Source organism: Cryptomeria japonica, chromosome 2 (assembly GCF_030272615.1).
Source record: "Cryptomeria japonica chromosome 2, Sugi_1.0, whole genome shotgun sequence".
Taxonomy (NCBI): Eukaryota; Viridiplantae; Streptophyta; class Pinopsida; order Cupressales; family Cupressaceae; genus Cryptomeria; species Cryptomeria japonica.
This window is the reverse complement of record NC_081406.1, coordinates 164,041,909-164,330,266: the sequence shown is the minus strand read 5'-3', so window position 1 is coordinate 164,330,266 and position 288,358 is coordinate 164,041,909. Positions and strand designations below refer to the sequence as shown.

The following is a 288,358-nucleotide window of genomic DNA, read 5'->3' as shown; positions in this document are numbered from 1 at the left end:
CTTTTGGCATTGCTTGCATCTTTGGACATACTTGTAAGCATCCTTTTCCATTGTAGGCTAGTAATAACCTTCTCGCAACAATGTTTTTGCTAGAGAAGGTCTAGAAGAATGTCCCCCACATATGCCATCATGAACTTCTTTTAGGGCGATTTGCGCCTCCTCAACATTAAGGTGTCTAAGTAAGGTGCCATCTACACTTATTTTATACAAAGTGTCAGCAATAATTGAATGTTTTGATGATTGTCAGATGAGTGCCTTCCTTTGATTTTGTAAAACATCAGGATGTATATATTGATCATGAAGGTATGCATATATATCTCTATACCATGGGGACTCAGGTCCTATTATCATACATACATATTTAGTGGATGATATTTCATAAGCTGGGACAATGAGTTATTCTACTTGAAATTCAAAGTGAGTTGCATCATTTCGCATATCCAAGAAAGAACCTACCATTACCATTGTATCTATTGCCTTGTGTTGTACCCTTGTTATCTATTCAAATGTTACATTGGTGAAGTGTTGCTTGTATTCTTCCACCAATTCTTTGTATGGTGTTATCTTATCATCTTTTGTATTGTAATCATCATTGACTTGATTAATAATAAGGTGTGAGTCTCCAAAGACTTGTAGGTCCATGATATTCCATTGTAGTGCAGTGCGTAGTCCTACCATCGGGGATTCATATTCAACAATGTTATTGGTGCAAGGGAAGTTGATCCTGAAAAAATTGGGAATCTAATCTCTTTGAGTTATGAACAAAATTCCTGCTCTTGATCCATGATTTGTGTGTGAACCATTAAAGAATAATTTCCATTTTGTTTGTGCCAATAGTGCAAATGTTGATTCATCTACAAAATCTATCACCATTGGATGACTGTCTTGTAGGGGTGCTTCTCCAAGTTGATCTACTATGATTTGTCCTTTTATGGCTTTTCTATTGACATATTTGTGAGACATGGACCAGCTCTGATACCATGTGAGATTTTGCCAAGATCTAGAGGCAATGGAAAGCACAAATAGAGAAAACAAAATAGATGATAGAAATAAATTGTATTCTATCAAGATGAAAATATTGATCAACTGGATCATCAAGCGTTACATACAATGAATATGAGCTTGCTTATATAGGCAAGGCTATATGGATATGTGAGCACACAAACATGACATGTGGCTCAATAAGAAACAAGGGTAGGTAGGAAATAGGTGTGGGTAGGTAGGAGAAACAATATAATAGTCCACATGAGGTGGATCACCCACTGAATGTGGAGTGTAACAACAAGACCAACACCATAAAAGGTGAAAATTCTCCTACACACACTATCCCAATGTGGCACAAACAACCAAGTGTCTCATACCCAAACTACTATGAAATTCATGTACCTAAGTAAACTTAAGTAAAGTGTAATAATATCCATGATGAATAATTATTTACACCAACACCCCCCCTTAAGTGCAACTTAGGGGAAAGCACTTAAGTCTACAATGCAATTAAGCAATGCAAGATGGGTCCCGGCTACTAGGCCATGTTAGGTACCCATGAACAAATGCAAATGCATGAAAACCAATGCAAGGAAATCTCTCACAAAGTGGGGAAAGAGAGAAAAACCCAATGGGAAAAAACCCTCCCCCAAAAGAGAGATGAAAACTAGATACAAAGAACTCTCATAGAAGTATGTGAAGGACAAAACCCCATGTGAGGAAAAAGTCCCCCCCATATGAGAGAAGAAGAAGAGAGACTAGGAAGCCCCCCCTCAATCTAGAATCTACACCAATGATAGAAGCTCGAAGATGAATGAAGAAACTGCTCCATGAATGTCGAACAACATTCCTCCCCTTAGGAAGAAACAAAACCAAAGGTGTATCCATGAAGTCTCCCCAGCCATGAAGGGAAGATGAAGCAAAAATACTCATGATGAAGGGAATCTCTGAAAACTGCTCAAGTGTCCCCATGTCGATGATGAAAGGTACCCCCTCCAAAGGTGGTAAACTATGCCACACTGTTGAAAAAGGCACTCCAAGATCTAGTGGAGATGAATGTAGAACAATATCCAAAGACTCTTATGTCTCCTCAAAAGATAAAGAGACCTCCTCCAAGTGTTGTACAAAAGTATCCACAATCATGTCAACCTCTAAAGATTGATCATGTAGAGAATGCACAAGAGGGTCAGAGTTATCCCTTGCAACAATCAAAGAAGGATCATCTTCATCAAAGAGAAGATGAATGTCATGAATGGTGTCTTCCAAATCTGCAATGTAGGACTCCACAAACAAACCTACAATGTCTGTCAAGTAGGCATCCCAATCAACTGAAGCTGGAAGACATGAAATATCCTGCTACACTAAATCATAAGAAGGCAAAACTGTCGCACTAGCTGCATCATCGGGTGCAATAGGTGGTGTGATATCAATAGAAGGAGATGAAATGCAAGGCTCAAGAATGGGGTCACATTTGAGAATCCCCAAGTTCAAATGCCCAAAGTTCTCCTCAAAATCTGAATCATCAACATAGGAAGAACCAACCTTATCAATAGGACCAAAATTTGAAAAAGAGTACAACCGAGATGCATGATCAACCACCCCAGTCGCAATCATAGATCCACTCTCCATGTCTCTAATGATAACTAAATCAGGTGTGAACTCCGTAGTTTTCCTAGTTGCCCCATGTGTGATTTGATAGATGGAAAGAAGATTATTTGTCAAGTGGGGTACACAACACATCATTGAAGGAGGTATCCCAAATGGAAATAGATCCTTTCCCAATCACATCCATGTATGTATGATTTCCCATCAAAATTTGTGGCATGTGGCAAGGCTCAAATGTAGAAAACATAGACTGCAAAGATCCCATATGATGAGAAGCCCCTGAATCTAGAAGCCATCTCCTTGAATCATGACTTGTAGTAGCACAAAGAGCTTGTCCCTTTCCTTTATCTATCCCAAAAGAGTGATCCTTTCCTTTATCCTTGGAAGAAGAAGCCGATGTAGACATTCTAGAAGGTAGGTTGATTCTATTCTTCTCAAGAAGATTCTTCAACTCATCAATATCCTTCTTATAACAATGATGTTCATCATGTCCTGACTTCTTGCAATATCCACAAAAAAGATTATCCTTATATGATTTCCTCTTAGGTGAGAATGGTGAATCACCTTGTTGTGGAGAGGAATATTGTGCTCCATCTTGTTGTGGCTTAGACTTAGGTTGCTTTTGATTCTTGCATTTTTCTTGATTACTTTGATTCCCTTTGTTAGCCACCAAAGCTTGTGACTTTGAAGATTTGAGAATCCCCATCATGGTCAACTTAGATTGCTCAAGTATCAACATCTTCGTGAATGAATCAAATGAGGGAGAAGTGTATGAGGAACCTTGAGCTAACCTATGGGTGTGAAAGCTAGATACAAAGGTTGCATATTCTGAAGGAAGCTTGTCCAACAAGTTATAAACCAATTGAGCATCATTTTTGTCAATTCCACAATCCTTTAGCTTTGCTCTTAGCTCAGTTGCTTTTGTGATATAATCTTGGATTGTATCAAAATCCTTGGGATCCAAAGTTGTGAGTTCACTATCAAACTTGTAGCCCTTAATCTCATCAACTTGACCATACAATTTCTTTAAAATATCCCAAGCCTCTTTAATTGTTGTACACTTATCAATGTGAAAAATGAGGTCATCTGATACATACTATCTAAGAGTTCCAAGTGTCATAGCATTCTTAGTAAGCCATTCAATTTGAGCATTAGGATCAGCCTTAGGATCAAGTGGTGTTCTAATAGTTTCATTTACATAATGAATGAGTCCTTTTTCCATTAGTTTACTCCATGCCTTAATTTTCCATGATGCATAATTATGAGGAGTTAAAAGTGGAAATTTAGGAGAACCCATAGCACCAAAATGAAAAAACACAAGATAGAGAGAGGCACAATCACACAAGACACCCCCCAAAAAAATACTCAATCAAGAAATCCCCCCAAAATGGTGATTTTGGCACTTTATACTTAGTGCGTATACAATGGGCCACTTGCAAAACAAGGCAAAGTGGACTTCTGATTTCAATTTACAATTTCTCAAAATGAGATCTAAGAGACTTCAACAAATACTGCTAGTGATCTAAACTGAGATCCAAGCAAAATGCAAGTACCAAATATGTCAAAAATGGCTAAATTTTGAAAGTACAATTTCTACTTAAAATCACTGCAAATAGATGGCAGATTATGACAGTAGATGAAAAAATATGCACTTTCAAAAAAAATGGCACCTAAAAAGGAGTCCATATGAGCCCAAATGAAGCCTCCAAAGTTGTAAAAATCAGGATTTCATGATTTTTGAAAAAACTGTATCGGAAAATCAGAAAACTCCTGCACCACTATACACATCATGAAATTATACCCCAAAACAAAAATAATTGCTCGAAAAAATGAGTCCAGATGAGTGAGATATCGCTATTTGAAAAATGCCTGCAAAATTATAATTTCTAGAAAATTTCCACCACAGCGTCAAACTTCAAATGCCTCTAGATTTGGCTTTCGAAGTCTAATTTGGATGAAACAAAAGGAAAAACTAACTTTCTTGGACCTCCTCAATCCAATGGTAACCTCAGATTTGACCCATCAAGCTTCAATAATAACCTGCATTAGAAAACTCCAAAATACACAACCCCAAATAGCATCAAATTTCTCTTAATTAGCAAACCAATGACACTCTAATGGCTCTGATACCATGTGAGACATGGACCAGCTCTGATACCATGTGGGATTTTGCCAAGATCTAGAGCCAATGGAAAGCACAAATAGAGAAAACAAAATAGATGATAGAAATAAACTATATTCTATCAAGATGAAAATACTGATCAACTGGATCATCAAGCGTTACATACAATGAATATGAGTCTGCTTATATAGGCAAGGCTATATGGATATGTGAGCATACAAACATGACATGTGGATCAATAAGAAACAAGGGTAGGTAGGAAATAGGTGTGGGTAGGTAGGACAAACAATATAATAGTCCACATGAGGTGGATCACCCACTGAATGTGGAGTGTAACAACAAGATCAACACCATAAAAGGTGGAAATTCTCCTACACACACTATCCCAATGTGGCACAAACACTCAAGTGTCTCATACCTAGACTACTATGAAATGCATGTACCTAAGTAAACTTAAGTAAAGTGTAATAATATCCATGATGAATAATTATTTACAGCAACAATATTCAATGTCGGATTCACTAAGTTTCATAACCCACTTTGCAACTCTTTTGGTTAGTGCTTCTCTATTCATCAGGTACTTGAGTGGATCAAATTGTAAAATGAGTTGGACTTTATGACTCAACATATAGTGTCTCATTTTTTGTGATGCAAAAACTATTGCAATACATTCTCTTTCTATTGGTGTGTAGTTGAGTTCATATCCAATGAATGTTCTACTGATGTAGTAGACAACTCTCTCTTTTCCTTGTTCATCATGTTGTGCTATGAGAGCACCTAAGGAGGATTTTGTTGCAGCTATATACAGGAGTAATAGTTTCCCATGCATGGGTGGAACCAATATCGGTGAGGAAAAAAGATATTCTTTTAGTGTCTCAAATGCCTCTTGGCATTGTTGCATCCATTTGAATGTGCCACCTTTCTTTAAAATATTTTGAAATGGTTTGCACTTTTCAACCAATTGGGCAATGAAATGCCTTATGGACTGTAATCTACCTCGCAGACTTCTAAGTTGCTTGAGCATAGTAGGTGATGGCATGTCTAAAATAGCTTTCACTTTCTCTGGATCTATCTCAATGTCGTGATTGGATACGATGAAACCCAAGAGTTTTCCGGACATTACTCTGAAGACACATTTTTGGGGATTTAGTCTTACATTGTATTGCTCAAGTATATCAAAGATCTTAGCCAATATGTCTAGATGACTAGCCCTTGTGTTGGATTTTGCTAGCAAGTCATCTACATAGTCATGCATGATTGTGTGTATCGTGTCATGGAATAAGGTGGTCATTGCCCTTTGATAAGTGGTACCTACATTTTTAAGGCTGAACAACATCACATTCCAACAATATGTTTCCCATGGACAAGAATATTATTTTAGGTTTCTCTTCTGGTGCAATTTTGATTTGATTATAAACGGAAAAACCATCCATGAGTGATAGCATTTCATTTCCAGCTATCAAGTCCACTATCATGTCTATGTTAGGGAGTGGAAATTCATCTTTTGGGCAAGCCTTGTTGAGATCTCTAAAGTCGATGCAGATCCAGATACCTCCAGTATGCTTGGATATTGGGACTAGATTTGAAATCCATTCAGCATAGTCTATAGGTCTAATGAAACCCACATCTAACAATTTTTGTAGCTCAATTTTGACTAACAAGGCTATGTGAGGGTGCATCTTCCTAAGCTTCTTCTTATATGGTTTTACTCTTGGAAGCAATGGTAAATGATGTAAGACCAATTCAGGATCTAATCCACACATATCTGCATAAGACTATGCAAAATTGACTAGTCTTTGCTTAAAGAATTGGATAAATTTTTGTTTTTCTATTGGATTTAGGGACTTTTCTAGGTGAATGTTATGAACTTTCTCAGCATCACCGATGTTGATTTCCTCAGTTTCTTCTACCAATAGTGTTGACTATTCTTTATCAATAGGTAGAGCATCCATTATGTTATGAGGATTGTGTCTTGCTTCATTATCATTGTCTTGATTAGGAGAGGAGCTTGCTTCTCCAAAATATGCAGTTCTATCTAGATCTATTGCAAAGCCAGCCTTGTGATCATCATAAGGGAGTCCATCCCTTGCACCCAAGAATTCAGCTATGGCTTCATCATTTTGAAACCAATCTAATTGTGGCTTTCTTTTTTGCCCCTAGTCAATCAAATATAGATGTTTAAGGGGTAAGTCTTTGTTCCTTGTTGTCATAGAAGATCATGATGCCATGCATACTTGGTTATGACTTGATATGTCCTCATCATAAATTGGTGGTGGGTTGTCTTCATTATCAGATGGGAATTCACAATCATGAGAATCTATGACACTTTCTATGTATGTGTCACTTTGTGATTTTGTGTCACTCATCTCCTCTTGTTCTTGTAACTGAGTTTTTTTCAGATTAGTGGATCTTCTTTGTATTGTGGATAAACTTCTTAAGCCCGATATCAGTCTTTGCATTCTTTCTTCACCTGAATCAAATGGAGGAGATGGAGTTGTTTCCCCTGAAAACATTATTAACAAGAACCAAGGATTTGGATCATTTGTTGGTGTTAAGCCTATATGTGCTATCATATTTCCTTGTGCAAATATTTCAGGTACTATACTGCTAGATGACTCTATGCTAGTTTCTTGTAGAAGTTGCCTCATGTCTTCCCCATCTGATTCCATAATAGGAGATGTTGGTACTCTCCTTTTCTAAGATGAAGAGGAAAATACTCTTCTTGATAACTGATTCTGAGGTATGTATTCTGAGGGTAACCTAGGCTTGTTCAATATATCTAATGTACGTTGTCTAGCTATCGTTATTTGTGGTACATGTTTACATCCCAAACCTTGAGTTTTTGGGTTTTCATGTGGGAAAATAGGTTCTAATATTTCTTGATTTTATATTCCCAATCCTGTGGTGCCATCATACTCATGTTTTTTTAACATCTTGAAGTCGTTGCCATATTGATGTAGAGGTAACCTAGGTATGGTCATGTAATCTTCTTTTTTGTATATCCAGGGATTGATATATTCACTTAGAGATTCTTCTTGTAAGTCTCCCCACCTAATGAAAGAGAATGAATCTGAGTACTTCACTATCTGTATTTCTTTATCTTTCTTCATTGTTGTGTTCTGACGCTTCCCAAAAGATCTGGGAGAAAAAGATGATTGTTTGTCATTTGAGGTACTCAAAATGGAATATTCTCCACAACCAACTTCCTTAATCTGCAAAGAAAGGTTGGTGTATTCTTCTCTATTACTCTTATTGATAATTATTACATTTGTAAGTGAAGTGGGGCTTCTTGATTATTTGGTACTTAATTGTATGTTCTTGCCCTTAAATAATTATAGTGTTGAAAAGGGTTTGGGTCACCATGGACAGTGATCTCTATGCCATTATATGGGAGCTTCACACATTAGTGAAAAGTTGAGGGTACTTCTTGCATGGTATGCATCTATGGGCGATCTAATAGCATATTGTATCACAATTATTTGTCTAGGTCTTGAAAGGTGATGTCTATTGTAAATGGTCCCACTTGTACTGGTAAAGTCACCACACCCTTAGAAGGGCATTCCTCATCATCATAGGCTTTGATATTGATTCTCTTTATAGAATCAATATAATGTTTGGAATATCCCAAAGCTTTGATCAAATGTAGTGTGCATATGTTAAGGCCATCTCGACCATCTATAAGCACTCTTCAAACCTTCTTTCGGTGAACCAAAGCTTCTAAGTGCAAGGAATCATTATGCATGGGTCGGTCTATAGGTACATCTTGTTCAATGAATGCGACCTTTGAAGCTGCAAAGTTTCCAACCATGGATTGGAATGTGTTCTCATCAATATCTCTAGCAACAACTAAATCTTGTAAGGCTTTGTCCAGGACTTCCTTATGAGTCGACGAGATGCGCAGTAACTCAAATAATGAAATTTGGGTTGGAGTTCACTTCAACTGATCCACCATATTGTAGTTGCTAGTTGTTGAAGGGGCATTTGAAGGTACCCCTTGTAATGTGACCTTTGATCTTCTAGTGATGACAACACAGTCTCTTTTTGTGGGATTTATTGTGATTGTAGCCACCATTTCATCTCCAACACTTAGTATGTTTATGGCATAGTCGAATGTGACATTTGTATTGTTGGCAGTATTGTTTTGTGCATTGGAACTAGAAGCCTTTCCTTTGTCATGTTTGATGAAAGGATCCTTAAAAATGGTATGATCTGTGTTTGATTCCTTATTGGTATTCATAGTAATGTCACCTTGATCAATTAGATCTTGGATGAGGTTTTTCAATTTGTTGCAACTTGTTGTCTTGTGACCCTTATTGTGGTGATACTCACATAAATCATTGTCATTCCACCAAGCAGGCTTGAATGGACCTAGTTCATATGGTCTAGCTTCTGGTAAAGTTATGGCATTGCTCTGTATCTATTTTTTGAGTGCTAATTCAATAGGCTCACCAAGAGGTGTAAAGCTTCTTTTGGGTGTACTAGCCCTTAGTGGTCTTGGATTGCTTAACTGCAGTGCATTGGTGTTGTTTATCAGAGACTGGTTCTTATTGCCAAAATCAGTGGATCCTTGTAGAGATATTGTTGATTAAGCTCTATTTACAACATGTTAATCAACAACTCCATCATTTTTGACATTTTTGTTCCTAGGCCAAAATTTTGGCCTTTCATTATTTGTATTGGTGGTCGGTCCACTATCCTTGTGGTGTTTCAGTATCCCTTGTTCTAACAAGCCTCTCTCACACTTGATTCCTTTTTCTGTTATGTCTTTAAAATTATTTAGGCATTGCATTTGCAATGGATACTTAATTGGAGGCACAAGATTTTCATTGAAAATGTCTACTTGCTCAACTTCAAGGATGTGACTAAGACATCTGCAGTATAGGCCCCTCCATCTTTGAAAGAACGTGGCAAAATTTTTACCTTCTTTTTTCTTTGTTTCACATAAATCCATTAAGGTAATCAAATTATCTATGTTGAATGCAAAGTTGGATATGAATAACTCAACCAATTATCCCTGTGAAGTAATTTTGGGTGGAAGGTGTGAAAACCATTCCAATGATGTCCCTCCAAGACTTTTGGAAAATAGCCTCGTTGAGTATGTATCATCGTGGGCTACTTCAATACATGTCATTAATAATTATTTGATATGACCTCAAGGATCGCCTTTCCCTCTATACTTGTTGAACCTTGGAGTTTCAAAATGTGGAGGAAATGGTGGCATGTATAACTTTTTTTCAAAAGGATACAGATGGAGGTCCTCTATTGTGTAGCTCATTTTATCATTAACTTCTTGCATAGTGGCCATTTGCTTTTGAAGATTCTCCATTTGTTGAGTCAAGATCCCTTTTTGGGTCAATGGTGCATTGAATTAATAAGTATTTCCCACAAAAGGTATAGTGTTGGAGTATCTTGGAGCTTGCTGAAATGTGGACAGCCCATGTAATTGTTTACCATGAATCCCATTGGGTGGTGTAAAGTATGTAAATTATAGACTAACATTTGGTTGAATTAAGCTAGTTGTCCCTTGATTCACATTCCAGTTACTGTAGGTGAACCAACTAAAACTGAGGATTGAGTTATATTTGCCAAGGTAGCATTGTGAGCCATTGTAGCTTGCATTGTCACATTGGGCATTGTCAGAGATGTAACATTAGTACTTTTTGATGTCATTGTTGACTGTGTTGAGGTTGCATCCATATGGGTACTTTGAGATATACCTTATGGTTATATAGAAAGTGTTGCTTTAGTCTATAACAGTATGTACTTGAGGAACATTTTTAAACAATGTCTCCCCTAGCAGAAATATTGTTGGAATGTCTACCCGTGGAGGTAACTTGGCTCCATTTTGGAATAACAGTGTGAGATATTTGTCTCTATCATTAGATCTCGCTCTTCATCAATTTGTGATCCATCAAGTATAGAATTGATAATATTTTTGACATTAAAAATTTGTTTGAATCAATGCACTGCTCACAGGTAAACTCACAATGTTGGATCCCACTTTTTGGTACATCCTGATTTTTGCTGAAATCATACATTTTTTAGAAAATATAATGATTTAAGATTTAAAAGGTCCCATTTGAAGTAATTAATTAAAGAGAGTTAGATCAAAGGCTCTTAGATCAAATTTTCTTGGATAGAACCTCTCTACTTCTAAATCATACTTGCAATGGAGTCTCCTTTGCATCTATCAAATGCTGATAAAAAACCAATTTTACATTAGCTTTTGGGGGGTCAAATGAATTCATTTAGAATTTTTGGCTTTTTAAGAATTTAATCCTTATTATAAGCTTTCCAAATAGTATAATTTTTAATATATTTAATTTCATTAATATATTTTTATTTAATTTCATATGATTGTAGGTTTTTCACCGAACATGAACTTCTTTGTTCAATACATTGGGAAAAATAGTAAACTAATTCAAAAACATTCTAAAAAATATCTATGCACTAGGTATTGATGTCTTCTTTCTAACAAAAAAGATAAAAATGAATTTTGATATATATAGAACAAGTTATGTGTTCAAATCTACACCTATATCTAAATTATAATTAGTCGGACTTCAAAACAATAAAATGAAAAATATTCAATATATAACTATCAAACCAACTGCATGCCCTGGTTATTGATGTTACAATTAAAAGAATAATGTTTTAATCATTTATAGAAAAAAAGTGTTATGCATTTTGGGATGCACATCACTCTTAAAAAAAAGTTGTTTTCTGTAAAAAAACTACTTTTTGAGGGAGATTGAAAAATCAATAAAGTTTTATTTAAAAAAAAAATTAAAAATATATATAGAATCTACAAACAAGATGTTACAAATCACTAGCCTACATCATCTTCAAATGCTTAACGGTTTAAAAGTTATAGGTGTCGGAATGTGAAGGTTTTTTTTCAAAATGTTCATCTAAGTGTCAAAGTTGGTCAAAAAGTGGGAACTAGTATTGTGAGTTCACCCTCGCACATCAATTCAAAGAGGGGCAAATGTAATACCCTAAAATTGGTCGTCTAAAGGGCCCCTAATCTTGACTACATCACCAAGGTCCTAACCAAAGGAAAACCAAATCAATCATGAACACCTAATTCATTAATTCTTAGTCATAAATATCACATGACAAATAAATCACTCAATATTAATTAAATAATCATTCCAAGTAAATCATTTTAATCAATTATCATATTTATTCAACTAAATATCCTAGCATATTTAATTAATAAATCAATTTATCATTAAAACGTCAAAAAAGGAATTAATTTTGGAAAAGACTTTAAAATTGAGAAAAGAAATCAAAATGGAATTAAATTGAAAAATCTTAGAAAAGCAATTAAATGAATTAAAAGAAATAAAAATTAAAGTTGAATATCAAAATATAAAATATGAAATAAATCTGTTTTTTCTAATTTTATCTTAAAATTAGCTCAATTTCCTTTAAAGCTGAGAAAAGCAGCCAATCACATCAATTCACCTACATTGTGCTTCCTCTTGGAGAATCTTTGTCACTCATCGTTGATCAATCTTGACCATTGGTCTCTCTTTGGATTTTCTATAAATTCAAGCCCTCATCTCTCATTGAAAAAAGAACCTGGTGATTATTGTTATTATGTTGTTTTTACGCTCTAGGCTTATTGAGATTTGTTCATTGAGATATTACATATTAGTTATTGCATATTTGTTAAATCATCTAGATTAATGTTCTTTCATATTACTTAAATCATGTCAGATTAATCGTGCATATCTAGCTTAATCTTGCATCCATTTAGCTCAATTTCATACTCATATAGATTAAATCCTTCGTTTAGGTGTCATCTAGTCATTGGTGTTGCATATGAAATATGAGAACAAAACTAAACTCACATCTACTAGAAGGCAATAGGTCACTTTATAATGGTTTATTGTTTGTTATTGATTATTGATTTACTAACCATGCATCTAATGACTTAATTGAAGTGTTGTGTATTCAGATATAGATACATATACAAATCCACTTTTCACACACATAGTGGGCTACCCAGCCTAATTTTCCAATTATAGAGCTCTGACTTTTTACAAACAGAAAGAAATTCTGATAAAACCATAACTGAACTAAAACAGAATGAAAAAAATTGCAACTTACCTATTGAGCAACTGCGAATTGATGTCAGATCAATTACAAATTGATATACCATCAATTGTGAATTATTGTTTAAGCAATTGCAATGTGATGATTGATCAATTGCGAATTGATATAAGATCAATTGCTCATCAGGAAAAAAAACAAAAAAAATGTTTTGAATTTTAAGAAACAACAGAAAAAGACTGAAGATAATAGGATTATTTGGCAATGATATTATCCCACACCACTCGAGCCATCACATCAATGTCATCGTAAAATTTGTACTTGGCTAAGAAATGGTGGATATTTCTATGATATTGAGCAATCTCCTCTTTTTCTTTGATTTCACAAAGCTCCCTGTCTGCCTTTAAGAGCCTTTATTATGTCATTTGTTGTCTCTGTTGGCTTGATGATGATTGTAATGAATGACTTCATATGTTATCATTTATGAAACATGTACACAAACATATGTTCACATTATCTACCGGTGTTACTTCAAAGTTATTTGTATTATATTGCAACCGGTACTAGAAGTTTTGTTTAGAGAGTATCAAACCAGTACTTGGAGACAACCGGTGTATATATATGTATATACAGGAACAACTTGACATCAACCTGAAGATCCAAGAAAGATTATCAGAGGAGAATTGAAGGACAATATGTTTACATGTTGATATGGTTAACTCCAACCAGTATTGATGTTCCAATCGGTATTAATTGATTGTGTGATGAGTTACCCTAACAGACAATTTTTGGTGGTAATTTATGATGAGTTATGTTTTTATTGTCTAGATTCACTGCACCTATAAAATTGTGATAAAATTTCTAAGGCTGACATGAAATTAAAATGTCTATATAATGACATATGATGAGAAAAGGAGACATGTTATAATATGTTGATGCAAATATAGAAGTGTTGAGAGTATTGCAGAGCATGTTGGCAATAAAGTTTTGAATGCGTAGAAAAGGATCTATTCAAGCAAGTTGTGCTACTTCTAGATCACACCAGCTGTTGTTTTCTAATCACTACAACAATCAAATCCCCTAACCAGGTAAGCTCTAACAAGCTTCATTGTACAAATCCTCTAACCAAGAGATCCATTAGTTTGGATTCTGAAATCCTCTACTGAGGCTACTCCTAACAGGGTACTACCTTTAATAGAGTAAATCTTTTAATAGAGTTTTGGGATCTTTAACAGGATTCGCTCCTAGCAGAGCATTTTTGTAAACCTTAACCGGTCAATTACCTATCACTGCAGTTAGTTAACTTGTGAGTCCCATCTCACCATGGTTTTTTCCATTTGGGTTTTCCATGTATAAACACCTATGTTATGGTGGATGCTTTACTTATTGTGGATGCTTTTATATCATTTTGGATAGCATGCAAAGTGTTTAACAAACATGCTAAGTATATCTACCAGTTAGTATTTAAAGTAGTATTGTTTTTGGTGTCACCGATTCACCTCCCCCCTCTCAATGTGTTATAAGTCTATTAGTCTCCTATGTTGTTTTGCCTTCCTTGCAACTGAAATTTGGAATCTCACCTTTCCTACCATTGAATTAGATACAATTTATATGCAGAAATTAAAATTTTCAGAATTTAATAAAATTTATGGGTTAGGTGTGCAAGACTAGATATGACAAAACGACATGATAAATTAATTTTGAATATTCCCAAGGCAATTGGCAACTATTTTTGTAATTGTGGTGCAAGAAATGATCAATTGCGGTACAATATTCTATCAATTGTGGTGTAATATTGTCAAATGCAAATTTCTACTTAAGTAATTGCAGTATCAGGATCTCCTTTTCAGTACGAACCTGCAAAATAAATTTAAACAGACAATTGAAGTTAGCAAGTTTTCACGTTGAGTTCACCAAATGTATTCAGGGGTAAAATAAGTGTAAATAGCATAATCAGGTATCAAAGAGAGAATCACAACTCTAATCTAATTAATATTACTCCAAAATTACAATGGAATGATGCAAAATCAATTAAAATGAAAGAAAGATCTATCTAAAACTCCCTCAATTGACATAGCAAGGCTTGCATTTCTCTTCTCCATTGTTGTTGGTGTAGATGGCTCTCAAGTATTGCACTTTATTTACTGCATCAGATGGACAACAATTTTGAAGACTATGATTCTAGCTTGAATTGAGAAAATGAGGTTGAATTTATAGATTTTCAACACAAAGGGGGTGAGAAATAGAACTGAAGTGTTGATTGATAAATAATTGATTTAGATTGATCAGTTAATAGAGTTGATTGATTTGTTAACAAAATAGATTGGAGAGTGAACTAAATAGATTCGCTAGGAAACTCAGTTGATTGATTAGTAGACTGAATTGACTAGCTAGTTGATTGGATTGATTAGGGGGATGACTGATTAGATGGATTAGTCAAAAAAAGGTGATTGAGAGTTAAAAAGGATGATTGATGAGTTAACTGATTTGATCAATCAGTTTTGATTTTAGCATGTGTTGTAGGATTTTGAAATTGAATTCTCATTTTCAATTTGGATTTGAATGTGGTCATTTGAATGCTGAAATGCACATGAAATTAATTGAAATTCAGATTTGGTGAAATGTGAATTTGGAGGAAATGAAATTAGGGGAAATTCGAATTTGGGAGAACTGGAATGAAATTAGATGGAATTAATTGGAATTATAATTTGGGGATTTGGGGGAATTTAATTAGTTAATTTAAATAATATGAAATTATTTAAACTTAGGAAATTGAATTAATCAAATAATAAAGATTATTTAACTAAGGAAAATATCGCAATTAATTAAATAATTGATATTTAATTAATAATTGAGATAGGGTTAACTAATTATAATGATGCAGAAGTTTGGACAATTAATAATGATTTGAATTGATTAGAAGAATAGGTTAGTTTAATTAAATAATTAAAGAATTACTTAATTAAATAGACGAATAATTAGTGTAAGATTGATGAAATATTTTTAGGTGTCAACACACACCATAACTATACCCGATGAAGATACATTTCACAGCCTTGTTCTCCAACTTTGTCTACTTCTTCTTTGGCACATGTGCATATTCCTCACAACCAAAAACTCTAAGATGTCTCAATGAAGGCTTGTGACTTGACCATGCTTCCATAGGTGTTTTATCAACAAGAGTTGATGTGGGAGACCTGTTAATCAAGTAGCAAGCAGTGGAAACAACTTCAGTCCAAAATTTTTGTTCTAGACCACTTAGCATACTCCTAGCCTTCTCCATTAGTGTTTTGTTCATTCTTTTTGCAACTCCATTCTGTTGTGGAGAATACAGAGTTGTCTTTTTTCTGTTAATACCACAATCTTTACAAAATCTATCAAAATCATTAGAGAAAAATTCACCACCATTATCAGTCTTCAAACTTTTAATTTTCTTTCCGATCTGCAACTCAACCATTTCTTTATATTCTTTAAATTGACTAATAACTTCAGATTAACTCTTTAGAAAATATACCCATATTCTTCTACAAAAGTTATCAATAAATGAAACATAATATGTAAATTTTCCAATCGAAGGAACATCTACAGGCCCAAACACATTAGAATGGATAAGATCAAAACACCACAAGTTTTATGAGAACTTGATTAAAACTGAACGCAGTTTTATTTTCCATAAATGCAATACTCATAAAAATCAAAGTCAAGATTACAATCATTCAAACCTTCAACAAGGTTTTTATTTTTCAAGGTCCTTAGACCCTTTTCTCCAATGTGGCCAAGCCTTTGGTGCGATAACATAGTCTTCTTTGCAGGTAACTTTTCTTTAGAAGAAAGATCACCCTTAGGTATCCAAAAGCCATTTCCATTTGCTGAAGGTGAAACCCTCAAATCTTCCACAGATTTACTTTTAATAGAAGTGCTATTACACTCAACAGTGTATGCATCAAGCTTATACAAAATGTCAAACCTGACAACTCTAGCAATTACCATAGCACCCTTAATCATCTTACATCCTGCTTCAGAAAAGACTACCTACACACCTGCATATATCAGTTTTCTTATAGATAATAGATTAATTTCATTTTAAACCAAGGATATGCAGCACACCATTGATCCTTTTTATTCTACCATCAGAAAACCTGATTCTAACTTTACCTCAACCAGCAATGTCTAAATGTGAATCATCACCCAAGTACACCTTACCTCTATTAAATTCTTCATAGTTAGAAAACCAATCTCTATTGGCAGTCATATGAAAAGATGCACATGAGTCAATTAACTAGGCATCATTACTTGCAAGAGTGACCAAAGTTGCAATAAATGCATCACCATCTTCCTTCTCGAACTCAAAATCGAAATCAATCTTCTTCTTTTTCTTTTTCTTTTTTTCTTTGTAGTCCTTACAGATTTGACCTGGTTTACTACAATTTCAGCAAATGACTTTGGACTTTCCAGGATATTTCGATCTCCCTCTCAATTTTGACTTATCATGCTTCTCATTCTTCTTGCCTTTCTCCTTAGGTCTTCCATGAACGGTTAGGGATTCCTTCAAACTGTGGGATACCTTCCTTTGAATCTCTTCACCAAGTAGGGCACCCATCACATCTTCAGACTTCTAAACAACAAAATTACTACCAATAGCCATAACAAGAGAATCACACAAATCAAATAAGGAACAAAGCAAGATCTAGCATTTCTCATCTTTTTTCATCTTAACACCGACAAATACTAATTGAGCCACCAACATATTGAATGCTTCTAGGTGTTCTACAACTTGTCCACCCTCTTCCATCTTCAAGGAATCCAATTTATTTCTCAAGAAAATCTGATTTAATAAAGATTTTGCTTGATATATTTCACCAAGCTTAGTCCATAACTTCTTTGCAGTGTTTTATTCGTGGCCATTGATCATAACAGAGTCTTCCAAGCACAGTCTGATTAGACCCTTTTCTTTTTGGTCCATAACATCATACTAAGTTAGCGAAGTAGGATCTAAGGGCCTTTGGACACTCGCATCAACATCCCACAGATCTCATTCTATTAGCATATCTTCCATCTTCAGCTTCCACATCTCAAAATTTGTTCCATTAAATTTCTCCACCTCCATTTTCCCTGACGATCTTGCCATCTAAAAATTCCTGCAATAAGATCAAAAAGTGTCTTCTGCAAAAGGTCCCACTCAAATCTGGATTAGTTCAAAAAACCCAACAACCCACAACTGAAACCAAAGGTGATCAATGTTAGGTCCTGGAGACAACCACAATCAGATGATACTACTGCAGATAGTATGTGTATATAAATAGGGTCTGGACATGTTGAAAGGCCAAGTGCCTAGAGCTCACTGCTCAATCACAAAATAAGAGTCACACTAACTATAATTGGATGGTTAAATCCAATAAGGATGTACTGCTCAAAATAGCATCTTTCTATGTTGGATTTAGTACCGGTGTAGTTCTGATATGCCATTACAAAACCTTCCTTCAACCTTCAAATGATGTCTGCGTGTATAGCTCTGCTTATTCTCACATATATCGAATTATTCCTTCCTTCACATTCGCATTTGAACTTACAAATAAGATTTTACTTTTATACCATAACCTAAGACCAATTTTTGTAGGTCAACTCTAAAAGATATTACAATAAAAATAATTTACAAGTAAATCAATCACCGATGCAATATCTTATTCAACATGTCAGCTTAATGCATTTACAACAATAATAAATCATCTCCATAGTGTGTTGAGCTGATCTGGAATAGATAAGCCTATCGGTGCTTATCCTGGACCTATTTGTCGGTAACAACAAATATGCAAACTCGAATATACCAACAAACAAATCTCCAAGACAAAGTGTCCAAATGATGTCTTAGACATAACCAAGTGTTTTCCATGTCATTCCAAGTGCCGGTGAACAATATATCCTACCAGTGAATCAGATACTGGTGACTTTGCATAAATCACTTGCTTGCCAGTGAATATTGTCAAATCTCCAAATGCCAAAGTTGATAAGTGTTAATAGGTGTTGACATCAATGACAAAACCATATCAACATAACCAAAATACGAACAATCAAGCACTGATACCACTTGTAAGGAAGTTAAGTAGCAGAACAACTTCCTACACTAACCTTGAGAGGAGGGTAATACAATTTTTTTTACAGATCATCACAATAGTTACAAAAAATAGAAATAGATATAATAACATTCAAACCATAACATAGTGATTTACGTGGGGAAAATCCTCTTGGGAGAAAAAACCCACACTTCAAAACCCACCCAATATATTATTTCACAATCAAAACAGATTACAATATAGTTGTAGAGAAAGCTCTTTGGAAGAGTACCACTAATTAGAGATTCAGAGATAAGTCAATAGCTATAAAACTCTTACACACAACCTCTATCTCACACACCTCATATATAGGAGATACAATACAAGAAACCGTCAAATGGTATTACAAAACTATGGGCTAAAACGACCCAATAAGGTGTAGCCAACCTTATCTCCCTTCTAGATTCCTTATTACATGCCCCTCCCTTTTTACAACTCATTTATGTGTTCGATGTATTTTATATTTCTTATTTCAGGAGTACAAACTTCTAGAGGCCATAACTTGAGAACCGTGTGTCCTATTGGCGAACCGTTTGAAGCGTCAAAAAGATCATGAAGTGCTCTATTGCCTTGCAAATTGCTACATCATTTATGCCCACTTTTTAGGGCATTTAGGGGCCTCTAAAGTCCTAAAAATAAAATTCAAACCTTTCATTGGACCCCTCCAGAATGAAAAAAATTACTATCTTCAAAATTAGTTGTGATCTTGCAACGTAACTTTACCGGAATTATTATCTAGCCAACCAAATGCTTTGGGTGCTCAAATAATAACTTACTATAAATAGTAACCTCATATAAATGAAAGGTTTAGACACCATTTTCCCAACAAGATGCAACCATCGATAGATACACTAACACATTTGGGGTTGTTTTCCAATGAACTATCGTCGTAATTCTGACATATTAATATCGCAGATCCGACAAAATAGCAAAAATATTTTTGTCACTAAAATTTTGCCGGGTTATTTGATGGATATATTTTCATTGAAATTCCTATGGCTTCTTGTTGGAAGTTGATGTTGGCCATTTAGAGGAATTGATTATGTGTTGCATTGATGTTTTGTCATTGATGTCAACACTAGTTGTTTTCACTGCTTTACCAGTTTCCTTTTGGTCCCAGTAGGTTGTTTGGTTAGATCATGATGATCTGGTATGCTCTGGTATGTTTGGGTTATGAAATTGTCTTATTCATGCTACTTAGATTCATATTCAGTCAGTTGTTTTTGATTTGGTGATCGGATGCTATCCTATATGCTGGCAAGCTTGGTTTGTTATTCCGATGAGGGTTTCACCAACAGAGATTTGTTGAAGATGTTTGATGTTATGCATAAGTGGTGTTGGTGCAGTTTCTAGTAGAGATTTGGGATGCTGATGATGATAATGTTAGAGACTTGTTTAATTGGGATCATTTCTTTAGCATGTGTGGACCTAAATTGGGTCCCGATTTATCTAGGTTATGGACTGGCTTAATGTAACGTGTTGATTGGACTTCTCGATGTGTTTTTGGGATGTCTTATGGGTTGGATATTATTTATTTTGTCTTTGGCCAACATGTTTTATAATTATGTAATTGTTTTATTGTCTAGTGGTTGACCTTATTTTTTATGGTCGAGGGTTTGTATATATGATGTAAGATCTCATTGTAGATCATATATGAAAGGGATATGGATATGTGAGGAGCGAATAATGTAATAATCATTCAGGCAGAGGATTTGGTGGATCATTGGTGATCGAGTTGGTTTTGTGTAAGAGCATTTAGTCCTCTAGTATTGAGCTTAACTAGAACTATACTCAGGAATAGGAAATGTTATCTTTGCAATTCATTCTCTCTTCTGGATTGTAGTCTAGATTTCTATGTAGTCAATGAGACTCCTTTTGTGATGAGGAATGTGCTCTATGCTATTGGCCTTCCCGAAAGTGTAGGCCCCTCAACTGTAATCACATACTTACTACAAAAGTATTATCTGACTGTGGGTAGGCTTCCCACCATGGTTTTTCCTTTTATCAATAATTGCACATACAAATATTGGTGTCATGTGGATGGTATTTATTCTCTAATTGTTATTTATGCTTAATTGGTTTATCTACTAATGCATTCTGGTATTGATCTTATGGGTTCTGTTATTAAATTTTTAATTGCTTAAGGTTTTGGTAATTTGATGACAACTAATTCACCCCCCCCCCTCTCAATTGTCTTCCAGTTATTTGAACTGTCTAATAATTGGTATTAGAGCTCTGGTCCTCAATACAGAATCTTAACCACTTGAGGAATATCATATGGTGACTAACAGTTCAAGTTCATCTAGTTTATCTATTGCTATCTTTCAGAGAGAAATTCCTAGCCCTGATGGAACAAATTACAGAGTATGGAAGATTCGAATGGAGACTCATCTGAGATGTCTTAATAAGGAAATTTAGAAATCACAAAGAATGGTATTACACCTTATAATCTAGCATCTATAAATCCTCCTTTGGCAAACTTGGATAAGGAGATTGAGAATGATTGTAGAGCTAGAGAAGCCCTCTTGTGTGTACTTTCTGATCAAGAAATAATGGGATTAATTGACAAATCAACAACAAAGGCTATATGGGACAAGTTGGAGACTCTAAATGAAGGTGACCCTACTGTTAAGATTGCTAAACTTGATGGTTACCAGGTGAGATATGAAAAATTGAAGATGGAAGAAGATGAAAGGATTACTGCATTCATGTAAAGGGTAAATGAAATTGTTATGGGAATTCAATATTGTGGTGGATCTTTGAGTGAAGATGAAATAGTTTCTAAAGTTTTGAGAGATTTGCCATAGGCTTATAAGATGAAGGCCACTACAATTAATAAATTGAGAACAATAACTAATACTTCTATCAATAGAGATACCTTGGTTGGGAAATTATCTGCTTTTGAGCTTGAAGAATTTGGACCTTTTGGAGCTGTGAAGTCTGAACCTTCTTTTCATGCATCTACATCATCAACTAGCAAGCAAGATTTGAAACCTTTGTATGCAAAGGAATTGGATGATATGAAGAGAGAAGATGAATAATTTGAGAAACTTGAAGCCCTATTTGATAGAAGAGTACCTAAAGGACTGGTAGGAAGTAAGTATGGAGGAAAATCACCTTTTAAATGTTTTGCATGTAATAAGATAGGTCATTTTGCATCTAGATGTCCTGAAAGGAATTCAAGTTTGAAGAGAGAACTAGAAAATATTTTAAGCCTAACACTGAATATCAAAACAAGTATAAGTACAGGAAACACAAAGATAAATAATTCTACATAGCGAATGAGGAAGGTGTGACTGATTGTGATGATGAACTTGCACAAGACTCTGCTAGTGGTTCCGGCAATGGAAAGGAATGGGTGTTCCTAGCTATCAATGAAGATGTTCTGACACTAGAATAGAATGTACCTGAAGAGAAGGCACTTGCTGCTAAAATTGAAGATAAGGATGAATGGGTAATTGATAGTGGATGTTCACATCATATGACTAGAGATAAAAGGAAGTTTCTATCTTTGCAAGAATTTTATGGCGGTCTGGATAGATTTGGAAATGACAAAGCATGTATGATCAAAGGAAAAGGAACTATATCATTGGATGGTAAGGACAATACTGATAATGTTTATTATGTTGAAGGTTTAAGGCATAACCTTTTGAGTGTAGGACAATTGGTGGATAAGGGATTTCAATTACAATTCAAGGATGGAAAAGCAAAATCATTAATATATCTGGATTGGAGATTGCAATCGATACTCAGAAAAAAGGTAATATATTTCATTTGAATTTCAGTGTGAAGACATGTTTGATTGCAAAAATTGATGATAGTTGGCTATGGCATAAAAGGATACGTCATGTGAATTTTGATTGCATGGTAAAGATCAGTTCAACTAAGGCAGTTAGAGATATACCTAAGATTGTGAAGCCCTATAATCTAGTATGTAAGGAATGTCAAATGGGAAAATAGGTCAGAACCTCTTTTAAGAGTATACAAGACAAATCTAATGATGTCCTTGATCTTATGCATACTAATTTGTGTGGCCCTGCTAGAGTTAAAAGTTTTCAAGGTGATAAATATTTTATGCTAATCATTGATGATTATGTGGGTTAGTTTTCTAAGGGAGAAACCCGAGGCTTTTCAAAAGTTTAAAATCTTTAAAGCTAAAGTTGAGACTGAGACAAGATTGAAGATTAAATGTTTAAGTTTAGATCATGGTGGAGAATTCACATCCGATGAGTTTAATAACTTTTGTGAGAAGCATGGCATAAAGAGAAAATTTTCTGCTCCCTGGACACCTCAATAGAATGGAGTTGTGGAAAGTTAGAACAGAACTATCTTGGATGTTGCTAGAACCATTATGATAGAAACTAATCTACCTCATATTTATTGGAGAGAAGTGGTCAGCACAACAGTCTATACATTCAACAGAGTACATATCAAAGGAGAAACCGATACAACACCTTCTGAATTCTGGTTTGGCAATACACCTACAGTTAAGTATTTTAGAATCTTTGGTAGTAAATGTTATATCAGGAGAGATGATATCATTGGAAAATTTGATCCTAGATGTGATTAAGGAATATTTATTGTTTATTTTAATGAAAGGAAAGCATATAGATGTTATAACAAGAGATTGCAGAGAATTGTGGAAAGTGCTAACGTCAAGGTGGATGAGATGAATAGAATTCAAATCAGAGTTTATGAGAAAGAACTAGCAATAGAAATGATCATAATTGAACCAGTAACACCTTTAACAGAACAGAATGTTGAACCAATTAATCCAGAAGTATCAAAAAATTCAACAGTAACTGAACCATAGGAAAGAGGAACAGAGAATCAAAAGACTCCTAGGTATGTAAGGCTAAATCATTCAGAAGATCATATCATTAGGGATAAGAATAATGGAGTGATGAAAAGAAGGAGATTGGAATCTAATGAAGTATGTTTAATTTCTCAAGTTGAACTGGTATCAGTAATTGAAGCATGTAAATATGAATGTTGGATGAAAGTTATAGAAGAACAATTAGATCAGATAGAGAAGAATAACACATGGAATTTAGTTCCCCAGCCTAAAAATAAGAATGTTATTGGAAATAGTTGGGTTTGTAGTAACAAATTAAATGAAGATGGACAAGTTGTAAGTAATAAAGCTACATTGGTTTGTAAAGGATATTATCAGAAGGAAGAAATTGATTATGGTGAAACTTTTGCACGGGTAGCTAGGATTGAAACTGTAAGATTATTTCTTGCCTATGTTGCACATAAAAACTACAAGTTTTATCAGACGAATGCTAAGTGTGCCTTTCTGAATGAGGATCTTTATGAGGAAGTTTATATTGAGAAACTTGATGGTTTTTCACTTTCAGATGATAAAAACATGGTAAGCAGGTTAAGGAAGCCTTATATGGATTGAAATAGGCACCTAGAGCTTAGTATGCAAGCTTAGATAAATATCTTTTGAAGCTTGGTTTCACTAAAGGTAATGCTGACAGTAATATTTATTATAAAGTTACTGATGATGATATATTGATTATTAAGGTCTTTGTTGATGACATCATTTTTGGAGGTGAAGATAAGCTGTTTATGGAATTTTTTAAAAATATGGAGAAAGAATATGAAATATCTATGATTGGGGAAATGAAATTTTTCTTAGGTTTGTAGATTACTCAGACTAATAAAGGTATTTTCATCTATCAAACTAAGTATGCTAGGGAATTGTTGAAGAAATTTGGTATGGAAGACTCTAAACTGGTAAGTACTCCTATGGTTACAAGTAATAAATTGACAAGGAAAGATGTATATGCATCGATAAATACTACAAGACACAAGTCTATGATTGGAGGTCTGTAATATTTGACTCTGAATAGGCCTAATATAATGAATGGTGTTTGTATTTCATCAAGATATCAAAGTGATCCTAGAGAAAATCATGAGAGTGCGGTGAAAACAATTTTTAGATACTTGCAAGGTACATTTGAATATGGTCTGTGGTACCCTAAGGATGATGAACTTAATTTATGTGCATATATAGATGTAGATTGGGTAGGTGATGTTCATGACCGTAAAAGTTCATGACCGTAAAAGTACTTTTGGTGGAGATTTCTTTCTTGGAAAGAAGTTGGTTTCATGGATCAGCAAGGAACAGTCATGTACTTTTTTATCTACTGCTGGAGCTGAGTATGTTGTTGTTGCTACTAACTATACATAATTTCTATGGATGAAGAAAATGCTGAAGGACATAAAAGTGCATTGTATTGGACCGGTAGTTACTCACTGTGATAACTCCGTTGTTACAGACATATCAAAGAATCTGGTATTTCACTCTAAGACAAAGCATATATCTATCAAGTATAACTTTTTGAAGGAGAAGGTGGAAGAAAATAAGGTAGGACTATTTTATGTGAAAACTAAAGAGAAGATTGTAGATATCTTCACTAAACCTTTGCCTAAAGAATCATTTGAGTACCTCAGAGACAGATTAGGGGTTTCTACCCCTCCAACAAAGAACTGGTTGATTCTTTTTGCATCAATCCGGTATGCATTATCAGAGATATTATTCATTTTGGATTGATGTGGGGATGCTACTTCTCAGGGGGAGTAGTTAGCCTTATGATTTAGTGGTTTTTGGTTTTTTCTTTGATATTTATGCCAGATCTTTGGCATTGATGTCAAAGGGGGAGAGATATTAATGTGAAAAACTTAAGGGATATATACATTAGGGGGAGTGTGTTTCAGAACTGCATTTCTAAATTATTTTGTGGGAGATTTGTTTGGCATTTCTTGGCGCTTGGATATTTTTCACATCTAGTGTTGCCATCAATGCAGAAGGGGGAGATTGTTGGCCATTTGGAGGAACTTATTTGTTTTGTCATTGATGTCAACACTAGATGTTTTGACTGCTTCACCATTATCCTTCTGGTCCCGGTAGGTTGTTTGGTTTTTGGTTGGTTAGATCATGATGATCTAGTATGCTTCGGTATGTTTGGGTTATGGAATTGGCTTATTCATGCTACTCAGATTCATGTTCAATTAGTTGGTTTTGATTTGGTGATTGGATGCTATCCTATATGCTGGCAAGCTTGGTTTGTTGTTCCAGTGAGGGTTTCACCGACAAAGCTTTGTTGAAGATCTTTGATGTTATGCATAAGTGGTGTTGGTGTAGCTTCTAGTAGAGATTTAGGATGCTAATGGTCATCATGTTCAAGAATTGGTTAATTGGGATCATTTTTTTAGCATATGTGGACCTAAATTGTGTCCTGGTTTATCTAGGTTATGGATCAACTTAATGTAACGTGTTGATTGGACTTCTTGTTATGTTTCCAAGATGTCTTATGGGTTGGATATTATTTTTTTGGTCTCTGGCTGATATGTTTTGTAATTATGTAATTGTTTTATTGTCTAGTGGCTGACCTTATTGTTTATGGTCAAGGGTTTGTATATATATGATGTAAGATCTCATTGTAGATCATATATGAAATGGGTATGGATATGTGAGGAGATAATAATGTAATAATCATTCAAGCAGAGGATTTGGTGGATCATTGGTGATCAAGTTGGGTTTATGTAAGAGGATTTAGTCCTCTAGTATTTAGCTTAACCAGAACTGTACTCAGGCATAGGAGATGTTATCTTTATAGTGTTAGACAGTACAAATAACTGAAAGATAACTAAGAGTGGGGGGGTGAATCATTTGTCACATATTACATACATCATTAGAAATTTAAACTTCAATACCAGAACCCAAAATATTAATACTGGAATATCAGATAAACCAATTAAGTATGAACAATTCTCACAAAATAAATACCATCCACATGACACCAAGATTTGTACGTGGAAAACCCAATAAAGGGAAAAATCACTGTGGGAAGCCTACCCACAATCAGATAATACTTATGTAGTAAGTATGTGAATTACAATTGAGGGGCCTGCACATGCAAGAAGGCCAACAACCTAGAGCACATTGCTCATCACAAAAGGAGCCTCATTGGTTACATATAAATCCATACTACAATCAAGAGAAATGTTGAACTGCAAAAGATAGCATCTCCTATGCCTGAGTACAGTTCCAATTAAGCTCAATACCGAAGGACTAAATCCTCTAACATAAACTCAATTCTATCTCCAATGATCAACCAACTCCTCTGCCTGAATGATATTACATTATTCGCACATTACATTCCTTGACCATGACCTCTTACAATAACCATGATGATCTACAATGAGATCTTACATCTATTTATACAAACCCTTGACCCTAAACAATCAGGTCGACCACTAGATAATAAACCAATTACATAATTATAAAACATCTCGGCTTGAGGCCAAACAAATAATATCCAATACATAAGACATCCTAAAAATACATCAGTAGTTCCTATCCACACGTTTCAATAAAGTCGGTGCATAACCTAGATCAACCAGGACCAAGAATAGGTCCATACGCCACATCAATTATTCCAACTACCAAGTCTCGAACATTATCACCAATAGCATCCTAAAACTCCATCAGAAGCTGCAAAAACACCACTTATGCAATTCATCAAAGATATCTATCAAAAGCTCTACCAGTGAAACCCTCGCCAGAACCAGAAACCAATCTCTTAAGAAAGAAGGATATCATCCGATCACCAAACCAAAACCAACTGACTAAATATGAGCATGGGTATCATGAACAAGCCAATTCCATCACCAGACTATACCAGAGCCTACTGGATCATGTCGGATCCAAGTTAACCAAAAACCACTTAACCTATCGAGACTAGAAGGGTGTCGGTAAAGCATCCAAATACCTAGTGTTAGCATCAATGACAAAACATCAATGCAACACATAATCAATTCTACCAAATGGCCAACAATCTCCCCCTTTGGCATTGATGGCAACACTAGATGTGAAAAACATCTAAGTACCAAGAAACGCAAATCAAGTCTCTCCCAATGGAAGACAGCCAAGAATATCCCACAGATAGCTTTGGAAATCAATATCTCTCCCCCTTTTCTTTTTCTTTTTCACATCAATATCTCTCCGCCTTTGAAATCAATGCTAGAAATCTGACAAAAATATCAAAGCAAAAACATAAGCCTCTGAATCACAAAGCTAACCATGCCCCCTGAGCAATAGCATCCCACATCAGTGCCAAAATGAATAGTATCTCTGATAATTCATGTCGGACTGATGTCAAACCGCACCAATCAAGTCTCTAACAGAGGGGCAGAAACTCCCAATTTGTCTCTCAGGTACTTAAATGATTCCTTCAACAAATGTTTAGTGAAAATATCTGCAATTTGTTCTTTAGTGTTCACATAAAATAGTCTAACTTCATTTGCTTCCACCTTCTCCTTCAAAATTTTTTACTTGATAGATATGTTTTTTGTTTTAGAATGAAATACCGAATTCTTTGATATATCAATAGCAGTAGAGTTATCACTAAGAATAACTACCGGTGCATCACAATCCACTATTATACCCTTCAACATTTTCTTTATCCATAAAAATTATGTACAGTTAGTAGCAACAACAACATACTTAGCTTCAGCAGTAGATAAAGAAGTACATGACCGTTTCTTATTGATCCATGAAACCAACTTCTTTCCAAGAAAGAAAGCTCCACTGAAAGCACTTTTCCAGTCATCAACATCTACAGCCCAATCAGCATCTGTATATGCACATAAAGTAAAGTTATCATCCTTAGGGTACCACAAACCATATTCTGATGTACCTTGGAAGTATCTAAAAATCATTTTCACCACCATCTCGTGATTTTCTCTAGGATCACTCTGAAATCTTGAAACAATACAAACAACATTCATAATGTCGGGCCTAGTCTGAGTCAAAGAAGGTAGACCTCCAATCATAGATTTGTATCTTGTGGGATTTATCGGTGCAGAAACATATTTTCTTGTCAATTTATCACTGGTAACCGTAGGAGTAATTACTGGTTTAGAATCTCCCATACCAAATTTCTTCAACAATTCCTTAGCATATTTAGTTTGACAGGTGAAAATACCTTTGTCGGTCTGAGTAATTTGTAACCTAAGAAAAATTTCATCTCACCAATCATAGACATCTCAACTTATTTCTCCATATTATTAGAAAATTTTATGCATAACTTATCTTCACCTCCAAAAATAATGCCATCAACAAATAATTCAATAATCAATATATCATCATCAGTGATTTTATAATATAGATTACTGTCAACACTGCCCTTAGTAAAACCAAGATTCAAAAGATATTTATCCAACCTTGGATACCAATCTCTAGGTTCTTGTTTCAATCCATATAAATCTTTTCTTAACCTGCAAACCATATCTATGTCATCTGATAGTGAAAACCCATCAGGTTACTCAATATAAACTTCCTCATCAAGATCCCTAGTCAAAAATGCACATTTAACATCCATCTGATAAACCTTATAGTTTTTATAAGGAGCATAGGCAAGAAATAATCTTACAGCTTCAATCCTAGCTACAGGTGCAAAAGTCTCTCCATAATCAATTCCTTCCTTCTAAGAATATCCTTTACAAATAAACCTAGCCTTATTCCTTATAACTTGACTATCCTCATTCAATTTATTCCTAAAAACCCATTTAGTTCCAATAATATTTTTATTTTTACGTCGGAGAACCAAGGTCCATGTGTTATATTTTTCAATCTGATCTACTTCTTCTTCCATAGCTTTCAATCAATATTCATCTTTGCATGCCTCAATTACGGATACCAGTTCAACTTGTGAAATTAAACATACCTCATTAGTTGACAGTCTTCTTCTTGTCATCACTCCATTTCTCTTATCCACAATGATTTGATCTTTTGAATATTCAATCTCACATACCTAGGACTCTTCTTACTTTTTGTTCCTCTTCTGTGTTCTTCAATTACTGTAAAATCCTCTGATGTTTATGGAGTAACTGGTTCAACTCTCTACTCAAGTAAAGGTGCTACCAGTTCAGATATAATCATTTCCACTGTCGGTTCCTTCTCATAAACTCTGATTTAATTTTTGTTCAGCTCATCTACTTTGACATTAGTACTCTCCAAAATTCTCCGCAATGTCTTGTTATAACATCTTTATGCTTTTCTTTCATTAGAATAACCAAGAAATATGCCTTCATCACATCTAGGATCAAACTTCCCAATAATATCATCTCTCCTTATATAACATTTGCTACCAAAAATTCTGAAATATTTAACTATAGGTGTATTGCCAAACCATAATTCATAAGGTGTCTTACCGATTTCTCCTTTGATATGTACTCTGTTGAATGTATAAACTGTTGTGCTCACTGCTTCTCTCTAGTAGATATGAGGTAGACTATCTTCCATCATCATTGTTCTAGCAACATCCAAGATAGTTTTGTTCTTCCTTCCCACAACTCCATTCTGGTGAGGTGTCTGACGAGCAGAAAATTGTCTTCTTATACCATGCTTGTCACAAAAGTTATTAAACTCACCGGATGTGAATTCACCACCATGATCTGATCTCAAACATTTAATCTTCTCTCAATTTCCTCTTTAGCCTTAAATATTTTAAACTTTTCAAATGCTTCATATTTTTCTCTCAGAAAAGTAACCCACATCAATCTAGAATAATCATCAATGATTAGCATGAAATATCTATCACCTTGAAAACTTTTAACTCCGGTAGAGCCACACAAATCAGTATGAATAAGATCAAGAACATGATTTGATTTATCTTGTATACTCCTAAAAGAGGTTCTGACCTATTTACCCATTTGGCATTCTTAACATACCAGATTATAGGGCTTCATAATCTTAGGTATATCCATAACTGCCTTAGGTGAACTAATCTTCACAATGCAATAAAAATTCACATGTCACAACCTTTATGCCATAGCCATCTCTCATCAATCTGTATAATCAAACATGTCTTCTCATCACAGTTCAAATGAAATATAGTACCTTTTTTTTGTCTACCAGTTGTAATCTCCAAGCTAGATCTTTTAATGATTTTGCATTTTCTATCTTTGAACTGTAATTCAAATCCCTTGTCTACTAGTTGCCCTACACTCAAAAGATTGTGCCTCAAACCTTCAACATAATAAACATTGTCAGTATTGTTCTTACCATCCAATGATATAGTTCCTTTTCCTTTGATCATACATGTTTTGTCATCCCCAAATCTAAATAGACCACCATCAAATTCTTGTAAGGACAGGAACTTCCTTTTATCTCCAGTCATATGATGTGAATAGCCACTGTCAATTACCCATTCATCCTTGTCTTCAATTTTAGCAACAAGTGTCTTCTCTTCAGGTACATTCTCTTGCAGTGCCAGACCATCTTCCTTGATAGTCGAGAATACCCATTCCTTGCCATTGCCGGATCCACTAGCAGAGTCTTCTATTGGTTCATTATCAGAATTAGTAATGCTTTCCTCATCCACTATGTATCATGATTTGTCTTTATTTTTCTTGTACTTATACTTGTTCTGATATCCAGGGTTAGGCTTAAATGATCTTCTAACTCTTTCTTCAAATCTTGAATTCCTTTCAAGACATCTTGATTCAAAATGACCAATCTTATTACATGCAAAACATTTAAAAGGTGTTTTTCCTTCATATTTACTTTGTACCGATCCTTTAGGTACTCTTCTAGAAAATAGTGCTTAAAGTTTCTCAAACTCATCATCTTCTCTCTTCATATCTATGAATTCCTTTGCATATAAAGCCTTCCAATCTTTCTTATCAGTTGTATATGTAGATGAATGAAAAGTAGGTTTAGTATTTACAGCTCCAGAAGGTCCAAATTCTTCAAGCTCAAAAGCAAATAGTTTCCCAACAAAAGTATCTTTGTTGATAGATGTATTAGCCATTATTCTCAACTCATTAATAGAAATAGCCTTTATTTTGTAAGTAGGTGGTAGGGCTCTCAGAACATTAGAAAAAAATTCATCTTCACTCAGAGTTCCACCACAATATTAAATTCCCATAATAATCTCATTTACCCTTTCCATGAATGCAGTAATCCTTTCATCTTCTTCCATCTTCATATTTTCATATCTCACGTAACCATCAAGTTTATAAATCTTCACTGTAGGTTCACCTTCATTAAGAGTCTCCAACCTATCCCATATATCCTTTCTAAATGATTCTCTTTCTCTACAATCATTCTCAAGCTCCTTATCTAGGTTTGTCAAAGGAGGATTGTTAGATGTTGGATTATGAGTTGTGACACCATTCTGTGTAATCACCCAAATCTCCTTGCCAAAACATCTCATATGAGTCTCCATCTGAATCTTCCATATTGTGTAATTTGTTCCATCAAGTCTAGGAATATCTCTTCAAAAGATAGCTCTAGATGAACTGGATGAACTTGAATTGTTAGATGCCATAGGATCTTCCTCAAGCGGTTAAGATTTTTGCAGAGAGGACCAAAGCTCTTATACCAATTGTTAGATAGTTCAAATAATCAAAAGACAACTAAGAAGGGGGGGGTGAATCAGTTGTCACAAATTACCAGAACCATTAGCAATTTTAATACTGAAACCCAAAACATTAATATCGGAATATAAATTAAACCAATTAAGCATAAACAATAATCACAAAATAAATACCATCCACATGACACCAATATTTGTATGTGCAAAACTCGGTAAAGGGAAAAATCGTGGTGGGAAGCCTACCCATAGTTAGATAATACTTCTGTAGTTAGTATGTGAATTACAATTGAGGGGCCTGCACTTGTAGGAAGGCCAATAGCCTAAAGGGCACTTATCATCACAAAAGGAGCCTCACTGACTACATAGAAATGCAAAAGATAGTATCTCCTATGCTTTAGTACAGTTCTGGTTAAGCTCAATACCAGAGGACTAAATCCTCTTACATAAACCCAATTTGATCTCCAATGATCAACCAAATCCTCTGCCTAAATGATATTACATTATTCACACATTATATATCCATTACCATAACCATGATGATCTACAATAAGATCTTACATCTACATATACAAACCCTTGACCATAAACAATTAGGTCAGCCACCAGACAATAAGACAATTACATAATTACAAACCATGTTGTCCTTATACCAAATAAACAATATCCAACACATAAGACATCTCGGAAACGTATCAAGAAGCCCAATCCACACTCTTAATTAAAGTTGGTCCATAACCTAGACCAATCGAGACCTAGTATAGGTCCACACGCTAAAGTAATGATGTCCATCCACCAAGTCTCAAACATTAGCACTAACAACATCCTGAAACTCCATGAGAAACTGAACCAACATCACTTATGTAATTCATCATAGATCTTCATCAAAATCTCTGCTGGTGAAACCCTCGCCGGAGCCAGTAACCAGGCTTCTAAACAAACAGGATATCATCTGATCACCAGACCAAAATCAATTGACTGAATATGAGCATGATATCATGAACAAGCCAATTCCATAACCAAACTATATTGGATCATGTCGGATCCAAATCAAATAGAAACCACTCAACTTACTGGGACTAGAAGAGTGTCGGTAAAGCACCCAAACAGCTAGTGTTAGCATCAATGACAAAACATCAATGCAACACATAATCAATTCCACCAAATGGCCAACAAATAGTAGGTTCACCTTCATTCAGTGTCTCCAATTTGTCCCATATATCCTTTGTAGTTGATTTGTCAGTTAGTCTCATTATTTGTTAATCAGAGAGTGCACACAAAAGTGCTTCTCTATCTCTACAATCATACTCAAGCTCTTTATCTAGGCCTGCTGGAGGAGGATTGTCAAATGCCAGATTAAAAAGTGTAACACCATTCTCAGTAATCTTGCAAATCTCTTTTCCAATACATCTCAAATGAGTCTCCATCCAAATCTTCCATAGCCTATAGTGTGTTCCATCAAGCCTAGGAATTTCTCTCCAGAAAATAGCTACAGATGAGCTTGATGAACTTGCACTATTAGACGTCATAGGATCTTCCTCAAGTGGTTAAGATTCTATAGAGAGGACCAAGCTTTGATACCAATTGTTAGACAACTCAGATAAATAGAGGACATTTGAGAGGGGGGGTGGTGAATCAATTGTCACCAGATTATAGAACTTTAAACATTTAAATCCTTATTACAAGAACACATAAACTTAATACCAGAATGCATAAACTAAATATTGGAATAGAAGATGTAGCAATTAAACATAAACATAAATCACAGAACAGTTACCATCCATCCAAAACACATGACACCAATATTTGTACGTGGAAAACTCGATAAAGGGAAAAACCACAATGGGAAGCCTACCCACAATCAGATAATACTTCTACAATAAGTATGTGATTACAATATGAAGGGGGCCTGCACATGCAAGAAGGCCAACAACCTAGAGCACATTTCTCATCACAAAATGAGCCTCATTGACTACAAAATACATCAAACTATAATATGAAATGAAGATTGAACTACAAGTATAGCATCTCCTATGCCTGCGTATAGTTACGGTTAAGCTCAATACCGAAAGCCTTAAACCTCTCTTACAAACTTAATTTGATCACCTATGATCAACCAAAACCTCTATATATGATTACAACATTATCTACACACAAATAATTCTATATCCCATAATCATACATTCATTCATGATTTACAAAGAGATCTTACGTCATATTTATACCAACCCGGGACCTAAACAATTAGGTCAACCACCTAAAAGATAATACAATAAATTCATAACATAAACCCACAATCCAATGATCAAGTAAGTTAGCTCAAGCCGAAAACAATGTAAACCAATCATTAAATCACATCGGTAACACATCAAGAACATCCACCAATATGTTACATAAACTGGTCCATAACCTAAATAACACTGGACCCAAAATAGGTCGCCATAAACCAAATCTAACACCACTGATCAATAGGAATACAAACAAGATAACTAACAATGTCTCAATAGTAATCTAGAAGCCGCACCAACACCACTTATTACGTGCATAAAAAGATCTCCAACAAAGCTTTGTCGCTAAAACCCTTACCGGTGACCAAAAGGCTTACTAGAACAACTGATAGCTCTAAGTCATCAAATCCCAAACCAACTAATCATGATACACATATGAATAGCATGAATGAAATATCCAAACCAAATCCACAAACCAAAGCATACCGAAGCATATTGGATCAATATCATAAACCAACCGCTCTATCAGAACCAACCAGAAACCGGTAAACAACCAAAATTGTCGGTGTTTCCATCAATGACAAAACATCAATGCAACACATAATCAATTACTCCAAATTTCCAACAAGCATATACCTGTTATTTTTCATCTAGAGCATAGCATCTTTATAGTATGCCCTTGTCATTGTGTTACATGATTTTGTCGATTATATCCTAGCTTGTTCAAGCAATCATCCCTCAATCTAATCAATCTGATCCTCTTAGATCATGTCTTATACATGATAGATCATTCTTGAAACTAGACAATCTCCAATAATCACCTCAAGCAAACATCTAGCTTTGATTTAATCTTGACATCTGTATCACTTCTATCTCTTGGTCACATCAATTGTACATGACCATTTTAACCAAGGCTCAGATATGAAAGATCAAAGAAATTGAAATAGAAACACTTGAAATGACAGAAGATCATGAGGAAATGGCACAAGGAAATGAAATACAAGAACAAAGAGATAACTAATCAATACATCAAATAAATCCAACAAGATCCTAAATTTGATAAATTCATGGAGAAATATTGAAGGGTATAAAAGAAAAATACTTCCTAATGTTAGTAAAATCTAGTGCTAAACTTCCCCAAGATTTTGACATAAATAATTTAAGACCAAGGGGAAGATCAAGTGACACTTACAATGACAATGAAAAAAATGAAAAAAAATTCAATCGCAAGAAGGATGACACAAGAATTCTTGATGATGCAAGAATTCATGAGGAAACACAAAGAAATAATGATGACACACAAAGGAATCATGATGACACAAGAACTCATGAAGACACACAACGAACTAATGACAAAACAAGAAGGAATCATGATGATACAAGAAGAGATCATGATCACACAAGAACTCATGATGATACGAGAGGAAATTGTGTTGATGATTCGATCCTCTCTTAGCTCTCATGCAATAGATACAAACTCTTCAAATGCAAATTCAAGATATACAAAAAGGAACTACTAAGAGATATTCGCTTCAAGAAATTTGTCCTTATCCATTTGATAGAAGTCTTAACATGATACCTTTTCCTCCAAATTGTGAAACTCCTAGATATGACAAATATAATGGAAGAATTGATCCCCAAGATCATATAAGAGAATTTTGCACAATGAGCATGGGATTTGCACATGAGGACACATACTTAATGAGGTTATTTCCAAAGAGCTTAAGTGGACAAGCTATGTAATGGTTCTCAAAAATTCCACCCGAAATTAGATCATTTGCAGAATTGGTGGACAAGTTTGTTTCACAATATGTGTACAACATATAACATGAGATCACAATGCTAGACTTGTGTCACACCAAGCAAAAGAGTGGAGAACCTTTCATGATGATTCTACAATGGTTGAGATGATTAGCTGCATGATATCCTCATACGGTGCTATGATATGAAAAGATGGACATATTCATTGGCAATCTAAATGAACAAATGAGTTATAACCTAAAAATGCAAAGTCATCCAAGTTTTGAAAAGATGATTGATAATGGAATCGGGATTGAGGAATCTATGGTAAATAAATGAGAGTTAAAAATATACAGAGTTAATCCTCCTCCCAACAATACTACTAATAATAACAACAATTATAAGCCCAATTTTTTGAACAAAAATTGAAACATCGTCAATGATGGGATAGTGGATAATAGTAATGTGAACCAAAGCAACCAATGTTTAATTTATCAAATCACACAGCAGTGGTTCAACAAGATAACAATAAAGCAAAACCATCATTTAATAATTTATTTCGTAGGAAATTTACCAACATTGGTGAACCACTTGGGTCAACATTAAAGACACTTCTTGCAAACAAGTTGATTACCTTGCTAGAAGAAATAAACTTTGAACCCAAGGTGAAACCTGCTTGGTGGAATGACAATCATTATTATGATTCCCATAAAAACAAAGGACACCAAACATATGATTGTCAGTGTTTAAAACATGTGATCCAAGATTTGATTGACAATAGCGTAATAACTGTGGATGGGCATAAGATAAACGAATTGCACATGACTTTCAAAACTCTGCTTCCTAATTATGAGAAGGGTGAATAAATAGTAGCGCCAAATGGCAGGGGTAAAGAAAAAGTTAACTATGCTCATACTTATGATAGTGTGGTCAATGTAATTGTGGTAAAAAAGAAACAACAAGAAGAACCCACTCATGTTATCACAAGAAGAAAATCCAAGGTTACTTTATCGGATCCTACAACTAAACATCATCCACTTCAAAACAATATAGTATAGTGGAGAAACTACAAAAAAAACCTATGCAAATATCAATTTTAGAACTTTTAAAACTTTCACCCACACATAAAGAAATTTTAGAAAGAGTGCTAGTAGATGCAATGGTATCCAAAGATCTTGGTGTAGATCAATTCCAAACTATGGCGGGACACCTCACAATGCCTCAATGTTTATCATTCACAGAATAAGATGACATGTCTTTGCAACATCTCCATAATGCTCCATTGCATATTGAAGTCCTTATTCATAAAATGCACATTAAAGGTGTCCTAATAGATGGAGGAGTTGGCCTGAATATTTGCTCATTAAGTCTTGTTTGTGCTTTAGGTTATTTTGGAGATGTAGTTGATCCCTATAAAAAGATCACAATCAAAGCATATGATGAAGAAGAGTGTTTCTCCAAAGGAATTGTGTTATTACCAATCAGAGTAGGACCCTTTCAAAAAGATACAACATGCCAAGTTCTAGACCTAGATTTATCATACTACATACTTTTGGGAAGACCATGGATTCATGACATACAAGCTATTCCCTCAACTTATCACTAGTGCTTGAATTTTTCGTACAATGGGTAGGAAATCACAATTTCAGCAGACTCGAATCCATTCTAATATTATAGTGATTTGAAACCAACACAAGAGGTCACGGTTCCACATAATAGAGAGGCATCCTCTTCAAGCATAAAATCCAAGGAAAAATCATTTTCCTCAATCTTGTCAAGTTTTGAAAAGCAGATACAGCTGAGAGATCAAGGGAACGAAGAATATTCACTATCACAGTTACCACTTTGTCCTAAATCTTATGGTAAACCATACAACTCAAAACAACATTTGTTAGCGTTGGGACATTATATGAAGAAACAAAGCACAAAGATGTGCTACAATGGCTATACAAGGATGAAGAAGTTCAATAAAAAAACAATAATGTCAAAATACCCACAGAGAAATATGGAAAAGGATTTAACATCCTTGAGAAAATGGGATACACTGGAGTAGGTCATGTAGGAAAAAGAAAAGAAGGTATCTTAGAACCCATACAACCTAATACTAAGTGAGATAAAGACAAATCAGGCTTAGGGTATGGACAAGTTACTCCACAAGAAGAAACATCTTCTAGGCAACAAAAAGATGAACATAACAAAAGACAAGAGCAACTTGCAATCAAAAGAGAAGAAGCATTTGCCAAACAACAAGAATAAACAAACATAAGATCACAAAAAGAAATAGATTCTAATCAACAATAAAGACAAAATAATGGCACTTCCCAAGTAGAGTCAACTTCTAATCAAAATAGACAAGAAGTTTGTCTAAAGCAAGGAGAACTAATAGCAAGACTAACAGAACTAAATATCAGCCTAGAGGAAGCTGAATATGAGAGAAGAAAAGAGATAGCGAGGAAAATAGAAGAAACAAACCAAAATCTATATGAACAAATATGTAGATTCCAATGAATGGCAATGGGATTCCTACCATTCTGAACAAACAGCTGAAGAAACCTTCTATGAAGAAGATGTGAGTGTCGATGTAGTTCATGCGTATACAAGACCTATGTCAGGAACTAGTTCGCTTGAATTATAATCACATTTAGTCGACTTGGATTTAATCGAGGATGATCAAGAAGTACTTCCGAAAGGTCATTTTGACAAGAGTATTGTCCTAGACATTGAAATACATCTTGAAGACTTTATCATTTCTATCATGACCCTTAATGCCTTTGAAACATCTCAATATGAGGATCCCTTACCTTTAATAAATCCTGAACTTATTTACTATGATAATGAAGTACATACTAAAATTGATACCTTTCTTAATGACCATGATATTGCCTTATACCTCAATGCAATTGAGCCCACAACAACTTCCACTAGGGATTTCACCAACACATCTTCTAGTCAATTGGGTGCCAAATCTCCCAGATGCAAAAGTAAAAATAAAGAAAAAAATATCAAGTCTAATGCTAAAAACCATTTATTGACAACATTAGACCAAAGAAAAGTAAAAGAAAGCACACATCTCACGGTGAAAACCTCCTTGAGGCACTGGAAGATGGGAGATTTGACACCTTACCTTAATATTGTCAAGAGAGATCATTTATACTCATTGAACCAATAGAGACACTCAACATTGGAACAACATATCAACCAAAGATTCTACAACCGACAACCTCTCTATCAGAACAAGAAAAGCAAAAATATCCGAAAGTTTTCAAAAGATGACAAACCAATTTTTCCTGGTCATATGCAGACATTCCAGGATTGGATCCAGATCTTATAATGCATCACCTAAATGTCACTCCAGGAGCCAAACTAGTAAAAGAAAAATTGAGAAAGATGTATCCTCATATAGCTCTCCTTGTCAAAGCAGAATTGAAGAAATTACTGGACGTGGGATTCATTAGACTTGTGGCATATCCCCAATGGGTATCAAACATAGTTTCTATTTCAAAATTAGATAAAAGTATCAGAGTATGCACAGACATCAGAGATCTCAATAATGCATGTCCAAAGGATGACTTTCCTTTGCCTAATATTGACATCATTATAGATTTAACTACTGGACATTCCATGTTTTCTCTAATGGAAGGCTTCTTGAGATATAATCAGATTAAAATAGCTCCATAAGATCAAGAAAAGACAACTTTCACATGTCCATGGGGTACTTTTTGCTGGAATGTCACACCATTTAGACTAAAGAATGTAGGTGCTACTTATCAGAGAGATATGACAGCAATATTCCATGACATAATGCATACATTCATGGAAGACTATGTAGATGACATATTGGCAAAATCATACAACAGAGTTGAACATCTAAAAATACTGGAAAAGACCTTTGAATGGTTAGAACAATACAAGCTAAGGCTAAATCCCAAGAAATATGCCTATGGTGTCACTTCAGGTAAGCTATTGGGATACATTGTTTTAGCTAGGGGTATAGAATTAGATCTGACTAAAGTTAAAGCAATCATGGAAATAAAATCTCCCAAAATATCAGCCAACTCAGATTACTTCGAGGAAGATTGTAGTCAATTAGAAGATTCATTGCTCATTTGGTAGATAAGTGGCAACCATTTACTCATTTCTTGCACAAGAATGTTCATTTCAAATGGGACAATCAATGTGAAGAAGCATTCAACAAAATCAAGGAATATCTCATGGAACCACCAGTCCTAATATCATCAATTCAAAGTAAGTCATTGTTACTATATGTATCAGCCACAAAAGTATCATTAGGAGTTCTTCTCACACAACATGATAATGAAGGAAAAGAATGAGCTATTTACTACATCAGCAGAACATTAGTGGGATACGAGTTCAATTATTCACCAACAGAAAAAGCATGCTTAGCAATAGTATTCACTTCTCAAAAATTGCGACCCACCATCTACTCTCTCACTCAATCAAATTGATTGCTAAAATAGATGATCCATTAAAGTATTTGCTTAGCAAGGCAACATTAACGAGAAGATTAGCAAAATGGGTCATGATCCCGAGAAAATTTGATATTGAATATGTGGATAGAAAAGCTACTAAGGGACAAGTCATTGCAGACTAGCTCGCAAAAGCACCACTTCAAGATGATCATCCCTTGAACTTTGAATTTCCAGATGTTATATACTCACAGTCACCAAATAGACATGGTAGTTGTACTTTGATGGTTCATATACCCAACATGGATCAGGAGAAGGAATTTTATTCATCACATCGCAAGGTCACACAATTCCAAAGGCGTATACATTAAGTTTCCCATGCACTAACAATACAAACAAAATACAAAGCTTTGGTCACAAGAATCAAAATGGCCATAGAATGGAACATCACACAACTACAGGTTTTTGGAGACTCTCAACTCGTCATCAATCAAATTAATAATTATTATCAAACAAAGGATGATAAACTAATACCTTATAAAAATATGGTAGATGATTTCAAAAACTATTTTATAGAAATCACTTTTGAGCAGATTCCAAGAAATGACAACAAAGCAGCAGACGCCATGGCAACACTTGCTTGTCTACTTCAGACACAAGAAAATCAAGAGCGTTATGAATTCTTGGTGGAAGAGTTATTTTACTCTGCCCATAACTGTCCTAATTACCAAATTATCTATCACCTTGTTGGGCATGATTCCTCCCGCTATGGCCAAATTTATACATACCTGAAAGATAACACCATCCCTCCTGACTTGTCAAAGAACCAAAATAAAAATGTCATCTGCCAATCTTCTCATTATACTCTTGTTGTGGATACCCTTTTTAAACAAGGCATGGACAGTACTCTCTTAAGATGTCTCGAGCAAGAAGAATCTAAAAAGGCCTTACATGAAGTCCATAACAGCATTTGTGGCACTCATTCAAGTGGTCTTACCCTTTCGAAAAACCTCATACACTTGGGCTATTATTGGCCAACTATGGAACGAGATTCTTTTAAGATAGCTAAAATGTGCAAGCAATGTCAGATCCATGGCAATTTAATTCATGCATTTACCTTGAACTACAAATTGCTACATTTATTTTGAACTACATCGTATGTCACTATGGCATACCCATGACCATTATCACTGATAATGAGTGACCATTCAAGAACCAAGATGTACAAGAGCTTTGTGAGAAATTTTAGATCCAACACAGGTTCTCCACACCCTACTATCCACAAGGGAATGGACAAGAAGAAGCATCAAACAAAACAATTTTGAAAATCCTCAAAAAGACAATGAATGATGCTAGCAAAGATTGGCATATTCAATTAAACCTTTCTCTATGGGACTACCGTACCAGTATCTACACCCTTATAGGAGCCACACCTTTCTCTCTTGTTTATGGATCAGAAGTAATACTGCTAATAGAAGTAGATATATCTTCTCTATGGGTATCATTAAAAGGCCTTATCCCCGATGAAGAACAATGAGTATCTAGACTACAAGAGCTAGAATTGATCCATGAATGATGACAAAATGCCTTTGATCATTTGAAGGTGTATTAGCAAAGAATGTGTCGAATTTATAATCACAAGGTCAAACCAAGAGCATTTCAAGTTGGAGAACTAGTGCAAAAGGAAAATCCACATAACCAATCAGATCGAGAAAAGAAAGGGAAGTTTGAACCAAATTGGTTGGGTCTGTTTGTGGTGACAACAACATTTGGGTCAGGAGCCTATCAACTATCAACACTAGACAAGGATCAACTTGAGGAACCCATCAATAGAATGCATTTGAAAAAGTTTTATGTCTAAAAGCAAAAAATCCAAAAAAAGTGGAAAAGTAGAAAATTCAAAAATAGTGAAAAAGCAAAAAATACAAAAACAGCAAAAATAGTGAGAAATAAAAAATCAAATCAAATGTGAGAAAAAGTGCATTAAAAACAGATGGTGAAAACCTAGCAACAGGCGCTATCTATCAGCTAGCTCTTCCATCTATTAGTTCATGCATCCTTCCACTTGCATTCATTTTCATCAACATTGTTCATATCCATAATAAATCCTTTATACATACGTAGGATTCACAGGTGATTTCTCACCATGGTTTGGATCATTTTATATACCATAATAAAGTTTGTTTTTAGACTAGGGGCAAAAATCGTGAACCTAGCTAGGGGCAAAATTTCCTTGGGCTTAATCAAGCAGGTAGAACAACAGTTAGGAAATACTTGTCAAGTGAAAACTGAGACACATCCAACATTGAACACAAGATCAAATTATCTACCATCAATTATCAAAAAATGGTATGATCCTAACAAACACATATCAATGGATGACATCTTTTGACTAACAGTTTTAACACTTTATCAATAATGGTTCAACTTTTATATCTTGATTTTTCGTTATCATGATTTCTGAGTGACTCCAAGATGTCTCTAAGTAGAGGAACAAGGAAGGAACATGATATTTTCTTTTCTACTATCTATAAATTAATTGTTAATATGTGCAAATTTTTCTCAGGACCTAATCATCGAAGTATCATCGAAGACATTTCGGATTTGCATATAGAAATGGTTAATACTGCATGTTTTCCACAAGCAACATTGAGGGCATCTTGGTTCAATTATACCTCGATGCTTGTGCTAACTTGCAATATCAAAACCTAGGAAAGTAGTGCTCAGGTCATCATGGTTTAATTATACCATCAACGTTTGCACTCACTTCCCACATTTTAAAGGCTCAATGATGATGAAAAACAATGACCAGGTGACTGATCCGATCGCAACATTGCATTTCATTTGCATATTTAAAGTAGATTGCATTTCATTTTGCATGGGATCACAAAAGCTCATATTTTCCAAGGCCAAATGCTTCAACATGTTTTATCTCTCTTATTAAGTGATTGAGTACATTGGACATTAACAAAAATAATTCATTCATTCATCTTGCATGATAAGTTAGTTCATTTCATCACACGTAAGCATTGCATGATAAGACACCATTCATATAGATCCTTCAATCATTCATTTAAAGTCGATCATTCATGGCATAAATATCAATCATATAAAGTGGCATCATCATTGTATTACATTGCATCCATCTCATATTAATATGCATAGATAAAATCTTAAAAGTATCATACAAATAGGAAACATTTCATTGCACATGAATCACATAGTACATATAGCATCATCTTGCATCATCATGTAAGAAGCATACATCCATCATCTAGGGTCCATAATCATATAGCAAGTAGAATGCATCCATAATCTCATAAATCATATAAAGAAAATAGAATCGACTGCATATCATATCATTAGAAATAATCAAGATCCAATGTACAATGATATCACAAAATGTTGAAGATACATTGCAAAAATATATCACGGGAGTCATCAATGTCTCATCAATGGTGTATACAAAATCGGTTCAATGATAAATCTCTCATATCAATGTCAACTGGGATGATGACCAAAAATTTCTCCAGATATTGTCAGCCTAAATAAATCTCATGCTGCTCCTTTGAATGCACCAACATCATCACATCTAAATCTTCCTGCAACAAGATATCAACAAAATATCAATTCTTTATCCAATCAATTGATCTTCTATCCTATCAATTCATTGGAGATTTCCATCAATCTCTTTGAGCACCCATCAGTGATGCTCATTCATCATGAGGTCACACATCTAGTCTTATCCAATGTTGAGTTTACATCATTAACACTCATCAATCATGAAGTCAATCAAACTCATCATATCATATCATCAAATATTGGAGTTTATATCATTGACCCTCATCGATCATGAGGTCAATCAAACTCCATCAATCATCATTTCAAGAAAAACATCAAAGTAATCAAATAACTAACACTTTCATCAACCAAAGTTGCAGGAATTACATAAATTTTATCGGTAAATCAATTTCACAAAAATCCAAACAATCCAATCATCAATTCTCTCAATTGATCTCTCGAGGGGGCATCATCGCATCATAATCTATCAATCAGCATCTGGGGCATCATATTGAATCATGTCTGGATCAAATCAAAATTTATCATATCAAGATCAAATCCACATCGAATCATATCGTATCAACATCATCAAATTGAATTTTCTTTGAGCCAATGTGTCATCACACATCGCTTCAAAGAGGGGCAAAATGTATACACCTAAAAATGGTCTAAAGATAATTAGTTAAATACATAGTTATTTGATTAATCCTCATTTCTAATTAATTAAATTCACAAATAATTTGATTAATTTCCCCATTCATCTACTTATAAATAAATCTAAGGATTTATTCATTAAGTTCATTTCAATAATCCCCCTTTGATTAATTAATTCAAATGAATTAATCCTCCCCTCATTTTATTCAATTCTTCTAATTCCTAATTAAGATTAACAAATTTTTAATTTGTTGAGATTAATTACCATTTTTCTAAATATTTGAATTTCTAAATTCAAATATGAGCACATGGCTCCTAACTTCTAACCACCTAACCTAACCCATTCTATCTAATCTTGGGTTTAACTAACCCTATCGTATCTTACACATCCTAACCTCTTATGGGTTGGATATTCTCCCCTTGAGACACATGGCACTTTTTCCACATGTCTCTTCCCTTGGACACTTTCCCTCACATGAGTAAGGTTCCCTGACACTTGTCACCACAGAGATGACAAGTGTCCCTTCCTCCAACCTCTTCTCCAACTTCCCCAATCTTAGCCCTTGATATCTTCAGATCAAATCTGGACCGTCGATTCCTACCACCTCAACTTTGGCCGTGGAATTCCTATAAATACCTCTCATTTTGGAGCAAAAAAATATCCATTGCATTCATATTTTTTGCATTGTTACTATAGGCATTTTTATCTCAATCATCTAGCATAATTAGCATTTTAGAATAATCATGTATACAATCATGTTTCTCATATCATTTTAGATTAATCTAGCTTAATTTTCTTAATCTTGCATTCATTAAATTTGCATTCATATAGATTAAATCCTTTGTCTTGGTGTAGTCTAGTCACTGGTATTGCTTAGATAAATCTGAGAGCAAATCTATACCCGCATCTTTTAGGAGGCAATAGGTTGATTTGTTATGGTTTTTACATTTATTGATTTTGATCAACTAACCATGCATGCAATGATTTATTGAGTGTTTGTATTTTAGATACATATTCCAAATTTCACACACACAGTTACTATTAAGCTTAGACAACACATCAACTGCTTGTAGTAGATCCAATAAAGAAACTTTGCAACTCATTCGCTATTTTCTTGCTCACACTCAAAAGATTGTTACACAAAAAAAGGTCCTTTTTATTTACCCAGCTTTATCACTTTGTTTCTCATCACCTTATTCATTCACACTTCACTCTTCTCTCTTGTATATGTCTGGACATAATATGTGTGTGTGTGTGTGTGTGTGTGTGTGTCCTGATAAGAATATACATCAAGTCGACCTCAAATACATTTTTCCAAAAGATACTTCAACATTCAGATCACATGCTACAATCATTGGAGCAAAACAATAATAAAAACATTCAAGCTTGACCTGACTCAAAATGAACATAGTCTCGAATTTCCACAAGAGCATGTTGTCGGAGGATCTACATCAGTGTGGAAAAAGTTAAAGACATGAACAATAGATCATCAACAAGATTAACATTAGATATAAAAAGCCACTAGAGGAAAATTGAAGCTCATAGAACTATCAAACACTACACGACTGAATATATTTCTAGAGTGCAACATTCAGAGAAAGACTTCTGGAGAACTAAAACTTGAATATGGTAATCTTGACAAATGAATACTAACATATCAAAAATGTGTTGCCATATCTACAACGAGACAATAATGTGGAGCACTACAATCTTGTCAACTATCAACTGAATATCACTAGACTAAAATATACATTAAAGCATATACATTTAGAGCATGAAAGTAATTGCCACAACCAACACCAAAACTCAAACACTATGAGAAACATATCCATGAACTGACACTACACAATTCCAAAGCAACAGTCTTCTAGAAGAGTATACTAGCAAGCACTACTAACTTCCTTTCATTCATACATTACCTATTTTCTAATGTTTTGCACTACCAACATTCTGCATACTCATCATACATTGCAAACAATATATACTGCAATATCTATACCAATTAGGATCACCAAGATTGACATCAATGACAACCAATCAAGCATTTCTAACAGAGTGTGAGCGATTTTGAAATGATGCTTGATGACCTTTTCCTTAAGATAATATTCAAATACATTTGATGTATAAATTCACCATTATTATGAGTTCTTTGTGTCCTAATATGAGATTGAGAATCTTGTCAACCATTTAATGAATAATTTGAAAGCTTCCAAAAGATTTTGATTTTTTCTTTAAATAATATATCTAGGTCATTTTTTTATAATTATCAATGAACATCTTGAAGTTATTATTTCCACTAGTAAAGAGACTAGTAATGGAACACATAAATCATAGTGGATAAAACTGCAATGTCCTTTAATCTCTCCAATTTGATTTTGAAATAGCTTTGCTTATTGTTTGACCAATATATAAGATTCACATTTTTAAATTATTTTAGGAGAATTGGCAAGCTTAGGATATCTTGTTTTTGTATTATTATTTTAATTTTGTCATAGTTTACAAACCTAAATTAATATAAAATACTATTGACATAACTTCTTTGATAATATGAGAAAAAATTCTTGAAAATTAAGACTCACATTTGAGTCTTAGCAACTTTCCTTCCTCAAAACTAGTCAAGATGACTGAACTGTCAATTTTTTGTTACCCCTACACTATAAAACATGATGGAGTGCTATAATTATTGAATGAACACCAGAAATGATAATTTTATTTTCAATTAACGAAGTTATGGTATATTTCAAAGACTAAGATCTAGAAAATTTGGTAGCTCAAGCACCCAATAGTTCATTTTCCTTCTAACTGTATACTTGTTGTGTTTACCCAAAATAATATTACATAATTTCCTTCATGAAAATCCTAAAAGAAATCCTTTCAAAACTTCATGTGTTGTTTGGTAGGTGGCACCATTATATAAAGCACCATATTGTATTGTGTTAGGTCCTGGAGATAACTAAGAGGGGGGGGGAGGGGGGGGGGGGGTCTGAATCAGTTGTCAAATAAATTCAAACCAAAAACAACTTAACCAAACTTAATGTCGGTAGACAGTTTATTAGTTAATTGCAATACCGGTAAAGATTAATGCATGAAATAGAAAGACAATAACATCTACAACACGTAACACCAATATTTGTAAGTGGAAACCCTGTAAGGGGAAAAACCATGGTGGGAAACCTTACCCACAATCAGATGGTACTACTGCAGATAGTATGTGTGTACAATAGGGGGTCTGCACATGCAAAAAGGCCAAGTGCCTAGAGCTCACTTCTCAAACACAAATAGGAGTCACACTGACTACAATTGGATGGTTAAATCCAATAATGATGTACTACTCAAAATAGCATCTTCATATGTTGGATTCAGTACCGATTCAGTTCTGATATGTATTCACAAAACCTTCCTTCAACCTTCAAATGATGTATGTGTGTATTACTCTGCTTATTCTCACATATACCTTATTGCAAATCTTTTCCCAATCGCATATCAACCTTACAACTAAGATCTTACATATATACCGAAGCCTAGGACCAAAATGTATAGGTTGGCTTTACAAAAGATATTACAATAAAAACAATTTACAAGTAAAACAATAACCGATGCAATATCCAATTCAACATGTCGGCTTAATTCATTTACAACATTAATAAATCATCTCCATAGCATGTCGTGCTGATCTGGAATAGGTAAGTCTGTCGGTGCTTATCCTGGACCTATTTGTTGGTAACAACAAATATGCAAACATGAATATACCAATGAACAAATCTCCAAGACAAAGTGTCCAAATGATGTCTTCGACATAACCAAGTTTTTTCCATGTCATTCCAAGTGTCGATGAACATTATATCCTGTCGGTGAACAAGATACCAGTGACTATGCATAATTCACTTGCTTGCCGGTGAACATTGTCAATTCTCCAAGTGCCAGTAGGCTGACCGAAGTTGATAAGTGTTGACATCAATGACAAAACCATATCAACATATCCAAAATACCAACAATCTCCCCCTTTGGCATTGATGGCAACACAAGATGGAAAAACCATCAAAGTGCCAAAATAGAAATGCCAAATACCAAAAACCAACAATCTCCCAAAAGAGATCATAACCAAAAATCAAAATTCAGATACAGAGAGTAATCAATCTCTCTCAAAATAACAATGTCTCCCCCTAGGAGTAACATGTGTTTTCCTTGTGTTTTTCCATATCTATCTCTCCTCCTTTGACATCAAATGCCAAAGCAATACAAAAACCAGGTTCAAATACAAAATACCAACTTATTCAGTATACCAACTACTCCCCCTGAGAAGTAGCTCACCTCATCAAAGCCAGAGTAAAAGATTTCTCTGTTAGTTTTGGCGGTTGATGAAAAACATCAACTGTCTAGGTCTCTACTAGTGGGGGTATGACCCCATGCTGATCTCTGAGATATTCAAAAGTCTCCTTAGGCAGAGGCTTAGTGAAAATATCTGCAATCTGCTCTTTAGTATTCACATAAACCAGTTTTGCTTCTTTTGCTTCAACATTCTCTTTCAGAAAATTCAGTTTGATAGAAACATGTTTAGTTTTAGAATGTAGTACCAGGTTCTTTGATATATCAATTGTTGCAATGTTATCACAATAGATAGTTATAGGTTCCTTACATTTTACCTTTATGTCCTTCAACATTTGCTTAAGCCATAATACTTGTGTATAGTTAGTTGTTGCTGCAACATATTCTGATTCAGCTGTTGATAAAGATGTATAGCTTTGTTTCTTACTCAACCAAGAAATTAATCTGCTTCCAAGAAAAAAAATTCCGTCGGTGGTACTTTTTCTGTCATCTACATCTTCTGCCCAATTTGCATCTGTGTATGCACATAATTTAAAGCTTTCATCTCTAGGATACCATAAGCCAATATTTGTAGTGCCTTTTAAGTATCGGTAAATCCTTTTTACTGCTGATTCGTGATTTTCTTTAGGATTACTCTGAAATCTTGAAACAATACATACTGCATTAATGATATCAGGCCTTGTTTGTGTCAAATACAATAAACCTCCTATCATAGATTTGTACCTAGTCGGATTAACAAGTGTAGATTCATCCCTTAGTGATAATTTGTCATTTGTAGTCATAGGTGTACTTACTAGTTTAGAGTTTTCCATACCAAACTTCTTTAGTAACTCCTTCAAGTACTTAGTTTGACTCAAGAATATACCTTTATTAGTCTATGAAATCTGCAATCCCAAAAAGAATTTTATCTCTGCAATCATAGACATTTCAAATTCTTGTTGCATTTCAATAGAAAAGTCTTTACATAATCCATCTTCTCCTCCAAAGATTATATCATCAACAAAAACTTCTATAACCAAGATGTCATCATTAGTCACTTTATAGTATAAGTTGTTGTTAGCATTACCTTTAGAAAAACCAATCTTCAAGAGATGTTTATTCAGTCTAGCATACCCAGCTCTTGGAGCTTGCTTCAACCCATACAAAGCTTTCTTAACTTGCAAACCATATCTTTGTTATCTGTCAAATAAAATCCATCAGGTTGCTCAATGTAAACTTCTTCTTCAAGATCTTCATTCAAAAATGCACATTTAATATCCATTTGATATACTTTGTAGCTCTTGTGTGCTGCAAAAGCCAAGAATAATCTAACTACCTCAATTCTAGCTACCAGTGCAAAGGTTTCATTGTAATCAATTCCTTCTTTATGTGAATATCCCTTACACACTAGTCTTGCTTTATTTCTGATTACCTTACCATCTTCATTAAGTTTGTTTCTGAATACCCATTTTGTCCCAATTACATTTTTGTCTTTAGGTCGAGGAACCAATGTCCATGTGTTATTCTTTTCAATTTGTTCTAATTCTTCTTCCATAGCTTTAATCTAGTGTTTATCTTCACATGCCTCATTAATTGATGTTGGTTCAATTTGAGAAATAAGACATACCTCTTCATTTTCCAGTCTTCCTCTTGTCATAACTCCTTGATACTTGTTCCCAATTATCTAATCTTTAGAGTGATTCAATCTTACATACCGGGGTATGATCGTTTGTTGTTGTTCTTCAGTTACAGTGGAATTTTTAGATGATACTGGTGTGTTCAATGTAGGTTCATTTGTCAGTATCTCCGTTGCCAGTTCAGAGTCTATATACCTTGAAGTTCCTCTAAATTGTTCATCAATTTTCACATTTGTACTCTCAACTATTTTCTGCAATCTCTTGTTAAAACATCTATATGCTTTTCTCTTAGATGAATAACCAAGAAATATTCCTTCATCACTTCTAGGACCAAATTTCCCAATATAATCATCTCTTCTAATATAGCATTTACTTCCAAATATTCTGAAATATTTAAGAGTAGGGGTAATACTAAACCATAGTTCATGAGGGGTCTTACTAGTTTCACCTTTGATGTGAACTTTGTTGAATGTGTAGACTGTTGTGCTTACTGCCTCTCTCCAATATACATGTGGTATATTTGCTTTTGATGACATACTTCTAGGTGCATCCAAGATAGTTCTATTTTTCCTTTCTACAACTCCATTGTGCTGGGGTGTCTGGGGTGCTAATAGTTGTCTTCTGATTCTATTTACTTCACAGAATATATTAAATTCCTTAGATGTGAATTCACCTCCTTGATCTGATCTCAAACATTTGATTTTCTTATCGGTTTCATTCTCTACCATTGCTTTGAATAGCTTGAATTTCGCAAGTGCTTCTGATTTTTCTCTGAGAAAAGTAACCCAACACATTCTAGAATAGTTATCAATGATTAGCATGAAATATCTATCACCTTGTAAGCTTTTAGTTCTAGATGGACCACATAAATCAATATGAATTAAGTCAAGAGCGTTATTGGATTTTTCTGGAATACTTTTAAAAGATGCTCTAACTTATTTTCCAAATTGACATTCCTTACATACCGGATTGTGAGGTTTAACAATCTTAGGTAAATCTCTAACTGCTTTACTAGTACTGATTTTCACAATGCAATCAAAATTTACATGACAGGGTCTCTTATGCCATAGCCGACTTTCATCAATATGTGCAATCAAGTATGTCTTTTCACTGTTGTTCAAATGAAAGATATTACCTCTAGTTTGATTACCGATTGCAATTTCCAAACCAGTTTTGTTCATAATTTTGCATTTCCCATTCTTGAATTGTAACTGAAATCCTTTTTCAGCTAATTGACCAACACTCAAAAGATTGTGCTTTAAACCTTCAACATAGTAAACATTGTCAGTATTATGCTTACCATGAAGAGATATAGTACCTTTTCCTTTGATCAAACAAGCTTTATCATCTCCAAATCTTACTAGACCTCCATTATATTCCTGAAAAGTCAAGAATTTTCTTTTATCCCCAGTCATATGATGTGAACATCCTGAATCAATGATCCATTCATCCTTAACTTCAATTTTAGCTACCAGGGCATGCTCTATCAGTTGAACAGTAGGTGTCGGTTTATATTCTATTATAGCAACAAAAACCCATCCATTGTCTGCCAGATCCTCATCAGAATCATTAGTGACTCCTTCATCAACAAGATAACAAGATTTGTCTTTATTCTTCTTAAATATGTATCTCTGATATTCAGGGTTTGGCTTGTATGTTCTTCTAGCTTCTTCTTTTAATCTTGCATGTCTATCAAGGCATCTTGAAGCCATATGACCAATCTTATTGCAATTAAAACATTTAAAGGGTGTGTTACCTTCATACTTACTTCCAACTGGACCTTTAGGCATCTTCCTTGCAAATAGTGCTTCAAGTTCTTCATTTTCTCTCCTTCTTTCTTCAAGTTCTCTTGCATAAAAGGCTTTCCAATCAGACTTGAAAAATGATGATGATGCAGATGATGTTGATGCCTTAAAAGCTAAATCTATCTTTATAGTAGCAATAGGGCCAAATTACTCAATCTCAAAAGCTGAAAGTTTTCCAATCAATGTATCTCTAGTTACTAATGTATTAGGCATTGTTCTTAACTCATTTATAGCAGTAACTTTCATTTTGTATGCCGGTGGCAATCCTCTTAAAACTTTTGAAACAATTTCATCTTCACTGAAGTTTCTTCCACAACATTTAATACCCAAAACAATTTCATTTACTCTTTTCATAAAAGCAGAAATCCTTTCATCTTCTTCCATTTTTAGATTTTCATACCTAACCCGAAAGCTTTCAAGTTTTGCAATTTTGACTGTGGAATCTCCTTCATTCTATGTTTCCCAATGGTCCCAAATAGCTTTAGCAGTAGATCTATCTGATAATCTCATGATTTTTTGATCTATTAATGCTCTCAAAAGTGCTTCTCTTGCTTTGCAATCATTTTCTTCATCTTTAGCCAAGTTAGGTGGATTATGCTGATTTTGAGTAGGAGCAGTATAGCCATTCTTTGTAACTTCCCAGATGTCCTTTCCAATGCAATTCAGATGTGTTTCCATCCTGATCTTCCATATGCCATAGTTGGTTCCATCAAGTTTAGGACTGTCCTTCCTGAAATAGTTAGAAGACATTAGATCTCCTCAAGTTGTTAAGCTTCTGGAAAAAGAGGACTAGGCTCTAATACCAATTGGTAGGTCCCAGAGACAATTGAGAGGAGGGGGGGGGGGGTGTGAATCAGTTGTCAAATAAATTCAAACCAAAAACAACTTAACCAAACTTAATGCTTAATACCGGTAAACCAAACTTAATGCCGATAGACAGTTTATCAATTAATTGCAGTACCGGTAAAGATTAATGCATGAAACAAAAAGAAAATAACATCCACAACACATAACACCAATATTTGTACGTGGAAACCCTGTAAGGGGAAAAACCATGGTGGGAAACCTTACCCACAATCAGATGGTACTACTGCAGATAGTATGTGTATACAATAGGGGGTCTGCACATGTAGAAAGGCCAAGCACCTAGAGCTCACTGCTCAAACATAAATAGGAGTCACACTGACTACAATTGGATGGTTAAATACAATAATGATGTACTGCTCAAAATAGCATCTTCATATGCTGGATTCAGTACCGGTTCAGTTCTGATATGTCTTCACAAAATCTTCCTTCAACCTTCAAATGATGTCTATGTGTATTGCTCTACTTATTCTCGCATATACCTTATTACAAATATTTTCTCAATCACATATCGATCTTACAAATTAGATCTTACATATATACCGAAGCCTAGGACCAAAATGTATAGGTCAGCTTTACAAAAGATATTACAATAAAAACAATTTACAAGTAAAACAATAACCGATGCAATATTTGATTCAACATGTCAGATTAATGCATTTACAACATTAATAAATCATCTCCATAGCGTGTCATGCTGATCTGGAATAGATAAGCCTATAAGTGCTTATCCTGGACCTATTTGCCGATAACAACAAATATGCAAACACGAATATACCAATGAACAAATCTCCAAGACAAAGTGTCCAAATGATGTCTTCAATATAACCAAGTGTTTTCCATGTTATTCCAAGTGCCAGTGAACATTATATCATGTCGGTGAACAAGATACCGGTGACTGTGCATAAGTCACTTGCTTGCCAGTGAATATTGTCAATTCTCCAAGTGCCACTAGACTAACCAAAGTTGATAGGTGTTGACATCAATGACAAAACCATATCAACATATCCAAAATACCAACATATTGTTCTATTGAAACTGTTAAAGTTGTCAAATACAACATCATAGAACCCAACAAACACCTATATGCAATTAGCCTGTCACAACAACCAAAGATTCACAAAAAAACACAAAAGTTGCTTTGAAACCCTAGAGAAAAAATATGCAATAATAATAATCAGATAAAGAACTACAAAAGGGATCAATCCTTATAAAAGGAGATCAAAACCTAAAAAACATAAACCCTAAAAGAAATTAATAATGAATAATGAATTAATTATTAATGGGCCTAAGTTTATCTTCCTAAATTTAGCTTAAGTGAAAATAAAGTAAAAGGTGACTTAACTAATAAATCAATATGATTTAATTGATTAAGTATATAACCTTATTACTCCAACACCCCCACTTAAGATGAAGTTAGGGAGAAGCTAAAAAAACTAAGGACTAGATGCATGAAAGCAAAAATGGGTCCATACTACTAACGTTAGCATGACATCATGTTGATGTCAATAGAATATTCCCTTCCTGTAAAAAAAAATACCCTATCGAAAAATCTCGCCTGAAAAATATTGGTCGTGTGACAAAGGAAAAATGGTTTTCGAAAAAAAAATGGAGGTGGAAGTCATGGCAGCGGCAGTGGTGGGGTTGTTGCTATTGGTCGTAGCGGCCTAGGCATTGGGAAAGGTACGTCGACCTACTACAGGGCACCAAAAAAAGCTTAGCAGGGCCTGGGTAGGGTCTGTTGCAAAGTCCACGACTTGCTGCAAGCTGTATGGACCTGCATAGGCCACCCCTCCCCTTCATTTTTTTGCTTAAAAAAAATTCAAAAATAAAGTTTGGGAATTGTTTTTTTTTAATTTTCTTTTAATTTTTTTGGAAAAAATAAGCCAAAAAGAAAAATTAAAAACATACCAATTTTTTTCAAAGTGCGTGCAGGCAACTGTATTGTCGTACAAGCAAAAAAAATCACCTCGGAGATAAACTATGCCCAAATTGGTTGAATTATATATCAAACTTCATGGAATTGACCTCCCAAATCCAATCGTGAGGTACTTTTATTTCCAAATTGCTCCAAAAAATAGGTGCCCCCCTGGATCAAAAAAAAAAAAAGTTGAATCTTCAAACCATCACAGATCGAGCCCCGTGAATATAAATTGACAAACAAAAGGTCAGTCTTTAGTATTTTGCACATATTAGATTCAATGGTGAGGTCCAAATCAACTAAAATTGCATACAAAAATTTCTATAGGTAAAATCTCTCAATCAAACGAACATGAATGCCTCATCTCTGAAGCTCTGATACCATGTTAAAGTTGTGAAATACAACCTCACAGAACACAGTGAACACCTGTATGCAAATAACATATCACAACAATGGAAGATTCATATAAAACACAAACATTGCTTTGAAACTTGTTATCACTTGAACCTGCACCCCTATTTGCTAAGCTATCAACTCAACAAGCTTGTGACACATGGGAACACTCCTAGGCCTGTAGACTGCCTAAAACTTGGAGTTAGCATCCAGAGGAATCTGGTTCTTAGCTGGTTATCACTTAAACTTAACTATTCTAATGATTTTGCTAAGAAAAGAGTAAGGAGGAAAAAATAAATTGAAACGAAAATCTAATAGGTGATACACCAAATGATATCTTGAGAATACACAACAAATAACACACAATAAAGCCAACAATCAAAGGTTCCCCTACACAACCCAATAAATCATAACACTTGCATCAGTGATTCATAAGAAGGCTAAAAATTACAATCCTAAGAGGAGAAAACACTCTTTCTCACAACCTAAGACTGTTATTTCACACACAACTTATAACCTGCAAATAATTATACTTCTGCAAAAGATACCCACATAAAAATACAATTTCAAGGACAAAGAATGTCATAAAAAATTGTACTAACACTATGGACATACAATATCAGAAGAATTAGGAAGGTATGAACTACTTAATACTATTGAAAGGTGTTACAAATCTGTATTACTCCTGAAAATGGGTTCCAAAATTATCCATTTCTATAGAAAGGACTCTGAAAACTACAGGCTACCAAAAGTGAACAAGTAAGATCTCCTGAAATAATGAAGTCGAGCAGTATATATGCTTTTACAAAAGGTAGTCAAAAGGACTCCACCTCCTCTTTTTGGGTTGATCAAACTCAAAAAGCCAATTTTTTAGGGGTCTAAACATGTCTAGAAGGGGATGGGCTTGAGCCAAAAGTCAAGCCTCATCAACCCTTACCATAAAAGCTATTAACTATGCATTTATGACCCCTAAATATCTTCAAACATGCCTGCAAATGTCATTAATGCAAAAAATATCCCTTTCACTTCTCAATAAATGAAAATAAGATAAATATCTCATAAAGTGATTTATAACATCACTTTATTAAATATTTATTTTTCTCCATTTTTACAATAAAGTCAAGACATTGATAAGAAATACATTTAATAAAGTGATAAGCTATTATCACTTTGATAAACATTTTTCTCACGCCCTTTTACTTCAAAAATTGAATAAATATAAATAAGAAAAATATTTATTAAATTAATTAATAAATATAACTTTAATAAATATTTTTAATATTTAATTTATAAATAAGAAAAACCCCATGCTTCAAAATTCTCTACTTATTAAGTGATTATATATTATCACTTAATCAACATTTACATTGACATTATTAAGTGATAAGACATAATGACTTAATAAGTCATTTACATAGGCAATATTATGAGATGGAAAACATCACGGGGGACATAATGGCAAGGAGAAAAAATAAAATAAAGACCAAAAAAAGAAATGCCTTTGAGTCATTCGATAAATTTTTAGGGAAAAAAGAACCCTAAATGCCTCATTTCACCCTTTACTCGATGCATTTTTCATTTGCTTTGTCGCCATGGGGTTTGCCTGTAGGGTTCGAGCTGCACTATTTTGGCATTTTTTTGAGATTTGTAATACATATTTTCTTGTGCAAAATGCATGGTAAGATGATATGACCTTCAAACCTGAGGGTTTGACCTCCATTTTTTTGATTTGGAAGAAGATTTGAGCCTTAAAGGCTATGGCTTTGACTGGATTTGATGTATATTTTCCTCTATTATGCTCTTTGTATTCACCATGCTTGTGTTTCTAAAAAATTTGAAGCCTTTCTGGGAAATATGAAGCTGAAAAACAAGTCGCCATGGGAGCTTCAAATCATGAGGGTTAGAAAGGGGATTTTTGGAAATGCTTTTGCAGATTTTTCTTTCATTGCCAGTCATTGTAGGTGCACATTCCTTTTCAATCCAAACAATTCAATTTTGTACTTTTCTTGACTTAAAAAAAACACGTGAAATGTTTATGTTGTTTGAAATGTCATAAATTGACGTGGTTGCCTGCAAAATTTGTATTTATCTGCATTATTAGAGGTTGCATACTTGGATTTTGAGGTTTTGACTGTGATATTGTGACTATCATGCTCAACACTGTTATTTAATATCACTATGAATGTTGTTTTTCTATCATATCTGATTCTATGTATTTGTATATCTTTTAACTACAATATTGAGGATGATGCCCTTTGAACCATGATTTTGGTTAAAAAGCACATGTAGGACTACATTTTGTAAACTTTGACTATTGTATACTACTCTGTTACTTCTATTATAGTCATACTAGTGTCATTGTAACTCATCATTTAACCTCTAGTGGTCTATTCCTTTTTTGACAATCACTACATGGTATCTCTTGTGACTTAAAAAGTGTGATCCTTGTCTCTATATTTCCCTATGAAAATGATTGTCCAAAGGCTGCTTATGTAACATATGCTTCTTGTATGCTTAGATATTATATTTTGATAGTGGCTACACTAATCAGTGATAGTTGTCTTTATGGTGGTTGAAGGTCTTCACTATTTGTTGTCTTTGAAGCTTAATGAGTGTTAAAGAGCTCCTTACTTGTCATTGTGCTATGACTGTTGCTCAGATTTTCGTTGTTATTGACATCTTTTAATATTGTTACTTATGTCAAATTATTCAAGGCTTTTGACCACACAATAAACTCTTGAACTCTTTAACAATGATTGTCATTGACATATCTTCTTTAATGAGCGATACTCTTTAAAGTTGTTGCTATGATAGTGATTCTTATGACATTTACCAATCACTGTTTCAGACTCTTTGCATTGTTTTACTGTCTTCAAGCTACCATGGCTGCATCTCTGCCTTATCTCATGATAATTTCCATGATCTCTTAGCTTTTATTTGCATGAATTATTGTTGTGGATGCCTGTAATTACAAATGAATTACTTATCCATACTATGGGTGCTCTAAAGAGTATTTCTGCACCTATTGTTGCTTTCTTTTATAGCACAATTTTAGTGTCTATCATGGTAACAGATGCTTCTATGTTGATTTATTTGATAGAAATCTTATCTTAATCAATCATGAGTTGTTCTCATTGTTGTATGGATACATTCTCTTATGTTGTCAGTGATCTTGTTCAAGGTAAGATGCCTACCTTGCCTTCTCTATATTGTCTTCTTGTCTTCTTTAGTTGTTTGGCTCTATGGTTGTACCTCCATTGTATAAATATGCTCACTATTATTTTGTTTGTCCATGTTTCATGCCAATGAGATTATGATAGTATTCATACCTTGTATCAATGATATATCAATATCTTATTGGTTGTAGGAGATGGTAAAGCCTTAATTTTCAATGACTAGCATATTATGATATATTCTGGTTGAGATCTATTCTTGCACTATTTGGCTTTTAAAAATCGCATGGTAGCCTTGTGACTATGTCACTATGTGTTCACTGCATATACCTTTCCATATTATATTGAGGCTATAGTCTGGTTTTAGACTATTGTATTACTTCAAGTGTCTTTTCATGCATGTCATTTACTTTCTTCTTGTGCATATAATGATTGGAATGGTATAATGCATTATAGGAGTAAGTTATGCATGTATCGATTATGTATATGCAAGGATATAGTATCCCGAGCTCTAACATAACTTTCTCCTATCTTTTGTAGACACTTGGAGCAGTGGGGGGACTTCTATGTAGGAGCTGGAGATGAAGTTACTCAACTACGGGGGTTCATGATTACGAGGCAATGACAGATCCCTTGTCTTTGTTTACGCTTTTATTTTTACATGTCTCATTTCTTGTTATAATGCATTATGGTAGTTATTCCCATGGCTTGTGTGGGAGCATTTCATTTGACATTCTTGAATAAAGAAAATGCCTTTTAAAGTATGCAATGTTGTATGGTTCTTCTTGGTTGTGAACACTTGCATTCATCTGAAGCTCTTTTATGGAATTCTATAGTATCTCCTGCAAAACAAAAACAACAGACATGTCCCCTTAAATTTATAAAAACTTGACCAACTCCACTTGATTGAGCTAGAGAATAAAAATGGGTAACATTTTCTGGTGACATCTGCGTAGTGCTTACCAGCTAAGTACCCAAACCGGCTGCCTAAAGCTATCTATCGGGTATAGAGTCACTCAAACTGAGAAAACACATTCACTTGCACTATTGTAACTCAATCTCAGACACATATTATGCTAATCCATTAAGTACATGTGTCTGATTGGTGATAGTGAACCAAGAAAAAACACTATAATTGATGATATACATCTACTTGGTGAACTAGAAGAAGTTGGTTGGTAATAACACCTCCTTATCAAACTACTGTGAGTTATCCTATTTTTATGAGGTAGATATGTATGATGTGTGGCAGTGAAATCATATATTCATTTTTTTAGATGATGGATGTCTACTTCATACAACTGTAGTAACTTACAACAGTTACAAACCTCCGCAAAACCATAAACAACTAACAACTAACTAAGGTGTGGACGAAGCACTTAGGGAAAAGAAAACAACAACTAATCTATTATACAACAATAATTATTTAGCATCAAAAACCTACTCTAGTAAATACAGGTTGTTGATCATACCTCAAAAGAAATGCTTAAGGTGAATCCCATTGACTGGGAGTGCCTCCATTTCGCCATCTAGCTTGGAGAGATGGAAAGCATTGTTGGACACAAGATACCACTGACAGGGGGTTGAATCAGTGGTTTCCAATTTCTTATCTCTTAATCTTATACATATGTGTACCGGTTAACATCCTAATACCTAGTGGGCCTATTGGTAAGATAAATTAAGATAATGCAATGCAAGCATACACAAGGGTACATCACATAACACCAGTATATATGAGGAAAACCCAAGATGGGAAAAACCTCGATGAGAAATATTATTGGAGTCTACTGCTCCAATCCAGCCTCACAGTAAAAATAATGTATTATAATTTTTAGGGCACCAACCCAAGGAGCACCAACCCCTGATAGTTTATGGGCACCAACCCCTGTTGTTTATAGGCACCAACCCAAAGGAGCTACAACCCCTACACCAAGCACCAACTCATTGACCACAATACATGATATCATAAGAAAAGTAATAGCCTGGTTACAAATTATTTCTGCAACCACTTATGAATAATATCTCTACCGCTTTACTCTTCTCTACCGATTACCTTCTACTTTATTTTATGTCTATTCTCACTCAGTCTCATCACTGCTTCCACCTTGTGTCTCTATTTCTCTCTTGCAAACTCAGCCTCTACCACTTGTTTATCTGATAGACTTTGCACTTGACTGGTGGTTGCTCAGCTTACCAGTTTATCCATGATCTCTTCTATGCTTGTTGAATCCTCTCTACCACTCTCGCACATAGATACTTCACCTTGAGCTACCTTTGTACGGGTTCTAACACTGCTGATTATCTTCACTACTGCACTTTTGCAATTTACCGGTTACTCTGGCCTTACCGGTTAAACCTCTGCTAAACCCTTCCACCGGTTGCCTCACTCTCATTGGTTGAACTCTTCAACTTGATTCTCTCACTCACTCAGTCTCTTCTCTGATCAATGTTGAGCACTTGACTGAAAATGATTCTCTTCACTTCTTCACTCTCTCATCTAGCAGCAACAATCACATTCCTATCTTTGGCTTGCATACATATACATGAGTTTTCCCACCAAATCTTTAGTTCAAACTCCACACCTTAGGGTTTCTTCTTCAACCACCATAACATAATTAGATATGATCGGATCTCATCTCCTTGATTGATGATCTGTAACTCATCAATCAGCAGCACTATTATCATGCCTTCCAGAACATGCCTTCTATATCTATCAATCTGCATTAATATGTTTGTTGATCTCTTGGTCGATCACCAAGAAAGGTTTGGTGGTTTCCTTCACCTACTTCAATATGCTCAATAAGCCTATCCTGGATCTCTTTTGTCTGTTTGATCTTGAGCCACAAACCTCTTCTTTTCCTCCTTGAGCTTCGCAGTCACCATTAAATGTTGGACTAGTCACCAATGACCTAACCAAAAAAATTCACCGACCTGTGCATGTATACCACTTCACCTTCACATGGCCCATTTGTCAGCATCCACCTTTTCCAGGTCATCTATGTCAATCTGAATAGGATCACCGACCAACCCCATAACTGGGTTCATCTACCGATTCACAAACCCTGTCGGTTATACCCTAACCGGTTTGTCTTCAACATTGCACTTTTCTTCTCTTTGGGTAGAAGACCTTCACTAGTCATCACTCTTTCCAAAACACCTCATGCACATCTTCATCAGATGAGAACCTACCACCTCTATACCTTGTCAGCTTTACCAATGGACATACTCACCGGTAACCACCTTGATGACACCATGTCATCAAACTTCAACAAACTCCATCTTCAATTCAGCAATGTCCTCTATCCACAATTGTTCCAACTTTACCTTCTTTCATCATTTGACCGGTCCTCCTCTTAACTGGTTTGCCAAGATGGAAAACATATCCTTCCTTCTCTGTACCGGCAACTACCTTTGTAGATCTGGTACACATCTCTGATCTTAAGGTTAGGAGGATTCCTTATCATTCACATTTGTCATCCATTCTATGCATACAATCTCCTTCATTTGCTTCCTTTGACTTCCTTTTCTCAAAGGGATATGATGCATTCCATGCATATGGTGAGATAAGTTACACTATCTTGTGGGAGTGGATCTATGTCACCTACTAGTATTAATGTGACATCTCTGAGGAGTAGATGCATCTTCAACTTGACATATGACCTGGTAGCTTTCCCATATGTCATCTTTGCTTACTGAAGGAACACATTCTCTATCAATATTTTATTCATCTAGTGGGAGTCCATCTATGTGACATCCAACTCATAATGGTGGCTTGCACATGCTTCACCTCTAATGTTGATGTGATTCTTGGTAACATTCCCCCTCTTAATCACAATCAACAACCAACAACCTTGCGCTCTTGCAGAAAACATCATACCACGCTGATCTCCAATACTTGTCTTTAACACAAGTCCACACTGACTTGTGTACCGGTGATCATCAATGATATCACAAATCTGGTTGACATTAAAGACAACATGTTAACTATTCTCCCATACCGGTTATCCTGATCTACCGGTAACATGCAATACCGGTGACAACTATACTGGTAATCTGTTGTATCGGTTGACATCAATGACAATACAATGCCAACAATCTCCCCCTTTGGCATTAATGTCAACACATGTAGTATCCAACATACTATAGATTATTTCTCCCCCTTTGACAACAATGGCAAAGGGCACTAACAGGGTTTCTCTTCTCCTTGTGTCTATGAGGCACTAATACTTTTCTCCCCTTTTTCTCCACCGAATGCATCTTCTCCTTTAACCTTAATACTTTGCATCCTCTCAAGACACAACTTTTGAGATGGAGGGCTCAACCATCAACTGACACCAATTGCTTAGGAACCAAGTGTATATGAAAATTGGAACCCTAATGCATATGCAAGACTGAAACCAATTGAAGGTCCATGTATTAGTGAATACAACATACCTGCTAGTCAAACTGCATCATCTTCCCTTGATATGAAAAAGCCATTCTGGACCTCAAATTATTGATACCAAGTGTTGGAGCTAACACTGATACCAATTGTATCTCTTCTGATACCAAATACATGTTCTCTTATGTAGGTAACTCTCCTTCTTAGCAAGTGACACTCCCAATGATCTAGTTGTGATTTCAATTGAATATGCATTAAAATATCTCACAATCTTGGATACCTCCAAAGACACAAACATACTGATACAGCCATGGACACTTGCACACCCTCTGTGTCTAGCAAGTCTGATAATTAGTCAGAAAACATGTTTGTCAACTCCCCCTGAGTCATGCATCTCAGGTCCACATTGTCGGTCAGGTCCAAAACTGGAGCTTCAATCTTCACCATACACCGATTGACCTGTGCATATGTGATCAATCTAACAATCTATCATTTCCACAATTTCCACCACAGCATATGACATGATCCTAGGTGTACACAATGCCATACAATATCATCATAACGCCAAAAATCAAACCAGTTAGCCCACAAAGGGTGTATGCATACATAATCAACAACCAGGCCAACATATGTCATTTAGATCTTCATCAACACCACCTGAGACATAAACTCCTCATTCCCTGATATCGGGGCTAATGCAATGATCCTGGACATCATTGTCTTACATAACCTACACTATCAGTTAGTATACATACCGGTAACATACTGCGCATACCGGTTTCATACCCCAGTCCAATGTCTCCAGTGGGACACCCTGTCCATCATCCTTCATCTTCTTGTGTCAAGATACCAGTTGTTAGACATAGGTATGAGTGTGTAGTCAAGGGAAAAAATCACTCAACCTCCTATCTCAACTTTTCCTTCTTACTGGTAGCAACCTCTTATCTCCTTTGTCCTTTTCAAGAAAGAGGGTGAATTATGTGATCAATAAGAGACTCCCCTAAGATCCTACATCTCCTTTAAGCCTTAGGAGATATCACCTTTGCATTGAATGTACAGTGTTGATCCATGGTCATAATCTCTTATTTCTTCCTCCAAACCTTCTTGGTTTCACTCACTTTCTCACTTGCAGCCTTTGGAGCTGTGTTGACTTTCTTCTGCTTATTTTCCCTTGCTCTACAAACATTGTTGTGATAGCACACAACATCCATGCCATAGGATTAAATGAGGGATCTCCTATTAAACTAGTTTACACCTCTTCTTTTGATTATGCAATTGTAATCAGCTACCAAAACCAGTGGTCCTCTTGATCCTACAAGGACATTTCTCCTTTGGTTCCATGTAGGTCTTTGTCTCTCATATGCTCATATCCATTTCCATGTTGAGCATAGTTTCTATGCTGGTTGTCATATGACTAAACTTTCCTGCTTCTACATTCATGACATCTATGGCCAAGTCCATTGCAGTTATAACATACATAGTTTACATTTCTTGTAGCAACAAATGGACTCTTCTTATTATGCATAGGAGTAGATCTATGCATGTTCCTACATCCTAACATACTATGGCCATATGCATTACTTCTTGGATAGAATACATTATTATTTCTAGACCTCTTTATGCATTCATCTTCCCTATGACCATACTCTTTGGAAGAGAAGCAGTAATCGGTATAGGATGGCATGTGACTTACAAATTTATTCTGCAATGCATGAGGAGATCTTACCGGTTTAGTTTCTCCATTTCTTCTTCTATGGGGGTGGATCTTGGATCATCTATGCTCTACAACTCTTCCATCTGATCCCTTCTTTTCCCAAACTTGCCTTGACTTAGTAGTGGCAAAATTTCCTTGTCTTCTACTAGTAGTAGGTCTTCTTTGTTGTCTTCTCATGTTTTTCCTTCCAATGAAGCTGCCTTCTCCCATCTTCCCTTTTTCCTTTGGGATCTACATTATTCCTCCTTGTAGTAATGGTCTTCTTCTTCATGTATTCACCAGTTGTAGTTAGGTCAACCTTTATCATTAGAGCATTTCTGACTATGAAGGTCTGATCCTTGCCATTTCCACTTGAGGAGACAAATTGAATATCTTTGCAGGGGATATCCTTGCTTGTGAAGAATTCACCAGTATCAAATCCTAATCCTCCAGTATCCTTGGAGTGTCTCTGTTGACTCAACATTTTTGCCAAGACATTAGTACTACCATCATACCAGATCCTCACCATGAGCTCATTCTGACACTTCTTGAGGTCTTTCCTGAGTTCCTCCACTTCACTAATTAGATCTTGACATTTCTTGTCCTTGGCCTCTAGCTCTGATGCTAAATCTTTGCATCTTCATGTCTTGGTTTCCAAGTCAGATTTGGATTCCACATTCCCCTTCTTAGCATCATCCACTTGTGTTTTCAGATTAGCAATAGCTAACTCTGACTCTTGAAGACTATTGACCAATCAGTTTTGTTCCACTATAGAAGCATTCTTGAACAACATGTATTATGTTCTTACTCTGCTAAGTTCCTCAAGTGCTCTTACAAGTTCTCCTTCAAGATATACTTCAGCTTCTTCTTCTTCTTAACTCCCAAACAGATCTTGTCGATGAGATTCAACTGCACTATCACTTTGAGATGTGTGCATCTCACATTCTGTCTCTTGGGCCATAAAGAGATGAGTTTCCTCATCACCAAAACTATTGTAGCTACTAACAAAACTTCCTCTCTCATCTGCACAATCATTCTTATTACTTTCACAAACTAACCCTGCAGTTGTAGGCTCATTTCCATAGAGTTTCTTCAATCTATATCATAGGCTTTTTGTCGATTTGCATCTATCCACCTGTGAGGAAATATCATCTGAGAGCCCATAGAGTATAATCTTCATTGCTTCATCATTACACCAGTATCTTCTTTCTGCTTTTGAACTGGTGGGAGGACTGACATGACTAGGGAGACCATTTACAATAGACATCCAGACATCATACCTTAATGAGGATAGGTAGACTCCCATTCTGCAACACCAAATGGAATAGTTAGACCCATTTAACACCAGAGTTGGCATTGACTCAAACTTAACCATTGTGTACTAATACTAGAATCTACCCAAGCTGGAGAAAGCTTATCTAACTGGGAACCTAGGCTCTGATACCAATTGTTGGACACAAGATACCACTAAGAGGGGTGTGAATCAGTGGTTTCCAATTTCTTATCCCTTAATCTTCTAAGTATTTGTACCGGTTAACATCCTAATACCTAGTGGACCTATTGGTAAGATAAATCAAGACAATGCAATGTAAGCATACAAAAGGACACATCACATTGCACTAGTGTTAGGTCCCAGAGACAACTGAGAGGGGGGTGGGGGGGGTGAATCAGTTGTCTAATAAATTTAAACCAAAACCATTTAACCAACTTAATGCTTAATATCGGTAAACTAGTTAAGTATGCCGGTAGACAGTGTTAATAGTAAATTGCTATACCGGTAAAGATTAATGCATGAAACATAAATATAAATTCATCCACAACACATAACACCAATATTTGTACGTGGAAACCCTGTAAGGGGAAAAACCACGGTGGGAAACCTTACCCACAATCAGATGATACTACTGCAGATAGTAAGTGTGCATAAATGGGATCTGCACATGCAGAAAGGCCAACAACCTAGAGCTAATTGCCCAATCACAAAATGGGAGTCACACTGACTACACTTGGATGGTTAAATCCAATAAGAATGTACTGTACAAAATAGCATCTTCATATGCTGGATTCAGTACTGGTGTAATGTTGATATGCTTCTGCAAAAACCTAGCTTCACCTTCAAATGATGTCTTCATGTATACCTCTGCTTAATCTCGCATATACCTTCTCACAATTCTTCTTCACATTCCACATTCGATCTTACAAATAAGATCTTACATTTATATCATAACCTAAGACCAATTTTAGTAGGTCGGCTCTACAAGATATTACAATAAAAACATTTTACAAACAATATAATATCTGATGCAATAACCGATTGAACATGTCAGCTTAATGCATTTACAACAATAATAAATCATCTCCATAGCATGCCATACTGATCTGGAAAAGATAAACCTATCGGTGTAACCCTAGGTAACCTTGGACCTATTTGTCGGTAAAAGCAAATATGCAAATATGAATATAGCAATGATTAATTCTTCAAAACAAAGTGTCCACATGATGTATTCGACATTACCAAGTGTCTTCCATATTAGTCCAAGTGTCGATGATCATTATATCCTGTCGGTGAACCATATACTAGTAATTGTGCAATAGTTACTTGCTTGTCAGTGAATGTTGTTGGATCTCCAAAGTGCTATTGTTTTAGTAGGTGTTGACATCAATGACAAAACCATACCAAAATACCAACAATCTCCCCCTTTGGCATTGATGGCAACACAAGATGGAAAAACCATCAAAGTGCCAAAATAGAAATGCCAAATACCAAAAACAAACAATCTCTCCTAAACAACAATCTCTTCCCCTGGGAGCAACATGTGTTTGTCCAAAGTTTTATTTTCAATACCAATCTCTCTATCAATCTCTCCTCAAAGGATAATGTGTTTTTCTATAGATATCTCTCCCCCTTTGACATCAAATGCCAAAGTTCATATACAAAATACCAATCAATTCAATATACCAACTACTCCCCCTGAGAAGTAGCTTCCTCATCAAAGACTGGAGTAAAAGATTTGTCTTTCAATTATGTCGGTTGATGACAATCATTAACTATCTAAGTCTCTATCAGTGGTGGTATGACTCCAAGCTGATCTCTGAGATATTAAAAAGTCTCCTTAGGCAAAGGTTTTGTGAAAATATCTGCAAGTTGTTCTTTAGTATTCACATAAACCAATTTTATCTCTTTTTCTTCAACTTTTTCCCTTAGAAAATTTAGTTTGATAGAAACATGTCTTATTTTAGAATGTAATACCGGATTCTTAGATATATCAATTGTTGTAGTGTTATCACAATATATAGTAATAGGTTCCTTGCATTTTACCTTTATGTCTTTAAACATTTGCTTAAGCCATAGTACCTGTGTACAGTTAGTTGCTGCTGCAACATATTCTGATTTTGTTGTTGATAAAGATGTAAAACTCTGTTTCTTACTCAACCAAGAAACTAATCTCTTTCCAAGAAAGAATGCTCCTCCAGTGGTGTTTTTTCTATCATCCACATCTCCTGCCCAATTTGCATCTGTGTATGCACATAGATCAAAATTTTCATCTCTAGGATACCATAATCCAAGATTTGTAGTGCCTTGTAAGTACCGGAAAATCCTTTTTACTGTTGATTCATGATTTTCCTTAGGATTAATTTGAAATATAGAAACAATACATACTGCATTCATAATATCAGGCCTGGTTTGTGTCAAATACAGTAAACCTCCTATCATAGATTTGTATCTAGTTGGATTAACAGGTGTAGATTCATCCCTTTGAGATAATTTGTCATTTGTGGTCATAGGTGTGCTTACCGGTTTAGAGTTCTCCATCCCAAATTTCTTGAGCAATTCTTTCAAGTACTTGGATTGACTCAAAAATATACCTTTATCAGTCTGTGAAATCTGCAATCCTAAAAAGAATTTTATTTCTCCAATCATAGACATTTCAAAATTCTTACTGCATTTTAATAGAAAATTCCTTACATAATCCATCTTCTCCTCCAAAGATTATATCATCAACAAATACTTCTATAATCAAGATGTCATCATTAGTTATTTTATAATATAAATTGTTGTCTGCATTTCCTTTAGTAAAACCAATCTTTAAAAGATACTTATCCAACCTTGCATACCAAGCTCTTGGGGCTTGTTTCAATCCATACAGAGCTTTTCTTAACCTGCAAACCATATCATTTTCATATGTCAAAGAAAATCCATCAGGTTGTTCAATATAGACTTCCTGTTCAAGATCTCCATTCAAGAATGCACATTTAATATCCATTTGATAAACTTTGTAGTTCTTGTGAGCTACAAAAGCCAAGAATAATCTGACTGCCTCAATTCTAGCTATCGGTGCAAAGGTTTCATTGTAATCAACTCCTTCTTTCTAAGAATATCCCTTACACACTAATCTTTCTTTATTTCTGACAACCTTACCATCTTCATTAAGTTTGTTTCTAAATACCCATTTGGTTCCAATTACATTTTTATCTTTAGGTCAGGGAAATAATGTCGAAGTATTATTTTTCTCAATTTGTCCTAATTCTTCTTCCATAGCTTTAATCCAAGATTTATCTTCACATGCCTCATTAACAGATGATGGTTCAATTTGAGAAATAAGACATACGTCTTAATTTGCCAATCTTCCTCTTGTCATAACTCCTTTAAATTTGTTTCCAATTATCTGATCTTCAGAATGATTCAATCTTACATACCAGGGTGTCTTAGTGTGTTGTTGTTCTTCAATCACTGTGGAATCCTCTGATGGTACCAGGGTAACTGGATCTTCATTCTCTACCGGTGGATTTAGTGTAGGTTCATTTATCACAATTTCTATTGCCGGTTCAGAGTCTATATACCTTTAAGTTCCTCTGAATTGTTCATCAATCTTTACATTTGTACTCTCAACAATTTTATGCAATCTCTTATTAAAACATCTATATGCCTTGCTCTTAGATGAATAACCAAGAAATATTCCTTCATCACTTCTAGGATCAAATTTGCCAATATACTCATCTCTTCTGAAATACTTAAGAGTAGGAGTATTACCAAACCATAGTTCATGAGGGGTCTTACTGGTTTCACCTTTGATGTGAACTTTGTTGAATGTATAGACAGCAGTGCTAACTGCTTCTCTCCAATACACATGTGGTAAATTTTCTTCAGATAACATGCTTCTTGCTACATCCAAGATAGTTTTGTTTTTCCTTTCAACAACTCCATTCTGTTGTGGTGTCCGAGGTGCTGATAACTATCTTTTGATTCCATTCACTTCACAGAATGTATTAAAGTCCTTAGATGTGAATTCTCTTCCTTGATCTGATCTTAAACATTTGATTTTCTTACCGGTTTCATTTTCAACCATTGCTTTGAACAGTTTGAACTTTCCAAGTGCTTATGATTTTTCTCTGAGAAAAGTAACCCAACACATTCTAGAATAATCATCAATAATTAGCATGAAATATCTATCACCTTGTAAGCTTTTAGTTCTAGCTGGACCACATAAATCAATGTGAATCAAATCAAGAGCATTATTGGATTTTTCTGAAATACTTTTGAAACTAGCTCTAACTTGTTTTCCAAATTGGCATTCCTTACAAATTGTATTCTGAGGTTTCACAATTTTAGGTAGATCTCTAACTGCCTTAGAAGTACTAATTTTTACCATGCAATCAAAGTTTACATGACATAGTCTCTTATGCCATAACCAACTTTCATCTATATGTGCAATCAAGCATGCCTTTTCACTGTTGTTCAAATGAAAGATATTACCTCTAGTCTGATTACCGATTGCAATTTCCAAACCAGATCTATTCATGATTTGGAATTTTCCATTTTTAAATTGTAACTGAAATCCCTTCTCAACTAATTGACCAACACTTAAAAGATTATGCTTTAATCCTTCAACATAGTAGACATTGTCAGTGTTATGCTTACCATCAAGAGATATTGTACCCTTACCTTTGATTGAACTGGCTTTGTCATCTCCAAATCTTACTAAACCTCCATTGTATTCTTGAAAGTTTAAGAATTTACCTTTATCTCCTGTCATATGATGTGAGCATCCTGAGTCAATGATCCATTCATCCTTTACTTCAACTTTAGCTACTAGGGCTTGTTCTACTGGTTGATTAGTAGGTGCCGGTTGATCTTCTGTTATAGCAACAAAAACCCATCCATTGTCTGACAGATCCTCATCAGAACCATCAGTCACACCTTCATCAGCAATGTAACAAGATTTGTCTTTGTTCTTCTTAAATTTGTATCTTTGATATTTAGGATTAGGCTTGTATGTTCTTCGAGCTTCTTCTCTTAGTCTAGCATGTCTATCAGGGCATCTCGAAGCCATATAACCAATCTTATTGCAGTTAAAACATTTAAAGGGTGCTTTACCTTCATACTTACTTCCAACTGGACCTTTTGGCATTTTCCTTGCAAATAGTGCTTCAAGTTCTTCAAGCTTTTCATTCTCCTTCCTAGTTTCTTCAAGTTCTCTTGCATAAAAGGCTTTCTAGTCTGATTTGTCAAATGATGGAGCAGATGATGTTGATGCTTTAAAGGCTAAATTTGTCTTTATAGTAGCAACAGGACCAAATTCCTCAGTTTCAAAAGCTGAAAGTTTTCTAATCAATGTATCCCTAGTTACTGATGTATTAGGCATTGTTCTCAACTCATTTATAGCAATGACCTTCATTTTATATGCCGGTGGCAATCCTCTTAAGATTTTTGAAACAATTTCATCCTCACTCAAGGTTCCTCCACAACATTTAATACCCAAAACAATTTCATTTACTCTTTCCATAAAAGTAGAAATCCTTTCATCTTCTTCCATTTTCAGATGTTCATACCTGACTCGGAAGCTTTCAAGTTTTGCAATCTTGACTATGGAATCTCCTTCATTCAGTGTTTCCAAATGATCCCAAATATCTTTAGTAGTAGACCTATCTGATAATCCCATGATTTGTTGATCTGATAATGTGCTCAAAAGTGCTTCTCTTTCTTTGCAATCATTCTCTTCATCTTTAGCTAAGGTAGTTGGAGCAGTCTGACCAGCTATAGCAGCAGTATAACCATTCTTTGTAACTTCCCAGATGTCTTTACCAATGCAATTCAGATGTGTCTCCATCCTGATCTTCCATATCCCATAGTTGGTTCCATCAAGTTTAGGACTGTCCTTCCTGAAATAATTAGTAGACATTGGATCTCTTCAAGTTGTTAAACTTTTGCAAAAAGAGGACTAGGCTCTGATACCAATTGTTAGGTCCCGGAGACAACTGAGAGGGGGGGGTGAATCAGTTGTCTAATAAATTTAAACCAAAAGCAGTTAACCAACTTAATTCTTAATACTAGTAAACCAGTTAAGTATGTCGGTAGACAGTGTTAATAGTAAATTGCTATACCGGTAAAGATTAATGCATGAAACATAAACATAAAGTCATCCACAACACATAACACCAATATTTGTACGTGGAAACCCTGTAAGGGGAAAAACCATAGTGGGAAACCTTACCCATAATCAGATGATACTACTACAGATAGTAAGTGTACATAAATGGGGTCTGCACATGCATAAAGGCCAACAGCCTAGAGCTCACTACTCAATCACAAAATGGGAGTCACACTGACTACAATTGGATGGTTAAATCCAATAAGAATGTATTGCACAAAATAGCATCTTCATATGCTAGATTCAGTACCAGTGTAATGCTGATATGCTTCTACAAAAACCTAGCTTCACCTTCAAATGATGTCTTTGTGTATACCTCTACTTAATCTTGCATATACCTTCTCACAATTCTTCTTCGCATTCCACATTCGATCTTACAAATAAGATCTTACATTTATATCATAACCTAAGACCAATTTTAGTAGGTCAGCTCTACAAGATATTACAATAAAAAAATTTTACAAACAATATAATATTTGATGCAATAACCGATTGAACATGTCAGCTTAATACATTTGCAACAATAATAAATCATCTCCATAGCGTGCCATACTAATCTAGAAAAGATAAACCTGCTGATGTAACCCTAGGTAACCCTGGACCTATTTGCCGGTAAAAGAAAATATGCAAATATGAATATACCAATGATTAATTCTTCAAAACAAAGTGTCCACATGATGTCTTCAACATTACCAAGTATCTTACATATTATTCCAAGTGTCGGTGATCATTATATCCTGTCGGTGAACCATATAGCAGTAACTGTGCAATAGTTACTTGCTTGCCGGTGAATGTTGCTGGATCTCCAAAGTGCTATTGTTTTAGTAGGTGTTGACATCAATGACAAAACCATACCAAAATACCAACAACTAGTATATATGAAGAAAACCCAAGATGGGAAAAACCTCAATGAGAAATGGTGTTGGAGTCTACTGCTCCAATCCAGCCTCATAGTAAAAATAATGTATTACAATTTTTAGGGCACCAACCCAAGGAGCACCAACCCCTGATAGTTTATGGGCACCAACCCAAAGGAGAACCAACCCTTGGTGTTTATGGGCACCAACCCAAAGGAGAACCACCCCCTGTTGTTTATGGGCACTAACCCAAAGGAGCTACAACCCCTACACCGAGCACCAACTCAGTGACCACAATACATGATATCATAACAAAAGTAATAGCCCGGTTACATATTAGTTCTGCAACCCCTTATGAATAATCTCTCTACCGGTTTACTCTATTCTACCAGTTACCTTCTACTATGCTTTATGTCGGTTCTCACTCAGTCTCATTCACTGTTGCCACCGACTATCTCTATTTCTCTCTTGCTAACTCAACCTCTACCAGTTGTTCATTTGACAAACTTTGCACTTGACTATTGGTTACTCAGCTTACCAGTTTATCCCTGATCTATTCTATGCCTGTTGAATCCTCTCTGCCACACTTACACACAACTATTTCACTCTAAGCTACTTTTGTATTAGTTCTAACACTACCAGTTGTCTTCATTGATGCACTTTTTCAGTTTACCTGTTGCTCTGCCTTATCGGTTAAACCTCTGCTAAACCCTTCCACCAGTTGCCTCACTCTCATTGGTTGAACTCTTCAACTTGATTATCTCACACACTTGGTCTCTTCTTTAATCGACATTGAGAACTTGACTAAAATGATTCTCTTCACTTCTTCACTCTCTCATCCAATAGGAGCAACCACATTTCTATCTTTGGCTTGAGTACATATACATGAGTTTTCCTGCCAAAGCTTCAGTTCAAACTCCACACCTTAGGGTTTCTTCTTTAACCACCATGACATATCACATCTAACTAGATCTGATCATATCTCATCTCCTTGATTGATGATCTGTAACTCATTAATCAACACCGTCATTATCGTGCCTTTGAGAATATGCCTTCTATATTTATCAATCTGCATTTAATCTATCGACTGATCTCTTGGGTGATCACCAAGAAAGGTTTGGCGGTTTCCTTCACCTACTTCTATCTACTCAATCAATCTGTCCTAGATCTCTGTTGTCTATTTGATCTCAAGCCGCAAACCTATGCTTTTCTTTCTTGACCTTGGCATTTGACATTAAATGTTGGACCAATCACCAACGACCTCACCAACAAATTTCACTGACCTATGCATGTATGTCACTTCACCTTCACGTGGCCCCTTTGCCAGCATCCACCTTTTCTAGGCCATCTGTGTTGGTCTGGATAGGATCACTGACCAACCCCATAGCCAGGTTCATCTACTGGTTCACAAACCCTGTCGGTTATACCCTAACCGGTATGTCTTCAACCTTTCACTTTTCTTCTCTTCCGATGGAACACCTTCACTAGTCATCACTCTTGCCAAAACACCTCATGCTCATCTTCATCAGATGAGAACCTACCACCTCTGCACCTTGTTAGCTTTACCGGTGGACATACTTATTGGTAACCACCTTGATGACACCATGTCATCAACCTTCAAAAAAATCCATCTTCAATCCGCCAATGTCCTCTATCTGTAGTTGTTCCAACTTTTCCTTCTTCATCATTTGATTGGTCCTCCTCTTAACAAGTTTGCCAAGATGGAAAGCATATCCTTCCTTCTCTATACTGGCAACTACCTTTGCAGATCTGGTATGTTGGCATATGTGCAGAATGTGTTGATCTGATGATATTGTGTTGTCATTGATGTCAATATGTTGAAAGAGAACCGGTAATATGTTGAAGAGTGAACCGGTAACATGATAAAGAATGAACAGGATTATTGAAGCTAAGCAACTGACAAAGAGAACCGGTATGATGTTGTGCACTGGCATATGTGAAAAAGTGAAGCGGTATGCTTGTCCAAGTGAACCGATATGATGTTGTGAACCGAAATCGGTATGTCGGAATGAGAACTGGTATATGGAATGTTTTGTATCTAGGGTTCATATGGCATAACTATCGGTTGGTAGTCTCAACTTTAGGGTTTTCGATTGAAGTGTTTCAAGCCTATATGTTTCAATCGATGTCATTGTGTGATAAGTCAGCATTGTAATGGAGATCAGATCGTGTTGCCATGTCAGCCTTGTGCATGTGAAGGATCTTGCATGAAGGAGATTGATCCTATCTACCTTGGGAATGTGCAAAGTCTTTACAAATGGTGGAGAACGTGTGATGGGTTATCACCTCTAATAAGCGGCGAAGAATGAATGATGGAGAATGTCTTGAGATCTGTTCAATACCATTGTATTCAAATGCAAAGTGTTCAATGGTCAGGATTGAGCCGACTAAATTTCTCAACCTAAGTGTTTAGGGTTTAGGGTTTATGCTACCGATCTAACTGTTTCCTATAAGGTCGATGTGGTGTTTAATGATGAGGTTGTTGGCAAATTGTGTGTGTGTATCTATGTGCAAAGATACGTGCTTCTTGCCAGACCAATTGAGAGGATTGATACCTGCATAGTGTCTGTGTAGAAGGAAGGAACTAAAGTGGATCTACATTCACATTGAGTGCTATTACCAAATCATTGTAATACGTGTTGATCTCTAATCACTTCAATAGTTAGAAAATCCCTTAACAGGGTAGCTTTAACCAGCTTGCTATAAATCCTTTAATAGGGTGACTCAAGCCATTGAGTTCATAAAATCCTTTAACAAGGTAACCTCTAGTACGGTTTAACCCTTAACCAGGTATTCTAGCCATCCCTTAACCGAGTGATCCCTAACAGGATCGGTTCCTAACAGAACCTGTTGTAACTGTCCTTAACTGGACTAGGCTTCTAACAGAGCGAACTTCTAAAGAATTTAAAACAGCTTGTGGGTATTCATTCCCACCGTGGTTTTTCCCAATTGGGTTTCCACGTGAAAAATATGTGTGTCATGTGTGATGTCCTTTTCATGTGATGCTTTGTTGTTTTTTGTCAAGCGGTGAATCATGTCGATCTAGCAAGTTATTATATCTCTGATGATAGATTATATGTTTATGCATAAGGACAAAGTGGAAATGAGGGAGTAGGTTGTATGAAAAGCTAAAAAGATTGACTGGTTTATGTCTTTCACAGTTGCACTATGTTTAACCGATAGTAATCTATTTTGGACCGGTGTTAGGGATTGCCAGTAGTTTATAGTCTGCAATCAAACCAGTTCAAGAAAATTTTTTGTGCTTGTACTAATTCACCCCCCTCTCAGTTTCTATTTGGTACTCACTATTCATCACTAAGTTATCAATTGATATCAGAGCGCCCTCCAGGTCCTCTGTGTTGTAAGCTTAACCGCTTGAGGGAAAGATCCTATTGTAATAATGAAGACGGAAGGTCCAAAATTCAATAGAGATAACTTTATAATATGGAAGGACAGAATGAAGATATACATCAGAAGCATGGGTGCTCAACATTGGAGCTATGTTATCCCTACCAGTACTCTCACCGATGACCAAAAGAGAGAGATTCTCTAGAATGGGCAAGTCATGGAAGCCCTAATCAGTAGTTTATTTGACATTGAGTTTATTGATGTCTAGGATAAATAAAATCCCAAAGAAGTATGGGATACTCTTGAGAATATCTATGGCGGTGATGAGCATGTAAAACAAGCTAAGGAAGAAAGCCTTAAAGGGAAGTTTGAAGACATGCGAATGGTTGAAGGTGAGATCATTCAACAATATGGAATAAGAATCAAAACTGTTGTTGGAGATATCAAGAGTGCAGGTGGTAAAATGGAAGATTCCACTGTTGTTAGAAAAGTTTTGAGATCCCTATTACCGGTCTATGCAATAAGGGTTGTTGCTATTCAGGAGTTGAGATCAATAGACAAGGCTAAGGTATCCCTAGACTCCATCATTGTAAAGTTGACAGCCTATGAGCTAAATAGTTTTGATGGCAGTGTTCAGAAGACTGAATCAGCTTTTAGAGCATCTGTTGCACCATCCAGAAAAGGAAAAGAAGCAAGCACTAGCGGTGAACCAAGATAGAGTAGAGAAATGGATGATGAGGAGATTCTGATGGAATTTGAAGCTCTTCTTGCTAAGAGACTTCCTAAGGGAACCGGCAAATACAAAGGTAAGCTTCCTTTGAAATGCTTCTCTTGTAACCGGATAAGACACATTGCTATAAATTGTCCTAATGGTGACAACAAGGACAAACCAGAAAGGTTCAAGAAATTAAAAGGAGGAAATCGGAGAAACTATTTTGTAGCAGTTGATGAAGGTGTTATGGATGAGGAATCAGAAGATGAAGAAAATGAAGATATTGTGTTTATTGCAGTCAAGGAGGATGTGCCAGACAAAAAGGCTCTTGTCTCCCACTTTGATAATTCCAATGAGTGGATTATTGACAGTGGTTGTTCTCACCATATAACTAGTGACCGGAGCAAGTTTATATCTCTGGAAGAGTATGATGGTGGGGTGGTTCGCTTTGGTAATGATGCACCTTGTATGGTCAAAGGCAAAGGGTCCATCTCTCTAAACGGAAAGAGTAGTGCTGACAATGTGTATTGGGTGGAAGGTCTCAGACACAATCTATTGAGTGTTGCCCAGCTGAATGACAGTGGACTCATTCTAGAATTCAAAAATGGAGTGTGCAAAATCAAAGGAAAGAAAGGTGAACTGATGGCCACAGGTATGCAGACCAAAGGTAACTTATTTCAGCTAAATGCAAATATAAGTACATGTCTTATGGCTAAGTTTAATGATAGCTAGATATGGCATAGGAGACTCTGCCATGTAAACTTTGATAACATAGTGAAGGCCAGCAAGATCAAGGCAGTTAGAGGACTGCCAATGCTGAGCAAACCGGTAAATCCTTTGTGCAGAGAATGTCAACTGGGGAAAATGTCTTCCTCAACCTTCAAAGGTAAATCTTTCACTGTTGACAACTTACTTGATCTTGTGCATATTGATTTGTGTGGTCTTATGAAAACTAGGAGTGTGCAGGGAGATAGGTATTTTATGATTCTTACTGATGATTTCTCAAGAATGATGTGGGTCACATTCTTGAAGGACAAGTCTGAAGCCTTTGGAAAGTTCAAATCTTTCAGAGCACTGGTAGAAAAGGAAAGCGATAGAAGAATCAAATGCCTTAGAACTGATCAAGGAGGAGAATTCACTTCCGGTGAATTCAACAAATATTGTGAAGAGAATGGCATCAAGAGGCAACTTTCTACCCCCTGGACTCCACAGCAGAATGGCCTAGCAGAGAGAAACAACCCGACTATGGTTGAAGCGGCTAGAACTATGTTGATCCAAGGAAAGGTTGCTCACACCTTTTGGAGAGAAGCAATGAGAACTACAGTCTACACAATGAACCAGGTACTCATCAAGAAAGGAAAGGATAAGACTCCTTATGAGTACTGGACCAGTAAGACACCAGTGGTAAGCTACTTCAAAGTGTTTGGTAGTAAATGTTATATCATGAGGAGTGAACATCAAAGAAAGTTTGATGCAAAATGTGATGAGGGAATATTCCTAGGGCATTCCACCAAGAGAAAATCTCTCAAATGTTTCAACAATAGGACTTGAAGAATTATTGAAAGCATCAATGTTAGGGTTGATGAAAACTCTGAGAAATTAGAGGAAACTGGCAGAGAGCATGTAGGAGATGAACCAGTAGTAACCTTCTAGGAACCGGTTGCAAATCAGCCCAGTACCAACAATTGTGCTCCTACACCAGTAGATACTGATGAAGATGAGGATGATGAAGAAAACCAAGAGGAAGTTGTTAAGAACATACCTAGGTATGTCAAACTCAATCATGGTCCAAGCAGATCATAGGAGACAAAGATGCAGGAATTCTTACAAGAAGAAAGGTCAGAGAAAGCTCATGTATGATCTCTGAAATTGATCCTAAATCATTCAAAGAGGCACATAAAGATGAAGACTGGATCAAGGCAATGGAGGAGGAACTTGACCAGATAGAGAAGAATGGAACATGGTCTTTGGTACCCAGACCGGAGCATAAAAATGTCATTGGAACCAAATGGGTCTTCAAAAATAAGCTGAATGAGGATGGCACAGTGGTAAGGAACAACGCCAGACTAGTGTGTAAAGGATATGCCCAAGAAGAAGGAGAAGACTATGGAGAAACCTTTGCTCCAGTAGCAAGATTGGAAGGAGTTCATATGCTTCTTGCATATGAATCTTTTATAGGATTCAAGGTATACCAAATGGATGTAACATCTGCATTTTTAAATGGAATACTTGAAGAGGAGGTGTATATAGAGCAACCAGATGGATTTCCCCTATCAGAAGACAATGACATGGTGTGTAGGCTACATAAAGCCTTATATGGACTGAAGTAGGCACCAAGAGCATGGTATTAACACTTGCATTCCCATCTTGTGAAGATATCAATATCTACTTGAAATCAGAAGGAGATTAGATTCTGATATGCAAAGTATTTGTTGATGATATAATCTTTGGTGGAGATGACAAGATGAGTCATGACTTTGTAGATGAGATGAAAAAGGATTTTGAAATGTCACTCATAGGGGAAATTAAGTTCTTCATTGGATTGTAGATTTAGTAAATGAAAAATGGAATCTTTATTACTCAATCCAAGTATGTCAAAGAAGTGTTGAAGACCTTTGGCATGGAAGATAGTAAACTGATTGGTACACCAATGGTGACCAGTTGTAAACTATCAAAAGGGGATGACTCAGCATTGGTAAATGAGAAGGAATACCGATCAATGATTGGTAAGTTGCATTATTTAGTGCATAGTAGACCAGACATTGCACATGCAGTGGGTATTACTGCTCGGTTTTAGCAAAGCCCAAGAGAATCCCACTAGGTAGTAGTCAAGCGGATTCTTAGATATCTGAAGGGAACTATTGACTATGGGTTATGGTATCCATACAATAATGAGTTCAACCTAAAAGTGTTCATAGATGCTGATTGGGCTGGTAATGTAGATGACCGGAAGAGCACAACCAGTGGTGAATTCTTTCTCGGTGGTAGACTAGTGTCATGGATGAATAAAAAGCAGAGTTGTATCTCTCAGTCTATAGCATAAGTGGAGTATGTTGCAGCTTTTATGAACTGTACCCAAACTATTTGGATGAAGCATGTATTGAATGGCTTCAAAGTTCTTGTATCTGAACCGGTAAGTATATTCTGTGACAATACAAGTGCAATTAACATATCCAAGAATTTGGTTTTACATACTAGAACCAAGCACTTTGAACTCAAGTATCATTTCTTGAGGGAAAAGGTTCAAAACAAAGAGGTGGTATTGGAACATGGTTCCAATAAGGAGTAGTTAGCAGACATATTCACCAAGCCTCTATCAAAGGCTACTTTTACCTATCTGAGAGGTGAGTTAGGGGTGCTACCCCTTCAAGAGGTAATCTAAAGGTTTGTGCTCCACATCAATTAGATATTACTTTGCTATATCTTTTCAAGATTGATGTGTTGAAGGATGCTACTCCTTAGGGGGAGCAGCATAGTGGAACAGGGAAGCTTGTGCCTCCACTTTGGCATTGCTGTCAAAGGAGGAGAAGATGTGAAGTGAAAAGATATCTACAGTATTAAGGAGAAGATGTGATGCAGAAAGAGAGATATCTTTGTATATTGCCATCAATGCCAAAGGGGGAGATTGTTGGCATATGTGCAGAATATGTTGATATGATGATAATGTGTTGTCATTGATGTCAATATGCTAAAAGAGAACCGGTAATATGCTGAAGAGTGAACCTGTAACATGATAAAGAATGAACATGATTATTGAAGCTAAGCAACTGACAAAGAGAACCGGTATGATGTTGTGAACCGACATATGTGAAAAAGTGAAGCGGTATGCTTGTCCAAGTGAACCGGTATGATGTTGTGAACCAAAACCAGTATGTCGGAATGAGAACCGGTATATGGAATATTTTCTATCTAGGGTTCATATGGCATAACTACTGGTTGGTAGTCTCAGCTTCAGGGTTTCCAGTTGAAGTGTTTCAAGCCTATGTGTTTCAACCGATGGCATTGTGTGATAATTCAACATTGTAATGGAGATCAGATCGTGTTGCCACATCAGCCTCGTGCACGTGAAGGATCTTGGATGAAGGAGATTGATCCTATCTACCTCGGGAATGTGCGAAGTCTCTGCAAATGGTGGAGAATGCATGACAGGTTATCACCTCCAAGAAGCGGTGAAGAACGAAAGATGGAGAATGTCTTGAGATCTGTTCAAGACCATTGTATTCAAATGCAAAGTGTTCAATGGTCAAGATTGAACCGACTAAATTTCTCAACCTAAGTGTTTAGGGTTTAGGGTTTATGCTACCGACCTATCTGTTTCCTATAAGGTCGATGTGGTGTTTAATGTTGAGGTTGTTGGCAAATGGTGTGTGTGTATCTATGTGCAGAGATACGTGATTCTTGCCAGACCAATTGAGAGGATTGATACCTGCATAGTGTGTGTGTAGAAGGAAGGAACTAAAGTGGATCTACATTGGCATTGAGTGCTATTACCAGATCATTGTAATACCTATTGATCTCTAATCACTTCAATAGTTGGAAAATCCCTTAATAGGGTAGCTTTAACCAGCTTGTTGTAAATCCTTTAACAGGGTGACTCAAAGCCATTGAGTTCATAAAATCCTTTAACAAGGTAACCTCTAATAGGGTTTAACCCTTAAACAAGTATTCTAGCCATCCCTTAACCGAGTGATCCCTAACAGGATCGGTTCCTAACAGAACTTGTTGTGACTATCCTTAACCAAACTAGGCTTCTAACAGAGTGGACTTCTAAAGAGTTCAAAATAGCTTGTGGGTATTCATTCCCACCGTGGTTTTTCCCAGTTGGGTTTCCACGTGAAAAATATGTGTGTCATGTGTGATGTCCTTTTCATGTGATGCTTTTTTGTTTTTTGTCAAGCGGTGGATCATGTTGATCTAGCAAGTTATTATATCTCTGATGATAGATTATTTGTTTATGCATAAGGACAAAGTGGAAATGAGGGAGTAGGTTGTATGAAAAGCTAAGAAGATTGACCGGTTTATGTCTTTCATAGTTACACTATGTTTAACTGGTAGTAATCTATTTTGGACCAGTGTTAGGGATTGCTAGTAGTTTACAGTCTACAATCAAACTAGTTCAAGAAAAGTTTTTATGCTTGTACTGATTCACCCCCCCTCTTAGTACTGGTTTGGTACTCACTATTCATCACTGAGTTATCATTGTACACATCTCTGATCTTAAGGTTAGGAGGCTTCCTCATCATTCATATTTGTCATCCAATCTATGCATCCAGTCTTCTTCCTTTTCTTCCTCTGACTACCTTCTGTTAGAGGGATATGATGCATTCCATGTGTATGGTGAGATTGTTGGAAATTAACACTCATTGGATTCATATGTTGTCATTGATAGAAACAAGATTTTGTAGAAGGCATATACCGATAGGCACCGACATTGGAGGCATACACTGACACACACTAGCATTGAAGTAATCAAGATCACAACCAGCACCGACACCGACATCGACATCCAACACTTCTGTGAAGTCGACATCAATCTAGGATCTGAAAAGCTTTATTCAATCATTTTGTAATTATCGTATAAGGTTGACATTGTATATCTTTTGTAATGTATTGAAAGTCGACATAAGGCATATTGTTTGTAAAGGGTATATAAGTCAGTTTATTAGGTCATTGTGATATATGGAATAAAAAAGAGTGTGTAGGATAAGGAAGCAAAATAGTGTGATGCGAAGGTAATATAATTAGATCATTTGTATGCAAAATTAATATCATGTAATGATCAATAGATGGTTTGTGAAGCTTTCTTGGAGAAAAGGAGATACCAGGAAAAGGGTTTAAGAACTGGTATAGAACAAAGCTACAATGAGAACTCTTTTTGGCATAAAAGATGCATTTTGTGAGTTCACCATTATTGTTTTATCTCAGTAGAATCTTGTAGTCAGTGAGACTCTTTTTTGTTGATCAGTGTGCCTTCCTGCATGTACAGGCCCCCATACTATGTAATATCTTTCATATGGCCAATGAATTGATATTGTGAATCACAAATCCCACCGTGGTTTTTCCTCTTTGAGGTTTTCCACATATAAATTTTGTGTGTGTTCATTCATGTGGCTAGTTTATTTACTTCATGTTATATGTTTCGTCATTTACTAATTTATATGTGTATGTTGTAATAAGGTAAAATATTATATTATTGGCAAAAGATTGATTCATCCCTACCCCCCTCTTAGTGTTCTTGGATTAATTGTATTCCAACAATTGTTATCAAAGCCTAGTACCTCGGAGAAACTTTAATAGCTTGAGGAAGATCCTGAAACCGAAATCATTTAACATGGCTATGGAGAAGCAACTTGAGATGGCACTTGAGGATTATGATGTTGAAAGGTTGAAAAACTTGAAGCTACAAAATGAATTGAATTCTGCTAATGAATTCATTCTTGTTCTGCAAGAAAGGTTATCATCAACTCAAGCTAGGAGAAAGGAACTTTTGCAAAACTAGGATGATGAAGAGAAAAATGCACTTAAAGAACAATGTCAAAATTTGAGTCAAGCCAACATGCTCATGAAGAATTAAATGCAAGACTTGACTATGAGGATGTCAAAAGAGATTGAGGATAGAAAGAAGAAGAAAGAAAGCCTTGTTGTATCTCTGAAGAACAAATTTGAATAATGTGGCAGACTGGCTCATGAGAATGATATGTTGAAAACTAATTTGGTACAATCCCAAAATAATGAACAAGAGCTTGAGAGACAAATAATAACTCTGAGAAATGATCTGACTACTGCAAGTGAGTATAAAGAAAAATTTAGGATTAGTGTTGCACAGTTGAATGATTTATTGAAAAGACAAAGGCGGAATGATGAGTCTAGAGGACTTGGATTTTTACAAGGTGAAAGCTTCGGTACTACAAATGAAGATCAGACAACCAGTATGCAAAACTCACCAGACCAGAGGAAACCGGTAAGGCAATCTAATGCTTATAAATTCAATGGTAGATGCTTTATTTGTAATAAATTTGGGCACATGGCTAAACAATGTAGAAATAGAACAAATCAAAACTACAATTCAGTTTCCGGTCTATGCGCAAATTGCAAGAAATATGGTCATAAGTCAGAAGATTGTAGAATGACTATTAAGTGTCATGCATGTGGAAAGTGTGGACATTTGGCTAATCAATGCAGATCAAGGAATGACACCGGATATGGCAAAACAATTCAAAAGAACAATGTTACATGTTATGCATGCAACAAAATGGTCATATTGTTAAGTACTGTAGAAGAAAGACTAAACCGGTTAGCAATGACAGTCCAAATGAGAAAGGAAAGCAGAAGGTAGATGAAATACAACATGATCACACCAAGAGATGGGTAAGAAATTCCAAAGAACCAAGTGGAGTTGCAACTACACTTGAAATTGCACCAGTAACTCCATCGGTAGAATAGAGTGTTCTTGTACCGGCAGGAAATTCAACCAGTAAGTGAGGCATAAGCCTTAGGGGTTGGCAAATTCATTGCAAAACTTGCATATTCCTCGGAAGAGATCTGGAGAGTTGAACTGATCATTGATGAAGGTTTACCTAACATAAAATTGTGAAACTGACATCCGGTAGAGTGCATCGCTAAGCATTTATGATAGTAAAAGATTAGGATTTACTCGCTGATAAAAAAAGGAAAATGAACTCATTTTTCACTCACCCAACACTTAAGCAAACCAGAGCGAAGCAAAGGCATTCTGAAAATATTTCCAACAGTTATCAAGATCTTTCAAACCGATGATTGATTATCCAAGTATTTCTTTGAAATGGCATACAGATCTTCATCTGGTCCTACTTTCATTGTGAATCCCACTATTGTCGAGGTAAAGGATAGGCTCAGACTCATTTTTAAGGAAGTTCCTCAAATAGCAAAGAAGGAAGACTCTACTAGTGCATTCTCGAGGGTTCTCGACAACATAGTTTATGTAGAAGATGTCGGGGCCTATATTCACTACACCTTGGAGGATTTAGGCACTGAGGAGATCAAGGGAATGCATCAATCTATGATACTAGGCAGCTCTGGAACAAACAAGCCAGAATATAAGGCCACTGAAGATCTAGGGTTAGTTAGAATTTTGTACATACCAAAATTCAAGGATGAAATGATCAGATATGTTCTGAGAAGGGTCCACAATGAATTCATCTAGCTGGACTGACCTTACATGATCACAAAGGAAGCAATTCAGGCGCTCACTGACTTACCCAAAGTTGGACAGGAACCTGGGAAGAAGATCTCCAACACTGAGGCTGAAAAGATCACCAGTGCAACCCATGATGGAAGATCTATGAGGATTAGCACCATCAAAGATACAGATGTGAAATTTGCCAGCATGATCATCGGCTACAAGGTAACATAATCAAGTCAATTAAAATTTGTTGCCAGTTCTTGTATCCATGTTGCATGCCAAATGTGAAGGAATGATGGAAAGTATGATCTATGTGAATGGTTAAGAAGTGAATTAATGTTAAATCTTGGTAAGATCAAAGGTGTCAAGAAAGGAACATTTAGGTTTGGCAATCTTATTGTCTGCTTGATGTTATATTTCATGAATGAGCTACCGGGTTTGGGAAAGAAACGTTGGGCTCATGACATATCGACAGGAATGCAAATTAAAGATGCAATCACTAGCCTTAGTAGCAACATGGATGAGAAGCTATGGGGCTTCTTTAAATCTTTCGAAGAGAATATGATACTGAGGGAGAGAATTTCCAAGCACATTATGGAGAAATACTCCATTGATATCTACTTCATGGTAAAAATATATGAAACCCTCATGGAAGTAGTGGAACCAAGAACCATATGGGTCACTGAACTAGGATATGAAGTTGATGACAATAGCTTGTAACTTTATGCAAAAAATTTGCTTGATGCTCCTTTAGATGATAAGACGCAACATTTTGGCACTGCGGAGGAGAAGGCTCTTGAAGTCAAAATTGGCTTCAATGAGAAAAGAAGAGAAAAGAAAATAGACAAAATGTGTGCCTTCGTTCAAAATGTTATCCATAGGATAGATACAGAACTAGGTTCTAGATCTAAACCAGTAGATCAAGCGGCGGCAGTTAGTGCTCCCGAGGCAAAGAGGCCAACAATTTCATTTATCCTATCACTTCTGACTCTAATGTAGAGGATAATTGACCTCTTGCATTCAGAAGGGTATAGAGGAAGAAAAGTGACAAGCCTCCGGTAGAGGAGAAGAAGGTGGAGCCAAGGAGGAAGCTAGTAAGAAAAGTGACAAAGCCTATTGCACCCACACCTCCAGCAAGGAAACCTGCTCAGAAGAGGAAACCAGTTCCATCCACCCCTACAACCCCGAGCAAGAAGAAGAAAAAGGATGATGAAGAAGCTAAATCTGGTAATATGACTTGTGTAGAGTTAATTGATGAGGTAACAAAACATGGTATTTTGAAGAATGTGTCAAATTTATATGAACATCTAGATGAAAATGAGCAAAATAAAATAGAAGAAGCAATTTTGTTACATATAGACACATATATGAAGGCTTTAGTAGAGATTTTGAAAGAAATTCCTTTATCATTGTACAATAAGTTAGATAAAAGAAGATTAGATGCAGTCAAGAGGGATAGGGAAATTAAGGACGTTGAACTTTTGAATATGTGTGGCTCTATAAATAATGAGGAAATGAAAAGATGTATAGATGTTGCCAACAAAACATTTTTTAGCAGCAAACCCCAACAAATAAGCCTAATGATGGGTAGAGTAAATGAGATAATAAATGAGACCACAAATGGTTGGTCTAAATTCTTCCAAAAGAATCCTGATTTCCTTACTTCTCAAGAAGAATTTGCTAAGGCAACAACTTCCACCATTTCGGACAAATCTAAAGGGAAAGGATTTTTGGGAAGTTTAGATCAAATTTTGAATGAACTGATAGGTGAACCTAAAATTGATGAGAGTGTACAATCTATATTGCCAGAGACAACATTTGTATGATTCGAGCAAGTAAATGTAGATAATGTACATGGTATTGATAATATTGTTGATAATATTCCACCGACAGTAACAACTACTGCACCAAGTGGCGAAGCCATCAGTGCAAAAGGGGATGAGAAAAGAGATATACTAGGAGAGGATAAGGGAAAGGAGACTGATAAGACACCCAGTACCATACCAACAGTTGATTCCCCAACAAATTTTTTGGCAATTGACACTTCTCAAGTTGAGAAGAAATCAATCACAGGGATGAATCTCACAGAGCTAATGGTGATGGCTACTCAGAAGCTAATGAAGGAGGGATCTGTTGACAAATGAATAATAGATTAGTCAATAATAGTTTGACACAGATTGATTCCTGATTGTATGATTGAAAATGAAGCAAGCCCTTCCAACAATTTTAAGTTATTAACAGAGCACATATCTAAAAATATTCAATCATTACAATAGATTTTCGACCGGCAAGCACTTGAAAGGTTTAATTTGGCTAAGAGGGCCGCTTTTGACTAGATTATTGAGATTGAGAAGAAGAAGATTGAGGTGAATCTTATACTTATTAAAAATTCTTTGAAATAGTGTACTAACATCTATAGGATCTATTGTAATATATAAATTCTTACATTAAATGTAGATAAGAGGATAAAGGAGTTACAAGACAAGATTGCTACTTTTGCTAATTCTTTTGATGGACTAACTTCACTTACAACATCTATTCATGGAAAAATTTTGACTTTGGAGAATCAAATTTTTTCTCTTGAAAAGGAAAGAGACAAGATTATTTGAAGAGAAAGAAGTCTCAGAGGTTTGGTGAGTGCAAGATTGGATTCACTTGGTGTACATAAGAGGGAATGCATGGATATGATTGTGAAGCCCACACCGATAGAAGTCACTGAGAAAGAAACACTTGCATATCTACTGAGTGGACTTGTATCCATATCTAAAACATTCAAAACCAATTGGGATACTTATATACAGTTACTTGAGAAATCTTATCCAGAAATCTTGAAATTGGTCAAGCTCTAGTAAAGTAATCTCAATTTATTCATTCTTTTGCACAGATTCTTTCAATTCTTTCACAGGTCTTTGGCATTGATGCCAAAGGGGGAGGATATGTATGTGAAAAATATGTATATAATCTTAGGGGGAGGATATCAGATAGAGAGTATATTGCAAACATAGTCAATCAGCTTAGGGGGAGCATATTTTAGTTGAACTGACAGGGAATCCATTTTTCACATGAGTGTTGCCATCAATGCCAAAGGGGGAGATTGTTGGCAATTGACACTCATTGGATTCATATGTTGTCATTGACAGAAACAAGATTTTTAAGAAGGCATATACTGGCAGGCACCAACATTAGAGGCATACACCGACAAACACCGACATTGAAGTAATCAAGGTCACAACCGACACCGACACTGACACCGACACTGACATCCAACACTTCTGTGAAGCTGACATCAGTTTGAGATCTGAAAATTTTTATTCAATCATTTTGTAATTATTGTATAAGACCGACATTGTATATCTTTTGTAATGTATTGAAAGCCAACATAAGGCATATTGTTTGTAAAGGGTATATAAGTCAATTTATTAGGTCATTGTGATATATAGAATAAAAAAGAGTGTGTAGGATAAGGAAGTAGAACAATGTGATGCGAAGGACATATAAGTAGATCATTTGTATACGAAAGTAATTTCATGCAATGATCAGTAGATGGTTTATAAAGCATTCTTGGAGAAAAGGAGATACCGGTAAAAGGGTTTAAGAACTGGTACAAAATAGAGCTATAACCGGAAATCTTTTTGGCATAGCAGATGCATTTTGTGAGTTCACCATTATTGTTTTATTTCAGCAGAAGCTTGTAGTCAATGAGACTCTTTTGTGTTGAGCAGTGTGCTCTAGGCAGTGTGCCTTCCTGCATGTGTAGGCCTCCATACTATGTAATATCTTTCATATGTCCAGTGCATTGATATTGTGGGTCACAAATCCCACCATGGTTTTTCTTCTTTGAGGTTTTCCACATATAAATTATGTGTGTTATGGTGTTCATTCATGTGGCTGCTTTATTTACTTCATGTTATATGTTTTTTCATTTACCAGTTTATATGTGTATGTTGTAATAAGGTAAAATCTTATATTACTGACAGAACACTGATTCACGCACCCCTCCCCCCCCTCTTAGTGTTCTTGGATTCATTGTATTCCAATAGAGATAAGCTACACTTATTGGTGGGAGTGGATCTATGTCAGCTGCTAGTATTAATGTGACATCTCTGAGGAGTAGATGCATCTTATACTTGACATATGACCTGGTAGCTTTCCCATATGCCATCTTTGCTTACTGAAGCAACACATTCTCTGTCAATCTTTTCTTCATCCAGTGGGAGTCAAGTTGTGTGATATCTAACTCATATCGGTGGCCTGTGCATGCTTCACCTCTGGTGTTGATGTGATTCTTGGTAACATTCCTCCTCTTCATCACAATCAACAACCAGCAACCTTGCACTCTTGCAGAAGACATCATACTAGGCTGATCTCCAATACTTGTCTTTAACACAAGTCCATATTGACTTGTGTATCGGTGATCATCAATGACATTACAAAGTTGGTTGACATCAAAGACAACATGTTAACTATTCTCCCATACCGATTATCCTTCTCTACCAGTAACATGCAATACCAGTGACAACTATACTAGTAATGTTCTATACCGGTTGATATCAATTACAATACAATACCAACATTGTGCTTCTTACACTCAGAGATAATGTAGGGCCCACTCTAGAATGCATCGAATTTGGAGTGTCTTCCAAGCCTTCTTTTAAGAGTGTCCCATTTCAAAACTATGTCTCCTTCTTTGAAATCTCTTAGAGATGCCCTTTTATCAAAATACCTCTTCTTTTGGGATTGATGTTGTTCTATCTTCCTCATGGCATCATTTTTGGTCTCTTCTAGCTCAAACAATTGAGCTAATCTTATTGTCAAAGGGTCTTCCTTGATCATGTCTAGTTGATTGACTAAATCAAGTGCTAGAAGATCAAGTGAGATAGGAAGCCTTGCTTCCTTACCATATACTAGCATGAAATGTGACTTTTCCATTGATATTTTTAGAGTGATTCTATCATCTCACAAGGATAATTTCAACTAAGTATGCCAGATCCTTTGGTTACCTTCCATGGTCTTTTTGATGATCCTGATCAAATTCTTATTGGTGCATTCTATCTGGCCATTGCCTTGTGGATAGTAATTAGAAGATGTATTTAGATAAATGCCCTTCTTGACAACACAATTAGATATTCTAAAACCAACAAAAGCAAGGCTATTATCTAAAATGATATAATTAGGGACTCCAAATTTGGCAACCAGATCTTCATAAAAGTTCAAAACATCAAACTCAGTGGCCTCTTTAAGTGCCACTGCTTCAGTCCATTTGGTGAAATAGTTTGTGGTTGTAAGTACCCACTTATGGCCAACATTTGATGGAGGGTTTATCACCCCAATAAAGTGCAAACCCCACTTCATGAAGGGTTGTTCAACTTGAATTGGCTGTAAAGGTAAAGCTGCCAACCTTTCCTTTCCAACAAACAAGGCACATTCCCTGCACCTTCTTATCCATAAGTGTGCATCTTTGAATAGTTTGGGCCAATAATAGCCACTTCTCATCACTTTAAGAGTTCTTTCTCTTGGAGAGAAATGACCTCCAACTAACCCCTCATGGAATTCATGCAGTACTTTCTCAACTTGTTTAGGCCCAATACACTTCAGTAATACACCATTGAAGTCTTTACGGAAAAAAAAACACCTTTTAAAAGCTCATAGGGTATGGAATGTAGTTTTAAATATCTTCTTTTAGCTCTATCAAAACTCCTAGGACACTCACCAATTTGCAGAAAATGAACCATTTCCTATACCCAATTAGTAGTAGGAGTAAAAACATTTGTTTGTTCCTCATCTTGCAATATTAGAACAACCTCTTTCTCATGCTCTGTAGTGTTGGTAACTCCATCAACAAGCTGTTCACATAGCCCTTTACCCCTAACCAACATGGTTACCTTGATTTCAACATCATTTTCCATTACCTTGTTTACACAACCAACTCTCTTATCACCGAGATCCTTACTCAATAGAAATTCTTTCACGCTTGGATGAGAAACCATTAGATTAATCCTATTGTTAGACAACATGTTCTTAAATTTCTTTAAGCTCCTGATAACAACAAGTACATGTGTTCTCTACAAAAGTGTACTTTAGCTCATAATCCTTCAATGTTTGACTGAAAAAAGTTAAAGGTTAATCCGAGCCTTCGTCATTTTGTTGTACCAACATAGCAGAAACAAAATCAATATTACCATAAGCATACAAAGTGAAATCCTTTGAAAAGTTGGGATTTAGAAGTGTAGGGCAACTACCAATGCTTCTTTTATAAGCTCAAAAATTTGTTTCCCCTCCTTAGTCCAGCTAAGAGACAGGTTTTTTCTCAACATAGCAGTTAGTGGATTTAACAAATCAGCAATATCAGGGATAAATCTCCTGACAAAATTGATCCCACCAATAAAACTTTGCAGACCTTTCTTGTGTGTTGGTAAAGGAAGGGCCAAAATGGCATCTATCCTCTCAGAGTCAACAGTAATTTTGTGTTTAAAGACCAGGTAGCTAAGCAATCTGCCCTCATGCACAACAAATACACACTTTTGGGGATTAAGTGATATCCCAAATTCTCTGCATCTCTCAATAATCTGCCTCAAGTGGTTTAGATGATCTTTAGCTTCCTTGGAAAAAAATGTGATGTCGTCAAGGTATACTAAGACAAACTTGTACATTAAGCCTTGAAAGGCCATATCCATGGATTTCTGAAAGGTTGTCCCAATGTTAGATAGATCGAAGGGCATCTTCTAGTAGGCCATAGTCCCTTAATTTGTAGTGAAAGTTGTATTAAATTGATCTTCCTCCTTAACTAATATCTGGTTGTAACCAGAATAACCATCTAGCAAGGAAAACCTTTCTGATCCCAAGATTTCTTGAAGTATCTATTCCATGGAGGGAAAAGGATGACGGTCTTTCAAAGAAGCTACACAAAGTCTAATCTCTCCATTTTTCTTCCTAACTAGCACAAGGTTGGAAATCCATGAGGTATGCTTAATAAGAAATATTATGCTACTCTCAATCAGTTTGTTTATCTCTTTCTTCAAAAGAGGCTCTAACTTAGGATTCAATGGCCTCTTCTTCTGCCTAACAGATTTGGCATTAGGCTCAAGCTCAATAGTATGTTGGGAAAGAGGAGGATCAAATCCTTTTAAGTCGCTATATTCCCATACAAAAACATCACTAAAATCTTGAAAAAGCAGAATAAATGCTTGTTGTTCTTCTATTGTACATACATTGCCTAGTTTAAGTAGCTTACCCTTGAAGACCTCAAACTCTTCATAATGATCCTGCTGAACTTGTATGTTGGCCTTGGGTTTTATCACTTCATCATTAGTAATAAAAATATACTCTAAGGTGATCAAACCCTTTGGCATCTTGTTTCTCTTTAGCTGAATGATTTGGTCATTGTACTGGTGTTGTAGCCTCTCTTAGTTAGCATGAGAGAATTCAACTTCCTTTCTTAGGAAGTTTACAATCTACTGGTCACTATCAAACACCTTCTAATGTTTATTATTATCTAGTATAATAGGCCTAATAACAACCCTAACATGTTGATGGCTACTATCATTACCAATTTACTTGGGAATATCAAACTTAGCTCCTATAGCAGCTAACCTATCATCATGTTTATTCTGATTTCTGGGTATGGATATCAGATTAAAATCATCAAATCCCTCCAAGAGGTCCCATACCCTATGCTTATAAGACTTAAGCAAATAATTTTTTGTAACACAAATACTTCTCACCTAATTAGCAACTAACTCATTGTCCCCATAGACCTTCAGACAGATAGTACCTCTTTGTCTTGCCCATTCCAAGCCATGGATAAGAGCCTTGCATTCAACAACATTATTAGTATAGCTGAAACATAATATAAAAGTTGAATAGTACCTCTCACCCTTGGGGGAAATAAGCATGCATCCACCACTGACACCAATTCTACTCTTTCAGCCATCAAAATACAACTCATTATCTTGTTGTCTACACTATTGTTCTGCACTCTTTTCAAGGTTAGGCAGAAATGAATTAGATTCATGCATTAATTACACCCCCAAATTAGGCTCCTCTTGTTGCTCACATGAACCAACCATATGAAACGGAGCTGCCCATTCATCAAGGAGAACGTCCGATATATCTTCGGTTGGTGTATTGCCTTCTTGAACAATAGGTTGTTCCTCTTGTTCACTTGCAACCAAATTGGCATTAATAGAGGGTGAGGTTTAAGGCTTGATATGATCCTTGGCTATGGGATTTGATCTTATAGTGACTTTTGTGCCAAACCTAGTCCTAAACAACATATGAAACCAGTCAGAGGAGAGATAGCCACCTATCTTAGCTGTGAAATCCCTAAATAAACATATGGCAAAATGAAGAGGCAGTTTAATGATATAAATATCTTGTGGGATACAGAAACTTGGGCAGGCATGAAAGGTCAAGCTCAAACCCTTTATCACACCTATTGTATTGACATCAGTCCCATCTAGCTGAACTACCCCTTTTTCAAGTGGTTCATATGCAATACCCAACTTGTCAACAATTTTCTTAGGCATAACCGAACTACTGGCCCCTGAGTCTATCATGCAGTTATGTAGTAAATGGTCTCCTATAATGACAGACACATAAAATGGTGGGGGATTAACCTTTGAAGCTTGTTGTTCCTTTTCATTCACAACAGTATTTGTCAACATAGCCTTGGATTCATCTCTATTAAGCTCATTAGATGTGCCTAAATTTGATAAGGCTGACTGGAGTAAGTCTTTTTGGCTAGGGAGACTCAAAGAATCCCACATAGACATAGATACATTCATTTTTCTTCATATGTTTAAGAATATTAAAAGAATATGTACCTAGCTTAACTTGAATCTTAGGGGCAACAACATCACTCTGAATAACCATTGTTTGAACTGATGTATTAGGTTTCTCCTTTCCTACCAAAGGTTAACGTGTTGGCAAGGTTCTGACATTTTTAGCACTCGATGGGCTAGCAACAACTTGATCCATGTTTGGCACTTCATGCACATGAGTTTGAATTTTATCAGACTGCTTCCCTTCATTTATAGCTCTTTTCTTAGACCTTGTATAAACTATAGCTATTGAAAAATCTTGGTTGACACCACAAAATTCCCCTCCTTGCTAATTAAGAAGCGTTGTCTCAAGTTGTTGACCCTCTTGCTATTGAATAGAATATTCAGGAGGCACATATGACTGCACACTTGAACTATTTTGGACTGTCAAGGCCTGGTTAATCACCCCATTTTCACAAGTACTTTGGTTATGGGGTTGATTATAGGAAAGACATCAGTCAAAGTCCTGAGCCATATTGTTCTAAGTGGGTATGAGCTCCTTTGAAGAGCTGGCAACATTGGGGTTATAAGCCTGATAAGGTTTAGGATTGTAGGCTTGCCTTGGGTCTTGATTATTTGGCTGATAAAGTGGCCTATTTGACTAGTTTTGTTGATAATTAGATTGAAATGGGGGTTGATAAGGCCTAAAACCTTGATTTTACTGCCTCTTCAAGTTTACTATCTCATTGCCAAATGTTTGTAGCAGTCCTTTAATCTCTTGTAAATCATTAGATTGTGCTGGAAATGTATTCTCTTGTCTAGAATACTGAAAATTTGGTGCTAGCAATGCTGGTGAAACTGGAATAACAACTAAAGGAGATACTTGCATTGGTATTGGTGGCTGAATAGCGGGAAAAATTGGTAGAGTAGATCTTGGGGCAATTTTACCAGCCTATATAAGGCTATTCTCAGCTTTAACAACTATAGCATAAGCTTGATGTAAAGAATTTCCTCCCATGGATTGCACCATAACAGAAATGTCACTATTTAAAGCTCTCAAAAAGTATAAGAAAGTGTGATCAACACTAGACCTTACTGTTTATGGGATTCTATCCCAAGTCTTCTAAAAATGGTGGCTGAAATCTGACATAACCTGATGAGAGGCCCTCTTTATTGTAGACAGTTGCTCCATTAGTGACAAATGGTCTAATTTATCCTTGAAGAAATTGTACAACTCCTCTCCTAAACGATCCCACGAGTCTATGGAATTAACTGCTAGGCTTTTGAACCATTACAAAGCCTTCCCCTTGAGGGAAGCTGCTAACAATTTGATTGCAACATTTTCTTCTGTCACATGATGGACAACACACAGGTTTGCAACATCCTTTATATGCTCAGTTGGAGTAGTCTGATCTTCACCATGAAGATATGGTAAACTCTTCAAGGCAGCTACCGGAATGACATCATGTTGAGTTATATTCAATGGGATACCTTGGTTGAATGCCACAAATGGTTGATTTCTTGTAGGAATCATTTTAACTGAGATTCTTGGGGCAATGTGAGTTGTAACAACGTGAGGAGTAGACTTGACTCTCCTAGAATAAACACGATCCTTCTTGGGTTCCTCAGCTACTATCCCTCCCCTTCTAGGTGGGGATAATTGCAAATATTTGAAGGATGAAGAGCTTCTTTTGGTTTGTATTCTTCTCATAAGCAAACATGCACTGATTTACTAAACCAAAGCCCAAATTCGCCAGGTATGCTAAAAATATGTTCCTTAAAGACTGAAAATTACTGTTGCACACACCAAACAACATCATAAAACTTCTGATTTGGACTGAAATTCATCTCTCAGCCCCACCAGATGTGCCAAAAACTGTTATCACTTGAACCTACACCTCTATTTGCTAAGCTATCTACTCAACAGGCTTGTGACACATGGGAACACTCCTAGGCCTGTGGGTTGCCTAAAACTTGGAGTGAGCCTCTAGAGAAAGTTAGTTCTTAGCTGGTTATCACTTAAACTTAACTATTCTAATGATTTTTTTGAGAAAAGAGTAAGAAAGAAAACATAAACTGAAACTACAATCTAACAGGTGATACACCAAATGATATCTTGAGAATACACAACAAATAACACACAATAAAGCCAGTATCGAAAGGTTCCCCTACACAACCCAATAAATCATAACACTTGCATCAATGATTCATAAGAAGGCTAAAAATTACAATCCTAAGAGGAGAAAACACTCTTTCTCACAACCTAAGATTGCTATTTTAGACACAGCTTATAACCTGCAAATAATTATACTTCTACATAAGATACCCACATAAAAATATAGTTTCAAGGACAAAGAATGTCACAAAAACTTGTACTAACAATAAGGACACACAATATCAGAAGAAATAGGAAGGTATGAACTGCTTAATACTACTAAAAGGTGTTACAAATTTGTATTACTCCTGAAAATGGGTTACAAAATTATCCACTTCTGTAGAAAGAACTCTATAAATTATAGGCTGCCAAATGTGAACAAGTAAGAACTCTTGAAATAATGAAGTCCTATAGTATATATGCTTTTACAAAAGGTATTCAAAAGGACTCCACCTCCTCTTTTTGGATCGAGCATACTCAAAAAGCCAAATTTTTAGGGGTCTAAACATGTCTAGAAGGGGATGGGCTTGAGCCAAAAGTCAAGCCTTATCAACCCTTACCATAAAAGCTATTAATTATGAATTTATGACCCTTAAATATCTTCATACATGCCTACAAACCTCATTAATGCAAAAAATATCCCTTTGACTTCTCAATAAATGAAAACAACATATATATCTCATAAAGAGATTTATAACTTATCACTTTATTAAATGTTTAGTTTTCTCCATTTTTACAATAAAGTCAAGACATTGATAAGAAATATATTTAATAAAGTGATAAGCTATTATCACTTTAATAAACATTTTTCTCATAGCCTTTTACTTCAAAAATTTAATAAATATAAAGAAGAAAAATATTTAATAATTATAACTTTAATTAAAAAAAAAATTATTTAATTTATAATAAGAAAAACCCATGCTTAAAAATTCTCTACTTATTAAGTGATTATATATTATCACTTAATCAAAAATTTACATTGACATTATTAAGTGATAAGATATAATCACTTAATAAGTCATTTACATGGGCATTATTATGAGATGGAAAAAATCACGAGGGACATAATGGCAAGGAGAAAAAATAAAATAAAGGCAAAAAAAAAGAAATGTCTTTGAGCCATTTGATAAAATTTTAGGGAAAAATGAGCCCTAAATGCCTCATTTCACCCTTCATTCGATGCATTTTTCATTTGCTTTGCCGCCATGGGGTTTGCCTGTAGGGTTCGAGCTGCTGTACTATTTTGGCATTTTTGTAAGATTTGCAATATGGATTTTCTTGTGAAAAATGAGTGGTAAGTTGATCCGACCTTCAAACTTGAGGGTTTGACCTCCATTTTTCTGATTTGGAACAGGAAATTGGGCCTTAGAGGCCACGACTTTGACTAGATTTGACGTATCTTTTCCTCTATTCTGCCCTTTATTTCCACCATGGTTGTGTTTCTAGAAAAATCGAAGCCTTTCTAGGAAATATGAAGCCAAAAAACAAGCCGCCATGGGAGCTTTGAATCATGGGGGTTAGAAAGGGGATTTCTGGAAATGCTTTTGCAGATTTTTCTTTCATTACCAGCCATTGTAGGTGCACATTCCTTTCAATCCAAACAATTCAATTTTTGCACTTTTATTGATCGAAAAAAAAAGTGAAATGTTTATGTTGTTTGAAATGTTATAAATCAACATAGTTTTCGACAAAATTCGTATTTATTTGCACTATTAGAGGTTGCATACTTGGATTTTGAGGTTTTTACTATGATATTGTGACTACTGTGCTCAACACTGCTATTTAATATCACTGTGATTGTTGTTTTTCTGTCATATCTGATTCTATGCATTTTTCTATCTTTTAACTCCAATATTGAGGATGATGCCCTTTGAATTGTGATTTTGGTTGAAAAGCACATGTAGGACTACATTTTGTAGACTTTGACTATTGTATACTACTATGTTACTTCTGTTATAGTCATACTAGTGTCATTGTAACTCATCATTTAACCTCTAGTGGTCTATTCCTTTTTTGACAAGCACTACATGGGATCTCTTATGACTTAAAAAGTGTGATCCTCATCTCTATATTTCTTTATGCAAATGACTATCCAAAGGCTGCTTATGTAATGTATGCTTCTTGTATGCTTAGATATGATATTTTGATAGTGGTTGCACTAATCAGTGATAGTCTTCTTTATGGCAGCTGCAGGTCTTCACTATTTGTTGTCTTTGAAGCTTAATGACTGTTAAAGAGCTCCTTACTTGTCATTGTGCTATGACTGCTGCTTAGATTTTCATTGTTATTGTCAGCTTTTAACAGTGTTATTTATGTCATCTTCTTCAAGGCTTTAACCACACAATACACTCTTGAACTCTTTAACACTTATTTCCATTGTCATATCTTCTTTAATGAGCTATACTCTTTAGAGTTGCTTCTATGACAGTGATTCTTATGACATTTACCAATCACTGTTTCAGACTCTTTTCATTGTTTGATTGTCTTCAAGCTACCATGACTGCATCTCTGCCTTATCTCATGATAATTTCCATGATCTTTTAGCTTTCATTTGCATGGATTATTGTTGCAGATGCCTATAACTACAAATGAATTACTTATCCATACTATGACTTCTCTAAAGAGGAGGATTGCACCTTTGATTGCTTTCTTTTATAGCACAACTTTATTGTCTATCATGGTGATGAATGTTGCTATGTTGATTTATTTGATATAAATCTTATCTTAATCTATCATGAGTTGTTCTCATTGTTGTATGGTGCATTCTCTTATGTTTTCAATGATCTTTTTTAAGGTAAGATGCCCACCTTGCTTTCTTTATAGTATCTTCTTGTCTTCTTTAGCTATTTGTCTCTATGGTTGCACCTCCATTGTATAAATATGCTCACTGTTATGTTGTTTTTCCATGTTTCATCCAATGAGATTATGCTAGTATTCATAGCTTGTATCATTGATATATCAATATCTTATTGGCTGTAGGAGATGTTAAAACCTTAATTTTCAATGGTTGTCATACTATGATATATTCTTACTGAGATCTATTCTTGGACTGTTTGGCTTTTAAAACTTGCATGGTAGCCCTGTGACTATATCACTGTGTGTTCACTGCATATACCTTTGCATATTGTCTTGAGGCTATACTATGTTTTTAGACAGTTGTATTACTTCAAGTGTCTTTTCATGCATGTCCTTTACTTTCTTCTTGTCTATATAATTATTGGATTGGTATAATGCATTATAGGAGTAAATTGTGCACGTATTGATGATGTATATGCAAGGATATGGTATCTCAAGCGTTAACACAATTTCCCCTATCTTTTGTAGACACTTGGAGCAGTGGGAGGACTTCTGCAAAGGAGCTGGAGATGAAGTTGCTCAACTGCAGGGGTTCCTCATTACGAGGCAATAATGGATCCCTTATCTTTGTTTATGCTTTTGTTTTTACATGTATCATTTCCTTGTATAATGCATTATGGTAGTTATTCCCACAGCTTGAGTGAGAGCATTTCATTTGACATTCATGAATAAAGAAAAAGCCTTTTAAAGTATGCAATATTGTATGGTTCTTCTTGGTTGTGAACACTTGCATTCATCTGAAGTTATTTTATGGCATTCTATAGTATCTCTTGGCAAAACAGAAACATCAGACATGTCCCCTTAAATCTATAAAACTTGACCAGCTCCACTTGATTGAGCTGGACAATAAAAATGCGTAACAAAACCCTAGAGAAAAAGTATGCAATATTAATAATCGGATAAAGAATTACAAAAGGGATTAATCCTTATAAAAGGAGATAAAAACCTTAAAACATAAACCCTAAAATCAATTAATAATGAATAATGAATAAATCATTAATGGGCCTATGTTTACCTTCCTAAATTTAGCTTAAGTGAAAATAAAGTAAAAGGTGACTTAATTAATAAATCAATATGATTTAATTAATTAAGTAAAGAACCTTATTACTCCAAAGAGACACTATATACATCATTTTGTGGGAAAAGAATACAATTGGCTTGTCAAATAACTAGCAAGTTAAATTGAATTTGAATTATTAACTTTATTTTATATTTTATTAGTTCATTTTTTTTTATATGCAATATTTTCCCATGTTGTTTACAATGCATTAGTCTTCTAGCTCCATTTTCTACCACTTCTTTTGTAAAACATATTTTATCTATCATTTTTTTCCTTGTCCTTTATTACTTATTTGATATCTATCTTGTTTCTTTTTGTCTCCTATAGGGCACTTATCCTTTTATGGACATAGTAATTATTTTATCCCACATTGAACTAATTTTTTCTTCCAAAATATTTTTATTCTTAAAATTAATTTATTAACTAATTGAGTAACTTTAGTTGATCACTTTCTTGCAATGATTTCAAATAGGTTGAAAATGTGTGGAGAATATTTTTTTATAAAGGTTATATATATGTCTAATTTTTTTACTAACAACATCTATGCAATGTTTGATTTGTCAACATTTATAAGCCAAACTCATTACATCATCAGTTTCCAATTTGAGCTTAAATATTTTTTAGTGTGATTGTATGGGTTCCAATTCTAAACCATACACGCATCCCTGTATGTGATAGAATATTTGTCTTGTAATGCCCTGCTAGAGAAACCCAGAGTACAACACAACTAACTAACCAACCTCAAGGAGGCAAACATTTTTTTTAAGAGATGCAAATTAACTCATTAAATTATAATATTGAATAACAAAATATTTAACATGAGAACAACTTATCTAAGCACAATCAGAAATAAATTAAAACAATAATACAGGTATGTCCTCTAAGGTTCCCTAATGTCGCTACAAGGCAACACTATAACACACTAAGGCATGAGAATAGAAGCTATTCGATCCATTACATAACATAATTCCTCAACATAAATATATGGAAATAAAACATAGCAATGATATCATAAATAAACTAAGTATCATGATTACTCCTAAGAACTAGGTTCATTTTAATTCCCAAATCCAAATGTTCCTAAGATTACTTTCCACATTATCATATAACCATACCAACTAAACTTCGATAAATGAAACTATGCTCATGAAATATCATTTTATGTATTAAACAACTAGCATCTACTCATTAAGAACCTTATCATTCATAAGGGATAGATGATACAAACATTGTACTATCTAAACTCACAAAACAACCACATAGTTAACATCATTACATTAAATTTACATTACATCTTCCTCTCAAATAGAGTGTTCATATAACATAATGGATATAAATGGAAATCTATTCTAGATACATGGATGAACCATTACTTAAGAGAATACAACTTGCATCCTGGTTCCAAAGCACTTGTAACTAAAGAAGACATAGTCCATCCATTAAGCTCATGAACACATCATAAAAAATCCCAATGGAAAAAAGAATCAACCACCCAACCATGTGGAACCCAAAGGTCCACCCCCCGTGCTTCAGAGAATGACATAAGGCCCCAAACACCATACACACCACTAAGGTTAACATTAACACAATCATGGAAATGCAATGAAGACACGAATGCAACAATCACAAGGACTAGAACTAAACATAGCATTGACTACTTGAGGCTTCTATACATCACCACATAGACTAGGGTACCGGGCTAAAACTAGGGAAGAATGCCATCACATGGAATCAACATGAGCGATCTTAGCAGTTTGACCCTCTCCAAACTCTTGACCGCAACACTCATTTGACTACACATGTGGAACCAAACAATCCTTTCATGGAGACAAGGAAGTTGATTTGCCACACAAGCCTTCCCAATCTCATTCTGAGTCTAAACGAGCACTCCAAGTTATGAGATATCATCCTCTTTCTATGCAAGCACATGAGGTATGAATGGGGAACCAACAATTATCTTATTAATGTGTGTTCTACCTGACCCTTAATTAAAGAAACTTCCAATGAGTGATCCTGGTAGCCACTTTGGGCCCCAATGCTCACTTGGAAGCCACTCCCCCTTAACTCACACCTATAAACCACTACTATGATGTTGCAAAGTATGCGCCCTTGGTCTCCTTGTGCTGTGCAACAGAATACTCGGGTTTGTGTCATGGCTTAACCACCTCATATGGATTCTATAAGTCTAGTGGTTGTATTAGGCATTAACAAGTCAATCTTTTGGTGCAACAACAAGCACACTTCTAACAAGTGGTATCAAAGCTTGGTCATAGGTTCAAACCCCTTGCTTGTGCTGGGGGGATTGTTACACGGTGTGCACCTTTGGTCTCCTTATGTTGTGAAACGTAGCGCTCGAGTTTGTGACATGGCTTAACTGCCTCCTATGGATTCTATAAGTCTAGTGGTTGTATCGGGCATTAACAGGTCGATATTTTGGTGCAAGGGAAACCACACTTCTATCATATGGGTACAAAAAGGATCATGCAACAACCCCATACACATCCAAGTAATATAATAACTCATCACTATCTATCTCATAAGTAGAGATATCAAATTAAGACTAGACTTCCATAATAACCCAATCAACAAAAGGGTTAAGTCCCGAATCACTAATTCATAATCATCAAAGCATGGGATTGGGCCTATGATCACTAATCCAAATCAAAGTATCCATACATAAATCAGACTATATAATTCACATAAATATCTGAACCTTAATTCACTTTTTGAACCATATAACATTCCTTTATCTAGAAGTACTCAAAACACCTTCATGAATGTAGAATCAACAAACCATAATGAATGCATGCATAGAACTGAAAGGAGAAATATGAATCCATTTAAAACCACTCACTTAGCCTCTAGAAAATTCATATTAGAAGTTAAAAACCCAAGAACAAACCCTTGGACTGAGTTGAATTGATATGGGTCCCAAAAACTAAATCAGGTAGCCGAACTAGGTTGACTTTGGGTTCATAATTCGATAAACAAACCAACCCAGAAGAAAAATATAACTGAAACCCATTTGAGAGGGGTGAATCCCTTTTCAATAAATGCCTTTAGATTACCCCCAAAGATAAATAATAAATCTTCATGAAACCAAACACTAAAAATAGTCCTTAAATACACTGTACATAGAGAACACATACTTCATTTTTCAATCAAACAAATAACAATAAATGCATTAAATTCTAGAATGAAACCATAGCATAGGAAAAAAAAAGAATAACATCCTTTCAAATCCACAAATAATATTTATGCATAGAAATTAATTAGCACAAGAATTCCAACCTGAAAGTAGAAGAAAATGGACAAGAAAGATGGAAGGCCAACCCCTGCACGTTCAACTCCACCTGAAGAGCGCTTTCAAAAAATCAAGGAAGGGTAAAAAAAATCACAACAACCAATCTCCAACAAACCACACAAAACCCTCTCCCAAATCTTCACAAAAACCCCTTCAATTCAATGCAAATATTGCTCTCCAATGCCACACCCAAATCTTCTCTCAGAACTCCAAATTTTTCTAGCCATCATTCCAAAATTCTCCAACATCCACACACAACAAATTTTTTTTATTTCCAACACAAAACCATTCCTCAAAAATGGGAGTTGGTGTTTGTATGTGAAACAACCAACTTTCCCAACCAATCACAACTAAAAATTAAATTATATAAACCAAAACTCAATTAATATCAATCATACACATAATATATGTTAGAACCCACTTATAATATTTTATGCATTTAATTATTCATTTGCCACCAATAAAACCTAATTATTAACCAAATAATTCCTCCTAGAAAGTAGGAAGGAAAATGAGGAAAACAATTACCTTAATTATTTAATCTCATTTATACAAAATACACACATAGGTAATACAAGAATAATAATATTAATATAACTCATACCTTATCTTATATAAATAGCATTTAATTAATTTAATAAATCAATATTAATAATAATTAACCTAATATCATAATAAATCTTAAATAAATTAAATAAATTAAAATAGAATGGAAGAAAATAAAACAAAACTATACACATTAAATACAAAGGGTAACATTATAATAATTGCACCTAAACTTATAAAATAGACATTCAATTTATAAATTAATAATAATAATAATAATAATAATAATAATAATAATAATAATAATAGTCCATATACCATTATAAATCATTAATAATTCAAATAAAATAAAATAGAATTAAATGAATAAAGCACAATTACTCGCATAGCCATCCACAAGACTACATAACCAAAACAAAGATTAAACCAAAGGTAAAGCAATCAAGACATGGTCAAAACCAAGACACATACTAGGGTTAGGTGTGGTAGGGCCTTAGTGTTACCTCCAATAAACTACCATTGGGAAAGGAGGCATGTTCAAACCTATCCAGGAGCAAGTGGAGTCAGTGCCTAGTACCTACACTCCTACACAACATCAACCAAGAACACACACACACACATCAAATCAACATAGTCAGGTGAAAGAGAATTATAACATCACATCCTTCTCATGATGAGTGATGTGATATCATCTCTTACACACTTGCAGACAATAAAACAACCTAAACATAGATATATCATACTCAAACAACCATCATCCATATCCAATAAGACATTTAGAATTAGGGTTTGCATGAGATATAACATCTTAAATAGTGAACATAAATCATAACACCTAGGAAATGCATTATCACCAAGTCCATCAAATAGTAAACCCTAACATCATCAATTGTAGCCCTAAATCTAGAATCATCATCATAAATACCATAATGTATCCACTAATATGTTTTTATCTCAAAATAAGAAAGAGAAAAACATGAAATAAGAAGTATCAAGACACAAGAAGACTCCATCAACATCTATCATAACCATCATAGAGTATAATCATAGAGGGGCGTGCTACATGTCCAATATAACATAGGCTATTCGTAGGGAAAAATAATTTTGCATTTTCAATCTCCAAATTATAGAAAATTATCAAAAAATAATAATTCAAAGATGAAAAAGAATCCAAAAGTACTTATGTGCAACTATTGTCACTTGGATAATACCAAGCACCCTTGTGTTTGGCTTTTCTAATAGATGAAACTTCTCCTTGAAAGATAACTTGGGTAATATTAGTGAATTTGATGATGTTAATTGATTCTCTTACAATTATAGGATATCCCTTTGAGGTTGGCCATTGCCTTTTAACAAATATAGTGAAGATTTGTGAGAAATTCAATTAGGTTATATATGTCATTTGGATAATTCCCCATCTAATCTTTCTAACTATTGCTTAGGAAATATTTAACAAAAGGATATACTTTTAACTCTCATAATAGAGATGATTTTTGAACATCCATCTTTTTCTAGAGGCATTGATTTAGCTATTGTAATTTTGGAAGTTGGTAAGAGAAAAATGAAAAAAATGGACCTTTAGGGATAAATTTACTAGACTAGCCTAAGATTGCCTCAAATGCTGCAACTTCACTTATTACCTTCTCATGTTCTACTACATACTAATATGCACATTACCAACATCTCTTCTATTTGTGATTTTCGGTAGGACATATTGTTCACATTGCTATTAACAACCTTCTAAAAAATAATGCTTGATTTCTTTCACCATTTAATACTTCTGCAATCAAAAACATAAATATTGTTTGTAGTTGGCCTTTCCTTCCTCCTATGATGCTTTTGCACACATAAATAAACAAGCATATACATAATAAAAATGTGTTAACGCAATGAATATGAGAATGGGGGTTTCAAATAACAAGAATTGGAGGATTGAAAAAATGTAATAAATAATATTTAATTATAGCTTTTAATATTGATGTTAGCCTAGGAAATTGATTGCGAATGGATTTAAAAATAAAATTCCTAACTTTATTTAATATGTAATGTAGCTAAATGAGCTCTACCTAGTGCACATTTATCAACATGAAATATTTGTTTAGTTTATCTTTGAGATTATTGTTCAATATTTTTTATTTATTTTTATTGGTAATGGGCCGAAGTCGATAAGGTGTACATACCCTACCCCCTTGTGGGATTTGAGCTTGTGACCTCTCTTTCAAGAGCACAAGTTCTCCACCACTAGGCCAACTCAAGCTATACTATTGTTCAATATTTATTATATCTAAGGAACAATACTATTACATTTATTTCCTAGATGTAGGGTTATGTATAATAGTGCTATAGTTGGGGAGAAACAAATTTTTTTGGAGGATGTTGATAGAGCAACAAAAGATCGTGAATGCTCATTATTTAATTTTTCATCGTGTTTTGCATTTGCACAATAGTCTTTAAGAGACATTGTCAAGGATTTTCTTAGAATAAAAGATTAATAAGAGCTTACTCTAAAAACATTGACTATGAAAGCATTTTTGAAAACTTAATCTAAAAGACAATGAGCAACCATATGGAGAGCAAAAATTAAGAGTAGCAATATGATTATTCAAAAGTTATGTGACCTACAAGTATATAAAAAGCCACTCCACACAAAAGAAAGTAGAGTTAGATCCCTCTATCAAAATTATAAAAAGATCTTAAAAGCAGCATAATAGATCTTATACACACCTGAAAATGTTTTTTATTATTATCTTAAAAAATATAATTATTAAATTTCTAAAAGTTTTTAATAAGTGACCATTTTTATTATTATTTAATATAAAGGTATCACGGGAGTAGGCTGTAGATGTTTTTCCAATTATTGAGAATCATATCATCTACAATTGTCAATTGTCGTGATTTATTTTTTAATATAATGACATCACAAGATGGGAACTGAAATTATAATATGATATAATTTACAATTGTCGTGATTTACTTTTTAATATAATGACATCACAAGATGGGAACTGAAATTATAATATGATATAATTTAATATTTCTTTTTAACTCACGTACTCATTCAATGTAACTAATAAGTGTATCCCTCCCAGTTGCAAAAAGGTTCAATTACACCAAATAACAAAATACAACGTTTAACATGTGAGCTGTTTGGCGGCTCTTTAATGCAAAGGAAAGACAAATCTAATTTCAGAAAAAAAGCAAACAAAACTTTCAATCCTGGCAGTGAGCACTAATTACGATCTGTCCACAACATTCCAAGATTGGGCAACAAATAATGGTAGGCAAAGGTGCAAACTATAATGCGTTTTTTTAATTCTAATATTAGCACTATTTTCTGCAACTGCAGTCTGAGTCAACAACCCCAAGACAAAACTTATCAACAATGATCAGACGGCGGGCACTAAACGACGGCAAACCCAGCCGTCGATTCATATAATCCCGAAACCCTATGCAGTAAAAACATTATCAAAGGAGACAAACTCACAGTTGTCGGTGACAATTGGTACTTCGTCGATCGAGACACCTGAGGATACTCACATGGCCCGGTTAATGCTCCTGCTCTGATCGGTAGCGCCGGCGGAGCGAATTTGTCGAAAAAACTGTACATATGCATGACGAGGTACAACGCCGTTAAAAAAGCAGATAGTACTGTCTGCATTCAACGGCATTAAAATGATATATAATATTCAAATGAAGTCGCGGATATAAATAAGAGCCAAGGGACAAACTGTTACATTGATACACAGGAAAGAAGATAAGGAAAAAAAAAATCTTCACGATAATTTGTGAGTTAGCTCTCAAATTGCCTAAATTTTATTTATACAAGCTTCTGAAATGTTTCAGATTTTTTTTTATGTATATTAGTCTTAGAACGTCTCAGAAAAGAATTTATGTTTATATGTCAGGTTTTGAAGGTTTTAAAATGTCTCAGAAAATAATTTATCTATATATGTCAGGTTTTGAAGCTTTTAAAACGTCTCAGAAAATAATTTATGTTTATATGCCAGGTTTTGAAGCTTTTAAAATGTCTCAGAAAACAATTTGTATGAAAGGCTTTGAAATAATGAGAAAAGAATTTTATATTTGCTTTTGTTTCAGGTTTTGGAGGGATTTGTGTGTCAATGGAGACGAAAAGTATTTCAACGGGAGCGCAATTTTCAGAGGAGAGATCTATGGTTTTGCACGCATTTGCTGATTTGAAACACACATCGCCGTTGTTTTTTGTCGGCATATTGAAGCAGTCTTACATTTACGGTACTAATTTGCTGAGTTGTGTTTTAAAATTTTCAGTTTGTGCAGAATGATTCTTGAAATGACCTGCAAGATGCTTAAAGTTAGTAGACTTTGGAAACGAGTTTAAATATGCTTGGAATTCCTGTGCCTTTGTTTTGGAATGAGGTGAAATATCCTCTCTGTAAAGAAAATCTGATAGAGTGAGATAAAAGATACCTTGCTTTTTAGAAATCCGTTTTGAGTAAGTTGAAAAGGCTTTACATTTTGAAAATTCGTTATAAAATGAGTTAAATATTCTTTATACGGTCAATTATATCAAAGCGGAAGGATTTTTTAAGGTTTAATTTAGTTAATTTTAGGAACAGTGGATTCTTAAAAGTAGATTTTGGTTTTATCCGAGAAGTCTGTGTTAGTGGTGAATATCATGGTCGTGGGCCAGGGCGAGTGTAACTTTTTTGTTTAAATTTGCGCAGCAGTGGGCCAAATGCGGTCTATTTAACTCTGAATTACTGTAATAATATAATTGTCACGGGTAAGGGAGGCTATATTAATGGAAGGCTTTTCGTCTGGCCGATCTAACGTCAATTTCGGTAATGGCGACTTTCTGGTTAGAAGAGTTGCAAAATTTTTAACTTGCTGTTAAATGGAGGTGAATTGCATTATGAATACCTGTATTTATATGATCGTTGCTGTTAATTAGACATAAATCTTACGAAAGGCTTGCTAGCTGGCTGATTTACAAAATGCCCATTCATGTAGGGTAAACCCACTGCCCCCTATTGGCAGAGTCAGGACTTGGCCATTTACCGTTTGCAGGGCTCGGGTGATTCTTACTGTGACTTGGACTGTTAAAAGGTCACGGGTATTGCTTGAGTACCGGGTGGTTAACCACCTACTATGGGTTGCACTTTGTGGTGGCAGCTCTGTGATGTCTCTCGTGGCAAGAGTAGCAATTTGGATGTTTGGAAGAAATTTACGATTTAAGGTAAATCTGAGAAACTGTGTACCTGCCCATTAGTGCCTATGTAGCTGTTGTTGATTTGAGTTATCGCCGTTTAACCACCTACTAGAGATTGCAAGCTGTGGTGGCAGCTCTTGGAAAGCCTCTATCGGGTAGCAACTAGGCCATGTGTAAGAAATTGACGATTTTCTTTAAACTTGAGCAGTGATGTTGCATGGCAGTTGCTAGTGGTTTAAACTTAAAACTTTTATTTATCTGTTTTTTCATTTGGTAATATCCCTTGCGGGGGTGACCTTTAGCTTAGATGGCACAACTGAGGGCATGGTGCACCTGATTAGTTGGGTCTGGTATTTTATCCACATTAACACTTTTCAAATCTTTTCAGGATTTGAGCTTTGGGCTCTGCTACGTAGACTCTGCCACTTGGGTTTTCCTATTTGACAGTTCAGAACCTTCTAATAAGATAGCCCAACTTAAGAGTACATCTCGCTAAATTTCTCATTATTTAAGATAAGATTTGGTACCTATTTTCGTGTTAGGAAGGATTTTGTTAATGTACCTTACGGAGATTGAGATTGCTGATTTCAAAGTTGTGTTACACAGAGATGCATTCCCCTCCCTTTATCTGATGTCCCTGTACCTGGTTATCTTTCTAGGTCATGAGAATGGCAGGGGATGTCTTCTGACAGTACCCATCCACCAACCAAACTGGGCATGTATCCTTGGGACACATCCTAGTATCACTAGACATCCCCATGACATTTTACATTTTTATCTCAAAACATTAAAAACATTAAGAAAGGAAAAAAGAAAAAGTGATTTTCAAATCTGTATCGAAAACAACGAAAATTTTGTTGATGCTATATGAATCAATGAACATGGAATCTCAAATTCAATGCATTATGTGAATGTCTAAGCTTGACTCTTGATCTATGTTCCATGGAGTTTTGAGGACAGGGACTTTGGGATGCATTTATGTTACAGCACCTCTTTTGAGTATGATCCAAATCATAGAGCCTTTGCCCTCAAGGCTACAATGAGGAGGATCACTACTCTCCACTCCACTAAGATACTTCGCAGTAAGGATCTTAGCTCAATCCTGGTCCTGATGACAACACCACCTCCAACAGAGTTTAGCTGCCAAGGCTTGACTATTAAGACTTGTCTGCCGAAGACCAAGACCCCCTTCTTACTTTTGTCTACAAATAAAATCCCCCTTAACCAAACTACATTTCTTTGAAAGCAAGTTACCAGCCCATAAGAATTGTCAAGAGAGGGCATCAAACTCATGAATGAAGCTAGTAGGAAGTGCCTACAGAAAACATCTATATAAAGGGAGGGCCTGAACCACTGACTTAAGAACAGTCACCCTTCCAGCAGAAGAAAGTGACCTACAAGTCCAATTCCTACAAAACTTATCTAATACACCTTGCCAAAACTTGCGAGGCAAAAAACCTATAGTAATAGGAATAGCAAGATACACAAAAGGAAGAGCACCAATCTAGAATGTAAGAATTCAAGCAATCCTATTTTGGATAAGCTTAGAAGTATTAAAGAAGAAAATGGAGGACTTGTCAATTCTTTGCCCAAAGGTTGCCAAGTAAATATCCAACAATCTTACAGCCTTATTAACTCTTACTATTCTCATCAAAAGCATCATCATCCACAAACTGTAAATGAGAGTGGGAGGCACTCTATCACCCCAATTCCAACCTTGGATCAACCCTTGTTTCTAAAAATAAATAGATAAGGTGATAGAGTATCCCCTTGGCGAAGGCCTCAAGAAGCTCTAAAGAGCTTAGAGGGCTCACTATTAATGAGAATAGAAAAAGAGGAGGTAACACAACTCATGACCCACTTGACCCATTCATTGTCAAACCTAAAAGCTTCCAAAACCTTATGTAGAAAAGACTAGTTGATCCGATCATAAGCTTTAGCCATGTCAAGCTTGATAAGCATAGCCTTCTCTTTGGAGGTGGCCATGGAATGAATAGCCTCTGTAGCAACCACAATCCCATCCAAAATTTGTCTACCAGCAATAAAACCCCCTTGCTCCTCCAAAATTAATGAACTAAGACACGATTAAGTCTGCAAGCTATCAATTTAGTAATAATTTTGTAGACAACATTGCATAGGGTATAGGTCTAAATTGGTCTAATGAATCATCTCCTCTTTTTGGAATAAGAGCAAGGAATGTAGCATCTGTTTATTCCTTTGAGATTCCAAAATTACCTCCAAAAAGTCAAGTTTGACAATATCTCAAAACTCTTTGTAAAACTCAATTGGAAAACCATCAGGTCCAGGGTTTTTCCCTTTTTTCATCTAGAACACAATCCCCTCTAATTCATCTATAGTGATGGGTTTGAATCATTGATCTCATCAGAAACCAACAAGGGAATGCACTCTAAAATAAGATCCTCTTTCTCCCTTGCCAAAGGAGTATCCTCAGTAAATAGAGTTGAATAGTAATGAATAATTTCTTCTAAAAGCATCCTAAAATAAGAGAGCTGATTCCCTTCAGAGGACATGAGAAAGGTAATGAGATTCCCTTGCCTCTTATCCCTAACAAAGCTATGGAAAAAGGCAGCGTTCCTATCCCCTTCATGTAACTAGTCTATACGGGACTTCTGCTTCTAGAAGATTTCTTCATCCAAATTCCATTGCCCAACTTCTTCCATAGCTGCTGCTTCTATTCTAAAGGATTCCTCTGTTAAGCTATGATCTCGGATCTGGCGAGTGATGTTATCTAGTCGAGATTGAGCAGCCGCTTTAGCCATGAGAACAATTCCATAACACTAACTATTCCATCTTTTCAACATGTACTTAACATATTCAAGTCTCATAGCTAATGAGAACATTGTTGTTCCAAATGCAGGCTTCGCTTTTGACCACCATTTTGATATAAACTCTTATAAATAAGAGTCTTGAAGCCACCTAAGTTGGACTTTGAAAGAGGGATTTATAGAGGTTTTGAAGAAAGTAGCTAGAAGTTTGATCAGCCAGTGGTTCGAGCCTTTCCAATCAAGGATCTCTGAGTTGGTGGTCAAGCTGTCACCAACCCCAAAATTTTACACAAGGAGCTTGTCTGACCTCTCAGAGATAGCATCAACACCCCACCTCCTGTTATTCCAAGTAAACATTCCATTAACTGACTTAATGTCTATCAAGTTCAAAAGATCTATATCATGCCTCAAAAGCTTGGAAGAGTGCTTAAGCATACCAACCCCACCCCTCTTTTCTTCCATACTTAAAATAGCATTGAAATCCCCTACAAGGATGTAAGGAAGATATGGGGCAAGGGACGTAACCATCCTGATATGAGACGAGAGTAAAGATTTTTCTAGAGAGGTCAAATGGAGCAATAAACATTGGTGAGGAGATTACCTTCATTTGATTCCAATCTTGAGGCAATTATATACATCGAAGATCTACTAGAGATCCACCACTTAGGAACAACTTTGCGTGGATCTTGTTGTGACCTTCTCACACATCACCCCATTGCAAATGGGGACCCCCTACTTTTTAGGCCCTCTCGGTCCTTTGGTTTTGGTTTTTGAGGTCTTTTCACGGCAGTCTCTTCGGTCTCTCTGCTTTGCAAATGTTTGGGGGTCAATTTGATCAAGTCTGCTTTTCGTTTGAGCAATTTTGGCTAAGTCTAGGGCTTATTTTAAGTGTTTTAGGATTTCCTGCCTCCAGTCCTAGATTTCAAGGGTTTCCTTTTAAGGTTTTCGAAAACTAAATGTTGCATTGGAGTCAGGTGCCTCTAAGGAACTGGCACGTGAAATTTGAGCGAATTCTGAGCAACTTTCTATTTTTAGAAAGTTCCTATTTTTTAGGGATTTCACTGCCTCCCAGAATGTCTTCATTTCACCGAAAATCAAACTTACTATTTGTAGTAAGTTTCTATTTTTAGCAAGTGTTGTTCCATCTTGCCTTACTCTAACACTGACAGTTTGAGAAAGTTTCTATTTTTGGAAAGTCTACTTGTGGTAGGTCCTTGCATGTTGACACTAAAGACTAGATGTGCACGATCATTTCTAAATCCGGAAAATCAAAGAGCAGGTAGAGTGATCAAAATTTGGTTGTGTGGATAGTCAGTTCGTGATTGGAAAGCTTGAAATTCACTTAAGTCAGGAGGGTGCCAAAATCCATGTGCCATGGAATTCATGAAATTACGTAAAAGCCAAGACCAAGTCAAAATTCCACCCAAGGAGACGAGGGCGCCAAAATCCATGTGCCATGGAATTCATGAAATTACGTAAAATCCAAGACCAAGTCAAAATTCCACCCAAGGAGTCAAGAGGGCGCCAAAATCCATGTGCTATGGAATTCATGAAATTACGTAAAATCCAAGACCAGGTCAAAATTCTGCCCAAGGAGTCAGGAAGGTGCCAAATACATATGCCATGGAATTCGTGAAACAATGTCAAATCCATCGCCAGGTGAATTCCATGCCCAAGAGTAGAAATTTTCCAAGGCAAAGGGGAATTTGAAGGTCAGGAATGGAATGAAGAAGTAGGAAATCCCCTTGGTAAAAATTTTCAAAATTCCATTTTTAGACATCAAATTTCATCAAAATTCCAAAAGTTTTGCAGATTTCGACTCCTAAGATAATTCTCCCTCTCCTGAACCCGGGTCTTAAATTTTAGGAAAATTCCTAAAATTTAGGAAATGTGGCAAATTAGTCAAAAAGCTCCCTGCGGATGCAATGAATTCAAAGAGCACAAAAAATTGCTACCTCGAGAAAGAAATGTGCCCAAGGTGAAGAATTCTAGGAAAGTGGAAAAGTTGACTAAGTGTTGGAAATTTTTTCCTTCAGGATAGAATTCCAGAAAAGGTGAAAAATTGACTGTGTTGGAAATTCTTTCTTTCATGGATAGAATTCCAGAAAAGGTGAAAAATTGACCAAGTGTTGGAAATTCCTTCCTTCAGGACAGAATTCCAGGAAAGGTGAAAAATTGACCAAGTGTTGGAAATTCCTTCCTTCGGGACAAAATTCCAAGCAAGGAAGAAATCATACCCAAGGATGAATTGAAGATAAAATTTCTAAGGCAAGAAAGGAATCAAGGATAAACTGAACAAGAAATTTCCCCTGAATTTTTTTTTGAGAAATCCATTTTCGGGCATCAAATCACATCCAAATTTCAAAATTCTTTCAGATTTGGATTCATGAGAGAATTTTCTCTCTCCTGGAACTTGGAACCCTATTTTTGGAAAGTTACTAAAAAATAGAAGATGGTTGAAAATCATTAAAAATCTCCTCCAAGGCAAGGAAAGTTTGAAAAACTTAAAGAGAATTCTTCATGGATCAAATTATTCTCTTGAAGTTTTATCTCTCTAGGGGTTTCTCGCCAAGTGGCAGTCGAGTCAGTTTCTTGAAAGAAGGCATTCCATAGATATATTTTTAAACAACAGAATTCTAATAACTAATGTTATGGGAAACCGAAAAATGGACTATGAGATTACAATAGAGGCAAAACAATATGGGATAACATCCATAATTTATGTGTTAGTATTTGTCTATGGCTTTTTTGGTACAGAACAAAGAACTTGTAATGAAGGCAATGGATGGGATGGAAATTATTGAATATTAAACAGAAAAAACAAAACAAGATCAGATCGATGAAACAACAGTCTAATGTAACATGAAACGTTCTGCCATGGGAAAAGGAAACTTATATATCAATAATAATGGAAAAGAGCAAAGTGAAGCAAATTCTACAAACAGAGGGAAAGCCTACTTAACCAAGTGTTGGTATCAACTTCCACCTATGAATTCTAGGAGAAGAATAGTCTCTACAGTATATCTTTGTAAAAACAGATTTTATTTTAATCTATAAAAATTAAATAAGATAGGGAGAAAATTCCTATTTATGCTAAAAGATGTAGTACAAACCTAGCTTGTGGTGAAAGGCCTTATTTATGTTCAGATGCATCTTTTGTTTGAATCAAAACTGATTATTAATGTTCTTTTGGTGTAGATGTAAATTTATTTAGGCTGCATTAAGATGAAAATAGCATCATCCAATATGCTGTGACTTAAGCAACCTCCCTCTGTGTCATCTTTATATTCTCAAATATGTCTATCATATTTATTCTCAATAACTATTAATTAACTCCTACAATTAAATCCTAACTTCCAACTAAGTTCCACAATGTAATCTGAACTAATCATAAGTTATGAATATGTACCAAAAGATCTGCGTGTTTTCTTAGAATTTTTTGATAAAGAGAAAATTGTATTAACAAGAGTAAAAGTTTAAGAAGGAATACATAATCGAAAGAGCCTAATGCTAGCAGCTAACTCCAACAAAAAGCAAGAAGAAGTTTTCAAAACTTAAAGAGGAAGGCTATAATTCCTTAACTATTGTCTCTGGAAATGGTGCAGATCCACTTTCTAGTAGGTTGGTCCATGAAGGGGACAATTGTCAGCATTCCAAATTCAGCCACCATAACTGCCACCTTGATTTTTATGGTAAATCAATATATTAAACAAAGGAAAGAAAGCTCCTTAAATAGATTAATAAAGACGATGTTTCTAAATGAAACAATTGTGAATAGAAGCCAGAATTAGAAACTACCTAAACTAACTAAGATGACCATTAAAGGAACATTACATTATTTAATACCCTCCCTTAATGGTCATCGTTCTAACTACCCTATAGAAGACATAATCTGCAGGTCTTTTGGTCACAAATGCATAGAAGGTTGCCCCTTCTCTTCAAAACAATTTGCTGCTGTGGAGACCCTCCCAGGATTTGCAAAATGTTAATGACCAAAAGTACCAAAATTCGTCTAACCTAATGTTGGGAAAACAAAAAATTGTCCCTCCTTGTAGCCAGAGACATTGAGAGCAACTTCTCAAACTAAAACCACAATTTTGAGGAAAAACTGGCAAACCCTTCAAAGAGCAAAAAATATGATTTTGTTAAGAACTGCAAAAACTTTTGCAGATGAGCACTGAGCACTGTTTGCTCCAACAACTCCAAAATAGATTGCATGTTTGCAGATGTTCGCCCCAACAACTCCAGATGCAACCCAAAATAGATTGCAACAAACCCAATTTTTGTGGATAATATTGTCAAAAAACCTTGAAAACTGAAGTTATAAATCATCGTTTTTGTGGGAAAATAGTAAAAACCCGAAGACAGGAACACACACCTGTCATAATTTTTGTGGAAAAATTTATAAATCCAGACAACCAAAATCCCACGCGAACTTTGCGAATTACACGAACAAAATCAGGCAAAACCCAAAATAATTTTTAAGGGAAAAAATTCTAAACCCCAGAAACGATTTATAAGGAAAAATTTGAAAAAACCTATCGACAATTTTTAGTTAAAATTGTGAAAACTTATAATAATAAATTTTTTTTGTGGACAAAAATTATAAAACCCAAAATTAACTTTTTGTGGACAAAAATTATAAAACCCCCAAAAAAAATTTTAAGGGAAAATTATAAAACCCGATATAATGTTTTGAGGTGAAAAATTCTAAAACCCGAAATAATTTTTTTCGAGGACAAAAAATAATAAAAACCATCAATAATTTTTTTAAGGGATAAAAATTAGAAAACCCAAAAATAATTTTTGTTGTTGGCTTAAAAACGTAGAAATTTCTTTAACTCTAGTGCAGACCAGTGGAAAATAATCGTGTATGGTCACGTCACTTACAACCCGTGGAAAATAATCGTGTATGGTCTCGTCACCCACAACAATAGTCGCGGCCCTTGAAATACCTGGCAGAAGCACCCATTGTGGGAAGGAAACACAGATCGCAGAAAAAAAATCTGCCGAAACTCGCTGCAGGAAATCATGGGCCTTGAAAAATCTGTGAAAAAAAGAATGGCGCCCCCGAACTAAGAAAATCGCGAAAGGGCACGAAATTTGCAGATCACGCCCCTGCAAAACACGCAAAAAAAATGCAGAAATAACCTGTGATTTTCGGAAGAACAACAGTCGTGCCACCGCCTAAATTGAAACAAAAACCCTTCGATCCAAAAAAATGAGTCACGATAAAAAAATGCAGAAAAACTTCCATTATGGCTGAAACATTGGCAAATAGGGGTTGACGCGACCTAGAAATTGCATAGATCCCAGCTTGAGACGCTGCGCGATGCAAAGAACACAAACGTGAACAACAACAAACCCTTAAAAACGTGCAAAAAAACCTCGAATTTTTTTCATAAAAAAAAATTGAACAATTTTTTTTTTGGAATAATTTCCAGGTAGGGAGGGTCGAATTGCCAAATTCTAAAAAAGCCCATCGACCTGCCCTGATACCATGTTATGGTAAATCGATGTATTAAAGAAAGAATGTGAAGGCTCCTTAAATAGATCTACAAAGACAATGTTTCTAAATGAAACAATTGTGAATAGAAGCCAGAATTAGAAACTACCTAAACTAACTAAGATGACCATTAAAGAAACATTACATTATTTATATCAATTGCCTAACTGAGAATGCCACTGATTGGGTGAGCATGCAGTCTTATTTTATGATAAATCATCAATGCTTGGCTTCCTTTTTGGAGTTGTTGATATGTAGAATCTGCTACTAACCAGAAAATGCTCTCTTTTAGTCTAATTTGTGTGCAGAAACTTGTGGATTGTCTCTATACAGTTGTAAACAGGCTGATAACAGTGCCTTAACAAATAGCGTGCTTCCATTTCAACAAATATATATAATTTGTGTTAAACTGACTTGAAACAACTAAAGAAGGCATTATATAATTTTGCATTAATGCAATTAACAAAACAGATATGATTGCATATTTTATGAGTTTTAAGATTTGTAAAATTAGAGGCAAATTTACATCTGATTTATAAATGCCAAAATGTATAGAACTAAGTCATAGGTCTCAGCTGGTAATACAAATTTATCCTTAGCTTCAACTTAATGATTAAGCATATAGATTTTAATGCAAAATGCAATTCAATATCAGGAACTAGCCACTAGGTAGTTCTTGTCATATGCAGTGATCCCATGTTATGCTCATAAAGAGAAATAGCCTTACGGACCTAGGACAAAAACCTAACATTACAAAGGATGGACCTATGGAAAAATAGCTCATCACATTTCAAAAGAAATAATGCTTTCTCTAGATACACAACAATTGGTTGGCCTTCTATTGTGGTTTGGGAAGGTTGTCCAGGTATACAAGCTAGTAGGTTTTTACGGATGGTTAAAAGGATTTTGACAGTGATTTCTGCACGTCACCCTACAACCATACCTAAAACTAGTAAGATTGGTATGAACCGTTGAAGAAAATTTGAATCTAAACAAGAAATAATTACAAAATTACAGAAAAAATGTTATCATCTTGGTCTTTTCATGTGGATTCAATGTCAATCCTCCCTATAGTATCCTCCTCATAGAAATGGGACTTGGACTCGGCTTGGACTTAGAGTTAGGACTCGCAGTCAGACTCGGCTGGACTCGAGAAAGTGAAAAACTCAAGAAATTTAGAGATTTTTAAAGATTTAAAACTTGTTTCATGCACCCTTTATTGAATACACCTTAAAGACACAATAACATCATCAAACTCGGCTCATTTGATTACATACACAAGTATACATCAATCACATAAGCATAAACGCAAATTGTAGTTGGAGGAAATAACAAACATAGATATATAAATATTGTCAAATGTATACAATATTACAAAACTCATGGAATAAAAATCCATGTCATCATATGATCATCATCAAATGTTCCACACAAATACCAAAGGTAAATACAACTACAAGCCTATGGCTCAGAGGAGCATGCACCCTCTTGCCCCAGCCCCCTGCGAAGGCGTCTAAGGTAGGTCTTGGATGATTTAGCAGCCATAACTGCGCCCCGTGACACCATGCCATGCTCACCAACATCAGGAACATCTGTGTCACTATCAGTATCTGCCTTTGAATCTCCTGTCTCTGCTTGTGCTCTGTGCTCCTCCTCTGCCATGGCTACAGCCTCAGCCTCTATATCTACCTGGTTGATCCAATCAGTGTCATCATCACTAAAGACAGCCGCAGGATCTGTCTCATTGGCCCACTTTGCTTCAAGATCAACCTCATCTAGAATGATATGAGAGATGTCAACTAATGCATTCTTTCTCATTTTTCAGGCAGAGGTTGTAGTGAACAAAGGTGAGATCATTCATCTTCTCCACAGATAATCTATTGTGCCTCTTAGAGTGTATGTGCTCAAACATACTCCAATTGCGCTCACAACCAGATGTGCTGCATGATTGGCTCAAGATGCGAATGGCCAACTTCTGAATATTTGGTGTCATTGGGCCAAAAAAGCTCCACCAATGATACTCCAATTGCGCTCACAACCAGATGCGCTGCATGGTTGGCTCAAGATGCGAATGGCCAACTTTTGAATATTTGGTGTCATTGGGCCAAAAAAACTCCATCAATGATCTGAGTTTGAAATGAGAAAAATAAATAAAATCAGTCTCACTCATGAACTCATTTAACAATATACAATAAAACTAAAATTAAGCCTTACAATTTATCTTTACTTGGCATCATAGTTGTCCTACCGTCTTTGGCGACTGGACGAGAGAAGGTCTCCCCTTGTGCATTTGAGAACAACTGTAGCGCTCGAATAAGTTCTATCTGAGTAGTACCAGCAAGTCTCGTCTTCTCCATGATCGAGTATAGCCCATTAAGGACCTCCACACCAGCCTTGAAAGAAGGGATAAAATGGAATGCCTGGTTCAGATAATAGGCTGCTGCATGGATGGGCCTATGAAGCTGATAATGCCATCTCCTATCAATGATTTCCCAAATGGGACCATACTTGCTCTCATCTCCTCCATAGACGGATTTGATGCCCTCCTTCGCCCTATCCATGCCCTCATATATGTAGCCCATTGCGGGCTTTTCTCCATTCGCAACTCGCAACAAAACCACCAAGGGCTTAACAAACTGCAAAATTAAAAATATTGTGTAATTTAGAAAAATGAGCAAATAAGAAAATATATATAATAAGTTATAAAACATAAAGTTAAATTGTAGAATTTATAAAAAATTTACCTTCACTGTCTCATCACAAGGGACTCAAAAGTCTCACTTATCAAAAATGCAGTCTGCCATATCTTTCCCTGCAGGGGTGGTAGCATAGGACGAGGAAGACCACTCCTCACCAACAATCATACGTCTCAAGTTCTACTTAGAGCGAAGCCTGGACTGCAATATGATGAAGTTAGTGACAAATCTTGTGATTCTTGGACGAGCCAACTGCTTCTGCTCTGTGTATTGTCTCATAAGAGCCAACACCCATGAATGATTATATACAAATTTGCACACATTTCTCGCCCTTTCTACACATCTCTTGACCCATAGGAGTTTTCCAATATCCTCCAACATGAGGTCAATGCAATGGGAAGCACATGGAGTCCAAACTATAGATGGGTGCCTCTCCATCAATAGTCTACCTGCAGCAACATAATTTGTTGCATTTTAATTAATAGAGCTACAAAATAGTAATTAATTTGCAAACAAAATTAGTTTGTAATCAAAAGTTTACCCGCAGCAACATAATTTGTTGCATTGTCGGTCACCACTTGTACCACATTCTCCTCACCCACCTCATCAATCACCTCCTCTATCTGCTCACATAGGTAGGTGGCATTCTCGCAATGGGCGGAGGCATCAATGGACTTGATGAAAACGGTGCCCCATGAAATAAAAAAATAAAGCTAGATCAATGATCATTCAATAAACCATTAAATAAAAAATAAAAAATTAAAGACTAAATGAAACTAAAATTAATCAATCACCTGCAGAAGAAACAAGAAAATTAAGGAGAGTTCTATTTTTCCTATCCGTCCAACCATCAGTCATGATGGTGCAACCTTTAGTGCTCCATATCTAGCGTTCATCTAATTCCTTCTTCACATCATTCACCAATTGAGACAAAATGGGTGCCCTCAAATCACACTCAGTAGGGGTTTTGAACCCCGCCCTGCATATGGTAAGGGCATCAACCATTTCTTGCCAATAAGGAGACCTGTCACAAATAAATTCAATGAGATAAGTATGTTCTATGTACTATGTAGTATGTACGAGAAAAAATAAAACGAAGAGAATCAAAGTATAAAAATTAAAACAATCAAACATAAAAGTTATAAAACATTCACCTGGCTGTAAAGAATGGAACACTGTTGTAGACCCAAAACCTACCAACTGCCATTTTAGCGGCATCATGGACCTCCTTGTTCCAACCCATGCCCTCAAGCGATTGTTGGATCCAGGAGTAGTGTGAGGCACAAAGAAGGTATCCAACCTAGATTTACGAATCCTAGGTCCAATGCTAACACTCCCACTACGACTACTAGTGCTAGGAACATGAGAAGTGGCAGTGGCACTGCCACTTACAGAAGTAGAAGCAGAAGCACCAGCTTTAGTAGTAGCAAACTGAGTGGGACGATATGGAGGTAAGGAAGAAGGGCCTCCAACACAACCTAACTGTGTCCCTCTTCCTAAAGTTACCTCTCTCCCAATGGCCGCTCGATCCTCCTTTTGTTTCTTTTTCCTTTCAATTTCCTCAACCATTACATAACAATCACGTACGGCTTCAAGGAGCACTTTTAGGCATGGCTCAGCATCATGTCCACGCACACCACAAATATGGTACTTCAGTCTATATATACCTCCATGGAATATTGTTTTGCAAAATGTACATTTTGTTTGCCCCTTTCCTTGCCTTGGAAAATCCTCATGATATTTCCAAACAGGGTCCTTTCTAATGGGGGGTCTAGAAGCTGAAGTAGACATTGTAGGATAGTTTTGTGAAACTTGAAGTTGAGGCAAATAATAAATTGAAGTTTGCTGCAATAAAATATAATAAATTTGCAAACATACAAAAGATTTCGGAAGAAAATGTAAAACTTTCAAAATAAATGAATAGAAAATGGAATTTTTGCATACAAAAAACAAAAAAATCTTCAAAAAAAAAATCTTACCTTTGACAACAAGCTTGAAATGAGTTGCAAACTCTTCCTATCCAACTCTTGATGCACCAAATCCAAACACAATGTAGCCCCAATGTGATAAATGGAAGAAATCTTGAACTTCCTCCTGTTAATTTTAGCACTTTCAGATTAATCTAAACTCAGAAAATCAGAATTTAATTACTAACTAAATTGATTAAATGAAGGGTTTGTAGTTTTCCAGATTTAAGTATAACAAAGAAGGGAACAAAATAAGAACAAGACATGGTTACCCTGGGAAAACCTCCTAGGAGGAAAAACCCAGCCAGAAAAGATCCTTAGATCTGATTATGAATTATGTTCATATAAGGGTTACAACACTTATCTCAAGTACTTGAAGGTGTTTGTACTTAGGACTGATAATGTCTTCCACAAAACTTCACTTTCACAAGCATCAAGTAGTCACATCTGCACCTTTAACTCTTCCAACAGCAATTAGGTCCAAACCCTAGGTTGGTAATGTATGGAGTCTGCTCTTTTATGGACTGCAACTTCGGTTTGCTCTCCTCCAACATCAGTTCGCTCTTCACATGAATGAATTTCACGCTTTTACTGGCAGAAGTAGATCGCTGACATAATTGAGGTATTTCGCTATAATGGCAGATATAATATTCCTCCTTTACTCGCAATGGCAGACATATATTTCGCATGGAATAATTAAATAATCAAATGTGTGTGATTGAGGTGGGAAGCATCTTTATTAATATGGTGCATTGTTCATATATGTCGGCTTATACTTGAGTCGGCTTTATCCTTTAGTTTACATTGTTTTCCTTTAATCCGAAATGCATTGATTATGGGGTTGGACCTTTGCATGTGGCGTGTAGTATCGTGGGGGTTCTTTAAGGATGTGCCGTGAAGTATAGGGCCCAACCCTACATGCTAGAGGGTCCAGACCCTTAGGCGGATTCCAATGTTGCGTAAGGAAATTGGAATCCGCCATCCCTAATTACAAACAACACTCCCTCTTAATTAGGGAGAAAGATAATCTTACAACTAGGTTACAAGATTAGGGCCCAGCCCTAAGTAATACATACAATGTTTAAATTGTAATCCGAACTTAGCTGTCAACTTCAAATACTCCTGAGAGAGTATCACAACAAGTATCCCATAGTATCCATCTTGTACTGCTTGTGGAGGATGACTTCAAACTTTAACATGCACACTTGCAAGTCATGAATACATACACAATTATTCATGCACATCATGGAGTCTTTCCATGCCATCAAACACGCATATCCATCATTCCTTGTCTTTACCTTAGTCTTCTCCCAAAGAAGAATGTAACATCATAATCTTTCATCTTGCACCCAAGTATAGAGTGGAGATACATAATCATTGCTCTCCATAAGCATAAAATGAAAACATAGTCCTCCATCTTGCACACAAGCATAGAATGGAGTCTAATAAACATAATCCTCCATCTTGCACACAAGAAAGAAATGGAATAGACATAATTAGAATATTGTAGTCTTCCATCTTGCACACAAGCATAGAATGGGACTACATAACATAGTCTTCCAGCTCGCACACAAGCATAGACTGGATCCACCTTACATTGCCTATAGAGGGTGGAGAGGATCTTTTCTACCATCTTACATTGCCCGCAGAGGATGGTTAACAATTACACTTCTCCCTGAGAAGATTACAATACCATCTTACATTGCCCGCAGAGGATGGTCGACAATTACACTTATCCCTGAGAAGATTACAATACCATCTTACATTGCCCGCAGAGGATGGTTGATACAACACAATGTATCACAGAGGTTGAGACTCCCTCTCAACCAAGGCGGTGTTCTCCACAGCTCCAAGGCTATCTCAAGCTTCAAGAGACTTGGTGAGAACATCTGCAACGCAGGATTGCCCTGCCATAAAACACTGAATTGTCAGGAATCACTATACAACCCTGATAATAAATCAAAACAACATAACAAGAATTTTGAGAAACCACACTGCTTCTCTTGATGCAACACTTGCAACAATGTATTTAGCTACAGTAATACTTAATGCAACTGAGGACTGTCCCTGTAGGTCCAAGAGATCGCAGTGGGTAAGCACAAAAACCTCACAAATCATCCAACCGTGCCCCATCAACCTCTTTATAGGAGAAGTGATGAATCTACAATTATCAGAACTCAAGATTCCATTAAGGTCCATAGTTGATCATTATCTTCGGTATTACAAAACCAAACAAGAAAGATTTGCCCTAAAACATAACTTCTTCATAAAACATTTATAGTAGATCTCATTCTTCACATCAATGGTAAGATTTGAAGGTTGAGAACATCTCAAAAAATACTAGAACAACTTATTGGTGTAACAATAGTTCACTCAAACCAGAAGAAAGAACATAGAAAAGACCAAAGACTGAATGCAGCCATAATATCCATTAGTTCATCTATTTGCAGTTCAGTCCAGAGGAAGTAATCAGAAGTAAATCAAAACAAGTGAGCATTGATAAAATTGATCTAACAACAACATCATTCTGCAAAATGAATAAAAGACTCATTAGTTATACTCTTTGTTAACCATCAAGCACAATTTTATACTTGATCAAAACCAAACAGATCTTAAGGTAGTTTATGATAGTAGAAGAATCCCATACGTCAAAAAAGGCACATGAAGAAGATCTATATTATACGAACTACAAGGCTGTGTAATAGACAGGAGAAATAAGTTTCTTCGTCTAGCATTAACCCTTGCATACTATGAACAAGATTGCAGATCATCTTTCAACTAAACTTTTCTATCAGGAACACCTATTAGTAAAATTACACATAGGCCAAAATATTGAGTCAAAGTGATCTCGATTTGTTCATTAAGAGTTCATCTCCATAATTAATAGAACATAAAATTCCTACACCTCAGTCGGTATACTTATAAAAATTATGCCAAGGCAAACAATCATTAGCTCCTCATGACTGTACACATCTCCATAAGTTGTTCATGTCAAGTAGAATTCAAGTCAATAAGAAATGTCATGAATGAAGATCATTTAAAAAAAAACATAGCTCAACCAAGCATAGCTACTCACTTAGAATGCATATAAGTATTCATCACAAGGATACTTAGAACTTTTAGATCAAAAGTCAATAATAGAACCAATCCATGTTATTTAACATAATAACAATATCTAAAATTCTAAATTACATGTGCAGAGAACATAACAAGTATTTAGATCATAGTTATATAGATGACAACTGTGGATGATGAGTCCAAGACATTCCTGATTCCAATCAAAGTATTAACGAAGAATCGATCTATAATACCTTGCAATACTCAAACAGAAATTTAGAATACCTTCTAAGTTCAAAAAAAAGTATGCAAATCATGATGATATCTAAATAATGTTCTATATTAGATAAGTCTACCAACTAAGGCAATTAGAATCATAAAATCAATACGACCTAGAACTAGGTCAGCCAAACGATAATACTTCAATCCTTTGGATAAGCTGAGTATCATATATCTTGCAATCAAGAATGCAATGACTCAAAAATACTTAGCTTGAATGATGCTGAAGAGTTGGATCTTCAAGCGTGCTGGACCAAGATGTGACCATGCTAAACCTTTGATCACAAAACCTTTTCAATCTTTCCTCAATCCTGGAACCTGTCATCATTATATGACAGCAAGAAGGTGCAAGATCTAGGCTATAGGATGCTAGATCTGATCGCAACTTGGCTCTGATACCATGTTAATTTTAGCACTTTCAGATTAATCTAAACTTAGAAAATCAGAATTTAATTACTAACTAAATTGATTAAATGAAGGGTTTATAGTTTTCCAGATTTAAGTATAACAAAGAAGGGAACAAAATAAGAATAAGACACGGTTACCCTAGGAAAACCTCGTAGGAGGAAAAACCCAGCTAGAAAAGATCCTCAGATCTGATTATGAATTATGTTCATATGAGGGTTACAACACTTATCTCAAGTACTTGAAGGTGTTTGTACTTAAGACTGATAATGTCTTCCACAAAAGTGCACTTTCACAAGCATCAAGTAGTCACATCTGCACCTTTAACCCTTCCAACAACAATCAGGTCCAAACCCTAGGTTGGTAATGTATGGAGTCTGCTCTTTTATGGACTGCAACTTCAGTTTGCTCTCCTTCAACATCAGTTTGCTCTTCACATGAATGAATCTCACGCTTTTACTGACAAAAGTAGATCGCTGACATAATTGAGGTATTTTGCTATAATGGCGGCAGATATAATATTCCTCCTTTACTCGCAATGGCAGACATATATTTCGCATGGAATAAATAAATAATCAAATGTGTGTAATTGAGGTGGGAAGCATCTTTATTTATATGGTGCATTGTTCATATATGTCGACTTATACTTGAGTCGGCTTTATCCTTTAATTTACATTGTTTTCCTTTAATCCGAAATGCATTGATTATGGGGTTGGACCTTTGCATGTGGCGTGGGGGTTCTTTAAGGATGTGCCGTGAAGTATAGGGCCCCAGCCCTACACGCTAGAGGAGGGACCAAACGCTTAAGCGGATTCCAATGTTGCCTAAGGCAATTGGAATCCGCCATCCCTAATTACAAACAACACCTCCTTGCTGGTTTTTCTTCAATGCACCCTTGTTTTTCTTCACAACTCACTTTTCTCCTCCTATTTTTCCAAATGAATGAAATGAAGTTCACTTTTAGGGTTGGAGGATAAATAACATAAAAAAAACAAGTTAAAAAGTCTTTAAAAAATGCATTTTTTTTGGCCTTTTTTGGGCCTTGCGGCTGGCCGAGTCCCAGGGGTGAGACTCGCCGAGTTTGGCGAGTTTATGCCAAACTCGCCAACTCGGCGAGTCTGGCGAGTTCGCCCCCTATACTCGGACGAGTTTGAGTCGGACCTCGCCAGACTTGGGGGGCATGAATCGTACTCGGACTTGCCGAGTTTGGCGAGTCTTGGGTGATTTTCTGATCTACGATCCTCCTCATTAACACCAAGTGTTTCTAATTGAATATTTAAATCTTCATCTATTTTGATACTTGACTTTTTGGTTGCAAGCAAATATGTTGGTTTTACTTAGATCAGTTGGCTATCATTCTGTCTGCTATTTCTAAAGGGTCCTTCCTGTCTGATTTATATTGCTTCTACAAGAGGGCTATGCATTCCATAATGATAATTTAGTCTTTATTTTGAAATGTTCAAAAAATTGAACTTCTTTTTGTTTCCATCAAAATATGATTGCTTTGTCTTTTGAACCATAAATTTTGTAGAATAAAATGTCATGTGTGCCTTCAAACCTGATACAGAAGCATAACAATGATAATATGATTGGTCAAATCTTACGGAAACAAAGCAGAGTAGCCGGAAACTCCCATGTCCCTTCTTGGGCATGTGTATCCCCGTATCCAAAATGGATACGTATCTGATACAGCTCGGATACACGTTGGATATTGTATCCATGCATGCCCAAAAAAACCTTGATTTCCAGTCATGTCAAATACTATGTGATTTGATTTTTTCAAAATTTGATGTAAATCTTCTCAAATTTCATTTAAAAAACTTCATTCATGCAATTTTTAAAAAAAAATGGTATAAACAAAACCTACACCAAATGAGAAAGACAAATGAAATGTTTTTCTATTTCAGCAACCCATTTTTTCGGGTATCTTTCAGTGCAGCTCTACTATCTTTGCATATTTGTAAATTGTTAAATCAACTTATAATTATTAATGTAGCAATGATATGTCCATATTGCTTTGGAAGTAATGAAAATCTCCTCTAATAACTTAGAAATTTGTGTTAAATATATGTATATGTGATTTATATGAATGTCATATCCAGCCGTATCCATATTGGGGGTCTTAAAAAATGGCCATATCCATATCCATATTTGTATCTGTATCCTTATCCATGCAACTTTGAAACAAAGTTGTCAACCTTTTAGAGTTTTCCTATCATTATTTATATTGCATTAGCATGCTTGGACACTTGCTAGAATAGTTAATAAAATGGTCATGAATGTAGGTTACATATATTATAAAAGTGCATTCTCATATGAAGTAAACTTGCACGCTTAAAACATAACATTTTTCTGTACAGTAGGTAACAATAAGGAGGGGCTCATTGTTTATCTTTGTAATTGATGATTAGTTGAGACTTGGTTGGTCATATCTCATGTAAATGTATTCTCCAATTTCGCTTTTATGTATGATTCGTAAATATACAGCAAGTGTTTTTCTGTGCATTTTCATATCATGAATGTTCTCTCTTATCTATGTTAGGTTTCTCTTAATGCTAAATATGTGTGTGAGTACATTTATAACTGTTCTGTTAGATATTTAGTCCAACCATTAACCAGTATGAAGCTTGCATGCACTCACAACTAGACTTCCAGTTCGTAAAGAGTATATTTTTGGAAAACAATTATGCATGTTTTCATTGTTTTGTTTGATAGGAAAGGGCAAAGCAGTTATGAAATTCCAGACTCTTCGGCGACAAGTAATGGAAGCTTTACCAAGTGCTCCATCCCCAGGACCATCTACATATGTCATGCACTGTCTAAATGTCTTACTCCTTGTTGATGCACCTTATGGGGAAGGTCTAAGCCACTTGTTGACATCAGCTTTGAGCTCTTTGGATAAACTAAACAGGCCATTGGCTGATGCTGCTGAAGCAAGGAAATTAGCAGCTCAATTGTTCAATAGAGTAGTAGTTGGATCTGTCAATCTTGAGGAGCGCATCCTTATCAAAGTGGCAACTGTTTTTGATGTTGGGCTGGATGACTTAGTGGAGGCACTATATAGTTCGACATTGGAGTCTGAGAAACCTGTGAAAGCAAAAATAAATGTGGAGGCATTTATTTTGAAGTTGATAAGATCTCGGAATTACTCCAGTGCTGTGGCTCTCTTAAAGCAATTTTCTCTTCAGCATTCTACTCCCCACGAGTTTCTGGATACCATGATTCATGATAACCAGGTTGAAGTTGCAGAACAATGGGCATCTTATATGGGGAAAGACATGATTTGCTCTCTTGTACAGCATCTTAACAATATGAAAATGTTCAAGAAAGCATACAACATTGTTAACAAGTATAAACTGAAACAAGAATTCCCAGATTCCTATTACCATTATAAAAGGAGGTAAGTATCATCTCAATAAGATAGTTTAGGTTGTAAGATAACAATGCATGTTCTTCAAAGTGACCATTTTTGTTGGACCCAAATTCTATGTTTCTGTTTGCTCAAGAATGGTTTTTCAAAGAGCTTGCAAATGGTTGCCCTTCTTTTGGGTTTTACTTTTTGTAAAATACTTTATTCATTTTGTTGTATGGAATTAGGCACTTTTTTTTATCCTGCTTCATATTGCAGTAAATTGAAGAAGCTTGCGAGGAAAGCGTGTTGGGATATTGCAGAGATGACTGCCAATGATGACACTCAGCTTATTCAATACCTGGTAATCAAGAAGAAATGTGTGTGCTTTTAACTGGCCATTTTTAAAAAAAAATGTAAGCCAATCAAACTATATTTTTGTTTACACAGAAGCTTTTACATGTATAGAGTTTGTCAAATTTTCCTGAAATGTCAAAATTTATATTTCACCCCCAGTTGCTAAGATTTTTTGAATTTTCTCCAGTTAATTCTTCTCTTGGATTTTCCATTAGATAAATTTCACTTCTTGTCTAATGAAGCAATTCATTCCTTTTGTAATTTGGGTTTTCTTTTCTGAAAACATTAAAAATACTTTGTCATTGGTTCTGGATTCCATTTGAAATTCCATTTTCCATCCTTCATCAAGTTACATAGGCTGACCATGATTCAGAGGAAATGGATTGGGGGTCTCATCATTGTTGTTAACTTCGTTTGGAAGAAAAAGGTTTGGAATATTTATATGAGAATTTTGGATTCAATCCCAGTGGTAGGAAAGGTGTTTTGGATTCCGGTAGCTTCTTAGAAGCCATTAAGCAACTAAAAAGTGCCTTATGTAGGCAACATCAGAAAGAATTGGGAAAAAATAGAACCTTGGAGTCCTCTTCATAGAATTTTGAGGAGAATTAATAGGATTTCAGATACATTGCCAGTGACAAGCTAGGGGTTTGTATCCAGGTAGCTTTTTGTCAGCCATCAAACAAAGGAAATTTGCCTTATGTAGGTAACATCAGTGAGAATTTGTTTTTAAAATGTCTTTGATGGGATTCTTTGTCATATACCCATATAGACAGCAGAATCATTAGAAGTATAATTGTATGAGATTCGTACATATATGTATATTTTCCAAATATTCAAATTAATAAAATTATATTAACCGATTAAAATGTGTTTATACCTTAACTAATATCATTAAGGAAAGGACGTGATCATCTCCAAGTCATCTCTGGGAAAGACGCCATGCTTCCAAGGGGGGGTCACGTGGTTTTAGAAGGTATAAACCACACACACCAAGGGAAGCACGGGGGAAGGAGGTGACAAGGGGAAAATAGCAAGGAGAATCCGCAAACAGGTAACTATGTTACTCTGCGATAATAGAAATTTAGTTTCATTACAATGCGTAAACCACCCACGGGATAGCCTGTAAATGTATCAGGCTGGCACGATGTGGAGGGAGATTTGCTGGTTCTTCCGAGTGATGAAGAACCAACACCTAGTCGTATAGAGCACCCCCTCCCCATCGCCGACAGTCTGGTGCATTCCTAGGCCAGTCTGTCTGGGTATCGCAGAGCATCCATGTGTTATCGTTCTTAAATGTGTTTAAAATATGCAAATTAAATTCAATCTGATTTTCTGTAACTCATCTCTGCATCAATGGGAATAAACATAATCAAAGTAATTGAATAGATTAATTGGTAATCAATCACAAATTTGGATCAATAAATGAACATTCTTGCCACCTAAATTAATCAAACCTATAACATGCTGAAGGATATCTTCCATGTTAGATAATACAACCCGCAATGTCGGGTTCATGTATAAGTCGTAAAGAGGTACTCTAAGAATCGACATAAAAGATAAAAAAAATAATTCACAAGCAATACTTACAAATTAAGGAAAGAATGATAACAGTCATGTATTCTGAAATTAAACCAGATGTCATTAACCAACTATCCAATTAACAGGATGAATAAATAATGACCAAGTAACACATTTTCTGGAATCATTAATTTTTGTTCCTGTAGATATTTGTTATCTTCCTACTGTTTTCTGTTTGTCAACACATTTGGAATATGGGGTCCCGGCCGGGGGTGCGCTGGTCCCATCCTCAGGTAACCCTATGAGCCCTAAGAGGTTTGGATGGGTTTGGATGGGTAGCCAGCCGTCCTGGAGCGTCCCCAACGTCCTGAATGGGCCTGTTTTCATGTAACAGTTATGTAACTAATTTACTATTATTGGTGATATATCTATATTGCAATGTCTATGATGGTGCAGGGAACCCTAGATCCGACTTATTGCCCAAATCAAACCTTTGTAGTCATGAATCTGATCTTAATCTCAGGAAGGCAAGGCAGGTACAAGAAGGTTCATTACAGTGGTATCAGAGCCTCCTTCCTGCCATGCTGTGGAAATAGTTGATGCAACAGAGCCAAAGAACCCTTAAGGCCTTAGAAAGAGAAAGGAAAAAAGGGGTGAACAACATGAGTGAACAAGCTAGTAATGAACTTAGGGCCTTCATGGAGCAACCGTTCAAGCACTAAGGTATCAAACGGAAAGAACCATGCAAGCCTTCATTGAACAGAATGAGAGGAACAACCAACTTGCCCTTCAGGCCCTCCAAAACATAAGTAACCATAATGCCAAAGAAGCTCAATCCAATCATTTTGAAAACCACCACCCCACCCCATCAAAAGACACTAGCTCAAGGCACACTTGCCCTTCATTCCTACCTGAGGAGGTGCCAATAAGAGATGATAACCATGACAGACCCATGGAAGATGTAGATAAGATTCTTGCAGCCTACCATAGGTTGGATCCCGAACTACGAGATCTTGTAACCTTCAAAGACTATTGTAATGCCAAAGTAAAGACACTTGGTCAAAATGAAAGATATCCTCCAGCCCACAAAGGACTTCAAAACAAACTTAGTAAGGTGACTATCCCTAACTTTGATGGTGAGGGAAAGGTATCGTCTAGGTCATGGGTCCAAAAATTGGATACCTATCTATCCCTCAGCCCCATGACTCAATCCAATGCCATTAAATTTGCTATACTTCATCTTTCTGAAGTTGCCCATGAGTGGTGGCACCATGGCCTCATCACCCAAGGACATCAGCTTATAAACACTTATGATGAGTTCACCCAAAAGCTTATAAAAAGATTTGACCAAAAGCATCCCGAGTGGTACTTTTGAGAGCTCACCCAACTAAGGCAGCAGGGGACTATTGAAAATTATGCCACAAAATTCCAGAAATTAGCAGTGATGGTACCGGGCCTAACACCAGAAAAGCTTACTTACCTATTCATAGAAGGGCTGAGGGGATCAATCAAAAGCACAATAAGTGCACATGAACTCCAAACAGTAGATGAGGCTACACAAAAAGCTATGAAATTTGAAGAAAGCTCACCCAAGGATAAGACCAAATCCTTTGGCAACTCCTCCAAAACTCCACCCAAGGACAGCAAACACAGCCAAGAAGGCATTGTAAAGTCTTGTACCTATTGCAAGGGAAAGAGAGAGAAGGGTCATACACGCTCAGCCTTGGAGGATGTTAAGAAAAAGGGATTGTGTTTTAGATGTCTCAAACCATATGAAGGGAGAAGTCATAAATGCCAAAGCTGGGCTCACAAGATAGAAGCCCCACCATATGGGGATGAGGAAGAGCCGCCCAACAAAAAAATGAGATTTGGGGAAGAAGAACAAGCCATAGTTGCCACGATCACCCATGCTGCTAAACACACCCTGTTCAAAATCAAGAGCTCACTTAAAGGGGAAAAGGTAGGCACACTTGTGGATAGCGGTGCCTCCCATAACTTCAGTGATGAAAGAGTAGTTAAGCAGCATAAATTACCCACACAAACTTTCAAGGGGTTTGAAGCAGCAACAACCACGGGGGCAAGGGTACAATGCACTAAGTTGGTACTTAAGTTGGAGTTCACAATAGGTAGCTATCCGGTAAAAGAAGATCTCATGGGCTCCCCCAGAATATCATAAGTGACTGAGACAGCTGATTTATGGGGTAATTTTGGCAAGAAATCTTCAGGATGGCAGGGACTAGTCTCACCCCGAGTACTAGCTATCATCCCCAAACCGATGAACAAACCGAAATCGTCAACAAATGGATTGAAGGATATCTAAGAAATTATGTCACTGGGCAGCAGAAAGCTTGGACCAAATGGTTACATTTAGGGGAATACTGCTATAATACTACACATCATATGTCAATCCAAATGAGCCCATTCAAAGCACTTTATGGTTATGAACCCACCTCTTTTGGATCACTAATTACTCCAGAAAGTCAAGTGCCACGAGCAAGGGATTTTATTCAGGAAAGCATTGACATCCTAAGGACTCTAAAAGATCACATATATCAGGGCCAAAATCAGCAAAAGATATACGCTGATCGTAATCGCACTGAAAGATCATTTGAGGTAGGAGACTTAGTCTTCCTACGGTTGTAGCCTTACAAGCAGTCTTCGTTGAAATTTAGTGGGGCAGAGAAGATGAAGCTGCGATTCTATGGACCCTACCCAATCTCAAGGAAGGTAGGGGAGGTATCATATGAACTAGAGCTTCCCCCGAACAGCCACATCCACAATGTATTCCATGTGTCAAGGTTAAAAAAAGCATTAGGACAGCAGCTATCCCCATGCAAGGAGTTACCTTTGTTAGATGATGAGGGAAAGGTGACACTGGAACTAGAAGCCCTTTTAGATGTAAGAGAAAGGAGAATAAAGAATATGAGCATTGTAGAATACTTGATCTTATGGAAAGGGTTGCCGGAGGGGGATGCAACTTGGGAGGGTGAAGAGATCCTCAACCACCCAAACCTGCACATCGCTTGAGGACAAGCAATGTAAGGGGGGAGGACTGTCATATCCCTGTATAGACAACAAAATCATTAGAAGTATAACTGTATGAGATTCATACATATATGTATATTTTCCAAATATTCAAATTAATAAAATTATATTAACCGATTAAAATGTGTTTATACCTTAACTAATATCATTAAGGAAAGGATGCGATCATCTCCAAGTCATCTCTGGAAAAGACGCCATGCTTCCAAGGGGGGGGTCGCGTGGTTTTAGAAGGTATAAACCACGCACACCAAGGAAAGCACGGGGAAAGGAGGTGACAAGGGGAAAATAGCAAGGAGAATCCGCAAATAGGTAACTATGTTACTCCGCCATAATAGTAATCTAGTTTCATTACAATGCTTAAACCACCCACGAGATAGCCTGTGAATGCATCAAGCTGTCACGATGTGGAGGGAGAGTCGCTGGTTCTTCCCAGCGATGAAGAACCAGCGCCTAGTCGTATAGAGTACCCCCTCCCCATCGCCAACAGTCTGGTGCATTCCCAGGCCAGTCCGTCTGGGTATCGCAGAGCATCCATGTGTTATCGTTCATTAAATGTGTTTAAATATGCAAATTAAATTCAATCTGATTTTCTGTAACTCGTCTCTGCATCAATGGGAATAAACATAATCAAAGTAATTGAATAGATTAATTGGTAATCAATCACAAATTTGGATCAATAAATGAACATTCTTGCCACATAAATTAATCAAACCTATAACACGCCGAAGGATATCTTCCCTGTCAGATAATACAACCCGGAATGTCGGGTTCAGGTATAAGTCGTAAAGAGGTACTCTAAGAATCGACATAAAAGATAAAAAAATAATTCACAAGCAATACTTACAAATTAAGGAAAGAATGATAACACTCATGTATTCTGAAATTAAACCAGATGTCATTAACCAACTATCCAATTAACAGGATGAATAAATAAGGACTAAGTAACACAATTTCTGGAATCATTAATTTTTGTCCCTGTAGACATTTGTTATCTTCCTACTGTTTTCTGTTTGTCAGCACATTTGGAATATGGGGTCCCAGCCGGGGGTGCGCTGGTCCCATCCTCAGGTAACCCTATGAGCCCTAAGAGATGGGATGGGTTTGGATGGGTAGCCAGCTGTCCTGGAGCGTCCCCAACGTCCTGAATGGGCCTATTTTCATGTAACAGTTATGTAACTAATTTACTATTATTGGTGATATATCTATATTGCAATGTCTATAATGTTGCAGAGAACCCTAGATCCGGCTTATTGCCCAAATCAAACCTTTGGAGTCAAAAGTCTGATCTTAATCTCAGGAAGGCAAGGCAGGTACAGCAAGGTTCATTACATTCTTGTAATCAGAAATATTCTTTTGACATCACAACAGCCTGTCTGCCATTGAATGTGGTGAATACTCAAGCAGAAGGGGCTAAAAGAATATGGTGATTCTTGATCCTGCACTTCCAATCATCTAATCAAACTGAAACAAAAATTTTGGTACAGTCCTTTTCCAGAACAATGTAATATTACCTTTTGTCAACTTTCAACCATATTGATGTAAGGTTTTTGGGCATCCTCCATTTCTTTATAGAGGTACCTTATTCATGGTTTCTGATTGTTTGTTATATCTGTATCATTCTAATAATGGTCATAACTCGTAGGGATAATAGTTGTACAATAAGCCAGTTTGATTTCAGTTACATCAGTTGTGTGTGTTCACTAAATTAAACTATTGAGAGAATTCTAGAATATAAAATCTATTTATTGAGTGTTCCACTTATTCTAGATCCAAAGTCATTTGGTTATTTAAAACATCTGACTTGTAAATTTGAAACTCTCAAGAAGCTGAAAATCCTAATCAGAATTCAATCTACCTCTAGTACCCTCTACTCAAGAATTTATCCACTACCATCAATCTAGGGTTGAATGGATGACACACTTAACTTCCTCACATGACCACAAACCATCAAACCTTGTAATTAATAAATTTTTGAAGGATTTTGTGGCCCATGACTTTGCTTAGAGCTGCAAAAAAGATCTACTAGGTTTCAATGGGTAACCTACATAAAGATTTGTTTTTCCATGGACAAGATGGAAGGCTGGTTATAGCTTTTAAAAGAAGGTTCTTTGATCTATCAATTCATGGGAGCCTTCTCGAGGCCCAAAATTTTGAGAGTGTGGGTGCAAGAAAACTGGAAACCTGCTAAATTGGGGGACACTTGGTAATGTCCAAAGGAAACTCTATGGCATCTTTTTATTCTAAAATGGAGAGAATTGAATCTTCTTAGGTGGACCTTGGTTAATGAAGCTAGGAATATTCATGAAATACTAGTCTCCATCTTTTGACCCATTAGACGATCTCCAAAGTATAGTTCTTGTTTGGTTAGGTCTTCCCCAAATGAATATTGGTGAGAATTAGTCCTTAGGAAAATATTGGTCACAGGGAGGAACATAAAGCTTAAAACAATAACAGTGAAATAGGGATCTTGAACTATACTTGGATCTAGAGAAACCTCTTTGGACATAATAATTCTAGACGTGGGAGAATTCCATTTGAAGGAGCTGAAGCCGAGTGTACTACAAATATTTTATTTAGATGCAAAATTTGTCATGTTTGTGGACACTTAGCTAGAGTATTCTAGAAGAAAGAGGAAACATAGGCAATTTTTCATAGGCAACGTTAGGTCCTATAGTTGTAGGTCAATGGTCTTGGAACTTGTCTCACCTTCAGGGATAGGGGTCTGTCTTCAAGAAGGCAAAAGGAGAGTTCATCAATAGATTGAGGATGGTTGAAGGCCTACAATGAGAGTGGGTAATCTCTCCTTCTCTTTGGGATTGACTTAAATCTAGGAGGGTGTTCCCAAAAGTCTCCTTGATAGGTTTTTATATAAAAATAATTTAAAAAAGTAACAATCTCTAGCTATACCTAAATGTACACCTGACCCCAATAACTATCACTAGATCAAGGTCAACTAGCTGCCTTAAACCTGTATATAATTGATAACACCTCACACAACCACCTACAATAATTGGCATCATTGTAATTCCTTAAATGTTTTCATTTGTTATTACATATAGTGGTAAGGTGTAGATATGTGTGTTCAAATCCTCTAATGTTTCAACAATTTTGGTTTCCTTAAAATGTTTCCTTGGTTTGCATTATTGAACCATGAACAACATGTGTAATTCTTACTTCTACTTCCTATAACTCATAGTGAAAGATTTTTTTGTTTCAAGTGTGTTTGTGTGGAAGGTTTGAATCTTCAAGAATGGTACCATGTTGGGTTAGAGAGTTATATCTAACAATTAAAACAACAAACAGGAAGTTGCAACAAAGGTATAATTGGCACTGTGTTTTCATTGTCTCCTATATTCCTGAGTTATACCCCCCTTACACATTGGGATTGTTTAGCCCATCATAGATAACCAATCTAAGATAGTACCAAATGGGTCTATCTTGGTTAGGGTTCACATAAGTGTTGTTTCCTACCATCCTTGCATTCTTATAATGTTGTGTTGCCAAGGTCCTAAAAAACGTCCATGTAATGTCTTCTATTAGTATTTAACTTAATTTGCCCAAGAATTTCTAAGTGAAACTTGGATTAATGCTTTGATTTAGATCCTACAACCAGGTTAGTCATCAATAGAAAATAAACATATGTTTCAACAATGTTCCAAAGGGAATTCTACTCATCATTATAATACTCTTAATGTACATGAAATTCCCTTAGGGATTTTCCCAACATTACATCCACACTATGAAGCACCCTGGGGATCACCCAAGGCGCATTGAGTCTATCCATCAAGCCCAAGTGCTCGTTAATGGCATCCACCATTCAAACTCCCAACACCATTCGGGGTTACCACTACTTGAATGGACCTTTTACTACTTGCCCTCCTCATATGTCCTATCTCCCCTTCATAATGGGATGGTGGATTGGCTATAAGCTTAAAGGAATCTTATCCACATTAATCATACATTCCTATTATTAATCATATCTTTGCAAATATTCATACTTCTTATCAATGAAGACATATAATGAGTTATCAAAATCAATGAAGCAATAGTCACGATTATACCCGGTTAATCTTGAATCCTGGAGCTATCCGATTTATTCCCCGAAAAAATCCCGATTCATGAAAAAATCGTTGACCAAGTGTTGACCCAATTTTCAAAGATTTTTTGCATTTAAATCACGTTAAAACCCCCAAAAATGACAAGAAAGTGAAAAAAATCATTGTAAAAACTTGCAAAACCCTAGAAAAACGCGTGAAATTACTCAATTGCTTAGAAATAGGGTTGGTCCGAGACAAAATCAGAGTCAATGTAGAATCAACGTCGAAAAAGTTTGTTATTTTGTCCATTTTTGGGGGTTCATTCCCCACACTTGTTTAAACCAATAAGCTCAATGACCCAACAAAGGTAGAAATCCCACGAGCTCAATGGCCCAGTAGGGGTTTGAACCTTGGTGGCCTACCTCACCAATGGAGTTTTTCTACCATAACACTAAATGTTTAAAGACATATTTAATATATGTAGATATAGATATATGATTTTTTAATTTATAATTGATATAGTTAAGTTTTGCTCAAACAAAGACGTACAATTCATTATGTGAGCAATATATCTAAAGTGCTCCACAAAATAAATCTGAATGACAACAAACAAGCTTACATAGTTGTAATAAAAGAGCCTCCAACACACAATCATTAAAATTCGTCTCTACCTAAAATAGTAGTTGCAAGCTAGGTATTGCCAAAACCAGTGGCTTGCTGATCTTTTACTTCAGCTAAACAAATGCCTTTTGTTGAATTCTACCCCACATAAAAGACTTACCAATTGCCATTAGGGAATATAAAGCATTGCAACTATGGAATATGATTTGATAAGCTTTCTCAAATATTGAACTACCCCTAGAAAACTCCTTGCCTCAATCACAATGAAAGTCTTGGATCACTTCAAAATGGCTTTCACTTTTGTAAATGATGTTCAATTTACAATTCAATATGCAAGATGTATTCTTAATGGTATTCTCTATATCTATGTAATTTTCTATCTCTATTATAAATCTGACTCTCTTCTTTGTTTGATAGGTGAGAGGAGTATTTTTCGATGTCAATATCCTCTTCACAAATATCAAATGATATATATATGCAAGAGGGGAGGATCAAGCAGTGCCTTGACTGGTCATGTCTTATGGACATGACCGATCAAGTAGTGACTTGACCGATCAAGACACTACTTGATCGCACCCTTTGATATATGTTATCAACCAGTGTTTAATTTATTACCAGCCCGATACTAATCGGGGTTCACGTTACATAGTGTATATGCCAATCAGTATTCACGATGGTGTTGGCGTGGCATATTAACCGATGGGAATCGGTGTCTAAGTTAATTGACACCGATCACTAACTAAAGGTTATATATCCCAAGCGGTGCATACTTTGCCACCCGAAAGCAACTCGATAATTATTTGTTTATTGCTGGGAGCACATCCGATGTGAATCGGAATACATAGTTAACCTGATAACCATCAGTGATCACCGATATACCATGCTATAACATGATTATCGATATTGATCGACTAAGTAGATTTGATATATAAAAGAGGAATGATTATCAGATGAAAATAGCTTGAAGTTTTCTTGATGGTTTATCGATAGGATAAATGATTAAATGAGAGACTTCATTTATCTCTCATTCAATCATTTATCTTACCGAAGCTATCATGCATTAACAACTTTTACTAAATTCTTAACGATTGTTGGATCTCTGTCTAATAAATTTTGATCTCAGCTACTTCATAGACTTAGCTAATCTTTGATCTCGGATGTAGACAACTATTTGGTGTATTTGGTGACTGCCCTTTTAAAAAGTTAAATGAATATTTGCCTATGTAATCAGCAATATGAATATAAACAACAAAAATCTATTTTCTACAATTCATGGGTTAAACTCCTTGTCTCAATCACAATGAAAGTCTTGGATCACTTCAAAATGGCTTCCAATTTTACTAAATTTCTAACAATAGTTAGATCTCTGTCTGATAAATTTTGATCTCAGCTACTTAATAGACTTAGCTAATACCCCTAGAAAACTCCTTGCCTCGAGCACAATGAAAGTCTTGGATCACCAAAATGGCTTCCACTTTTACTAAATTCCTAACAATAGCTGGAACTCAGTCTGATAAATTTTGATCTTAGCCTACTTCATAGACTTGGCTAATCTTTGATCTCAGACTTAGACAACTATTTGGTGTATTTGGTGACTGCCCTTTTAAAAAGTAAAATGAATATTTGCCTATGTAATTAGCAATATGAATATATAAACAAAATCTATTTTCTATAATTCATGGGTTAAATTCTATTTTATTTACTCTCTATATCTCTATGCTATGGAAATGCCTTTAAGTTTTAAAAAAAAAGTAGTTTGTGTCTATTTTTCTACAAATTTTTACGATTTTTTAAAATTCAATTTCTTTCCCATTTTTTGAAAAAATCTTATACTTCTGGTTTGCTGATTTTTTTCCCAAATGATTGAATTCCACGTACACGTGGATTCCTCGAACACGTGGATTCCTCGAACTATGCCATTGGTGCTATGCTAGCCCAGGAAGGGGCACACGGGTTGGATCACCCCATCTATTTTGCGAGTAGGTTGATGTCAAAAGCAGAGAGGAGCTACAGTACCACTGAGAGGGAGACCCTCGGGATGGTCTATGCCGTACAAAAATTTCAACACTACCTGCTAGCGACACCCTTCACCTTCTATGTGGACCATCAGGCCTTGATGTACCTGGTAAACAAACCCATCATCCAAGGCAGGATAAGTAGATGGCTACTGCTACTTCAGGAGTTTACGTTCACAATAATTGTACGGCCAGGCAAAAGCCATGTTATTGCTGACCAGTTGTCCCGGATCAGGTCCAGAGAGCCACCAGAAGGGGTAAATGATGACTTCCCAGACGCCCACCTATTCAAGATTGCAGTACTACCACCATTTTATACTGCCATCGGGGAATATCTCTCCACCTCCGTATTCCCCCAAGGCATGCCAATGGGAGAGCGAAGAAAGCTTGTGTTGAGAAGCCGCACATTCTAGCTAATTAATGGTTTATTGTATAAAATGGGGCCCAACGAGGTGTTACGCTGGTGTGTGATGGAGGAAGAGGTGCCAAGCGTCTTGAGGGAAGCACATGAGGGGCCCGCAGGAGGCCATATGGGACTGGACACTACGGCAAGGAAGGTGTTGCTTGCAGGCCTCTGGTGGCCTACATTGTATAATGATGCGAGAGAATGGGTAGTAGGTTGTGATACGTGCCAGAGAGCGGGGAGGCCGTTGAAAAGGGATTTCATGCCCCTCAACCCTTCGCATGCTCAAAAACTATTCGAGCGTTGCGGGCTCGATTTTATCGGGCCACTCAAGGTGAGCCATGCTAGGAGGTGTTGCTACATTGTGGTAGCCACGAAATATTTAACTAAGTGGGTTGAAGCGCGGGCCCTACCTGACAACTCAACCATAAGTACAACAAGATTCATATACGAGCAAATTATTACACGGTATGGGATCCCTATGTAGTTGACAAGCGACAGGGGTGGACATTTTGTGAATCACGTTATTAAACTCCTTACTACGGAATTCAAGATTTTCCATTCATTGTCTAGGCCCTATTACTCGCGAGCCAATGGGCAGGCCGAGGCTACCAACAAGATTATCGTGAGTGTGATTTACAAGTCGTGCAGTGTCGAGGGAGAAGATTGGGAAGAAAAATTACCCTCGGTCTTGTGGGCCTACCGCACAACCTACAAGGTGACCACTGGCCAGACTCCGTTCCAACTCATGTACGGGCAGGAAGTTGTGGTGCCAGCGGAGTTCATGGTGCCAAGCCTTCGCATTGCAGTGGAGAACAGACTCGGGGATATGGAGAGCCTGAGGGAGAGATTGTATGCCTTAAGCAAGTTGGACGAAAAAAGAATGATGGCACAATGGGCCACAGAGGCAGCCCAACAAAGACAGAAGGTCTAGCATGACAAGCATCTTCGGCGAATGAAGTTTACTCCGGGGCACTTAGTGTTGAAATTCAATGGGAGGAACGAAATCAAACCAGGAAAATTAAAAGTGCGATGGCTAGGCCCCTTCAAGGTGCGCGAGGTCAATGCCAACGGGGCGATTAAGTTGTGGACGCTCGATGGGAAGGAGATACCAGACGTCGTCAATGGGTCGAAATTAAAACAGTACCTCGAACAGAGACGGGCGACCGATCCCAGACCCTCTAGAAGAAATAACAATTGAAAAAAAAAAAAAGCCGTATGGTCATACGGGTTCGTACGACAGTTGATCATACGCCCGATTTTTTTTAAAAAATTAAAAAAAACAAAAAAAAACGGAGACACCGTACGGTGGGGGCCACGCTGGTGACACCGCGGGACCATCGTGCGGTGGCATTGCGAGGTCACCATGCAGTGGCACTATGTGTCCACCATACGATGGCACCGTCTCCACCATAAATAAACCGCAACGTCAAAAACAAAATTCCAACGCAGGCCAAAGGAAAAATCACAAGGCAGACCCAGCTAACAGTAAGAAAAACAAAATCACGGAGGAAGGAGATTGGACACCGCACACCTGCATGCCAAGTACACCGCACCCCGCCATACACCGTACTATCGACCGACAGGAGCAAGGGGAACGCTGGCAGCTGGAAGCAGAAAGTGGCAGCAGGCAGTTGGAAGTGGCAGAAAGTGGCAAGCTGGCTTTAAAGCTATAAAAGCAGATTAAAGGAATTAATCGGGACCAATGGACACAAATAAGAACAAGGCAGATTGGCGAAAACGGTTACAGCCGTTAGAAGACAAGTTGCAGGGAGGGCAAAAAGCTTTAGAATTGAGTGTAGACACAGGCAAACGAGTTTTGCCATCTGGTGTGCGTTGGCAGGAAGAAGAGGTGACCAGTTGCTTGAAGAGGAGGTAGTGGAATTGGCGGGTACAGAAGGGTCTGTTTTAGCATCACAGGTTCAGGTCCACTTTACACCAGCACGCTTACCGGAGACTTGTCAGTTGGCGGTGCCACGGTCATTCGAGACAGTGAGCGTAGTCACCACGATGCCAGTTCCTAGCTTTGGGCAGCCTCGGGTGACGATAGCGATGACACCACCGTGGGTCGAGACCACAGTAGGGACTGACTTTGGGGTGGCCTCACTTCAGCCAGATGGGCCGAGTACCTTGGCGAGTGCAAGGGCTTCCATGGAGCAGGAGGTGCATGATGTGCCGGATGTGCCAAGTTTGCCAGGATATATGCAGGAGGCAATGATGGAAGCAGGCGCTCTCCATGATGACCTCAGTGCATGGTTGAGCTGTTACCAGCTCACACCCGTGGCACCGGTGGGAGAGGCTGCTCTATCTCCAGGCAGGGCCATGCATCCCTTGGATATTATTGATCTCGAGGAGGGGAGCTCTCCGAGTAGTAGGGCACTTCAGACGACTGCGTCACCCCCTGCAGTTGTAGTAACCAGTCCTTACAGAGAGGAGGGGGTGCTTGTGGGAGTATAGCAGGGTACAAGAGAGTTGGAGCAGTTCATTGCTGAGATGACTCTGAGAGCACAGCGGCTTGTGTCATCTACCACACTCCAGGCGGATGCCGCCATGGTTGAGCTGATGGAGCGGTTGTTGACCTTTGCTTGCACCGGATGCAGAGAGGAGTTTGAGAGGTGTTTTGAGTGTGCCGGGTGGCCTGAGACGGAGAACCAGGAGATGTTGGAGGCTTGGAGCCTCACTGAGGGGGTTGGTGAGACATGGATGCAGTCGTTGTTGAGAGAGGTGGAGCAGGCCTTCCACGAAGGTTATGTTGAGCTTCGAAGGACACAACAGACGACAATGACATTTGAGGCTTTGCGCGTAGCAGTAGTGACAGCTCGGGAGGAGCTGACTACTAGGTTTCGGGAGCTGGAGGCTACCATGGCACAGGCTCAGATAGCAATGGATACTTTAGTAGCAGAGAAGTCTGCCTTGCTGATACAGTTGGAAGAGGAAAGGACATCCAGAGAGCAGTTGGAGACTCGATTGGTCAGTGCACTGGAGAGCGTGGACAAGAAGGATAAGGAGGTGTTGGAGGCAGCCTATATGGTAAAGACTGCCATGGAGCGGCAGATGGTGGTGGAGCAGGACCTGAAGAGGACGGAGCAAGTGTACGAACTCCGTGGGCGATTGGCGTCCGCTGCTACACCACTATCGGTGCCTTCTTCATCAGGGACGCCCTCTGCACCCCATTAGTTTTTGATTTTGGGTTCTGTAGTCCCCATGTATTCTTCATTTTGTTGTAAGTAGCTTGGAGACGACTTTTCTTTTTGGGGGGGATGATGTTGGCGGCAATGTTTTACACGAATAAAACTAGTTAATTAAGTTGTAATTGTCTTTGTTAGTCGGTAACCGAGGGATGGTAGTTACGGTGCGACGGTTGGCACTCGCACCCCCTCGGTACCTTTATATACTCCCGAATGTAACTTTTGAGAGACGATTATGAATGGAATAACATCTCTTATACTTTATCTGATATCTATGGCATTATTATTCTGCATCACGTGTTTTATCTGTATGTTTTAAGTTATTCACCCGAGAGGGTAAACAGTTACTATGATATAACGTAGTGCAATTGTGGAATATGATTTGATAAGCTTTCTAAAATATTGGATTGACCCTACAAAACTCCTTGCCTCAATCACAATGAAATTCTTGGATCACTTCAAAATGGTTTTCACTTTTCCTATTTGTTTGTTAACTTTTGATCTCTATTACTTCATAGAATTAGTTAATATTTGATCTGACTTAGACAACTATTTGGTGTATTTGGTGATTGCCCTCTTAAAAAGTTAACTGATTATTTGCCTATGTAATCAGTAATATGAATATAAACAACAAAAAACTTTTTTCTACAATTCACGGCTTAAACTCTATTTTATTTTCTCTTTATATCTCTATGCTATGGAAATGCCTTGAAGTTATTTAAAATATAGTTTTTTTCTCTTTTTCTACAATTTTTTATTTTTTTTTAAGTCCAAGTTTTTCAAAAAATCTTATACTTTTGGTTTGCCGATTTTTTTTCCTAAACGATTTTTACTACTATGATCTAAATCATATGATAATGCATTATATATATATATGTATGTATGTATGTATATATGTAGTGTGTGTGTGTGTGTGTGTGTATATAACTTGTATTGGCTTGAGTGTTGATTGATCTTCTTCGATTGATCCTCCCATGGATGGATTTTCCAAGTGGTTTGTCCTTCCTCTTATATCTTCAAGTGAGGAGCGGACACACCTTTTTGTTGAGTCTATTGCCTTTGCAAGGGTTGCACCCTTCATACTTAATGGCTGCCCTGGTGTGTTATTTCCTTACTAATCTTCTCATTCTCTATTAATCATTACCCATAATGTAATCGCTGCATATAATATGATTTGTATGTAATGTCCCATACTTAGTACCCCTGGATAAAATACAAATAATTGGTGAACTAGGACAAGAAAATTACCTTCTTACTTATTACTTCTATAAATTCCCTATAAAATACCCTGCAGAAACAAATAAGTGTTACCAGATTTTCACCTATAGGCTCAATTAGGTAGAGCCACTAAGTTTTTGAGCAAGTGGTATATTTAATGGCCTCTCTATGTTGCATTCAAGTACAAATGAAATAACTTTAAAAGATTGTAGAAAGCAAAGATTGTAAAATAAAATCATTTCATTGATATAAATGTACGAAGCATAAAAAGAGTAGGCAAGTCTTCTAAAAAAATGTAATCTTTATTAAAATGATAGAGTGCATGTCTCACACAATAAGCCGTGAGACTGACCTTGTTCATTCAATATGCATGATGCACATGAAAGCTAAATTATACATGAATGAGTAAATGCTAAAAAATGCATGTCTAGAGGGTGACCAGTCATTGCCTGAATGACTGGTGCTTGTTGGCTGATCCATAAATCTGCTGGTGTTGTCCTGCTCCTCCTAGCTTCCTCAAGTCCTCAGTGCTCCCGTTTCCTGCATTAAATGATAGGTAATGAGTTAGAACTGTGTTCTAAGCAATGAAGGTCATACACTATACATGAACATTCACTTATACATGTATAAGTCGGTCTTGATGTGCACTGCAAAGGAGATGCATATTTTAGGTGTCTAAGAGAATCAAGAAAATCATCATACATAGGCATATTATTTCTAACAGTTTGTTCAATGTGCAGATACAAGTGAGGTTTCACCACTGATTACTTCATTCAATGTAATTATTTAAGCATGTGGGGTAAAATGGGCTCCCACAAGGGTTGAGCTCAGCATGCTGACGTATGAAAAGCCAAACAGTGATAATGTTTCAGTCAAGAGAAGAATCCGTTTTCAAGAAAAACAGTGACAAGAATGTCATCAAGTAAGATATTCTAAGCACACAACCTGTTTTGCATTGACAAAAGTCCCTCATACATAGAGCCTTGTCTCAAATCAAAACAGTGACCAGTTTGCAGATTTGTAGCAGTCAAATGGAGCAATAACAGTCATAATAGTAGCAGCCCTGTATGTGATCATGACTGTGCACACAAGAGAGCACCGTAGGATTTTGATCAAAGGTATAAGCAGCCTTCAGAGGACAGTCTACACACTCCATGCCACAATAATCGAGAATCAAAGTGGCAGGGTAGTTGAAGAATGACAAAACAGTAAGCATCCACTGTTAATATCAGTCATAAAGTGACTTTAAAGTGAGCAGATCTGAGAGGCAAAACACTAAGAAGAGAGTTTGTTGAGTTGAACAATTACAATGCCAAAGTACCTATGCTAAGTAGCAATATACAGCTCCAAATACAGTGTTGATATGGAGACATAAATAGTTGGTGGAAGAGTTCACTGTCAAATCTGTCTCAGTCCAAGGAGTCCCAACTCACAAGGCAGTCACTACGTGGGTTATAAAGACAGTCCATCAAATAGAAAAGGCAGTGCTCCTCATGAGAAGAAAGACAATCATATCTTTCCGAGTCTTTGATAAGGATGTAAAGCAAAGGACAGTTCACATTTCTCATACGACAGTCATCACTGTCAGAAGCATAGCCAAAATCTTTAAAGAACAGTCACAGTAAAGTCATAACAGAGATATGGAAGGAAGCCATGACTAGGGATACACCTCAAGCACTCATGAATGGGCATTATACAAAGGATGGCAGAAAAACAGCAGTATATTCAAATGTTTGGGGTTTCACCTGAGTGTATGTCAACAAATGACGGCCTTTCAAGTTTCTTCAAAATACTTACAACAAGTTATGATAAGAACAATAAGACTACCTGGACTGTTCAAGCTTACACATATCCAGTGGCATCCAGAGAAAAATACATTTGAATGGGAAATTACAACAACCTCACTCTATAGATGCAGTTCAAGTAACTCAAACTGTTGCAAATTTTTGTGGTCAGTGAGAGTCGAAAATCCAATTTCTCAGATGCAACAATAAATGTTCCATCTCTGCTCGCATAGCTAGTAATGAGTCTATGACCAATGACATTAACACAGAAATCCAGGAAAAGCAATCTCACGCATTGCTTTGTCAAACAATGATCTTTTCAGATAATCAACTATAAAGGCAAAGTTTTCGCATAAAGAGAATCCACAAGTGATAATGCTTACCACAACAGTCTGTAAGTTTGCATTATTTTCCAGAAAAGCCCATTCGAATATTCGAAATTGTGAAATATGCCTGGTTTAGCCCTTAAATAGTTTCCAAGGAGCTCAAGCGTGGCGTCCAAGCAGAGCAGGCTTTATCAGAGAGCAGAATCGACAAAGGAAACTATGCAAAATCGCCAAAAAATGGTGCAAACGGAACTCCGAAACCCCATGGCGGCATTGCAATTTCATTTCCAGCAAAAATGAAGATATCAAATGCAAAAGAGAAGAATGAGATGGAGTAGGGTTTCATTTACCCTAAGTATGCGACCAAGTCAAGGCAAATTTTCTTTGCCTCTGTTTCATTTTACTTTGCCTCTCACCAATACCCATGGGTATTGTGATTCATAAGCCTTTACATAATGAATATTCACTATGGCATGTAAAATATTATTGAGTGATTTATAATTTATCACTTGATTTCAATGTAATAAATATTATTAAGTGATAAATTATAAATCACTCAATAATATTTTTTTAATGAAGCATAATAACTTTGACTTATTAATAAATTTAAACAAAAGATAAAAATATCTAGTAAAATAATAATTAATAAATCACTTTATTTGATATTTTAAAAATGAAATAAAGATTAAGTGTTTAATAAAGTGATTTATTCTTTATCACTTTACTAGATATCTTTATCAATAAATAAGCTAAGACAAATGTTTATTAAAGTAAATAATAAAGATTACTTTATTGAATATTTTCCTTATTTAAATTTATTAATAAGTCAAAGGATATTATTGCATTTATAAAAGATGGCCAAGTAGGTAAGAGGAAGGTTGAAAATTGTAAAAATGAAATAATATAAATGTTTAGTAAAGTGATGATTTATAAATCACTTTATTAGATATTTATCTTATTCTCATTTATTGGCAAGTCAAAGATATTTTTGCAATGATGAAGGCTTGCAGGCCTGTCAGAGATATTTTGGGGTCATTTATGGGGCATTCAGGAGCTTTTATGGCAAAGTATGGAGGGGCCTAACTTTTTGACCAAGTATTCTCCCTTTCAGACTTGTTTTAGGTCTTCAAAGTTGGGTTTTTGTGTTTGCTCGCCCAAGAGGAGGTGGAGATTTTTTTTTATTCATTGACTGCTTTGTAAAGCATATATACCTCCTTCAGTGTTTTTTTTTATTCATTGACTGCTTTGTAAAGCATATATACCTCCTTCAGTGTTCTTTTTTAGGGGTTTTGACTTGTTCATTTTGGAGCAGACTGTAATTTCAGAGTTATTTCTGCAGAAGGGAATGATTTTGTAACACATTTTCAGAACTAATACAGATTGGTGACACCCTTTGCAGTGATAGTAGCTTGTGCCTTCTCATATTTTTATTACTGTGTCTTTAGTGTTATGCAGTTCATTGTGGTCAGATTTTCCCCAAAAAATTGCATTTCATGTTGAAGCCTTATATAGGAATACGAATATTTTTGCAGGTCATAAGCTGTGTTTTTCAGTAATTATTAGTCTTAAGTTTGTGAAGGAAGAGTTTTTTCCTCTTAGGATTATGATTATACAGCCTGTTTATGAATCTTTTATGTAGAGATTATGAGCCATTGAGTTGTGTAGGAAAGCTTTATTATTGCTGCTATATTGTGTGTTATTTGCTGTTTACTCTCAAGATATCATTTGGTGTATCACTTGTTAAGTTGTAGTTTTCAGTTTATGTTTTTCCTTCTCACTTTTTTCTCAGAAAATCAATAAGTGTAGGTGATAATAGTTTTAGGAATCCGGCCTTCTCCGGAGGTTCTTTCCAATATAGGTGACCCACAAACCTGGAAAGATCCCACATTTTTTCAAAGTATCAAGTGCTGCAACTTGGTGAGGGTGCAACTTTGGTAGATAACAATAAGATTACTCTATCTATTTGCATATTGAATTGTAGTTTTTATAGTTGTTTTAATTATCAATAATTTGTTGCAGATTAATGTTTTTGGGATGGAGTCATGATTGGGTTGCCCAGCCAACCCATGCTAAGCCTTCTAGGTCTTATTAACATGGTGTGGGTCTTATTCTCCTGATCATACTTTGATTTGGGGATAGAGTCTTGATTGGGTTGCTTGGCCAACCCATGCTAAGCCTTCCAGGTCTTATTAACATGGTGTGGGTCTTATTCTCCAGATCACACTCTTTACCCTTGTACATTATTAATGCAGGAACGATATGGGTAGCATAGCGGAGTTCTCAGTTTAATCAATCTAATCCTAGGAACGAATCTTTGTCCTCTTGGCCTATTGTAGGCTTTGTCATCAAAGGTGGGCTACTTAGAAGGTAAACCTTAACCCTCTTACCTATCTAAGTCATCCTTCCATCCATAGTTTAACAGTTTATTATGTTTGATCAGATATTCATTAAACAATAATGACACCAGTGGTTGTATTGCCATTCACTGATTATTATATTATTTGATACCTGTTGATGTGTTTTTTATGACTACATTGAACACAAAATAAAGTTGCCTAACGGTCACTTCACTCTCTCTTGATCAAAGTGCGATTGCATGCTAAGATTGCACGAAGTTCAAACAATTGACTCCAAGGTTCCTTCAATGCGTGGACGTGACTCAGTTGGCTGATGTGATTGCTGGTAATCCAAGGGGCCTACGTTTGCATCATTCTTTCACTTCTTTGCTATGGCTGGAACTCCATCATCGGATATAGCGAATCCATGATGCTTCTGCTTCGAACGAACTAAAATGAAATGAAAGTAAAAGGGAAAGGGTTCAAAAGGATTTAAATCTATTCCTAAGGGCCATGATATCAACAGTTAATGCTTTGGTGGACAAATTCCAAACAAACCAAGCTCTGCTTCGCCAAGATAAACTACAACTCTGCAAGAACCGATGCAATCTTCTGAGGATGTTGAAGAATTTTCATATTGAGAAAGTGCATTTGAATACCCAACACGGCGCAATCCAAAAGACCATTCACAATCGAACTTAGCACAAATTTGGGGGGTTCAGGCTAACTTTACATTGCAACTTACAATCAGCAAGATGCAAAAAGTATGAACCATGGAAATTCATCAGACACCATTACATTTTCCATTGAAATAAAAGCACTTCACTATTTCTAATCTAAGTGAGGAAGGTGAAACCATGCAAGCTTAAAAAAAATAACTTAAGTGGACACCATCAGAGAACAATGTTTCACTGTTATTATCTCAAAACTTATCGCAACAATTTCATACAAAGCTCCCTCCTTTCACAAATGAGGGGGGTCACCCCTTTATATAGGCTTCAAGCCCTGGCTACATGCAAAACCCTAATTAGGGTTTTCCCAAAAGATTCTCCACTCAAGCCCATATACAATTAATTACAATCCTTCCAAAAATGGCACCCATGAAGCATTAAATATACCATCTCTTTCAAATTCGCCCAATGTGCATTGAGTATTCATCCATGCAAAATTCACCCCATCATGTCATAAATGCACCATCACCTCCACATGTGACAGTTGCATGCAAAAGGAATCTGCCATAATGCCTCAAATGTGATGACAACATGCAAAAGATGCTCCAATAATTCTGCATGCGTTGACTTGGCTGCCACTTGGAGAGAGAAAACTTTATCTGGGAAGAATTTTCTTGAGATTTTGAATTTTCCTTGCCTTGGAGAAGATAATTCATCAATTCTGCACATTTCCTATTTTTTAGGAAAATTTACAAATTAAGGTTCCATGGTCCAGGAGAGAGAAAATTCCCTCACGACTCCAAGTCCACCATCATTTTCAAATTCGGATGATTCTTGATGCCCGAGAATGGATTTTTCAATTTTTTCCCTATGGGGGAATTTCTTGTTCAGTTCATCCGTGATTCTTTCCTTGCCAAAATTTTTTTTTTTTGAACCTTCAATTCATCTCGGCATGGAATTCATGTTGTGAAGGAATTCTCCTTTAGAAAGAAATTTGTTCCTTAACCTGAGGAAGGAAATTCTTCATGCCTTAGCCAATTTTCATGATTTCAAAGAACTATGTCCTGAAGGAAGAAATTTCGAACACTTAGTCAATTTTTTACCTTTCTTGGAATTCTGTCGTGAAGGAAAGAATTTCCAACACAGCCAAATTTTCACCTTTCCTGGAATTCTGTCCTGAAGGAAGGAATCTCCGACACTTAGCCAAATTTTCACCTTTCCTAGAATTTCTTCTTCTTGGGCGCAATTCTTCCCCGAGGAAGGAGTTTTCATTTTTTTACTTTCTCCATGGCTCTTGCTATTTGGCGCCCTCCCAGGTGTTAGGGCGGAATTCTGCATAGGTGGTGGATTCTCACAATTTATCCATTTCTCCTTGCCTTTTCCATTTTGGCGCCCAATCACTTCCTGGGGCGGAATTTTCACTATGTGAAGGATTCATGGAATTTTTTGTGAATCCTTGAGACCCTCATTTTGGCGCCCAAGTCTATAGTTGGGCAAATTTTCACCACTGTGGAGGATTCATGAATTTCCAAACATTTCCTGACTTGCCTCATTTAGCGCCCAATCATTTCCTTGGGCGGAATTCTTCATGCATGGAGGATTTTGATGCTTTTCACAAATTCCAGGCTCTTCATCAGGATATATATATGAAATATAACATTTAAGTATAAGTGATACTTTAAGTTATATTTCATATATATGGTCAGGATGTTTGAGAGTCGTTTCAGGTCCATAGGAATCATAATGCAAATTTTGGATTTTGGAAGATCTTTCAAGTTTTCAGACTTTGTCAAATTTCAGGCCATTTTCGGATCAGGATGAAATTGGTGGATTGATGTGAATTTTTGGACTTGGATGTTTTGCGTGCTTTCCTCTTCTGGAATAGGAGCTCCAAACTTAACCATTTTTGATCCAACTTGTCTACCTTCTGACTCTTTTGGATTTAGAAATGGTCTTCAGGTACATTCAGTCTTCAACGTCTTCAGAGATATTCAACTTTTAGTGTTTTCCTGTGAAGATCCTGCCAAAAATAGATTTTCCCAAATAGTAAGTGTTTCAAAATGCCAAGGTTTGGGCAAAATAGGTCAGAAAAGCACTTACTAAAAATAGAAACTTACTGAAAATAGAATTAGTAAAAATAGTAAGTTTGATTTTTGGCAAAATGACAATATTCCGGGACTGTAAAATCCCTAAAAAATAGGAACTTTCTAAAAATAGAAAGTTACTTTGTTTTGGCTCAAATTTTACTAGGAGGTTCCTTGAAGGATCCTGATTCCAGTTGTATGCTCAGTTTCTTCAAAACCCTAACAAAAACCCCTAAAATCTAGGACAAAAGGCATAAACCCAAATAAAAGACAAAAACAGGCCCTAGACTTAACCAAACTCGCTCAAAGGAAAAGTAGATTTAATCAATATGACCCCAAAACACTTGCAAAGCAGAGAGACTGACGAGACTGCTGCGAAAAGACCCAAAAAACAAAGCCAAAAGACTGGAAGGGCCTAAAAAGTAGGGGGTCTCCATTTGCAATGGGACGATGTGTGAAAACGTCACAACAATACCATTTTCTTATTTTACAGATTGTATTAAGATATTCCATAGTATTGTTGTCTTAGTGTATTATTAATCAGATCATAATTTGCATTATCCTTATATGTGTGATTTTATGATTACCATATTAAAATGTGAAACTGTTAGAGATTAAAACTGTTTTATACTGTGGTTCATTATGTATCAATATGCATGTATCATCAGCTTTAGAAATGCTATGAAATTCTACAGATGTATTATCAGATTATTACCAATTACCAGTTGTATGAAATCTGTATATATACATATCATATTTTGTCTGTTTTAAATGACTGAAACAACATATTAATCTGATCATACTATTATACGCACTACTTACTAAACTTTCCTTGGGTTTGATTAAGACATACCTTGAACGATTCTACTCAGAATATATTGCCACTGCCTCTTGCTGACGATTTCTTTCTCTTTTCTAACCTCCGTCCTTTTTCTTCTTAATTCTCTCTTCTTGGTTATCGCTGTCATTTATCCATATATTCTGATCCTTGTTCCTGAATGCCTCTCTTCTATCGTTCCCTTTTTTTTTTAACCTTCTCTCCCCCCAAAAGTTGTTCCTCATAATGATTCGTTGGACCTTCTATGCCTTTCCCTTGTTTCCCATCATCCGCACCTGTTTGCCTTAAAATATTTTTATCAGCAAGGTATTGGACTTCTTCCTCCTTTGATGCCACTTCCATTGCATCCTCGATATCCCCTTCTCCTATCCTCCAAAAGTTTTCTAGGTTATTTTTTAGTTTTTGAAACTTTCGTCTTCTTCACGCCTCTTGAAATTTCAACTTTTCTTTATGCTTATTGACCCATCAGACCTTTAATTTCCTTGAGTACTATACCCCTCTCCCAAGTGGTCTATATTATATTTTCTCATCACTTGTTCCAAGGTATCCCCCAACTCTAATCCTCAATTGTCTATATTATAATTTCTCATTGGTGTTGGTCCTTCAAACTTCCTCCATTCCACTTACTTGCATGGCATGATTTCTTCAATACTCTTGAACATTGTTTGAAAACTCGGCTAGGACTCGCTTGGACTTGTGGGACTCACGAGTTCATTGGCTCGCTGGGTCGATTCGCCATGGACTCGCGAGCCACATCCTGCTGATTTTCCCCAAAAAACGCCCGAGTTTTTGTGAAGGGGACACATGCTTGTCTCTGGGTCGGACTCGCGCCTGCCTGGAAACGCCCAAACAGCTAAAAAATACATTTTTTGGTCTTTTTTCATTTCATTCTGCTATTAGGTGCTCAAAATAGGTTTGTAGGTGTCCATGTCTTCTATTGTTGGATTCTTCTCATTTCAAACACCTTGTGCAACTTATCATTGCTGCCCCTCAAACCCATAAGGGTTGCCACTCCCAAATCCCCAATAGTTATTGAGTATGAATTATGAAATTTCAAATATTAAGTGTTTAAAGATTATATGGCATGTGCAATGTTTGAATTATGACAAATTGATAGTCAAAATAGGCTTTTATGTTCTCTAAATGCATTAATTTCTTTTTGTTTTTTGTAAAACTACTGTTTTTTTTGGCAGTCCTAGCTGAATCTCGAGTTTTAGTCCTATTTTGGGCTGCCGAGTCTACACCGAGTCGGAGTTTTCAAACTTTTCTCTTGAATCGTACAAAGAAAAACATTTCCCAAGTTTCGAAATGAAAGAAAAGAAAATTTCTAAATGTTGTGTTAGAGCTTTTGGAGGTTCAAGGAAAGCAAAAGCTATGACATGAATACAATGAGTGGATTTTGACGAGTTCTTAGTTCTTTGAACTTTTTGACATGGTTGTGGTAAGGCCCAAATCACAAATAAAATGAAACAAAGAAGGAAAAAAGGAGAAAGCAACTATGTTCCAAATGTTCTATGGTTCATAAATTCATGAACCATGTGAAAATATGACATGGTTCACAAATGGCTAAAAGGTTTGACACAAGGGGAAATAAACAAATATTTTAATTGTAGAAAGGGCACCAATGACTTGTAGCTCGTTGAAGCCCTTGTAGCTTGCTTCCACTTATCACCAATGCATCCTAGGCCGCCATTAACTGTTAGAGTTTATGCTAAACCCCACAACTCCTAGAAGTCACTTGCAACCAAAATGCCTATCACATGTAGAGAGAAAAAACAATTGATTGTGCTATGTGTTGTGACCTTTTTCACACATCGCCCCATTGCAAATGGGGACCCTCTCTTTTCCTACTTTCTAGGGTTTTGTTAGTGTCCTATGACCTTTTGCTGCAGTTTCACCAAGCCTTGTCCAGTTTAGAGCATTTCAGGCCCTGACGATTGAAAGTTAGTTTTTGCAAGTTATGTGATTCGGAAGTGTGAACACCACCAGAGTGCTTAGAGAGGCCAAAGGACGAAGATCGCAATTGATTTGGACGAATTTGGACAACTTTCTATTTTTAGAAAGTTTGCTTTTTTGCTTTTTCCTATTTTTAGGAAGTTTTGTTTTTGGCATTTTCAGCCCAATCCCCGGTATGGCTATTTTTAGAAAGTTTTTCCTATTTTTTAGGGATGTCTGTTTTTTGCTTTTTCGGGATGCAAACCTAGGGTTTACACTTGTACCACTGACCAGCTTCGACTGGAACTCGAAAATTCCAATTTTTGACCTAAAAAAGCTAAATCCCTAGATTTTAGGCTTTTTTCTTTTTCGGGATGCAAACCTAGGGTTTACACTTGTACCACTGACCAGCTTCGATCGGAACTCAAAAATTCCAAGTTTTGACCTAAAAAGTTAAATCCCTAGATTTTAGGCTTTTTGCTTTTTCGGGATGCAAACCTAGGGTTTACACTTGTACCACTGACCAGCTTCAACCGGAACTCAAAAATTCCAAGTTTTGACTAAAAAAGCTAAATCCCTAGATTTTAGGCTTTTTGCTTTTTCGGGATGCAAACCTAGGGTTTACGCTTGTACCACTGACCTGCTTCGACCGCGATCCAAAATTTTTAAGTTTTGACCCAAAAAGCTAAGTTCCTATATTTTAGGGGGTCATGGCACCTTCAAAGGATAATCAGCTCGAAAAATCATCCTGATCCTCAAATGTCCTGAAATTTCGCTGTCTGGAATGTCATCCTGATCTTGAAATTTGACTAAGTCTGGAAAATTGGAGAATCCTCCAAAAACTAGATTTTGCATTATTAGTCCTAGAGGCCCGAAACCACTCTAAAACATCCTGACAATATATATGAAATATAACTTAAAGTATAAATACCACTTATACTTAAATGTTATATTTCATATATAGTCCGCCCTCTTGAGAGCCTCCAAAAGTCTGCCTTGAAGAGCAAAGGTCTAGAAGTCCGCCCATGTTGGAGATGTCTAAAAGTCCGCCATGTTGGGAGGTAGACCAAAACTCCGCCAAGATGGGAGAGATGCTTGAAGTCCGCCCAAGAGGAGGGATGCCTAAAGTCTGCCCTAGGAGGTGTCTCCAAAGTCCGCTCAAGGTGGGAGTGTAGCCTAAAGTCCGTCCAATCATGCCAAGTGATGAGAAGCCAAGTCTAAAACTCCGCCATAGGTTAGAGAGCCATGACGAGGTGTCTCCAAAGTCTGCCCAAGGTGGGAGAGATGATAGAAGTCCGCCCAAGTTGGGGACACCACCAAAGTCCACCCAAGATGAGACACCACCAAAGTTTGCCCAAGATGGAGGTCATGTAGGAGCCCTCTCCCAAGTCCGCCAAAGTAAGAGAGAAAGGTAGGAGGTGCCAAGTTTAAAGTCCACCAAGGGTAAAGAGAGCTTTGAGGAGGGACCTTCAAATTCCGTTCCATGCCTTAGCCAAAATTTCACCATGTAGGAGCAAAGGCTAAAGTCCGCTCCATACCTTAGCCAAAATTTCACCATGTAGGAGCAAAGGCTAAAGTCCGCCCCATGCCTTAGCCAAAAATTTCGCCTTGAAGAGAGCCATGAGGAAAGGTCTCCAAAGTCCACCATACCTTGGAGAAGATGGAGATAAATTTCAAAAGTCCACCTACGCATTGAAAAGTCAAACAAAATCAACAAGATGCCAGTGATGTCACAAAATCCACTGAGATTTCAAAATTAAATCCAAAATGAAGAAAATCTCTAAGGATTATTAAAAATCCTCGAAATAAATCCAAAATAGAAAGTTTTCAAAAGGAGAATATTGGAAGATTGATAAGGATTTCGAACTTAAATCCAAAATGGAAAGTTTTTTTTAAAGAGAATATTGGAAGATTAATAAATATTTCAAACTTATAGCCAAATTGGAAACTTTTGGAAGATATTTTCTTCGAATTTGGAAACATGACACACTTTCCAAAAGAATGAAGTTAAAATTGGAAACATGATTTGGAAGATTTTAAGGGTTTCTGATTGAGGATTTAACTTTATTTACAAATACTTCGTTGTAAACTTCATTTCTACACCAAGAAGTTCGAAAATATTAAGGAGAGCATAGTAAAATACTTTCAGTTTGGAGTTCATCTGGAGAAAGTTTTGGATATTGCTGGAAGTTGGTTAAACTTTTTTGACAAAAGTTTCACAGATTTTTGGAGAAAGACAACCAGTATAAGGACGAATTATTGAATCTCCCCTGAATTTTTGAGTATTTTTGAAGGTGAAATTAAATTCATGATGCAGATTTATGTATTTTCTGAGTTTTTCCAGAGTTTGAGAAATGATTTTTAGTGAATTTATTCGAATTTCTAAGGGAGGAAAATCATTTTTTTTGGCTAAGTATAAGAAATTTTCGGAGTTATAACACTTGGTGTTGGATTGTGATCACAGTTATCTTGAAGGTTAGAGAATTTACATGTGAAAATCCCATTCTCATGGCTAAGTATGAAAATGAAGTGAAATTTTCCAAACACTTAGCCGTTCGCAGCCTCGATTTTCTTTAATCCAAGATAGATTTCTAACTTATTTTCCTCTGGTTTTACAGGTCGCAAGAGGAAATAGAAGCGGGATCATCATAGAGATCACAGTTGGAGTTTCAAGCCAAACGAAAGATTGAGGACAAATTCACAGGCAAGGTTCATCCGGGCATGAAGATAGCCAAAATTTGGCTAAGTATGGGAAATGTTTCACAAAGAAAATTCCAATTTCCTCAATCATGATGAAGGCATGTCAGGGTATTGAGAAGAAGGACATGATCATAGCGAATGCCTGAACAACTTGATCCCATCCTTTCATATTTGCAAGGGGTTATCTAGAGCTTTTACCCTCCTCCCACGCAACAGAATTTGGCAACTGAAGGCAGGATCATCACAAAAAACACAAATGGAGTTTTGAGCCAAATTCAGAATTGAAGATGGCACCACGAGCAAGGTTCGTCCGAGTATAGAGAGGGCCAAAATTTGGCTAAGTATGAGAAAAACTTCACGAGGGGATTTCTCCTCCAAATTCGAGGCAGTTGAAAGAATCTCAAGGCATTAAGAAAGAAAAGTTCTCAGACTTGGTGAAAATATGGAAAAGTTAGATAAACTTCCAACTTCTTGAAGAATTTCATCTCCTGAAGGAATTAAAAAAGACAAGCTCCCAAGCATAATCAAATGGCGACAAGAAGGAATCAAATTTCCATACTTAGACGACTTCTTGACACAAATTGGAGAATTCAAGAAAGACATCCAACACGTTGAGGTGGCGCCTCGTCATTTTCCAACCAATCAGATCGCTCCAAGTCAGCATGTCCAGGTTTGATGAACCTGACTTATCCAGAAGCTTCTAGAAGGGCACACTTCACAATGCAACAACCTTCTATTTTCATTGATGGTTCATATTTAGCAAGGACAAGTGTCCCAAATGTAATTGGTCGAAGGTAGTTAGTTTTGGGAAACCCTAATTAGGGTTTATAGCTTTCAATCTAGGCCCTTGATCACTGTTTGATCTCGGCCGTTCATTTATTCTTGAAAACTATATAAGGCTACCTCCTCTCATTTGGAGGGTGTGAGGTTTTTGATGTATTGTTGCTTAAGGTCATTTCTAGATAATATATTGCATGTGCGCTACTTTGTAATCTCTATTATTTGAATGATTTGCATGGTTTCAATTGCCTCAACACTTAGTTAGAATTAACTTAGATTTGCTTTCATTGTTGTTAATTTGAATGAAGGATTTGATAAATGTCAATTGATGGTGTATCTCCGCTCATACTTTTGGTAAATGGATGATTTCCATTCTACCGTGCAAAGTTAGTCTGAGCCCATCCCCTGTGCATCCCAACATCTTGATCATAAGCACAACCCATTGAAGATTGCACCGGCCTTGTGTAGTTGTCCCTAGTGTGACGAAGCAAGGTTTGGTTTCTCGAGAGCACCCAGTTGATACCATCTCCAGAGTTCGTAGGTTTAGATTAGCCTTCTCAAACCCTATCCCCTTTTTCCTTTCTTTGAAAGTTCAAATCTTGGAAAATTCCAAAAAAAAAAAGAAGAGCCTAAATTGCTAAATCCATCTAAGTCCAGCAGTTCAAAAATACTTGTCAAACGTAAGTACCCCTTGAAAATTTCAGCATACACTACCCAAGAAGCTATTCCACTAAAGTCACTTGTTCGCACATATAGACCTTGGAATCGGTAGTGATTTTTCAGGGGAGGATAGAATACCTTCGAGTATCCTATCCTAATGTTTGGTAGATGATAAAACAGACACCAACACTATGCAACCTCAATAAATGATTTGATCCAAGATTACATCATGATTAATTGATGGATTGATTTTGGATTACATTGGATGATTACAATGATGAATAATGAATGAATATTAAAGGAAAAAACAAAAATGCAACCATAGATGAAACAAAAGAGCACATGACTTAAAATTAGAAAAACACTTCTAAGTTTAGCTCTAGTGTAATCAAGTAAAAAGGGGACCTCATTAATTAATTAATTAGGTAATTATCCTATTTTACTCTAACACACACCCCTCAAGTTCAACTTAGGGAGAAGCTAAAAACTTGATGATGAATGCAAGGATGGATGCATGGATGGGTTTTGACTACAAGGCCTAATGACGTACCCATGTAAAAACAAATGAATCTCCTGTAATCGGAGAAAAGGAGAAAACCTAATGGAAAAAATCCTCACCAAAAAAGAGAATGAAATAAATGCATATGAGTTAAAGAAGGAATGGACGACTTGATATGATCCCCCAAGGACTACTTCTATTACATAAGTTTGATAAATGTCCCATGAATAGGAAAGACAAGTTGAGAATAAGAATTCCCCCCCACAAAAATGTAGCTCTTGTGCCAATGATAAAATATTGAAGATAGAATGCAATCCTCTGCTTGCAAAAAACGTCTCTCTTTAAGGAGAAACATATCCACTAGTGATTGGAGAAACCATTCCCATAAGTTGGATGAATAGGGAATCCAAATCCAAATGATGCATGGCTCTAAAACTGCTCAAATGTCCACATGTTGGAATGAGATGATGTTAATCCAAAATCCTGTTAAGGTTGATGTAGAACAAGGTCCAAAGATTATGATGATGGGCTAACAATGATGATGTGTATGTAATGAAAGAGAAGATGAATATCCTCAATAGTGTTTCAAATTTTCAATATGAAACTTCCCAAATAAGGATGATATATTTGATAGATATGAATCCCAAGTAGCTATGTTTGGAAGATGATGAATGTCTTACTGCATTGAATCAATAGGGTCTATAGATGTGGTGATGCTAATTTGATCAATAATAGAAGAAGATGGAGATTGGGTTTGAATAGGAGTAGGAACAAGGAGACAAGTATTTGAACCATTGGAACAATGCAAGACTTGTGATATAGTCAAGCTCCTCTAAAGTATCATCATCAAAAGGTATGCAATCTACATCATCAAGGGGAATGTGACAATCTATACTAGGATCCTCTAGGAATGGAGAGGTATGAGGGTCTCCATGTCTCTATTAAAGTTTAGTCCTAACTGTGTGGGGACAATCAACGTTTGATACAACACATTGAGTGCCATAATCAGCACTAGAACAAATAACTCTTACAACATGATTAATGATGTTATTCCATGTTGATCTACACCCTAGTGTGTTTGGTTTAGGTATGAGTCCATAATAATAAGGCAAAATATTAAGCTACTTGAAATGTGTCAGGATGTCATTTGCCAAGACTCATAATTATCCTTTTCTAGGATTACCACGGAAGGATGAACATAAAAACCCATGATACCTCAAATAAAAAAATTAGAGATCAGTAACCTCAATGCATGTAAAGCAATTGAAATGAAGTCATCGCATGCAAACAAAACATTTCTAAGGGCCAAGATGTTCAAGTAACTGACTAGAATGTGAATAGCAACAAATTGAATAAAAAACTTGGGACAAATAATGTAAAAAGTGCATGGATAGATTTGAAGAGCTCTGAAATACCTTTCCAATACTACAAGAATCACAAAAATTGGAGATATAGACAAAATGTTATGACTTTTATAGCAAAGAAAGATGATTTGACTTAAATAGGCAATAAGATTTACTAGCAAAAATTCTAATGATCATACCCACACCAATGGAAAGTATGTAGAACTAGCATTTCGATGACATCTCATTTGCAAAGATCCAATACCGTATGTCCCAAGTTATACCAAAAAGGGAAAATACTAACTCCTTTAGGACATAAAACTATAGTTAGGGGCCATGCAATGGTATTGTTGACGTCACACTGATGTTAGTATACAAAATATGCTTGCTGCATTGAAATATTCCCTTGTGCTTTACAAAATGCCGGTTTTTAATGGGCAAAATATGCTAGGTAATGCTAGAATATTACTAGATCCAATGGAATATTCTTTGTATTCATCGAAATGTCTGAATATTCTAAGGAGTGTTGGAATTTCGCTATGCTTCAATTTAAAGGTTGTTGTTGGTGTGATTTGTGGTTTTGCCAACAAGTATCAAATTTATCAGATGCCGGGATTTGTTGCAATCGGGATTTTTAAGCCGATGGTTTGAAACTTCTAGTCAGCGATGGATGTCGATTGGATTATTTGTGCCACTAGCCAACGAGTTAGTAGTGTGGTTGGGTAGCTCAAAATGCTGCCAGTCAGGATTAATTCCTTGCTACTTGAAACCTTTAAAAAGTCGCCAAAATTTTCTACCATCCAACCAATTTGACAAATGATGACATCGGCGTTGTGAAAGGGTATTGAATTCATTGAAGCAGAATGCCTTCTAGACAAGAATTTTTCTTGTGATGTTAATGCTTTCAGCATGAAAAAACATAAGGTGGAACTTAATTAAGAAGCTAAATTCAAAATAGACATTATCAAAAGAGCATAATTGTGATCTTATGTGAATAGAAATTTGATGATTTTGTGAATTATTTCAAAACATGAGCTGCTTACATGAAAATTGAAGAGCCTTGTTGATCATAAAAATGCTTAAAATGAATCACTGTTACATATAAAAATGTTTGTTGTCTTGTTTTAGTAAAATATCAGTGTAACCAAAGACATCAAAATAGAGGCATGGACCAAATTCCTGGCTATATTTATATACAATATAGCTGTTCTATTATTCATTTCATCCTATAACCTGATTTGAATGAAGTCCCTTGTCTTCATACCCTTTCATCTCCAGGGGATAGTAAAATATCTGATTTGGCATTGCTGAAATTTTCTCTGATTCTAAGATCATTTATAGCATATGTTAATGTTATATTAATATCTTGATCAACATGATAATTGCTTTGTGTCTCTTTCTTAATTTCTATTAACTGGGATTCATCTTTTCTTTTATTAGCTTTTCTCAAATTGGCTATATCTTCATCTTTTATTTGTTTACAGGTTTCAGTGTTTGAGCTTGACCAGATTGTGGGGAATAACTCTTTTTGTTTTGAAGGTTGCTTTGGCATTCGAAATGGGTGATGAGGAGAAGGCAACTGACATATGCCAACGTCATTCTTTAACTATACCTTCATGTCCAGGTATGCATTAAACACCTTTACAAGATGCGCCAATTTTAGGCACTTATTACTTAATAATACATCTATCTGAGTCTCATAGTAGTTTGAAAGGTCAAAAACATGATTTGAATGTATGCCTGGTTATGTTGTTATGGGCATCATGCATGGTTTATTATTATTTAAGTTTAGAATGTTATTGAAATATTGTGCACTATATGGTGGAAAAAATGAAGAAGAGTTAAAGAAATAAAAATGGGTATTTGGGTCGAACATTAACTTGTTTTCTGAAAATTTAGCATTGCTTAGTGTTTTTGTCAACTGAACAATTAGGTTCCTTGAATGCTCATAATTATTTACTGTTTTTTTATGTAATTTCTTTGGTAAACTATTGTCTTTAAAGTTTGTGTTCTTGGTTTAGATAAGGAAAAAGCTTTGGGATTGAATATTTCACACATTTTGTTAGAAATTAGAACATTCACAATCTTATGTGTTTAAATATCTAATTTATGGTAATTAGGTTGCATCTGACATACAAGATTTATGGAACTGTTTTTGTTCAATACTATTGCTTTGATTTAAAAAGCATAAAATGAAAACAAAAGAATTGGTCATTAATGCATAAAAATGTATGATCATTTTGCTCAATAGGCAATAAACAGATAGCAAAAGTATGTTATGCTTTTATTGTAATATAAATAATTTCCAAGGGACTTGCAGTAATGCTATATGTTAATGCTATATGTTAGCATTATAATGTCTTTCTTTTTGAGAAAAAATCAAACTGGAACAATATATGATGGAAAACCTCTCTTCAAATTATAAAGGGAAGCTTCCAGGTAAGATCTAAATAACCCTAAACACAAAGCTATAGACAAAATCTATAGTTATTCACTATACAATGTTTTTTTGGGTGGGTTCCTGCATAAATGAAATAACTAATTGCCTATTCTTTTGTCTTGGGTATCGGGTATGACCATATGAACAAAAGTTTGGAAACAACTCTTATCTTACATAAATGAAATAACTAATTTGCCTATTCTTTTGTCTTGGGTATCGGGTATGACCATATGAACACAAGTTTGGAAACAACTCTTATCTTACAAATGTGATTTTCTAGATTTTGAATGAAGGCAACTAATCTACCTACACAAATGTGTAAAGTACCGGTCCTGAACTACCAAAATATTTCCAACTTCCTTGCTTGCACAAATGATCAGATCTTAAGAAAATGTTTTGATTCCTTTATGTAGTGTCTCACTGTCTGAGATAAGTCTGGGATGTTCAGTTCTAATGGAATTTGCATGAAATGACATTTGTAGTTTCCATATTCGTTCTTTGTAACACTTACAAATAAGAACATTAGCAATTGCAAACACTGGAAGTATATGAAATTTCTGAGCAATGCTGTATTGAAATGATAACAGAAATAAGTTTACAAATAATTTCTGACCTCTATATAATATTCAGGCAGTGCAGTTTTGACAAGGCAAGTGCTCAGGCTTCCCACAATCACCCAGTTGAGGATTCTGTTCACAATTTCTGCAATTTCCATAAATCACTATCCATGTTCAGGTCTGCAACTGCCGCCCAACCAAGTGATATGTTCACACTCCAACAACACAAGGAGATAGATCGATCCTCAAGTCTGAGCAAACTATCACACCAACCATTCCTTCGAGTTACCAAATAATGCACTGCCCATACTTGGCCATATAATCTATCTAGCGTCCTCTATGTAAAGTGCCTTGCCCAAATCTGATGTAAAAAGACTGATTTTCTGCCTTAGACAATTTAACAAACACTTTGTATGCAAACTTGCCCTTGTTGATTCTGAGTTTCAGTTTGTTTTGATGTTGATTTGTTTTGACGTAATAATGAAATAATGTTTGTAAACAACTACAAAGATGTCTATTCAATCCACTAAAATGCACAATGCATCTCTTTGTATTAAATGCAAATACATGCTCTACTTATGCCAAACATGCATCTACAGCAACTAGTCATTTTAACAAACACTTGGCATGTATCCATAACCAAGTACAAGATGGTCAATTGATGAAATGCAGCTACTCCTTTTCATTAACTGAAATGCACCAGTGATTACATAATCTTGCCAAGACTCTTGGTATACAAGCTATTGACATAAACTCCCAACGACAGCAACTCTCCTTTGATATGACATGATAACAATCTGATATATGAGAGAACAATGCATGAAACTATGGTAAATGCTTTGCTTCACAATGCAGACGCTAAAGTGAAATGAAAAGTCACTATGATGAGCATTCTATGCAAATCGATGAAACCTGGAAGTGATGGCAGACTTCACATAGTGGTTCGATTCTCCCATCTGATGAAGCCAATGTCTCCAAACTTGCTGCACCTATCTTACTGTACCTCCAGTGATGCCCCTTGAATTTTCTTGGATTTTATCTTGGGCTCTAAACACAAAATCGCCACCACATCATGGCCACCCCTGTTCTGGTTGCAGATGTAAAATATGAATTATTATCACCAAATTCGACCTCCCACAAGCATCACGATCAATCTCCAAGTCGTCTAATATAAGGTGATTCAATCCCCTATGAGAATCGATGCAAGCAAGAGCTGTCATGAATGAAATCGACTCCTTCTATGTGCTGCAAATGACTGAGATCACTACAGATTTAGTTTCTAAATCGCACTACTCAAAATTAGCCCTTGGCCACTAATTTTGCTCAATGAGAAGAACTGAATTATTCTCCTCTCCAAATCCGGCTAGGATTGATATCTCACAATCGAACCTGGCACCTTAGAGTCTTCAAACCCTCAGGCCAATTCGTCAAGCATTCAAGCTCTCCAAATCCGATAAGCAGATGTAAAACTCCAGTGACTAGTCATGCTAAGACGAGAACTCTCTTTTTTAAGAAAAATCCCTTTTATAAAGTGGCCTTTTATTATTATTTTATTATTTTATTGCAGTCACTTTAATATTATTAAATTAATTATTATAAAGTCATCTTATAATAAAGCATTGTGAGACAACGTTATGGATAATTAAATTAATACATAATTTCCCTTATTTCTCCTGTTCAGCCTATGGGAAATTAATAAGGCTAAACGAATAACTGAGTGGCTGAGATGAAGGGGACATTACACTCTAGTGGTAGGATTTCCTCTTGTAATAAATCAACTCAATGATATTTATTCATGCCAAGGATATAATCTTCCATGTCTGGTCAAATAAGTTATTCACACAGTGCACATAATATAATAGTTTAGCAATTAGGCTCCCGCTAATATATTTGCCCTCCAAAATATCATGATGCCAAGAGCACCATATTGAACTTTTAGAATGAAATAGTTTCATCCAAGCTGATTAAATAATTAATATGCCAAATATATGGAAGGACAGCTCCAATATTCATTTAGGCAGCCAATAAACCAAATAAACCTTTTCATGATCTTGGCTCAGATAAACATTTGTTCCGTGCAATATAGTCAACCTTTTAATAGTTAATTCATCCAGCAAGATAAGAGCCCACACATAACAAAGTTATCACTTGATATTAACTATTCAAAGTCTCCTGACTTGTATTATTCCCTTAGGTCATCCTTTTGAATGGAATATATTAAGAGTGGCTGATAAAATACTTCACACCATTTTTATTTGACCATATAAAATTTAACTTAGGCTGTGAACTCCCCTTTGATTCATGCCTCGATTTACTGATATAGTAAAAGATGGGCCCACGATGTAAAATGACTTCTCAGATTTGAATTGTTAAAATAATGACTTCCTTACCCAACATTATTCCTCAGCAACAAATAATTATTTTTCAGGGAAATGACTTTATTCTTAAAATCATAAATATTTATTCTTCTTGTACTTTATTCTGGAAACTAAATAAATACCTCTGTAAATTTGAAATTGATTGTCCATGAAGATTTCATCAATTTCTGCAATCCAATTGTTAATCCCAACTGAGAAGCCTGAGTGACTCTTTCAAGACCATCTAAGGTAGATAAGTCTCACTAACAAAAACAGTGTCCTCACGGTTTCTGTCCTGAGCTTGCAAATTTGAGATTTTCCTCGGAAACTATAATATAAGAAATAATGAATCGTTCCATGAATTTGTTGACAACTTCACTAGTTCAACTTTGTGACTTAAATTTGATGTCCTATGGATGAAAGAGTATCTAGTGCTTTGTACCCTGTAGGACCATTCTAGATGATTTCGTTGACCTCAACTGTCTATTCCAGCCAGCCACTTGAAAATTACTTCTTACGGTTTTGACAGACTTGAAAACACTTCTAAAATATGGAGAAATCTTAGGATTTCAACCACAAATCTGTCCTAAACAGAAATCCTTAAATCGCTGGATATGCTCATTCACCTTTGTCAAAGTTAGGTCCTTTTTTTGGATGATTTTTCACCAACCCTAATCATCTTGATTCATCTGCAAACCAGGAAACCATTGTCTTGGGGTTTTCAGTTTTGTCAAGACTGATCATGGTGATTGAATCTGTTGACTGAGTGCATGGCAAAATCCTAACACAACAATCCTTTGACTGGAATTTTTTTGCCCTTCCTCCAATATTTAGTGAAAGGTATTGTGTCAAATAGTTTGAGTGCAATATAGTTTCATGGAATGTAAGAATACTACTGCCATAACAAATTGACAGTTTTTTATGCAATACAAAACCTTGCTATAGACTTTCATATTCATCAAACATCTGAAGTATTACACACAATATACTTTTTAAAATGAAACTATAATTTTGTTGTCATAATGTAATATGCACCTACTAGTTTGTAACATTTTTTTCCCTTCTTTTTCTTGTCATAGGAATTATTGGTTTCAGTTTTGCATTGAGAATTGATAAGTGTTTATTGCATCAGAATATTAAGGAAATACATTTACTGACTGACTGAAATGTTCTTCTTCCATACCCAGTATTAACTTATTTCTTCAAAGATTAATAGTAAATAAACATTGCAATGCAAGAACTAACCTTGATACAAGAAGTGATCTCAAGTATTGATGAGAGTGCTCAGAAATTGCATTTAACATGCAACAGCAACACCTGGTAAATTTATGACAGTGGCAAGGAAGTTCAAAACTACATATATCATTTCCAAGCTCTTCCTGTAATTGATACAGAGATACAAAATTGAGATGGATCTACTTTACAACTCAGGCGACCTACAAAGACCATGTCCATCCATCATATGAGTATCTGCACTTAATCGACCAGCGTGGACTGTGTGATGTAACCAAATGCCCTTCCCAAGGACCATGAATCCTCTCAAAACTCCATGCTAAACATCAAGACTGCTGAGAAAGAAGAAATGCCCAGGTAGGGGAGGAAAAATGTCCACGAATAGCTGTAAGAATTTCATGCCAAGCAATGAGTGTTCATGCCATGAAAAGGAGCTCACACCAAAGAAGAAACACCCACTAAGTCACAAAGAATTCATGCGACAAAATGTAGAAAAGCCCACAATTTGCAAAATATGAAGGTATTCATGCCAAAACCCAACAACCTATGCCAGAAGGGTAGACAAATTGACTTCCATTATTATCATAATGACAGCGGTTGAAGAGGGCACAAACAATTCCAATCTGAATTTCCATGCCAAAGTCACAAAATATTCGTTCTTCCAATGCGTGCCAAAGAGACCATGTCCCTGTCCTTACTCCTCTATGTGGCTTGAAATGAGTAATGCACAACAAAGAAGAATATATGATTCCTCATTCACCGATGACCATGCTTGAAACTAACGCCATAGCTTTCATTCCTCTAATTTCAAATTATTTGTTCAAACAACAAGGAAGTATTCACCAAGTTTCAAGCCAAAGGTTAAATCAATATGTGGCAGCTAAATACTTTATTTCATCACCAAAAGCTCTCCATTAATTCTAACATTGTTGTCAACACCACACCACTAGTGTTAAAGCCATACCAAATAAAATTGGATTCAAATGATAGCTTAGAAAATAAAATAACTTTCTTTTCCGATCAAACCATCAATACTCCATACATTAATTAAACCCATTTTCAATATTGTACTAGCAATCCATTTTCAATATTGTACTAGCAATAGAGGCAAAATGGTGTCTAATTTATTCAAGGACCATAAAAATAAAGTAATCAAACCCTCAAAAATTGTTTTTGAAACAGACTGAACAATTTTTGATAAACTTATCTGTTAAAACCCTCTCTGAGATTTCTAGCTGAAACCTCCAACAATTTGAACCTTGAAGCACACTTGTGAATCCTGGAATGAATCCACCTCAAAAATGGAATTGGGTTTCCTCCAATCCTCCAAATCCCAAGGGTTTTCGTCCTAGGGGTACTCAACTGAAAGCCAGAAGCACTCAGAGCTATAAGAGAAATAATAAACCAAGCATATATAAATGAGACCCAAATTGTCTTTTTATAACTCTTTGAACTTTGAAGAATCTTCCAGAAAACGTTTCAAATTTCCCTCACTTTTTAATATGATTCTACTGTAAAGGAGGAGCATCTATGAACTAGCTATAATAGTATAAGACCTATGTGTATATTAAAAAATATTATTTATTCTTTCAACTGAAAGATGTTTTATGATGCTAATTGTTATTGATTTGGTGTTGTGCTTGTGGAAAATTGTGAATTGTAACACTGCACCTCTTAAATGCTTCATGTTTTATGTGTATTTTAACATGTCAATATGTTATTATAATATTATTGATAACATCCTCTGTATATGTTGTGTTGGCTGATTTCATTGGCTGCAGTAAAGGCTATAGAGAATCATTATCTTCAATTGTCAGACTTTATTTCAGAAGAAAATGTTATATGGGTTGACACAGTTGACGAATTGGTCAGTGCTGCAAAGTATTTTACCGAGGTCAAGGTAGTTGGAATAGATTGTGAGTGGAGACCAAACTATATGAAAGGAGCAGGACCAAGTAAGGTAAAACCATATGCCATGTTTTTTCAGATCATTCTTTTCTTTCCCTGATTATAAGGATTTAGGAGCCTAATTTCCACTTTGAAAACATCAGCTGCAATTTATATATATACATATACATGCATATACATACTTATATATACATATACATGCATATACATACATTTACATATACATATACATATACATATATATACAAAATAATTAAAAATTTAAAGAAATTTCATCGTTGATCAATGCCAAATGCCAAAATGGTAGTGATAAAGACAAATATTAAATGCCAATTGACAGTTAAGTATTTAATATTTATCTTTATCGATTGGCATTTAATAGTGATAATTTTAGTTATCTAAGTTCATGATTCTGGTCTCCACTACCAAACCCTCTCATTGTAATCAAATTTCTTATATTTCAAGAGATCCCAATAACTAGTGAGGGTTTGGGAGCAGAGACCCTAATGGGTTTGAGGGGCAGCAATGATTAGTTGCACAAGCTGTTGATGTGAGAAAAAACCAATGATGTGAGAAAAACTGAATGAGAGAGTAAAGAGAGAAAAATGATCTCTTTATATTGGGCAAAATGATGCTTTTAGGGTCATTTTGGGGTTTTTGGATGCAAAAAAAAGTCAAAATGTTTTTTTTGTCACTTTTTGGTTCTCAGCACCTTTGGGTATGCTTGGGTGTGCTTGAGTACACCCATGTACATAACCTAGGCATATCCAAGTGTACACCCGGGGGAACCCATACCAAGATGTACCCGGTACAGGTGCGGGAGATAACTAATAAACGGAAGAGTTTCAGTATAGGAAATATTGTGTTTTTTGGGACCCTGGATAGGATATGGGGCAGACATGGAAACAACTGTGCATAAAAAAGAAAAAAAAATATAATATATTTGAAAAAATTCATCATTTATACATGGTCAACACAAAAATCAACAAATCATGATTGATAATGGCACAGTTTTATGGGATTTGGGTTAGGTTTGGAGGTCCTATTTACTGTCCCCTATTTTGGTATACCTGATTTCTGTCTAAAAGTAACAATTCCAACAATATAATTTGCTTACAAATAGTATTCTATAACTAAATCATATAATAGCTATTGAACTTTAAAAGTAAATAAACAATTAACATTAATGAAATGATAGAGAACATCACCTATTTGGATCCATTCTATAGTTTCACTTCCAACAACCAACCATAGGAGGGATTGGAGGGGAAAGCATGATAGGGCGCTTGGAAACTATTCGCCACACCAAAGCCCAAGGGCACTGAACAACCAAACAAGACAATTTAACCCCTTGGCCCACAAGGGGCAGGACCTTCAGTCCACCCAACTTGACATGGCCTATTTACATTGTGGGAACCGGTCTACTACCACTCCCTAGCATGTTTCCTTGCTAATTCGTATATAATTGCTTGTAGGGAATTAAATAGATTAATTTACTAATTATAAGAATCTAGATAGTTCGATAATTCCAATTAATAACTAGATCAAAGATACATAAGAGACTACATTTACCAATTACCTGCTAAATCAAATGGCTGCTGTTTTCTGAATGCAGATTATATATTAGAATTTCTGATTTGATTCGATCTGGATCTGCTCCATAAGGGGTCGGCCCCATTAAATAAATAAAGATTTATTTAATTTGAGATTTAAATCCCCAAGGTGAGGCGCAAAACACCAAGGGTTGGCCAGCATTATAAACCATGGGTCAGCCCTTATAAATTTATTTATTTGAAGGCAATTTAAACTTTAATATTGGGCTCCAAAAGGGTACAGATAGGTGTAATTTATTACTTATTTTGCTCTAGGTTTAGTTATTAATGCTGCGATATGTTCTGGCTTTCTTTGTTGCCTTCGCCCATAGATAGTTTCTTGATGGCCTTCAGCATTTGCCTAAGATCTTTTTGAACCCCACTTAAGACATTGACCTGTAGGCCTAAGTGTCATGTACTAGTTTTCCTTGCAATATTTTGTCATTAATTTTCTTTGGGTGATGTTCAAAGACCTCTTGAAAAACTATTTATGCGCAAAGTAGTAGATGGTGTGTGGCTGTTAGCTGAATTTCTGAATTGTGGTCTGGATTCTTTTCCCTCTAAAATCTTTAACTATTTGTCTTGGTTTTAAATTGTAAATCTTTGCATGACCTCAGTAAAATTAGTTTAGGATTAAAGTGTAATGTAAAGAACTAGGAAATTACACATACCAATCTGACACATTTTGAAAATGGCTTTCTTACAGGTTTCTATTTTACAGATTGCCACAGCAGAAAAAGTGCTAATCTTTGACTTGGTAGGACTATCTCAGACAGTACCTCATGTGTTGGACACCTGTCTCAAAGAGGTTTTTCATTCTCCCAATATTTTGAAATTAGGTAAGATGCTGCTAAAGATGGCAGCTTTTACATCTGTTGAAGAATACAGTCACATTTTTGTGTGAAAAGTGGACATTTTTTCATAGAGGTAATTTGTGTCTTGTTTACGGATTAAATTTTTACTGGTTGAATTTTTCAAGGTTATGCATTTCACAATGATCTGGATCAGCTTTTTCAGTCATATAGAGAGTTGGAGTGTTTCCACTTTTGTGAGGGTATTTTAGACCTTCAAAAGCTTCATGGATCCTCTAAGGGAGGCCTTTCTGGCCTTACAAAGGTGTGATGGCGAATTTAATTTTTTGCAATGTGCATTCCAATTTGATATTTTCCTTGAAATACATCTTTTTCTGAGTGGCCAAAACACTGGTATAAAATGAAAGTCAAAAGTTGACAGCAAGTGAATATTGTCTCTGTAACTTCCTAATGAGTTGTGTACTAATTGTGACTTATCACCATCATGTCAGTTGAAAAGTTATGATAATATTAGTAATAATCCTTTTCATGTCATGCTTTGAAATCAGTAAGTCAAATTTCCAATATGAATTATTGTTATTAGATCAATAACTGGGGATCTCTCTATTTGAAGCAGACTGCATTAGGGGGTCACTTAAACAAAACAAGACGCATGAGCAATTGGGAGCATCGTCCCTTGACTCTGAGTCAGGTATATTGATTAGTATTTAATCATTTTCTGATTGGTGATGTTGCCGGTAAGAATATTGAGTTGAGCTATTATCCGTAAATGACACAATATCAAATCATTGTTTGATACTTGTTTCAGAGCTTGTTGTTTAACAATTTGTGATTTATGAACAATTTTTTTAGAACAAATTTTATTTAGTGTATTTGAACAGTTAAACATTTACTGTTGGGTATATAATCACATATAAGCTTGATTAGAAGTAGTTTCACTGAAAATTATGTTGTGATTTAAATCGTGAAAAAATCACGTAAATTGCAATTTTTCATGAGTCATTCAAGCAGATGATTTAATCATTATTTAAATCACAGATGATTTTTTCTTAAAAAATCCCCATTCTTAGTTGCCAAAAATCGTGATAAAATCGTGACTAAAATGTAGAATATCGCGGTTTCAAAAAGCGATGAGAAAAAAGAGGCCGCAACCCTAAAATGTAATAAAAAGGTCGCGCGAAAATAAAAATAGTGATTTCGGCTTGGTCAAAACGAGCGATTGCGGCTTCCCTCCCCCCCCGATGACTGACGCCCAACGATAATCAACAACATTCAACCTTGTTCCAGTCTTAATCTATTATGTTGCAGGTCTCTGTTGTTAAAGCTTAAGTATTATTTCTTGTTCTTCAAATGACAGAATTGAATACATACTGTATAAACAGTTTAAACTTTCAACCACGAAAATCACAAGTTGATAATTCAAAATATTGAAAGTTATTAATCTTAAAAATAATATATATTTAATATTTAGTATTACATTGTTTGGTAACCAGTAATAAATTGTATTCCATTCAGTTCCTCCTCAACCTCTTTGCAACTATTGCTCTTTCCCTATTTGTAGATTCAATTATATGTTTTACAGTTTTAGTGCTCCCAAGGCATTACTTGATTTCATTTTTTTGGTTATATAGTTCATTCTTGCGAGGGCTTTATCAGATGTAGTATTTCTAGACATTGTTCTATAAATTTAGTGTATATGTATGTTTTTTTAAAATATATTTTAAGAAATTATATATTTTCAAATGTTCGATAAATTTACCGATTTTTTGCCAAGTCCCGATTTAAAAAAAAATTTGGGCCAAAAGATTTATTGCCGATTAAGAGTTTTTCATCTTTGATTTTAAGTATACCTTTATTTTAGGACTTGAGAGAAATCAAAATTGTCATGTCATCTTGTTGGTAATTTAATTTGTCAGTTTTGTCAGAACAAAAAATGAAACAAATAAGGACAACCTTTCTTAAAATTTGTAGGGGAAGCTCCCTAAGTTAAACTGTCCTATATCTAAAACAAGAAACAAATTTTCTACTGTGTACACTATGCAATGTTTCCCTCGAGGTTTTGCATAAGACTTAAAAATCGAACTTTACCTATTTGTTTATGACCTCAGAGGTTAGAGCACAAGACTTGGAAATCTTCTATCTCATTGAATCTATCAATTTTAACAACTAAAAATGTAACATGCATTGAACAACAATGGTAACTGATGACTAGAACATGGATCATCAATTAAACATTAACGATTGATTTTGATTGAATAAGAAAACATAGCACTTATGATGGTAGAACCCATGGGCTGGCTGGATGCTATTAGTTTTAAAGGGCCTAGTTTGGCCATTTGTTGGTTTTGGTTAGGTAAGGGCTTGGTTGGGAGCTGGAAGAATCCTGAGCTAGCTGTGGCTAGGGGTGCCTATATTACCCTTGTTATTGTGGGGGCTGGTCTTAGGCTGGCTGATGGCTGTATTTTTTTGCAGCTTTAGTTTTAGCTATAGCACTTATGATGGTAGAACCCATGGGCTGGCTGGATGCTATTAGTTTTAAAGGGCCTAGTTTGGCCATTTGTTGGTTTTGGTTAGGTAAGGGCTTGGTTGGGAGCTGGAAGAATCCTGAGCTAGCTATGGCTGGGGGTGCCTATATTACCCTTGTTATTGTGGGGGCTGGTCTTAGGCTGGCTGATGGCTGTATTTTTTTGCAGCTTTAGTTTTATCTTGTGGAAGCCTATTTTCAAAACCCATGTATAAGGCTTTTAGTCTGTGGTTGTCAGGTGCTTTCATGTTCCTTTTGTTATGACAACTTTCTGGTTGAGGGTTCCAGATCCATTCAAAATTTGTTTGTAAAGAGTTTCGGGTCCCTTCAAAACCTGCTTTTACCTTAATCAAAAACACTTATGATGGTAGAGACAAAATGTAGCTATCAAAGCTACTTCAAGAATTTGAAAATCAATGCTAGCTTTTAACTTGCACAAGTACAACACAAACTTCCAATTTGAATGAAAATTCAGCATCATAAGCTCTAACTCTCATTTCATATTATGTATAAATGACACATCTATAACCAGTCAAAGATGTCTTCTCTTCAAATAATAATAAATTAATTGCTTTAAAGCAATTCTATCTTCAAAATAATATAAAATTGAATTTCTAGAACTTCCTTTACATTTTCCATTCCATGTTGGGTGCCCATATGATAGAAGGGCTCAGATTCAATGATTTTGTCCTTTGAATCCTTTATTTGATCTTCTTCCTTGAATTAGACACTTCAATTCTATTCCTAAGAGTTTTTCTGACCACTTGTTTCCATTTGGCAAGGATTTCCAACATTTACACCAACTTTGAGAAACTTTCCCATGGTCATGGCAAGGCAAATTTCCCTCTTTGTTGGGCTCCCAGCTTTTTATATTTTATTTAGCAGGGATTTGATGCTGGCATTCCAAGGAAAAATCTCTGTTTTAATAAAAATATGTAAATTTGGGTGCTTAGCCATGTTTGGTGGGAAAAATGACATGACAAAACATGAGAAAACCTGTACCACTTAGCTCATTTTCCTACTTTTCTTATTAGGTTTTTGATATTGGTGTGCCATCTTGAAACCTCCTTTGGTGTGCCTGCTACTTAGTAACTTAAGCAAATTTTGATGCTTGGTAAGATTTTACATGCTAGACACCCACTGGAGAAATTTTTGAATGGTTATGTCACAAAAAAGTCCACCTCATATAAGCTTGTCAATCTTCTTCAATTTCTTTCACTTTGAGGGATTTGTTCTTTGGAAGCATTTTCAAACTCTTTCACAAAATCTTCTATCTTTGATAAATCCTCTTTGTGCAGTCGCTTTGCTTTTTGAATTCCATTTTATCGTTTTGGATCTTGAACTTGCTTTTGACCAACTTCCAACCTTGTCATTTACTGCCATTCCTTGAAAAAACATACTTCCTAAAAATATTAGTTATTAAAAATAGAAAGCTGAATTTTTTAGCTCCTCTCACCATTCTAGAGAAAGTATACGTGCAAAAAGGAGTAGTTTCCAAAAATAAAATTACTTTTAAAACTAAACTGATTTTCTACTAATGCTAAAACTTTGACTTGAAATTCGAGTTTTTGTGGTGACAACTTCATGTTGGGAAGATGAGCTTATCATATCAATTCAAACTAGGTTGTCCTTTTGCATTGTACTATATTAAAAATGGAAGACATGAAACTGTATTGCAGATCAAAAAATTTTGCTACAAAGAAATATCAAAAACATAAAAGATTAACTTATTGAACTCTTTGGGATGATCTTACATTGCAATACATTGGCTTTATAAAGCCTTATATTTTCCCATACTAACTTCTTTAACTTAATTTGATCAATTTTCCACAATCCATTACTAAATGAGTGATGTAAAAAAGATACACACAATCAAATCCAGAATAGCTCATTGATTCTTTAACTTATTTATGGGAATTTAACTCCTCAACCAACTTTCTAACTATGAACTAATTTTAGTTACTAACATAAAGCTAACATTTATTTATTTATTATCTAAACTAACCTATATACTAAACTATTGATGTAATAAATCCAACATCCCCCCTTATTATATCAATTCAAACAACAAAGGGTGGAACATTGTAAGGATTGAACACAACAGCCCTTCTAAAGACTTTGATGAAGAATCTCCATCAATCCTACTCGTTCAGCCAAGAAATACCAAACTGAACACATCAATTGATCTCTTGATTGTCAAACCTACAAAATGCTTGTGAATCGAGAAATTCCATTAGGCACAAGTACAACACTTATATGAATCGAGACAAACTCCATTGTCCACAAGAAAAGACACCAATCAATTGTGAATCAAGACTAACTCAATTATCCACATTAAAACTCTTCAATTTGGTGGTCAAGGTGAACTCAAATATCCACAAATACACATGCAAAACTACGGATTGTGATAATCTCAGTTATCTGCAAACCAAACAAAGCTAGCATGCCCCACTTGCTCCATGAAGGGACTTGAGATGATAAAAAACCTCTTGCCTCCGATGCCTCCTTCAACTTCTCCAATCAACCAATATTATTATTGTTCAAATTATTCTTAAGGCACCTTATTACACCCAAAAACAATTTCTCCTAATAAAAACATCTTCTCCCAAAATACAAATATTCAAAGTGCATTAAACTATTCACTTCACAATTGAAAATATAGATGCTTATATTGCATTCTTGTCTTCTTTAAAAAAGTTAATTTCCTAGCACATACCTTGAATTCTTGAACAAGCTATGGTGTGCACAAAGTTCAAATCACCAACATTGTAGGAATAACCATCAATCGCCAATGGTAGCAAATGTTAAATGCAGAAAACAAATGAAACTAATATCTCACGTCAAACATCCTCACACTGTGACTTGTGAAATTGGCATTTGAATGGCAGAAATCTACAGATTTAGGATGCCAAATCAAACCCTTGCTTCTACTTCTCCACATGCCTCACAGTTATCATGTTTCCAATGTCTTTAAAATCCATTTCCCTTAAACCAAAATAAGATTTAAATTTGCATAAAACATAATCTTTACAGAGTAGATGCTTTACAACATTCTCATGTGAAGAATGGAATTTTTAAATGCCCTTTGATAGCGTTGAATCTAAAAATTTCAAAGAATGATTGATGCCTTGTAGTTCTAGACACCTAGCATTCAAACACAGCAATCAAACACCCAACAAATATCACGTCACATTCTGTTTCAAACTACTCGCTAACTACTCAAAGCATCTTCAAGTCATTTTTGGGTTTTGTTCCCCTCTTCATCAGATTTCCAGAATATTTTAAAATTTTAAATTTAAGAAATGACAAAGCTATCACAATGCCATTCACTTTTCTACTAGTTTTCAAAATGCCATTCACTTTTCTAACTTCACAAAATTCTTTTAGTTGTAGGCATTTGCTCTCCTATTGGCCAAACATCTTTATTGCTCCGACACCATATTAAAAATGATACAGCATGAAACTACATTGCAGATCAAACCATTTTGCTACAAAGAAATATTAAAAACATAAAAGATTAATTGATTGAATTCTTTGAGATGATATTACATTTCAATGCATTGGCTTTATAAAGCTTTTCATTTTCCAATACTAGCACCTTTAACTTATTTACGGGAATGTAACTCCCCAACCATCTAACTATGAACTAATTTTTATTTACTAATATAAATCTAACAATTATTTATTATCTAAACTAACTATATACTAAACTATTGATGTAATAAATCCAACATATTGGATTTTGTTTCTCACCCCATTATTTTTGTTAAATCTATTGTTATGCCGTCTTCTATTCCAGTACCCACTAGGTGATACATTTTTGTTATTGTTATTCTATTGCGTTTGTAGTGAATTAGGTGGGGTAGATTGTTCACCTTGTGTAAAGAGCACTTGTGTGCTTCTTGTTTTTAAATTGAATGGAAATTCCTTGATAGAATGTTCAAGAGCTTGGTAGATGTCACAAAATAATTTCTTCAAGCAATTTGTTTTAATATGACCTTCGTTTTTGCATTAAATGCTCCATACCTCCTTATTTTCCTTGAGGGATGGCTTCTTTCTTAGCCTTCAATTCCTTCATCATTCTTGTTGTGACCTTTACACACATCGCCCCATTGCAAATGGGGACCCCCTCTTTTTGGTTCCCGATCTAGTTGTTTTCTAGGGTTTTACTTAATCCAATAATGATTTGAGCTCTAGTTGCACTTTTTGCCCTTAGGGGGTTACCTGGTCACCAAACCCATACCTTGATCTTGGCAGTGAATTTCGGGGTTGAGAATCGTCAAAGGATGTAAGGTCTTGCAAATATTGTAAAAATTGACAAAAGGTGTCAAAATTGCAAAACCTTGTCAAAGTTGTCAAAAAGTGTCAAAGTTGTCGAGGTTGTTAGAGTGTAAGATGTTTTTAGGATGGATATGTGAGTAAGTAGTGATAAGCTTGCTTGTAGTTCTATCAAGAATTGCAAGCACGATCCTTAGGGTCATGAGTTGCAAGATAAGCTTGCTTGTAGTTCTATCAAGAATTGCAAGCACAATCCTTAGGGTCATGAGTTGCAAGATCATTTTGTGCAAGAATTGCTAATGAATCTTCTTTGGTATTGTTGTATATTGCTAATGAATCTTCTTAAGTTTGGGTTCAACCCCCTCATTCCATGTATAAACTTGTGCTAGGCCACCCTTCATGTGCACTCAAGCTAAAATTTGACTAAGTGTTGCATAGGGTCTCAAGTCCCCCAGGGTCTTTTGTGCAAGCTACCTTGTCAATTGTGCCCATCAACTTGTGTAGTCTAGTCCTTTATGTGCGCTCTAGCAAATCATTGTGCAAGATCCCATGGTAAATGTTCTTGGGAAAGTTATGCAAGCCCGGATCTCCTATGTACGCAAGGGATGACAATTCAAGAAGTTGACTAATTATTAAGCAAGTTAGTGGGTACCCTTCTCCATGCCCTCATATCCATGTTGTTCAAAGCTATCCTCTAAATGTGCTCAAGAGGAAGAGTGTCAAAGGTCTCAAGTATCAACATTATGCAAAGGACCCCTCCAAGTGTGCTCACTCTATGTTTGTGCATACACACATTGAAAGGAAATAAAAGAGCAAGGAAAGGAAAATTAATCCAAGAAAGTTTATGATGAAGTAATTGTTACCAAGAGAAAAGCAATAAACATGGAGCATCACCCAAATGTGAAGAAGGAGGCACAAGAACTTTTGAAAGGGGAAAAGCAAAGAAAAACCCCTTGTGATATTATGAATGAGGCAATGCCTAAAAATGAGAGAGAGAGAGAGAGCAAGAAGCTCTTTACAATATTGTCATTAAGAAGAAATGAGAGAGGAGACATCTCTTAAATAGAGATGAGGAGAGGAGTTACAAAGTAACTCCCAAATCTATGAATGCCACCATTCATAAAATGTGTGTGCCATGTGTCCACGTCCTCTTATGGAGGAAATCTAATATTCCTTAATAAAGGAAAATAAAAGAAATGACTTGTCCTCACACATGTACTAGAGGACAAATTACATGTAGGAATTCCAAAGGAATATCCTAAACTAAATAAAAATAAACCTAAGCTAAGTAAAGATTAAATATTCTAACACCCCCCCTTAAGCTTTACTTGGGGAGCTTACATCAAACCCTTCAATGGGTTGTAATCCAAGATTTTTACAATGAAATTGGAATTTTTCTTTACAAAGTGGCTTGGTCAAAATATCTGCAACTTGGTCTTCCCCCTTGCAATAGAGGAGTGAAACTTGCTTGTCTTCAATTTGTTCTCTAATAAAGTGGTGTTGGAGAGCAATGTGGAGTGAAACTTGCTTGTCTTCAATTTGTTCTCTAATAAAGTGGTGTTGGAGAGCAATGTGTTTTGTCCTTGCATGGAAAACTGGATTTTTAGCCAAGGCAATGGCACTTTGGTTGTCACAATACAATGGAGTTGGTTCATGTTGAGGTAGACCCAAATCTTCAAGTAGTCTTCTAAGCCACAAGACTTCTTTGGAAGCATTAGTGCATCCTTTGTACTCAGCTTCAGTGGATCCAAGAGAGGTAGATTGTTGCTTTTTACTATTCCAAGAAATTGCTCCTGAACCAACAAAAAAGCAATAACCACAAGTAGATTTCCCATCATTGGGATCTCCACCTAGATCGGAATCAGTAAAACCTTTTAAAGTAAAATCAGAATTTGCATCATAAAACAAACCTACATTAATTGTTCCTTTAATATATCTTAAAATTCTTTTAGCAACTTTAAAGTGTGTTTGTTGAGGTTTAGACATGAATCTTGAAACCAAACCAACACTATAAGCAATATCTGGCCTAGTAAGAGTTAAATAGTTCAAACTTCCAACTAATTGTCTATACAAGGTAGGATCAACAAGAGGAGTTTGCATATCAAGCATTAACTTAGTGCCTAATTCAATAGGAATTGAAACATGATGAGTATCATTCATTTTAAACTTATCTATGAGATCTTGAGCATATTTACTTTGAGATGAGAAAATTCCTTTAGAGGTTTGCCAAATTTGCATTCCTAAGAAATAATGTAAAGGACCTAAATCAGTCATTTGAAATTTTTGATTAAGTTGAAACTTAATATCAGAAATCAAAGTATTGGAACTTGAAGTAAGAATCAAATCATCTACATACAAGATAATAATTATAATATCATCTTCACTATGTTTAATATACAAGTTAGGATCATTTTTACTTCTAATAAAGCCTTGAGAAAGAAAGAATTCATTAATCTTTGAATACCACTCCCTAGGAGATTGCTTTAATCCATAAATTGATTTCTTTAATTTACAAACTAAGTGTGCATTACCTTCTTTAATAAAACCAGGAGGTTGAGACATATAAATTTCCTCATGTAAATCACCATTAAGAAAAGCACTTTTAACATCCATTTGGTGAATAGGCCAATTCATTCTAGAAGCTAAAGCAAGCACAAGTTTAATTGTAGGCATTTTAGCAACAGGAGCAAAAGTTTCAGTATAATCTAAGCCTTCAATTTGAGAAAAACCTCTAGCAACTAATCTAGCTTTAAATTTACTAACTTGATTATTAGCATTCAATTTAGTTTTATAAAGCCACTTGCAAGAAACAAGATTTTTACCATGAGGCAAGGGAACTAAATCCCAAGTTTGGTTAGAAGTTAAAGTATCATATTCTTCCTTCATTGCTTTTTGCCAATGTGGTTGATTTTTAGCTTGATCAAATGTTTTAGGATCATTAGAATTCATAATAGTAGTCATTAAAGCATAATTACAATAATTAACTCTCCTAGCTTGAAGTTTATCCATTCTAGCTAAGTATTCATCACTATCTTGAATTAAAGATTTAAACCATTTAGGTCTTCTTTTAGAAGTAATGGATTCATCACTAGAAGAAGAGTCATGAGGAGTAGAGTTATTATTATCATCATCACTATCACTAGAAGGAATAGAAAGAGATGCATTAGGAGTAGGGTTAAGAGGAGGTTGGTCCTCCACAAGCACAACTTTGGTTTGACCAAGTTCATCATCCTTCACGTTAGAACAATCATGAATGCCCTTTTCTGCAATACAAACATCTCTTGCAACTTTTACCTTGTTAGTAATAGGATTGTAAACTCTATAACCTTTAGTATTTTCATCATAACCAACAAAAATAAAAGGAGAAGATTTAGCATCTAATTTTTTTCTTTTCTCCTTAGGTTTGTGAACATAAGCTATGGAACCAAAAATTCTTAAATTCTGCAAATTAGGCTTTCTACCAGACCAAGCTTCTTCAGGAGTTTTATCCTTTAAGGCTTTGGTAGGTGTTCTATTAATTAAATATGTTGCACAAGCCATAGCTTCAGCCAAAACTTGTAATCCATATTTTTAGCATGCAATAAACATCTAGCCATTTCAACAATTGTCCTATGCTTTCGTTCTGCCACACCATTTTGTTGTGGTGTATAAGGAACGGTAAGCTCATGTTTAATTCCAAAAGATTTTAAATAAGCATTAAATGCATTATTGACATATTCTCTTCCATTGTCAGTACGAAGAATCTTAATTTTAGACCCAGATTGCCTTTCTACAAACATATGAAATTCAGTAAACACATCAAGCACTTGATCCTTACTATGAAGGAAATATATCCATGTTCTCCTTGAAAAATCATCAACAAAGGTAAGTGCATACCTTGAACCTTGGATGGAGGGATTCTCCATGGGACCCAAGAGATCACTATGAACGAGGTGCAATTTAGTGTATGCCCTCCAAGATTGACCATGAGGAAAGGGTTCCCTATGCATCTTACCACTCATGCAACCATTGCAAACAATTTGAGAAGGAACAATAGTAGGCAATCCATCAACCATATTTGCTTTTTTCATTAGTGAAATATAATCAGAATTGAGATGGCCAAGTCTTTCATGCCATATAGTAAAATCAACAGTAGTAAGCAAAGAATACTTTGGAGGAGCAAATTCATAGAACTTGAATAAGTTATCACTATCCATTTTAGCAGTAGCAATAACATGATTAGTGTTTGGATCAATGATATAACATATGCCCCTATAAAAGTTAATCTTATAATCTTGACAAAGTTTAGGAACTGAAATCAAATTTGATTTTAATTCAGGAACATAAAGAACATCATGTAATTTCCCATTAGGAACATTCACATCACCAATAGCTTCAACTTTACAACTATGATTATTAGCTAATTGAACAGGAATATTAGAAGTATCGGGATGCAAAGATTCAAAACATTCTTTATGAGAAGTAACATGTTGAGATGCACCAGAATCAATAATCCACTGAAGTGGTTGAGAAACATTATAAGTACATGTAAATGCATGACGAGATGAATTTCCATTATTATTACCTTTCTTATAATGAGGTTTATGTTGATTATTTTGATTCATGGGCTTTTTACCATTTTGTTTCTTAAAACAATTATTAGTAATATGTCCATCTTTCCCACAATATGTGCAATGGGGCCTTGTTTGAGAATTATTCCTTTGATTATTGTACGTATTATTATGATTATTATTATGAGAATTGTTATGATAGGATTTAGAATGAGATTGATAATTAGAAGATTTGTGATTATTATTATGATTATTATTATGATTATTATTATGTTTATTATTATTGGATCTAAAGTTATTATTATGATTTTGATTTTTAGACATAAAAGCATGTTCACTACTTTTAAGAGTACCAAATTGAATTAATTTAGCTTCCTCTTGACGCAATAAATTACGAAAAATATCATATGTTAATTGAGTAGCTAAGCTAGGAATAGCAAGTTGAGCATGAATATTCGTAATAAATTGTTGAAATTGACGAGGAAGACATTTTTTAAGAATAAGATGAATTAAACGTAAATCAGCAAGAGTAACTCCTAAACCAGTTAATTGACTATTAACAGAATCAAACTTTAATAAGAATTCATCCATAGTTTTAAAATCTGTATACCTTAGATCTTCAAGTTGATCTTGAAGTTGAATTTTTCGGGATTCATTTGAGCTATCATAAGTAGTTTTTAAAATTTCCCAAGCTTCATGCGCTTTTGTACAATTTCCAATTAAAACATACAAATCAGGAACCATTGAAATACCAATTAAACCAAGTGCTTCCTCATTTTGAGCCTTCCATCTATCTAGGTCGGCTTGAGGAGCAGATGTAGCGGGTTCAAAAGTTTTATCAGTCGCAACATCCAAAAGGTGTTTGAAACGAAAAATAAACGAGATATGTGTTTTCCAAGAATGATAATTGGAACTATTTAATTTAATTTCTGGAATTAATGTAGACATGATAGCAAAATAATAGTTTGTAAAAAAAAATTACCCCTTTGATTAAAAAATAAAAAATAAAAAATTAACCTCTTTGATTTAAAAAATAAACCAGTTTTGGGTAATAATTATAGCAAAATTTATGTAAAAAAAATGTTATATTTAAATCTTAAAGAAGAAATTTTTAAACAAAAAAAATATTTACCAAAAAAAATTATATTCAAACTTTAATAACAAATTGAAATTGATTTTTTTTTTTAAATTTTATTTAAACAAATTGTAAATCTTAATAACTATTTTATATGAAAAGCTTTATTAGAAAAACTTTATTCAAAGACTTTAATTTATTTGAAATTTAAAAAACTTTATAACTAAATTTTTTTTTTTTTAACGTTATTAACTATTTAAACTTTTTTTTAAAAAGTTAATAAACTATCTAAAATTTTTGTATATATTAAATGGCGTTACTATGCAGAGGTGCAGAGACGTTAAATGACGAGAATTATTATGAAAGGCAGGGAATCTACAGTGCAGAGACCATAGGGAAGTTACAGGGAAGTTTATTTTCGTTCTGTCTACAAACCCTAACTGGTCTCGAGGGCTTTGGTGCAGGCGGCACGGCTAACGCTATGGTGGAGAAGACTGCGGAGACGTTTAAACCCTAGTATTCAACACCATTTCGTTTAACACACAGAGGCGAGGGGGTTAGTGTTGTTTGAGGGAAGCCACGGGTTCTTCGAAGGACAATGGATCACCTTCTTCCAATGGCGATTCTGCCACAGATAACAATGAAATAAATTTATTTTACTGTAATGGTTTGTAGCCCAAATCCGCCTAAGTTATTAAAAAAAAAAAGATCAACGCTGGAAGGAAGAAGCAGCGGCGGAGTTACAGTAGGTACTCAGAGTTCTCAGATCGAGAGGCTTCGAACAACTTACAATGTCTAGGAAGAAGAAGAAAGTTTTTAAAAAATGGAGAAGACCCTGCAATATAAAATATTACAGTCTCTATTGAGTCCTGATTCCAAGAGACTCAATGACCAAGCAAAGGCTCGTAAGAAAGACTTGGTCTCGTTAATACAGAAGTACTGTGCTAAGTGAGGCAATCATTGGGAGGAGAGGCTTCAACAGTACTATGGGAATATAGAACGAGCTACAAAGTTCCAAATGATGTGGATTTTTATAGTTGTCTTTTATTTACATGATAGCTTTGTATAAACCCCAAGTTACAAGGTAAAGTCACTCTGAATTAGACTGCAAAATCACTCTCTTCTTTTAACGTATTTGAAAAAACTAATGGAAAGCTAATCAATCTTTTCCGAATCTTAGGAATGAACTACAGTTTTAAATTATCAAACTTATCTTGAAATGAATAAGCTAGGATTGTAGCTGATAATCTAATGCATAACAACCCATTTTCTCAATAAAATGTAAGATTTATTATGTAAAGTAAACCAGGCTGAAATAAGCACAAACAAAGATTGAAATAGATCAATAGATATTTAAAAAAAAGTTAGTATTCTGTGAATGAGGTTAGAAAATGAGAAAATTTGATAACAAAATCCTGCAAGGAAGATTAAATTTCTTTTTTTTAATCAAAAAAGCTTGCAAGTAAACAAAATGTGAGAACCTGCAATATGAATCAGAGAAACAACTTTATGATGAAACTGTTTTGGCGGCAAGCCTTCCAAAACAAATGAATATGAAATCTAAAGTATGCAGGAAAAGAAGTTAGCACCGGAGTTTTGGCGGCAAGCCTTCCAAAACTTTAAAAATAATTAAATTTAAACTAGAAAGAAGGAACTTTGGCGGCAAGCCTTCCAAAGCCCTTTTTTTTTTAATAAAAACTAACTAGAATAGGAGATTAAACCTGCAGGCAAACTTGTTAACAAGTTTGAAAAAAAAATTAAAATCTGAAACTAAAACCTGCACAATAGAAAATATTAGAAAAGAACTTCTTCTCCTCTCAAGAATGCCTCCAACAAGGTGAACTCCACAGAATGGTAACCTTCATCAATGTTAACTTAAAACAAGGATTAGAAACCTGCTCTGATACCATGAAAGGAAATAAAAGAGCAAGGAAAGGAAAATTAATCCAAGAAAGTTTATGATGAAGTAATTGTTACCAAGAGAAAAGCAATAAACATGGAGCATCACCCAAATGTGAAGAAGGAGGCACAAGAACTTTTGAAAGGGGAAAAGCAAAGAAAAACCCCTTGTGATATTATGAATGAGGCAATGCCTAAAAATGAGAGAGAGAGAGAGAGAGAGCAAGAAGCTCTTTACAATATTGTCATTAAGAAGAAATGAGAGAGGAGACATCTCTTAAATAGAGATGAGGAGAGGAGTTACAAAGTAACTCCCAAATCTATGAATGCCACCATTCATAAAATGTGTGTGCCATGTGTCCACGTCCTCTTATGGAGGAAATCTAATATTCCTTAATAAAGGAAAATAAAAGAAATGACTTGTCCTCACACATGTACTAGAGGACAAATTACATGTAGGAATTCCAAAGGAATATCCTAAACTAAATAAAAATAAACCTAAGCTAAGTAAAGATTAAATATTCTAACACACATATCAAACCTGTTGTGCAAGCCTAGGGTTGATTTGTGGCCAAGGGGGGAATAATTTTGGAACGTTCTTTGTTCAGGGTATTGATTTGTGCAATTTTGTCTTGCTTATGTGCTCACCTCCATGTCCACTTGTGTGAGGCATCACCTCAAAGAAGATTCATTAGCAATATACAACAATGGACATGAGTCATGCACTGAGATTCTCAATAATGTGTGGATGAAGGATCCAAGGCCTCATTATTCTAGGCTACCAAAAAGGCTTTTGAAATCTGATTTCAAGGATGGATATAGCGATCTAGTCATAATGTTGAATTGAATCATGGGATCCCCTCAAGCTTCTGCCTATGAAGCATGGATGTGGTACTATATTGAAGAAGTAACTAAAGGAGTGAAGATAATCGATTGGGATAGGTTGATTAGCAGCAATCTTGATAAGAAATTGAGGGTGGTAGAACATTCACAAACTTTCTAAATGAGTTAGAGCATTCACGAACTTTCTACATGAGTTCATAAGTTGTTTACCGGGGATTGAAAAGTAGAGGCCCAGTGGGGAATGGACAAGGTCAAATAAAAGTCTATGATTGTTACCCCAACTCCACTTGCACAATATTGCTCCTCATTTCAAGAGGGTTAACAATGCCAAATGAAATCGTGAAAGGAGACGTGTTTGGTGATGAGAAGAATAAAGACCATGAATTCAAGCTTGCGGGCTACCATTATACACATTGTTAGGATATTACAAGGAGGTAATCACAAGAGGCTATTGAAGGAAGCTATGAACTTGATGAAGAAATATGGTTCGTGGTACATCCAGTTTCAAAAGTTCACTTACATTTGGGTGCAAGGATTTTCATCATATGCCTATCGCCTCCCAAGATATCCTACCGACAAGATGGTGTTGCGAGAGGTTTCGAGGCAGTTGATTGAGTATGACAAATTCCAAAAGAGGAAGAAGGTTGGAGTTAACTTTCCTATCATGATTGGGAAATCACTTGAGATGTGCTCATCATTGTAAGTAGTGGAGAATTTAGAAGAGAAACTTCAATACTATAACCTTAAGACTCATACCTTAAGGGCGGACTTTGATCCATATCATAATATTAGGGTGGTGTATGGAAATAAATATTGACACCAAGTGCATCTTGAAGACCATTGGGCTGATGAGATAAGGAAGAAGATGTGTTCAAGGTTATCATTGGATATGATTAGACTTGGCCAATTGCTTCATGTACTAGATCAACTTGAAGATGATGGTAAGCATGTTCAACAATGTTTTGAGAAGGAGAAGACTAAATCTATTCCCATCCTAGATTGGATTGCTCAGGAGGTCACACATATTGATGACATAGCTGGACTTGAACAACACAAAGAGATGGGTGAGTCAACAAGTAAGCAAATTGAGAGAGAGGGATGTTCCTTTAACTCATGAGCTAATGGGAAATTTGGAATCTTCATCCTCCAAAGATGAAACAATAGAGGATTCGTAGGATGAGAGAAACGATGAGGATATGAGCATCCCAGAGGATAGAGGTCTTGAGGAAGAGAGAGACATTGTTGAAGGCTCACAACTCAGAGGGTTGAAAAGGAAAGAGGCACCAAGTGAGGGACCTTAGTAGAAAAGACACAAGTCAGGGACAAGTCGTTCAACATCTAGTACTTCAGTTCGAGAGGTTGATCTTTTGGTAGATACAAATGCAACATCTATTACACAAGGTGAACCACAGAAGAAGAATGAATTAACTCCAAGCTTACAAGATAGGAGAAGTATAAATGAATCTATGGAGTCCATTCAAGAAAGGAATCAAGAAGCTAATTCTCCTCATGGTGATGAGGCCCCTCTCGATGATCAACCTATACCACAACCTGCAAATCCTATTGATGAAGTAATTGAAGGATCAGCTGTAGGATTTAAGGATGAGGATTTCAATGAAGGAATGATATCAGCTTTGTGAGGAACTCATGAGAAAGAAGATTTGGATGAAGACATTGAACAACCTCCAGTGCCCAAATGGTTAAGGGAATGAATGAAGAAGATGTTGGCAACAATGCAACAAACTGAGAGGGGGGGTGAGTCAGTTTACACAAAAACTTACTGCAACTTAAACCGCAAATCAGATCTGATAATTAACAGCTAAAGCATGAAACAACACCACATCAATAACACACAACACCAAGATTTTTGACGTGGGAAACTGTTGTGACGTTTTCACACATCGCCCCATTGCAAATGGGGACCCATGTTTTTTGCTTTTTAGGGTTTGTTTTCTAGGTCTTTTAGGGTTTTGTTAGTTAGCCTTTGCATTTTGAGTGCTGTCGGGGAGATCAATAGGATAGCAAGTCCGGCTTGAGTGATGTCCTGATCCTGAAATTTGGCTAAGTCTGGAATGTCCTGATCCTGAAATTTGACTAAGTCTGGAAACTGAAAAACCTCCAAAAACTAGATTTTGCAATATAGCTCCTGGAGGTCTGAAACCACTCTCAAACATCCTGAAAGTATATATGGAATATAACTTAAAGTATAAGCACTTATACTTAAATGTTATATTCCATTAAAATTGTCCTGATAGAGAGTTCGAAAAGTCAAATTTCGCTCCTGTCCAGAGCGAAAACCGCTCCTGTCCCTCTCCAAGGGTCCAAGGCGAATCGCTCATGTCCCTCACCAAGGGTCCAGAGCGAAAAAGCTTAGTTGAGTCATTCCTGACCTTGTTTGGACAAATTGAGACATCAAAGGCATGAAGGAGGACGTAATCAACCCATTGAAGATAGTTTTGAAAGTTAACAAGGCATAAATGAGCTCATAAAGGCCAGGGCGCTCCTGTCCCTCTCCAAGGGACCAGAGCGATTTTCCCTCAAGACAAGATTTTGGCAAAAGGAAGGCAAGTTTCACGTTTGAGGTGGGTGAAGGAAGATGCAATCGATCGGTTGAAGATAATTTTCGAAGCTAGCAAAACACAAGTGAGCTTATAAATGCAAAATCGCTCCTGTCCCTCACCAAGGGACCAGGGCGAAAATGGTTCTAAGGAGCATTCGTTCCAAAAAATTGAATAGATCAAACTCAAGATTTCAAGTAAAATGCCATTTTGGACGTCCAGGATGATGTGTTGAACGTGAAAAACAAGAGTTGCAAGGCTAAAGTGTAAGGGCGCTCCTGTCCCTCTCCCAGGGACCAGAGCGATCTTGTTGATGTCCATTATCTTGCCATGCCTAGGTGCCAATATCATCTATGACACATTAAATGCCAATTTCGATAAAACTTTGAAATATTTTTGAAATTAAATTGACATTTGATAAGTGCGCAAAACATTTAATAATTAATTCATGCCTTTAAAAAATCGAAATTTCAATTATAAAGGCATTTAAAATTAATTATTATTAATTTAAAAAATAAAATTGGGGCGCTTGGGGTATTATTTAATGTTTTTATAAAGTCGGCCTTATTCTTTTATTAATCTTTGTTTATTTTTTCCACCAAGTCGGCCTATGGAGAGATGTGGAAGGTGAGCGCTCTATATATTGGAGGTGTTGTTTCACAATTCAAATCATTCAATCATCCTCTCAAGTGCGATTTGGAGAAGCAAGGAAGGAGGTGCGAAATCTAGCTTGTGTGGAGCAAATTTCTACCAAGTGTGGAGACTAAGGAAGGCGAAATTCATCTTGAAGGCTATTGAAGAGGCAAATTTCTTGCTAGATTGGAGGATAATTTCCAGATTTTTGAAGACATTTGAAGTCGAATTTCCAGATCTTGAAGAAGCTAGTGGAAGATGGAGTTCTTTTCCAAGCTAAAGGGGGCGCATTTTGCTAAAGGGAGTCTTGATCTACATTTTGCCTAGCGAATTCTCCTATTTTTGCATCATTTTTTAGAATTAATTCCCAAGTGGAGGTATGGCGTAATCACCTTGGCACCATTTTTAAAGATTTAAATTTTGCTTTGAAAATCCTAAATTAGGAAATGATAACTCAAGATTTATCATGAAGTTTCCTAATTAAAATCTTGAATCTTCCTTTTAAAGTTTAATTTTTAGATTTCAAGATATATTACTAATTTTGAAATGTTGTGTAGGTATCAAGATGGCGACTCCAAGCTCGAAAGATCTACAAGTCGGAAGACTCTCCTCAAGGAAAATCAAGCCAAATCAAGGACGATCAAGCAAGGACAAGGGCGACCTCCTCCAGCCTAGCATCGACAAGGACGGCCTTCTTTGGACTAACGTCATCAAGGGCGACTTCTCCAATTCAGTATTCCAAGGCGAGGTACATCAGTCATCCTGCACATCAAGGACACGAAGTTAGAACAAGGGTTCGTTGAAGAAGCAGATAGTTCCAGATGAATTAATTAAAGCTAGCTTCTCAACAACATCAAGTTGAATATCTACCAAGTTACAAGTGTCAGACGAGGTGGCATCCTAGTCATCACTTCTCCAGTCAGTGTGGTCCACCTCAGCATGTCCAGATTCAATGTACCTAACTCATGGAAGGTGGCACAAACTCCGATGTACCTACCCCGGCTATCCATTGGTCGATTTTTCCAGAGAGGACATGTGTCCAAGCAATACAATTATTTCATTGGTCGAGCATTAAATGTTATGTAATGGTTGTAACAAACCCTAATTAGGGTTTTCATTGTAAAATCTTGGCCATTGATCTCGAATTGATCTAAGCCATCGAATTGTATTGAGGGCACTATAGAAGCCCTGGCATTTCATTTGTAAAGGCATTAGGCAGAGAGAGTTAGAAAATAGTTAGAATAGTTAGGAATAGTTGGAAGCAATTAGAGTAGAGTAGAGAGAGAAGGCAAAGATTGTTGCCAAGATGTTGTTGTAAAAGACTTGTAACTTCATTGAAGAAATGGTGAAATTTATGGGTCGATTCGACAATTTGCATGGTCTTTATACTTCTCATATTTGATTTCATGTTATTAGATGAGTGGAAGAAATGTGCTTGATTGATGGTGAAATTCGTATATCCATACTACTAGCAGTTTGTTGATTGCAGACTTGCCTTGCGTAGTCAACTGGAATCGTTCAGCTTAAGCCTAACTTCAATTGTCGCTTCTTCATCGATATGCATCAACCTGATGGTGTCTATGCTTGCAGTGATGATTTGAACATCATAAAGCTTTCCTTCGAAGATCGCACTAGCCTTGTGGAGATGGTCCTGCGATGTCAAAACAAGACTTAGTTAGAATTCCATCAAAGATCATTCATTGCTCTTACATTCTTAGTATTAAGATTAGATTATTTCCTCGCCCTCGTCTTTTTTTTCTTTTTTTCAAGTCAAAGCTAGTGAGAGCCTGTGTTCCAGCAATATTCAAAGCAAATCAGAAGTTCAGGCATCAAATGTAAGTCCCCTTGTGATTCCAGCAAATCACATCGTACCACAGAGAGCTTATCCACACGTAGAGACCCTACATACAAGAACCTTGGAGTCATCCTGATTGATCCTTTTTCGCGATATCTTCAGCAATCAGAGGCTTTATTCAAGAGAGGATAAGGTACCCTTGGGTATTTTATTCTGTGTTAGGCAGTGTACAAAATACACGTCAACAGAAACCCAGTTAAGGGAAAAACCACGATGGGAACCTACCCACAATGAGATAATACCCTGTTAGGAGTAAATGTGAATATTACAATGGGAATGTACATGCATTCAAGAACACTGCCTAGAGCTCATTGCTCAAAATAAAAAAGCCAGAAAAGCTACAACCTTTAGGAAAGGCTCACCGCCTTACAAGAAGTCTCACTAACTTGCAAAAACATTCGGACAACAATCCGGATCACATAAACTATGAAAATAGCATCTCCATATGCTTGAGTACAGTTCTGGTTAAGCACACAGTCTACTCTGCAACACTTCTCTTCTCTCCTTCACACTTTCGAAAGATCAAATCACTTGTTCGCACATACAACTCGATCATACACACTCTCAAAGATCGCAAACACTCGTAGACATACACCTTACATGATTATTACACTTATTTATACAAACCCTCAACCCATGAAATATAGGTCAGATAAACCCTCAATACAAATTACAAAATAATAACCTCACACGCCACAATACATGCGAACCAAAACAAGGTCTTCTAAGACATAGTCTGGACCCAAATCAATACCGCAAACACGCAACACCTCCAACAATTATGCCTCAATCATCCGCAACATGCTACAACCACCAAGAATGTCGCATAATACAAAGAATGCCACTGGACAAAGAAAATCTTCAATAACGCACACAATAATCAATGCGGACCGCTAATACGCATAGAACACGATCTAGAGATATTCACAAGCAACGTGAATTGCACCACAATAACCGCAACAACTCGGATCACTAGAATCATCATCATCTCTCTACCAGAGCTTAAGAACATCAACATAACTAACTGTCAACCTGAAAGATTTGCTTGTGGATTTCCAAATCATGAACCAATCGAATTGAGGACACACATCAACGTCCATAACACATCCCACACATTCGTAACTAAAGATATAGCAATTCCGGAGCAATACAGAGCATAAACTAGAATATCGAATAACACGAACAATTGAATAACATCCTCAATACCGGATCTCATAACTCAATCAAAACATCATGCGGACCTCTGCAAATGGGATTGAACCATCTACAGACAACATACCAGAAACCCTTTAAACTGTATCAGCTCATCTGCAACACACAGGCTAAACCAACTCATTCCATCAAATTGCAACACCGGAATACACAGAAGAATATGTTAACAAAACTTTCCATTAATCTCCCCATCGACAATCTCCCCATATGTTGACATCAATGACAACATACCAGCCAATGTCCAACAATCTCCCCCTTTGGCATTGATTGCAACATATGAATGTGAAAAACAATCAATGCAAAGAAAGAAATCGACTCACAACAATCTCCATCAAAATCACAAGGATTTGCTCCCTCAACTTAAATGCTCTACTCACAGAGTTTTTCAAATGCTTCTCTCCCCCTTTGACATCAATGACAAAGGCTCAGGAATCACAATTTTCTCCTCCTTTGAATTAGCTTCACAAATCTGAACATCTAAACCACTAACATTGACTACTCCCTCTGAGTAGCAGTCTCACTCATCAATCCGGAGCATAAAATATTTATGTGAAATTCACCGAACTGATGTAAATCCATGCATCTTTGTTCTTATCAAGAGGAACAATTATCCCTAACTTCTCGTTGAGATACTCAAAAGTATCTTTAGGCAAAGGCTTCGTAAAGATACATACTCCAAGTTGACTTCTTTCTCATTCACCTTCTCTCTTAAGAAATGAAACTTGATTGATATATGCTTTGTTTTGGAATTCAACAACCAAATTCTTTGAAATATTGATTGGACTTGAATTATCACAATATATGGCAATAGGCTCATCATAAATAACTCCTATATCTTTCAACATCTGCTTCATCCAAATTACCTAAGTACAATTGCTAGCAGTAGCAATGTGTTGAACCTCTGCAGTAGATAAGGAAATAGCATCCTGCTTCTTACTTGCCCAAGAGACCAACTTCTTTCTCAAAAAGAATTCACCACTTGTAGTACTTTTTCGGTCATCAACATCACCTGCGCAATCAGCATCTGTAAAAACACTCAAAGTAAAGTCATCATTCTTGGAATACCACAAACCAAAATCAACTGTCCCTTTCAAATATCTGAATATCCTTTTTATAGCAGTAATATGAGATTCCCTAGGATTAGCTTGAAATCTAGCAACATGACATACAACACTCATTATATCAGGTCTAGTTTGAGTTAAATACAACAAACCACCAATCATAGATCTATATTTGGTTTGATTAGCTTTCGGAGAGTCGTCATCTTTTGTCATCTTACATCCGGTCACCATAGGTGTACCAACAGGTTTAGAATCTTCAAGACCAAGTTTCTTCAACAAATCCTTCACATACTTAGACTAAGATATGAAAATACCTTTATCCAACTAAGTAATTTGCAATCCCAAAAAGAATTTCATTTCACCAATCATAGACATCTCAAATTCATCCTACATCTCTTCAACAAATTTCTTACATAGGTAATCATTTTCTCCAAAGATAATAACATCAACAAAAACTTCAACAATCAAAATGTTATTCTGTTCAATCTTGAAATAAAAATTACTGTTAGCAGTACCTTAATTGAATCCAAGCTTCATCAAATACTTATCCAATTTGGCATATCAGGCTCTAGGGGCTTGCTTCAATCCAGACAATGCTTTCTTCAACCGGCAAACCATGTCCTTTTCATCTGTCAGCTGAAATTCATCCAGTTGCTCAATGTAGACTTCTTCCAATTCACCATTAAGAAAGGCTGATTTGACATCCATCTGATAAACCTTGAAATCTTTGTGAGCAACATAGGCAAGGAATAATCTATCAGCTTCAATTCTAGCTACCGGAGAAAAAGTCTCCTCATAGTCAATTCCTTCCATCTATGAATCACCTTTACAAACAATTCTAGTTTTATTTCAGACAACTTTACCCTATTCATTCAACTTATTCTGGAACACCCATTTAGTTCCAATTACATTTTTATCCTTAGGTCTAGGAACAAGAATCGATGTATTTTTTTCTCAATCTGATTCAATTCTTCTTCCATAGCTTTAATCCAATTTTCATCTTTTCATGCTTCATCAACATTTTTAGGTTCAATCTTAGAAATCAAACAAATTTCTTCAACAAGTCTTCTCCTAGTCATCACACCTTTATTCTTATCACCAATATTCTGATTTTCTGAATGATTCAACCTTACATACCTGGGAGTTTTAGGATTTTCTTGAATTTCAGGTTCTTCAACTCTTTCTTCTGCATTAGCATCTACACCTTCATTCTCAGGCTTTTCCGGAGCAATCTGAACTTGACTTTGGGCCTGCACTTGCTTTCCTTTATCTGAACTGGCATCTTGATCATCAGAATCATATCCACAAGATCTAATCTGTCTCACATTACCTTCAGGCTTCATCAACCTTCACATTAGCACTTTCAACCATCTTTCTCAATCTTTTATTATAGCACTAGTAGGCCTTACTTCTAGTAGAGTAACCAAGAAAGATTCCTTCATCACATCTAGCATCAAACTTTTCAAGATCTTCATCTCTTTTGATATAGCATTTACTAACAAAAATTCTAAAATATCTAACAGTACGAGCATGACCAAACCATAACTCATAAGGAGTCTTACCAATATCACCTTTGACATTTACCCAATTGAGATTGTATATTGCAGTACTCTCAACTTCTCTCCAAAATACATGCAGAACATTTCCTTCAATCACCATGGTTCTAGCAGCTTCTTGAACTGTTCTATTCTTTCTCTCCACAACACCATTCTATTGTGGTGTCCTAGGAGCAGATAAATGTCTCTTAACTCCATGCTCTTCACAATATGCATTAAACTCACCAAAAGTGAATTCTCCACCTCTATCAGATCTCAAACTTCAGCTTCAATCCAGTCTCAGTTTCAACTCTATCTTTGAATATCTTGAACTTCTCTAATGCTTTAGACTTCTCCCTTAATAAGGTAACCCACATCATTCTTGAATAGTCATCAATCAGCAACATGAAATACCTATCACCCTGCAAGCTTCTCACTCTAGAAGGACCACACAGATCAGTATGCACAAGATCCAACAACCCATTAGAATTATACTGTTTGCTCTTATAAGTAATTCTTGTATGTTTCCCTAATTGACATTCCTTACATACCAGATTAGAAGGCTTTGTTAACTTTGGTAGATCTCTCATTGCTTGAGTAGAACTTATCTTAACCAAGCAATTAAAATTTTCATGACACACCCTTTTATGCCATAACCAACTTTCATCAATCTGACCAATCAAACAAATTTTACCACCAACATTCAAGTGAAAGATATTACCTTTAGTCTTTGTCCCTTATGCAATCTTAGTTCCGGAGCTACTCAAGATCTCACATTTGCCATTCTTGAATTGCAAGTTATATCCCTTATCAACCATCTGACCAACACTCAAAAGATTATACTTTAAACCTTCAACATACAACTCATCGTCAGTATTGTGCTTACCATCAAGAGAAATAGAACCTCTACCACGGATTACACAAGCTTTGTTATCACCAAATCTTACTATAGCACCATCATACCTTTCCAAGTTTACAAATTTACTTTTATCACCTGTCATATGATGAGAGCAACCACTGTCCATTACCCATTCATCTTTCTCCTCAACTTTAATAGCTAAAGCTTTCTCCTCATTAATGCAGCTTGTAGAATCTGTAGTTACACAATCATCTTCCTTGATAGCAATGAACACAAATTCATCTCCTGAATTACCCTTATCTGACTCATCATATGTCACACCTTCATCAGTAGCATAATAACACTTTTGATATTTAGGCTTATATTGCTTAAATGGCTTCTTAGGATTTCTATCTCTTTCCGGTACATCTTGATGCAAAATGTCCTATCTCATTACATGAAAAACATTTAAGAGGTAACTTCCCTTCATACTTATCGACACCTTTAGGCAATCTTCTGCCAATAAGTGCTTCAAGCTCCTCAAACTCTCTTTCATCTTCCATCTCTTTCTCGTATCTAGATACTCTTGTAGAACTTTCTCCCGGATCATATCTCTACTTCCTGAAAATAGTATCTTTGAATGCAGATTCAATCTTAGGAAGAGAGTCTCCAAACTCACTCAGTTCAAAAGCAGCAAGTTTTCCAATCAGCATGTCTCTTGTCACATTTGTCACAATCCAGATCTCATCAATAGCAGCCACAACCTTTAGGGAAGGCTCACTGCCTTACAGGAAGTCTCATTGACGTACAAAAACATTCGGACAACAATCTGGATCACATGAACTATGAAAATAACATCACCATATGCTTGAGTATAGTTCCGGTTAAGCACACAGTCTACTCTGCAACACTTTTCTTCTCTCCTTCACACTTCCGAAAGATCAAATCACTTGTTCGCACATACAACTCGATCACACACTCTCAAAGATCGCAGACACTTGCAGACATACATCTTACATGATTATTACGCTTATTTATACAAGCCCTCAACCCATGAAATATAGGTCAGCTAAACCCTCAATACAAATTACAAAATAATAACCTCACATGCTACAGCAATACATGCGGACCAAAACAATGTCGGCAAAGACATAGTTTGGACCCAAATGAATACCGCAAACATGCAACACTTCCAACAATTACGCCTTGATCATCTGCAACACGCTACAACCACCAAGAATGTCGCATAACACGAAGAACACCATCAGACAAAGAAAATCTTCAATAACGTGCACAATAATCAATGTGGACCACCAATATGCATAGAACAAGATCTAGAGATATTCACAAGCAATGTGAATTGCACCACAATAACCGCAACAACTCGGATCACTAGAATCATCATCATCTCTCTACTGGTGTTTAAGAACATCAACATAACTGGCTGTCAACTTGAAAGATTTGCTTGTGGATTTCCAAATCTTGAACCAATCGAACTGAGGACACACATCAACGTCCAAAACACATCCCACACATCTGCAACTAAAGATATAGCAATTTCGGAGCAATACAGAGCATAAACTAGAATATTGAATAAGACGAACAATTGAATAACATCCTCAATACTGGATCTCATAACTCAATCAAAACATCATGCGGACTTGTGCAAATGGGAATGAACCATCTACAGACAACATACTAGAAACCCTTTAAACTGCATCAGCTCATTTGCAACACACAAGCTAAACCAACTCATTCCATCAAATTGCAACACTGGAATACACAAAAGAATATGTTAACAAAACTTTCCAACAATCTCCCCATCGACAATCTCCCCATATGTTGACATCAATAACAACATATCAGCCAATGTCCAATAGAAGAAACCAATAGTAGAAGTTGATACTGATAATGACTTGGAGGCTTTCCTAAGTAGGATATGTCAAACCGTAGAGAAGAAACCTAAGAAATACTCCAAGATCATAAGAGAGTTTTGGGTCTCGTGTGGTGCAAATTGCAACTTCAAGTGTTGATAAGCCAAGTGAGGAGATCACTTTGGAGGATTATGATGTTAGCACAATTGACTTGGGGCCAATCATCCAACATTAGGCGGTTGAAGATTTGTGAGATTTTGATTTTAACATGGAAGAGCAATTGAAGAAGGAAGCAAAAAAAGAAAAATAAGCTAAAGATAGAAAATAGACAATCAATGAACTACATGCAATTGCAACTTCAAGTGTTGATAAGCCAAGTGAGGAGATCACTTTGGAGGATTATGATGTTAGCACAATTGACTTGGGGCCAATCATCCAACATTAGGCGGTTGAAGATTTGTGAGATTTTGATTTTAACATGGAAGAGCAATTGAAGAAGGAAGCAAAAAAAGAAAAATAAGCTAAAGATAGAAAATAGACAATCGATGAACTACATGCAATGTTTGGTGAAGCCACTCCAGCAAGAAGATGAGATATTTGTGCCCCTTGCAATACTTCCAAGGGAATCAATTGAGAGCATTGAAGAGATAAGGATAATAGCTTGAAAGGAATGGATTGATGGTGCCTTTGATCAAGCAAGTGTTTTTACCAGAGAATATGTACAAACATATGAGAGAGTTACATCATTCTTATGTAGAATTCAAAACACAATGGAATTGTGGGAGGATTTCCAAGGTGTTCAAGACAAGGTAATTCCTCGTCTATGTGTGTTGAAGGAGATTCCTAAACAAGCTTTGGTAGATGGAGGTGTGATGGAAGAAAAGACAACTTATGATTTTGGCCATTGGTATTGTGCATTGGTAACCAAAAAGGAGGCTCTTGAAAGGATGAAGGATGATTGTATTTGATTAGAAGAAATGATTAAGGGGATTCAAGATCAGTTCCTTATGTCAATTAGGGAGGTATATGGGTAAGAGGTACTTGATGATGATAGCATGAGTGTTGATAATTTGCAAGATAAAGTGAGAGGCAACTTCTTTCCAGCTACAAGTTCTATTTCAGCAACTCGTTTGAACAATGTTGCTTCGTTCATGGCTTTCCTGGAGAATTTTTGAAAGCAAGAGTTGGAATGGTAGAGGGTCTTTGCTACATTTGTTGAGGGTTTTGAGGTCATTGAGTTCAAGCTTGATGTCATGCCAAGCGTATCCATGGACAAACTTGAGATGGTCATGTCCAGATTCATTATATTTGCTCTCAAGGAGAGAGATAAGGGGAACATTCTCCTAGATGATAGCTTGTTGCAATCTTAGGTGGCATGGAATTTTGCCATTTGTTCTCATTCCTCGCATTTTGTGTTAAGGAGGGTGTTTATTTTCCATTGGCTAGTTTTTAATAAAAGTTCGGTGATTAGGTGGTTAGTTGTAACAAACCTTAATTAGGGTTTAGTTGTCTTAGTCTTGGCCATTGATTTCAAATTAATCTAGGCCCTTCATTTGTAATAAGAGCTCTATACAAGGCTTGCTCATTTAATTTGTGGCGTAAGAGACTTATGTGAAATTGTTGCCAAGATATTGCCAAAGTAAATACAAAAATCATTGAAGCTTGGTGATCCTATGTGTTATTTTGGATGTTAGCATGGTTTCCTATTTCTCAAATTTAGATTAAAAGTTATTTTGCATCAAGTTAGCATTGTTGATGATTTATGGTGAAACGGAAACCTACATGTTCATACCATTTGTGAGTTGTTGATTGCAAGTCGCAGTGCATGGTTAGACTGAACTTTGTTAATGCTTAACTTCAATTGCTTTACTATCATTGATAGGCATTTGTGATTTGTTGATTGCAAGTCGCAGTGCATGGTTAGACTGAACTCTGTTTATGCTTAACTTCAATTGCTTTACTATCATTGATAGGCATTATCTTTGGTGTTAATGTGTGTGAGCAATTTGAGAATCATTTATATCTCCTTAGAAGATTGCATCACCTTTGCGTAGTTGTTCCTAATGGCAAAGCAAAGTTTGATTTGGTTTCACTAAGTCATTGATAGTTTCTTGCATTGTTAAAAATAGATTAGATTACTAAACCTTATTTCCCTTTTCATTTTGTTTACAAAGAGAATTCGTAGAAGTAGTCAAAAGAGCCTAATCGCAAATCTTAAGTCATTTTGGGGGAAAGAATTGATTGAGATCCTAGAACAATTGTGTTAGTCCCTTTGTATGAACCAACATTATCTAATTTATAACGTGAGCCTATCCAGAATCCATAGTCAACCATTTGCATTGTACAATTCTCATCATATCCTTTCTCATGGCTTAAATAGTTTTAGATTCATTATCACTATTATGAATTATCATATGTACTCTCATCTTCTTTTGTATTTCTTTTCTCTCAAGGGAACATTTTATCCTTGCTCCTTATGTCCATTACTCGACTGTAGGCATTGACATAGGAGGAGGTGGCACTACTTTCATCTTTTTCCTCAGTGAGGAAGTATCCCTTCAATGAACCAAGGCCATCAGCCAGCTGATTCTCCAATTCTACTAGAAGTTCTTTGAGCCTACGATTGTAAGCTTTCACATTTTCATGCTTCCCTTGCCTCGTATTGTAGGTTTTGACTACGGTCTCATTTTCATCCCATAAAAGTTTCAATTCTTCTTTGAAAGCTTTTTTCAATAAGTCACATGTAGCTTCAGAGGTTGCTTCAAGCTTTGTGTACCAATCTATTGCAATACCCCTTAGAGTTGTTGGAAATGCTCTTAACTACTAAGCTCTATTGTCTTGGCCATTAGCTATCCATATTGTTTCACACATTTTACAATGTCTTACAAGATCATCTGATTTGTATTCTTTCAATTTCAAGAGTTTCTGCCTTTCCACGTTGGATGATTTTGATTCATACATTTTGGTGCTTCTCTTGTACTCTCAGCAACGTAAAAATCCTCTACTAGTTTTTCCTCGATGTTCCACATGCTTGAGTTGCCCTTAGAATCTTTCATGTGCTCCCTTTGTCTGTTTGAGGCTGAAACCCTCCAACTATCAGTTCTTTTGTAGGTACTAGTTCCTTGATGTGTTGTATGTTCTCGTATATTTTTGCGAGTGAATCTCTGGACTCTTCTTCACACTCTTCTTTCTCGAGTGGCAATTGTATGAACGATTTCTCAACTTGATCAACTAGTGTTCATTTACACTTTGTCAAGCTTTGTGTACCTTTGTCTATTCCCTTTTGGTTAAAGTCTTTTTTTCTTCCCAATTGTGACTTAAACTATTCCCTTTAGTCTTCTTCTGAATTCCTTTTTTTCCTTTATTCTCAGGGACTAACTTTTTTCTCTAATGGCTCATGACCTCTTTGTGATCTTTTCCCGTCTTTATTTGGATATAACGACATAAATTCAAGGAAGTGCATTGTTGGTTAGTGTTATGTTCTTCTCCTTCTCGTCGGTTCCTTTCCTTGTAGCATTGGAGTATTTGCCAATGACATTGTTCTTATTCTTTTTCTGCACATAGTTCTGATGCAAATGTTGTCATTGATGTCAAAGGAATTCACTGTTATGATATTGAAGATTGATGAACATCTGAGATTAATATGCTCTACATGGTTAATGCTTTACAATTAATATAGTTTCAGTTTGATCGTACATGTACAGTCCCCAATTATTATCAGTGAATAGTACAGCAAAGTCCAATCAGATATCCAGTCTTATAATAGTATAAGTAATCTTTATGTCTTTATGATCGGTAATTGATCAGGAGTACGTAGCAATCAGATATGGGAGACTGATCTCTTTTATAGTCTGTTTATACAGTTCTACGATTGTGGTCTTCATGAGGTTTGACAACGATCTTCTTAAGTATGTGGAGTGATCTGTATTGGCACATATACTGATCTGTAATAATTTCCCGAATAATCTCCAAGCACGATCAGGTAACTTATTGTTAAATGTTCAGACAAAGATGAGTGTGAATAACAAGCAGATAAGACAACGATTTAATTCTACAAGAAGCATAAATAATTAAAAAAGCGATAAGGAGAACATCTGTTATACTGATACATAATAGAGATTCCTAAAGAGGTTGATGTATAATATGAATATTGTATTGCCCGGATGCCAGGTCAAATGCTTCATTCAGTGCTTTGTAGTAGTTTGAAATCAAAACATGGAGGTGTGTCGAAGCAGTTTTAAAATATCTGATTTGTTTGTGGCAACATGGACGTTAATGGTAGCCAGATATATTGAGCATGGTCAAATAGAGAAAGCAGCGATTTATAAACATATAACAGCAAGGTTAATACACGTGAGCAATGTTTTAAGAAAAGTCATCTTTAAGAACCGATTATAATAAAAGATTTCTAAATCAACGAAGTATTAGAGACAGCAATCTGTAGTGAAATGAAGACAGCAGTCGGAAGAAAAAATATAAGACAAAAAAAATAAAATAAAGGGGCCCACCTCCTATAAGCTGGAGCCCTCACTAAAAGACAAAAGTAATGGGGCCCACGTACTTATTAGAGTCTCCACTAAAAGACAGAGAACAGTATTTGTTTTAATTTATTTAAACAAGGCATTGGTTATTAAAGACAGCACTCATGAAAGTCAGCGATCATATTTACACTGCCCAAGTTAAGTGTAAGACAAACTTAACTCTCTCAAGCGGTTTATACACTTTTACGTGGCAGCTTAAACGAGCATTTTCAGGATCGCTTTTTTACATCTGCAGTTCACTTGGAATATCTAAATAAAATTGATGGTCAAAGAAAAGCTATCGGGAGGAAGATTGAATTTGTCTTTCAAACAGATCATAATCGGTAAACATATGAAAGTTTAGTTGTGAGTATAAAAAATAAATATGAAACATTATATGATCGATAGCAAAACAAAACCATTAAAAGTCATCGATGGTTTAATATAAGTTTGTTAGAAATAACAAAACATGACCGATAGTTATTTAATCGGTTTATTCAGGAGAGAAGCAATTATAGTCACGACTTTTGGGTTTCATAGAGATGTAAACTCTTTGAATGGTTACGTACAAAATATATAAAGAGAATCAAATCAGATTGAACAGGGTGTAAAAAAAAATTGCATGTGAGTGATTCTGAAAATATAATTCAGATAGAAAAGAACTTTCAGATGTATATGGTGTGAATAATAAAAGAAAAGAATATTATGTGAAGAGTGTGTGAAATGAGATATAGTTCAGGACCGAAGAGAAGAATATGCAGCAGAAATAGAAAGAAAAATAATAGACATGAAGTAAACATAATTATACTTCAGATTCAGAGAGGATGATCAATGAGATAGTTATATCAGAATTGAAGACAAGATTATGAGAAGTTTGTAACTGATTATAAGAAGAATCAGTAATTAGATTATTGCAATTTTTCATATCAGAACTTAAAAAAGGTGTGGGGCATAATAAGGAAAGTATAATTCTGAAAGTATACTCAAGATAGAGTTGTGTGCTGGGTTTAAATATTAAAAAGATAAAATGAGGGATGTAGAAGATGATACAGAATTTGTAAAAAGAATAAATTTGTGTATATGCTGTGGAAATAAATTGTGAATTTGTAAATAGATGATAAGAAGGTGTAAAGAAAGATCAGGTACAGAGTTATGAGAAGATTGTGAAAGATTCAGTTTCAAACTATAGCAGATTTGTGAAGCAAATCAAAGCAGGTCTATGAAGCAGAATTAAAGCAGATTACACATAGATGTATGATCACTCAATGGGCAGATTATAGATAGATTTGTGAAAGGTTTATGAACTGATTTGTATCACAGATTTATGAGGAAAGTGTGGCCAGGTTTATGTGACTGGTTAGTAATGTTCGTCATAGCAGTTTGAAGAAAGGAATTAAGTGTCCATCATTAGTTGAGAAAGCAACATTGTCAAGGTGGAAATTCAGATTTATATGAAGTGGGTTGGTGCTCACTAATTCTGGATTGGGGAGTTGGTGCATCTAGTGGGTTGGTGCTCACAAATTCAAAAGTGGGAGTTGGAGCTTCCAGTGGGTTGGTGCTTGTGAATTCAGAAGTGGGAATTGGTGCTTTCAGTGGGTTGGTGCTCACGAATTCAGATTTGGGAGTTGGTGCTTCCAGTGGGTTGGTGCTCACAAACAAAGTTAGGGGTTGGTGCCTACGAGCATTGTAAAAGAAGATTTATATAAAAGCGTTTATTGCCATGGTTTTCTCCCGTAAGGGTTTCCACGTATATATCTTGTGTTCTACTTGTTCATATTAGTTAGATCACATATGAATGTTGGTATGCAATGAATATGTTAATGAGATAAGCTATAATTGTGATTGAAGTTGAAAGAGATAAAATTGGTAAAATTTGTTGTTATACTGATTCAGCCCCCCCCTCTCAGTATAACCGTGTGCTCTTCAAGTTCTTGTAAAATGGTAATCTGTCATGCAAGGAGTCTTGGCAGTCGGTTCAAAAGATGATCTACTTCTTTGTTTATTTGTCTCCTAATGACTTCCCTCCATACACGCTCCTTGATGGATATGTCCCATATATTTTCAAGATCTTGTGTGAGATCGGCTTCTCTTTCTTTGTTAAATTGTACTGGTTCTTTCGCTAGCTGCCCTATTTAGTACCCATGTTCATTGACCTCACTTTGTACTCAACCGGCTTCTTGTAGGCAACGATGCCAAATATTTTCTTGCAAATTCAATGTGCCTTGAATGCAGTTGAGTAAACAAAACTGATTGAACTATTAACTTTGAAAGATTCACACCAGCAATTTGCATGAATATATCTCAATATATCTATTCATATGCACTTATATATGTCTCATTTAGGGAACACCCATACATGTGGTCCCTTTCCTCATGTACAATAAAGTATATATAGTAGCTGATGGTTGCTAGGAACTTCCAACTGTTGGCAAGTACCAAGGGCAACTGCTTAAACCAAGAAACTAATTATGCTGACTAACAAAAGACAAATAGAATTATTTTGTTAACTACGTCTACTCTTCTAATGCTAACCTTTATTTGTTAGGAAGTAATATTTATAATCAATTTGCAAGCTAACCATTTCATATTTGTGTGTGTGTTTGTGTTTGTGCTTATATTTCTTCTTACATTGGCTCTTTTTTGCTCAAAGCAGTGTTTGGTAGTTAATAATTATCATGGATGTTACAAAGTTATTAAGAAATCGATAAAGATTTCAATTTTTTTTCAATCCTCTTGTGCAATCTTTAATTGAATCACTAAGTGCCAGTCTATAGTCTTTGGAAAGTTTAGACACCTCATATGTCTTATGAAAATAGTTTGAAAGGAGGTCTATTGTGATATTGTTACGATTTGTGATATGATTCCATGTTTTAATGTTATTGATGTGTCTTTGTTTTCTTTGGTTATGGTCCTATATCATGTTGTTTATGCAGTATCAAGTTTTCAACAGCTTCTTCATTTATTTAGTCCACTTGCTAATGGGTAGAGAGCAGATTATCATTTCAAAGGATCGTTGTATCATCTTAGATATATGAGTGTGTTATGAGATGAAATCCGTGACACTTTCATTTAAGAAAATCATTTAAAATCCTTCATCTTATAAAAAATAGATTTATGTCAAACACCATTTGTACCTGGAACCACAATACATCAGATAGGGTGTATGACACTATAGGTTCTAAATTCTAAATGTTCTATTGTACCATTTTTCCTTTTCCCTCTATGAAATGAGATTGATATTAGCATGCATATCTTTGTTGCTATTCAAACTGTATAACTATTAATATTATATTGACCTTATTTATCATTGTAATTGTCTATGCACATATAAACTGTTTCTTTTCTAAAGTTTGCTTCTGGAATCAACTATGTATGTTTTTGTATAGATGTTTTGGATCTCACTCTCCTCTTCCGATGATTGATTGCTGAGTGTGATCCAAAACTTCAATACAAGAACATACACAATTGATTCTAGAAGCAATCTTTTGAATACTACATAGGTTGTGGAAAGTTCATGCCAACTAACTATTTCTTTCTCTCTTTCCTCTCTTACTATGGGGGGATTTTTTGTCAGTAAATTCCCCTTTTCTAGGGTAACAATTTGGCCTGGAAGTCACAACCAAGGGGCATCACTTTTTCCAATGTCACCCAGGACTTGCACTCAGCCTTACTCATTGGACTAATCCAGTGTGTTGGGTGCAGCAGTTTACCCATTTTCAACAGTATATGATGTCTCCTGGGGTTTGAACCTGTGACTCTGTTTTGAGAGTCCATTTGCTTTCCAATTGATCTCATCCTACTCAAGAGATTGTTGACATTGATGATCTTTGTTAATTTCTTTTCTTTTTTTCTCTTATACCAGATTCCACCTGATAACTACTACAGATGCCGGGGAAAGAGTAATGATTCCATTTATCAGGGAAATATATACAATAGAAATGTCAATTATTATTCAACCAATAGTTGAAAAATTTGTGACTTGGCAAAACTTGGCAGACTAAAATTTGACTCAGAATTGGCAACTCAGCAAAATTTCCAAATGTAAGAAAACACTTATATTTACAAACTAGTTTTAAGAAATATGCATAGAACTGAACTTAGAGAACTGATAAGATGTTTTTTATTCTTTCGTAGATCAATGATGCAGATTTTGGCAGCATAAGAAGAGGCAACAAGAAAATCAGGTTGCAAAAATAATCAAATGGCAGAAAAAGCAACAAAAACATTAGAATTAGTAATGGGCAGGTCATTGTATAACCATATATAAGGAGGCACGTTTCGTGAGAATTATCAGATATCAACATTCTCATTGGGGAGATGCTGCTGCTTCATGCTGTCATGCTCTTCATAGTAGTCACTGTAATATGCATAATAGTGCTGGAGTGTTCTTAGTAATAAAACCTAAGAAGCCAAAGTTTGACTTGCAGATCATCACAATGGAAGTGCTGTGCATGGAGCCGCCACCAGGCAGCACCTCCATTGTGGCCAGCCTGGAGGTCTTCGTGTAACTCAACATTGCCATGGTGTTCACTACCATGAACCCTAATAATGTGGGTAATAAGTACAGACCCTCTAAGTTCTATGTCATGTATAAGGGAATGCCAATAGGGGTTCACGTTGTGTCCGCCTTTTATGAGCCACCACACAGCCATATGATTAGGCTGACATAATTGCTCATCAACAGGGTCAATTTTTTGTAGGCTGCTGTGCTTGATTTTCTGAGAAATGAAATGGTCCATGAAGTGATTCTTTGGCAAGTTTTCGGCAATTAACTTATTGATTTTCTAGAAAAAAATTCTCATCCCTGTGTTAATTTCTGAGTTATTTGACATTAGGTTTTCTCATTAAAACTCACAATTAGGTGTGTTTTTCTGCAATTTTTTTAAACAAGCAGTCAAGCAACTGAACATCTGATAATATAAATTAAACGATGCTATTTGGACATTATTAACGTTTAATATTGTATTGTTTTGTTTTGTATCGTTTACTAATATCTATGATGTAATGTGGATCATATTCGAACAAGAATATTATGTGCTTCCTTGTTGCCACCCTAAATGTGTATTCATAGTACAAGATTTTTTATTTATTCTTGTGCCTACGTGCGGAACTGTTGATAATTTTTTTGTCAACTCTCTCTGTTATAACTTATCATGGAAACTGATTGCATATTCTAAATATAATTTTGAACAGCTGCACTATGCAGCTCTTGATGCAGCTGTGCTGATTGCTATATTCAATATCTTGTGTGATGAGCCTTCATCACATGGAAGTGCAGGGACCCAGCACAAATCGCACTGGAAATCCCATGTTGTAAGTTTATTGCATGAAAAATAATCTCTCCCTGTGTTTTGTTCATCTTTGAGACATCTACTGTCCTCATAAATGTTTTAAGGTAAAGAAAACAGTAATTTTGGTTTACTGTTAAGCAAGACACCAATTCAGATGTTAACGTTTGTGTTTCTTGTTTGAAATATGAAGTTGTTTTTGCATTTTCAGACATGCTGCAGAACTTATATGAAACACAAGAAGAATTCTGAAACCCATCATCAGAAAGCTGATTTAGCTGGTGCTTCCATAGGTGAAGTTGTAGATGACCAGGTTTGTAATTACTAAATAACAATCTTCTGGATAAACTTTGCCATTTCTAGCAGTCAGACTAATTCCATGTACCTCCTAGGTATGATAGTCTTTGGGAGCACTATAGTAGTTGCTTCTCCATTAACTACTGATGCAATATCTAATGGAGCTGGAATATACTGCATAGGCTTGAGATTTTTGTTGCACTCAATGGTTTGTTGCACTCAACAGGTTTCAAAAATGTCAATGAAGCAGTGTGAGTTTGTGCCACGCACTGATTGTAATTTCAACACTATGGTTGCATCTATATCAGACCTGCGTATACCCATATGCTGCAACTCAGATACAGAACATGCACTTGAGGAGGATCTAGTAAGTCTATAGTTCAGAAATCGATCATCTCATACAACTGTAATGGTTTAATCCTTCATTGCACATTTGAGATATTGCCCATGCTTTTGAATCCAATATTTTAGCATTGGAGAAATTAATTGTTGTGTTAATGATGAAGATAATAAGATTTCAAAAGGGATTTTTTAAGTTTGTTGCAAGAAGTAGTGCCTTTCTCTTTTATCACATGCCATATCTGAATGTCTTTCTAACATAAGATTGAAAATTTCCTTTGATTCTTCGGACATATGGTTTGTTGGAATAAAAAATGCACTGGGTAACTTATGAAAATGTTTAAAAATTTGAATGGCTAACTTTCCTAAATTGTTTATTATGAGCGGGAGGCTTTCCTAGTTTGCAAATCTTAGATGAATTTTGATTGAAATGTTGAGCTCAAATAATTGTGAAAAATACAAAATAGATTCAGTTATCCACTTTTTTCGTCTAATTGTTTCAAGACCATAATCTAGGTCTATACAAGCTGTGAATTATTGGGCCTCGCAAAACCAGGTCTCTTGAAGAGTGAGCTACAGCATTATACTCAGATTGCAGATATTCCTGGACCCATTTATACTGTATCAAAAATAGCTGGACCTGGTAATACCATGCTTTTTCAATGCATTGTCACTCTTGAAAGCAGAAGGTACTATGGACGCTCTGCTCCTACAAAAAAAGCAGCAGAGATTTGGGCAGCTTTGGATGCATTATATCATCTTGGAAGGCAAGTTATCTATTTTTTTTTATATGTAGCAGTTAGAAGACATATGCCTGAACTTTATGCATTGTCATCTTGTGTATTTGAAGCAGCAAGACAATTCGATGAAGTTATTCCATCTGGAATGAGTTAACGATCACTAATCAATTTATAAAACACTACACTTTGTAAAAAAATTTACAGACTTTATCAAATTTATTTTTAAAGAACTGTGAAAAAGTGCAGAACCTTGACATCCACCATAAATCTCATCATATATGTCAAGACCAAGCAGGACCTGAGAAAAGTTATTGAGTTTTGGAGGAATGTTTAACATCTCAAAATCCATGTTTTAAGAGAAGAAATCAGGTCTTCTAGGCTAGTTGAAGGTACAGAAAATAACCTTTCGATACCTATTCCTTTTAATGATATAACTGTGTCAGTATAAACACTGCAAACAAATCAAAATTGCCAAATTGACCGGATATTGTATTGGTTCAATTTTTTTTAATGGAAAAATTACATATTTTTCCTTTAACCGTTACAAATTGATTATTCACCAGTCTAATTGGGTGAGATTCATCTTTGCTATTCATGTAAATCCCTACTAATACGGAAACATACACTAAATCCATTAAAATAACTAGTTAATATTACTAAAATCAAGCATATTTTGTAGCAAACCGATTTTCCAAAATCTTTATTCTGAATTGATTGTAAAACACAATTCTACGACTGAGAGGGGGAGTGTCATGTCCCCATAACAAGCTGATATATAATAATATATTTTATTACTAGTTATTTATTTATTTTATTTAATTTAGAAACATTTCGAAGAGATAATCATATCTGACCGATTAAATATTTAATAATCGAAATGCAAATCGATTTCTAACCAATATCTACATCTATACTAATGCATTAATAAGTAATTATTTATTAATGAAATAACTTATCTTTACATTCAAGAAGCCCGATATTGACTAAGGTAGCGATTCTAATTAGTTAATGATTACCACCAGTTTGTTATGTGGGGACATGTGAAGGATGGAATAATCTCTAGCTTTCAAGGAGACACAACCATTCGATTTTGAAAAATATAAATTAGTATAGTCTCATATCATGGAGGGGACATAATATGGAATGGAAGGGATTAAGACTGATAATACAGGAGACATTAATAGTCTGCAAGATCGTTCAGATCAAATCAGAACTGTTATTAAGTTACAGGCAGTGACATCTTGGTTCTTGGTGGTATGCATGGGGATGTGCTTAATATATGCAACCTGATAATATTCTTATGCAGTATTTAATAGTAATATTTAATAGTAACATTAATATCGACTATAATACGTAAGACAGTCATACTTAATCTCATATATAGTGGCAGACCAGATCTGATGCATGTCAGATCTGTCTGCCCTTACAACCACTAGATAGACTAATTATTAGTGTTCTAGGCAATGGTAGTGTTAATAATTTATATAATAGGTATATTAGATTGTAAAACCAGAAAGAACTCTTAAATAAACATTAAAGAGAAAATGTATATACTCTTCATTCTTGCTACTACTGTCAGTATTTAAGATGGGATTGAGTTGTTTCCAAGAGGGGCAGTCTAAATCCAGCCAATAGGATGATTCCCAAGATAGGGTAGGGATCAGTGTCCCGCAAACCTTGAGAGCATAGTCCCAAGATAGGGTAAGGGCTTGGATCTATAAACTTTGTGGGAGCCTATTGAGTTTGGTATCTAAGCACTTGGCAACATAGTCATCTCCTCCTTAAAACTGGAGTAGTAACAAGGATTGAACTTTGTATTAAGAATTATGGATGATACAATTAATTATCTAATAGAATTAATTGTCAAGTATGGTGGATTGACAATTTATTCATAAATAATTGATAAATTATTTAAAAATATGGAATATCATAGATTTGATTTATGTTAAGGAAAGAGCTAAGATAGATTTGTCTCCTAATCAATCTAGTTTAAGTAATAAGTGCATTGAAATAGTTTAATTACGGTTAAAACAAGCTTAAAGCTAGTAGGGGACAGTACAATTGGTATCAGAGCCTTGATCCTGCCATCCTACAAGGTAATACTAAAACAATGAATACATTCTAGTCAATAAGATCTATCAATACATTTATTCCCATATATGCTTCATGGATTAAGTGAATTTATTTGTATACTTCATGTGTATTTGTTTATCCATGCTTCATAATTGACATGTTGGATTTCTGCCTAATGTGTTTTTCCACGTGTGTTTTTCTCATGTATTCCTCTCTATACTTCATGTTTCATGCCTTTCGTGTATTCATATGTATGATTTATGCTTTATGTATCTTCTTCATGCCTTATGTGCTTTGCTTCATGCTTTACGTATACTCATGGTTTTGCTTCTTGCCTTACATGTGTCCATTATTTCATGCCTTATGTGCACACTTCATGTCTTATGGTGTTTATGTGTGTTACTTCATTCCTCACATGTATACTTTATGCTACGTGTATACTACATGCCTTAAGTGAATTCATGTGTATGCTTCTTGCTACATGTATTCATACATGCACTTCATTTTTTACATGTATTCATACCTTATGTGTATGCTCCATGTTTTATGTAGATGTTTCTAGCCTTATGTGCTTCACACCTTATGCATATTCATGTGTACGACTCATGTCTTATGTATTCATGTGTATGCTACATACTTGATTCATAAAGTGTGTACTTTGTATGTATTTTATATGTATGATTTGCGCTTCTATGTGATGTGTACACTTCATACCTTATGTGTATTTATGGGGATTGCTTCATGCATTACTTATGTTTATGCTCCAAGACTTGCATGTATACTACAAGCCTTGCGTGTATTCATGCAATTGCTTTATGCTTTCCATGTGTTTATGATCATGCTTCATGGATGTGCTTTGTATCTTATGAGATTGATTCATGTATTTTCAGGATGAATGTTTTTTTTTGTCTTGAATGGATGCTTCGTATCTTACATGTTTCAACGTGATTACTTCATGTATGTGTGTGCCTTCCTTGAATATGTTTGGTATGCCTTATGAGGACTTATAAATGTTTAAGGATTATAATCCGAATGGTGTGCCTGTTTTAAATCACCCTAGGCCCATATTTTGCAAAGATGAGTCTCATACTCATAATAACATGGGAAGAACAACATAGGGACTATTGGAACCTATAGGAAGGAAGAATATGTGAGAGTAAAATTGCTCAAATCATGTTGTGATAGTATAAGAATGTAATGAGTATAGAAAGTTTGCCTATAAATTGTCATTAAAGAGGAAAATAAATATGTTATTCATCCAATATATTCGTCCATAGCCTAAGTCTATCAATACGTCAACATCCAACCATAACAATTTATATGCATACAAACTGTATGGCCCAAAGGGGGCTCACCTCTATTTGGTAACTACAATGTCAGTAACATTCACATTGCCCACTAAAATTCCTCATTGACCAATCACTTTCCAGTATTGAAGGATACATACTCTAATTATTAACATCAAGATAAGTAAAGCTATTATTATTATTAACTTTTCATGCAGACATCTAGATCAAACATCTCTCACGTTCTCTAATTAATACAACCTTTATACATTTTTGAGAAATTTATGTCACTAATTGTATTAACTATTGACTTATTCATCCAACAAACAAGCAAGAAATTTAAACATAATTGTATCCCTCTCATGAATAGTTTGTAATGATGAAGTGATACCGTCATTTGAGTTTTCCTCAAAATCACGTCCGCAATCATAAGTGATCCTTAATAACTTTTTAAATCAACAGCTCTTGTATTCTCTATAACAACATTCATCATTCCTCAAGTTGCTTATCACACGCTATTATATTCAAAATTTGTACAAGAGCATGATTGAACATAGCCATCTATCATGATATCAAGCTTCTTTACAAATGTTATAGCATTTTATCCTCTCTTGAACAATTGTGTTAGGGTATAACTGCCATGCAAAAAATAAGATTTAGTGAACTAATATCTAAAGCTATCCATTCTTTAAGGCATAGTTAGCATGATCATCTCACAATTAAGGTCATAGATGTAGTCGTGCTTCTTTTTTTTTTGATCGGTAAAACTTGTATTGTATTAAATCATAAAAGTTTTTACATCTGAATACATGCCCTTTTCAAAAAATGGGCATCTTCCAACCCCGACTATACATGCAATCAAATTAACAGACAAAACAACCCCCTCGCCACCCAACCGACACTATCTACCAAAAAAACCCATACTAAACGGTAAATACAGATTTCAAAACAAAACAAAAAACCCCCCCATTATCTTTAACTATCCCTCCTTTGCCACTACCTTGCCTTTTTCATCCTCCACCACCTCCCAAACCTCATTCTGCATCATGTCCTTTGGATTGATATTGCCTCCTGGACCTTCGCCCAGCAGAAGCATGCGGTCCTTTCTCGCCCTTCTCCTCCCAGATGGTCTGCCACGCTTTCTTCTTGGTGGATTCATCCAAGCCTTCAAGGCTTGGGACTCTTCGTAGGGTCCCCATTTTGCAATCTCTGTCCGAACATCCCAAGCTTCCACAGAGTTGATATACATTTTGATCCCGTTCAACCCTATCCACACCGTAGCTCACCGGACCTCTTTGTTGTTCGTGGCACTCCATATTAGGAAGGGACGAAGCAGGGGTTCAAATTCACTAACATGAATCCAAACCCCGTTTGGACTTACAAATCCCTCCATGTCGCGGACGAGAGCAAAGAGCTCCCCCATCCTGCCTAACCACTCTTTTTTCACACACCTATTCACAATTGCTCCCGCCAACCTTTGCGGTTCCAATTCCAGGCACCACGCCATGAATAGGGAAACAATGTCTGAATTGTTTCGGTATCTAAAACCCCTTGCAAGATACTCCTGTCCCAACAAAATCTTGACCCTTGAGATAAAAGTCTTATCTTCAAACACGAATAGGTTTGCCAGCCGCTCATCCGAGATACTCCCCCAAAAGGCAACTTGTTGCTTGTGTGTTCTCAAGGAGAAGTTAGCTTCCATGTTGCCCCCGTGCTCTGCAACACCACTTTCAACCTCTTCCCGATGGTTGGTTTGTAAATGGGAGTTCTCATGTTTGATCTATAAGCTGCCCACCCGCCCAGTTGTCATTAATGTTCCTGCCACAAAGATGATGGGCAAAATGGCATTTTCCAACTCAACAAGATTTCGTTCAAGTTGGAAATATTTCAACTGTCAAGCTCATAACTCTAACGTCCTTTCTCCTTGATCCAATCATATCCACTTGCCTTAAATCTTCTCGGCCACAATATTATGTTTGCTCTGCAATTCCTTCGCCTCCCTCGTACACCAATTGGAATTTACTATACTCGCATGTCTATTGATGAAGTCCCATCAATTCAATTCGACCTGCTTGCTCATAACATGTAGGTACACTCCCATTCAATCCTGCATTAAATCATCTCATCTCTCCTTGATTGAAATCCACCGCCTCCTTCGCTTGGATATCTACCTCCACATTCCCCTCCCTTAGGATGTGTGGGATTTTTAATTGCATGAAATCCTTCAAGAGTTTAACAATGACCTTCATAATTTTGTCGATTTGCCAATGCATTGCTTCCCCTTTTACAATTGTTTTTGTAATGATTTTGGAGTCACCTTCCAATTGAAGTCTGTTCACACCCAGTCGCTTAACCATTTGCTAACAATGCTACATTAGCTTCCGCCAAATTATTTGTAGTAATACCCAGACCCATTCCACACTTAGCTACCATCACTCCATGATTTCAAGCAACACACCCTGCACCCGATCTTCCTAGATTGCCCTTAGAAGTGCCATCAAAGTTCACCTTAATCCAATTAGTATCAGGGGGATGCCATTGAATGTTCTGCCTTTGATTTTCAAGAGGATTAACCCCAAGGGACCCATTAACGGGTGATGTAGCTGTGCTTCTATTCTTCATGAAGTTCATCCCTTGCTTTATCTTGAAGAGTTATGCATAGGGACAACTTGTAATGTCCCCTTCTCAGTGATGTGCATTCAGTTGTCCATTGGCCTATTCCAAAGACCCGTAGGCTATTTGGAAAGGAGAATTAGGGTTTCCAACTTTTGTGGAGTTCTGCACAAGCTTTTTAGGGTTTGTCAGGAGGGAATTCTTCAGTTCTACTTATGGTTTCCTTCTGGGTTTTCCATGAACTCCAGGGTGGCATAACATGCATTTGATTCTTTGGTGAAATCAAAACTTACTATTTTTAGTAAGTTAGGGTTTGGTTGTTTGGTTGATGATGTAGTTCTACTGAGATTTCCAAGCTCTTTCTCTGGGTGCGAAGATTATGTTTTTCGGAGCAGTATTTCTTGACTTACTATTTTTAGTAAGTGGCTGTGTTGAGCATTTCTAATTTTAGCAGTCTCGGACAGGGTCCTGACTCGACACAGTTCAGTGGTCTTCATCGCACAGATTCATCCTTGATTTTGGTATTAATCAGTATTGGAGTTATAAGTTATTTAATTAAATATTAATTCCTTATCCTAAGGTTTGATATTTAATTATTTTTATTATTGATTAATTTTGTTATGGGCAACTTAGGAAAAATATCTATCTGCCAGCAATATTGTTATTTTCCTAAGTCAGTTGCATTAAAAAGGTGGTGTTGAGAAAGATGAAACATTTCGTGTTTATATTATTTTATATTGCAAAGTTGTCACTTGGGAAAAAGTTCGAACTTTGCCTCAGGAGTTTGGGAAAATTAACGCCATGTCTAGGGGAGACTATGACTTGAAATGAAATTGAATTTCAATAGTTTTGGGTACCATTTGCATTTGAATTTCAGAGGGAAAAATCTATAAATACAAGTGCTTAGCCTCTCATTTGGTATCAAAAAAAAGAAAATATAATGTTATGCTGTCGGATTGATTCCAGGCTTCTTCGAGGGTGAAAAACTCCTAGACTTTTCAATTGCAGTTTCGAGTGTGAGACATCACTCCTAGCTGAGGCTCAATTGTGTGGATTTTGTGGTGATCTTGTGGTTTGCGTGTGAGGATTTGAGGAAGTTGGGTTGCTGCTGTAATTTTCAGTGTTTGCTGGTTCCTATGTGGCTGAAGCAAAGTTTCGTTCCTACCTCCCTGCCTGTACGACCTATCATTCTGGTTATTGGCTCAAACAACTTCTATGCTATAGGCGATGTGTTTTGTAAGTTTGCAGCCTTTAATGTGGAGTCTTTGTTTTCATATTGCAAATCGTACTTTTCAGCTTGGGCGTGTGTTTTTGGGAGTGCATTGGGTTGTGTGCTTGGTATTTTTTGGGGTGTTTAGGAGCTCTATTTTAGTTGTTCTTAGTTGCTTGGTTCTTAGTGTCAGTTTGGGAGTGATTTGGAGTGAATTGAAGGAGTTTTGAGTGAGATACGAGCATCTTAGTGTGATTCAGTGCTGCTGGTTATGCATTTCCAGCCTGCTGTTATTTGTACCAGATTTGAGGAAGTTGGTGTTGAGCTGGTTTGGTGATATTATCTTTTGTGATTCAGCATTCTCCTCTATTCTATCATTCCTATATTTCTAAAGGTTGAATATTTGTGCTATCAACCAATTTCTTAATTGTAAGCATACCCGCTAAACAAGTGGGAAGAGGCAGGCTTGCCGCCTATTTTCTGGTATTTGTAACTCAGTCCTCCCAGTGAATGAGTGGTCAAGTGATTAGTTTTTATGTATTGTCCCTCCCGCTGAAATATGTGGTAGAGTGATAACTTTATGTAATGTCCTACTAAAATACGCGGTAGAGTGATTGAGTTCTAGTTTCTTGTTGTTTCCTTGGCTGGTTTACTGCCAAGAAGTTTAGTTTCTTTCTTGCTGGGTAAGCATAAGGGGCTGGCTTGCCGCCCATGCATTGTGATTTCAGTTTGGTTTATGGTGCTAACGATCCCCGGAACACCGTATGCTCTCACCCTCCTAGATTGGGCTCTCAGTGAACAAAAGGTGGAAGGGTTCCCTTTCAGCAGTTTGGATTATTTCTCTAACCTTAACGGGTTATGGTGTTTTCTTGTAACTCTTATTGCTAAAAACAAAAAAAAACTTAAAGAGGAACATTACACAACCAAAACAGTTCTTACAAGTACAATTGATGAGAGATAATTTATCATAAAACTATCAGTTCTTACAAGTACAATTGATGAGATATAACTTGTCTTAAAACTATCAGTTGCTTGAGGACAACCAAATTTGAGAGGGGAGATCTATCATGTCCTTGTACCAAGTTGATATATAATAATATTTGATCAATAATAATATTCATTTATATATATTTGGTCTATTACTAGTTTTTTATTTATTTTATTTTATTTAGAAACATTTGGAAGAGATAATCATATCTGACTGATCAAATATTTAATTATCTAAATGCACTAAGCAGATTGATTTCTAATCTGATACAAATATAGGACCGATATATACATCTATACTAATGCATTAAGAAGTAATTATTATTAATGAAATAACTTATCTTTGTTAATTTTAGCACTTTCAGATTAATGTAAACTCAGAAAATCAGAATTTAATTACAAACTAAATTGATTAAATGAAGGGTTTGTAGTTTTCCAGATTTAAGCATAACAAAGAAAGGAACAAAATTAGAACAAGACACAATTACACTGGGAAAGCCTCCTAGGAGGAAAAACCCAGCCAAAAAAGATCTTCAGATCTGATTATGAAATATGTTCATATGAAGGTTACAACACTTATCTCAATTACTTGAAGGTGATTGTACTTAGGATTGATAATGTCTTCCACAAGATTGCACTTTCACAAGCATCAAGTAGTCACATCTGCACCTTTAATCCTTCCAACAGCAATCAGGTCCAAACCCTAGGTCTATAATGTATGAAGTCTGCTCTTTGATGGACTGCAACTTCAATTTGTTAAATTTTGTAACGTCGGTCATACTATTTCATGCTTTCGATATATATATATATATATTTACACTGTTCATGGTATCGGGTGATAAATCGATTCTCAAACAAGTCGCATTCCTTCCGATCGAGTAAGTAAATGGTGACTAGTTTATATACTGTGGTGAGAGGTACGTAGGGAAGAGATGTGTCTTCCCACGTGGGAAGACATATCTCTTCACTACGTAACCCCTCATCCACTTATATAGCATGCTTACATTGAGGAGGATGAACACACCGAAATTAATAAGTGTTGTGCATCTTCAAAACACACTATAGCAGATAAAATACAACTTTCAGATCATATCTCCATCTCTTCTATTTTGATGACAGAATTTTGAAAGAACTTAACATGGTATCAGAGCCAAGTTAAGGGAGATCATATTAAAATTCTGTAACGATCTCATAAACTTTCACCAGGCTCTTACTAAGATCACATTCCCATAAATCTAATGGCAACCGGAGTTAGGTTTGAAGATAGATTAGATGGAGCATCAAATTTTGTATCTTGGAAATTTAGGATCATGCTTGTTTTGAAAGAAAATAAAATTGACTCCCATGTCAAAAGTGAAATTCCTAAACCCTCTGATGATACAAAGAAAATTCAGTGGAGCAAGGATAGTGAGAAGGCCCTTAAGATAATTGTGGATTCAGTAAGAGACCACATTGTACCAGTTATTTCTAAATATGAGACGGCCTTTCAGATGTTCAAAGCACTAGCTGACATTTATGAAATCAACAACACTAGCAGGGCTCTCACCCTAAAGAATCAACTGCACCATATAAAGATGAATAAAGGAGAAACAGTTACATCCTATTTCTTGAGGATCACTGAGCTTAGGGATCAACTATCCACTATTGGACATCTAGTAGACAACAAAGAACTTGCTATGATGGCCCTAAATGGACTTCCTACCTCATGGGAATCGTTCATTCAAGGAATCAGTGCTCGTTCTAAATCTCCCAAGTTTGATAGATTGAAAACCGATTGCATTCAAGAGGAATCTCGGCTTGTCACAAGAGGAATAAAACAAAACAATGGTAATGAAGACATTCAAGTTCTAAACTCTAATTCCCACAAGAAAGGAAAGAAGAACTTTAAGAGAAAGAGAGACAACAACTCAAATGGGAAGAGGTCTTCAAAGAAGAAGAGAGACATTTCTGAAGTACAATGTTTCAGATGTGACCAATATGGGCACTATGCAATGAAGTGTCCAGACAGGATCAAACAACAAGCTTCAATGGCAGAAATTAAGTAAGGGAGTAATTCCGAGAAGCTAGTCTTCTACTTAGCCCTCTCTAGTCAAGTCACCTCCAGTTTCAACACATGGGTGATTGACAGCGGAGCATATCGACACATCACTGGATTTTGTGAGCACCTAGATACACTTGTGGAAAGTTCAAATGAAGAAGTGACAATTGGTGATGACTCAAATTATCCAATTATGGGAATAGGAACCTGCAATATCAACCTAAAGTCAGGCATATCCCTACAGCTGACTGGAGTTCTATTTGTACCTGGTATAAAGAGAAACCTTGTCTCAGTTTCTGCACTTGAAGATAAGGGTTACAGATTAACCTTTATGGAAGGAAAGGTACTTGCTTGGCCAAAGAACTCCACCATCAAGAAAGCCCACACCATTGGAGTAAGACAAGGGAGCCTCTACAGACTTTGCACCAGTCCACCTCTAGCCTTGATTCATGAGACTCCAAATTCGAATGAACTTTGGCATAGAAGATTAGGGCACCTTCATTTCCATGCCCTACCTAAGATAGAGAAGATGGTGATCGGCTTACCCAAGCTAAGTCAAAAATCTGAAGGAGCTTGCAAAGGGTGTGCCTTGGGAAAGAATACTAAAGGGTCTTTTAATTCTAGCAACAGTAAATCCAAAAATGTATTAGAATTAGTTCATTTTGATTTATGTGGACCCATGTCTGTATCCTCATTAGGGGGATTTTTATATTATGTAATATTTGTAGATGATTATTCTAGGAAGACTTGGATATATATTTTGAGGTACAAAGAGTCTGAAGAAATCCTTTCTAAATTTAAGGAATTCAAAGCTCTTGCAGAAAATATGATAGGTAAGAAAATCATAACCTTAAGAACAAACAATGGGGGGGAATACACTTCTGATATGTTTAAGGATTATTGTATAAATGCTAGGATTAAGAGGGAGTTAACTGTACCTTATAACCCACAACAAAATGGGGTAGCTGAAAGAAAGAATAGGACTATAGTAGAAGCTACTAGGGCTATGTTGTTTGACCAAAATATAGAAACCTTGTTTTGGGCTGAAGCATCTAGGACAGTTGTGTACATTCAAAATAGATGTCCTCATTCTCTTCTTGACAATAAAACCCCTGAAGAAGCCTTTACTAATAACAAACCTGACATAAGTCATTTTCGGATCTTTGGGTGTCCAGTCTATATTCATGTCCCCAAAGAAAAGAGGTCAAAGTTAGAACCTTCTGGAAAGAAAGAAGTATTTGTTGGGTACAGTGAAACCTCTAAAACCTACAGAATATACATACCTGGTCAAAGACAAATTGAACTAAGCAGAGATGTCATCTTTGAGGAAGACATAGCATTCAGGAGGTCCAAAAGATCTAATGAATTAGAACACCAAGATCCTCCTACAAGCTTGGATGAGGATTCCACTCCTGAGATTCAGAGGGAGACCCCTGAAGATGTTGAGCATGAAGTTCAAGGCTTACCTTTAGAAGAATATTATCCTGAAACTAGGAAGAGACCACTTTGGGCTAAAAAGATGCTTCAAGAAGCTGAAAATTATGCTGCTCCAAAGGGGACCTTCAAAGAAAGTAAGAGACCTAACCTATTTTCCAATTATACTGCCTTGATGAGTGAGATCATTGATGCAGAACCTTCCTGTGTTGGAGATGCGCTCAAGCATCAAGTTTGGAAAGATGCTATGTCAGAAGAGTATCAGTCAATTCTGAAAAATGATGTCTGGGATATTGTGCCTAGGCCTAAAGGCAAATCTGTGGTATCTTCTAAATGGCTCTTCAAAATCAAACATGCAACAGATGGCAGCATTGAGAAGCACAAAGCAAGGTTTGTTGCTAGAGGTTTCTCATAGAAAGAAGGTATTGACTATGAAGAGACATTTGCTCCTATTGCCAGGTACACTTCTGTCCGAGCAGTTTTGTCTATTGCAGCATCTAAAGGATGGAAAGTCCATCAAATGGATGTTGAGACTGCTTTTCTGAATGGTAAGATTGAAGAAGAAGTTTATTTGGAGCAACCTGAAGGTTTTGTGATTCATAAGGCTGAATCACATGTCTGTAGATTAAAGAAAGCTCTATATGGACTGAAATAGGCCCCTAGAGCATGGTATGAAAGAATTGATCACTATCTCTTGGAATTAGGGTTTTCCAGGAATGAAGCAGATCCAAATCTCTACTACAAGGTAATCAATGGTAAATTATTAATTCTTATTCTTTATGTTGATGATCTACTAATCACAGGAGAGGATAATTGTATTTCTCAATGTAAGAAAGAATTAGCCTCTGAATTTGATATGAAAGATTTAGGAATTCTTCACTACTTCCTTGGATTGGAAGTTTGGCAGCAGGCAGATGGCATAATCCTTAATCAAGGAAAATACACCATTGATATACTCAAGAGATTTGGAATGATGGATTGTAGATTCATGACCACACCTATGGAGACAAATCAGCACAAACTAAAGGAAGCAGCTGCAGAATCAGAGTTTGCAAATCCTACCCTCTACAGATAGATTATTGGATCTCTGATGTATTTGGTAAACACAAGACCTGATATATGTTATGATGTTAATGCACTAAGTCAGTTCATGTGTGAACCTAGGGAAATACATCTTGTTGATGCAAAACATATTCTGAGATATCTTCGAGGAAACATTGGTTTTGGTCTTAAGTATAAAAATGTAGACCTTGACCTACATGGATTCATTGATTCTGATTGGGCTGGAAGCGTAGTTGACAGGAAAAGCACATCAGGATGTTGCTTCAGTTTAGGATCAGGAATGATCTCATGGATATGTAGAAAATAGTCTTTAGTTGCTCAAAGTTCTACAGAAGCTGAATACATTGCAGCCTCCATGGGAGCAAGAGAAGCAGTTGGCTTCAGAAACTACTTGTAGGACTGTTTGGTCAGCCCTTAAATCCTACTGTCATCTACTGTGACAATCAGAGTTGCATCAAGCTTTCAATGAATCCGGTATTTCATGACAGGTCTAAACACATTGAGATTCCTTATCACTATGTTCGAGATATGGTGGAAAGGAATGTGATCCGATTGAATTATATTGGTACAGGTGATTAGATTGCAGACATTCTTACCAAGCCCCTCTCCAAGATCAAGATTGAACACTTTAGAGATAAACTTGGTATGGTTGAAAATGTTATTTAATTTTGAGATAGAGTCTCATTTATTCTGATATACTAATATATTTAAAGATGTTTAGTGTGTAAACTCTTTTATTTGTCATGTGTGTGACTCCATGACTGCATGGGCCTTTTGTGAACATTATTGAAGGGTGACAACTTTTCAATAATGAACACTTGTTTCAAATTGATATTGTAAGGTGACAATTTTACAATTATCAATTTAACTATCTTGATGGATATCATGTGACTTGATATCTGTGGACATGTCATGATAGTATATATATCTCTAAGACATTATGGTAGATATTTGTTAGTTGATATCATTAAATAAACCATAATTATGATAGAGATCTTCATGGTGAATATTATGAACATAATATTCGTGGACATGCCATGAAATCATTATTAGTATGGTAGGCATCATGTGACTTGATGCCAGTGCACATACCTTACTTGATAACTATGAGTTATGGTGATTAGCATGAGACTTGATATTCATTGTTGAACCATATCTCTAAATATCACTATGTTGTGATATCTCCTCTCTTCACAATCAATGGATGAATTGTGATGTTTTCTCTGACATGAAATGTGTCCTCCCTAGTTAAGAGGGAGTGTTAAATTTTGTAACGTCGGTCATACTATTTCATGCTTCTGATATATATATATATATATATATATACCGTTCATGGTATCGGGTGATAAAGCAATTCTCAAACAAGTCTCACTCCTTCCGATCGGGTAAGTAAATGGTGACTAGTTTATATACTGTGGTGAGAGGTATGTAGGGAAGAGATGTGTCTTCCCATGTGGGAAGACATATCTCTTCACTACGTAACCCCTCATCCACTTATATAGCATGCTTACATTGAGGAGGATGGACACACCGAAATTAACAAGTGTTGTGCATCTTCAAAACACGCTATAGCAAATAAAATACAACTTTCAGATCATATCTCCATCTCTTCTATTTTGATCACAGAATTTTGAAAGAACTTAACACAATCTTCTCTCCTCCAACCTCAGTTTGCTCTTCTCATGAATGAATTTCACACTTTTACTAGCAGAAGTAGTTCGCTGATATGATAGAGGTATTTCGCTGTAATTACAGATATAACATTCCTCCTTTAGCTCACAATTGGCAGACACATATATATTTCGCATGGAATCAATGAAAAGATGAATGTGTAAATTGAGGTGAGAAGTATCTTTATTTATATGGTGCATTGTCCATATATGTCGGCTTATCCTTTTATTTATATGTTTTTCCCTTTAATCCGAAATGCATTGTTTATAGGGTTGGACCTTTGCATGTGGCGTGGAGTAGCGTGGGGTTCTTAAAGGTGTGCCGTGAGGTATAGGGCCCAACCCTACACGTTAGAGGAGGGGACCAAACCCTTAGGTGGATTCCAATGTTGCCTAAGGCAATTGGAATCCGCCATCCCTAATTACAAACAACAATCTTTACATTCAAGAAGCACGATATTGACTAAGGTAGCGATTCTATTTATTTAATGATTACCACCAATTTGTTATGTTGGGACACGTGAAGGATGGAATTGTCTCTAGCTTTCAAAGAGGCACAACCATTCGATTTTGAGAAATATAAATAAGTATAGTCTCATATCATGGAAGGGATTAAGACTAATAATACTGGAGATATTAATAGTCTGCAAGATTGTTCAGATCTTAAGTTACCGGGTTCGCTTGTCTAGAGCCCCTAACACGGACTGGGTTCATGTGGGTCTTGGTTCGCATTGGGTTTGTGACTGGTTCAGACAAGGTTCATCCCAGGGCCCTTGGGGTGAACCCTATCTAGACCCAAGCGAACCCAGGCGCGAACCCAGGTTTGATGAACATTGAAGATAGAAGACAATTATTATTTTTGATTGTCAATTTTGTAATTGTAATGATTTTCATTTGAATCGTGAACCTGGACATATATGAATCTATGATACATTGATATATATTATATGGCATGAGTATATGAAATAATATGATATTATTGAAATTCTAAACTATCAATTGGCATTTGGCATTTGGCATTGATCAATGATGAAGTAGCATACTATTAAATGTATTTAGATTTGTAATTTTGTATATTTCTTTAAATTTTTGCATATAATGTGTGTATATATATACACGGACGAACCCAACCCACGAACCTAAAAGGCAAAAAAAAATTTGCCCGAACCCATGAACCGGGTTCGCGTCCTCGAACCTGAACCGGTAACTTAGTTCAGATCAGATCGGAACTGTTATTAAGTTACCTGAACCGGTAACTTAGTTCAGATCAGATCAGAACTATTATTAAGTTACAGGTAGTAACATCTTGGTTCTTGGTGGTATGCATGGGGATGTGCTTAATATATGCAACCTGATAATATTCTTATGTAGGATTTAATAGTAATATTAATGTAGACTATAATACATAAGACAGTCGTACTTAATCTCATATACAGTGGCAGACCATGTCAGATCTGTCTGCCTTTACAGCCACTAGATAGACTAATAATTAGTGTTTTAGGCAATGGTAGTGTTAATAATTTATATAATAGATATAATATATATATATATATATATTAAAAAAAAATGTTTGTTCAGACAAATAACAATATTAGATTGTAAAATCAGAAAGAACTCTTAAATAAACATTAAAGAGAAAATGTAGGTACTCTTCATTCTTGCTACTATTGTCAGTATTTAAGATGGTATTGAGTTGTTTCCAAGAGGGTCAGTCTAAATCCAGCCAGTAGGATGATTCCCAAGATAGGGTAGGGATCAGCTTCCAATAAACCTTGAGGGCATAGTTCCAAGATAAGGTAAGGGCTTGGATCTGTAAACTCCGAGGGAGCCTATTGAGTTTGGTATCTAAGCACTTGGCAACATAGTCATCTCCTCCTTCCTTGAAACTGGAGTAGTAACAAGGATTGAACTTTGCATTAAGATTTATGGATGATACAATTAACTATTTAATAATAGAACTAATAGTCTAGTATGGTGGATTGACAATTTATTCATGAATAATTGATAAATTATTTAAAACTATGGTATATCACAGATTTGATTTCTGTTAAGGAAAGAGCTAAGATAGATTTGTCTCCTAATCAATCTAGTTTAAGTCACAAGTGTATTGAATAGTTTAATTATGGTTAAAACAGGCCCAAACCTAGTAGGGGACGTTACAGGGGGGATGAATCAGGAGTAAATTAAAATTTCAGATTCTTTATCAATTAAAGTATCCTGGATAAACTCATAAACTTAAAATCAGAACTGAAAAGAATGATGCAACCACATGTAGAAACCAATACGCAAGAAAAATGTGGAAAATCCAAAATGGGAAAAACCATGGTGAGAAGAGCTGCTAGGATCTACTTGTTAGCAGCATTGTAGTTGATTCAGACTGTAATTGATTCACGTCGATTTATGTTGTATCGTATTGTAGCTGATTTACGTCTGGAGGTCTAAATTAGTTGGTTTTACATCTTGGGTTTGCTAAGAGAACATAAACAGAGAATGTCAATATGTTGAACAAACTGTATGATAGTTCATACTGTATATGTCACAAGGGTTAGAATGATATCATACCTCATTTTGTTTTGATTGAAGTAAGAAAAGAGTTGTATGTTAATCATGTTTACAGGCCTTGTTTATAATCGTGGACAAGTCTTTCAAGAACAGAATCAGAAGTATTTATAATATCATTGATCATAATGATAATAAATATTGGTATTGTTCTCATTTCCTTGGTTTTGGGGACTTTGCACACGAAAGCAATATTAATTTTCCTCAAAGGTTTTTATGAGGGGAGAAAGAAATTATTATATTTTAAAAATTAGTTATTTCCATCAAAAAAAGTTATATAAAAGGTTGAGTTCTGATTTGGGAGTCTAGATGTGAGAATTTTTTTTTTTTTTGTTGTTGGAGAGTACCTAAGTTCTTTTAAATCTTCTTGAGGATGAAAAACCTCTCGGAGTTGCTAGTTTCGGGGACGAAACCCCCTCTATCTAGCTGGTGTAGTTTCATACAAAGATCACCATTGTGCTATAGATTGAAGCTTAATTTCAAGTTACAAATATGAAGATATTTGTGGTGTTTTGAGTGGTAGATTTTCGGTGATTGTTTTCATTTTTCAAAATTTGTTGGAATTTTTTGTGATAGAAGAACGACTGGAGGAATTTTATTGCTGCTAGGGTCATATCATCTTTCCTAGGCCATACAAGTTTGAAGTTGCTTACATCATAAGTTTTGATTGTTTAATATGTTTTTCCCAACTGTCCATAGGTAGTGGAATTGCAGGCCAAACTAGAGAACAAGGGAATTTGGCAAGTTTCCAAGGGTCGTACCAACCCTTGTTGGCTATACCATGCTGATGGTGGTGTGGGAACTTGAGATTGGAGTTCTTTGTTTTTTATGCTTAATCCTTTCTTATTGGAGGTGACTAGCATATATTAGAAGAACCAAAATCATTACTGAATGGCAAGATAACTGTACGGTGAGATTTAAGGCGATCTGTACTTGTTCCTCATGCATTAACAGCAACCTAGCATGCTACTACAATCCAATCTAGTACTGATTGTTTTTATCAGCATCTTATATGATCATTTACAATGAATTTGAGGTACTTTTTTGAAGGAGTTTCAAAGTGCTTTCTTGTAGTTTGCGAGTGGGTATGTCAGATATCTTCCTTTCAGTGTTTCAGCAATGCCCAGTTTTGCTATTACTTATTACAGCAGCAAGAGGGTGTTATCATACCTGCACATGGTCTGAAAATTTCTATCAATCTGATATAATCATCTTCCAGTGTATCGAGTTGAAGTTTAGATGTGCTATGAGGTGATGAACTAATGTGTGATTGACTGGTGATGTGTTGAGCATGATGTGGTGGTGTTTTCTGAGTAATTTCCTCTGGTCATACCTGTTGTAGTGTGTTTCCAAAGCATTTGCAAACCTGAACCAGCATAATATTCATCATCCATCAAGGAATTTTGCTCTTGATTCAAGTTGGGTGGGTTTTTTCATGATATTAGGCCCTAATTTGTGGTGTTATAGCAGTTCTTTAGTTGCTGACACTTCAGAACAGCAGTTATTCTTCTTAAATAGTGTTTGTTTTGGATATGGACTAATCTTGTAATACTTTTGGATGGTTATGTTGGCATTTGTATGAAGATTGCATTGATGAACTATTATGTTGTCATTGATATCAATTATAACCGGTAATGATGTTGTTTTGCAACCAGTAGGTGAGCTAGTGAAGGAAACCGGTATTACGTGAGAAGCAGTGAGATCAACCGGTAACCCTATCTGTTGATGTGTTAAACCCTAAACGATGGAGCTTGGTGAATCGGTTGTATTGGTTTATGATCAAATGATGAACGGTAATGATTATGCCACATATGCATGTTGTATGTGAAGAGTTTCAAATGATTTGTGGCGCGTAGAGATAACGGTTTTATCTTGGGAATGAGCGAGTACATTGCATGAAGTGGAAACCACGTGATGAGTTACAGGAATCGATGAAGTGGTGATCAAGGAGCGGTCGAGGTTGTCTTGAACAATGTGCAATGATTGCTATGTAATCCAACGGTCATACTTGAACCGATTTGTTTGTAATCTCTATGAGATCTCAGGTTTGTGATGTGTTACCGACCTATTGTTTTGCTTATAAGGTCGATGAGTTGTTTTGTTGTAGTGTTGGCAATTTTGGTTTAAGTGTAAGTGTGATTGGTTGCTGAACCAAAAGGTGTATCTGCAGTATGTGTGAAGGCAGATAGAAGCATGAAAAGGATCTGATCAAGCAGAGTAGTGCTATTCACCAGATCAGCAAACCCTTGTTGGTCTCTAACAATTACAACAGTCAAATCCCTTAATCGGGTAAGCTTAAACAAGCTTAGTGCTATCTAAATCCTCTAACCAAGTGATCCATTAGCTTGGATTTCAAATCCTCTACCGAAGTTACTCCTAATAGGGTATTGCTTCTAATAGGGCATTATAGTCAATCCCTTAACCGAGTGGTCCCTAACAGGATCTGTTCTTAACAGGACTTTTGGTAAGCTTTAACAGGCTTGGCTCCTAACAGGGTGAACTTTAGAAGAGTTCAGAATATTTGTGGATATTCATCCCCACTATGGTTTTTCCCATTTGGGTTTCCACGTCAAAATCATTGTGTTGGTGAGTTTTTGTGATTATGTTTGCTATGGTTAATTTGCTTAATTTTGAGAGTTTCAGAGCTGTTATTTTGATATGCCAGTCAAACCGGTAAACTGTCAATGCTATTGAAGTTTGTAGTTCAGTGTTTGAACCAATTAGTTATGAGATTGGGTTGGGAGGTTGTTTTTGAGTTTGGTGAAAGTTTAGTTAGTGTTTGAATCAGTGGAAGAGTTGTTCTGTATTTGCCCTCCAAATGACCATTAAGCTTTCCCATTGTATAAGTGGACATGCCCTTTTTGCTCACAATTGAAGTATGTGGAAGATACTTATTTTCATTTCCCATAATGCATATGCACTATAACAAATAAGTGGTATCGGCTGGCTTTCTGCCTAGTGCTTTCCTTTTAGTTGTTGCATTTTGGTTTGTGTGTAATCCTTTCACTATATGCTCTTACCTTGCCCACCCCAAGAACCGGATGATCAAAATATGAAAAGGATACTCATTGTATTTCATTTCAGTTGCAATATTTCTAAAACAAAAAATCTCAGGTGTTTATTACAATAATTTATGGCTTTTTGTTAAAGGGGACCCTCCCACAAACAAATAAGATATAAACTTGCAACTGCTATAGAATAACAAAAACATCCCATAAACAGAATAGTAATCTTTTATATCATATCTTTTTCACATCCATGATATTGGAATATAGCTCATAGTCACATCCTGCATAATTTGATTTTTGCATGCAGCTTGTGTAACTGGTCTTCATACATTTAGCTTTAGGACTGTGTTTGGAACTTTGGAATCTCTTTGAATTTTTACACTAAGGACTAATTGCAAATACTACTTTTTGTAAATTGAACGGCAAACAGTATTCCATAGCAAATTTATTGGTAAGTCCATACAATGATGTTTTTCCTACCCTTTTTTCATCACAAACAAAAACCAGAATGATTCATAAAACAAATTCCATTGTGCACCTACACTCATGTTATCTGTAAACCTTTACTTTTGTGATTAAACTGTAATATCCCCGTCCAAGTTCTAACACAAAACAAGAAAAAAGAGTATTGTATGGCCCAGCTGTGGCAGGCCCAGGGACATTTTTATTTTAATTAGTTAACAATTTAAAATCGATGCAAAGGGAAGGAAGAAATGGATCAGATCAATGTATAAATTACTCCTTATCGATGTCCACAGTCTTCTAAACAATCGCTGTCAAGGGAGTAATTTCAGATCAACCCCCGAATAGAGATTGGCTTATCTACTATCACTGTCAAGAAGGATAACCACGATTTGCATTAACTAGCTAATGACAAATTAAGTTAGAGGAAGAGGCTTGAATCAAGCAATGGTTGCAAAGGTTGTGAGAGTTGAGACACAACTTCTCACATCATCTCTCCCCGTGGGATATTTAAGGGAGATCGCAAGTTCTACCCAAGGCATGGAATAATTGTTTGCTAGACTTGTTTCATACTACAGTGCTCAGGAGAGCCATTTAGTAGCCAAGGAAGTGGTATTCCATCATTCCCTATTGCAGACTAGGTGCACAAGTATAAGGCTATCACTCAGATAGGGCATCAATAAGATATCGGATGGGCGTGCTGCACAACTTTAACCAGCAGAGAAGGCGATTAGACTGTGCAGTCGTCTCTTACATATATACATCCGCATGATCATAGAGATTATACTCTGAAACAGAATTTGCATATATAATAATTTCTCTTATTCATATTCAAAAGACATTTCTGATCTACTCCATAATACTTGCATTAAAGGTAGAAGACTTATTTTCATATATCCAGATCAGAAATAGGGTGCACTCAGAAGAGCCTACACTCAGCCAAGTATAAAGTGGTGTATCCACCAAACTACATTGGACGCATGAAATGAGAGAAATGATAAACAGGGACAGCGTCAGATTCATTGTAGATTATAAGGCAGTGTTTCAGAAAAGGCAATCAAAGTATTATTAAGAAATCCAGTCACATCATTAATAATCAGAATCTATATTGAAGTTAATGCATGGTTATAAGGACAATAAGCAGGAATAGCAGTCAGATTTGTATTAGATCAAAATCACATTCATATGCATGCAAATCAGACTTTATATCAGATTTTCAGTAATAAAGAGTTATAGCAATCTTTATCTATCCTTTACTATTCATCTAAGATTGCCTACTTACCAACAAATTGCAAATTTTATTCAATTTTAGTAACTATATTTTAAATTTTCCTATTAGGGACATTACATAAAACCACACTATTCTATAATGATCTTGTACACTTTCAGGGCCCACCTTGATTCATTTTGATCTATTTTGGAATGTTGCAAATAAACTCTGTATACGTTTCTGAGTGACCCAAGGAAGCATTAATCGTTTAGGGACTTAATCTGCAAAACATAAGTATAAGATTTTTTGAAAATCGGGAAAAAATCAGATTTAAAAAAAACATAAAAAATTGCAGAAAAACAATTAAAAACTACCTTTTTTTTTTAATATTTAAGGTCATTTCCATAACATAGAGATATTGTAGGCAAATAAAATTTGTAGAAAATAGATACTCATTCTATTAAACTTATAGATACTCATTGTTTAATACCAGAAAGTTAACTTACAAATACGTATGTGTAAATTACACATTTCTGTTAACTTCAGTAGCAGTAGAATTTGTAGTTTACTGGTTGAGTGTATGGTTGTGTATGTCTGTATGTTTGTGTGTTATATGTATCTAGTATAACACACAAACATACAGACATACGTATAACACACAAACATATAGACATGCACATATGTATAACACACAAACAAACGTACATACACAGACATACACAAACATATGTATACTAAGTCTCAAGGTTCAAATTCAAGTTCGTAAAAAATTTGAAAATAAATTCGTGATTCTTATATAAATTTAAATTTTTTAAAATATACTTAATATATTCACAAAATTATAATTTATAAATATTAAAGTCTAAAATAATTATATTAAGTTGATAAATTTAAAAAAATTAATCTAAATATTTAAATTTGTTTAATTATTAAATGTTAATATTTCAAATAAATAAATAAGTAAATTAATACTAAATTTAAATATTTTAAATGATCATTTTTGAAAAAAAAATTAATATAAGTAAAATAATATTTATTTTTAATGGACATTGATTATTAAAATATAAAATGTGTTTGAATTTTTTTTTAACTTTATGAAAACCTAAAAACATCTATAGATAAATCAAAAACTTCCCGAGCAGATTGCAAACTTGTGGATTTGACATTCGACGTGATTCACAGAAACTCCTCTCACGGCTCACCCCCCTTTTTTTTCCAAAAGCCCTAATAAAAAGTTTTATTCTTTTCCGTACGAATGTATTGCGAATTTTAACAAATTTTATTTAGTTTTAACGAGTTTTACTGCAAATTTTAACTAATTTCTTCGACCCCAAGCTGATTGAATAACCTACTGCCGCGCGCCGCCATAAATAGCAGTTTTTGTAGATTTTTTAGGGTTTTCGCTGTAGTTTTCTGTTTCGCGGGCTTTGTGCGATTTTTATCGGATTAAACGTGTGTTTTTTTCGCGATTAAAACGTGAAATAATCGTTGACCGATTAATTCCGACTCTTTGGGGAAAAAATCGGCTCCAATGCCGACTCACGATTAATCGGATATAATGGCGTTTTTTTCCCAATTGTTTCTTCTTTGCGTTTCTCTTTCAAAGCCACTTTGATTGTGTAATATTGGGTAATTCTTATTTGGATAGAGAACATTTAGTAAAGTTTTTTGAATATATACAAGAAATTTACGTTTTAGGTGTCTATTTGCTGCTTCTATAACTCGTTTTGAACTTTTGTCCACTGGGATTCTTGGCACTGACACTTGGATGATGTCAACTTTTATTAGGTGTCTTGATTAGTCTGTGAAATTTGTCACTGTTATATTTGCTTACAGTTAATCAAGGCTGTTTCCGTTGGTATACTATAAATTTTTTCAAGTTTTTGCTGCTTTCGCAGGTTGAGATGTCCATGATGTAACGATTTATCAATGGAGTAAAAGTAAGAAAAGATCCAATTTTGTGTATATTAATTCAAATTTTTCACGCAACATGTGCTCAACGTTGAGAAGCAAGCAAAAGCTTTTTTATGTTATGTTCGTATGAACGGTTAAAAGAGACAAAGAGGGGGCACAAATACTCCGAAGCCTACTTTGGAGGCTAGTGATGGTTGCAATCAAAGTTATCTTGTGTGTTTAGTTGGATGGCATACTGTTGCAGAATTACCTTGACATTCCAGCTACTTTTACAGCTACCTTGGAATGAACATCTGGTGACGGGATAATTGTATGCCTCAGGTGGCACTTGTATTGAAGTACAAATAGGGTAGGGTTAGAGACGCAGTTTCTTTCTGGAATTTAGTTAGAAACCAGATCTATTAGTGTAGTAAGTTTCTGAAAAGCAAAGATCGCTGAGCAAAAATTTAACAAGAAGGAAACAAGAACAAAGTAAATGAACATTGAAACCTTATGTCCATGTGTCTCTCTAACCTCGTCAATGTATGGATACTGAAGGCCTATTCTGTGATAAAAGAAATAACACAATCAATAGTTATTTCAGATCTTTTAGATATTTTGTAAATATATGATCATCAGTAACTCCATACAGCTTTTGTATGAAATGCTGTGATTTCTTCTGTAAATATATATTTAGATAATTTGCATCTTCCATATTTCCATTTAGTTATTTTTGTATCATCTAGTCTTTCATTTCTGATCTGTGTGCATTTAACAGGCTCTGCTCTTATGTTAATTTGATTCCCATGTATGTCATCGAAGCATTTAACCTCTATATCTTTGTGATGCGCTATGAAGTGCATTTTACAGGCTTATTTCTTATGTTAATTTGATTCCCATGTACGTAATTGAAGCACTTAACCTCTATATTTTTGTCATGCACAATGAAGTTAAATATTATTCTAGATGCTATTCCTTGAATATAAATATATATAATCATTTATCATACCTATAGTTGTGTATTATAATGTTTATTTTCTCACTTCACTTCATTTCAGAGACATGGGGACACCTCAAAAAGCTCATTTACTGCTCCCCACCCCCCTCAGCAATGTTTATTTAGCCCCTATGATGCATCGACATTTTATGCATACAATACATGTTATACATACATTACATGTTACACATACATATAACTGCATGACAGCGTCTACCACATCCTATGCATGCATTAGATGTTACCCATACATTACATGTTATATATATATATATATATATATATATATATATATATATATATATATATATATATATATATATATACATGTTGGTGCAATGTAGGGGCTGGGTAGACATTGCCCCTTCTAGTTATTGTCATTTTTGTTAAAGTTCCAAAATGAATTAAAAAATATTTTATTGTTCTTTTGTGGCCCCCCATCAGTCTCAACCCTAAATGAGAGATTTTGTTCTACAAAACAATAGATTTTGAGAGCTCCTTTATGGTGTATGATAAGTCACATGTTGTTAGGGTTCACTTTGTTAGATTTGAAAGCAATTTTTAGCCATTTTGGTTGGCAAAATAGCAGGGTTTTCAAGATAAAATTATGCAAAATAAAACCTAAGAATTAAAATCCTCTCAAGGTGGTGTTTTAGTCCCAAGATGGTAGTTTTCTATTACTGAAAAGGACAATTTTAGTTGTATTTGCAATCACAAAATTGTAGATTTACAATATATAAGGCTAAAGTTTCATTCTTATTGAGGCAACTTCCTTTTCAATCTCAATTCCAAGTCAATAACTACTTGTGCCTTGTGTCAACCTCTACAATACTAATACAAGGGAGATAGGCTCATTGATTGCACAAATATTTGCAAGCTCTAAGGGTAGCGGCATATTTTTCTATATTTTCGTCATCTTGTAGTTTGAACTTGCAACTTTCGAGCATTTTGTTGTAAATGTTATGTAGTAAGGATCTGTAATGTATATGATGAATGCCTTATCAATGTTATCATATGAATATTTGAATTTTTCTTATATTTTTTTAATTTCCCTATTTTTTGAATTATTGTCCCATTTGTCATCCCCTATCATCCCCTAAAATTGTCATATTTATATACAATTGTTTTGTGCAATGCAACTTGTCACCACATATAGACTTACTCCAACAAATAGGCCAACCTAAACAAAAAGGGATTTTTTTTTTTACAGTAATATTTTGGATATTTTCTTTTCAACCTTAATGCACTAAAAAACTTGTGTCCATGCCACAACTAGACTATATGATCTACCCCATAATATTGATTGAAATAGTCCACAAACAACTAGTGGCTCATAGTGCAACACAACAACCTTTGCGAGGTTTTAGGTTTTAGTCCTAGCTACTCCATGGAAATTTTAATATTGTACTCAAAACTACAAATGTCAAGCAAAGATGTGGCTAGAGGGGTAGTTTAGAAACAATCCACATTTTGACCTATACAAAGGATAGGTGGCTTAAATAGCAAACTAGCTTACCACCTTGTTTGATCCAAAGGTATTAATGATTCTAATGAGCTTGTTAAGGCACATAATAATTTGCTCTATTACAACTATGTAATGCTCTATATTTTTCTTTGCTTTGTTCCATTAACCTTAAATGAAGTGTTATGTAATGCTTTAATTTCTTTGGATTGTTCCTTTAACCTACAATAATTCATGGTTTTTTGTGTAGAAATAAGACTCAATTTTAATTCATTAAGTCTGACATTTGGGTATGTATACAATGCCTAGTTCAATTATGTAAGTCGAGCATTTGGATTGGTTTGAATTCCTTGATTTTGATTCCATTTATGATGACGTTAATGACAACAATATTAAAATTTTAGTGATAGCTTTACCTAGGATGATTTCATAAAAAGAAACAATATATATTACCATGTGTGTAGAAAGATTACCACAATTTATGAAACATATTCATTTGTTGTCTCTGATATGAAATGAATTCCAAGTACACCTACATCTCCATATAGCTTGTATGAAAAGCAACACAATTTTTTTGATTTAGCACATTGTGAATGTCATAGTAATCAAGGAACACTTAAGATGATCATCAAAAGGAAACATGGAAATGATAAATTATACTTTATTAACAATGTCAAACATGCAATGAATACTAGGCTAATTGTTGGTAATATCCCTTTTTTTCCCTTTGGACCTACTAGAGTTTCATCACATTAATACACATGATAGTAACATTCATGCATATTTAAGAATACCTACTAGAAATATCTAGCATTTGAGATGTACCATTCACTACCTTGGAGAAATAAATAAATCATGTTCAATATATTCATATTGATAAAATGAGTTATCTAGGGCTAAAGTTATTCTCAAATATCATAAAGCGCTTGAAGTGGGCATTTCAATTAAAATTTGGTAAAATCCTTTTGTTGGAAAAATTTGCGAAAACCTACTACAAATAAGATGTAAAGATTGGCTACCTTGTAGAAATAATTGAATCATGTTCAATACATTTTCATTGATAAAAAAAGTTTTCTAGGGCCAAAGTTAATTACAAGAAATGTGCATTTTGTTAAAAGGGAAAAGGATTGGTGGCATTGACCAATTAACTCCCATGGACATATCACTATATGTAGGTACCGTCCTTTTTAATTTTCTTCATATAGATGTACCCATGTATTGTTAAATAACCCGTGACAATATAATGTTAAATGTGATATGTAATGTGAACAACATTCAAGACAATTTTCACCTTAGATAGCTTTCTATAAGCAAGCAAATAGTTTGGAATGAGTCAACTTCATATGAAAGGTAACAAAGGAACATTGTTTTTAGTTATGATGAAAATACATCATTTGATGCAATTGTATGTAGTGAATAACTTGGTCACACTAAATAATAAAGAGGATTGAATTTGTTATCAAAACTTTGTGTACAATGTTTTTGCATATACCAGGAGCACAATATATTGAGATGTGCACGGTAATCAATTAAACAATAAAGTGCAACTATGTTGGCTAGTGAGTAATGTTGGTGTCCAAATTGTGGGTGACCTTTGGGTTGGTTAATTATTTTAGCATTTTAATTTATCATTTTTAAGACCACAAAATAGAGCAACACGTATGGTAAAACTTTTGTCAAATCATTATAGGAAGCTCCTTAAGATTATAAGTATGTACATTGTACATGATTTCAATAGAATTTTACATGAAGTGTAAATATGTAATTAACTATGTTTTTTCCTTGAATGCAAATGTTTGATTATCTTTTATTAATAAAAGTAGAAAAACAAGGGTGTTGACTCTATATACAAACATCTTGTAGGTGGCATAAAGGAATGGTAGCAAAACAAGGGTGGCGACCCTATACAAACTCAAGTCGAATAGGCCATAAACAGTAGGTCAGAGGACCACTATCATAATGCCCACCAAACCAACAACAACACAATAACAGAAAGCTATGAACCCAAATCAAGAGTGGGGAGAATCACCTCCAACTTGACACGAATGAGTTTGGGAGGGGTAAGACTTACCTTTTCACCTATGACATACAACGGTCTGGGTAATACTATTATTAGGAACATCATTACAAGTAGGATAAAGCAAAGAAACCTCCTCAAAGTGACTGTCTGCACTTGGAGAAGACTGTTGTTGCAAAATAGCACTTGGAGTAGGCTCACCAGGAGTAGATTGTTGCTACAAAAAAAGGAGAAATAGGAGTAAAAACCTCAAGGCTTGAGGAGGCCACACTAGTAGTATCTAGTGGCAAAAACCTCAAGGCTTGAGGAGGCCACACCAGTAGTATCCAGTGGGCCAACAGAGGCCACAACAGTAGTAAGAGGCATAACCTCATGCTAGGCAGAGTCATCATCAACATTTGAAGAGTCATCAAAATTAGGAGCCTCGATAGTCAAGTGATCAACACTACCATCTTTCCACCAAGTAGCAACACCTTTATGGTGTGAGAGAGAACAATCCAAAGCTAAGTGACTAGATGAGAAGCATTTATGATAGTGAAAGGGGAGGCCCTCATAATTCAACGATTGAGTCCATGGACTATCTCCAACCATAAGAACCACATCCCCAAGGAGAGGCATAAATATGTCAAAGTTGATTAAAATGCGAGCAAAAGTAGAATGACTCATAAAGGACATGGAATCATCCACCTTCAAGAAGCGGTTGATAGAGTTGCCATTAGCCTCATAATAAGAATGTTCCCAAAAATGAAGAGGAAGATTGGGAAGGCGAACCCACACTGGATGCACATTGAGTGGTTCTGTAAGAGGGTTAAAAGAAGTTGTCGAGGGTTTGATAGAGAGGGAGTTTACTCCCCAAACACAACTTGCTCAGCACCTAGTCATGAGAATTAGAAAAAGCAAAGGAAGAAATAGAAAAACCTCTATCACAAGGGAAAAGCTCAATGCTACCACCGACTAAAAGTTTCCAAGAATCACTCACCCAATGATGTAGATTTAGAAGTGAAGGCCAAAGCCCAACAAATTTGCACACCAATCCACAATGTTAGTAGAAGGCAACATTCTCCACCACATCCTAACCACAAACCACAACAGGGGAGGTCTTGGCACAAGGAAGAGGGTGAGATTTCCCCTTGGGAGGATGAGTATCAGTAGATTTGACAACACGGGAAAATATTCATGCACCAATATTAGAAAGAGCTTTAGGAGGTACTTTAGCACCTGCACTAACCCTAACAGGACCACCATCATTAGCAGAGGCAACAATAATGTCACTGGGTGAAGTAGCCACAACACCAACACCCATAGGCGAAGGGGCACACAAAAGTTGGGCACCATCCTTGTGAGCAACTCCTACATCAGCAAGTTGAGGTGTAGGGGGTGGAACACAATCCACTAGCATAGTAGAAATGAAGGACGCAATAGGAACAAAGGCCGAAGCAAAAGCTTTGCTCAAATTTTGCTAAGTGGGAATCATAGGCGGTAGAGTAGACATCTCAATGACTCATTTTTTACTTTTTTAAATGCTTGTGCTTGTACTTGTGATTGTTAACAATCAAGTCATACAACATAAAATAGATTTAAAAGAAGGTAAACTATCAACATGAATGATAAAGTTAACTTCCTACTAACTAAAGAAAATATGTGTTCACCCTAAACAAAGATTCAATGGAATAGATCAAATTAATGGTAACTACTAGCATTAACAAAAAAAGAAACAAATGAACATGACACAATTTATAAAAGAAAATTTCTAAGTAGCATACCAAACCATTATTGAATAAATACCAAACATCAATGTCCACTTTAACAAAGCTAGTCAATTCAATTTACTTAAAGAAATCATAAAATATAAAATATAGTTAAACAATAACTATGATTTTTATTATGATAAGAAGAAAAACAAGGGTGTTGACCCTTAACAAACTCAGGTCAGACGTGGCTTCAACAACAAGTCAAAAGACCATTGTTAGAGGCCTGACGAACCAATAACAACCCAAAAGGACCTGACTCAAGAGTGGGGGAAAACATCCAAAATCTGACATAGAGAAGTTTTTCTTTTATTTTTTTTGGGGGGAGGGGGAGACTTACCTTTCTGTCTATGACAAACAATAATCCACGCAATACTATTATTAGGACTATCATAAGAAGGATCCAACAAGGAGGTCTTCACAAATTTTATGTCCACAACAAGAGTAGACTGTTGCTGCAAAACAACATCAAGATTAGACTCACCAAGAGAAAATCGTTGTTGCATAACAGAAGCAACAAGTGTAAAAGTCTCAGGGCCAAAGGACACCACACCAGTAGCAGCTAGAGGGCTAGCAAGGTCCTCAATAGTAAGAGACACAACCTCATCCTGAGAGGGGTCATCATCCGCCTATGAGGAGTCATCAAAATCAGAATCAAAAGCCTTGATGGTCAAATGATCAGCAGTAGCATCTTTCCACCAAGTAGAAACACTTTTATGGCGTGAGAGAGAACAATCCGAAGCTAAGTGAGTCGTTGAGAGGCATCTCCAACAATGAAAGGGAAGGCCCTCATAATCCACTGATAGAGTCCGCGACATATCCCCAACCATAAGTACCACATCCCTGGGGAGAAGCATAGAGATGTCAATTTTGATTAAAATGCGAGCAAAAGTAGAATGACCCATGGTGGACGTGAAATCATCAATCATCAAGAATTGATTGATAGAGTTACCAATGGCCTCATAACAAGAATGCTTCGAGAAATGGAGGGGAAGGTTGGGGAGGTGAACCCATATTGAACACACATTAAGTGGTTCAATCAGAGCATTAAAAAAAGTTGTTCAAGGTTTGACTAAGAGAGGGTTAACTCCACATGCCAACAACTTGCCCCTATCGAGCGAAGGGGGTTCAAACGAACCCCCCTTAGTTCGTTTGAGCCCATGTTCTTACAAACATGGAAGGCACAAACAATCACATAACCAATGTGCTTGTACAAACTGTAGACGTATAAAAATGACCACTTTACTAAATGAATATTTTATGTTCATTTTATTCTCATTCCTCTATTTAATTAAATTTTGTTTAATTAAATTATTCACATTCATCTATTTGATTAAATAAGTTCTTCAATTTATTTAATTAAATTCACCTAGGGCCTTCATATCATTTAATTGAATAAATCATTTTATTTAATTAAATCCCCCTTCTACTCTTTTTAATTAAATTGTTCACTTCAAATAAATAAATCTAATTTATTTAAATCCTCCACTTGCATCTATTTTGTTGAAATAAAGTAATTTATTTTAATTAAAATTAGCCTCCATCCACTTGCATTTTCCTACATCTCCTACTTGCCTCTCGAAGCCCCTTCTAAATTTTTCTAATCCCTTCTAATTTAGCCTAACCCATCTACTAAATATTGTCACAATCCTAAGCAAAGGGAAGTCACTTCTCAAACCCTTAAAAGTCTTCAATAACCATTAAAGGCTTTATGTCCTCAACAACTTAACCATTTAAGTCTCTTACATAACCATTAATGGTTAACTCAACCTTCTTACATGGTTGGAGACTTTTTTCCTAACTCAACCCTCATCTAACCCTAGGATCTCATCAAGCATTCATTGCTTTGACCATGGTTATTCCTTTAACCCTTGCACAAGAGTTTATCCTTTGGGTAAAAGCTTTATCCAATGGGTTTTCTTAATCTAACCTTAACCCTTACCTTCTAAGGTAACCATGAGGCCTTCTCAAACATTTAATGCTTCTTGCATCTCCTCTCAAGCAGTCTTTTGTTGACAATTGTCACCATTTCATTAGTGAGAATTGTAAACATGGATTGATAACTTTCAATCCTGACCCTTGATAGCATCATCCAATCTTGACCCTTCATTGCCCTATTTTTCCTATAAATAGAGCTCTCTTTCCTCCATTTATCATCCAAGTCTTTAGCATCAAACTTATAGACATTTTACTAAGAATCTAATCTAAATCATTGTAATCAAGCATTTAGCCTCTCTTTGATAATCTTCATAGCATCTTAAAATAGGCATTTGTATTATCACATAATAATCATCTCAAACTAGTATAGCATGCTAGGATAGTTTTGTTACTAATCCTTTCTTCTTGTCATCATATTCATGCTAGTATAGTTCATCTTTTGTTAATCTCATGCACATTAGGATTGCATTCATGTTAGATTGATCAAAACATCCCTCATTCTCATGATTGCCATCCCTAAGTCACTTTGCTCAGTGATCTGAGAGCAAAGACATTGGCTTAAGGGGTCTTGTGAGATAGAGAACAATGGAACATCCCTTGGGAAGTTGAGTTGTTCCATATACCTCCATAACTTGCACCAAGAGTCCCATTAGTGTGTGGACTAGTCCTGAATTCGTAATATTCGTTTCATCGAGCCACTTTTCCCGCATACATTTCTGGCGCCCACCGTGAGCCTCAACCCCATTTATCAAATCGTTTTTGATGTAGGACTAACTTTGCAGGTACGCGAAAAACTTGAATCAGCACGTGGATACCATTCTGTAGCTTATCCGGTCTTTACTTTGGCCCATCTGGCTGACTGTTTAGCGCGTTGATACCATTCTGTAGCACATCCAGACTTAACTTTAGTGCATATCATTTCTGCTATTTCCTGTAGGTCTTGACGCTTTAAAACACCACTGTAGCACATTTAGACAACAATGTAGCGCATCTGAACTCTTTGCTAGCGCATAAGTTCCAGTCTGTAGTGCTTTTGGTTTGTAGATTAGCGCATGATAGATACAAAAAGAAAAACATAATTGTAACAAAGACAAAAAAAAAAAAACTTGTAGAAGTCCACCTTAAAATTTTTGTTTTCTAACTGGTTTTTATTTGTAGGTAACTAACGTTTATTTGCAGGATCGGTAGATTTTCCTTTTACTAAGTTAGGTTTGTGATTAAATTTTTCTATTTCTAACTTGGTTATTTAAAAAATTTCTTCATTTCCTCATTAGTAAAATTGAACTCATTCTCTTTTGAAGTACTTAAAAAGAACAACAAACAAAACCTACTTTGCTTCCATAGGAAGAGAAAACACATTGTTTTGGGGTTTTAAAAAGAACAAAACAACTTTTATTTGTGCAAAGTTTAAAAATGAACCTCACCATCCTTTGGTGTTTAAAAGGATCCATTTCATTTCTTGTATAAAGTTAAGGAACCTCATTTTCAAATTCTAGATAAAGCAAAATAGGGAAATCTTTCCCCTATTGAATTCATTTTGTTGACCATCTTGAAAATTTGCTTTGTTGACCCGGATTTCATTACTTAGCTTAAAAAATTATTGATTTGGGAGTTAAAAAGAACACCATGCCTTTTTGGAGCAACATCTCCCACTAGAATTAGCAAATAGCTGAATTGTGGGATTAAAATGAATCATTTTGTGCCTTGTCTCGAAAGTGGAAGGTATATGCTCTCCCCTTAACTGGGTGACCAAAAGGCCAAACCACTCGTATGCTTTCAGTATTTCAGAGCATTTTAAGTCCTTTAGCAGGCCTTCCCTCCTGAGTTGCTCGTAAAGCACCATTTAAATGGTCGGTGAGAGGGGAATGACCTAAGTGGGAAATGACTTTATCGCCAAGTGTTCCAACCCACTATAATCAAAAGTGGAGGGTGATGAAAGTCCCTTTAACAATTTCACGCAGTGATTAGCCTTCCTCGAGTATCTTTACAATATGTAAAGTCTTTGTTCTAAATGTTGGGAAGCCTCCCAAGGGAGTTTATCACTGACGGCTGAACATGAAGCTTGATTACGAACCTTAGAAATAGAAACCTTGAGTTGAGTCAGTATCCATACATCTTCAATATCATAGTGCAAGGGTGGGGAAAAATCCGCCCCCAAGATTACTCACCATATATCTCCCAAGATAGCTACTCAATTGTGAAGCAATTCACTTTGGGTTAATTTCTGGCAAAAGGCAAAAAATGGGTGCCCCCTAGGGGTGACACGACTGTTTGAGTTGACAGAGTATCGAGACTAGTGGGCTATAATATTGTTGATGACCCTTGAATAAAGAGTTTGCCTGAATTGTATTATTTGTATCCAAACCTGTGAAAACATTGGGGATTTGAACACATCCTCGCAGAACATACTCTTTGTTTAGAATAAGAAAAAATGGTTGTCTTTTTCGTGTTGTGTTTGCATTATACTTCAGAAAATCATCTATCAAAGTTAATAAAGTGTTAAAATTTTCAGAAAAACCCACAAGCAAAACAAAACAGGGCAGTTTAGCGTGTAGGAATAACATCCTAGTGCATCTCGAGCAAACTTTAACGCATAGAAGTTGAAACTTAGTGCATTCATTCTCAAAAAGAGTGCATAATAGTCTGAACATTTGACAACTAAACATTAGCACTTCTTAAGGATATATTAGCGCGTTGGAGCATCAGCCTAGCACATTGTGGGCAAATTGTAGCGCTTTGAGTCTAAAACTTAGCGCATTGGGGGCAAATTGTAGAGCTTTGAGTCTAAAACTTAGCGCATTGGGGGCAAATTGTAGCGCTTTGAGTCTAAAACTTAGTGCATACTCAGGACAGATTAACGTGTAACACATGAAACTTAGCGCATTGATGGTTTTAAACAACACGTCTGAGTCAAACTTTAGAGCATCTAGTCTATGCTTTAGTGCATAGGTAAAACTATGAAAAACAAAGAGCAAAATTGAACATTCTTGAAAAATTTTAACATCAGTTTCGAATACCCTTTTGGATCTTCAGTCGACCTCATCAGGAAAAACTTGAATCAGAACATCAGAAACTATTCCAAACAATCAAACAAGTCATTCTTAGAACAAAAGTTGTCAAAAATCCAAAACTAGCTAAAGATAACAATTTCTCCTATCAAAATCTGGTAACATCATCACACTGATCAAAAGGTCCGCCAATTAAACGGATTTCATCATCAAAACATACCTGGTTTAAATCTAAGTTGTCAAATCGAGTTTCCATATCGAGAAGGCTCTTATTCCATATCATTTGATGCACTTTGTTGTGAGGGGGCATCTAAACCCTCATTTGATAAAAGTAGACTTAAGTTTTCAAACAAAGTATCATAATCCAGACAAATCAAAGGAAACCATTGATCACCTATATATGACCACTCCTCATATTTTGAGAAGAAAAAGTCTTCATCCCAACACTAAGTTGAAGAAACGACAACCTAGTTCCCAGAAACTTGCTAAACGGAATAAATTTCTCTACATCAATCGCAACCTCTTCAAATCTCATCGCACATTTCTTTGTCATATGCACTTATATCTTCAAGACAAGTCAAACGAATTTTACAAAGAGCCATTGAGAAGTAGAGTTTTTTGCCCAAAATCAGCATTCAACCAATGATTAAATTGTGGAGGAAAGATCAATCTAGGTTTCTTCCCAGAAGTTTGCATCACTTATAACATACCTCGATTTGAACCACCAACTCTTGAACAACACGGAGAAGAAGAATTCATCCCCTTTGTCACAAAAATTTTCTACTAGATGCCCCTTGTCGTGCTCGCTCTCAACGAAACAAGCAAAGCGAACCACAACCAGAGTCCAGTATGGATCGGAGACTATCAAATCCTTTCGAGTATCCAAATCTATAAGACACAAAGATTTCTGAGGAGCTCCTCTAGGAGTGTCAAGAAAGTGCTTCATTTCAAAAACTTGTGGAAAAACTCATAGAGGCCGACAAAGAAAAATACTTGTTCATGCTAACAAGCAAAGGAGTTAGGATCCCTAAAGACTTCGATACTGACATCTTTAGAACAAGGTCTTGAAATTATACTTATTAAGAACAACAAAGAGAAGAAGAAGCATGTGACCCTGAACAAAACATACCCAAGCCAAACATACCAGAACACACACATACCCAAACTAGGGATAACGAAAGGGAAGAACTCTTCCCTCGGCAAACAAATGCACCCTTGGTTGCTCTCACACAACAAATACAAATGATGCAGAGACAAATGTAGGACATGAAATAGGGGACAACTATACAGTATTCCTTAAACAAAATTTGCCCTTACCCTTTTGACAAAAGGTTAAACATGATACCTTTTCCCCTGAATTCAGAAATTCCCAAATTTGACAAATATGATGGTAAGAGTGATCCTCGTGATCATGTTCGGGAGTTTTGTACCATGAGCCTTGAATTTTCCCATTATGACACCTATTTGATGAGGTTATTCCCAAGAAGCTTGGGAGGGCAAACAATAGAGTGGTTATCCAAACTCACACCTCCTGTCAGATCCTTTTAGTCAACAAATTTATCACTCAATACTCCACAATATTCAACATGCAATCACCATGCTAGATATTTGCAATGCTAAACAAAAAAAAAATGAAATATTCATGGTGTTTCTTCAACGTTGGAGACGAATGGTTTCGAGATATCCTCGAGATGTGCCCGAAAAAGAAAAGATGGAAATTTTCATCGACAATTTGAATAGTGAGATGAGTTACATACTCAAGCTCCAATGCATACCATCTTTTTCCAAATTGATCGAAAATGGAATCCAAGTGGAGGAGGCATGTATCAAGAAAGGAACATTGAAGTTATTTAAAGAAGGAACTAATTCATCCAACTTTGATTTCAATAACCAGAACAACAACAACAACTTAGACAAATCCAGGTTCATGGACCAGAAACAAAAATACTGGAAATGAAGGAGTAAATGACGCTAATGATGTAAAGTCCAAACAACCAGTATTGGCTTTATCAGGTAATCCTTAGGCTACCAAGAATCAAAAGGGTGCTAACCAAGGCACTAACACTTATGCACCGAATACCAATCTAGAATCTTCAAATGTGAACAATACCAACAATACCCAAAACGAAAACACAAATCGAGGACCTAATCTGAATTCAAGGGGTAACACCAACAACTTTCCAAATAAACACATTTACACACCATTGGGGCAATCATTAGAATCAACATTCAGAGAGCTCCTGGCGAACAAGATTATCACATTACCAGCTACAAACAACTTTGAACCCCAGGTCAAACCACCTTGGTGGAATCACTCACACTTCTATGATTTTCATCGAAACAAAGGACATCAAACAAATGATTGCATGAGGCTTATAAACATTGTTCAAGACATGATTGATAGAGGTGATTTAACGGTCGATGGTCTCAAGATGAATGGTGATCATGGCGGCTCTAAAAATCATCTTCAAAATTACAACAAAGATGGAGCTTCATCATCAAATGATACAGGAGGAGCTCACATCAATCACATATATAATAAAACCATCAATCATATATCGACAGATGACAATCAAGTAAATGTCATTAAAATCAAGGACAAATGCGAACATGAATCGATCAATGTAACCACTAGAGCTCAAAAATGTCTTGAAAGGGCATAAATAAGTAGCAACCACTATCCCCAAGACTCAATATGATTTGGTAAGTCAACTACGCAAAACTCCTGCTCAAATATCCATACTTGAGTTATTAAAACTTTCACCAAAACATAAAGACATCTTGGAACAAGCACTATTGGAAACAAATGTACCTCAAGATCTAGATATTGACAAATTTCAAGCCATGGTGACTCGCATGACAAGGCCTCATAATCTCACCTTTTTCTGAGCATGATAATATCTCGTTGAGCCATCCACATAATACTCCCCTTCACATTGAAGTCTTGGTCTACATACATCAAGTTAAAAGAGTATTAATAGATAGAGGAGTTGGGCTCAATATCTATACCTTAAAACTTATCCATGCATTAGGCTTCTCTGAGCAGTCTGTGGATCCACACAAAAAGATCACCATCAAAGCATATGATGGTGAAGAAAGATCATCCAAGGGAACAATAATATTACCTATTCAAGTAGTACCGATACAAAGGGACACTGTGTGCCAAGTCTTAGACATAGACCTCACATATAATATTTTATTGGGTCGTCCTTGGATACATGAAATGCAAGCGGTACCCTCAACTTACCACCAATGTGTTAAATTCCCTTATAATGGGCAGGAGATTTCTATATCAGCAGATAATAACCCCTTTCAACATTGAAATGCTATGGGGGCAGCCTAAGATATCTTGGTTCCACATAACAAGGAAAAACAAAATTCCTTAGCGCCAGATCATCATCAAGAAAAGCTCAAATCTTTATCCATGGATTTCAAACAGAAGATGAAAATCAAAGAGAAAGGAATGGGAGAATACTCTTTTGAACCCATGTGTCTAACCAACTTACCAGCATTGCCAAAATCTCATGGGCAACCTTCTGCATCAACACATCAAGCAACACAACCCATCACCAAGTTTGATGGCAAATTTATCGAATTAGGCACACTAGCACATGAATCAGAAGAAAAGGACATCCTTAGTTGGCTATGCAAGGATGAAGAAAAGTCAAAGCTGCTACTATGGAAGTAGCTATACCAACACAACAGAATGGGAAGGGATACCTAATCATGCAAGGAATAGGGTACAATGGCAAAGGACCTATCAACAAGCATCAAGAAGGAATCACATAGCCATTGGATCCTCCTTCACAGTTTTCTAGAGACAAAACAAGATTGGGCTATGGAGACACTCTACCCCCAAAGAAGAAACCAAATAAATATCAAAAACCTCAGTGGAAAGCAAAGAATAAATACAAGGAGGATTCATGGTAGGAGGCACTACATGAATCAGAAGAAACAATAAGGAAGGAACAAGAACACCAAGAAAAAGAGAAACAAGAGGAGTTGGTCATTCAAAGAGAAGAAGCATCTTATGCGGAAGTACATCACGTTTAGGAACCTATTCCAAACAAGGAAGAATCACCCCCTGAGGAAATCACTACTCCCCAAGGAGATACGGTATATGAACAGATGCCAAGAGTACAAGCGAGATTTGATACGGAATCAGAGAAAACTATCAAACTGGTATCAATCATCAGGGACCTCTTTTCACCCTACAACATACCTGTCCACAACACTGAAAGACTCTAGGACAACACTTCTAAGACTGATTCTAATGACTATGAATGGGGCAGCTATTCAAATGTTACTGAAGATATTCCTGAGAGTACTATTGATAAAACCATTTCTCAAGGACAAGGCGCAGAGTCTAGACTACTTGAATTTGGTCCACAAAATATCTATGATGCCAAAGAAAACGAGCAGTGAAATTATGAGCAATTCTACACAGAAGATGATACCATCGCAGACCTCGAAAATATCATTAACTTATTCAATATCCAAGCCAACCTTGACAATACCTCTATCATGACACTTACCGCAGCCGAACTCGACCCACCTAATGACTCTTTACCGCTCTTCTTTCCTGATCTTATAGACTGGGATGAACCTGAAAACCATGACATACCTATTTTCCTAGATGATGACTCTATTATCCATTACCTATGCACTGTCAACCCGGAAACAGACTCTACCAATGAACAAAGTAACGACATCTACAATCAAGAGAGTGCCAAGTCTCTCAGTCGCAAAAATGAAAGAAATAAGGGATCTACTGCTAAAAACCAGTCAATGGCAACACTAGATCACAAAAAAGTAAAAATAAAGGACGCATCTGAGAGTGAAAACCTTTTAAGGCACCTAAGGATTGGAGACTTGACACTCTTCCTAAACACTATCAGGAACGATCACCCATATTGATTGAGCCCACTCAATCAATCAACATTGGTACAAAAGAAGCAGCCAAAAACATACACCTAGAAGAATCTTTGATAGATGAGGAAAAACCAGTTTATCAAATTCTTCAAAGAAAAGGAAATCAATTTTGCTTGGTCCTATGCAGATATACCCGAGATTGATCCATACTTAATCATGCATCACTTATCTATTGCTTCAGAAGCTAAGCCAATTAAACAAAAATTGAGGAAGATGAATCTGCATGTAGCACTAATGGTTAAAGATGAACTAAAGAAACTATTAGACATCGGATTTATTCGACCTATAGACTATGCTGAATGTATTTCAAACATTGTGCCAATTTCAAAACCAGATGGAAGCATTAGGATATGCACAGATTTTAGGGATGTTAACAAAGCCTATCCAAAGGATGACTTTCCTTGGCCCAGTGTCGACATAATTGTAGACCTCACAAAAGACCATGCAATGCTATCATTAATGGACAATTTTTCTGGCTATAATCAAATCAAGATAGCTCCAGAGGATCAAGATAAAACAATATTCACCTGTCCTTGGGGAACATATTGTTGGAATGTCATGCCTTTTGGCTTAAAGAATGTTGGGGCAACTTATCAAAGAGCAATGACGATGATATTTCATGATATGATGCATACCTTCATGGAGGACTATGTGGATGATTTACTAGCTAAGTCATTTACCCAAGCATAACATCTGGGCATATTAGAGAAAATATTTGAAAGGTTGGAGAAATTCCAAGTCAAGATCAACCCTAAGAAGTGTGTCTTTGGGGTAACATCAAGCAAATTATTAGGCTACATCATGTCAGCAAAAGGCATTGAAGTAGATCTAGCAAAGGTACAGGCCATCATGGAGTTGCCACCTCCTAAGAACATTAGCCAACTCAAAATTCTACAAGGACAACTCCAGTCAATCAGGTGATTCATCGCCCAACTAGCAGATAAAAGTCTACCATTCAATCATTTGCTATATAAGAATGTACCATTCATATGGGAGGCCAAATGTGCAAAATCGTTCTATCAAATCAAGCAATATCTAATGAACCCACCAGTTCTGGTACCACCAATAGTAGGAAAGCCACTTATTCTCTACATATCAACAACGAACATATCATTGGGGGCACTATTAGCACAAGAAGACCAAGAAGGCAAGGAACGAGCTATTTATTACATCAACATAACATTAAATGGTTATGAGCTCAATTACACATTCATTGAGAAGGCTTGTTTAGTTGTGGTATTCGCCTCTCAAAAATTCTGACATTACATGCTATCTCACACAATCAAGCTAGTAGAAAAAATTGATCCTCTCAAGTATTTACTCAAGAAAGCATCTCTCACAGGAAGATTGGCTAAATGGGTCATGATTATCCATGAATTTGATATCCACTACACAGAGCGTCGAGCTATCAAAGGATAGGTAATTGCAGATCAATTAGTTGAAGAACCACTACCAGATAAGTAACCAATGGAGGTCAAATTTCCAGATAGGGATGCCTTACTGTTACCACCAAGCAATGGACCCTATACTTTGATGGTTCCTACACTCAACATGGCTCAGGTGTCGGCATCTTGTTCGTCACTCCTAAAGGACACACCATACCAAGATCATATAGACTCATGTTTCCATGCACAATTAACATTGCTGAGTATGAGGCACTGATCACAGGAATCAAAATGGCCATGGAATGGAGAATCACGGAACTGAAAGTCTATGTAGATTCCCAACTAGTCATAAATTAGATCAACAATGACTATCAGACAAAAGATGACAAGTTTATGCCTTACAAACGAATGGTGGATGACTTCAAATAGTATTTTGTACACATCACCTTCGAGAAAATACCAAGGTTGGAAAACAAAGAAGCTAATGCAATGGCTACTATTTCTTCACTACTACAAATTTCAGAGCAACAGAGTCGTTATGAGTTTCTGGTAGAACAACTGTTTTCTCCAGCTTATGACAATTCCGCATCCCATGTTATCTATGCTTTAACTGGTTTAAACTCTCCTTTATACAGAACAATACATGAGTATCTTAAAACCAATACCCTACCCATTGACCTATCTCGAAACCAAAAACGTAACTTTATTTGGCAAGCTACCCATTATACCCTAATTGTTGATACTCTTTACCGTCGTGGTCTAGATGGTACTCTTCTTTGTTGTCTTGATCGTAATGAATCCGACTCTACTTTACATGAGCTTCACGAAGGTATCTGTGGCACACATTCAAGTGGTCCTACTCTTGCTAAAAAACTTTTGAGAATGGGATATTACTGGCCGGCGATGGAATAAGACTTATAAATTTGCAAAGAAATGTCCTAAGTGCCAAATCCATGGCAATCTTATACATACACCAACATAGGAATTGCAGCCATTTACAACATCTTGGCCTTTCTATTAGTGGGGACTTGACTTAGTAGGCAAAATACACCCTTCATCTTCAAATGGACACAAGTTCATCATCACTGCAATAGAGTATTTTACAAAATGGATTGAAGTCGTCCCAATGACCATAGTAACTAGAAAACAAATTGCCTCTTTTATTCTCAATTATCCGATCTTCAAATACGACATTCCCAGTTCTGTCATCACAAATAACAAACGTCCCTTCAAAAACTAGGATGTGTGAGAACTATGTGAACGATTCAAAATCCAACATCGTTTCTCTACACCTTACTACCCACAAGGAAATGGTCAAGCAGAGGCATCAAATAAAACAATATTGAAAATCCTAAAGAAAACAGTAAATGATGCAGGAAAGGATTGGCATGTGCAACTCAATCTGGCACTTTGGGCATACAGGATTAGCATCCAGATGCCTACAGGAGCTATGCCATATTCATTGGTGTATGGATTAGAAGCAATTTTACCTCTTGAGGTAGAAATTCCATCACTCAGAGTATCTTTGAAAGGTCTCATTCCAGATGAGGAGTATCGCATAAACAAATTACAAGAACTAGAGCTTCTAGATGAAAAATGACAACATGCCTATAATCACCTCAAAGCATACCAGCAATGCATATGTAGAAGCTACAACCACAGAGTCATCCCTCGATATTTAAAAGTCGGTGATCTTGTACTTAAAGAAAATCCCAGAAATCAACAAGATCGAGAAAAGAAGGAGAAGTTTGAACCTAACTAGTTGGGTTCCTATGTCATTGTTTATGGTGAAAATGGATAACAATAATAACAAAATTGAAAGGCTAAATGAATTCAACCACCAAACCCTAGCCTAACAACAACAAAGATCCACCATAACATATGAAGATTACCTAAGACAATGCAAATCAAATGAAATCACAAAGATTATACCATTACATGTCCAATAGGGTTTTGATCTCCATTCTTCCTTATCTCCATTGATCTTGCTTGATATATTTGCTCTCAGATTTTATGTGCACAAGAGCTCAACAAAGAACGGAATGTGGTTGCAAGTAGGATCGTAGTGTAGTCAAGTGCATAAAATGATTAACTAGGTTGATTATGGTTTGATAATGAAGGAAGCATCTCCTTATATAGAAGACACAAATATGAAATGGAGGGATAAGATTGAGAGGTGTAAAAGGAGGTCGGCTATGATTAGAGGGTAGGTAGAAGAAATAATAAAATAATGAAAGAGGTAGGTAGTGTAGGAATTAAGAGATGAATGACATGTGTCATGGGTAGAAAAAGGCTAATGAATTAATTAAACAAATAAAGATTTATTTAATTAATAGAAGAAATGAGATCAATTAAATAAATAAGATATTTATTTAATTTAGGAAAAGGATAATTTAAATAAATAAATGTATTTATTTAAATGAGATATAAGGCTAGAAGAGGATAAATGAATTAAATAAATAAATAAAGATTTATTTAATTAATAGAAGAATTAGGCTTAGATAATTAAATAAATAAAATATTTATTTAATTAGACATGACAATTTTGGGTGTCTACATTTTGCCCCTCTTTGAGACAATGCAGCTTGTCACGTTGTTTCAAAGAAGATAATATGAACTATTACAAAGTTGCCCCAAGATGGGAATGATATGCCCCCTTGAGAGATTGGATGAAAATGTCTGAAAAGATCGCAGACAATCTCTCGATAAGAAAGACGGGATAGAATGGACTGACCAGATAAAGTGACAGAGTCACGGGATAAAGAAGACTGACTCGGGAAACGAGGGCTAAGGCGAGGGTAGGCTATAAGATAGACCACGGGCAAAAGACAACCTCATTGTCATCCACACATCCACGAGAGAAGAGTGCAGAGTGAAAATAGAGCAGTAGCAATCAACATCGATGGCTTTCATTCACAGATTCGACCGCGTTCGCCGATTCTAGAGGCCAGCAAAGGCAGGAGAGCCAGTAAGTACCACAAAACCTCCTCGTACTTCGATGCATTTATTGTTGTCATTAATGCATGGTAGATAGGGAAATAAATGCACTTTAGGTTAGGGTCCAAAAATGTCCAAAAATGTCTAAGCACGTATGCGTTGGTGCTAGGTGTGTTTATGTGGTCTAAAAGAGCGTTTATGTCATGAAAGCATGTTTGTGTCCAAAAATGTGAATTTGTGTCTTCTAGATCAAATCGGCAGTTTTGTGATGAACATACCCTGTTGATTGGATAAGTTGCTAAGAGGATACACTCAAGCAGGTCCTCTAGGGAAGACTAGAATAGATCAAGGCACTTTGTGATGAACAGTGAGTACCAAGATAGAGTACTTTGTGATGAATAGGGAGTACCAAAATATGAGCAGCACTTTGTGATGAACAGTGAGTGCAAATGTGAGGAGCACTTTGTGATGAACAGGGAGTGCAAAACACGTAGTACTTTGTGATGAACAGGGAGTACCACTAGGATAGAAGCAACACTTTGTGATGAACAGTGAGTGTCACTGGGATAGATAGCAACACTTTGTGATGAACAGGGAGTGTCACTAGGATAGAATGTCATATGCATTTAGATAAAAAGTAGCATTTTGTGATAAACAGTGAATGCCATTATGACTGACACGATTGATTTGCTTGATTGTAGGAGTATTTGTCGATGCTAGAGTCATGGGAGAGATTTTCGTCGACACAGAGATTGCGACCTGAGTTGACACTTGAGGACCGAGCAGTGATTGAGGCTATGGGATTGAGACATGTTTTGTATGTGCCTGAGTTTCGGGCAAACATGGGACCGCTGACTGCACTGGCGGAGAGGTGGCACTCCGAGACATGTACTTTTCATTTGCCGATGGGCGAGATGACAATCACCTTGGAGGATGTATACAGGATTCTGCGGATACCGATCGATGGGGAGTTAGTACCCTACGATCGAGACGAAGACAGGGATGCACTGAGACAAGTGTTCTAGGATCCAGGACTGGAGATGAGGGTGGGACATGTGGCATGGGATACCATGACATGTACAGGATTAGCACTACCAATAGTGTTGGCAGGAGTTATCAGTGGGTTCCTCTGTCCGGATAGGGCAACACGAGGGGTGGCTGTAGGGGACACAGGGGCCAGGAGAGATGATCTTTGGGCGGGTCCTTCTAGGGCTTAGACTCCGTTAAGGCCAACCAGCTCTGAGGAAGGGAATTCATCATAGCCGTAGAGGGCTCCCTATGTATCAGTATTGTACCATTTTGTATGATGATGTAGACACCTGCGGGTGATTGCAGCCATATGATTTTGACATCATTGTATCATGACACTTTATATATATATGAGATGATTCATCTTTGTGGAAACTATATGCATGCATACCTATGTGATGTATGTTTCTATGTGATGCTTATGATATGGATGCAAATATGTATATGATGCAATGCAATATTTTTTTTTGTTCTTTTATGTTTTATATGTGTATGCATGATGCAAATGTGAATGTATGTAATGCAGATGAATATGATAATGCAAATGTAAATTGTGCTAACAGGTGTTGTGTGCAGGATGTGATGCAGTTGTGATATTTATATGTATGTATGAAATGCTTATATGTGGTAATACAGGTGAAAACTACATGAAATGCAAATGTTTTTGGTGTGTCATTATACTCAGTCATGTGATAGCAGGCTACGCAGACTCAAGAAGGACGATGGAAGTCAATCAAGAAAGGGGGATGAAAGATAGAAGATATGAACGTGAAAGAGCTTCTTGTGTGTTATCATCATTGAGCTTTATTATGGCAAGTAGGTTATGACAATTGAGGCATATGTTTGACCCAAAAAGTCATTGTACCTATTTGCATGGAGATAAGACAGTCACAAACAAGGAATGCCCCAATTCACACTAGACTCACAGTGTCCTCATATCCTTGGAAAAATCATAGCATTACTAAAATACAATCCACAGATAGCAAATACAAATAGGTGACGATACCCCATCCTCGCCTTTCTAGTCAAAGACATCCTGGAGATAGAATCTCTAGTCAGAGACATCCTGAAAAAGCTAAAAGACATGTCACCTAAAGATAAAATCAAAAGAAAACCAAGACTCGACACCAACATCCACTGTAGTTCTCAAGTTTAGTGTCTCTTGCCACTTGTATAAGTCTTATTTGATTGTGGTCACAATGTTTACTTTCACAAAAAGGATAGATAACACGGAACCATATGTTGTCTGAGTCTGTTGAAAGATTTGATTTTGTTGAAGCTCATTGTTGCTGCTGTCTCATCTGAAACTGAATGAATCCATGAAACTGATATTTTATTGCAAAGAAGACAAAACCTTATTGCGGACTGGCGATGCAAATGTTGCTTTATTGCAGATTGTGTGCGAATAGACTGAAGGAAGCTGGAAGAAACTGTACTCCTCGAAACATGTGATGTTCTCAGTTCCACACCCATCACTAGACATAGGATTTGCCGTAGCCACAGATAGGATTTGATTTATTATGGATGGAAAGGGAGGTGAAAAGGGAGGTTTATTATGAATGGCTAACCAATCTTGGGTAGATCAATAACAAGCCATGATGGGAATGGGTAAGTTTATTATGAACGAAAAGGCTGAGTGTGTGCAAAGTGAAAGGATGAAAGTGAATCCTGAAGGAGGGAGGAGCAATGTCTCTACGCATGGCGCTGGTGACCCATTTTTCACCATGGTACTTGCCCAGGGCGCCACCGAAGTGGTTTTCACCATTGGATGAAATTATTTCTCTTTAATTTTTTTGATTTTTCAATGGTTTCTGTGTCACAAGGTGCCTGTTTGCCAGGTTTTCACCAAGTAACGATTTTTTTTGTTTTTATAATTTTTTTTCTATTTTTGAATTTTTTTTATTTTTTTTGTATTTTTGAATTAGGATATTCCAAAGAGCTATGTGTAGAACCTGTGAAGGTGCATGCTATTGATAGGATCCTTTGAAGGTTCACCTTCTGTAGTTGAGAGCTGATATGCCCTAGATCCATATGCTGCTGTAATGATGTAAGGACCAAGCCAATTTGGTTCGAACTTGCCCTTCTTCTCTCTGTCTTGCTGATTCTTGGGGTTTTCTCTGAGAACCAAGTCACCTACCTCAAATGTACGAGGCTTGACTTTATGATTTTAGTTGCATTGTTCCTTGATTGAATGATATGTAGTTCGAGTGAGTATCTTCCTTGATAAAGGAATTGAGATAGAATTACTAGTGTGTGGACTACATAGGCCCTTATGCGTGTCACCTGAAGAAGTTTGGGCATCACTGATAGCAAAGTCCTTCGAGGAAGCTCCATTAAAGGTCCATGATGTATCGCCAGAAGGGAAAGGATGTGCGGAACAAGTGGATGAGTAATGAAGGCTTATGATTGCGAAAAGAAGTGAGTAGGATAGCATGATGGAGACTTAGGATCAACAAGTATGATTTTTGACTTGAAATTTTAGAACTTTTGCCCCCAGTTATTTTGATATTAGGGGAGATCAACTCTTGCTCTTTTTGCTTCATAGGATTTTTATCCTTGACTTTGATTTTTGTGGAGTCCAGTAGCTTTTGATTTTGATTTGGACTAAAGGACTTTTCTTTATTATTGACTTTTAGATTTTTCTTTTCAAGGCTTGATTTTTGATCCCCAATGAGTAAGGGCTTTTGTAATTCTTGTTGATACAAGTTTGGAAGTGGAGTGGAAATGGAATGAGTGGATGATATGGTAAAGCTATGTGAGTTTTCAAGAGGGTTGGCGATACTCTCAATAGATTCTTCGTTGGAACCACTCTTAGGACTATTGATATCAAGAGATGCTTGCACCACTAGAGGAGATTTGCATTCAGACTTAGTAGCCACAACACTAGGTGGTTCACATCCAATTCCTTGCAAATTGTTTGTAGGTTGCTCCTGTTGACTGAATAACTTAGGAGATAGTGGGAGTTGCTCAACATGAAAGATATACTCACCACATCCCAGGTCTTTAATCTTGAACTTTTCTTTGATCTCTGCTTGTTTTGATGTAGAAGCTTTTAAGGATTCTGGATCCACATATGCTGATGAAGGAATAGCTTCTCGATTGAATGGGATTGTTATTTTTGATCTAGGTTGCAAATTGTTGCAATATATAAATGGATTTGGATCAACTTTGATGGTCATTTCAACTCCATTGTGTGGAAACTTGATACATCGATGATATGTACATGGGACTACCCTCATCTCATGAATCCATGGACGTCCTAGTAATATATTGTATGTGAGATCCAGGTCTAGGACTTGACAAACCACATCCTTTGTAACTGGCCCAACTCTGAGAGGTAAAATGATTGTGCCCTTGGATGAACGCTCTTCATCATCATATGCTTTGATGGTAATTTGATTTGTAGAATTCACAGCTTTATCAGAATATCCCAATTGTTTAATTGTGCTCAATGTACAAATGTTTAGACCAACTCCTCCATCTATCAAGACTCGCTTTATTCAACGTTTGTGTATGAAGGCTTCAACATGTAGTGGTGCATTATGTGGCTGACTTATGGAGGCGTCATCGGCTTCTATGAATGTAAGGGAATGTGGAATGGACAGGTATCCCACCATGGCTTGAAACTGGTCCACGTTCAGATCAGTAGGAACGACGGTGTCTCTCAAGATTTTGTCAAGAATAGCTTTATGAGCGGGGGATATGCGTAAGAGCTCAAGTATGGAGATGAGCGTGGGTGTCTTCCCTAACTGTTCTACAAGGTCATACTCAGGTTTGGTTGATGAAGAAGCGGTGTTTTTAGTTGAAGCACCTGGAAAAGTAATTTTACCTTGATGGGTTGTAACATGACATTCAGAAGTAGCTTCGGAAGAAGATCCAACACCTTTTAGGACAATCTTGGGTCTCTGAGTAGGATTCTCAGGGTTTTTGTCCTTGATGATAATAGTAGAGACATAATTGTCCATCGAGATGTGATTGATGGTTGAATCATAGTTGTAAGGTGCTCTAGTATAGTTGGTTTGATCATCTGTGGCTTTAGCTTTTCCCTTGTCATGCTTTGGGAACGGCTCCTTAAACATCTCATGTTCTTGATTGGATGAGTGTCCCTCAATCTCAATGTCACCTCTATCAATGAGATCTTGTACGATGTTCTTCAATTGATGACAATTTCTTGTCTTATGACCCTTGCTCTTATGAAATTCACAATACTCATCATCATTCCACCAATTTGGTTTAACCTTTGGTTCATATGGAGGAAAATCTGGAACTGTGATTACCTTGTTTGCCACTAACTTTTTGAAGACTGACTCAAGTGGTTCTCCCAATGGGGTGTACTTCCTTCATGATCTGGAAGTTGTTTGAGTATTCACTTGATTGTTTGTAGAACTTGATCCCGAAAAGATGAATTTGGGTCGCACTGTATTGGCATCAACAACACCATCATTGACTGTGTTCTTGTTTTTATTCCAAAATCTTGGCTTGTCTTTTCCTTTAAAGTCATCTTTGTTCTCCTTAAATATCTTAATGACTCCTTGCTCAATTAGGACCTTTTATGTTGCTAAGCCTTTTTCAATAACGTCCCTAAAGGTGGACAAACAAGCTTTCCTTAGATCATAGCCAATGTCTTTGTTAACGTTTTGTGTGAACATCTCTACCATTTGTTTTTGTGGAATTTCACAAGAGCATCTGCTGGCTAGATTCCTCCATCTTTGTAAAAATGATGCAAAAGACTCTCCCTCTTTTTGCTTGGTGTTACACAAAGTAGTGACTGATATGTCTGTCTCTATATTGTAGGAGAAATGTTGAATAAATACCTCTGCTAAGTCACCCCATGACTTAATACCAGGTGGGAGTTGGGAGAACCATTCCATAGCTTGATCACCTAAGCTTTGTGGGAATAATCTCATCAAATATGTCTGTTCTGAAGCTACTTCAATGCAAGCTGTGAAAAATTGTCTTATGTGTGCCTTAGGATCCCCTTTTCATCTATACTTATCAAATTTAGGCGTCACAAAGTGTGTAGGAAATGGAGGCATTGGAATGCTCTTGTCGAATGGATAAGGACATATGTCTCTCATTGTGTATGTTGGCTTTGGTGTATTTATGTCCTCCATTTTCTTTTGTAAGTCCCTGATTTGTTGCTCCAAATTGCTCTTAGGTGGAGATCGAATTCTTGGACCATACCCCATGCTTGAGGCACCAATTGGAGGAGAAGCATGTTGCATATATGGATGATATTGATCATACACATGTTCATATGGAGGAGGTCTATAGTGATGCTGCATATATGGACCACTTGGTATAGATTCATGTTGAGGAATGAAATATCTATTTTGTCCATGTATACCATACTCTATAGGCATGTCATGTTCTAATGTGTTGCCCCCAAATTTGACATGGGGTTTCCTTGTGTCCAAATTTTGAGCATGCCTTTGAATATCCAATTGCTTTGGTGGTTGATCCTTAGCATTTGTATGTGATTGAGCATATCTTTCTGCATAAGACTTCCATAATGGTCTGCGAAGGTGAGTATCATATGCTTGACCATGTGTATGTGGGACCTCTGGTTTTTGAAACAAAGATGATGGTGATTTAGGCACAAGATGTGGTCTCTATTTCCTCCACTATTAGGCCTCCTTTGATCCATGTTGGAGTGAGTTTGTTGCAAAGGTCGATTTTCCATTATTTGAGACATTTCAAAATCATGAGGTATCTTGGCTCCACTTTGTGCCATCATTTGTAAGAAGTATTGTCTATCTCTCCTCATTATTTCCTCAATCAGTCGATTGAAGCGGGGGTCCATAATGGATTCTTTCACATCTGCTGAATGTACTGAAAAGTTGTCTATATTGTCATTGTGTGTATCATTGTTGTTTGTAGTGTCCATGTTCTCAACATTTGGAATGTTTCTATAGGCATCCATGTCAGGTAATGTGTTATGATCAGTATTGAAAAAGACATCATTGTCATACTCATAAGAACTCATGTTTGCGGACTCTTGAGCCTCTTTAGTTTCTCTCCTAGATTTTTGAAGACGAGTTTCAACCATGAACTAGGTATTGACCAAGATGTGTGAGACTAGATGAAAATGGAAAAAGTATGGAAGACCAAGAGTTGGATGGAGTGTAAATGAATCTGAGGTGTACTTGCAATGTCCAAAGTGTAAGACCAAGTATGTATGTAGTAGAGTAGGCGTGACTTCCAAAGAGAGGATAGTTTCTCTTGATGAGGTAAGTTGACCTTGACTCTAAGTAAGACCAAATGAGACCCAAAGGTGATAGACCTTGATGAGGGACCACTTAGCAAAGTGTTGTTGTATGTAGTGTGTTGACAAAGTATGATGAGGACAAGCAAGTGACCTTTTAACTCAAGTTTAGATAAGTGTGAATGTAAAGCAAGATGTGAAGCAATGATGGACTATGTGAGACCCAAAGACAAGTTGAATGCTAGATGAAAACCTGAAGAAACAACCTAGGAAGCTCAAGAATTCTGAAACTGATTGCTCTTGTTTGCTGGACTGTAAAATTTTTCCAATTTGTGAAGTTGTTGGTTGTGACCAAATCTGAATGTTTGACTATTTTTTGTGACAAGAGGACACAATGTTGATGAGGACTCAATGTTTGCAAGTGTTTAGACTGACATTGACTCCAAGAAAAGTGTGTTGTTTGATGTAAAATTGTTTTGCATACACTTGAAGACACAAAAGACACAATGTTTTGTTGTTTGGTCTTGAATGTTTGAATGTTTAAAATAAGTCAAGCACAATTCTTATGGCTGGCCAAGACAATAGTTGTTGATCCCACATGGGGTTTTACCCCCGAGGCTACGCTATTCAGAGTGGATACTTAGATGCTTGACCTCACTGGCTCCACCCTTGGCACTCACTTCTCAGGTCAGCCAAGCATCAGTCCCCGTGGTGAACTTTGTATCTCTACTAAGAACTGTATGTGTGTGGGCCGCTACCAGAGGTCCGACCTCCTACCCCAACAACTAGAAGGATTTGGGCTTCTAAAACAAAAAGGTGCTAGTAAGGGCATCCGCTTGTGTGGCCATACATGTGGCACTTTCAGCTTTGTAAATACAAAAGGCTCCCAGCCGGTAGGCGTTACGCCCTACAACTGATCAAATAAATTTGATCAAACGGGTTTATGGGGAGACATAGTGTCGATATGAACTAATCGGCACACGTTATTCATAGTTTTCACCATGAATACAATTATTTATAGTGGTTTGGAAGAAGATGGCTTTTATTTTGCTACCACTTGGGTCGTTCTCTTCTCACTAGTATTCCTAATGACCACACGGGAAGACAGACCCTCTAAAGATTTAACAAAAAGAGCCTATTGCTCAAGACACAAAAGACAATGATTCAATTTTAGTGCACTAATTGAAGTGTTTGCTAGTCTATGAAAACAAGACACACAATAAAAATCCAAAAACCCTTGCCAAGGACTTGCAACAAAGATTTATTAGTAGTTTGGATTGTTTCAAATGATCACCCCTTCCTGCAAGCACACAAGTTAGGTAAATCTCAGATCCAAAAGACTTTGTGAAATAGGGGCCTTCAACAATGTGTTTTGTTGACCAATTCAAATATATGATTCATCATAAAAAAATACCACTTGTAAAATTTCAAGTGATTTCCAAAAATGTAAGAAAATCGAAAAAATTTGCTAATTTGCTCCAAAAATTAATTTTTTATGAAAAATCATAAACAAATCATATAAAATTCAAAATCAATCTAAAAAATCTGTAATTTTTATTGGAGAGTCCTGATGGTCTTCCAAACCTTCATAAAAAAATTTCTACAACAAATCCAAGTAGTTTGTGAGATATGAGTAAAATAATGCAAAACCCTAATTTTCAAAGATCTAATTTTTGAGGAATGATTTTGCATCAAATTTGAAATAAAAAAGAATATATCCTATGTATAATTCTGAGAGATTTCCAAAAATGTAAGAAAATCCAAAAAAATTGCTAATTTTCTCTCAAAATTAATTTTTTATGAAAAATCATAAAAAATTCATATAAATTGAACAATTGATCCAAAAAATATGAAATTTTACTGAATCCTTCTGATACTTTGCTTGACTTGTAAAAAAAATATGATGCCAAAATTTGAAGCTGTTTGTGAGATCTGATCAAAATAAGGAAACACCCTAATTTTTAAATATCTGATTTTTACGGAAATATTTTGCATCAAAATTAAAATCACAAAAAACAGATCCTGTGTATAATTCTGAGAGATTTCCAAAAATGTAAGAAAATCCAAAAAATTCTCTCATTTTCTCTCAAAATTAATTTTTTATGAAAAATCATAAAAAATTCATAGAAAATGAAAATGTGCTCCAAAAAATCTGAATTTTGTATTGAGAGCTCCTAATACTTTCTTCAACTTGAAAAAAAAATTTGGTGCAAAATTTCCTAGCCGTTTGTAAGATATGATCAAATCTCTCCAAGATCTTGATTTTTGGTCCAAAACCCTAGCTGCACAAGGTTATTCTCCAAATTGTTTTACAAAACAGCAATATAGGGTTAGAAAAATCTGCAAAAAATATAGATCTAACAAAAATCCATGTCCCATGGGGCGTGCCAAAATGTTTATGGTGAAAATGGATAACAATAATAACAAAATTGAAAGGCTAAATGAATTCAACCACCAAACCCTAGCCTAACAACAACAAAGATCCACCATAACATATGAAGATTACCTAAGACAATGCAAATCAAATGAAATCACAAAGATTATACCATTACATGTCCAATAGGGTTTTGATCTCCTTTCTTCCTATCTCCATTGATCTTGCTTGATATATTTGCTCTCAGATTTTATGTGCACAAGAGCTCAACAAAGAACATAATGTGGTTGCAAGTAGGATCGTAGTGTAGTCAAGTGCATAAAATGATTAGCTAGGTTGATTAGAGTTTGATAATGAAGGAAGTATCTCCTTATATAGAAGACACAAATATGAAATGGAGGGATAAGATTGAGAGGTGTAAAAGGAGGTCGGCTATGATTAGAGGGTAGGTAGAAGAAATAATAAAATAATGAAAGAGGTAGGTAGTGTAGGAATTAAGAGATGAATGACATGTGTCATGGGTAGAAAAAGGCTAATGAATTAATTAAACAAATAAAGATTTATTTAATTAATAGAAGAAATGAGATCAATTAAATAAATAAGATATTTATTTAATTTAAGAAAAGGATAATTTAAATAAATAAATGTATTTATTTAAATGAGATATAAGGCTAGAAGAGGATAAATGAATTAATTAAATAAATAAAGATTTATTTAATTAATAGAAGAATTAGGCTTAGATAATTAAATAAATAAAATATTTATTTAATTAGACATGACAATTTTGGGTGTCTACAATCATCATCTCAATCTATGGATAAAGTGCCTATCAGCTAACAACTTTAGAAGGAGATGTGCTCAATGAACCAACCAACAACATTCATCTGAAGAAATACTATATTTGAGTAGTCTAATGCACAAAAAAAGTGAAAAATACAAAAAATAAAATAAAAAAATCAGAAAAAGACAAAAAAAATCAAAAACAATAAAAAGGTGCAATAAAAACAAAGGGTGAAAACTTGGAAACAGATGCTACTTGTGAGGGAATAGCTCCTCTATCTATCTTTTCTCATATCTTTTATATCCGAAGTCAAAAACCATTGGCCATCGCCCAACACTTATCAAAATAACATTATCCAGGACATACTTAGCGTAGTCACTGTCCTTACTTATTAGAATATTAGTTCGTCATATCCCACCATGGCTTGGTAATCACTATACATATCCACATCTATCGATATCTATAACTAGGGGCAACATTAGTCTGACTTCAAAGAAATTTCAGCAAACAAGCAAACAAAAATTGTAGCATGCCAAGAAAATTTTGTCAAGAAAAACTCCAGCAGCCAAGAAAACAAAACACTGATCCACTTAACAACTTCAAAAACACATAATGGATGATTTTCCAAAGTATAATTTGTTTACATCTTGCATGAAGTTTTGACTATTTTTACACTTGAACTTTTTTGAACTATTGGATCCCCTAAATATTTTTTAGTTTTCTGTCTGTGAGGCGATCACTTGTACTGTGAAAATACTTGTCTCGGGAAGTGATTCAAAACATATCACTGAAGACATTGTTCCACTTTGTGCATACAAATGGTTTAATCTTGTATGTTTATACGCAAGTAACACTCGGGACGTCTTGGTTCAATTATACCTCGATGTTTGTGCCATCTTGCAATATCAAAAATCATGTAAATTTTTCTCAGGTCATTATGGTTCAATTATACCATTGTGCTTGTATAAATTTTCAGCATATCAACTGCTCAATGATGATCAACCCAAAGAAAGCAAAAACATGTGACTATTCAAGAATGACAAACGACAAAATAAGGATGATAGATTAGTTGCATATCATGTAAAATTTGCATTTAGTCACAACATATCATTATCATACATCTCATTTTCAAGATACATCTTCCCGCATATCATTATCATACATCTCATAAATCACATCATTGCATCATGAATCATACAATCATATCAATCAATATCAAAACAAACGTATTTATCTAAGCATTGCATCATCATCATAGAAGCATCACATCAATGCATAAATCATCATCCATAAAAACACATCACGTGTGGATCACAAAATCTGTGTCGTATATATATCTCAAAAGTGGTCAAATATACAAAAGATGTCATGTCTATCAAAATACAACACAAAGATCAAAATATAATGGAGACAAGTCTCTCAGGTATGACTATCTCCTGAGGTTGATGGTGTCACAGCAAATGTCCCGGGACTTGGATCTTCGGGAGGATCATTTCGAGACGACCTGGTCACACCTCTTCTCTCCATCCTCAAATGAGTCTGCATGGATCGACTAGATCTCACCACAACATATCTAGGATCTCTGTGATCTCTAGGAACAACCTCCTCATATAAACGCTTATAGTACTCAGCCTCCTTAGCTGCATATTGCATCTCTCTCAGTGTGTCTCTCACAAAACCACTAGCTACCACTCTCTCCAGGCTATCTGCTCTAGCCTCTGCTTGACCTAAGCGCTCTATCACTGTATCCTGCTCTACGGTAATTTGTGTAATCTAACACTGCTGAGCCAGTACTTGTTCTTGAAGTTGTTGTAATGACAACTATAGGGACCTAATCAGTGTGTCCTCTCGATGGGTGGGTACCACATCTGAATAGGTACATGTGTCATGGTACCCCCTATCCCTGTCCCTATCTTAGGCATCGGTGGAGGTAATACATTTGATCTCCTCCTTTGATTTGGCCACCTAAACTCATCCATCCCACCCATAATTGCTATAACCTCTCCTGCCCGGCTAGCTCCACCAACTCCGATCACCAAATCTCCTCGTCTCCCTCTATCTCCTCCATCCCCTCCTCTATCTCCTTGTCTCCCTCTACCACCTCCCCTCCCATCTCCCCCGTCATCTCCTCCACCATCCCCATATCCCTCCTCAAGCTCCTCTCCCTCATCTCTCCGTCTCCCTAGCCTCTTAGGTTGCTCATCCTCATCATCATCAAAAGCGAGAATCATCTCCACTAGATCTGATATCTATGCTACAACATGGGTCATGAAGAGAGCTGCAAACTCCTCCGTCATCCCCGCATCTACCACCTCAAACCCGTAGTCCCATATCTGTCCGGCCAAATGCATGTAATCCTCCACCATCATTCCACTATCAATAGTCAGACCCCATTCTAGCACATCCTACCTCCGACGAGCATATAAGCCTGCTCACTGCGGTATACCCTACAATCGACCATATTGTTGTTGAACTCAGCTGTGCAAGAACCTCTAAATAACAAAAGGCATCCGCCCTATCAATAATCCTAACATATATACATAGGGCATCTGTAGCCCATCCTCAGCCCACACCTCACACTCCATATACGGTCTCCAGATAATCCTATCAATGTTATCCAACACACTCCTCCAATGCTCTAGCTTGCCGAGAGAACTGGAGAACTATCCCTATGTATTCATATTCATAAGCCCGACCAACTGGCCTATCCTTGTCTACAAGTAGCCTCACTACAGGAATGTGCTCCCATGCCCACACCTGTAATAATGTGACCCTGGCTAATAAACTGTTGTATCCTAAGTACACCACATGATGCAAATCTCTGTACAGATGGGCCAACATGCAAGACCCCCAAGCAAACATGTGACCCTGTGTCACCATATCCTTCAGAACCAATCCCCATCCCACTGCTAGTCCCTTCGACCTACGGTCGGGACACAAAAAGCCACCTACAAAACTTGCCAATACTGATGGTAGTGGGGCATAATTGAAATCTATGAACTCTTGCCAAGGGATCTCATATCCGCAAATATGCTCATCATGGAAAATCTGGTGAAGCACCTGTGTCCCATCCTCCTCGATCTACTCATAAGGCAATAGTGCCCCTACCATAGGGATTTGTAGAATCCGATAACAGTCTTCTGGAGTAACTATGATCTTGTCCGTAGCCAAGTGAAAGGTGTTGGTGTCACTGTGCCACCTCTCTGCCAATGTTGTCAATAAACCCCGGTTAATGATATACCGAGGCATGTCCAAGAAAGAGGACAACCCACATCTCTCAATGATATCTCTATCTGCCTGTGTCAATCGTGGAATCAGAGACCATGGCCCTAGAAATCTCTCTCGTGACTGAAGAACACCAAGTTGTTCCTGTAACAAGCAAAACAAGTCCAAATATCAGTTCCCACATCTATCCAATATATCAAAATCACAATTCCATATCAACTTGAAACAAATCCATATCAAATCAAGTTTCGTATCGAAAATCAAATCCATATCGAAGTCAAAATTCCATATCAACTTGAAACAAATCCATATCAAATCAAGTTTCATATCGAAAATCAAATCCATATCGAAATCAAAATTCCATATCAACTTGAAACAAATCCGTATCAAATCAAGTTTCATATTGAAAATCAAATCCATATCGAAGTCAAAATTCCATAACAACTTGAAACAAATCCATATCAAATCAAGTTTCATATCGAAAATCAAATCCATATCAAAGTCAAAATTCCATATCAACTTGAAAACAAATCCATATCAATTCAAGTTTCATATCGAAAATCAAATCCATATCAAAATCAAATTCTATATCAACTTGAAACAAATCCATATCAAATCAAGTTTCATATCGAATATCAAACCCATATCGAGAAACAACTCAAAAATCCATATCGCACAACTCATATCAAGAACCATATTAGAAATCATAGATCGGAACTCATATCAGACATCACATTAACAACATAAATCAAAGATCCAAATCAATAGAAAATCAAGATCATCATTCAATCAATCAGCTTGGAACTTCAACAACAAAAACAATTTCAAAAATCTATCAAATAATCACATATCAGCACAACAGACACAAAATTGGCTACAACACCCATCAAGGAACACTTGGCAGACACCTACCCACCCCAACTCATCTTCCTTCATCTATTTTTTCCCCCAACATCATCTTTTCTCTCCTTTCTAACTACATTTTCTTGCCACGTGCTAAGTAATCTCCCCCATGCGCTAAGCTGCCACCTATGCGCTAGCTAAACTTAGCTACACACTACAAACTTTACCCTATGTGCTAGGTTACCCTACACTCAGCCCTATTCCCCACATGCACTACCCTGTTAGCCCTATGCGGTAGGTTACCCTATGCGCTACCCTGTTCCCTGCATGCGCTACCTTGTTGGTCCTATGTGCTATCCTACGCTATGCGCTACCCTACACTTGCGACATGCTACCCTACACCTGCGATGTGCTATCCGATGACACCTAGAGCTACCCTAGTTTACTAACCCTACGTGCTAACTGTTTTATCGTATGCTCTACGCAAATGACCCAATGTGCTAAATTGCGAGAATCCGACATAAAAAATTAAAAACATGATCAAAATCGACAAAACAAAAAGCAAAAGGGGAAAAATTTAGATGATTTACAGGTGGACCATACGTGGTGGGCCTCCGGTATCGACGAACGCGCTCGAATTGGTGCGAAGCATAGGGAACCGACATTTTGTCACTCTCCAAATGTCACTCTCACCAAAAATCAAAAGGCACAAACGATACAAATGAAATCATTTTTCACCTTTTTATAGGGTAAAAATAAATTAGGGTTAGCAGGTGGGGCATGTATTTTGCTTGTGCTCTCACTTGTAACCCTCGCAAACATCATTTTCAGGAGATGAATCAATTAGGTGCACATTAAAGACAGACAAAATTTTAAAATGCGATGAAATCTACAAACAATTACCAAATCAATCAAATTTTCAATTTTTTTGATTCATCTCCCGATGGGGCATTATCAACACCATTTATCAAATATGGGGCACGACATCGACATTTTTACACACGAAATCACATCAATCAAATTTTGGCAACACATCAATTTTCTTTGAATCAACATGTGCACACACGTCACTTCAAAGAGGGGCAAAATGTAGACGTATAAAAATCACCACTTTCCTAAATGAATATTTTATGTTCATTTTATTCTCATTCCTCTATTTAATTAAATTTTGTTTAATTAAATTATTCACATTCATCTATTTGATTAAATAAGTTATTCAATTTATTTAATTAAATTCACCTAGGCCCTTCATATCATTTAATTGAATAAATCACTTTATTTAATTAAATCCCCCTTCTACTCTTTTTAATTAAATTGCTCACTTCAAATAAATAAATCTAATTTATTTAAATCCTCCACTTGCATCTATTTTGTTGAAATAAAGAAATTTATTTTAATTAAAATTACCCTCCATCCACTTTCATTTTCCAACATCTCCCACTTGCCTCTCTAAACCACTTCTAAATTCTTCTAATCCCTTCTAATTTAGCCTAAACCATCTACTAAATATTGTCACAATCCTAAGCAAAGGGAAGTCACTTCTCAAACCCTTAAAAGTCTTCAATAACCATTAAAGGCTTTATGTCCTCAACAACTTAACCATTTAAGTCTCTTACATAACCATTAATGGTTAACTCAACCTTCTTACATGGTTGGAGACTTTTTTCCTAACTCAACCCTCATCCAACCCTAGGGTTTCATCAGGCATTCATTGCTTTGACCATGGTTATTCCTTTAACCCTTGCACAAGAGTTTATCCTTTGGGTAAAAGCTTTATCCAATGGGTTTTCTTAATCTAACCTTAACCCTTACCTTCTAAGGTAACCATGAGGTCTTCTCAAGCATTTAATGCTTCTTGCATCTCCTCTCAAGATGTCTTATGTTGACAATTGTCACCATTTCATTAGTGAAAATTGTAAACATAGATTGATAACTTTCAATCCTGACCCTTGATAGGATCATCCAATCTTGACCATTCATTGCCCTATTTTTCCTATAAATAGAGCTCTCTTTCCTCCATTCATCATCCAAGTCTTTAGCATCAAACTTATAGACATTTTACTAATCATCTAATCTAAATCATTTTAATCAAGCATTTAGCCTCTCTTTGATTATCTTCATAGCATCTTAAAATAGGCATTTGTATTATCACATAATAATCATCTCAAACTAGTATAGCATGCTAGGATAGTTTTGTTACTAATCCTTTCTTCTTGTCATCATATTCATGTTAGTTTAGTTCATCTTTTGTTAATATCATGCACATTAGGATTGCATTCATGTTAGATTGATCAAAACATCCCTCATTCTCATGATTGCCATCCCTAAGTCACTTTTCTTAGTGATCTGAGAGCAAAGGCATTGGCTTAAGGGGTCTTGTGAGATAGAGAACAATGGAACATCCCTTGGGAAGTTGAGTTGTTCCATATAGCTCCATAACTTGCACCAAGAGTCCCATTGGTGTGTGGACTAGTCCTGAATTCGTAATATTCGTTTCATCGAGCCACTTTTCCCGCATACATGAACATACCTTTTTCTAATGGCCAACGTTCATACGAACCCTGACCAAAGTAAAAATATATTTTTTTACAATTAACTATCTCATATAAATAGAGATGTTTTATTTCATTTTTTCAAACACAAATCATCAAAGTAATTCACATTTTTTGGTGAAAGAAGACATTTGAAGGTCATTTTAAGGGCAACAATTTTCAAGGAAGGTTTTGGTGAAAGAAGACATTTGAAGGTCATTTTAAGGTCGACAATTTTAGGAAATTTGAAGGTCATTTTAGGGACATGGGGAACAAGAGGACAAGTCAAAATAAGACTTCAAGGAAGTGTTCAGCCGACATGAAACAATGATATCAAGAACTAAGAAAGCAAAGATAGTATGCACATGTGTATCTTTACTTAATTTCTATTTAATGTTACATGTATTATTTACCTAAAATTGTGCTTATTTGATTAGTTGAATATTTTTTATGTAATAATTTTATCTTAATTATTTTAAATTATTTTAATTTGATTAAATTAATTTTATCTTAATTAGTTTTAAATTATGTTATTTTGATTAAATATTTTTAAGTGTGTTTGTGTTTTTTTTAAAATAATCAAATAATCAAATTTGAAATTAGTATATCGTGCTCTACTTAAATATTTTTATAACTCATCTCTCTCTGCTTAAGTCTTTAAAATCTCTCTCTCTCTCACTAGGACCTCTCTCTCTCTTTACAACCTCTCTTTTTCTAAGATGTCTTTAAATTAGGACCTCTTTATCTAGAGTAACAAAAATAATTTGGAAATGGTTAGATTAAAATAATCCTATTTTAATTTAGTCTCTCTTCCCCTACCCCTTAAGTCTTTTTGCCTAGATCTCATTTTAGGACTCTCTCTCTCTCTCTCTCTCTCTCTCTCTCTCTCTCTCTCTCTCTCTCTCTCTCTCTCTCTCTCTCTCTCTCTTTAAGATCTCCAATATTCGGACCTCTCTCTAGATTAGCAAATTATATATTTAAAAATTTGGTGTATTAAAATCAATATAGTTTTAATTTAACTTATCTTTAGGACCTCTCTCTCACCCCTTAAGTCTTCTTAGGACTCTCTATCTCTCTCTTTTAGGATCTCTTTACTAGTACCTTTATCTAGATTAGCAAATTATACTTGGAATTGGTGCATTAAAAATATTCTTGTTTTAATTTAACTTCTCTTTCACTCTCTCTTTCTCCCTCCCCTTAATTCTTTTTAGAACCTCTCTCTCTTATTTCTTTTTAGTACCCCTCTCTCTCCCCTTAAGTCCATTTAGGACCTCTCTTTTTAGGATCTCTTATTAGGACCTCTCTCTAGATTAGAAAATTATATTTGAAATTTTGGTGGATAAAAAATAATCTAGTTTTAATTTAACTTATCTTTGGTGTAGTGCCCCTCCTTGATTCAACTTGTCTTTTGTACATGAAAGGATTGTATTGATCAAGCCTAGTCTATGTTATGATGATTCGACGTTGTCGTGTTATGTACTAACCCTATTCCATGATTGTAATGGATGATGATGGATGTAATGCCCCACCAAGAAACCCTAAAAGATCACACTAAAACATAGGAATAAAGGCGAAAATATATATTTTTTAAACATAACATATCCTTAAGGTGCATTAAGTTATAGCGTTGCACTAATTAATTACACAAGCGGAAGACTTAACCATATTCCTAAAGGGTTTCCAACAAGGATTACTTTAAAAAGAAACTGAAAGTATAAGGTTCACTAAACCACTGAAGATGCATGTTAACTATCCCTAATACATTGCAATGATATTCACATAAAGAACTGAATCAAACATGCTTAAAATTACATACTTGGATTTGATTTCATTACATACTAATGATTACATACATCAAGTTTACTACAATAATCCATTCAATAACCCCATATTTACCATTACAAAATCTAACAACTTATAATATCTCCATTGCATTTAAATTATAGGATAACATATGAATTAAATAGAAGATCATATAATGAGTTACATAGTTTACAACATGCCAAGAAGACATAATAATACAAATGATACAATTGAACTCATAAGGTCCAAATAGTTACAATAAAGAATCCAAGGAATACAAAGGAAATCCAACTAGAACAAGGAGATGATCAAGACCAAAGAGCAACTGGAACACCTGCAAAGTCAACCCTTCCAAGAAGGAAGCAAACATGATACCGATGGAAAGTGGCACTACTACCCGACCATGTGGCTCAAAAGATCCACCCCTTCATGCTAGGAGATAGCACTAAGACCCACTAGGAAACAAAGGAAAGAATACATGGTCTCACAAAACATCAGATCAAATCACAAACAGTATACTCGTAGAACATGACTCCACATCAAATAGGTGAAATCAACAAAACTATACACTAGTGACCATAAGGGAAGAGTGTCATCACATAGCTTGGTAAGGTTATCCTAGCAGGCCTCCATAGGTCCTGACCCCCATCATGGGTTATCTTGGTAACCTCTCCCAAACCCCTGACCCCATCCAAGTCTCATGCGGACCCCAAAAATCCTTTCATGAGGACAAGGTTGTTGGTTTTCCATTCCAACCCTTCTCACTACATCTTGAGTTTGTACTAGCACTCAACCATGAGCGAGGCATAATTATCTTATTTAGTGTTTCATTTACCAAGCCCCCTAAATATTATTAAGTTACCACTTACTTAAACAAACTTTCAATGGGTTACTTAGATAACTACTTTGGGCGCGACCCCCAATTGAAAGTCACTCTCCCATATGACACTTACAAAATCACATGAACTCCCAAAACCAAGGTATACACATGAAAGATTACATGGAGTTCAATACCGTAGAAAACCACTTGGTCGAAATCAACCCTCCCATAAGGTTAACCAATTGATAAAACATGGACACGAGAAATGCACAACCATGAAAACCACCATATGACCACATTTAATAAACTGACCAAAGACTTGCAGTTTTGAGAAAAAATGTGAATATAGTAATTTAACATGCATATCTATTTTCAATTTCGTTTAATAATGCCAATCAACCTAGATTTTCCTAATTCCTCTATTTTTCCCAAAATACCACATTTTAAGAAAAATCACCATTTCACAATAGATAAAAATAAATATACCATTTATATAATTATACATATAAAAATATAAATAAACTCATTTATTTATTAATCTAACATTAATATTCTTCCCAAAATAAAATAATCAATTTCTATTTTTATCATAAAAAAATTTAAAACTAACATGAAATTATACACACACACACATATAATTATTTATATTAATTATAAATTAATTTAAATAATATAAATAAAATAAAACTTTTAATTAGCAACCCATGTGACTTTTCACAACCTTGTGGGCCCCCCTTTCAAAGGGGTGAGGCACTTGTGCAACATTGCTCACATACAACTACTCACACAAGACAACCCCCTCCCTATCGTGAGGATGGGGTTGAGCCCTGGCTCCCCCATCTCACGTGAATATTCAATTTTTTTTTTTTTTAAACTATAAACCCCCTAAACTAAGAAAACTCAGAAATTTTTGTTGGAAACAATAACAGAGTGTAATTTTTTTTTAAATTATGGCAGCATAACAGCATGCCCAGAAGAAATTAGAAATTAATTTTCTTCTACTAGACATTATAAATAAGAAATGTAACTTGAAAAAACTGAAAAGAGAGATTCAAAAATGAAAATTTCTTTCTTTTTCAACATGCAGACACACACAAAAATCTTATTTTTAAATTAATTTTTTTCACAATCAGACAATAGATTGGAGAAAAACTAAAACTGATTTTAAATTCATGCTAATTTCACATTTCAAAACCAAATGAATGATTCGACAAATTTCGACATCAATTCATTCACATAGAGATTTCTTCAACCAAATAATTGTTTTTAAAACAAAACATAGGTATATAAAACTAGAATCCAACCTTAATAACAATCCAGAAAGAAAACTGAGAAGAGCCCAATCTGCAATCTGAAAACTTCCTTCAACAAAGATGCACAAATTTCTCCAAAAATTCCTCTCCCTCATTCCCGTGAAAGAATATGGTTATATAAAGAAAAAATTCAACCTAAACTTATTTTAGGTTGAAATTCTTTTGAGCAATGAAATCATTTTCATAAAGTAAAAATGCTAAACGTTTTTCTCTCCAAAATTGATTTTCTTACTTTTATTTAAAACTCCAATTTATATTTTAAAAGTCAATGAGAAAGAAAACATTTTATCTATTTATTTTTAGTTTCAAATAAACTTTTCCCAATAAAACACATTTAATTTACAATTTGAAAATGATCATTTAATCCAACTTGCTAAGTTAATAAATTAAACAAATTGATTTAACGACTAATCACAAGAAGGGTACTATTTAATTTACCAATGCATAAAAGCACATTTAATCTAATTAAATACTTTAAAATTTAATAATCAATTTTATCAAAAGCCTAATACATAACTAAAATAACTCAAATAAACACACGATTCGCATACCAAACAAAGGGAAACTGACGATCGACTGGGACACTCACTTTGAGCACGACTAGGGTAAAACATAGGTCTTAGGACTATCTCCTCCACTTCCATCAGATCAATAAGGTACGCTCAAACCTGTGAAGCCATGTGGAGACAATACCCTGTACCTACATGGTACTTGTACCTGCAATTCCCTGTATCAACGAACCACACATGCATATCTATGCAACCACAACAAACACATCGGTAAAGGAGAATCGTGACGATCCCCATCTCACTGAAGTGAGTGAAGGAAAATCATCTTCTTACACCCCATACACTTACAAGAATGAAACATATATATAACTCATCGTACGTATAAAATGAATGTGTCAGTCCATGTCAGTAATCCAATAAAAGCTCATTTAAACATCAAGGTAAGTGCACGAAGATGGTGAACAGAAAAGTGGCCACATACCAAAAAAAAATTAAAAAAATTCATAACCTGTGCGGGTTCTAAAAATTCAAAAATATGCTAGGCTTGGTAACACCAAGCCTAGAGAAAAACAATTAAAAAAACCAAAAGTTCCTCAAAACCGAACATTTTATTTTTAATAAAAAATTAAAAGTTTCTCAAAACCTGTACAGGTTTTGAGAAACATTATTTTTCAGTGTAGGCCACGGGTTTTGGCCATTTTCAACACCAAAACCCATGGAACAGCAGCAAGGAAAAGCCAAAAAAATATAGAACCCGCACAGGTTTGCAACTATTTTGGATTTTCCCAACATTGAGAGCAATTTTCAACAATGACACCCCATCGAACAAGTAAGATTTGATTGGTTTCATTATTTTTGTTTGCATTTTAATTGAAGTAGGGTTTTTTAATTGATTTAAGTTTTGTTTTTATTAATTTGATGTCAGATTCTTCAAGCAATTCCCAAAAACAAAATAGACAACAAAGACCTCCTCCTGCACAAGCAACATAAGAAAACCCTATAAACATTGCATAAGAGCAATAAGAAAACCCTCAAAATCCTCAAATAGATGCTCCTCAACAACCACCGCCACCCTGAAACCCTGCACGTCCTCCATTAGATCATTTAGATGCCACATAAGAGGATCTCATCAATCTCCTTACACAAAATAGTGCCCAAATTTCTATATTGGTGAATAGGTTGATGTCCTCTAGGCTTGAGCACCACTAAACCCTCGCCAAAACACTAGAAACAATCACTAATAGTGCAAATGAGATATCCAGGGAGGTTACGAAATGGGGTTCATGCAGGGATATATATCGAACATTTTATGCGGATGGGTTGTCATATGATCAAGTGAAAAAAGGGCATAGGTAAAGCTGACATATGTGCTCTTTTCATCGATCCTGTTACCAGTAACAACCTAAAACTAAATACGACTCGGTTTCCTATACATTGGTGTGTTCATGCTAGGCTAAAAGAAGATTTTTGGGATAGGTGGTATATGGTCTTTGACCAACCACCTTGTAATAACTTGGAGGTGCCTCTATAGTTTTTGAGAAAGTTGTATTGTGAGTTTATCCTCAACGAGAAGCCGAATTACTTTGGCATCCGAAAATTTCAGGGTAGAGGGAGAGGCTTTACGTGAGATAGACCTGGGGCCCATAGGGTGGTAGAGCCACAACATAGGAGGCGTACAGCTCCTAAACCCATGGTTCATGTCACTGTCCCTATATCCTTCAAGGAGTCTATGGAATTATAGATTCTCTAGGTAGCTGCATCATTGAATGATGTCATTGCTCAGCTTGGCACACAGTTGGTCAGAGCAAAGGATGTACCAACACTTGGGAAACCTCCTTCATCAGCATCACCTCCTTCATTAGAAACACCTCCTTCATCAGTGACACCTCCTTCATCAACAACACCTCATGCATCATTTGGCACGAGCCAGCCCATTCAACATATGTGCCCCACCTGCCAGGATGTATGTTCTGGTGTAGACATTGACATTGATGAGGATGGTTCAACATCTCATTTGTGTACATGTTGTGGGAGTAGATGCCATGCTTCCACTGCAGAGGATGTGGCCCTCACCGATGAACTGATCAACATGTTGTACCCTCTTTATCAGACACAGGTGCGTTTAATTCTGTTTATGACATGTTATCAATTAAGTGACTAAATCTTATAAAAAGAAATAAATTTTTATTTTTAGAACATTTTAAAGTGACATATAAATAAAATGCATTGCAAGGTGCAGCAGGTGGTGGGAGTACACCACATACTTTTTAGTTGACTCCACAGTCACAAGTAGTTTCGCCACCAGAGGTAAAGATTTGTAAATTTGTTAAAAATATAATAATAAATTGGTTTCAAAATATCTTTTGTTAATTATATGTATCATTACTTGGTATTTTATAGGGCTTATCAATGGCTGAGATGTCCCAACTTGATGATATCATGCTTTTGGCCATTGACTTTGGCCAAGATAGCTATGTGGTACCATTTAGATTTATATATTTTTGACTTAAGTGATATATTAAATACATGCTATTTTCCCTTATGTTAATTTTTTTCCGTTAGTTTACTCCACTTGCCTTGAGGACATCTCATGTGAGAAAGCCATCCTCTAGCAATCCGAGGCGAAAAAAGATATCCTCTCGAACACCCAAATGACAGAAGGTAATTCAATACAATTTAAATTCATTTGTTGAAATGTATTATGATTAAAAATGTATATGTAGATATTGATAAATGCACTTAACTTATTTGTTCTATATACAAAAACATATGGGGTTTACGGAATTAATGAATGCACCTGATGTCGATGTGGTACAACAGAGGGAAGAGGTGATATCTTCATATTCACTTTGGATTGCATTCTTACTTGTTTGAAATAACTAAATCCTTTTATGTCTATATCATATGTTATCATTTTTTCATATAGGAAATGGTAATAGTTGCATTAGATTCGACTAGGCCTCCTAAGGTTAAAGGAGAACTATATGAGGCTTCGGTGTGCATTTGTTCTACAAATGTTAAAAATATTTGTTTTATCTAGTTTGTCAACAACTTTAGGTTATTAACTTGTATTATTGTCTTTAACCTATTACAAGCCCCTTCCAAACTTCCTACTGTTATTCTACCATTCCATTTCAGTAGACGTCCTACATGTATATTATGGGATCCAACACGACCAAGGGAAAAGGTATGTTTGTCTTAGATCAACTCCTTTTCACTAAGTGCACAATGGAGTTGAAACCGTCTAGTTAACTCCTTTTGGATCACTTACCATGGATATAGGAAATGGTTGTAACTAATTCATCTATGACTTTGCCTCCTACAACCACAACACATCCATCTGAGGCTCTGGTATGCTTTAGTTTTTTAGTCTATCCATTTTTAGTTATTATGTGTTATTTGACATATATGTTATTAACATATATTAATGTTGTTTTACTAGTTACAGCCTCCTTCAGGACATCCCACGGATCCTCAGCCTCACCTAATTGCAGAAGACAGAGATGAGGTAATCAACATTTCAACTTCAAACAATTTAGAGTTCAGTATTTAGTTATTTTGATGTTATATTGAGAAAATATATCTGATTCAACATTTGAATTGTCTTTGTGCAACCACCTGTAGAGCCATGTACTTCTTCGAAGAGGCTCTATTTTGATGATCCGCCACAGTCATAGATACCAATAGAGACATATAGTTATAGTTGTGGTCATTGAAGGACCAATTTTTTTATATATTCGACATTTGTATATGTATATATCGACTTTGACAGACATGGCACATACGACATTTTTGTAACAATTATTGATTTGGCATCTATGCCATTTTTTTATATGTACTCGATTATCGTTCATTTTGATATATATGAAACTTGATATTCGATCCAATTTGTTCATTGATATTCTTGAAACTTAGTTATTTTCTATTGAAATGTGATCAAACTTGTTCATTGTGTATATGTCTTGAAATGTGATCCATTTTGTTTATTACTTGTAACTCATATGGCATATACTTTTAAACTATCTATTGCTCATATTGTGTATACCTAAGTACCGACACTAGTAATGCTAATATTATATATTTTGATTGAGTGAATTTTATTTGAGTCCTTCGTTCATGAAGAGATTGGAGTGAAGTTATTATTTCATAAACTCATACTTATGGAGTGAAGTTATTATTTCATAAACTCATACTTATGGAGTGAAGTTCATCATTTCAAAACCCAATTAAGACAAGATTTGAGCACACAAAGAAGATTTGAAATTTATCTAAGGATGAGTCGGCTTAAGTAAGGTTTTCATTTAAATTTTATTCCATAACAAGTTGGCCTTAGGATAAGAGACACACCTATTCATCCAAATCGCCTATAAAAGAAGAGTTGAAGCACTTATGGATGATCTGTGTGAACCTATGGGGTCATGTTGTTGCTACCTGAAAAAGCCTCTCTCGGTTTCAGACAACTCGATTCCATTTTCTTGTGGTGAGATTTTTTCTGTCCCATCAAAAACCATAAAAAACAGTCAGTAAGAGGTGGCAAAATAGTGCACCTTTTGTTATGCTCATTATGGGAACAAATCATCAGCATGAGTGTATTTGATGGCCAGGTTTATGCTAGGTGTTCCCTTTTATCTCTCCCCAAGACATTTGATCATTCTGAGCCACCTTGTAGCGACGTTTTCCCTTGAGCGCTCAAAGTGGAAAAAATAGTCAAACTTTGATGTTGCGTAACTCGGAGACTGTAGCACTTATGGATGATCTATTTGAACCTATGGCATCATGTTATTGCTGCCTAAAAACTCCTCTCTTGGTTTCAGACAAATCGATTCCATTTTTTTGTGGTGAGATTTTTTTTGTCGTATCAAAAACCGTCAGTGAGAGGTGGCCAAATAATGCATCTTTCATTCTATGTGTCATGGGAATGAACCATCAGCGCAAGTGCATTTTGTGGCTGGTTTTACACTAGGTGTGCCCTTGTCTTGCTCCGCAAGACGTCTAATCGTTCTGAGCCACCTCGTAGCGATGTTTTCCCTTGAGCGCTTAAAGTGGAAAAAATGGTCAAACTTGGACATCATGTAACTCAGAGACCATGGCACTTATGGATGATCCATTTGAACCTATGGGTTCATGTTGTTTCTTCCTAAAAAATCCTCTCTCAGTTTTGGACAACTCGATTCCATTTTCTTGTGGCAAGATTTTTTCTGTCGCATAAAAAACCATCAAAACCCGTCAGTGAGAGGTGGTAAAATAGTGCATCATTCATTCTTCTTGTCGTGGGAATGAACCCTTAGTGTGAGTTTCAAGGTGTCTTGGTTTATGCTAGGTGTGCCTTTGTCTCGCTCCCCAAGACATTCGATCATTCTGAGCTACCTCGTAGCGATGTTTTCCCTTGAGCGCTCAAAGTGGAAAAAATGGTCAAACTTTGACGTCACGTAACTCAGAGAACGTGGCACTTATGGATGATCTATTTGAACCTATGGGGTCATGTAGTCTCTGCCTAAAAAATCCTCTCTCAATTTAGGACAAATCAATTCCATTTTCTTGTGGTGAGATTTTTTCTGTCGCATAAAAAACCGTCAGTGAGAGGTGGCAAAATAGTGCATCTTTCATTTTGCTTGTTATGGGAATGAACCATCAACACGAGCACATCTGGATGGTTGGGTTTACGCTAGGTGTGTCCTTGTCTTTCTCCCCAAGATGTCTTATTATTCTGAGCCACCTCGTAGCGACGTTTTCCCTTGAGCACTCAAAGTGGAAAAAATGGTCAAACTTTGATGTCGCGTCACTCGGAGACCGTGGCACTTATGGATGATCTGTTTGAACCTAAGGGGTCATGTTGTCGCTACCTAAAAAATTCTCTCTCAGTTTCGGACAAATTGATTTTGTTTTCTTGTGGTGATATTTTTTTTGTCACATCAAAAACCGTCAGTGAGAGGTGGCAAAATAGTGCATCTTTCATTTTGCTTATTGTGGGAATGAAATGTTACTGCGATCACATCTAGGTGGCCAGGTTTATGCTAGATGTTCCCTTGTCTCTCTTCCCAGGACATCCGATCGTTCTGAGCCACCTTGTAGCGACTTTTTTCCTTGAGCACTCAAAGTGGAAAAAATGGTCAAACTTGACATCGCGTAACTCAGAGACCATGGCACTTATGGGCAATCCATTTGAAACTATGGGGTTGTGTTGTCTTTGCCTAAAAAATCCTCTCTCAATTTCAGACAACTCGATTCCATTTTCTTATGGTGAGATTTTTTCTGTCGCATCAAAAACCGTTAATGAGAGGTGGCAAAATAGTGCAGCTTTCGTTATGCTCGTTGTGGGAACGAACTGTCCATGTGAGCACATCCAGGTGACCAGGTTTACCCTAGGTGTTCCCTTGTATCACTCCCCAAGATGTCTGATCAAAGGCCTCTTTGTTGGCATATGCACACTTCGATGAGACATTGTATGTGATTGAAGGTTTTGTCATTGATGGCAACCTTGCAATCCTGGCACTGGCAAGGCATTATACTGGCGAGACATTACACCGACAAGTTAGTGAACTGGCATCAGTAGATCACACTCTACACCGGTACTCAAGACACCGGCACCGGCTCAAAGAAAGGAAGTATACCGGCATAGAGGCCGATAGGATTTTGTTATATTATATTTTGTTTATTATTGTAAAAACTTTGTAAGATGACTTGGCAAATTGTAAAATGACTCTTATATATAAAAGAGACCATTGTAGACATTTTGTAGGAGAGTAGTAAGCGATAAGGAAAAATATTAGGCAGACCTATTATGCAAAATATAGGTTAAAGGGTTTATGTAAGAAGCAGAGTAGCAACCGATACTAGATCTGGCATTATAGATGCTATTGTAAAGCAGTACAAGATATTGGATTTGTATAATCCTCATTGTAAGTCAGTGAGACTTCCCATTGAGCAATGAGCTCTAGGCAGTTGGCCTTCCTGCATGTGTAGGCCCCTATTGTAAGTAATATTCTCTTATTGGCTAGTGAGTGAATATTGTGGGTCACAAATCCCACTGAGGTTTTTCCCATACCGGGTTTCCTCGTTAAATCCTTGTGTTATGGTGTGCTTTTCATGTGGATGTTCTTAATTTTGTTTATTGCATTATTTCTTGCATACCGGTACATTGCTATAATATGTTCTGCATGTTTTAAATTAAGAAATTCTAATTACTGGTTAGATACTAATTCACCCCCCCTATTAGTATTTGTGGGATTCCTAACAATTGGTATCAGAGCTTGGTCCTCTATTTTCAGAAGCCTAACAGCTTGAGGAAGATCTTAACACCGGTAAAAATGGAAAATCTAATGAAGCAACTTGAAGGAGCTCTTTCAGACTATGATACAGAAAAATTGAAAAATATCAAACTAGAAGATGATTTAAGGGCAACTCAGGATATCATTCAGGCACTTCAAGAGAATCTTACTGTTGCAAGAAATAAGAGAAGAGAACTTTGTGAAAAGTTGCAAAATGAGAATGATGAAAAGGAATCACTTAATGATCAGATAAGCAAGCTGAAACAAGAGAACATGACAACAAAGAATGAGATGCAGGATATGACTATGAGATTTTGCAAAGAGATTGAGGATAGGAAGAAGAATGAAGAAGAATTGACTAGAAGACTAAGTGATGCAACAAATGAGAACACAAGACTTAGCTATGAAAATGACATGTTGAAGACAGATCTGATGCACACTCAGAATGACTCCAATGAACTGATGAGATAGAAATAGGTCTTAGAAAGAGAACTAGAAACTGCAAATCAACATAAAGAAAAATACAAGAAAACCTCAGAGGAACTTGGTACCTTACTGAAGAATAAAAAACCTAAAGGTGACACTTCTGGAATTGGCTTTGAAGTTGGTGAAAGCTCTGGTACAGCAAATACTCAGGATCACAACAAACTGGTAAGACAACCTAATGCTTATAAATTCAATGGAAAATGCTTTAACTGTAATAAGTATGGTCAAAGAGCAAATGAATGTAGATCTAGAAATTATCAGAATATCAACACACCCACCGGTCAATGTTCAAAATGCAACAAAGTTGGTCCCAACTCTGAAAATTGCAGAATGAATGTGAGATGTTATGTTTGTGGAAGATTTGGACATTTATCTAATCAATGCAGAACACAAACCGGCATAGGTTATGGGAAAGCTATTCAGAAGAATAATGTGACTTGTTATGTATGTAAAAAGATTAGGCATATTGCAAAATTTTGTAGAAGTAAAGGATCACCGGTAGATAACAAAAGTTCTAACTTGAAGGGTAAAGAAAAAGTTGAAGAGGTTAAGAAAGAATTATCAAAACAATAGATTAGAAAAGCTGATCTAAATATTGGGAATACTCCTCCACCGGTAGAACCAATCATTGCTTCACCAGCAGGACAGAGTGATGCTTCACCGATAGGATAGAACAATGCTCCACCGGTAGGAATTTCTTCATCGAATTGAAGAAAGTTTCCTTGAGGGTTTGGCAATCTAATGAGACATGTGCTATTATTCCCTCGGCTAGAGATAAGAAGTTGGAAATTACTTGTTACCGGCAAACAATGTTAAGTGAATACTTAACCGGCATGCATTTAATATGGTAGATGGCAAAAAGACACTATAAAATTGAGGTTTTGGCTCCATTCCACCTCACTGAGATTTCTAACCTATGAAGAGCGCGAAGATTCTGAGCTAAGGCATTTCAAGCAAGAGGCAAGAACACTTCAAGCAATCATCCATCCTAAAGGCAGTAAAAGGTATTTCATCATGGCATCCACCTCTGCAATTGAATATATAGAAAACCCTACTACTGTCAAAGTTATAAAAAGACCTAGGCCCATATTTTAGCTAGTTCCCGAGGTAGCAAAGAAAGATGATACCTTAGGTGCTTTTTCACAAATTCCTAAGGGAGTTGTTTATGCTGAAGACCCCAAAATTTACATTCACTGTAACATTGAGGAACTAGGAGATGAAGAGATTAAAACCATGTTTAAAACTATCATATGTGATGAATTCGACAATGTAAAAGATGAACACAAGATCATTGAAACCCTAGGATTTACAGACATCCTTAGCATTCCTGAATTCCCCAAGGATGTGATTAGGATAGTCTTAAGCAGGGTACATGGTGAATTTTTCTGGCTAGATGCAATTCACAAAATCACCAAGGAAGCTATGAAAGTTGTCACAGGGTTACCGACCACCGGTAAAAGGCTAGATAAAACTAAGAAGGTATCCAATGACCTAGTTACAAACCTAACTAGTGCAACATCCGACAAAAGGTCCTTAAGAGTAAATGATGTAACAGACATTAATGTGAGATTTATCAACATGATATTAGGGTATAAAGCTACTCATGCAAATAGACTCAATTCAGTTTCAAGTTTATGCATTAAGAGTGCTTATGATATGGTCACAGATAATGCAAAGATTGATATATGTGAGTGGTTAAAGGACGAATTAATTGACAACCTAGGAAAGATTAAGAAGGACAAGAAAGGAACTTTCAGGTTTGAAAATCTGCTAGTATGTCTGATGCTACATATAACCAAACAGGTTCCCGGTATAGGCTACAAAGAACTTGGATATGATATACCGATAGGTAAACAGTTAACCGAACTATTCAATAATATGGGAGAAGATGAGGAAAAGAATATTCATGATTTCTTTCAAGCACTAAAAGTCAAAATGAAGAAAAGAATTCAACTATCACAAAAGATTGTTTACAAATATAAGGATGAAATATGCTTTGTAATCAAGAAGGATGAGATCTACATGGAAGCAGTCATCCCTAGGACAATTTGGGTAACAGAGATGGGCTATGAAATAGATGATCATATAATTAAAACATATGCTAAAGCACTTTTGGAAGCCCCTAAAGAACCTAAGGAAGAAGTATTTGGTAGTGTAGAAACTATTGAAAGCCAAATACAATCTAAGAAAAGAGTGAAAAAGGTTGAGGTAGTTGTAAGAAAAGGTTCCAGACAAGCAAAGGCCATCAAAGAAGATGTGTTAAAACAAACCGGTATAACAGAGGATGAGTTAGCAGCTCCACAACCTGAAACTCACCTATCACCGGTAGGTACTTCTTCGGAGAGTGACATGCCTGCAACTTTCAAAAGAGTTGTAAGGAAAAGAGATCCCTCACCAGCAACCACACCCTTACCTAGGAGGACAAGACAAAAACAAGCAGTGAGATCTTCGGTAAGAAAGGCTACACCAAAGAAGAAGAAACTGACACCCAAGAAGAAGAAGAGGACAAACAAGGACTTGGCCCCTTTTGACATACTATTGAATGAAATTACAGAGGAAGGCAAATTGAAGAATATAGCGAAAATATATGACACTCTGACAGCTGATGAAAAAGAACAAGTAGAAAATAGTGTTATATTGCATATGGATATGTATAAGAAATTTTTGATGGAAGTAGTAAATGAAGTTCCAGATGAACTATTTAAGAGACTAGAAGCAAGAAGACAAGCAGTAATAGAACTGGACAAGAAAATAAAAATTGAAAAGCTACTTGTTGTATATCTGGTGAATTCACCCAAAGAAATTGATGACTTAATTGCTCAAGCCACTCGGTCAGTATTTTCTATTGCACACCGGCACATTGCTTTAATGGTTGGAAGAGTTAATGAGGTGACTGAGGAGATAGAAAATGCATGGGACATTTTCCTTGTGGAAAAAGAAAAACAAGAAGAATACATGAGTCACAAACCTATAAAGGTATATCAGAAAGAAAGAGACAAGGGTAAAGGTAAAGTTGGTGGACCACCTAGCATCAAGGTTAAAGACAACTTACCTCCACCTCCTTTGATTACTCCATCGGTAAAAATAATAGGTACAGAAGATCAATCGACAACTGAAAGTATGGATGTAGAGGATGGTAATCCTAATCCTGAAGTCTTATATATTGTGGATGTTGATACTCAAAAGATCAACATTGTGGTAGAAAAAGATACAGCTGATAAGACTAACATGGCTAGTGAGCCTCTGGTAGCTGACCAAACTGATAACACACAAGAGAAACCGGTAGAAGACAAAGAGAAAAAGGTAGAGACTCTAACTCAGACTGAGACAATGCAACAAATAGAGAAAAAGGCTCCTAAATAGGAACAACAACAAAAACAGGAATAGGTTCATAAGGAAACAGTGCCACCGGCAACTAGAGAAGTAGAAAAACCATTGCTTAAGGAAATGCAGACACAAACAGACCTACCAGAGGTCAATACAAGCTTGGTTACTTCCACTGGTGGTACTCAGAATGTAGGTTCATCATCAGGCTACAAATCAACTAATGTGACTAAGGTACTATTAGATTCAATTAAAAAGATAACATACTACAACTCACAAGCTTATAAGGCAATAGATGATACCATACCAATTTTGAAGGTAATTGCTCCTAATTGTAATATAGACAATAAAGATTCTTTAGGACAACTTGATACCTTGTGTAAATATATCACAGAAAACATTGAGAAAATAAAGGAAGAGACATTGAAGGATAAAGTAGAAATTGAAAAGCAGAAATTCTTTGATGAGCAAGTAAAGAAGTGTAACAGAGATTTTGACACACTTCTACTGAAATTGTGTAATTTATTAAAAGAGTACAAAACTCTGTACAAAGACACCTGTAAGACAAACCTCTTGACTGTAGATATAGATAAGAAGATGAGCAAGGTACAGGATGAAATCAATAAACTTGCAGATAATTTTGTCAACTCACCTGATACACTATTAGTTTTTGAGGAGAAGATAACAAATTTTGAAGAAGAATTACTTAAATTGGAAAGAGAAAAAGAGAAAATAGTGAATAAGGAAAAACATCTAAGATTAAAACTGAGTCCAAGATTGGAATATCTAGCATCACTGCGGAAGGAAGTATCTGAGGCACTAATACAGGGACAGAAAACACCAGCAGAGCATTTGCAGCATCTCACCGATACAGCTAAGAGAACAAAGACAACATTAAGAGATAGTAAAAAGTTTATGGAGAGTATAAACTTGATTTTGGCATATCTATTTCAAATTGTAACTACCCAGCTACAAGGTTGAAACTACAAACTCTACTGACATCTTGACAACCTTTGTCATTGATGCCAAAGGGGGAGTAGTGGGATGAGAAAATTCAACATCACCGGAATCATATGCTCAGGGGGAGCACACACATTTTTGGTAACATTTTTTTGGACTTCACATTTTTTTGGATAATTTTTTGATACACTTTTGAAATTTCTCATGAGTGTTGCCATCAATGCCAAAGGGGGAGATTGTTGGCATATGCACACTCCGATGAGACATTGTATGTGATT

At 36.0% G+C, this 288,358-nt stretch overlaps 1 protein-coding gene across 7 annotated transcripts; it reads left to right on the top strand.

The window, feature by feature from the left end:
- Positions 1-107,542: 107,542 nt before the first annotated feature.
- Positions 107,543-234,897, top strand: LOC131065979 (uncharacterized). 7 transcript variants are annotated; one of them, XM_058000627.2, is made up of 14 exons: positions 107,559-108,053; positions 108,367-108,522; positions 128,871-129,555; positions 129,784-129,868; positions 163,402-163,486; positions 170,231-170,409; positions 172,656-172,788; positions 172,929-173,065; positions 173,378-173,452; positions 209,210-209,329; positions 209,516-209,617; positions 209,828-209,968; positions 210,457-210,707; positions 234,191-234,897. In XM_058000627.2, the coding sequence occupies exons 2-14, from the start codon at positions 108,390-108,392 to the stop codon at positions 234,204-234,206; spliced, it is 2,142 nt and encodes a 713-aa protein (XP_057856610.2). In that variant the 5' UTR covers positions 107,559-108,053; positions 108,367-108,389; the 3' UTR covers positions 234,207-234,897. The 7 variants fall into 7 exon arrangements, with proteins under 7 accessions (XP_057856616.2, XP_057856615.2, XP_057856610.2 ...); XM_058000631.2 differs by lacking the exons at positions 107,559-108,053; positions 108,367-108,522 and adding exons at positions 109,014-109,091; positions 109,261-109,486; XM_058000630.2 differs by lacking the exons at positions 107,559-108,053; positions 108,367-108,522 and adding exons at positions 109,032-109,150; positions 109,261-109,486.
- The last annotated feature ends 53,461 nt before the right edge of the window (positions 234,898-288,358 follow it).

What these genes read in the sequence shown, in the direction of transcription:
- LOC131065979 (XM_058000627.2), top strand. Translation starts at nt 108,390, where the DNA reads ATGGAGACGAAAAGTATTTCAACGGGAGCGCAATTTTCAGAGGAGAGA. An exon ending in AAGGAGCAGGACCAAGTAAG is followed by an intron (nt 170,410 to 172,655) that starts GTAAAACCATAT and finishes GCTTTCTTACAG; the next exon opens with GTTTCTATTTTACAGATTGC. An exon ending in ATGCACTTGAGGAGGATCTA is followed by an intron (nt 209,969 to 210,456) that starts GTAAGTCTATAG and finishes ACCATAATCTAG; the next exon opens with GTCTATACAAGCTGTGAATT.